This window comes from Lepidochelys kempii, chromosome 14 (assembly GCF_965140265.1).
Source record: "Lepidochelys kempii isolate rLepKem1 chromosome 14, rLepKem1.hap2, whole genome shotgun sequence".
In the NCBI taxonomy this organism is placed as follows: domain Eukaryota; kingdom Metazoa; phylum Chordata; order Testudines; family Cheloniidae; genus Lepidochelys; species Lepidochelys kempii.
In genome coordinates this window covers 30,004,989-30,291,818 of record NC_133269.1, presented here as the reverse complement: position 1 = coordinate 30,291,818, position 286,830 = coordinate 30,004,989, and the positions used below count along the sequence as shown (strand labels likewise).

At 48.8% G+C, this 286,830-nt stretch overlaps 4 protein-coding genes and 1 pseudogene across 15 annotated transcripts; 4 read left to right on the top strand and 1 right to left on the bottom strand.

Annotated features, from left to right (window-relative positions):
• The first annotated feature begins 63,815 nt into the window (after positions 1 to 63,815).
• Positions 63,816 to 126,954, top strand: LOC140898209 (uncharacterized). Its single transcript, XM_073311709.1, has 6 exons — positions 63,816 to 64,040; positions 69,507 to 69,633; positions 70,552 to 70,665; positions 71,026 to 73,611; positions 116,621 to 116,787; positions 123,590 to 126,954. The coding sequence occupies exons 2-4, from the start codon at positions 69,507 to 69,509 to the stop codon at positions 72,813 to 72,815; spliced, it is 2,031 nt and encodes a 676-aa protein (XP_073167810.1). The 5' UTR covers positions 63,816 to 64,040; the 3' UTR covers positions 72,816 to 73,611; positions 116,621 to 116,787; positions 123,590 to 126,954.
• Positions 83,954 to 126,954, top strand: LOC140898214 (uncharacterized). Of its 11 annotated transcripts, none has more exons than XM_073311729.1 (7): positions 83,956 to 83,995; positions 96,168 to 96,256; positions 96,818 to 96,944; positions 97,938 to 98,054; positions 98,300 to 99,923; positions 116,621 to 116,787; positions 123,590 to 126,954. In XM_073311729.1, the coding sequence occupies exons 2-5, from the start codon at positions 96,233 to 96,235 to the stop codon at positions 99,919 to 99,921; spliced, it is 1,890 nt and encodes a 629-aa protein (XP_073167830.1). In that variant the 5' UTR covers positions 83,956 to 83,995; positions 96,168 to 96,232; the 3' UTR covers positions 99,922 to 99,923; positions 116,621 to 116,787; positions 123,590 to 126,954. The 11 variants fall into 11 exon arrangements, with proteins under 11 accessions (XP_073167834.1, XP_073167833.1, XP_073167830.1 ...); XM_073311728.1 differs by having other exon boundaries at positions 83,957 to 83,995; positions 98,300 to 114,445; XM_073311733.1 differs by having other exon boundaries at positions 83,954 to 83,995; positions 97,941 to 98,054; positions 98,303 to 116,787.
• A 13,602-nt stretch (positions 126,955 to 140,556) lies between these two features.
• On the top strand, positions 140,557 to 182,109 carry LOC140898230 (uncharacterized). Of its 2 annotated transcripts, XM_073311771.1 has the most exons (17): positions 140,557 to 140,739; positions 141,011 to 141,154; positions 146,091 to 146,256; positions 146,963 to 147,471; positions 147,748 to 147,845; positions 148,204 to 148,326; positions 148,822 to 148,901; positions 149,357 to 149,462; positions 150,033 to 150,128; positions 150,882 to 150,986; positions 151,385 to 151,537; positions 151,761 to 151,854; positions 153,278 to 153,430; positions 154,313 to 154,458; positions 178,773 to 179,023; positions 179,599 to 179,697; positions 182,007 to 182,109. In XM_073311771.1, exons 4-12 carry the CDS (start codon positions 146,964 to 146,966, stop codon positions 151,764 to 151,766), a joined length of 1,275 nt encoding a protein of 424 aa, XP_073167872.1. In that variant the 5' UTR covers positions 140,557 to 140,739; positions 141,011 to 141,154; positions 146,091 to 146,256; position 146,963; the 3' UTR covers positions 151,767 to 151,854; positions 153,278 to 153,430; positions 154,313 to 154,458; positions 178,773 to 179,023; positions 179,599 to 179,697; positions 182,007 to 182,109. The 2 variants fall into 2 exon arrangements, with proteins under 2 accessions (XP_073167872.1, XP_073167873.1); XM_073311772.1 differs by lacking the exon at positions 140,557 to 140,739 and having other exon boundaries at positions 140,885 to 141,154.
• Positions 182,110 to 244,782: 62,673 nt separating this feature from the next.
• On the bottom strand, positions 244,783 to 247,387 carry LOC140898113 (uncharacterized). Its single transcript, XM_073311563.1, has 3 exons — positions 246,240 to 247,387; positions 245,856 to 245,940; positions 244,783 to 244,982 (listed from the first exon to the last, which is right to left on the bottom strand). The coding sequence occupies exons 1-3, from the start codon at positions 247,371 to 247,373 to the stop codon at positions 244,783 to 244,785; spliced, it is 1,419 nt and encodes a 472-aa protein (XP_073167664.1). The 5' UTR covers positions 247,374 to 247,387.
• Positions 247,388 to 254,478: 7,091 nt separating this feature from the next.
• On the top strand, positions 254,479 to 267,161 carry LOC140898112 (tripartite motif-containing protein 10-like; annotated as a pseudogene).
• The last annotated feature ends 19,669 nt before the right edge of the window (positions 267,162 to 286,830 follow it).

The window sequence follows — 286,830 nt, the reverse complement described above, 5'->3', positions numbered from 1 at the left end:
GTGCCCCCCTGCCCACAGCCCCACCACAACTGCCCAGCGCCCCCCAGAACCCCCACTCTCTAGTGCCCCAACACACACAGATCTTCCCCCACACACACAGCCCAGCACACACCCCCCAAAACCCATTCCCCCATGCCCTGCCTCCCGGCCGCACTCACTGGCTCTGCTGGGAGGCAGGGGTGGCCCGAGACTAGCTGCCAGCAACTGGCACCCTAGGCGAACCATGCAATTGGCGCCCCCACCCCCAATTCCCAAGGGCAGATCTAGGCTGAGGTTTTTAGTAAACTGGGAAACATTTTGCCCCTTTTTGCCTTTTAATGGTTTTTAAGCATTTTTTTTAAACAGACTTAATTATTCAGTTTGTCCATCCGTCCATCTGTCCAACCAATGTTTCTGATATCAGATGAAATAGAGACACGAAATTTTCAGAATAGATTTTTACACGACAGCCAGATGATAGTTCAGTCCGATTTCAAATAAAAATGCATTTAAAAAATTGCATTTATAATTTTTATTATTACAAATCCCAAATCATCCATTATACTATCCTGCTTTAACTGCCCTTACCACCACATCCAATATAGAAAGAAATAAGAAAACTCTTCAATGAACTTTAACCTGTATTTACAAAACACTCTGAATAAAAAACACTCTGTGCTCTTAAAACATGACTTTTCTTCCTTTAAGTTTTGAAAATTCAGTCACTAGTTCTTTTAGATCCAGTTTTCCAGCTTTTCATGCTCTATTGCCATTGTGGCAAGTCCAACAAGTCACTCTTGCACTATTGTTGAATGCAGATATGTTTTTATCAATTTTAACGTTGAGAAGCTACGTTCCCCACTAGTTATGGAAACTGGCAAAGTTAAAAGAATGCATAGAACTATAAACATGTTTGGAAAACTGTGAGTTTATTTTCACAAACAAACTTCAGTACTTCTTCAGGAGTGGAATGTTTCTTAAGTCGTCTTGAAAAAGCCTGAAGCTCACTAAACAAACCTGTAGCATCAATGTCTTTTGAATTTTCATGAGTCAATGCCGACTCTAGTTTTATACAAAATTCTCTTATCTGTTTTGCTGTTTTCTTTTGCAAGCTGTGGATCTCATATAGAAAGCCAAATACTGACTCTAGCTGCTGCATCTGTGGAAATCTTTCATCAACTAAGTGAATACCAGTACCAAGGACTGCAAAGTAGAAATTCACCTTGAACCTTTGTTTTGGGTTCTGAATGGGCGTTTCTCAGCCTTCATATGAAAACTGCTGTTTCTTTTGCTGAATGCAAACTGGTGCTCGTTCAAATTCTATCAGAAAGTTTATTTCTTCAGCAAGCTCGAGAGACTCTACCAGTGTTCTTTCGAACCCTTCATCACTTCTGAATTCCTCCAGAATATTTTTAGTTTGCTGCAGTTTTTGAGTAGCAGAATGTATGTTCAAGTTTTTTTCCTGAAGCTGCTACTTGTGAGGTTAATCTCGAAAAGGATATTACCACAAAATGAGTGAAGTCACAAATTTGACCTTGGAAAGGCCATTTGCAAGAGCTTCTGCATCTGAACATGCCATATTGCCAGATGATCCAGTAAAGAAATTCATCAGAAATTTCAATTAGGGCATCATAAATGTTTCCAAGTTCATAGCAAAGAGGCTTCAAAGCAGCAATGCAAATCTCTCATCTTGTCTGATTAAATGGTTTCCCAGTTAGAGAATGCACATGGTGAGTCAGAATCTCCCAACGGCATGTTGAGCTTGAGAAAAACACATAAACACATTGCACCAGGTCAAAGAAACTGCTTGCCTCCAAACAGCATCTAGCAGCATCACTGACAACCAAATTCAGCGAATGCACACTGCAAGGAACGAAAAAGGCCCTAGGGTTGATTTCCATCATTCTCCTTTGCACACCATTGTCTTTACCCTTCATATTACTTCCATTATCATAGCCTTGGCCACGTAAGTTTTAAGCTCTTGTAGAATAGTTTCAGTCATAAATGCTCCAGTCGTCTCCTTCAGTGGTACGAAACCCCAAAAAATGTTCCTTTATGAGCACGTCAACATTATCATCTTCATCTGCAGACTTTTCCATTTCCACAAACGAATGATCATCGTCATTTGATAAATATGACTCACATCTGGTGTACAGTCCAGTATTATTGAAAACTATTTTGCAGAATGGGCAGCTTCTATAATTTTCTTTTTAATGGCATTTGCTAGGATTTGAATGAGTTCATTCTGCTTATTTTTTCCTAAGTAATGAACCTGTGTTTCATGGTTAGTTATTTTATGCAGATGCTCCTTCATGACTGGATCAAACAAAGCTAGGTATTCAACAAATTTTAAAAAGTTTCCATTACCTGGAGTGTATAATTTTTAATTTCTACTGCGGTCGCGGAATGCTAAATTTTGCCCACCAAGAACTCTCACTAAAGCAATCAGACACTCTAATATTTGTTGCCAATATTCTTTTTCCTTGATCACTTGTAAATTTTCTTCATCGATAGTTTTTCCTTTTTTCAATCGTAGTTCAAGTTCTTTCCAATTTTGAAAACATTCCAAATGTTTTGTGCTTCTTTCATGTGAAGAGAGAATTGAAGATATGTTTTTTCCAGTCCTTCGAACCATTTTCAATAAGTGATGCACCAATTGCTTGATTTTTAAACAACTTGCAGCAAAAGCAAAACGCAGAGTCCTTCAACACTGAATAATGTAACCAGTTTCAATGAATTTCTGCCCCATTAATGAGTTTCCTCTTGTAATGCTGATCAGAAAATTTTCTTTTATTTCCATCCTTAGGGAAGGGAAATGCATGAACTTGTTTGTGTTCATGTTCCACAAGAATTTGCCGCCCACTGTCATCACATCTGGGCCATGAAGCTGGGTCCCCATACTGTAACTTGTTTGTAACTTCCTCATCCTTTCTTCCTTCCACTTCATTTACTCCAATTTCTGCATGTGTCTCTAAAGGTGAATAAATTTTCTCCACTTCCATATCAGTCTAATGCTGTGAGTTGCCTTCATCTAGAAGTAAGTTTCCATCATCTTGAGTTTCCAAACTGCTTTTTTGGGATGTGAGCTACCTTCATCTTGATGTTCCAAACTGATTCCATGTGAATGTGAGCTAACCTCCTCTCCGAGTAAAATTCCTTCATCTGGATGCTGTGAACTGCTTCCATCTTTATTTGGATTAAAGAGAAGTTATTTCAGGAAGGATCCCTGCTGTTTTGCTTGGTCCTTTTCCTTCGCAGCCTTTCATTTACGATACTCAGCTTCTGAGGGTTTTCTTTTTCCTCTTTATGCCATGGGGCATTTGAATATTGTTATAACTGTGCTTCCGACTGCAAGCATGATAGCGTTAAGGATGGCTGACATACCCAGCACATGGTTGGCGATTTAAACCACATTGCAGCCGTCCCAACACGTCTTTTCACTGCTTAAAAGTTCAATGATTAGTAACACACTCATTTACTTATTAAAACAGTTAGTTACAGTGTTTACCCGGAAACAAAATTACCTTTTTCGATGTTATAACCTGACACTGGTTGTTCGGAAAGTAATCCCCTTCCTCACAGTTACCCGCTTGGAGTGTGACGTCATCACTTTCATAGTCTATTAAGTGTTAACACTGTTACTTTTCTTTTGTGGACCTTATTTATTACATGTATTACAGTTATAACAAAGAAAAGTTCATAATCATACAGCCCAATAATAACGCTAAGGTTTAATAACGCTTAAAGATACTCACATTTTGGATTTATAATGCTGAAAGATGTTATTCTTTATTCTTTAGCACCAAGAAACACAATTTTCCATAGTATTCACTCGATTCTTAACCATCTACCTGCAACATGTGTTAAAATGACCTTTTGACATGTATCAACTCACGATATCTCTGCTCTAGATGAATTTCCGGCTATGCGACCTTGCTGTATAGTCGAATTAGGTGTCACTAGCATTGCAGCTCTTGCCATTGGTGGATGTGTTTTATTGTGGCTGAGTTATTGCTTATCAAAATTGCAAAGTGGGTCATCTTGACCCTACGTCGCAAATTGAAAGAAAAAAAAAGCTAAAATATTATTTATTTTTTCAGTAAATAAAATATTTGACATATTAATAAATTCTCAGAAATATAGAGAAATGAATTATAATTCATATTCCCACCATATGTGCACGGGAATTGAAATAATTACATCTTCATTATGTTATTTGTATTTTTTTTCATCTTTTTCTTTTTTTTTCCATTTTCTTTTTTTTTAAATTTGATTTAGTTTCCTTCAATTTGGCGCCCCATTTAATTGGCACCCTAGGCGGCCGCCTAGTTCACCTATATGGAAGGGCCGCCCCTGCTGGCAGACGACTGTATCTGCTGGGCTGAGCTGGCAGTGCAGCCAAGGCTGGTTCCAGCTCGGGGAATTGCTCCGGCCTCTCAGGAGTGGCACAATCAACCAGGCCAGGGCCTGCCCCGGCCAGGCTCCCTCAGGACCCACTTGCCTGGAGGGGCCCATCCAAGCCCCCAACACTGTCCCCCCTGCAACTGGCTGAGACGGGCCAGGCTTCTGCACCAATCCCAGGCAGCTCAGTTCCAGGGAGACAGGTGGGGCCCCACAGGTGGTGGGAAGCAGAGACTGCCCGGAGTCAGAGGTGCACTGGGGTCTGGCCAGGAGGCATAGAGAAGCCAGCGAGTGGGGCAGGGGGGCGGAGAGGAGCTCTTGACTGGTTGGCTGACTGGCAGACCGAGAGGAGCAAGTGGTGGGCGGGGGTGAGCCAGTGGGCTGACGGGGTCTCAGGGAGCAGTGCAAGCTGAACGGGCCAGGGCCCCTTCTGAGCATGGGCCCAGCTCCATGGCACCACTGGCGCCATTGTAAACCTGGTACTGCCAGTCCAGGCAGCATGGCAATGAGGGGAGAGGTTCCTTTTGGAGTTCTTATGGTTGTCTGGGTGGGGCAAGCCTCATTGGCATAGCTATTCTGCAGTAGCTTTCGATGTGGGTGTGATTCTGGAATCACAATTATTTCATTCCCACAGACAGCTGCAGCGGCACAGGAGCTAGCAAACAGAGCTGTAAACAGGGGAGTTTGAGTGGGAGTTCTGTTGGAGGAGAAGGTATTTGTGTGTGTTTGGTTTTGTATTGGTAGTATCTGTATGTGTAGAGGCTTGTAGGGGCATTGTGCTGGGAGAGAAGCTGAGCCCTGATTAGGGGGCGGGGCTGCACTGACTAGGGGTCCTATAAAGGTAGCAGCCAGTCAGGCAGCGGCACAGGAGCTAGCAAACAGAGCTGTAAACAGGGGAGTTTGAGTGGGAGTTTGTCTTATGGTGCTTGTGTGGGGTTTGGTTTTGCTGTGGGTGGTGGTGTTTTGGTGTGGTTTGTGTTTCCCAGATTAACAGGATTTAGGTGGGAAGGCTATGACAGATTCAGAGGTGGCAGTGGGAGTGACCCATGTAGCAGATGACACAATGAAGATGACTGGATGTGGAAGCTGTGGTATGTACATGATCCTGGAGGGGGCACCTGGTAAGAGTTTTGTCTGCATGAAATGCTGTCTGATAGAGCTGATGGAGGAAAAGATCAGAGGTTTGGAGATGCAGGTGGAAAGTCTGGTAGAGTTTAGGAAGGGGTTTGAGCAGATTATGGAGCAAAGACATGAGGTATCTGAAGGGGAAAGCTCAGACTTGCAGATGGAAGCAGGACTAGGGAATTCTGAGGGGAGACTGGGTGAGGAAAGTGGTCAGTGGAAGCATGTGACTAAAAGAACTAGGCAGAGGAAAAGACGGGCTAGTGAAGGAGAAATAGAGCTTCAGAATAGGTTTGCAGAGTTGGAAAATGAAGAAGGGGCTCAGCAGGTAGTCACTGAAGGTGACAGGGCAAGGAAGAAGAGAAGAGCGGTTAGTCCTATAGGAAAAGGGGAAGAGTTAATGGAGATTACACCAAATATGAGCCCCAGGAGGATACAGGATGGGTTAAAAAGGATTACAAGGGAGAATGGGAATGGAAAGAACTTGCAGCCAGAGGGAACAGGGGATAGACTGGAGAATAGCACCGTCACTAGGAAAAGGCAGGTCTATGTGATTGGGGACTCTTTACTGAGAAGAATAGATAGGCCTGTAACCAGAGCTGATCCAGAAAATAGGAGGGTGTGCTGTCTTCCAGGTGCTAAGATACGGGATGTAGACCTGAGGTTGAAAAGGATTCTAAAGGGAGCGGGAAAGAATCCCCTAATTATCCTTCATGTGGGAACAAATGATACGGCTAGATTCTCGCTGGAAAGTATTAAGGGAGACTATGCTAGGCTGGGGAGGACGCTTAAGGAAATTGAGGCTCAGGTGATCTTTAGTGGGATTCTGCCTGTTCCTAGAGAAGGGCAACAAAGGCGTGACAAGATTATGACTATCAATAGATGGCTTAGGCAGTGGTGCTATAAGGAGGGCTTTGGGATGTATGGCCATTGGGAGGCATTCATGGATAGAGGACAGTTCTCTCGGGATGGACTTCATCTGAGTAGGGAAGGAAATAGACTTCTAGGATGGAGGCTGGCACAACTGATTAAGAGAGCTTTAAACTAGGAATTTGGGGGAGATGGTTGGGAGATGTCCAGGTAATCTCCACGCCAGAATTTAGCATAGAGTGGAAAGAAAATGAAGTAAGAGTGGATACAGCTGTAGGTAGGAGGAAGGGCAGTGTAGATACAAGTCTAATAGGTTATACTGGTAGTAAAATAACCGTGCCTAATAGGGTACAGAATGTGAGTGAGGCCAAACAGCAAAAATTAAGATGTTTGTACACTAATGCAAGGAGCCTAGGTAACAAAATGGAGGAACTAGAGTTACTGGTGCAGGAAGTGAAACCAGATATTATAGGTATAACAGAGACCTGGTGGAATAGTAGTCATGACTGGGCTACAGGTATTGAAGGGTATGTGCTTCTTAGGAAAGACCGAAATAAAGGTAAAGGTGGTGGAGTAGCATTGTATATCAATGATGAGATAGAATGTAAAGAAATAAGAAGCGATGAAATGGATATGACTGAGTCTGTCTGGGCAACAATTAAATTGGGGAAGAAAACTATTAGAGCCTCCCCTGGGATAGTGCTTGGGGTGTGCTATAGACCGCCGGGATCTAATTTGGATATGGATAGAGCCCTTTTTAATGTTTTTAATAAAGTAAATACTAATGGAAACTGTGATCATGGGAGACTAACTTCCCAGATATAGACTGGAGGACGAGTGCTAGTAATAATAATAGGGCTCAGATTTTCCTAGATGCGATAGCTGATGGATTCCTTCAGCAAGTAGTTGCTGAACCGACTAGAGGGGATGCCATTTTAGATTTGGTCTTGGTGAGTAATGAGGACCTCATAGAGGAAATGGTTGTAGGGGATAATCTTGGCTCAAGTGATCATGAGCTAATTCAGTTCAAATTGAGTGGAAGGATTAACAAAAATAAATCTGCAACTAGGGTTTTTGATTTCAAAAGGGCTGACTTTCAAAAATTAAGGAAATTAGTTAGGGAAGTGGATTGGACTGAAGAATTTATGGGTTTAAAGGTAGAGGAGGCCTGGGATTATTTTAAATTAAAGCTGCAGAAGCTATCGGAAGCCTGCATCCCAAGAAAGGGGAAAAAATTCATAGGCAGGAGTTGTAGACCAAGCTGGATGAGCAAGCATCTTAGAGAGGTAATTAAGAAAAAGCAGAAAGCATATAGGGAGTGGAAGAAGGGAGGGATCAGTAAGGAAAGCTACCTTATTGAGGTCAGAATATGTAGGGATAAAGTGAGACAGGCTAAAAGTCAAGTAGAGTTGGACCTTGCAAAGGGAATTAAAACCAATAGTAAAAGGTTCTATAGTCATATAAATAGGAAGAAAACAAAGAAAGAAGAAGTGGGACCGCTAAAAACTGAGGATGGAGTGGAGGTCAAGGATAATCTAGGCATGGCCCAATATCTAAACAAATACTTTGCCTCAGTCTTTAATAAGACTAAAGAGGATCTTAGGGATAATGGTAGCATGATAAATGGGAATGAGGATATGGAGGTAGACATCACCATATCTGAGGTAGAAGCGAAACTCAAACAGCTTAATGGGACTAAATCGGGGGGCCCAGATAATCTTCATCCAAGAATATTAAAAGAATTGGCACAAGAAATTGCAAGCCCATTAGCAAGAATTTTTAATGAATCTGTAAACTCAGGGGTTGTACCGTATGATTGGAGAATTGCTAACATAGTTCCTATTTTTAAGAAAGGGAAAAAAAGTGATCCAAGTAATTATAGGCCTGTTAGTTTGACATCTGTAGTATGCAAGGTCTTGGAAAAAATTTTGAAGGAGAAGGTAGTTAAGGACATTGAAGTCAATGGTAAATGGGACAAAATACAACATGGTTTTACAAAAGGTAGATCGTGCCAAACCAACCTGATCTCCTTCTTTGAGAGAGTAACAGATTTTTTAGATAAAGGAAACGCAGTGGATCTAATTTACTTAGATTTTAGTAAGGCGTTTGATACTGTGCCACATGGGGAATTATTAGTTAAATTGGATAAGATGGGCATCAATAGGAAAATTGAAAGGTGGATAGGGAATTGGTTAAAGGGGAGACTACAACGGGTCCTACTGAAAGGTGAACTGTCAAGTTGGAGGGAGGTTACCAGTGGAGTTCCTCAAGGATCAGTTTTGGGACCAATCTTATTTAATCTTTTTATTACTGACCTGGGCACAAAAAGTGGGAGTGTGCTAATAAAGTTTGCAGATGATACAAAGCTGGGAGGTATTGCTAATTTAGAGAAGGACAGGGATACCCTACAGGAGGATCTGGATGACCTTGTAAACTGGAGTAATAGGAATAGGATGAAATTTAATAGTGAGAAGTGTAAGGTCATGCATTTAGGGATTAATAACAAGAATTTTAGTTATAAGCTAGGGACGCATCAACTAGAAGTAACGGAGGAGGAAAAGGACCTTGGAGTATTGGTTGATCATAGGATGACTATGAGCTGCCAATGTGATATGGCTGTGAAAAAAGCTAATGTCGTCTTGGGATGCATCAGGAGAGGTATTTCCAGTAGGGATAAGGAGGTTTTAGTACTGTTATATAAGGCACTGGTGAGACCTCACCTGGAATACTGTGTGCAGTTCTGGTCTCCCATGTTTAAGAAGGATGAATTCAAACTGGAACAGGTACAGAGAAGGGCTACTAGGATGATCCGAGGAATGGAAAACTTGTCTTATGAAAGGAGACTCAGGGAGCTTGGCTTGTTTAGCCTAACTAAAAGAAGGTTGAGGGGAGATATGATTGTTCTCTATAAATATATCAGAGGGATAAATACCAGAGAGGGAGAGGAATTATTTAAACTCAGTACCAATGTGGACACAAGAACAAATGGATATAAACTGGCCACTAGGAAATTTAGATTAGAAATTAGACGAAGGTTTCTAACCATCAGAGGAGTGAAGTTTTGGAATAGCCTTCCGAGGGAAGTAGTGGGGGCAAAAGATCTATCTTGCTTTAAGATTAAACTCGATAAGTTTATGGAGGAGATGGTATGATGGGATAACATGGTTTTGGTAATTAAATATTCATGGTAAATAGGCCCAATGGCCTGTGATGGGTTTTTAGATGGGGTAAGATCCAAGTTACCCGGGAAAGAATTTTCTGTAGTATCTGGCTGATGAATCTTGCCCATATGCTCAGGGTTTAGCTGATCGCCATATTTGGGGTCGGGAAGGAATTTTCCTCCAGGGCAGATTGGAAGGCCCTGGAGGTTTTTCGCCTTGCTCTGTAGCATGGGGCACGGGTCACTTGCTGGAGGATTCTCTGCTCCTTGAGGTCTTCAAACTACAATTTGAGGACTTCAATAGCACAGATATAGGTGTGAGGTCTTTTTTAGGAGTGGTGGGTGAAATTCTGTGGCCTGCATTGTGCAGGAGGTCAGACTAGATGATCATAATGGTCCCTTCTGACCTAAATATCTATGAATCTATGAGTTACTCTGTTTTGGAATAGTGCCCCTGGGGGATTAGTGTAGGGTAAAATAGCTTGGATCAAGTGCTTGGGGGGCCCAGTGTCAACACCAGCTTTTGTAAGTGGGGTCTCTGAGTAATCAGTTACAAATGAGGACAGGTGCAATCAGGTACAAAAGTGTAGTGAAGACAAGACCTTGAGCTTGTCAGAGGCCCAATGAACAGCCATTAAAGGTGACTGGGTGGGGTTACAGTCTGTTCCTGAAACCTAGGAGGGGATGAGGCTTCCAAGGACTCAAGCCAATCTCTGTGTATATATAGTAATCAGATCCCCTAAGCATTCCCTCAGGCTGCTTAGGGGCTGCTGGCAGAGATGTTTGCAAACACTCCTAACAAAAACAGTGCAGACAGGGAACCAACCCCCAGTCTCATGGTTGGCTGTAATAACTCTGCAGCGTACCCTTCCCCTAGGGTCACTTTATACCCATTGGGGGTGCTATTTCACCTCATGTCACAGACTCCCAGCAACCTTCTCCTCTGTACAATTCCCAGCTCCAAATACTCATCTTTCTCCACAATCATCCCCGCAGGAAGAGAAAGGAAAACACAAGAGGATTCAGCATGGAGCTTGGGGTGTTTAACAGAAGCCATTGGTAAGGGAACAGCTAACAGCTCCTGTCCCGACACTCAGACTGTGGGGAGCTTTCCTGCAGGACCCCTCCTGTACTTCTCCGGCAGGTGCTGCAGACTCTGATGGGTTTGCTCCTGGGGAAGGTAAGGGATGTTGGTGTTGAGCTGGGCTGAGTGTTTTTAGCAGATACCAAAATTCAACCTGTCCAGAGGCAGACACTGTCTGAGCCCTTTCCATGGTGACAGGCACAGTGCCCTGTGTGTGGGGATCACCTGGGCCAGAGCTGAGGATCTGAGCAATGTCTGCCCTCTTGCTATCGGTACAGTTGTGGGAAATGACAAAAGACCCAGCACCAGCCCTTGCAGTGATATAGAAACACTTGAAAATGTGCCATGAAGGCCCCTCAATCCCCCATACCCCCAAAAAACCAAGACAGAGAACAAACCCCCTCAAGATTGCTTTAAAATCTCAGGATTTTTTCATGCAATCTCATGATTTCCCCACCCGCCCTTGGGGCATGATCTTTGGGCGTTTGGGGTTTGGCAAAGCTGTCCCAGTGATTAATACTACCAGGCTCGGAAAGCGGGGCTGTAGCGCAAGGCAGAATCAGGTCCCTTTGCCACTTGGGAGCAAAGGGCAGAGCGAATGAGTGACATTGCATTCAGCCAACCATTCAAAAAAGTTGGTCTTGTTTCTCCTCAGAGGTAAGCTAGGAAAAGCCGGTGACAAGCCATTAAGTGGGTGACCAGGGACAGGGTGTCCAGCTGTCCTGATAGGAGGCACTTTGGCTTAAATAGGCAACTACCCTGCTGTCCCCCACAAAAAGGAAAGTGTCCCGATTTTTCACACTAGCCAGGGCTCAGCGCCCCTGGGGGACCCTGCACAGCTCGGCGGGAACAGCTCCCATCCTAGCGCCTTATTCTGGGACACAGGCGCTGTCAGCCACAAGGAATCAGGCCACTTTGGAAGGGAATTAGCGAATTAGAGCCACTTATTCCCCACGAGCGTGGCCTCGAGGGGGCTGGAGTCACCTGGGTGGATCCGGGTTTGGAGCATGGCTGAGGGGACTTGCCAGAGAGTAGCCAGGGGGTCGGATTAGTCAGCACAGTCCTTTTGAAACTGACACCCCAAACCGGACCCCAAACTGGCATTTTGGTGTGTGTGGGGGGGTTGCTTGTTATTTCTTCCCCCTCTCCCCCTGCTTCCCATTCTTCGTAGAGAGACAAGGGTGACAAAGCTGGAAAACTGTTGGTGAATTTTGAAGGAAACTGTTTTTTTGGTGGGGGGAATTTTTTGTTTAAAGTTATTTTTCAGCCCACCAAAATGACTCCACATATTTGAGCAGTTCTAACAAAAGATGTCGTATTTGGGGGGTGTTTAGGTGCCTCCATGTCCCATTTTCTGCACTGCTTCCAGGGCTAGTGTTGTGTCTTTTGTTTTCTCCACCACTGCACCCGTGGTGAGAGACCACACAGGCCTCAACTTCGCTAATTGTACCCCTGCTTCTCGGGCTGGGTCTGAGCCTAGTGAACGCCCCCAGTCAGCCTGCACCCCTGGGAGGCTGGCCTGTTCGCCATGATTAGCAGGGGGTTCCTCTCACTGGGCTGGGGGATCTGTACCGGGCTATTTCCAGACAAGTCGTGTAAACAAATTCCTGACTGCCAAGTGGCCAAAAAGAGTCAGGGGCTGGGTGTTAACAGCTGCAGGTCCTGGGCCAGGTACTTATGGGGGGAGGGGGAGGGTGATGTGCCTGAGCCATGAGGGTGCTTTTCACTGAAGGGACAGTCTCTGTGTCCATGCAGCATCCCATGATCTCAGCTGGGGCAGGGACGGTCTCTCACAGTGTCTGTCCAAGTGAAGGCACTCCTTCCTCATCACAGATTCCTCAGTCATGCTTATGGAGACACTGCAATCCAGCCCCCAAATTTCAGGCAGACACTGCCACCAGCTCCTGTGGGCACATTGGTCACACTACACATGAGATGCCTCCAAGTGTGGTTCGGTTTGATTTACAAGCCAAACAGAGACAGCATAAACAAACTACTATTGATGCCCAGCAAGACCAAACAATCTTTGGATTGTTGGAAAGACCCAGCCAACGCCTGCACGGGAATCTCCCATCACTTCTCCTGACCACCGATGCATCCCTCACAGGATGGGGTGCGCATCTCAATGGTCTCACAGGGCAGGGCAAATGGTTCCCATCCAAGATGTGCCTGCACCTCAACCTCAGAGTGGTCAGGAACGCATGCACTCACTTCCTCCTGCTGATCAGAGGCACACACACAAAGGTCGTGAGAGACAGTATAGCCTGTATGTATTACATAATCCGGCAATGGGGCACCAGATTGCCCTCCCTGAGCATGGAAGCACTAAAGCTGTGAAACTGGTACATTTCCCACAGTGTCACAATATCTGCGGCCTACCTACCACAAGAGCTTAACACGACAGCACACAGTCTCAGCTGCGAGCTCCCACATGACCGAGAATAGGAGATAGATTCAGTGATATGGTGATACGCCACAACAAATTCTGGCAATAGGGGACATCCTCAACAGAGCTGTTTGCTACTTACCAGAACAAGAAATGTACTGGGCCAGAGCAGAGATCGGCCAGCGCTCCATGGGGGATGCTCTCCGCCTCTCATGGGACAAGGGCCACCTTCACATGTTTCCTCCATTCCCTCTATTGCTGAAAGCCCTATTGAAAATATAAAGGGAGAAAAACATCATACTTATTGCTCCCACCTGGCCTAGACAGATGTAGTACCCTAACCGGTTGCAGCTAGTCCACCAGTGACTCTTCCAACCTCTCCTTACCTCCTCTCACAGAATGAGACATGCACTCTCCATCCCAACCTGTGGATACTGTGGCTCAAAGCCTGGCTGGCGCCTTCATGATTCCAGCAAATAGAAATATCCTGCTCTGATGTGGTACAGGAAATGTTATTACTCAGTAGGAAAGGGGCTCCACATCATATCTACCTACAAAAGTGGACTAGATTTCAAATCTGGTGCCAGTCCAAAGGAATCACCCTGGATACAGCCACAATACCTGTAGTCCTAAAATATTTGATGACTGTCAAGAAATGTCAAGATTCTCTATTAGCTTGCTGAAAGTACACTTAGCAGCAATAGCGACCTTCTACCAGCAAGTAGCAGGATACTCAATTTTTCCCTACCCAACTACAAAGAGCTTTCTCAAATGCCTAGCAATCTGTTTACCCCACCCCAGGCTTCCTACTCCACAATGGGATCTCAATCTCACATTAAAAGGATTGACTAGACCTGACTGCCCTTTGACCCCATGGCCACTTGTTCTTTCACTCACCTTTGATTGCCATCTCCTCAGCAAGAAGGACAGAGGGGATAGCAGCTCTGATGGCGCATCTGCTCTTCACAGTGTTCTTCCCTCACAAAGTCACTCTCAGACCACATCCAAAGTTCACCCCGAAAGTGACTTCTGCATTTCGTATGGACCAACTCATTCGCCTTCCAACCTTTTATCCCAAACCTCCGTATGCTCGACATGAGGAGAGCCTTGGCCTTCTATTTGCTCAGGGCAAAAGTTTTTAGAAAGTCTCCAAGACTCTTCTTCTCCATTGAAGATAGGTTGAAAGGCACAGCGATTTCAGCTTGAAGACTCTCCAAATGGGTCTCAAACAGTGTCAGGCTCTGTTATCAGAGTCACAATTTAGCATCCCAATCCACAATATGCACACTCTATGAGGTCAGTCTCCTTGTCCATCGCCTTCTCCAAGGGTATCCCTGTACCCAAGATCTGCAGAGCAGCTACCTGGGCATCTGCTCACACTTTTGCTGAAAACTATGCCATTTTGGAGAACTCTGCTAGAACCATCCTCCTGAGCTGCAGCCAAGCCCCATAGAATCATAGAATATCAGGGTTGGAAGGGACCCCAGAAGGTCATCTAGTCCAACCCCCTGCTCAAAGCAGGACCAATTCCCAGTTAAATCATCCCAGCCAGGGCTTTGTCAAGCCTGACCTTAAAAACCTCTAAGGAAGGAGATTCTACCACCTCCCTAGGTAAATTCATGCTCAGGCAAGGTGTGACTCTGCTCCACGCGGTGTCAGACACACCCAGGGGCTGTGTGAGTGCAGTGCACCCCTGACGCTGTAGTCCCACATGCTGATAGTGATTCCTTACTGGGCAGCCTCCTCCATGGTGAGCACAGTGTGTGCGGTGAGCATGGGCTCCTTGCACACCAGGCAGGTGGGGGGGGGGGGGAGCGATCCTCCTTGCAGAACAGTTTCAGAGCCTCCTGGTGTCTCACACATTCTCTCCCCAGTGGGCTCGTTCGCTGCCTGCAGCCCTAGTCGTTTCACTAACTTGACCATGCTCCCCAGCTCCCTGTTGGGCTGCAGGTCTCTCTGCTGGGTGGTCTCTCTGCACTGGGGGCAGGAGCAGTTTGGCTCCAACTCCCCCTAGCACTGGCTGATGTGCCCACAGTCAATAACCACCAGGTCTTTGAAATCCTCCCAGCAGACACAGTACATCTCTTTGGCATGAATGCACAAAAGAAGTCAGTGTTGTGAGTTATCGGTGCTTGGAAAAATCACTGTGATGCACAAAGCCTACGCTAGGCTCCTCAGCGCCTGTGCACTGAGTGGGGAGAGACAGGTGCCTTGGATTATGTCTACACTGCGATTGGGAGTGAGCATCTCAGCCCAGCTAGAGCGACTGAGGCTAGCACACTAAAAATAACAGTGTGGATGATGTGGCAGCCTGGCCTCTCAAGCCCACCTGGCCCCGTCGGTCTGATTTCAGATGGCTAAGGCCGAAACCTGCACCAGAGCCATCATGGCCACACTGTGACTTTTAATACACTAGCTCCATCCCAGCTAGCACAACCGTGTCCACGTGGGCTGGAAGGCTCACAGCCAGCTGCAGGGTGTACATACCCTATCCGATAAACTGCTTCCAGCACAGAGGTTACTCAGTGGCATATGGGGGGTTGTGTTTAATGCATCTCAAATTTCACTTCAGCCTCCAGAACTGAGTAAATTATGAAAAGAAGCCAAAACTTTAACAATCCCCCCTAAAGCCCGTGCCACTGAATTTGGCAAGGACAAATTTGACGTTGACGGCAATGTCATTCTGTACAGTATACAGTAAGGCTACAGATTACAAATTGCAATGCTATTACTTGTATTTTATTATAATGATTGATGGGACTGGCAGGCTTCGAACCTTGCTTAAAACCTGTAAATATATCAATAAAACATTGTGCTCAACCGAAACCTACAGATATTGTGGCTAGTGAAACTGAATTTCAGTGTTCGATTTTAACAGCAGAAAAACATGGATTTTTAAATCCGATAATTTGGAGGGGGGGGGTTATCATGGAAAAGTAGAACCTCTGGTTATTACTAACCAGATCCCTAGTGGGCAAGGCTTCATACCTCATTCCCTGTGCCAGCCAGTCCCCCCACCCCGGGGCTGGACTGGAACTGGTGCCCCCTAGGGGGAAAGACTCCCTGTCCCAAGCAATGTAGTGTCCTAGTCTTGCTCCCTGCTGATGCCTCCGCATATGCAGCGTCCCCCGTGGGGGCTTACGCTGCTGCACGCCGTGCTGGCCTGGCCCTGCTGAGCGCTAGAGGGCTCCAGGTGATGCTTTGTCTCTTCCTTGTTCAGCTTCCCGGCTCAGAGCCTGCTGCTGTCGCCTCCATTGTGAGCCGGGAGTCCTGACTGAACCGCTGCTGCGCCCCAGCGGGGTGTGTGCGGGGAGAGCCCTTCCCTAGCGCCCCTCGGGGCCAGCCAGGGGGACTTTCTCCGGGGGCTGAAACCAGCTCCGGGCTCTGCCGACACCAGCCCCTGAGCCGGAGCCTGCAGGTGAGGGGAGAGACCCGGGGGAAGGGCTGGGGCCGGGGGGGAAAGTGACTCTGCACCAACGGCCCCTCCTCGCCCCAGCTCTGCTCCCGGGGGCGGGGGTCTGCGAGTCCTGGAGCTGCCGCCCTCCTTGACCCCCCGGCTCTGCCCCCCTGAGCGCCTGCAAGAAGCCGAGCCAGCTCCGGGGGCCTATAACACCAGGAACGCCCCTGTATGCGTGTATGTTTGTCTCTTATCATTCGACTGCCTGAAAGCAGCCCCTTGGGCTGTAGTTAATCTAAAATAGAAAGTGGGTTTGGGGAATAATCCGATTGTTGTTTCAAACGAGCTCTGCTATTCAGATGCGTGACTGGGGGGTTTATTAATGAGCCATAAATTACTCTTTAATATGTGTACAGCAAAGCTCAGTCTGTCATTAGATAATAATTACTAATTGTTCACATTACTGAATGCACTAAGGTCCTTGCTTGGAAGGCCCCTTAGAAATGCAACGTGTTATTATTTAATTAATAAACTGGAGCTAATTTCAGTGCCTGCAGTTTCATTGGACAGTCTGCTTGTTTTCCTGTTAATTCTATGTAATGAAGGCAGAAGAGTCAGACACAGAAGTTAGAATTGTAGAAAGGCAGTTTGTGCTGGGCAGGGTAGCCAGGGCCTTGTCTGAGAAGAGAGGTTTTGGAAAGGGGATGAGGTTCCTTTGGGAATGGGGGAGCTTCTGTAACATGAACATGGAGTCACTGTACTTCTTTGCTATGGATGGCTTTAATCCTGTGCAGGCCCTGCAAGTGTCTGATCAGCCATTAATGGTGCAAATTGTGCCCTTTTAATGTGTGCCCTCCCCCCCATTTTGCACACACAGTTATTTTGCATGGGCAGATGGCATTTGTGCACCCAACACCGCCCTATACCGGAAACCTACTGACCACTATTCCTACCTACATGCCTCCAGCTTTCACCCTGACCACACCACACGATCCATCGTCTACAGCCAAGCTCTGCGATACAGCCGCATTTGCTCCAACTCCTCAGACAGAGACAAACACCTACAAGATCTCTATCAAGCATTCTTACAACTACAATACCCACCTGCGGAAGTGAAGAAACAGATTGATAGAGCCAGAAGAGCGCCCAGAAGTCACCTACTACAAGACACGCCTAACAAAGAAAATAACAGAACGCCACTAGCCGTCACCTTCAGCCCCTAACTAAAACCCCTCCAACCCATTATTAAGGATCTACAACCTATCCTGAAGGATGACCCAACACTCTCATCTTGGGAGACAGGCCAGTCCTTGCCTACAGACAGCCCCCCAACCTGAAGCAAATACTCACCAGCAACCACATATCACACCACAGAACCACTAACCCAGGAACCTATCCTTGCAACAAAGCCTGTTGCCAACTGTGCCCACATATCTATTCAGGGGACACCATCACAGGGCCTAATCACATCAGCCACACTATTCAGAGGCTCGTTCACCTGCACATCCACCAATGTGATATATGCCATCATGTGCCAGCAATGCCCGTCTACCATGTACATTGGTCAAACTGGACAGTCTCTATGTAGAAGAATAAATGGACACAAATCAGATGTCAAGAATTATAACATACATAAACCAGTCGGAGAACACTTCAATCTCTCTGGTCATGCGCTTACAGACATGAAAGTTGCGATATTACAACAAAAAAACTTCAAAACCAGACTCCAGCGAGAGACTGTTGAATTGGAATTCATTTGCAAATTGGATACAATTAACTTAGGCTTGAATAGAGACTGGGAGTGGCTAAGTCATTATGCAAGGTAACCTATTTCCCCTTGTTTTTTCCTACCCCCCCCCAATACGTTCTTGTTAAACCCTGGATTTGTGCTGGAAATGGCCCACCTTGATTATCATACCATTGTAAGGAGAGTGATCACTTTAGATAAGCTATTACCAGCAGGAGAGTGGGGTGGGGGAGAGAAAACCTTTTGTAGTGGTAAACACCCATTTTTTCATGCTTTGTGTGTATAAAAAGATCTTCTATACTTTCCACAGTATGCATCTGATGAAGTGAGCTGTAGCTCACGAAAGCTTATGCTCAAATAAATTGGTTAGTCTCTAAGGTGCCACAAGTACTCCTTTTCTTTTTGCGAATACAGACTAACACGGCTGTTACTCTGAAACCATGCTAAAATGGTAAGCTTGTGTCAAAAAACCCAAATCACCCACGTGGGTACAAGCCTCTGGGGTTCTGTTCTGAGGCTTGAGAGAGGAGTGAAGCTGTGGTCTGAGCAGGAGTGGGAGAGAGGACTCCTGGTTTCTGTTGCTGGTTCTGGTAGTGGGGGAGTATGATTCTGTTTCTGGGAGGAGAATGAGGTCTAGAGGTCAGAGCAGAGGGGTTGGGAATCAAGACTCCTGTGTGTCATAGAGTTTAAATGCAGAGGGGGCCATTAGATCATCTGCGCTGAGCTCCTGTCTTACACAGGCCAGAGACTCTCACCTGGCTTCTGTCCCCGGTTCTGACACTAACTGGTTGTGCAGCCTGGGGGACATCACTTTACTTCGGGGGGGGGGGTGTCACTTCTGCCCTCTGCAAAAGGGAGATCCTCATTATTTTTTGATATTGTCACTGACGGCACGATGGGACCTTTACAGGCAAATAAAAGGCAGTGCCTTTGCCCCAAGGACAAGGTGCCTGAGGGCTGGGGACAAACCCTAGGGCAGGGGCATGGGTTTGAAGCGGCAGAAGAATGAGAACTAGAACAGTGAGGCATAGGGATGGATGATTCCGCATCATGAGGGTAACCCCCTCCCCCCAAATCTACCATTGTCCTTCCTCCTGTGTATTCTTTTTCAGCTTTCTTTGTCCCAATTCTCTGTTCCCTTGGGCACTCATTTGCACTCAGAGTGAGTGGGTGTAAATCACTCCCCACTAGACATGGTAGCCTTCCACACCCACTGGGCATGGCTGTCAACGGCCCAGCACTTCCCCCCAGTGGGAGAGCGCACACGCATGAGTTGACCCTATCCCTGTGCCTGCCTTCTGCAGCACAGCAGCTGGGAGCCCCTCTCAGGAGCCTGCGCTTCAGAATCCAAGCCTCAGTGGCGATGTCTACACTGTGGTAAAACACCTGCAGCTGGCCCGGCTCAGCTGGCTTGGGCTCATGGGCTATGGGTCTCTCAAAATGCAGTGTAGACATTAATGCTCAGGCTGGAGCCCCAGACTCTGGGACCCTCCCACCTCACAGGGTCTTACAGCCCAGGCTCCAGCCCCAACCTGAACATATACACTGTGCAATTGTACAGCCCCACAGCCTGAGCTGCTTGAGCCCCAGTCAGCTGACATGGGCCAGCCGCGGGGGTTTATTCAGTGTAGACACACCAGCAACACCCACAAGCTAAACCTGCCCTGTGTGGAGAACTGGTTTCCTTTGATTCGTTTTTGAATTTACCACCTTTCCATTGCATTGACCATCCCCTTGTTCTGGTGTTGTCAGACAGGGTGAACACCAGCCCCTGATCTACTGTGTTTATACCATGTCACACTTTCAAGGATGTTTTGAACGTGCTTTCAGATCCTTGGCTGAACCTGCTACAGGGGTGAATAATCATTAGATGACAGAAACATAGTTGTTTCTCCTTTTCTGACCATTGAGCCCGTCTCAATCTCTCCCAGTATTTCTGCTGCCATGAGGTTCCAAGCATGAGTCGGTGCCCGAGACAGAAGCTGCATTTTCCTGCTTTGCTGTTTGTTTCCCTCTTCTTGTGTGTGTCTCATTGTGTCTTCTTAGGCAGTGGGATCTGTCTTTAACAACAGTCCATTTTCTCCTTTCCCCACAAGGACAGTTAGCATCTAAGAGATTGTCAGACCAGGGGCTTTTACTTCTAAAAATTCGCTCCAGCTAAAGGAACAAAGGCTGTTGTTGAAATAAAAGCCTCTTTGTACTGAGATTTCCAACGCTTTAGCTGCTTTTCCTTCTTTTCTGTCTTGTTGGTAGAAGATTAAAAGGATTTGTAGTGGGTTGTTTGCCCTGGCACTGAGCAGGCTGAGCTGCTGTGTACCAACCCTGGACCTTGTTGAATACGGTTTAATGTTGAACAGTTTCAGGGTCATGTTAACATCTTTGACACTTTGGGCCCCTGCATTCCAACTAAATTAATGGGCAGGGACTCAGGGAGCAGGGGTATCTCCCCCTGACTGCTACAGCCTCATGTCCCCTTGGACAAGGGTTATGCGGGGAATCCTGCAAGGAGGTGGCAGGAAAGCTCAGGGCTCAGCTTTGGAGGACACACTGGGGATGGGGCCAGTGCTAGAGTTTTGGGAATCTGGAATTTCTGGATGGGGGCTGCAGCTGCTCCCAGCTTCCCAGCCATGCTGCACATCACCTTGCCTGTGCGACAGGCTCCAGCCACACAGCAGGCAGCTGTGCAGGGCGGCATGGTCAGGTCTGGGTGACAGGGAGACTCCAGACATGGCAGACGGACTCAGCGGGCAAGGGCAGGCCAGGCACAAGAACCATGCTTTCCAAGGAGAGGTTACTGCAGCACAAAAAGGACTAGTCCCATACAGCTGGGCTAGGCCTGCCCTCCTGTGGTGGGAGGGAGAATTGTCTGTAACGTAGAAACACAGGGGTCATAACTATCACTGTGGTATTGCTACCCAGTGGCCCACAAGGGTTAAAATGCTGCCCCGGAGCAGCGCAGGAGACTGGAGATGTGTTCTCTGCGGTGGTCTGAATGGGTGGTTCAGGAGTGGCTGGGTCCAGCCCATATCAATGGAAGACCTGAGAGAGACACTGGAAACCCCAAAGACTGAGCAATTGGTGCCTATAAGCGGGGGTTCCCAGCGGGCTGAACGTGTGACCGCAGCACGGCTTTGCAGCAAGGCCAATGGGCGGTGGTGACAGGAGACACGAGGAGAACTGGCCTCCCCAGTCTCTTATCTGGGAGAAAGGCAAACAAACAGCTAGACAGAGGAAGGCAGGATGGATCGTACAGCAGCAAGACCAAGGGAGCCGGGTACCGGCTTGTCTGGACTATGTCTGAACCGTTGCTTCGCTACACTGCCTGAAGACCGTCCCACATGGTATGCCAGGGGACTAGGACCCACCTCTGATTTGAAATGGGTTCAAGGAGTCACTGCAGATACCTGCTGTGGGGCACGGATTTCTGAGGGAGTCAGCCTCTTTGACCAGGAATTGCTCACAGTTGGACTTGCTGGACAGCATTCACGGGGAGAAACTGGGATTACGTCTACACAGCAAGCAGAAACCCATGGCAGCAAGTCCCAGAGCCTGGGTCTACAACAGAGATCCCCAAACTTTGCGTTCGGGGGCACAATGGGGGCTGGGAGGGAGTGCCACCCAGTCCTGCTCTGCCCTCAGCTCTGCTCTGACCCAGTCCAAGCCCTGGCCCCTGGCTTCTGGCCTGGCTGTGGCATTGGCTCCTGACCCCCCACCCCACCCTCACCCACAGCCCCCAGCTCCTGGACCCTGCTGTAGCCTCAGCCCTTGGCTCCTGATCCCAAACTGCAGTCTGGCTCTGGACCGGCTCCCTGCCCCAACCGCGTCCCCCTCCTGGCCCTGGCTCCTGGTGGGGGTTGGGGGTGGGGCACAGGCAGTTTACATTGTGGGTAAGAGAGGGTGTGATGTAAAACATTTGGGGAGCACCATCCAGCAGCGTGGGACTCTGGCAGGTCTTGGAGCTGAGACTAGCTGTGTAGACATGGGTGCTCAGGCCTAAGAAGGGCAGAGGGCTTGAGATCCTGAGCATCCATGTCTACACAGCTGCTTTTAGCAGCGTAGCACAAATCACGCAGCCCACGGATGTGGAGCCAGACTCTGAGGCCAGGCCTCGTGTGCTGTGATGGAGGGAGTCTCCGAGATGGCTGGAGCTGGTGGAAAGTGTCACTCGCAGATGCTGCTGTGTGAATGTGGTGTCCAGGAGGAATCCCAGAGCTCCCTGCCAATCCCACGGCTCCTGGGTTCTGTACTCCCTGCGCTGGTGTCAGGCACAGAGCCCCAGGTGCCCATGGCTGGTAGCAGGAGCTGACAGCAGGTGTCCTGGGAACCAGCCTGGGACCCAGCCAGGCAAGCATGCGCACAGCAGAAGGCAGTGGGCGCAGGATTAAGGAATCAGGGAGGCAGATGTGCTCACTGTGTCTCTCCTGGATTAACATAACATTAATATAAAATGTGGGATGGGCAGGCTGGAGACAAACTACACACCCTTGGGGAGTGTCTGTACTGGGAGGCAGGGGAGCCCACTGTGTCCATTGTCCCCCTAGTCTGTTCTGGCAAGACATCTCCCCCTGTGCCCCCCGCCTTGCTCCAGTAACTCCTCAGCAGGCAGCCCCTGCTCTTGCTCCCAAGCTGAAGGGGAATTGGGAGCGGGAGCCAAGAGAGCTCTGGGGGGAAGCCAGTGCTGCTGAGAGAGGTCTGGGGCAGGGCAGAGATGCTGGTGCCAGGCCTTTCCCAGAGGGCAGTGGGGTGACCCTCCATGCGGAGTCAGCCCTTCCTGGGACATCTCGCCCCCTTCTCTGCACTGCGGCATTCACAGAGTTAACCCTGCTGTGACACCTGGGTGTGAGCTCTCAGGAGCGGTCCAGCATGGGGAGCCCTGCTGCTTCTGCCTCCGGAGAATTGGGCAGGTGTGGAGGCACCATCTCCCCTGTGCCCCAGCTGGGGACAAAGCTGTCAGGTGCACCCGAGTGTCCCAACTCTCCCCACTCCCATGCAGGGAGCTGGCTCCAAACACTCATGTTAGACCCAGAACAAGCCCAGAAATGCATCTCTCTCACATCTGGGGCTAAGAGTCTGGCTCCAAGCAGCCTGACCATCTAACCCAGCCCCCGCATCTTCTCCCCAAGAAACTCCAGCACGGTCTAAAAACACAACCTGTGCCATTGCTAGGCTCCTCCCACCTTCTGTGAGCAAAGCAGGGTAAAATATCCATCTCTGGGGTCGGGTTGTGAGACGCAGCATCAATGAGGAGGCGTGGGGGAACATCCCAAACAGCCTCAGCCCGTCGCCCAAGCCTGGAGGGGAGTTGGCTAGCACTGGGCACTCGCTGGGGACAGCAGCTCTCTGGGTAGCAAAGACCCTGCTGCCTGCCCAGGGCTCTGTCAGCTACTGCAGCAGCTCTAGGACTGCAACTTGTCTCTGCTGAGGCCTCTCCTGGTCCCCAGGACCATAGGACACCCATCAGCCCTCCCGGCTAGGAGGGTTTGGTTGTGAACTCTGAGAATCTGGAGGCTGGGGCCTGGCCCTTCTCGGCTCTGGGGTTCCCATAGTTCTCTGTTCCCACATAAATCACCTTGGAGCCCAGTAACCAAGCCAGGTCCCATCGGAGGATTCTCCTCCAGTCCTTTCACATGCACTTGCAGGAAAGGCTGAGGCATGGGAGGACTGCAACTTGTCTCTGCTGAGGCCTCTCCTGGTCCCCAGGACCATAGGACACCCATCAGCCCTCCCGGCTAGGAGGGTTTGGTTGTGAACTCTGAGAATCTGGAGGCTGGGGCCTGGCCCTTCTCGGCTCTGGGGTTCCCATAGTTCTCTGTTCCCACATAAATCACCTTGGAGCCCAGTAACCAAGCCAGGTCCCATCGGAGGATTCTCCTCCAGTCCTTTCACATGCACTTGCAGGAAAGGCTGAGGCATGGGAATGGGTCTTCTCAGGAACCAGCCAAGGCTCTGCTGCATGGCACACCTTCTCCTGGCATTTCTCCCTGTGGCAGGGGACTGTGCCCAAACACCCGGCATCTCCGTGATTCAGGGAAATCTTCTGGCCTGCCTCACACAGCAGTTCAGACTGTGGGATTACTGGTCCCTTCTGGCCTGAGACCCTCTGAATCCTCTTATAGGGTGTGGCCCTCCCCTGTGCTCTGTGCATGGGGCCCCTTGGCTGGCTCCCCACACATTGCACCTTCCCTCCTGCACAGTGGTGACAAAGGTGGCCCATGACCTGAGACTGAATCAGGGTGAACGGGTGCAATTGGCTGCCACAGTCACAGGGAGCCTGAACCGCTAGCGAGGCCTGGGCATGCAGGCCCCAATAGGCCACACTGTAAACAAACTACAAAAAAAACCTGACCAGACAGACTGGCCCACTCACCCCAAGGATTCATGCTGCTCGTTCTTCAGCAGGCGATCTCCAACTCAACCCCTGTATCTGTCCAGCCAGGCTGGGGCAGCAGCTCAGTTTGGGCATTAGACAGGTGGAGCAGAGCAGGCTGCCAGCACCTGGATCCCCATCCTGTGGCTTCTCAGCACTCGTGTCCCAACTTTAATGCTGATTTTACAGATTTTTTTAAACTGACTTTCCAAATTTTTAAAAAGAAACTGCTCCTTAATTAATCTCAGAGCAAGCTGTAATCACATTGCAATAAGGCACAGCTCTTGCTTATCTGAATGTATAATCACTGCAATGAAAAATACTCAAGTACTTAGCATTTAGCTAATTAGCTCCATCTGAGGGGTGCTGGGCTTTTCACAGCCAGGCCCCCTCATCCTCTCTTGGGGAGCCCACCTGGGAGTCATAGCTCTGAGAAGGTAGAGGACAGAACCTGAGCATCTGGTCAGTTATTAATGGTTAATAAGAATTGCTTGTATTTTGGAGGCCCCAGCGGTGGTGCTGGAGTCTGTACAGACACCTGATAAGAGACAATCCCTGCCCCAGGAGCTCCTGGTCTACTTAGACAAAGCAGAATTATCTCCATATGACACATGGGAAACTGAGGCACAGAGCTGCAGGGACTTGCCCAATGTCACACAGGGAGTCTATGACAAAGCCAGGAACTGAATCCAGCTCTTCTGGGCCCTAGTCAGTTCCTGAACCTCTGATTCCTCCTCCCACTACAGCCAGCGCTAATGGGCAGCGTGCACAAAGGTCTAGCTGTGTCTAGGACAGATGGTGTGCGCACCCCCACTTCGACTCTGGGCAGCATCCTGGAAGAATCATAGAACTGGAAGGCCCTTGAGAGGTCATCTAGTCCAGTCCCCTGCACTCATGGCAGGACTGAGTATTATCTAGACCAGGGGTCTCAAACACACGTCCCGCAGGGCCTCCAAAATATTTCCTTCAACCTGCCATAGGTCCCCTCACCCACCGCCTCTGCCCCCCAAAGCGTGCCATGTCCCCGCTCCTCCGCCTACCTCCTAGTGCCTCTGTCAAGGTTCCTTCCCCACTTTGAACTCTAGGATACAGATGTGGGGACCTGCATGAAAACCCCCTAAGCTTATTTTTACCTTCTTAGGTTAAAACCTAAGCCTTTGTTCCCCCACCCCTCCCCAGCTTTGAAAATATCTTGTCTCCTCATTGGTCATTTTGGTCAGGTGCCAGCGAGGTTATCCTAGCTTCTTAACCCTTTACAGGTGAAAGGGTTTTTCCTCTGGCCAGGAAGGATTTTATTACCCTTCCCTTTATATTTATGACACGTTTCCCAGATCACAGATAGGGTGAAACGCTGGCTGTGATTTCTTCTTGGAGCTCTAGGAGAAAACAGAGTTAATAAGACACATGCACCTCTAAATATACTACCAAGTATATAAAGACTAACAATATTTTCCACATCTCAAGGACGATTTTAACCAGTTGATTCTGGGAAACTTTCACAGGCGAGTACATCAGCCACTGTGTTAGGAGCTCCTGAGATATGTTGGATGTCGAAATCAAAATCTTGGAGAGCTAAACTCCACCAAATACGTTTTTTGTTATTTCCCGTGGCGGTATGAAGCCACTGGAGCGCAGCCTGGTTGGTTTGCACGTGGAAACGCCATCCCCAAACATATGGGCGTAGCTTTTCCAGAGCATAGACAATGGCGTAACATTTTTTCACTGACTGACCAGTTGCTTTCCCTCTCAGACAGCTTCTTGCTGAGAAACACTACATGGTGGAATTCTTGATCTGTCCTTCCTGCATTAAAACTGCTCCCACACCACGCTCAGACGCATTTGTGGTTACTAGGAACGGTTTGTCAAAGTCTGGGGCCCTTAGTACAGGGTCAGACATGAGTGTCACTTTAAGCTAGTTAAGGGCCTTCTGACACTCTTCGGTCCACTGAACGGCATTTGGCTGTTTCTATTTGGTTAGGTCTGTCAGTGGGGCGGCGATTTGGCTGTATTGCGGTACAAATTGCCTGTAATAACCGGCCAAGCCTAAGAAGGATTGGACCTGTTTCTTTGACTTTGGGACAGGCCACTTTTGGATAGCATCCACTTTGGCCTTTAGGGGGTTGATAGTTCCTTGACCCACCTGGTGTCCAAGGTAAGTCACTCTGTTTAGGCCTATTTGACGCTTCTTAGCCTTAACAGTTAGTCGTGCCTCCCTTATGTGCTCGAAGACTTTTTGTAGATGTTCCAGGTGTTCTGCCCAGGAATCCGAAAATATGGCCACGTTGTCAAGGTAGGCAACTGCATATTCTCCTAAACCTTCTAGGAGACCATCTACAAGTCTTTGGAAGGTGGCGGGTGCATTCCACAACCCGAAAGAGAGTACATTAAATTCATACGCCCGACATGGGTGGTGAAGGCTGACCTTTCCTTGGCGGATTCATCTAACGGTACCTGCCAGTACCCCTTGATTAAGTCCAAGGTAGAGATGAACTGGGCCCGTCCCAGTTTCTCTAATAGTTCATCTGTGCGTGGCATTGGATAATTGTCTGGGTGAGTTACAGCATTTAGATTACAGTAGTCCACGCAAAAACATATCTCCCCATCTGTTTTGGGAACTAGAACCACTTGAGATGCCCATACACTGCCAGAGGGGCAGATTACACCCATCTGTAACATATCCTGGATCTCCCGTTCTATAGCAGTTTTAGCTTGAGGAGACACCAGGTAAGGTTGGACTTTAATTGGGTGAGCATTACCTGTGTCAATGGAGTGGTATGCCCATTCAGTCAGTCCTGGGGTGGCTGAGAACGTTGGTGCATAGCTAGTGCACAGCTCCTTGATCTGCTGTCGCTACATATGCCCAAGGATCATGGAGAGGTTCACCTCTTCCACGCCACCAGCACTTTTCCCTTTGTAGTAGACATCTTCAGGCCACTCAGCTTCATCTCCTCCCTGGGCTGTCAACTGACAAACCTTTAATTCTCCGGAATAAAAGGGTTTTAGAGAATTAATATGGTACACCTTAGGCTTTCGGTTTGAGGTGGGGAATGCTATGAGATAATTAACAGCTCCCAAGCGCTCCTGGACGGTGAATGGCCCTTCCCACGACGCTTCCATTTTATGGGCCTGGAGCGCATTTAAGACCATGACCTGCTCCCCTACTTTGAAGGAACGCTCTCTGGCATGTTTATCATACCAGGCTTTTTGCTCTTTTTGAGCATCCTGTAGGTTTTCTTTAGCAGGGGCTGGAGAAGTTCGGAGGGTGTTTTGTAGGTTAGTTACAAAGTCCAGAATGTTAGTTCCTGGAGAAGGTGTAAACCCCTCCCAATGCTGCTTCACCAACTGTAATGGCCCCTTAACCTCCTGGCCATATACAAGTTCAAATGATGAAAACCCTAAACTGGGATGTGGTACAGCTCTGTAGGCAAAAAGCAACTGAGGCAACACTAGGTCCCAATCATTGGAGTGCTCGTTTACGAATTTATGTATTATGGCCCCCAAAGTTCCATTAAACTTCTCCATGCCATTTGTTTGATGATGGTAAGGAGTGGCAACCAAGTGATTCACCCCATGAGCTTCCCAAAGGCTTTCCATAGTTCCTGCATCTGTGAGGATGTTGGAGGGCCAGCCTACCCTGGCAAAAATGTCTGCTAGTGCCTGGCACACACTTTTAGCCCTGGTGTTGCTTAGAGCTACTGCTTCTGGCCATCGGGTGGCAAAATCCGTGAAAGTCGGTATGTACTGCTTTCCTCTGGGTATCTTTTTCGGAAAAGGATCCAGAATATCCACAGCTACTTGCTGAAATGGAACTTCAATGATGGGGAGTGGCTGGAGAGGGGCTTTGACCTGTTCTTGGGGTTTTCCCACTTTTTGGCATACCTCGCAACACCGGACATAGGTAGAAACATCCTTGCCCATTCCCTCCCAGTGGAATTACCTCCCCAAACAGTCTTTGGTCCTGTTCACCCCAGCATGGCCACTAGGATGATCATGGGCTAAGCTCAAGAGCTTGACCTGGTACTTAGTTGGAACTACCAACTGTCTCTGAGGATGCCAGTCTTCCTGGTGTCCATCAGAAAGAGTTTCCTTGTATAAAAGTCCTCTTTCTACAACAAATCTGGATTGATTAGAAGAGCTGAGAGGCAGTGGGTTGCTCCGGGCCGCCGTCCAAGCTCTCTGGAGGCTTTCATCTGCTTCCTGTTCGGTCTGGAACTGTTCCCCTGATGCTGGAGACATCAGTTCCTCACTGGATTGTGGACCTAGGCTTGGCCCCTCTGGAAACTATGTAGGGGGTGGGGCTGTTTCTGTTGACTGTGAACCGCTCTTTGCTGGTGCACTATGTTGGGGTTCAGGCTCCGGCTGAGCTTCTTGTGTAGGGTTATCGGCTGCTGCCGATTCAGGTTCAGTGGGGCCCTCTGGTGTTGGGGTCGCAAGTACTGGATTCAGTGCTGGCAATGGGTCTGGTGCTGGTTGTTCCGCCAGTTCCGGTTCCGGTTCTGGCTCTGTCTGGGTCTCTGGGACTGGATCCACTACTGCTGTTGCAGACATTGGCCTGGGGTCCGTGTCCATCACCTCTGACCAGGTCCTGGTAGAAGTTTCTGGAACAGAGTTAGGCATGACGGCTCATTTAGCCTGGCTGCGGGTGACCATTCCCACCCTCTTGGCTAGCTTCACATGATTGGCCAAGTCTTCCCCCAACAGCATGGGGATGGGATAATCATCATAGACTGCAAAAGTCCACGTTCCTGACCAGCCCTTGTACTAGACAGGTAACTTGGCTGTAGGCAAATTGAAAGAGTTGGACTTGAAGGGTTGAATCGTCACTTGGATCTCTGGGTTGATTAAATTGGGGTCCACTAAGGAAGCATGGATAGCTGACACTTGTGGTCTGGTGTCCCTCCACACGGTGACCTTCTTCCTGCCCACACTCACAGTTTCCCTCCACTCTGAGGGTATTTGGGAGGTATCTGGGGCTGAGGACCTCTGGTGTGATTCCGGTGCAATGAACTGTAATCTGTTGGGGTTCTTGGGGCAGTTGGCCTTTACATACCCCAGCTCATTACATTTAAAACATCGTCCAGCTGACGGGTCACTGGAGTGAGGTTGGTTCCTGGAGAATGGTGTGGCATGACGATAAGGTGGCTGGAGGGTTCCTTGGGCAGGTAGGTGGGGCCTTGGGCTGCCCCCAGTAGTAGTGTGTGCTCTGAGGTTGTCCCTTCTGGTATCCGCTCCAAGTGCGACCAGTTTTTTTCTTTTCTGCCACCTCCACCCATTTGGCTTCAATCTCCCCCGCCTCAATTACAGTTTTGGGATTCCCATCTAGGATGTATCTTTCTATTTCCTCAGGAACACCCTCTAATAACTGCTCCATTTGCATTAGGAAGGGCAAATCTTCTGGAGATTTAACACTTGCTCCTGATATCAGGCATCCCAATGTTTCACAATGTGGTAGGCATGTCGGGTAAATGACACGTCTGGTTTCCACCTTAGGGCTCTGAACCGCCGACGGGAACGCTCGGGTGTTAGCCCCATTCTGACTCGCGCCTTGGTTTTAAACAGTTCATACTTGTTCATGTGTTCCTTAGGCATTTCAGCCGCCACCTCAGCTAAAGGTCCACTGAGCTGTGGCCTCAGCTCTACCATGTATTGATCTGTAGAGATGCTGTACCCAAGGCAGGCCCTTTCGAAGTTTTCTAAGAAGGCCTCTGTATCATCGCCTGCCTTGTAGGTGGGGAACTTTCTGGGATGGGAAGTGGTACCTGGAGAAGGATTGCTAGGGTTTGTTGGTATATTCTGCTGAGCCTTTGCCTTCTCCATCTCCAGTGCATGCTTCCTCTCTTTTTTCTTCTCCTCCAGTTCTTTGTCCCTTGCCTCCATAGCTCTCCTGTGGTCAGCCTCCCTTTTCTCCTCAGCACGCTTCCATTCTTTTTCCTTTGTCTCCATAGCTCTCCTGTGGGCAGCCTCTTGGGCTTTTTCCTGTTCCTCTATTTCTTTTTCCTTTGCCTCCTTAGCTCTCCTGTGGGCAGCCTCTTTGGCTGTTTCTGTTTTGGGCTCTGTCATGTTTGCCTCTCTGTTTTTAACTAACTTTACACCCGAGAGTTAGAAATAAAACAAACAAAAATCTTGGCTTGTAAAATTTTGCTGTGCTGTCTGGATACCTATGTTCTCTGATAATGATTGTCAGCCTACAGAAAAATCCTTAAAAAAACCCCTAACACCTTTGTCTCCAGGCAAATAGGCAGAAAACCCCTCTAGTTGCTCTTAGGTAAAAAAAAAACAAAAAACTTCTTCCGGTCTGTGAAGACTTACGAATTTCCCTGCAGGAGGTTAACTACCCTGCCTTTAGGTAGAGAAAACTCCAGCTCACAAAAGACCATTCCCTTTTGTCTCTGCTCTGGCCCCCAGGCAGAGACAAAAAAAAACCAAAAACCTCTAACTGCTTTCAGCCGAAAACCTGCTTTCCAGCAGCCCAAAGGAAAAAAAAAATTCCTGTTAAAATCTGTGCTTCTGGTTCAAAAAATCTCAAATTGATCTCAAGTTAATCCCACCGCTCTGCCACCATGTCAAGGTTCCTTCCTCACTCTGAACTCTAGGGTACAGATGTGGGGACCTGCATGAAAACCCCCTAAGCTTATTTTACCAGCTTAGGTTAAAACTTCCCCAAGGTACAAACTATTTTACCTTTTGCCTTTGGACTTTTTTGCTGCCACCACCAAGCGTCTAACAAATTATATATAACAGGGAAAGAGCCCGCTTGGAAACATCTTTCCCCTCAAAATCCTCCCAAACCCTACACCCCCTTTCCTGGGGAAGGCTTGATAAAAATACTTACCAATTTGCATAGATGACCACAGACCCAAACCCTTGGATCTTAAGAACAATGAAAAAGCATTCAGACTCTTAAAAGAAGAATTTTAATAGAAGAAAAAGTAAAAAGAATCACCTCTGTAAAATCAGGATGGTAAATACCTTACAGGGTAATTAGATTCAAAACATAAAGAATCTCTCTAGGTAAAACCTTAAGTTACAAAAAGACACAAAAACAGGAATACCCATTCCATTGAGCACAGCTTATTTTCTCAGCCATTTAAAGAAATCAGAATCTAACGCATATCTAGCTAGATTACTAACTAAGTTCTAAGACTACATTCCTGTTCTGTCCCCGGCAAAAGCATCATACAGACAGAGAGAGAGGCTTTGTTTCTCCCTCCCCACAGCTTTTGAAAGTATCTTGTCTCCTCATTGGTCATTTTGGTCAGGTGCCAGAGAGGTTATCCTAGCTTCTTAACCCTTTACAGGTGAAAGGGTTTTTTCCTCTGGCCAGGAGGGATTTTAAAGGTGTTTACCCTTGCCTTTATATTTATGACAGGGGCACTGCCCCCAAATTATGCCATGAGCCTTCCCAATCACCCCCACCCATGTTCCTCCTTCACGTTCTGCGGGGAAGCAAAGAACGCTGCAGGAGGGGGATCTGGGCTGTTTTCATTCCCCCTGGGGTGCAGGAGTACCCCACACAGACCCCCACTGCCCAGCGCCACCCCCAGAGACCCACACCCCTGCCCTGCCTGCCCCCCAGCCACGCTCACCAGCCCGCTGGGCGGGGCCTATTTGCCTTCTCTGTGCTGAGTCAACATCACAGCTGGGGTTGGTCGTGGATCAGAGTAGGAGGGGCCTGCCCAGGCCGCGCTCCCTCAGAACCCCCTTACCTGGGGCCCAGATAAGCCCCATCCCCCCCATGCTGGCCTAGAATGATCTGGCCCCTGCACTCGTCCCAGGCGGCTCAGCCCCGGGAGGTGGCAGGCAGAGTAAGACTGCCCAGAGCCAGAGCCACGCTGGGGAGTGGGGCAGGCAGACCCCTGTGGGACGTGACCCCCGAGAACCCCCCAGCCCAGCTGGTGGAGGAGTGAGTGGGTGGAGGAGATGGGGTGGGGATACCTGGGCTGGTCAGACAGCTGAGCGGAGTATGGGGGAGGGGCTGGAGAGGAGAGGAGAGGAGCCAGCCTGCGGTGGCCCCTTGGCTCGCAGCACAAGTGAAGTGTAGCACCTGGCCGGCTAACCCTGTTGAGCATGGGCCCTGCACCGGGGTGCCTCTGGCGCCATTGTAAACCCAATACTGCACACAGTAAAGAAACAGGTGTGGAGGCCACCTGGAATAACCAGCTAGATACAATAGCCCGACAATATGACATAGCAGTTGTAACCAGAGGTCAGAAAAGGAATGTCTGTGCTGACCCATCCAACCAAGTTCCAGAAAAAATAAAGAAACAGAAGTTACTTAATATAGCCCATCAGTTTATGCATGAAGAAGTGGAAGGAACTTTAAAAAGGCTAAAGCAAGTAGCAGAATGGGAGTGTATGGAGGATGATGTTAAAACATGGGTGTGAAATTGTGTGCGGTGTGCTCAGTACAAGACTCGTCCTCCACACTGGCAACCCAGGATGCAGCAATGAAGGCTTGGGCCGTGGCACAGGGTTCAAATTGATTTTATTGATAAATTGCCAAGAAGTAAGGAAGGATTCCAGTACTTATTGGTAATAAAATTGATTCCTTTTCAGGATGGGTGGAGGCATTTCCCATTAAAAATAACAGCACCAGGATGGTAACCAAAAAGTTCTTTAAAAAGGTAGGATGTAGATATGGCACTCCCAAAATAATAGATTCTAACAAAGGGGGAACCTTTGTAAAAAAGTCAACCCTTTCAAATTCTGTTTGGACATCTAATGCACCTAATAATGAATCCTAGTTACCTGGTACAGGGTCAAGAAGAGAACTCCAATATAACCCAGCATGATTATTTTCAATGGCTCAAACAGTTACAAGAAGATAAAACCACCCTCTAGTATAGGGTTAATCAGGCCATTGAACACGTGAACAACAAAATTCAAAAACAAAGGCCCACAAAGGCAGCCCTGTGGGAAACAGGGGACCAAGTCATGTACTTTAAAACAGGAAAAGGGGGGTCACTTACTGAAATCAAAGTGGCTAGGCTCTTACTCCATAGTGGACTGCCTTAGCCCATTGGTATTCCATATTAAAAAAGATAAAAAACTGAAATGGGTCCACGTTTCACAAATTAAACTGTTTCCATAAATAATAATGTTTGGATTCTTTGCAGAAAAAGACATCCTGGAACCTGAGCACAAAACCCTGCTCTTACCTACCATAGGCACCGACTTCTACTGGTGCGAGTGGGTGCTCGACCCCCATAAGGCCCCAGGCCCCGCCCCCTCCCGCCCCCATTCCAACCCCTTCCCCAAAGTCCCCGTCCCAACTCCGCTCCCTCCTTGCCCTTATTCTGACTCCTTCCCCAAATTCCTGCCCTGGCCCCGCCTCTTAGAATAATCTCCTCTGCCTCTGCCTCCTCCCCTGAGTGCACCGCATCCCCGCTCTTCCACCTACCTCCCAGGGCTTGCCACCACCAAACAGCTGTAGCAAGCTCTGGGAGGGAGCGGGGAGGAGTGGGAACATGGCATACTTGGGGAGGAGGCAGATCTAATTGCCTTCTATGATGAGATTACTGGTTCTGTGGATGAAGGGAAAGCGGTGGATGTATTGTTTCTTGACTTTAGCAAAGCTTTTGACACGGTCTCCCACAGTATTCTTGCCAGCAAGCTAAAGAAGTATGGGCTGGATGAATGCACTATAAGGTGGGTAGAAAGTTGGCTAGATTGTCGGGCTCAACGGGTAGTGTTTAATGGCTCCATGTCTAGTTGGCAGCCAGTATCAAGCGGAGTGCCCCAAGGGTCGGTCCTGGGGCTGGTTTTGTTCAATATCTTCATTAATGATCTGGAGGATGGTGTGGATTGCACCCTCAGCAAGTTTGCAAATGACACTAAACTGGAGGAGTGGTAGATACACTGGAGGGTAGGGATAGGATACAGAGGGATCTAGACAAATTGGAGGATTGGGCCAAAAGAAATCTGATGAGGTTCAACAAGGACAAGTGCAGAGTTCTGCTCTTAGGACGGAAGAATCCAATGCACAGCTACAGACTAGGGACCAAATGGCTAGGCAGCAGTTCTGCAGAAAGGATCTAGGGGTTACAGTGGACGAGAAGCTGGATATGAGTCAACAGTGTGCCCTTGTTGCCAAGAAGGCCAATGGCATTTTGGGATGTATACGTAGGGGCATTGCCAGCAGATCAAGGGACATGATTGTTCCCCTCTATTCGACATTGGTGAGGCCTCATCTGAAGTACTGTGTCCAGTTTTGGGCCCCACACTACAAGGAGGATGTGGAAAAATTGGAGAGAGTCCAGCAGAGGGAAACAAAAATGATTAGGGGACTGGAACACATGACTTACGAGGAGAGGCTGAGGGAACTGGGATTGTTTAGTCTACAGAAAAGAAGAATGAGGGGAGATTTGATAGCTGCTTTCAACTACCTGAAAGGGGGTTCCAAAGAGGATGGATCTAGACTATTCTCAGTGGTAACGGATGATAGGACAAGGAGTAATGGTCTCAAGTTGTAGTGGGGGAGATTTAGGTTGGATATTAGGAAAAACTTTTTCACTAGGAGGGTGGTGAGACACTGGAATGTGTTACCTAGGGAGGTGGTGGAATCTCCTTCCTTAGAAGTTTTTAAGGTCAGGCTTGACAAAGCCCTGGTTGGGATGATTTAATTGGGGATCGGTCCTGCTTTGAGCAGGGGGTTGGACTGGATGACCTCCTGAGGTCCCTTCCAACCCTGATATTCTATGATTCTATGATTCTATGCTCCCCCGGGAGCAGAACTTCGCGGCCGTAAAGAAGGAATGCCTGGCGCAGCGATGGGCTTTTAAAAAGCTGCAGCTGTATCTATTTGGGCAGTGCTTGTACACCAGGGATCTCAAACTCAAATCACCACAAGGGCCACACGAGGACTAGTACATTGGCCTGAGGGCTGCATCATTGACACCTTTTCTTACAAAGATACAAAAGCCCCCGACCCTCCACCCCTAGCCCTGGCCCCACTCCACCCGTTCCATGAGGCCCTGCACCTGCCCTGTCTCGTCCCACCCCTTCCCCACCCCCAATCCAACCCCTTCCCCAAAGTCCCCACCTCTTCTCCGCCTCCTCCCCTGAGTGTGCCGCGTCCCCGCTCTTTCCCTCTCCCTCCTGGAAAGTCCTAAGCCCCGCCAAACAACTGTTTGGCGGTGGGAAGCGCTGGGAAGTAGGTGGAGATGCGGGGATGTGGTACGCTTGGGGGCGGAGGGCAGAGGGGCGGGGGATGAGGGGAGCTATGGCAGGCAGAAGGAAATAACTCTGTAGGCCACGTTTTTGAGACCCCTGGTGTACACTGACCACTCACCCTGACGTGGCTGCACCGGATGAAAGCGGCTCATGCCAAACTCCTAGGGTGGAGTCTGATCCGCCAAGATGGTCATATGGGCATGGACCATGTTAAGAAGAGCAGAATGTTATAGCTGATGCTTTGTCCTGGAGAGGAGGGCCTGAACTTCCCCAGATCACCGGTTGGAGTGACCCCACTCACTTCAGACTTAAAGGGGGGAGAGATGTAACAAAGTTGGTGATTTTTGTAGTGTTTTACATGAATAGTGTGTGTACTCCTCAGTGTTCCTTTGTGCTGCATGTTTAAGAAGGTGGGGGGAGAGGGTTTGTTGTTGCAGTGGACCAGGTGTGACCTTGCCTAGCAGCCAGGACACCCAAACAACGGCCTGGAGATGGGGAACCCTAACAACTGGTGACCTGAGGACGAAGAGGCCCACCCCAGCTTGGGAGTCAGCTGGTTCTGGCCAGTGGCAGAACAAAGGGCTGAGGAGAGAGGACCCTGTGAAGGAAGCAACCAGTTCCAGGCAGAGGGGAACAAAGAACTGAAGAGCAACCCGGCAACCTGTTTACCTGGACAGAAGACAAAAGACAGAGGTGGGTTTTGGGGGTAGGTGATATCGGATACCAGCTGGAAAGTGCAGGGTCTCTGGACCTGGGGGAGGGAGCAGCCAGAGCCCACCTGAATGGGGGACAGACCTAGATACTGAGGGATGCTAGGCCTGAGGCCCTGATAGTTCCCTATGCTGTGCTCAGACGCTCAATAAACCATCCTGTTTTATGCTGGTTGAGAGTTGCTCTGGTCTAGAGAACAGGGTTGCACTCTGGGAGTGAAGGCTCCAGGGGTCCAGAGCGAGTGGACTCCCTGAGGGGGCCCACAGCGAGAGACAGGCGTGCTAAGGCTCAGAGAGGTGTGATTCCAGGAGGCGGAGGGGCTTAACCCCTGAGAGAGAGTGGATCCCCAAGAAGGGCTGTCACACTGAAGGAGGTTCCCCCCAGGGACTGTACGGGGCCAAGAGTGAGTCCGTGACACCAGGGTACTGCCCAACCGAGCCACCTAGGGTCTCTGCCACCTTGGGGTGGGTTGGGGAATACACCTAGGGCACTACCACATCTGGCCACGAGTGGTCACTAGCCTAACTGGGGGAGGGGAGAGGAATACAGGGGACTGCCCCACCTGGCCAACAGGAGTCACTGAGTTGAGGGTAAGATACACATGGGACACTGCCTCATCTGGACACCAGGGGTCACTGCCACAATGGTGGGCGTGGATCACAGAGGTAATTACCCTCAGTGGCCACCAGGGCTCGCTGCAGCAATGGTGGGGTGTGGATGGGGGTAATGCACACAGGCCATTGCCCCATCTGGCCACCAGGAGTCACTGCTCCAACAGGGAGGCACCTCAAGGGCACTCCCTTGCCTGGCCAGCAGGGGTCAATATCACAGTCGTGGTGGTTCTTAGCATATGCGCAACCTGCCTCAGGTGGCACATGACCAGTATTCATCACCGAAAAGGGTACTATCCCACCTGGCCAGCAAGGGTCACTGCCCCAATGGGAGAGATATTCACCATGCACTGCTCCACCTGGTCACCAGGGGACACTGCACACTGACACACACCCACTGAGTGGGGTGGAGCATGTCCATGTGTTATTCTGCACTTTAAGAAACAAGTCCAATGTCGCTCGTTGTCACAGATTAATTTTATTTACATTTGTGATGAAGTTACAACTGCCGCCTTGCCACGCACCGGCCCTAAGACAGAGCAGCTGTCTCAGAACATAGAGACCCAAAGGGGAAAGAGCTATAATGGGCAGCAATGCGATCCTGCTTAGAGACCCTGGTGAGGGGCACATGCAGCATTCATCCAAAACTTTAAGCAAACTCCCCACTTCATCACACATATGAATTGTAACCAGAGTCCATGGAGGACAAGTGGGGGAAGAAAGAACACACAGAAAATCGACATGTCAACACATAGTGGTGAAAAGAAACAGCACAAAGTCTCCTTTCCCAACCTGACTCAACGGTGAAATCCTAGCAGATCTTAAACATAAAAAAGAAGCTTACAAGAAGTGGAAGGTTGGACATATGACCAGGGAAGAGTATAAAAATATTGCTTGGGCATGTAGGAATGAAATCAGGAGGGCCAAATCACACCTGGAGCTGCAGCTAGCGAGAGATGTCAAGAGTAACAAGAAGGGTTTCTTCAGGTATGTTGGCAACAAGAAGAAAGCCATGGAAAGTGTGGGCCCCTTAATGAATGAAGGAGGCAACCTAGTGACAGAGGATGTGGAAAAAGCTAATGTACTCAATGCTTTTTTTGCCTCTGTCTTCACGAACAAGGTCAGCTCCCAGACTGCTGCGCTGGGCATCACAACATGAGGAATAGATGACCAGCCCTCTGTGGAGAAAGAGGTGGTTAGGAACCATTTAGAAAAGCTGGACGTGCACAAGTCCATGGGGCCGGACGAGTTGCATCCGAGAGTGCGAAAGGAATTGGCGGCTGTGATTGCAGAGCCATTGGCCATTATCTTTGAAAACTCGTGGCGAACCGGGGAAGTCCCGGATGACTGGAAAAAGGCTAATGTAGTGCCAATCTTTAAAAAAGGGAAGAAGGAGGATCCTGGGAACTACAGGCCAGTCAGCCTCACCTCAGTCCCCGGAAAAATTGTGGAGCAGGTCCTCAAAGAATCAATCCTGAAGCACTTACATGAGAGGGAAGTGATCAGGAACAGTCAGCATGGATTCACCAAGGGAAGGTCATGCCTGACTAATCTAATCGCCTTCTATGATGAGATTACTGGTTCTGTGGATGAAGGGAAAGCAGTGGATGTATTGTTTCTTGACTTTAGCAAAGCTTTTGACACGGTCTCCCACAGTATTCTTGTCAGCAAGTTAAAGAAGTATGGGCTGGATGAATGCACTATAAGGTGGGTAGAAAGTTGACTAGATTGTCGGGCTCAACGGGTAGTGATCAATGGCTCCATGTCTAGTTGGCAGCCGGTGTCAAGTGGAGTGCCCCAGGGGTCGGTCCTGGGGTCGGTTTTGTTCAATATCTTCATAAATGATCTGGAGGATGGTGTGGTTTGCACTCTGAGCAAATTTGCGGATGATACTAAACTGGGAGGAGTGGTAGATACGCTGGAGGGCAGGGATAGGATACAGAGGGACCTAGACAAATTGGAGGATTGGGCCAAAAGAAATCTGATGAGGTTCAATAAGGATAAGTGCAGGGTCCTGCACTTAGGACGGAAGAACCCAATGCACAGCTACAGACTAGGGACCGAATGGCTAGGCAGCAGTTCTGCGGAAGAGGACCTAGGGGTGACAGTGGACGAGAAGCTGGATATGAGTCAGCAGTGTGCCCTTGTTGCCAAGAAGGCCAATGGCATTTTGGGATATATAAGTAGGGGCATAGCGAGCAGATCGAGGGGCGTGATCGTCCCCCTCTATTCGACATTGGTGAGGCCTCATCTGGAGTACTGTGTCCAGTTTTGGGCCCCGCACTACAAGAAGGATGTGGATAAATTGGAGAGAGTCCAGTGAAGGGCAATAAAAATGATTAGGGGTCTGGAACACATGACTTATGAGGAGAAGCTGAGGGAACTGGGATTGTTTAGTCTGCAGAAGAGAAGAATGAGGGGAGATTTGATAGCTGCTTTCAACTACCTGAGAGGTGGTTCCAGAGAGGATGGTTCTAGACTGTTCTCATTGGTACCAGATGACAGAAGAAGGAGCAATGGTCTCAAGTTGCAGTGGGGGTGGTTTAGGTTGGATATTAGGAAAAGCTTTTTCACTAGGAGGGTGGTGAAACACTGGAATGCGTTACCTAGGGAGGTGGTAGAATCTCCTTCCTTAGAAGTTTTTAAGGTCAGGCTTGACAAAGCCCTGGCTGGGATGATTTAATTGGGGATTGGTCCTGCTTTGAGCAGTGGGTTGAACCTCCTGAGATGACCTCCTGAGGTCCCTTCCAACCCTGATATTCTATGATTCTATGGTTCTATGACTCCCTGCCTCCTTGCTCTCAGCAAGAAAGAACTGGAACTAGGGCTCACGCTCAGGAAAATGGCTCACATCCCTGAAGGCAGGACCAAAGCAAGCAGCAGTGCAGAAGTAGCTGCCTAACATTTGAACTTTGCACTGGAAGGCCTGGCTATGGTGGGGGCGGGGACTAAGGCCAGTGTTTTCCCAAGGAATTGAAATGAGGGCGGGTGTTGGAATATTCAGGGTGGTGAGGGCTGACGAGGGTTGAGACCATGACGGCAAAGGTGGGCTGTATGGCACCACAGTAAAAACTTTAAAATGTTTCATGACCATTTTATCAGATTTAACTCATGTTTTAAAATCATCACACAAATTAAAGTTGGCTACTCAAGCATACTATGAAGCACTACATCTACATCCGTCTTGGTTTCTTGTTGTAATTTTGCACTCGTTGGTGTCTTCTTGTTTGTCCGTTACTTCAGGTTCTTTCTGATGTGCTCATGATCAGGCAGAAGATGACTTCTTTCAGAACACAACATTCTATTCAATGAGGAAAAAGAACGCTCAATGGTAGCTGTTGTGACTGGGCATAACAAGAGATAAATTCCAACTTCTTTCATCCCAGGAAACATAGCACAAAGATTGGGTCAAACCACTAGTGGTGATAAAGAAGTTGAAGTTAAATCCTCATTTGTTCGTCATCTGATATTCCACTTTTTGTTCAAATTCTCTCTTCTGTCCTCACCACATAGCAGCCCTACTGCTGATAGTGCCTCTCTCCACCCAACTGTAGGTGTTTTATAAGACAGGCATCTGTAAAAGCTACGTGGAGGTTGAGTAGAATCCAGAAATCGCTATTGTAGATTTGTAAGAATCAAGTCTGTGTACTTTTTCAGCTGTCTTAACAAACACGTCTTGTCCTCTCCACTTAAGGAGTGAATGTAAGTACCTTCATTGGACTGAAGTATTTTGCTTCTTCCAGTACTTTTTCAATGGATATCTCTGATTGATCCAAAGGTAGCGTGTATTGATGGGCAAAGATCTACTACTGTTGTAGAAGATGCCTGGATGACATTGTTTAATGGCCCAACTGGTTTCAACAGTAGACTTACAAGAGAGAGAATGGCAATAGTCTTCTCTGAACTTAGTAATAAAAGTAGTCCACCAGCCTCACTTCTTAGATCTGTCTAATCTTGGTGGATACTTTCCAACGCCAGTAATAACGGTTGCAGTAATTTTAAGACAAAAGCCAGGAATCGCTCATGAGAAAGCCAGCAGATTTTCCCAGGTTGGGCTAATTTAAACTTCAGTTCCAGTGTATCTTCTATTTGTTTCCAAGACATTCAGTCCTTTTGGACTCTTGCTAAAAAAGAGTATAAAACATTAAATTTATGGCTTTTAAATGTGTTTTGAAAATGCTGCAGCCCATACTAGTGCTAGTTGGAGTAGATGGCCTCTGCAGTGCATACAGTGTTGTACCAATAAAATAAAAACCAGCAGGATCTTATTAAAGGGAAAAAGGCAAAATACCACATTTATTGTGAATACAGAAAGAATCATAGTAAGCAGTTAGTTATAGCTATAACATTCCATTCAATCTCATATTTATTCACACATTCATTCATACAAACACACACACACACACATACACACCCACACACACAGGTTCTGCAAGGTTGTTATCATAGTTACCAGCCTTAGAGTTGCTCATGCCAAGCCACTGGCCAGGTGGCCTGGACATGAGGAGGGAGCAGGGCCTTGTCAGATGCTCATCTGATGCTCCTGGAAGTTGGTTTGCAGAATCAGACCCCAAAGTTCTCACTTTTTAGAGTCTATTTTTATAGGAATTTCTTCCTATGCCAGTCTATGGGAATTGCTTCATCATGCTGTTGCTGAATCAATCAGCAGATAGCACATTCCTGACGGCTCCAAGATGTTATCTTGTTCTTTGGTTCTCCCATTCTTGAGGCTGTTGGGTGGATTCCAGTCTGCCCTCCGGGGGGAGTGGGGGGTCCTCTGGTTATTTCCACTTGACGCCTTCTTCAGCCGATGGACACTGGATTCTTAGGCTGGCACCTCCCTGATCATTCAGTTATTATCCACACCAAGCATCCATCCACATACATCCTCTATCTCTATTTTAATCACAATTGTTAATACAACAAAAGGGCGGGGAGTCTCTGGGTGCTGTTTCTGTTGTTAGAGTATTGCTTTGAGTCTCTCTCTCTGTGAATTGCTTTGAGAACAGACTCTGTCTTAGAATGTACTAACACAGTTAGCAGCTTGCAAGTTTCACACATAGAGGGAGAGAAACAGTACCAAAAACCAAGAGACCTCTTAATTAGTAATACTCTGGAATTTGAACTCTGGGGAATCAAACTCATTTGTGATTTTAATACAGAACTTCTTTAATATGATCCAACATAATCCCCCTTTTGACACTAAGATTTATAATCATCAGTGTCACTTTCTATGTACCCTATTCAAGAGAAAGTACTGTGAGGCAAACTCATTTGTGATTTTAATACAGAACTTCTTTAATATGATCCAACAACAGGAGAGATTAGGGATACACTTTTCTCTGAGCAAAGCTTGTACTCCACCATGTCTTCCAGAGAAGTTTGTACCTCCATCAAATGCACAAGCAGCCAACTGTTTGGGGTTCAATTTACAAGCATTTAACTCTTCTAAGATGTCACAGATGCAGCTGATGTGTCTTCTATAACCTGAACATCTAGAATGTATCTACTGGCCTACCACAGACATCAAGATAATATATGCAGTGACTTAATACTTGATGCCTTTTTGCATTGGTTCATTCATCAGCTATGTGTGCACATTTTTTGAATATGGTGAGAGAGTTCTCCACTTTTTCAACTGCTGAGTCTTTCACTGTTGCACCGCATGCATCTAGAGAGTCAGCGGAATTTTTTCAAACAGATAGTGAGCATTTGCCAGTCTTGTTCGAAACAAGTCTCCAACTTCAGGATTAACAAGTTACAGTTATTGGCCTCCAGTTTGTAGTGTGTGGTATCTCTTGCTTAACTAGAAAGTATGATGAGACAGCCATGTTGGTTCACATAAACTGAGTTGTATCTCCAACATTCTTAACAGCCTCATTAAGTTCTTCTAAAATTGGCTTTGACAGTGACTAGCTTATAAGGCTTTCTGCATGTTGATGCAGTCCAGAGGCATGGTGTTTTGCAGCCTTTTCATATAGGTTACCATTATTGGATTAGCTGATCAGTCTGGCAAACCAAACTCCTCCACTTTTACTATATAAAGCCATGCTATGCCCACATCTTGAATATTGCGTGCAGTTCTGGTCACCCCATCTCAAAAAAGATATATTGGAATTGGAAAAGGTACAGAAAAGGGCAACAAAAATGATTAGGGGCATGGAACAGATTCCATAGAAGAAGAGATTAAAAAGACTGGGACTTTTCAGCTTGGAAAAGAGACAATTAAGAGGGGATATGATAGCGACTTATAAAATCTTGATTGGTGTGGAAAAAATTAATAAGGAAGTGTTATTTACCCTTTCACTTAACACAAGAACCAGGGGTCACCTAATGAAATTAATAGGAAGCAAGTTTAAAACAAACAAAAGGAGGTATTTCTTCACACAATGCACAGTCAACTGTGGATGTTGTGAAGGCCAAAATTATAACAGGGTTCAAAAAAGAACTAGATAAATTCATGTAGATTAGGTCCAGCAATGGCTATTAGCCATGATGGGCAGGGATGCAACACCATGCTCTGAGTGGCCCTAGCCTCTGTTTGCCAGAAACTGGGAATGGGCAAGAGGGGATGAATTACTCAATTATTCCCTGTTCTGTTCATTCCCTCTGAAGCACCTGGAATAGTCACTGTCGGAAGACAGGATACTGGGATAGATGGACCATTGGTCTGACCCAATATGTCCATTCTTACATAAAAAATAATTATAATAATCAAAAAGTTTAGTACAGAAATGCCCCAAGATAATTACCTCTTCAGATAGCAAGGATGTGAGATAAAGACCTTGGCAAATAATGCATTTTTAAAAATCTTGGCCTACTAGGAAATGTATATTTACATAAAAACAATGAGGAGTCCGGTGGCATCTTAAAGATGAACAGGTTTATTTGGGCATAAGTTTTTGTGGGTAAAAAACCACTTCTTCAGATGCATCAGGTGGAAATTACAGCTACAGGCATAAATACACTGGCACATGAAGAGGAGGGAGTTACCTTATACCTCATGTGCCAGTATATTTATGCCTGTAGCTGTAATTTTCACTCCATGCACCTGAAGAAGTGTGTTTTTTATCCATGAATGGTTATGCCCAAATAAACCAGAGGGTTGTTTCCTGTTTCGGAAATGTGGGAATGTTCACCCGCCACCACCATGGGCCTGTTCACGTAGGCGCCACCACCATGGGCCTGTTCACGTAGGCGCCGACTTCCCCTCTTTTCGGTGGGTGCTCGACCCCCCCTTCCCCCAGCCCTGCCTCCACTCCAACCCTTCCATGAGACCCCGCCCCTTCCCAGCCTCTTCCTATCCCTTCCCTGCCCCCACTCCAACCCCTTCCCCAAATTCCCACCCTGGACCCGCCTCTTCCCCACCTCCTCCCTTGAGCGCATCAAGTCCCTTCTCTTCCCCCGCCTCCCCTCGGAGCATGCAAACAGCTGTTTGGTGGCGGCCTAGTGGGAAGTGCTGGGAGGTAGGCGGGGGAGCGCAGACATGGCACGCTCAGGGAGGGGGAGCTTGGGTGCCAGTGGGTGCAGAGCACCCATTAATTTTTCCTCATGGATGGTCCAGCCCCAGAGTACCCACGGCGTCGGCACCTATGCACCCGAAGGAAATCCACTGGCCTAAAGCTTGGATCCAATCTCACTTTTATTTTTGAACCAATTATCTCTGTTCCTTGCTGCATGGACCATTGTGTGCTCAACACCATAACATCTGGGTACACCTGCAGTTTCCCCCCATCCCGCTATTCCCATCTCTGCCCTGTTGCTCTTTAGGGACCCTTCTCACCAGCAACTACTTATCCGGGAGGTGGAAACCCTCCTAAGGGGGTGGGGTGGGGGCTGTAGAGGAAGTCCTTTAAGACACGAGGGGAAAGTTGTACTTTTATCAGGTTTAAATCCTGATATTTCCTAATCCCAAAGGCCAAAGGGAACCTCAGACCCATCCTAGACCTGGAATGCCTCCTCAAATATCTCAAGAGTTTGAAGTTTCACTTGGTCTTCTTGGCCTCCCTCGTTCCTTCTCTGGATCCAGGAGACTGGTTTGCCACCCTCGATTTCAAGGACACTTATTTTCATATTTCCATTTTCCATGGTCACAGAAGTTTTCTCCCATTAGTAGTGGGGTTAACGTCACTACCAGTTCACAACTGTACCTTTCTGCCTCTCAGCCGCTCTAAGGGCATTTACAAAATGTATGGATGTAGTGACTGCTTACCTGAGGCGTCGAGGGTGCAGATCTACCCTTACCTCGATGACTGGCTGATCAGAGGCAGGTCACGCGCCTAGGTGCAGTGCAGCCTCAACGCGGTGAGGTTCACCTATCAGGATATAGGCCTACTTATAAATGAACTGAGATCAACTCTGTCACCAGTTCAGTGATGGAGCAGTGATCTATTCAACCCAAGCCAGGGCCTTTCTGCCATAGTCCAGGTTATGAGCCATGTCGGACTTCATCACCCATGTGAGAGTCCACCTGCTCACAACCACCTGGGTATGCCTCAAGTTGCTGGGCCATATCTCCAGCATACATGTCTGTGTCTCAGACCCCTGCAGGCATGGCTGGCATCGGTCTATGTGCCAGGCAGACACGACTTGGACTGGGCGGTCACAGACTCATCACAGATCCTGGCAACCTTGTTGTGGAAGACAGAACCCCCATCGGTATTAGAGGGCCCATGTCCCTCAGTGACCTTGGTCTTTGATGTGTCGGATCTGGCATGGGGAGTCCACCTCGACGGCATGAGCATGCAAGGTGTCTGGTCACAGGAAGAGCATTCCCTGTCTATAAACATCAGTGAGTTCAAGGCGATATGGCTGGCTTGCCAAGCTTTCCCGCTTTCTGGATGACATGGTAGTCTGAATCCTGATGGACAGTACCACGGTGATGTTCTACATCAAGAAGCAGGACAGAGCCCGCTTGTCAGGCCTGTGACAAAAGGCTCTCCGACTACGGGACTTCTGCGTTCCACATGTCACTCACCTCGCGGCCTCACACCTGCCGGGGACCAAGAATGTGTTAGCACATCTGCTCAGCAGGCTTGCCACGAGTGGTGTCTCCACCTAGCGGTGGCCAACTGCATCTTCCAAAATGGAGGACTCCCCAGGAGGAGCTGTTTGCATTCAGGCCTAGCAAACTCCAGGCAGAGACACCCCAATCAGCCCCTCCTCACTGCTGCAGCCCCAGCTGCCTCCCAGTCCTGCATCAAACTGCGGATGGAGCAGTACAGAGCCAGATGTGGTGAGCAGCTGGGGAGAGTGAGGGGGACCCTTGGCAGCAGCTCAACACAGGGAGATGCCCCCAGTCAAGACTCCGTGCAGGCCAGGCTTGGAGGGGGAACATAACCCCGAAGGGGGGGCCAATGCTGGGCAGAAGTGCCCTGCCACCAAGCACCTGAGAGCTTGTGGCCACAGCCAGAGGAAGTGTCTGACCCACAGCATCCCTGCAGCACAGTTCAAGAGGAGAACGGCTCCTGGTTGGTTCCTTCAATAGTTGCACCAGGATGTTGTCCCCCAACACTCTCCAAAAACTTCCTGGATTGTCTGTGCATCGCAGTATTGCTCTTCCAGCAGATACCAGGGTGATTGATGTCCCCCATTAGAACCAGGGCGTGTGTTCTGGAAACTTCTGTTAATTGTCTGAAGAAAGCTTCGTCTACCTCATCATCCTGGTCCAGTGGTCTGTAGCACACGCCAACCACAATGTCTCTTCCTAGCAATCCTTCTCCCCGGAACAACATTCCACCATCAAGGAATGCAAAGCCCTCTCTCCAACACCACCTGGGTAACCACACAGTTACCTCCACAATTCGACGGTCCTTACCTGGGAAGTTTCCTTCAACAGGGAGGATGGACGAGAACACGACTTGTACCTCAGACTCCTTTATCCGTCTTCTAAGAGCCACGTCGTCTGCAGTGATCTGCTCAAGGTCATTCTTGGCAATATCATTGGTACCCATGTGGAGCAGTAGGAAGGGGTAGCGCTCCAAGGGCTTGATCAGTCATGGCAGACACTCCATCTCATCCTGAATTCTAGCTCCTAGTAAGCAGCACACTTCTCAAGTCTCTCGATCTGGTCGGCAGATGGATGACTCTGGTCCCCTTAGGAGGGAGTCCCTGACCACCACCCACCTCCTCCTCTTAGGTGTGGTGGTCATGGAACCCTCCATCCCTAGGGCAATGCCTCTGATGCCTTCTGCTCGATGGGGGGTCTCTTTTTGATCCCTTCCCTCAGATGGCTCTTCCAAATCATTCTCTGCAGTTGTACTTGTGCAGAGAGCCTGAAAAGGGTTTCTTACCTCTATTTGAACAGGGGGTACATGGGTTCTCCTCATTCTTCTTATGGAGGTCACATACTGCCAATTTTCTTCCCCGTTCTGCGCTGTCCTCTCTGGTTCTTGGGCATGTTGTGCCTCCAGAACCAAACACTGACTTTTGTCCAGAAAGTCTTCTTTTTCTCGGATGCAATACAAGGTTGATACTTGTGTCTCTAGTCCTTTAACCTTCTTATTCAGTATGGAGACCAATTTGCTCTTTGTACAGACAAAGTCACTTCTATCCACTGGGAAAAAGACAAACATGGCACATCCTGTGTAGGTCACAACAGCTGATCGCTCACTATCCATGTCTTCCTTCTAAGAGCGTCCTCAGAAGTTGTATTTACTTCTCACAGGAGCCCGAAAGGCAAAAACACTCTGTGGGAACTCCACCAGAGGTGAACTCCCAGGCAAACTTCCTCTGTTTGCCTGTCCTCTGTTCGCCTCTCACTCAGTTCACAACTGACTGTCTTTTTATAAGGTTGCTGCCTCTAAGGAGTTGGGCCAGCTCAAAGCCTTCCCTCCAATCAACCACTCAAGGCCCTCCTGGAACAAAGCCCTCCAAATTCACACTTTTCAAACAAACAAACAAACAAACAAACAAACAAACAAACAAAGTCAACTTTTTCAAACAAACAAACGCACCATCATACAGTCCCTGCAACTAGCTCGAGGCAAACAAATGGTCACAGCAGAAAGATCGAGAAACAATAGAAATGATGTGGAGAGAGTCCAGCGGAGGGTGAACGAAAATGATCTGCAGCTGGGGCACGTGACTTACTAGGAGAGGCTGAGAGGAGCTGGGATTATTTAGTCTGCAGAAGAGAAGAGTGAGGGGGGATTTGATAGCAGCCTTCAACTACCTGAAGGGGGGTTCCAAAGAAGATGGAACTAGGCTGTTCTCAGTGGTGGCAGATGACCGAACGAGGAGCAATGGTCTAGGTTGGATATTAGAAAACACTATTTCACTATAAGCACTATAAGCACTGGAATGGGTTACCTAGGGAGATGGTGGAATCTCCATCCTTACAGGTTTTTTAGGCCCAGCTTGACAAAGTCCTGCCTGGGATGATTTAATTGGCATTAGTCCTTTAAGCATGGGGGTTGGACTAGGTCTCTTGAGGTCTCTTCCAACCCTAATCTTCTATGATTCTATGACGCTCGGCTATTCACCCCACCAGCTCACAACACAGTCCTAGTATAAAGCATGGAACCGTAGTATAAAGCCTTAGCATAAAGCGGCAGTGAAAAACTGTTCCAGCCATGCTGAGAAAATCTGTTTTACACTAGAAATGGTTTGGGGATTGACGTCCATGCTGGGGATTTCTATAGTGTCATCACAAGTAATGTTATTTTTAAACAGCAACACTAAATGCGTTTTGAATAAAGCTCCTGTTTGAAGCAAGATGTGTAAGGCCCATAGAAGGATTGTTTAGGTGGTCAGCTGGCTTTGTAGTTTGGGCCTCTGCCTCCCATCTTTCTGTCAGTTCAGGGAATCCCAGCCCACTGGATGAGGTTCCAGCTGTACTGGCCTGCTTGGGGCCAGAGTAGTAGCTCTTAGGTAGGGAGGAAACCTCTCTCCACCGGGTCCCAGCCCAGGATCCTGAGAGTGCAGGGAGTGAGACAGCCTAGGTTTAGCTGGCCCCTTGCTCAGCTTCGCCTGGGCCCCTTCTTATTACCCTTCTCTCAGTTCAGGATGTACCTGGAGCTGACAAAGTCTTTCCTTCAAATCTTCACAGTCTAGGGCTGATGACTGCACCCTCTTCTGTCCCTTGCCGTTGGTTCTCCCTCCCTCTTGGGGGTGTCTGGGGCGGGGGCTACCAGCTGGATGTCCTCAGGAGATGCACTCTCTGCTGCTGGAGAACCGTGCTTCTCCAGGTAAAGGCCTCTCTCTTTGCCCCCTCACCTGGGGTTGCTGAAGCTCCCATTGTGCTGCGCATCTCCCCAGAAGCATGCTCAGTGGTGCCTGAGTTGCCCAGGCTGCTACTGCTGCAGCCCTTCCCCACCTCAGCACTTGTGCAGGGTTTGTAAACCCCATGAAAAGGCCGCAGACAGGCAGCTGATACCTCTAGAAGTCAGGAAAGATGAACTGTTTTGATTGTGGGCACTTGTCATGCTGTGTTTAAAGATTGTATAAGTAGGGGCATAGCGAGCAGATCGAGGGACGTGATTGTTCCCCTCTATTCGACATTGGTGAGGCCTCATCTGGAGTACTGTGTCCAGTTTTGGGCCCCACACTTCAAGAAGGATGTGGATAAATTGGAGAGAGTCCAGCGAAGGGCAACAAAAATGATTAGGGGACTGGAACACATGACTTATGAGGAGAGGCTGAGGGAGCTGGGATTGTTTAGCCTGCAGAAGAGAAGAATGAGGGGGGATTTGATAGCTGCTTTCAACTACCTGAAAGGGGGTTCCAAAGAGGATGGCTCTAGACTGTTCTCAATGGTAGCAGATGACAGAACGAGGAGTAATGGTCTCAAGTTGCAGTGGGGGAGGTTTAGATTGGATATTAGGAAAAACTTTTTCACTAAGAGGGTGGTGAAACACTGGAATGAGTTACCTAGGGAGGTGGTAGAATCTCCTTCCTTAGAGGTTTTTAAGGTCAGGCTTGACAAAGCCCTGGCTGGGATGATTTAACTGGGAATTGGTCCTGCTTTGAGCAGGGGGTTGGACTAGATGACCTTCTGGGGTCCCTTCCAACCCTGATATTCTATGATTCTATGATTGGGCATCTGGTGTCAATTCCCCGTTCAAAATTTGGGGTGTGACGTTTATTCAGCTACCATCTGAAAACTGCTCAGCTCCTCATTCTGGCCAGACTTCCCAACAGGGCTGGGGGCTGGCACACGGCACGGCACTGATCTCTCCAACGCTGACCTCATACAGCACTTACACACAGGCTTCGGTTTCAGTCTTTAAATTCATTGTAAATAAACACTGCTGAGATGGTTTGCAGGAGCGCAGCATGAGTGATCAGTGTGTTGCAGGACTGAGCAGTACAAAGGGATCTGCAAAAACCTCCAAAACAATCTAAAAGAAGTTCTCTAGACACCGAAATGTCACAGCTGTGGAACTTTGATATCCGAAGCGCTGCTGAGCTAGTCCATTTGCACGTTCCCCTTTCCAGGGCTAACCAGGTCCTCTTGGGTCATGAGATCTTGCACCTTAAAATTGTTTTTTGCCTGTATCTTTAAGGGTGGGAGAGAAAGATCCCACATTTCTCTGCTTCCCCCAAGCTTCTCACACTGTCTATCAGCTTTTCCATCTCACCTCTGGGAGGCTTTCCACAGCTGGGCGACAGAGACACACGATACATTAAGTGACTTGGCTAACATCAGTGAGGATGTCTGTGGCTGAGCTGGGACTTAAACATGGGACTTCTAAGCACTAGCCTAGTGCTCTGTCTGCTCGCCCATCCTGCCTGTCCCAAGGGACAGAGAAAGAAATGTTTGAATGGAAGGGTGATTTAACAAATAAAACTCCTAAGAGGGTTAGAAAAGCAGGCCTGGTGTACTCCCAGTGTTTGTACTGGTACTTCTATGTTGGCTAGGGGTTTGGTTGTAAGCAGGGTTTGAATGAGCGCTCTGCTGACAGCTAGCTGAGGGAAAAGTCTTCAGCATCAGATTGTATTTACATGAACACACTCACTCTGCCTCGGTGTTGCCAACGTGATCATCTTTGGCTCGTGTTGGGTTATAACCAGCCAAAGTTGGGTTATAAATCACTTTTGTATTAAATGCAGGGGTAGTGAATTTCTGCTATCCTTAAGTAAAGGGCGGCAGAGATCCACTTTGCCTCTCCTGACTGGGGGAATTACCCTTATATGAACTGAACTCGCTTAGCCAGACCCCTGTGAAAGGAAGAGGGGATGAGGTCCTGTTCCTGCCAGGAGGTGTGGGCCCTATCTGAGACGCCTACTCATGGTTTAACTTGCTTCTCCCCCTGTTGAAAGATAGAGTTAATTAAAGCTTCATTCGCTTCTTTTGTGTTGTTAAGTGAGCACTAGCTCTGGAATCACTTGTTGTGGGACAGTGTTTCTGACCACCCTGCTTCAGGAGGGAGAGGCAGTTTCCCCACTTCCTCGAGAGACTGACCTGCAGAGATTAGAGTAGCAGGTGGCAGCAGAAGGTGATAGTTTTGAGGAGTGCAGCCCGGGGAATGGTAACTGGTGGGATGGCCAGCGGAGCAGCGGGCAGGGTGGTGATGCCAGAGGTGGTGCATGTGTAAAGAGGACAGACCCTGGTCGTCAGTAGGAGGGATTGACCGGGGACCTCTGGAGCTTAGTGCATGAGCCGCTATCGCCTGAGCTAAAAGCAAACTGGCTGTTACTTATTAAGGCTGTAGAGTAGACGCATTTAACTCGCTCTCTAAGTGATCTCTGTGCCACTAGATGACCACACCCAGGAGGTGTGTGCGTTACACATTGATGGTGGAGCAAGCACAGTGCCTTTTTCCCACCCCACCCCTGGTGGGAGGTGAACTCACACAGATGCACCTCTGAACCCGGGGGGGGGGGGGGCGGTCACTGACCAAGGAGAACCACTGTTGGTGAAGTGTGGTGGGGCACAGTACAGGAACTTTTGGTTGTTGAACTCAAGAACCTGGGGCAAAAGACACTGCCCAGCATACTCGGGAGGGAGGACTTTTGCTCACGGTTGAGTCCTGCTTCTGGCATTTTCCCTAACTTATGCTGGGTGATTTCCCTCCCTTCAATAAAAGTTTCTTTCCCACACTCAGACTCTGTGTTTGCAATAGGGGAAGTATTGGCTCTTATAGGCACCCAGGGATGGTGTGTAATTTTCCCAGGTCACTGTGTGGGGGCTCAAACTTGTTCTGTGTTGTACAGTTGAAAAGGAAACCCTAGTTATTGGACCTGGCCCTGGTTGCTGCCTACTCCATGTGCAGAAGGATTACATGGTGTTTTACCCAAGGAACTATACTAATACAATAGCTTATAGAGAAGGCGTGTTGCCTAGTGGATAGAGCAGTAGACAGGGAGTCAGGGCAGCCTTGGGTTGAGTCCTGAATTTGGGCAAGTCATGCCCTATGTGTGCCTTGGTTGTCCCAACTGTAAAATGGATGTAATGATACAGACCTCCTGTTTAAAGCGCATTGAAATCTACTGTCGATAAGCTAAAACAACGAGGAGGCCTTGTGGCACCTTAGAGACAAATACATTTATTTGGTCATAAGCTTTCGTGGGCTAGAACCCACTTCATCAGATGCATGGAGTGAAAAATACAGTAAGCAGTATAAATGTTATAACACATGAAAAGATGGGAGTTGCCTTAGCAAGTCGGAGGACGGGGGTCAATGCTGGTTGCTGGCACTGCTCCTCCATCTCCTAGATCAGGGCAGTGAGGTGGGAAATCTCCTTCCATAAGTGGGTGGCACTTTTCTTCTTCCTCCTCATGTATGGCCAGGTGCTGGCACACCACCAGCTGTCTCTCAAGCTTCACCTGCAGTGGATACAGTGTTAAGGCAAATTCGCCCACATCCTTAGGGAGAGGGATCAGAGTCCCCCAGAGAGGCAAAAGCCTTGTTCATTTTCAGTTGAGCAAAGCAGGATTGAAGAAAGAGGGAGCCTGAGATATTAGGCCTGTTATAAAAGGCCTGGTATAAGCCTTATTCATGAACTAAAGTAGTGGTGAACCCCTGCTAATATAAAAGCAAAGCTAGCAATAGTCGGGCTGTGAGCAGGTCAGGCCTTGCCCTGTTACGAAGCAGATGCTTGCTTGCAGGTTCACTATCTGATACATGAACTTGGCAAGAATAGGACTGGCATTGTAAAAACTTCCTATACGCTAAGTAGTCATGTAAACACATTCCAGAAGGGTAGAGCCAGTACATCCGGATATAGCATTAAGGTGTAAACGTACTTCCCGAAGATGATACAGGCACACGTTTACCCCTCCTAAAGATAAGCTCAGGACAACAGGGTGATGGATAGCGGTGTTTCGATTGACTCAATATGTAAAAGGGTGTTAACTCACTGTCAGAAGGGCATTACGTAATTTGTTTGTATTCGTGTGTAAATAGGGATCTCAGAGAGAATATAAGGGGGACTTTTCCCCGCCATTCACTGAGCTGCATCCATTGTCATGGGCATAAATGTATTAAGTGTACTTGTGATGTTGCGCTTTATATGTTTTATGAAAGTGAATATTATGTAACTGGAATATGGTTTATGCAATAAGTTCTCTTTTAAGGTAGCATTACAAAGGTAATAATCTACTGAATATATTCATCCTATTTGAATTAAAGTATCATTCTGGTATCTGAAACTAGAAATATGACTAGGAAAATTGACTGTAAATGGCTGTTTCCCTGCAAGCCAGCCTGTTTACGTGACTACGTCACCCGATACTGGAATCCATCTTAAACCTGGGGTTTTTCCAGTTAGAAGTAAGGGTGGGGATCCAGAGAGACAAAGGATTCCCGCTCTGTGCCAAAGCTATAAAAGACCATGGATCAGAACAAGGAAGTCCCAGCCATGAGAAATCCCTGGTTTACCATCTAAAAAGTCTGCTGGAACTAGCTAGGACTGTTTGTGGCTGGGTGCCTTCGCCAGAAACCATGTCTTGTGGTCTTTGTAGGAAGTGCGATTGAGGTCGGCTCTGTCAGCTCTCTGCAGAGAGCTGGGACAACACACAGAAAGGACACACACAAAGACTATCTACAGATAAGTCACACCCCTTTAGATGGGCTGGAGGCTCCCAGATCATCACACACAGGGCAGAGGAACGTGGGAGTAACTATTTCCCATACCTATATTCTTCCCCAGCTATAAGCTACAATTTGCTGCAGAAGTAGAGGAGGAAGTTTGAGTAGGGAGAGGATGTCATTGTTGGGGCACAATTGAGGCAGCTGATTTTGTTGTCCCAATGTTGGATCAGGCTCTTAATTCCTCTGGTGGGAGAGGAGAGCTTGAGAAGCAACAATAGTGCCTTCTTCCAGCCATGAAACTCTGCCAGAGTCCCCCTGGCCACCAAATGATCAGACAAAATCCTAATGGCTTTTGCAGGAAGATTCAAAAAAGAGGCTTACAAGAAATGGAAGATTGGACAAATGACCAGGGATGAGTATATAAATATTGCTCGGGCATGTAGGAATGGAATCAGGAAGGCTAAATCACACCTGGAGTTGCAGCTAGCGAGGGATGTTAAGAGTAACAGGAAGGGTTTCTTCAGGTGTGTTGGCAATAAGAAGAAAGCCAAGGAAAGTGTGGTCCCCTTACTAAATGAGGGAGGCAACCTAGTGACAGAGGATGTGGAAAAAGCTAATGTACTCAATGCTTTTTTTGCCTCTGTCTTCATGAACAAGGTCAGCTCCCAGACTACTGCACTGGGCATCACAGCATGGGGAGTAGGTGGCCAGCCCTCTGTGAAGAAAGAAGTGGTTCGGGACTATTTAGAAAAACTGGACATGCACAAGTCCATGGGGCCAGATGCGTTGCATCCAAGAGTGCGAAAGGAATTGGCGGCTGTGATTGCAGAGCCATTGGCCATTATCTTTGAAAACTCATGGCAAACGGGGGAAGTCCTGGATGACTGGAAAAAGGCTAATGTAGTGCCCATCTTTAAAAAAGAGAAGAAAGAGGATCCTGGGAACTACAGGCCAGTCAGCCTTACCTCAGTCCCTGGAAAAATCATGGAGCAGGTCCTCAAGGAATCAATTCTGAAGCACTTACACAAGAGGAAAGTGATCAGGAACAGTCAGCATGGATTTACCAAGGGAAGGTCATGCCTGACTAATCTAATCGCCTTCTATGATGAGATTACTGGTTCTGTGGATGAAGGGAAAGCAGTGGATGTATTGTTTCTTGACTTTAGCAAAGCTTTTGACATGGTCTCCCACAGTATTCTTGTCAGCAAGTTAAAGAAGTATGGGCTGGATGGATGCACTACAAGGTGGGTAGAAAGTTGGCTAGATTGTCGGGCTCAACGGGTAGTGATCAATGGCTCCATTTCTAGTTGGCAGCCGGTATCAAGTGGAGTGCCCCAGGGGTCGGTCCTGGGGCCGGTTTTGTTCAATATCTTCATAAATGATCTGGAGGATGGTGTGGATTGCACTCTGAGCAAATTTGCGGATGATACTAAACTGGGAGGAGTGGTAGATACGCTGGAGGGCAGGGATAGGATACAGAGGGACCTAGATAAATTGGAGGATTGGGCCAAAAGAAATCTGATGAGGTTCAACAAGGATAAGTGCAGGGTCTGGGACTGCTTGTATTGATCAGCATAAGAAGCAAGACTTCCTGCTGAGTCTGTTTCCTTATCCCATAAACACTGTTTTATTTCCTCTTTGGACATATTCAGGAATTGCTCCTGAGCCATCAAATCACAGATTCCTTCAAAGCTAGTGACACCCCTTCCTTTGACCAATTTATCTAACAGATCATTTATCTGGTTTAGATAAGCCACATTACTTCATCCAGGCCCTCTCTTAAGGGTTCGAAATTTTACTCTGTACGTTTCAGGTGTAATTTGAAATTGCTTTAAAACCAAATCCTTGAACTTATTATCATCAGAAGCCTCATCAATAGGCATCTTATTGAATATGTCCAGAGTTCTTTCAGTCAATTTTGCGACCAATGTGGTCATCTTGTGAGCTTTAGGAATTTTATGGAGAGTGCACAGTCTCTCAAAGGTGAGAAAATATTCAGCAATATCACTGGATTCATTATACTGTGGACATAGTCGCTCCCATTTGTGGATTGTTGGGGAAGGATTGTTAGGTTTATCCAGTAGATTCCACTCAGCCCTTACCTTCTCCATCTCCATTGCATGCTTCCTCTCTTTTTCCTTCTCCTCCAGTTCTTTTTCCCTTGCCTCCATAGCTCTCCTGTGGGCAGCCTCTAGGGCTTATTCTGCTTCTTTCACTGCCTCCAGTCTGGTTAACTCCAATTTGTGTTGTGCCTTAGATTCTGTCATGTTAGCCTCTCTGTTTTAACTAACTTTACACCCGAGAGTTAGAAATAAAACAAACAAACAAACAAAAAACTTGGCTTGTCAAAAAAAAAAATATATAGGTTGTGCTGTAACCGGATACCTATGTTTTCTGATAGTGATTGTCAGCCTACAGAAAAATCCCCCCCAGAAAACCCCTAACACCTTTCTCTCCAGGCAAATAGACAGAAAACCCCTCTAGTTGCTCTTAGGTGAAAAAAAAAATCAACTCCAGGTCTGTGAAGACTTGTGAATTTGCCTGCAGGAGGTTAACTACCTTGCCTTTAGGTAGAGAAAACTCCAGCTCACAAAAGACCATTCCGTTTTGTCTCTGCTGTGGCCCCCAAGCAGAGACAAAAAAACCTCTAACTGTTTTCAGTCGAAAATCTGCTTTCCAGCAGCCCAAAGGAGAAAAAAAATGTCCTTTTTTAAAATCTGTGCTTCTGGTTCAAAAAATCTCAAATTGATCTCAAAATGATTTCAAGTTAATCCCACCACTTTGCCACCATGTCAAGGTTCCTTCCCCACTCTGAAATCTAGGGTACAGATGTGGGGACCTGCATGAAAAACCCCCTAAGCTTATTTTTACCAGCTTAGGTTAAAACTTCCCCAAGGTACAAACTATTTTACCTTTTGCCCCTGGACTTTATTGCTGCCACTACCAAGCACCTAACAAATGGAAACAGGGAAAGAACCCACTTGGAAACGTCTTTCCCCCCAAAATCCTCCCAAACCCTACACCCCCTTTCCTGGGGAAGGCTTGATAAAAATCCTCACCAATTTGCATAGGTGAACACAGACCCAAACCCTTGGATCTTAAGAACAATGAAAAAGCAATCAGGTTCTTAAAAGAAGAATTTTAATTGAAGAAAAAGTAAAAGAATCACCTCTGTAAAATCAGGATGGTAAATACCTTACAGGGTAATCAGATTCAAAACACAGAATCCCTCTAAGCAAAATCTTAAGTTACAAAAAGACAGAAAAATAGGAATATACATTCCATTCAGCACAACTTATTTTATCAGCCATTTAAACAAAACAGAATCTAACGCATATCTAACTAGATTGCTTATTAGCCCTTTACAGGAGTTCTGACCTGTATTCCTGCAATGGTCCCGGCAAAGAAAAAAACACAGACAGAGAGAACCCTTTGTTCCCCCCCACCCCTCCAGCTTTGAAAGTATCTTGTCTCCTCATTGGTCAATTTGGTCAGGTGCCAGCGAGGTTATCTTTAGCTTCTTAACGCTTTACGGTGAAAGGGTTTTTTCCTCTGGCTAGGAGGGATTTAAAGGTGGTTAGCCTTCCCTTTATATTTATTACAACACATGAGCCACAAGACCCCCAAAATGGTGAGTAGCCACAGGGCCAGGATGAATCACTCTTCCTGGACCCTGCTGTACACTGGGCACATGATTCTTGGGGACAGCCAGCACTGGACAGGGGGGCTTCATAATCATTTCTGTCCCCACACTTTCCACAGGATGTGATCATTATGGAAGATGTCTCGCTGCTGAGGGTGAGCAGGGAATAAAAGGAGGGTCTTCTCGAAGCCTGCAGCTTCCGCCCTGGCCCCTGTGTGGCTCGCCTGTGTGCAGCAATGGTCCCCACACAACATCACGGCAAAGTGGCATGGGAAAGTTACCGTTAATGGGGCAAGAAACAAACCAGCTCTGCTGAGGAGCCTGCAGCAGCAGATTGCCCTGTATCTCCACGAGAGTTTCCTGGAGATCTCTGGGGGAGATTCCCATGAAGTGAGGGAGTCAATCAACAGCCTGTTGCACCGCTCAGAATAGGCATGTGGTGGGAGACAAGCCTGCTTTCTGTAACGCTCCTGCCCCCAACAAATCGCGTCAGAAATTCCGCAAATCAGATCCACTTACCAGGGGCCTTCTCTCCTGTTTCCGCTTTGCCAAGATCCGACTGCTGTGACTGGCTAGGCTCCTCTGGGGTAGAAAAGAGCTCCTGACTGCATGCATCTCTGGCTTCTGAGCCATCCTCTGCCTCTGGGTCCCCCTCCCTTCATCCAAGATTTCCTTCTCCTGGCTCGGTCCACTGTCCACTGGCACATGAGCCAATGAAGTATCCATAGGGGCCTTCGCAGTGGAGGTGGGGTCACCACCAAGTATCACATCCACTCTTTGTAGAACTGGCAGCTCGTGGGCACAGCACCGGAGCGGTGGTTTACCTTCTGTGCCTTGTGGTAGGTGTTCTGCAGCTCCTTCACTTTGACCCTACACTGCAATGTGTCCTGGTCATGGCTCCTTTCTATCATGCAACTTGAAATCTTTCCATAGGTATCATAATTCCTATGGCTGGAGTGCAGCTGGAACTGGACAGCCTCCTCTCCCCAAATGCCAATGAGGTCCAGCAGCTCGGCATTGCTCCAAGCAGGGGATCGCCCGGTGTGTGGAGCCGGCATGGCCACCTGGAAAGATGCACTGAGACCACTGCACGCATCACCAAGCAAACAGGAAGGGGACTTTCGAATTTGCAAAGGAATGTACAGGGTGGGATGACGGTTGGCCACCTGAGGGCGGGGCAGTAGCGTTCAAACCGATGATCAGAGAGGTGAGAACAGGCATTGTGGGACACCTCCGGGAAGCCAATCACAGCGCTGTATTTGCCATGATGTCTACACTGGCACCGCAGCGCTGTAGCCACAGCCCAGAAAGCTCTACGCCTCTCGTCGGGGTGTTTCTTTAGAGCGCGACAACTGCGCAGTTTCTGCGCACTGAGTGGCTTGGCAGTGTGTGAACCTTGGGAGTTACAGCACAGAAAGCTGCTTTACTGTGCAGAAACTTGCCAATGTAGATGGGGCCTTAGTTTTTGCTTCAGAGCATGTTCCCTGCTGCTTTACTCTAGGCTGCTGGATGCCTGTCTCCTACCTAAGTCCCAGAACGATGCACAAACTATGGACAATGGGCGGGCAAATGCTAATCTTGCTTGTGTGGCCCAGTCCTGTAGCCAAGCTCAGAGCCTGCCTATTTGATCAGCTCACAATGAAAATCTGGTCAGAGGAGGAGGACATGGTGTCACCCCACCCTTTGTAACTTCTAGTGTAGGGGTCAGTGCACTCACATCAGAAGTGGGAGACCTTGGCTCAGTTACCCCATCAGAGAAGGAGAAAGGCCTTGAAAAGGGATCTCCCACATCCTAGGGGCTAACCAGTGGCCTAAAAGTTCAAAGACATAGACGCCAACTCCGTGGGTGCTCCAGGGCTGGAGCACCCACAGGGAAAAATTGGTGTTTGCAGGCAGCCAAACTCCCCTCCCCCCCACCTTACCTCTGCCTCTGCCTCCTCCCCTAAGCGTGCCGCATCCCCGCTCCTTTGCCTACCTCCCAGCACTTGTCACCTCCAAACAGCTATTTGGTGGTGTAGCAAGCTCCGGGAAGGAGGGGGAGTAGTGGGAATGTGGTGCACTCAGGGGAGGAGGCGGGGAAGAGGCGGGGCGGGAGTTAGAATAGGGGTAGGGAGGGGGCGGAGTTGGGGCAGGGACTTTGGGGAAGGGGTTGGAATGGGGGAGAGAGAGGGAAGGATCAGGGCAGGGGTGGAGTCAGGGGTGGGGATTTGGGGAAGGAGTTGGAATGGGGGTGGGGCAGGGGTGGAGTCAGGGTGGGGATTTGGGGAAGGAGTTGGAATGGGGCAGGGCAGGGGTGGGAGGGAGTGGGGCAAGGATGGAGTCGGGGCTGAGCTGGGGGCGGGGGGGGTCAAGCACCCTCCGATGTGAGCAGAAGTTGGTGCCTATGTTCTAAGATGCGCACCATTTTCCTCTGACCATTTTGTGTGGAATTAGGCTCCGAAAGTGCCTGAGCCACCTGACTCCAGGAGATGGGTTCCTATTCGTAGATTGCAGGGCAGAACTCGCATCTACTTGTAGTTGGGAATTCTGTACCAAACTCTGAGCCATGTGTTGCTTAGGACACATGCTCTGTTGGCATCTCCCATTGGCTAGCTTAGGCATCTCCCTGCCTAGCATGCCAGCTTTTGTGGATCACACTCTAAAGTGCGTATCTCTTCCCATTCATTGTACAAGGTGTCTAAGTGCCTAACTCAGGCTTTGTGGATCACAGAGTCAATCGTGTTACTTTCTAGGTACTTAAAAGTTAGGCTTTGTGACAATCGGAGTCACAGCATCTAAATGCCTTGATGAATGTAGCCACTAGGCCTTTTCCTCACTGCTGAAAAAGGTATTTTTTTTAACCTTGGAGTAACTAAGGTGCAGGAGCTATTCTGAGGTAAGAGCCCAGTGAGGACAAGGCACTTCAGTTTTAACAGTGAGGAAAAGCCCGGAGAAAATGTTTCTAAAGTAAGACCAGAGGGCAATGGGCTTTGATGTGTGTGCCAAAGTACAGAAACTTTGTGCTGAAAACGTGTTTAATATGTGTCACAGTGACAATAGGGCAAAGTCTGAATAAGGAACAATGGGAGATTTTCCATCTAATAGCTTGTGTTTAAAAGGTATTCATAAGTATTTCTAGTGCTGTTTACACTGCTTCACATTTCTGTCAGTGTCCTGTGTCCATTAAATGTTTATGTACTACAGAAACTATGTGGCCTGTGTAATGCTGGCAGACCAGGTGTCAGCTCATGCCAAGGCCTCTAGGCCTCACTGAACACTGACAAATGCATTGTTGGAAACCAGTCTGGCTCACCTGTTAGTGTTGTTAAAATAGGCATTAGATTTATAGAGATGTGTTCAGTATTTGGACTTTATGAAATGCTTGTCAGTTGCTGCCTGTATTAATCTCACTTATAACACCTGCATCCTATCTTATAGGGTAACATTTAAGTATCTGCTTGGTAACTATAAAAGTGTTTGTTGTGAAACCGGGAAAACCTCACAGTCAGAAGAGAAGCATTGCCAAGTGTGAAATACTAGTGTATCACAGGAGGTGTCATCTGCCCAACACAAGAAGGTCTTCAGACATCAGACAAGCTATTGTGGAACATTGTGGACAAAAGACTCAGTTGATGGCATAAGCAATCAGTTTGAACTCTGGGTGAAGGGAAGAACAATGCCTGGCCACAAGGAACTTTATCTCTATGCTGCTTGGAGGTGGAGGGAGGGAAGATGTTTTAGGCACAAAGTGAGAGAGCTGCAGTTCTAAAGGACACACAGAGCTTGCTTATCATAGTAGCATTACCTTTTGAAAGTTATGATTGTAACTCATTCGTGTGTGTACATTTGCCTGCTTTAATCTTTTAAATAACTCTCATTTCTTTCTCTTAGCCAATAAATCGTTGGTTAATTTATTATAGGATTGGTTACAAGCCTTGTCTTTGGTTTGAGATCTGATGTGCAATTGACCTGGGGTAAGTGACTGGTCCTTTGGGATTGGGAGAAACCAGAATATTGTTGTGATTTGGACTATCTATCAAAAAGGTAGGCTTGCGTGGGTGGCAAGACTTATATATCTTCCTACTGTATTTTCCACTGCATGCATCTGATGAAATGGGCTTTAGCCCATAAAAGCTTATGCTCAAATAAATTTGTTAGTCTCTAAGGTGCCACAAGTATTCCTCGTTCTTTTTGCTGATACATACTAACACGGCTACCACTCTGAAACCAGTTCCTTAGGAGATTGTCTATAACTCCATGGTAAAACTGTTACAGTGCTTGAGGAGTTCACACTTGATACTTGATTGATGAAATCTAATTGTAGAACACACAACCAGTTTGTGGTGTGTGTCCTCGTTTGTGACAGTCAGTCCTCAGGTCAGTACTCATGTTCCTGAGCTACTCCTGACAGCCTAATCTACAATGGAAAGAGACTAATAAAGAAATAACACCTTCATTTAGGAGGTTACATACCATAACCGTGCAGTTTAACTCTGGAGAATGCTTTTCCAAATAATAAAAGTACCTTTCTTTTGTGTCCAAATGTAAAATAGAGATTACACCATGGTAGCAATTTGTGACAGAGATGAATTCTTGTGTGTCATAATTTGCTACATCTGGACCAAAGGATGGGGAAAGAGGGTGGCAAGCAGCAAATTGTGACAAGTGCACCCCCATTCATCACAATTTATTACCCCTGGACCAGAGGACGGAGAAAGGTGAGGGCAGCAAATTGTGATGAGTCTGCCCCGATCCATCATAATTTGCTACCCTTGCCTGAAGATGAGGAAAGGCAGAGGTAGGAAAACAGTGATAGGTGTACCCCTATCCATCACAATTTGTTATCCCTGCACCACGAATGGAGAAGGATGAAAGAACCGAACTATGATAGGCATATCCCAATTCATCACAACTAGCTACATCTGATCAGAGGATAAAGAAAGGTCTGGACCACAAGCAGGGGTAAGGGATTCTTCCTTAAGTGGTGAGACTAGGAGGCCCTGCTCCTTCTGTGGCCCCTCACCTGCCCCTCTGAGACCCTTCCCCCTCATGAAGCTGGAAGCTGGAGTCGGGCCAGGCAGCCTGGGCCCTTCCACCTGCCAGGTGGGGGGCCCAAGAGCAGCCCACAGCCCATGTCCCCAGCCCCCATCCAGGGCAGGTGCAGGGTCTGCAGCTCCCCACAACTGCCCATGCAGCTCTTACCCCAACAAGACAATGGTAAGAGCCACCTGGGCAGCTGTTGGGAGCCATGGACCCTTCATCTGCCCTGGGCAGGAGGCCCAGGGGGCAGGGACATTGGTCAGGGGCTGCTTTTGGGCCCCCCCCCAGAAGGTGAATGGTCTGTGGCTCCCCAAAGCTGCCTAGGCTCCCTGGGCCTCTCTTACCCAGGCAGGGCTCCAGCTTCTGGCCTGGACACAGGGCAGGGCCTCAGGGGAAAGACATATGGCAGGAGAAAGAGATGGGTCCATGAAGGAAAGTGGACAGGACAGCCAGTTCAAGATAGAGGTAGCAAATTGTGACAGGCATATCCCGTATCCATGAACAATTTCTACCCGTGGATGAGGAGATAGGGAAAGGTAGAGGAAAGGGAAAGGTGAGAGGTAGAAAATTGTGTTGGGAATGTCCCCATCCATCAGAATTTACCAGCCCTGGACCAAAGGATGGAGAAAGCCACACAGGTGGGAAAACTATGACGGATGAACCCCATCCATTACAGTTTGTTACCCCTGGACCAGAAAGTGAGGAAAAAGTGAGAGGTACCAAACTGTGGTGGGAATGCCTCCATCCATCACAACTTAGTGCCCTGGGACTGTAGGATGGGGAAAGGCAGAAGCAGCAAATTGTGACAGGGCAGCAAAAGGGAGAATACACAGATGTTACTAACTGCTACCAGATAGTAACAAACCCTGCAGGCAATGTTACACTGGCAGGGTGAGGAGCAGCAGGTTGCCCTGTGGGGGGAAAGGAGGAGAACTGGAGGGTTTTTTCCTACAGCCCAGTGATGGGTTAATTAGACCCTACAAATAACCAGAGGACATAGCACTGACAACTCCATGATCCGAACTAGGGGACAAGACCTTGCAGCTCAGTCCAGGGCTTGCAGACAGTGAACATGCTGTGGAGAAAAGACACCAATGCGCTCCGTCGCGCTAGGACCCAGGAGGCGCAGGGCGGAGCGATCTCCGGGGTCACTCAGCCTGGCATCGGGAAGTGAATTGCAGTCGCTGCAGTGATTCTTTGTTGCGCTGCAAACCAGGTTCCTTGCAAGACCCCAGGACCTCGGCTGCAGGCGGGGGAGGTTTCCTATCGAGGGAAGAACATTCCCGCTGCTCCTCGAGAGACTCCCAGAGCAGAGACCTTGGCCTGTCCCCGCCCCCCACCCCCTTACTGGGACCCAGAGTCCTGCTCCCAGGCAGTGCCCCACGTGGAGAGAAGGTGAGACCTGCCCCCCTCCCCAGGGAGAGACGCTCCTGGTTGCAGCCTGTCTGCTGGGGGATGTCCCAGGCTGCTCCCAGCTGGGCTGCCTGCGATTCCCTGCATTGGGCAGAGGAAAGCAGGCTGCCAGCTCCCGTGGTTTGCAGTGAGTGTGAGGGATGGGGGTGGGACAGCGACAGGTGGGGAGCCAGAGCGGGATGGGAGCCGGAAGGGGGCTGAAGAGGGGAAGGGGGTTCTGAGAGCCAGAGGGCATTGCGGGGGCAGGGATGTGTGAGGGGGCGGGATGGGGCCATCAGGATGTGGGGAGGCTGAGGGAATCCACAGGAATCGAGGGGTAGGGGGAGGATTCTGGGGCTCAGGGGAACAGAGCTGTAATAGAGGGAAACTCTGAGTGGGGGGATAAAGGGAAGGAAATGCGGGATGTGGGGAGGCATGAGAGAAAGCAGAGACTGGCTGGGGAAGGGAGAGGGATGGTGAAAGATACAATGGCAGCTCCCCAAGCCCATGGGGTGGGGGAGGGGGCTGTCTCGCCCAGCAGCCAGTGGGGAATCTTTTTCTCTAGATATGATCAAACAAGCAGGAGAGTAAGTAGATGGACAGGGGATTTCCCCCTAAGAGCTCAGAATTTACAAGGCAAATACCCCCCCCCTGCCCCCAATTTAGTCTTTAATTTTTTAAGACAATGTCACTATTTGGGGGTCTGACTCCTGAATGTTAAATGTTTGGACCTGACAGGATTGAACGGAGTCCTTGCTCTGATTTCTGTGCAGGATTCTGGGTCAAACAAGAGTTACTGTTAGCAACAGCAGGCAAGGAGTCCAACTGTATTTATTTTGGTTTGGTTCAGGTTCAGTTCCATACACTATGTTCAGTTTCATTTCTGGTTCAAGCCACCCAAAAAAACAAAAATAAAACTTCAGTTACTGTTTTAAATCATATTTCAATCTTTGTGGAGGTTAATTCAGAAAAGAGAGCTGCAACTTAAAATGGAAACTTTTAATTTTGGCTCTTTATTTATTTTTTAACTTTAACTTTACATGAGTTTTCCTAGTGTTTTTGTGTTGTCAAAAGAACACAATTTTTTTATTCACAATTTGTTTGAGCAACCTAAAATAACATCTTTGCCTTGTAATATTGGACCTCTGCAGTGAAAGGATACATTTGAGACCTGGAAATTTTCTTTCAACATTCACTTGTGTTGCTGGAACTGCCTGTACAATTTTTGCTAGTTGATTTAGCTTGGGCATGACATTTTTCTGATGTTCCCAATAGTTTGCTCTGTTTTCTTTCTTATTGAGTTGTGGCTCATCTACAAATCAATCAAGAATTGTCCCAATCCTTTTTTGGGCTTTCCTCCATCCAGATATCCCTTCCTTTTTGGAGATTTCACAAACTTTCAGAAGAAGTTCTAATTCATCTTTCAATTTCAGACATGTCTGATATTGATTCTGTGACATCATTATTTCTTACTTCTGACTGAAGTAGTTCCATCTTCTTCCATGTTTTGGTGTAATGAAATTTTGCCTTGCCTTTGTCCTCTGCTGAGAGAGGGGATTGATATCTAGCATCAAGATATATGTACGGAAGAAATATATCTATCGGGGGGGGGGGGGGGGGTAGGAGGAGGAAGATATCAAACAGTGCCTTGGGGGAGTTGGGAGTGGGCCGTGCAGCTGGCTTCAGTGGGGAAGGGGGTTTAGAGCATGAACCCTGCCTCAAGTGGGGCAACTGGAAGGAGGACCTGCCCCAGGGGTTGGGGAGGGTGGGAGGAAGCCTGTCTAAGAGGAGAATGTTGGGGAGCCATTACTTTTGCCCCTGGACTTGAAGAGTTATGAACTTCAGGGCCCAGGGAGAATCCCACCTCTTCTCTCCCCAGAGGAGCATCTCAGAGATGGTTCCTCTACCTCTGGGCCCCCCTTCGGCCTCCCATGGTGTGCAGGCAGCTCCCAAGCTTCTCCTCTCCCTCCCTGTGCTTGTGGGATGGCCCCCTTCTATTCTCATTTTTTTCTCACTATCCTGGGGCAGGCTATTCAGGGAGCCATCACCAGCCCATTGGCTAGCTAGTTTATTGTCTTAAAATTAAAATAATATCACTGAATAATTTTTTTATATTGAGCTTAAAAAATGAGGAATATTTATTTTAACCATCCTCCTCCCCCTTTTTTTTCAGTTCAGTCAGTAAATCAAAGTTATGAACATAAGAATGGCCATACTGGGTCAGACCAAAGGTCCATCTAGCCCAGTATCCTGTCTTCCAACAGTGGCCAATGCCAGGTGTCCCAGAGGGAATGCACAGAATAGGTAATCATCAAGTGATACATCCCCTGTCACCCATTCCCAGCTTCTGGCAAACAGAGGCTAGGGACACCATCCCTGCCCATCCTGGCTAATACCCATTGATGGACCTATCCTCCAACCTTTTGAGCAGGGGTGGACTAGGTGACCTCCTGAGGTCTCTTCCAACCCTAATCTTCTATGATGCCATTAATTTTCGGAACCTTTTCCAATTCCAATATATCTTTTTTTGAGATGCAGCGAACACATCTTCATGCAGTATTCAAGATGTGGGCATATCATGGATTTATATAGAGGCAGTATGATATTTTCAGTCTTATTTTCTTTCTTAATGATTCCTAACAAGTTTTTTGACTCCCGCTGCACATTGAGTGGATGTTTTCAGAGAACTATCCACAATGACTCCAAGATCTCTTTCTTGAGTGGTAACAGCTAATTTTATATGTATAGTTGGGATTATGTTTTCCAGTGTGCATTACTTTGGAATTCAATGTTGATAAATGTATCTGCCATTTTGTTGCCCAGTCACCCAGTTTTGAGAGATCCTTTTGTTGCTCTTTGCATTCTGCCTGGGACTTAATTATCTTGAGTAGTTTTTTATCATCTGCAAATTTTGCCACCTCACTGTTTACCCCTTTTTCCAGATCATTTATGAATATGTTGAATAGGACTGGTCCCAGTACAGACACTATTTACCTCTCTCCATTCTGAAAACTGACTGTTTATTCCTACCCTTTGTTTCCTATTTTTTAACCAGTTACCAATCCATGAGAGGACCTTCCCTCTTATCCCATGACAGCTTACTTTGCTTAAGACCCTTTGGTGAGGGACCCTTGTCAAAGGCTTTCTGCAAATCTTCGTACACTATATCCACTGGATCCCCCTTGTCCACATGCTTGTTGATCCCTTGAAAGAATTCTAGTAGATTGGTGAGGCATGATTTCCTTTTACAAAAACCATGTTGACGCTTCCCCAACAAATTATGTACATCTATGTGTCTGACAGTTTTGTTCTTAACTATAGTTTCAATCAGTTTGCCCAGTACTGAAGACAAGCCTACCGGCTTATAATTGCTGGGATCACCTCTGGAACCCTTTTTAAAAATTGGTGTCACATTAGCTATCATCCAGTCATTTGGTACAGAAGCTGATTTAAATGATAGGTTGCAGACTACAATGGGGGACTTTCTCATGTGTCTGGAACCAGCCCCTAAGGCAGACCCGGGCTCTGCTGGAGACTCCAGGTGAGGAGAGAGACATGGGGGAAAGTGCTGGGGACAGGCAGGAAAGTGACTCTATACAAATGGCGCATCCTCACCCTGTCAGGGTTCCTTCCCCACTCTGAACTCTAGGGTTCAGATGTGGGGACCTGTATGAAAACCTCCTAAGCTTACTTTTACCAGCTTAGGTTAAAACTTCCCCAAGGTACAAACTATTTTACCCTTTTGCCCCTGGACTTCCACTGCCACCACCAAACTTTATCTGGGTTCCTGAAAAAACGTAGTTTAGACATGTCTTTCCCCCCAAAATCCTCCCAACCCTTGCACCCCACTTCCTGGGGAAGGTTTGTTAAAAATCCTCACCAATTTGCATCGGTGACCACAGACCCAAACCCTTGGATCTTAGAACAATGAAAAAGCATTCAGTTTTCTTACAAGAAGACTTTTAATAGAAGTAAAAAGGAATCCTCTCTGTAAAATCAGGATGGTAGATACCTTACAGGGTAATTAGATTCAAAACATAGAGAATCCCTCTAGGCAAAACCTTAAGTTACAAAAAAGACACACAGACAGGAATATTCATTCTATTCAGCACAGCTATTTTCTCAGCCATTTAAAGAAATCATAATCTAACACATACCTAGCTAGATTACTTACTAAGTTCTAAGACCATTCCTGTTCTGTCCCCAACAAAAGCATCACACAGACAGACACAGACCCTTTGTTTTTCTCCCTCCTCCCAGCTTTTGAAAGTATCTTGTCTCCTCATTGGTCATTTTGGTCAGGTGCCAGAGAGGTTACCTTTAGCTTCTTAACCCTTTCATAGAGTCATAGAATCATAGAATAACAGAGTTGGAAGGGACCTCTGGAGGCCATCTAGTCCAACCCCCTGCCCAGAGCAGGACCAATCCCAACTAAATCATCCCAGCCAGGGCTTTGTCAAGCCTGACCTTAAAAACTTCTAAGGAAGGGGATTCCACCACCTCCCTAGGTAATGCATTCCGGTGTTTCACCACCCTCCTAGTGAAAAAGTTTTTCCTAATATCCAACCTAAACCTCCCCCACTGCAACTTGAGACCATTATTCCTTGTCCTGTCATCTGCTATCACTGAGAATAGTCTAAATCCATCCTCTTTGGATCCACCTTTCAGGTAGTTAAAAGCAGCTATCAAATCCCCCCTCATTCTTCTCTTCCGTAGACTAAACAATCCCAGTTCCCTCAGCCTCTCCTCATAACTCATGTGTTCCAGTCCCCTAATCATTTTTGTTGCCCTTCGCTGGACTCTCTTCAATTTCTCCCCATCCTTCTTGTAGTGTGGGGCCCAAAACTGGACACAGTACTCCAGATGAGGCCTCACCAATGTCGAATAGAGGGGAACGATCACGTCCCTCGATCTGCTGGCAATGCCCCTACTTATACACCTCAAAATGCCACTGGCCTTCTTGGCAACAAGGGCACACTGATTCATATCCAGCTTCTCGTCCACTGTCACCCCTAGGTCCTTCTCTGCAGAACTGCTGCCTAGCCATTCAGTCCCTAGTCTGTAGCGGTGCATTGGATTCTTCCATCCTAAGTGCAGGACTCTGCACTTGTCCTTGTTGAACCTCATCAGATTTCTTTTGGCCCAATCCTCCAATTTGTCTAGGTCCCTCTGTATCCTATCCCTACCCTCCAGCGTATCTATCACTCCTCCAAGTTTAGTGTCATCTGCAAACTTGCTGAGGGTGCAATCCACACCATCACCCTGCCTTCTTCCATCTGCTGGGAGAGACAAAGAACTCTCATCTTCTCTCTGTTCCCTGAGGCTTCCTGGCCACTTTGAGCAGAGTGGGGTGGGATTCTGCTCCTCTGCCCCTCCCAGAGCTGTCCTATTTTTATGCTTCTCCCCCTATGAATAGTGGGATTGTGGCTGAGGCAGCAGGCCCTAAGTGGTAAGCTCCTTTTATTTCAGATGCTGGTGACTTTTGAGGAGGTGGCTGTGTATTTCACCAAAGGGCAGGGGGCTCTGTTGGACCCCAGTCAGAGAGCCCTCTACAGGGATGTCATGCAGGAGAATTATGAGACTGTGACCTCACTGGGTAAGGATTCGTGTTTGTTGTTTGAAGCCATGGGGTCTGCATTTCTGAATCTCATCTGGGTCTTCTCAGGTCAGCTAGATTAGAGGGGAATGGGTCACATAGTCCACAGCTCCAGTGTAAGACAGCCATTGACCTCCATACCCTCTCTAACAGGATAGGGGAGTCATGAACTTAATGGACATGCTAATTCACACCCATCCCTCCAGCTCTCACAGGTGCAGAAGCAGTGTATTATCCTATCTGAGCAGTTCTCAAACTTCACTGCACCGTGGCCCTTCTGACAACAAACATTACTACACGACCCTGGGAAGGGGAAACAAAGCCTCAGACTGAGAACGAAGCCCACCTTCAGCCCGAGGCTCAGGCTTCAGCACAGATGAGGCGGGAGCTCGTGTTTTGGCCTCATCCCCGGACTGGGGGGGACTCAGGCTTTGGCTTCAGCCCCAGGCCCTAGCAAGTCTAACGCCAGCCCTGGAGACCCCATTAAAATGGGGTTGCGACCCACTTTGGGATCCTGACCCACAATTTGAGAACCACTGTCCTCTCTGCATTAATTCTCACTCAAACGGAATCTCTGTGCACCTCCCTTCCTGGGACTAGCTCCATCTGTGCGGAGGGCTCTGAGTTCTGGAGGTTTAGACATAGCAGGGGTTTAACACCAGAGCTGTGTGTGTGCCTCAGCAAGTCCCCCAGAGCCCACAGATCCTGAGAACTCCTAGTGAGGGTGTGACAACTCCCCCACCCCTTCAGATATTGGGCTCTCCAAAGGGGGTTCAATGACTATGGTCCCATCAGTTCAGATCCCACTACCCCCTAGGAAATTATGGGGTCAGGTTAAACTCAAGATGTGCCTTTGTGACAAATACTCCACCGATCCTCAGTGCACTCTGATCATGGCTGATTTCACCCCCTGAGCAGGATTTCCCAGTCCCAAACCTGACCTGATCGCCCGGCTGGAAGCAGGGGAAGAGCCGTGGGTCCTGGATTTCCAGGCCTCAGAGGAAAGGAAGCTCCCAAGAGGTACCCACACAGGTGAGGAGTCAGTGACAGGGACACAGAAAGTATCTGGCAAATGAAAAAGCTGAAAATCCCCAAAATGTGGCCTGAGGGCCCTCAGTTCTGCCTCATCTCACCCAGGTCAGTCTCTGGTCAGCAGGTGTCATGTCATCATGGTAGATATCACTCATGCTTCCCACCCACCCTGTTAGCTGTCGGAGTTTTCTCCCCAACTTCACTTCCTTGTGAGTGTTTGGATGGGATGTGGAGGCAAAATCCAATTTCTCAGTCTCCCCAACAGTTACTGTGTTGTGTTTTCCCTTTTTGCTGTTCCCCTTTCTGTCCTTTCTACCAGTCCAAGCAATGACTCCTGCCTGGGTTCTCTCTCTCCCCCAGCAGGTGACGAGACAAAGAGAGAGAACGAGGAGGGGAATCCACAGCAGAAATGTCCTGAGCAAGTGGAACTGCAGGGGACATTTTTGAGAAGAGCTGAAGAGAACTTTTCCCAGTGCTTGGAACAGAGAAGAGCCTGCAGTAATTGGCGCAGGTCAGAGAGGAAGCTGGGAAACTGCCAAAGGAAGAAAGTGGATGAATCAATTGAATGTGGGGGTGCAGGCAAGGATCCCAAGGAAATCACAGCCCAGCAGACAAATCACAAGGAAAAGAAACCCTATAAATGCTTGGAATGTGGGAAAAGTTTCAGTCGGCGCTCTGGCCTTATTAACCATGGGAGAATCCACACGGGAGAGAGACCGTATAAATGCTTGGACTGTGGGAAAAGCTTCAGTCAGCGCTCAGGCCTTATTAACCACAGGAGAATCCACACAGGAGAGAGACCCTATAAATGCTTGGACTGTGGGAAAAGCTTTAGTCAGCACTCAGGCCTTATTAACCATAGTAAAATCCACACTGGAGAGAGACCCTATAAATGCTTGGACTGTGGGAAAAGCTTTGATCGGAGCTCAAATCTTACTACCCATCGGAGAGTGCACACAGGAGAGAGACCGTATAAATGCCTTGAGTGTGGGAAAAGTTTCAGTCAGCTCTCAGGCCTTATTAGCCATGGAAGAAACCACACGGGGGAGAGACCATATAAATGCCTTGAGTGTGGGAAAAGTTTTGGTGTACCATCTTCGCTTATTATACATCAGAGGACCCACACGGGAGAGAAACCCTATAAATGCTTGGACTGTGGGAAAAGCTTCAGTCAGCGCTCACGCCTTATTAGCCATGAGATAATCCACACGGGAGAGGGACCATATAAATGCCTTGAGTGTGGAAAAAGTTTCAGTGCACCATCAGTCCTTATTATACATCAGAGGACCCACACGGGAGAGAAACCCTATAAATGCTTGGACTGTGGGAAAAGCTTCAGTCAGCGCTCAGTCCTTATTACTCATAGGAGAATCCATACGGGAGAGGGACCATATAAATGTCTTGAGTGTGGGAAAAGTTTCAGTGTACCATCAGCCCTTCTCATACATCAGAGAACCCACACGGGAGAGAAACCCTATAAATGCTTGGTCTGTGGGAAAAGCTTCAGTCGGCGCTCACATCTCATTAGCCATGGGAGAATGCACACAGGAGAGGGACCATATAAATGCTTGGACTGTGGGAAAAGCTTCAGTCAGCGCTCAGTCCTTATTAACCATAGGAGAATACACACAAGAGACGGACCATATAAATGTCTCGAGTGTGGGAAAAGTTTCAGTGTACCCTCAGCCCTTCTTATACACCAGAGAACCCACACGGGAGAGAAACCCTATAAATGCCTTGAGTGTGGGAAGAGCTTCAGTCAGCGCTCAGGCCTTATTAGCCATGGAAGAATCCACACAGAGGAGAGACCCTATAAATGCTTGGACTGTGGAAAAAGCTTCAAACGGAGCTCAAATCTTATTACTCATCGGAGACTGCACACAGGAGAGAGACCCTATAAATGCTTAGACTGTGGAAAAAGCTTCAGTCAACGCTCAGGCCTTATTAGCCATGGGAGAATCCATACAGGAGAGAGACCCTATAAATGCTTGGACTGTGGGAAAAGCTTCAGTCAGCGCTCAGTCCTTATTAACCATTTGAGAACTCACACAGGAGAGAGACCCTATAAATGCTTGGACTGTGGGAAAAGCTTCAATCGGCGCTCAAATCTTATTACCCATCGGAGACTGCACACAGGAGAGAGACTGTAAAAATACCTTGAGTGTGGGAAAAGCTTCAGTGAGAGCTCAAAACATCAGGAGAGAAATCATATAAGTCCCTCCACTGTGGGGTAAGTGTCATTCAAAGATCAAACCTTGCTTCATATCAGATAATACACACAAGAGAGAAACCCCGTAAGTGCTTGGATGATGGGAAAAGCTTCACTAACTGCAGGAAAAAATTCAGTCTGAGCTCACACACTATTCCACATTCAGTAATTCACATAAGAAAGACCTTGAATGTGATGGAAGCTTCATTTGATGCTCACATCAGAGACTTCTCCACATAGGAGAGAAATTCTCTCACTGCCCTGACTAGGGCTGGCCTTAGTAAAAACTCCATTTCCCAATTCCCACACATCTCAGTGGCATTTGATTCCCAGGTATCCAGCTGCACATCTCTGGGGGCAGGTTCCAGCAGCAGCTGACCCTGAGCTGATCAGGGACGCTCTGGCTTTGCCTTGTCTAAGCAAACCCCAGGCAGAGGAGAAGTCCCAATCAGCCCCTGCTCCCTGCTGCAGCCCTGGCTACTGAACTGATGGGCCTTCATGCCTCCTGGTAACCTGCTGGGGGAAGGGAGAGAGAAACTCCTCCAGAAGATCCCTCTGCCTGGATGAAGTTCCCCCATGTCTCTTCACTTCCCAGATGTGATGCTCCTTCCATGGAGATGAGAGGAGGGGTATTTGGGCCAGGCCCCACGTTCTCTCTGGACACCTGTCCCCACTCCCCATTTTCCAGCAGTCCCTGGGCTGGATTTCCCCACTTATCTGGAGCTGGTCCCTGCAGGGTGAGTGTCCCTGGGGGTTGGCAACTCTTCCCCTCCCTAAATCCCCTAAGGTGCTGGGATCTGGGGAATCAAATGTGAAGGTACCAGGAGGGATAGATTTTGGGGAGGAAACTGGGGGATTGTGTGGTTGGGTCTGGTGGATGTGGGATGCAGAGGATGCTGGGGAAATCAAATGTTAGGGATCATGGGATAAGAGAGGAGAGTAAAGGGAAGAGAGCTGCTGCCTCTTATCACTCATCCCTCTGTCCCTTTTCCCTGCCCTCTCTGCATTCAGAAAGCACCACTGAGAGGACTGATTTCCACAGGGTCCTTTGTGGGATGCCTAAAGGCCTAGGGATCCTGTTACCCCAAAATTTGGACCCAAGGCGCCCTAATAATGGCCTCCCTATAACTGCAAATCAGTTGTGAATTTGGCCCGTCTCAATGGGTGGCCTGCCCTAGAGGAATTGCCTGCGTTTTATCAGGGAGTGAACCTCTAACCCTCAGCCAACTCCTCAGAACAAATTAGTTCTGTTAACTCATGGGAGGATATGTATACAGCCCTCCACACAAAGGATTGACACTCAAGCAGTAATTGAATAAAATTAAACACTGAACATCCCCCACACTCTCTCCCAAACTCCATTTACAAACCTCCACTCAAACGCCAATGTTTTCAGCTCTGTTGGCTGACACCTGTGCTGTTGCTCACACTACAGTTCTGCAGAGGAGGCTGCCCAGAGTACTGTGGTAGGGAAGCATTGTCCAGTGCAACATTTCCGAGCTGTTGTTGAATTCTCTGTGTAATGTTACAAGCTGAGGCCTGACTGAATTTGCTGCTTGGCTGTTACTGAGGAGGCTCTGGTGAATTGAGGATGCTGAGTAACATCAGCTTAAGTTAATGGAGTTCATGGAGTTAAAAGGGTGCAGAGGGGGGCAAATCAGGGGTGGGATGGTCAGAGTCTCTGCAGGGTGAAACTGCACAGGAGGGACAAACAGCTGGAGGCAGAGGGAAGAGAGGGGCCGAGAGGCAAAATCAGGGATGGGGTAGCAACCAGATTAGCAATGGGATACAGGTGCTGTCAGACATGGGCAGAGATGAAAAACCCTGGAGTAGGGAGGGGCAGAGGAGATAAAAGTTACTCCAGATGGGCTGAGCTATTACAAAAATAGACTGTTAGAAGCAGAGGGGCTCCCCCCCGCAACCTTTCAGGGCCATGCTGCTCAGCACCCACTTCCCAGGGCTGTTTTCTTAATGGCTCAGTGTATCCCAGTGCCTAGACATGGCAGCTCTTCCCTGTCTGATATGATGTATTGAACTGCTAAAGGAGACTTGATTCCATGAAATAGTCTACACCCCCTCTCCAAAAAATATAATCATCAGACTTGTTTTTAGTGTTTAAATGAATCCCATATTAGTTTATATGCGAGCATAAAGCCTCATAGCAGTTCACAAATTCATCTTAGCTGCTGTTCTGATTGTCATCTATAAATGTAGTTTTTTGCCTTTCAATTATCTACTTTTTTAAATGTTATTTTTATTACTCATAGCTTTTCATCATTTACCTTTGGTAACATTGTGAGATGGTTGTCATTGGGCATGTTTGTAATAGCAAATATAGTAGAGAGAGCCTGTGGCACTGGGCCTGGTGCAAGATCTGAGGCCTGAACCAGAGGCAGTGAACCAAAGTAGGCCATGTATCAAAGCAGATGCTCACGAGTTCGCTGCCCAGTACATTAACTTGACAAAGTTGTGGCTAGTGTACTAGGCACTAGAGATTTACGTAAATATATCCCAGCTAGTACAGATGGGTTAGTTTGACAAACAATGGATAGGGATGTTTTGTTCAAGATATAAGAAAAAAGGTGAGGTAAACATCTCATGAACCACATAAGGTGGTACATAAATTGTTTATCCCAGATTATGTGTCTTAGTCTATAAATGTTGGGGTACCTCACTGTAAGCCTTTGTCCGGCCTAGGGGGCAGCAGAAAGTCCTGCTGCTGACTGGCCTGGTCCAGTGTATTGGGCATACATGTGATCGTGTACCTGTAGAATCTGTGGGGCGCTCGTGTGACACTGAGTGAGAAAGGGTTCGTCAGCTAGCAGGCTACATGACCCAAATCCAACTTTTAGAGACATATTAAAAAGTATGTATATGGTCCTTAGGGCCATTCCATGTTAGATAAACTAGAGTTTTGAAATGTAGACTTCTATTGTTAGAGAATGAGAAGAAGATAGTGATTGTATTTGTCTGTGTTCACCTATATCTTGATAGAGGTTAACAATGTAACCTGTCTGTCGCTATGTTCTATTGATTCAGAGATCAAAAGGGAATTTTAACATTTTGATAAAGCTTGGGTGTAACAATATCGTTATCTATATTTCTCTTTGAAATGTGTAGTAATCTGTCTATGAACTGCTTAATGGATAATTAATTACCTTATGCTGATGAATGCAACTAGTTACCTGTGTATACATAGAAAATAGGAGATTTTACTTCAAAGCCACAATGCTTCACCCAAGGAATACCTGCTGCCAGAGAACTGTAAAAGGAACTCTTGGGCCCTGATCCTGTTATCTCAGATCTGCTTAAGCTTTGTCAGGGGAAGTTTGACTCGCAAGCCTGAGGTATCCAGCTCCAGTCTGGATCATCCTGACATTGGACTATAACCTATGGAACTAATTCTGAAAATAACTTTTTGCAACTCTAAAGCTTACCATCTCTACTATGAAACTGACTTTAGAACTCTATTCATATCTGCATATATAGTGATCTTTTAACCTATACACTCTTTTTTTTTTTAATAAATTTTAGTTTAGATAATAAGAATTGGCTGTAAGTGTGTATTTGGGTAAGATCTGAAATATTCATTATCCTGGTGGGTGATGTGTCCAATCCTTTGAGATTGGTAGAACTTTTTATATGATGAACAAGATTTTCAGTAATCCTCATCGTGTTTAACTTGGGTGTCTGGGTAGGAGCCCAAGGCTGGGTTGCTTTAAGGGAACTGTATTTCTGGGTAACCAGTAAGGTATTGTAGAAGTTGTTTTGTTGTTGGCTTGGTGACTCTAGGTATTAGAATAACCACCTGTTTGGGGGATTGTCTACTCCAATCTTTGCAGTTTGCCGTGATTAAGCAATCTCAGTGTCGACCCCTGAGACTCTGGGGACAGCGTCGTTGCCAAGAAACCTGGCTGAGCACCTTTGCCACTGAACCGAGTCTATGGTCTCTCTGGGTAGTACCATCGAGGTCTGCTGGGTCAGTTACCTCTGTAGAGCTGGAGAGAACACACCCACAAGCCAAATGACAACAGCAAATAATCATTGAAAATATGTTGCTAGTAATTTCAGCAATCACATCTCAGTTTACAGCACTTCCTGGTTTGCACTGTAACATTCATTTTCAGTTCTAATTTTTTTATATTTATACAAGTTCATTCTTTGAGTTTATCTGACATCAAGGATGACAGATCACCTGTAATGGTGTCAAAACTTTGCATGTTTCGTTTAAACCACCAATGGGGATTGCCTTGTTATTTTGCCTCTTCATCCCGCACACTAGTGCTGTTTCACACATTGCTACTTGTGAATAGAACTTGATTCCCAAATCATAGAATATCAGGGTTGGAAGGGACCCCTGAAGGTCATCTAGTCCAACCCCCTGCTCGAAGCAGGACCAATTCCCAGTTAAATCATCCCAGCCAGGGCTTTGTCAAGCCTGACCTTAAAAACCTCTAAGGAAGGAGATTCTACCACCTCCCTAGGTAACTCATTCCAGTGTTTCACCACCCTCTTAGTGAAAAAGTTTTTCCTAATATCCAATCTAAACCTCCCCCACTGCAACTTGAGACCATTACTCCTCGTTCTGTCATCTGCTACAGTCTAGAGCCATCCTCTTTGGAACCCCCTTTCAGGTAGTTGAAAGCAGCTATCAAATCCCCCCTCATTCTTCTCTTCTGCAGGCTTAACAATCCCAGCTCCCTCAGCCTCTCCTCATAAGTCATGTGTTCTAGACCCCTAATCATTTTTGTTGCCCTTCGCTGGACTCTCTCCAATTTATCCACATCCTTCTTGTAGTGTGGGGCCCAAAACTGGACACAGTACTCCAGATGAGGCCTCACCAATGTCGAATAGAGGGGAACAATCACGTCCCTCGATCTGCTCGCTATGCCCCTACTTATACATCCCAAAATGCCATTGGCCTTCTTGGCAACAAGGGCACACTGCTGACTCATATCCAGCTTCTCATCCACTGTCACCCCTAGGTCCTTTTCCGCAGAACTGCTGCCTAGCCATTCGGTCCCTAGTCTGTAGCGGTGCATTGGATTCTTCCATCCTAAGTGCAGGACCCTGCACTTATCCTTATTGAACCTCATCAGATTTCTTTTGGCCCAATCCTCCAATTTGTCTAGGTCCTTCTGTATCCTATTCCTCCCCTCCAGCGTATCTACCACTCCTCCCAGTTTAGTATCATCCGCAAATTTGCTGAGAGTGCAATCCACACCATCCTCCAGATCATTTATGAAGATATTGAACAAAACCGGCCCCAGGACTGACCCTTGGGGCACTCCACTTGATACCGGCTGCCAACTAGACATGGAGCCATTGATCACTACCTGTTGAGCCCGACAATCTAGCCAGCTTTCTACCCACCTTATAGTGCATTCATCCAGCCCATACTTCCTTAACTTGCTGACAAGAATACTGTGGGAGACCGTGTCAAAAGCTTTGCTAAAGTCAAGAAACAATACATCCACTGCTTTCCCTTCATCCACAGAACCAGTAATCTCATCATAAAAGGCAATTAGATTAGTCAGGCATGACCTTCCCTTGATGAATCCATGCTGGCTGTTCCTGATCACTTTCCTCTCATGCAAGTTCTTCAGGATTGATTCTTTGAGGACCTGCTCCATGATTTTTCCAGGGACTGAGGTGAGGCTGACTGGCCTGTAGTTCCCTGGATCCTCCTTCTTCCCATTTTTAAAGATTGGCACTACATTAGCCTTTTTCCAGTCATTCGGGACTTCCCCCGTTCGCCACGAGTTTTCAAAGATAATGGCCAATGGCTCTGCAATCACAGCCGCCAATTCCTTCAGCACTCTCGGATGCAACTCGTCCGGCCCCATGGACTTGTGCACGTCCAGCGTTTCTAAATAGTCCCTAACCACCTCTATCTCCACAGAGGGCTGGCCATCTCTTCCCCATTTTGTGATGCCCAGCGCAGCAGTCTGGGAGCTGACCTTGTTAGTGAAAACAGAGGCAAAAAAAGCATTCACCTAGGCCAGATTTTTAAAGGCCGAATGTACTTAGATGGTTTTAAAAATCCCACTAGTCACCTAAATACCTTTAAAAATCTTGCCCTAAGGGCACTGGACTATACTGTAGGAAATCTTTCTCAAAGGCAAATGTCTACTGAAAGTTTTGCTACATAGATATACAGCCCCCAAGATAGATTAACATCCACAGTTATGAAATTTAAAAACCAAACAACCCCCCCACCGCCCCACCAACTACTAAATACATTATGTGTTCTTGTTTGCGCTTTTTTGTTCCTGGGCCTTTAGAGGGCACTACTTTCATACTTCTGCTGTTATCTCTGCCAAAGAATCCATCTACCTAAAATGGTTGTACATGTCAATACAGTTTTGGACTCCAGTAACATGTGCCAAACCCTTTCTAACGGAAAATGGGTTAAAAATTCTTAATCTCCCCATCCTGCAAACACTGAAGTACACACTTAACTCTTCTATTGCTTCATTGGTTGCACATATAAATGAAGTTTTTTCAACTGGATTGTTTATACTTCTAATTGCATATTTTAATTCCATAGCCTTTTATGTGTACTATTTATTTTATTATGACACACTTCAGTGATATTCTTCATTCTGTTTACTTATGTAGTAAAAACACACATTTTATCAGCATTGAGGACCCAGACTATAAAGCTGACTCAGATGTTAAATGCACCATTATTGTTCGTGTCTTGAGAACTTTGATACTCCCTGTGTGGCTAACACAGAGAGTTATTTGCATCTGACTGGCTGCAGCCCCCCATTTTTGTGCGTGTCATGTAAAGCCACTTAAAGTATTTTAAACTAAAGGAATTAACAGACTCCCCCATTTCCCTTATACCCTTTCCCTTTATTTACTAAGGACTTCTCTACATGGTGTGACAATAAAAGCGTGAAGCTAAGAAACTTAAGTTACAGTGCTTTAAACCCTCATGTGGACATGCTGATAGGATCATGCATAAGTAGTGGCTTTAGTTTTGACAATTGGAGTCAGAGCAATCAGAAGATTTCAGGAACCCTTCCCCAAAACACTAGCAACCATCAAGCCTTTGACCTGTCTTGACCATTTAAAAAGTTTTATATAGTCCAGGTGTAACACACATTTATTTATTATTCCTGAATGTTGCTCTGGATAGAAAAACCTTTGCAATATTTCACAGGTATCAATTTTGGCCTGGCAAAATATAAATAAATGGTTCAAGGTTAAAATTTAAGGCGACCTCGCTCCTTCTTTCTGCCCTGCTCTGATCAGAACGTCTTTCATGAACAGGAGAATGAAGGCCTGGTAGTGTCATGGTAGAGCCTATTGTGCACAGAGCGTGTGTTGGCCTAGAGGTCCAGTGATCCACTCTATAAACAATGTATAGATAGTGATGGCACTCATGTCCCATTAGAATTAACCAGGTGATCCACATTTTTGGTGCTTTAACTCTAAAGATTCTTCTTTGATCTCAGCTTCTACCTGCTTGCTAACCACATGAGATATAAATCTTATCTGTTACTAGCTATGTGCTCACAGGAAAATTTTACTCACAAACACAGCACCAGGCCCCATCACTGTGAATTGGGCTGTGAAATGTACCAGGACTGACAGAAGGAAAATAAACACAGACTCCCCTAGTAACATTATAGTTCAGACCTTTTTTCCAGACAGCCACTGCTGCTCCAGCTCTCTCTGTGTTCCTAGCTTGTAGCAACTTAAATCTTCTCAGCACTATGGAAACACCAATCAGTTCCTGAGAGACTGTGAATGTCAATGGGAGCCAGGCACCTTCCTGCCAGATTCATAGGTTTGTAAGGCTGCCCCTTCATCCTCCCAATCTCCCTATAGGGTGTGGAGGTGTTAATCACCTTTTTCTGAGGGGCAGAAGTGGAGGTTAATCCCAGGGGAAAGAGACTGAAAGTCTCACTGTGGATCTCAAATCACTGGGCTCTGTGATGGTGCAGCACAGTGGGGTGGGGGAGGCAGGGCCATCCCTAGGGGTGTGTGGGGCCTGGGACATAGATGCTTAATTTCTATCTGCTGGGGCTCCCACTCCACCCCTTCCCCCAAGGACCCACCCCCACCCCGCCTCTTCCTGCCCCCACTCTGCCCCTCCCCCTTGATCCTCTCCCCTCCACCCCAGTGCCACCGCGAAACAGCTGATCGGCAGTAAGTGCTGGGAGGGAGGGGGAGGTTGGTAGGGCGGCTCCTCCTCACGCTTTCCTGCCTCACCTCACCACCCACCTCCTCACAAAGAGCAGGGCCTGGGGCAGTCACCCCAATTAACTGTACCCTAGGGATGGCTCTGCGGGGAGGTGAAATCCACCCCACATCCCAGGGCAAGGGCATGGGCTTCCAGCCCACCCCCTTGATTGGCAGTCACTGCTAGCAGGGCCACTGGGTGGAAGTGCTGGATGCAGTCCCTCTGCATCACTTGCTCACTGGAGATTCCTGCCATGGTGCCCAGGGAAGTGGCTGCACTGCATGGTCATGCTGTACATCCCTCCTCCATGCTCTCATAGGGGTATTTTATTTGCTGTGGGTGGGTTTCACCCAGAGAGAGGGAGAGGCAGTGGGAACTAGCTGTCAGGGGATCCCAGCTCCTTAACCCTGTATCCAGGGAAATACCATGCTACTTCCTGAAGGTAACACACAGAGACATGAAGACAATGTAAATACAGTTCGGAAGGGGAGAACTTCAGCTACCACAAGAATAAGATAGAATTCACAGTGTTGCCAACTCATGATTTTTGTCATGAGTCTCATGTTACTTATTGTTTTCCTTAAAGCCCCAGCTCCTGGAGTCAAGTGGATATGTGACAATTTCAGCCTTCAGTCTTAAAGAAAAAGTATGTTTCTAGCCCTTGTGGCTGTGGAGAACGCTTCAAAATATGACCCCAGTGCACCCTAAAGCGCAAAAAGTGGAAGGCAAATAAAGAGAACTCCAAAGCTGTTATTTTTACATAACCTCATGATTTTTGAACTTTTGGGGTTGGCAGTACTGGAGAAACTTCTCAGCAGTTCCAGGATCCTTGCTTCTGCCTGCTTTAGAGTTACAGTCACTGAGCTATATTGTCTGGGCTTGTGTTGTTCTGTCCCCTTGCCCCACCACAGCCATCCTTTGGGGGCGAGGGGGACACATAGGCTCTAGCTGCAGGCTGGGAAGCAGCATCGGTCCAGGCACAGCCGGGGAGATGCTGAAGAAGTGTCACTCCAGGTTGATTCTTTTCCCGAGTGGCTGCTGTTGTGCCCAATCTGGCAGTGCTCTGGATGCCTGCCCCTCCCTTGAACCGTCTGCCCCCCCCCCAGGCTCTGGCTGTCCCATTGCTTATTCTGCTACCCCAGGCTGAGTGGATGTGCTCCTTCAGGGATGGTTGCAGGGTTGGTGTGATCCCCGCCCCACTGGACTCTGGGAAGGGCCATGTCCCAGGCTGTGAGTTCCAGGCATGGGGGAGGGAAGCAGAGGAGCTGCCCCTAGGTGCCACAGACAGTGGCACTGGCCTGGGTTCCCCCTTTCCTCCACCTACCCCTCTTCTTGAACTGCCCCCCTTGTCCTGCCCAGCTGTTAGAGAGGAGCCTGCCTCATTCATCTCTGTGGGTGCTTCACTCCCTGGATCTCAGTGCCAGTGACCAGATCTCAGAAAACATTTAGGCACCTAACACCATAGAAGCGAGGAGCCTAAATACCTTTGAGGATCTGGGCCTATGTATCTGTTCACTTATTCTCACCTCGCACCGTCTCAGCATTATGCCCCTGTAGCATGCACCAAGCATGCCTATTCTAAACTCTTCTTCACCTCAGTATGAGCTCAACATGCACTGAGCATGCTAGTCCCTTCCCAGTCCCTGACACAGAATACGGGTCTGTCATGCTTTAGTGCAGTGAGCCCAGCCCAGCAGAGAGCTCCCTGCTCTCCACTGCTTTCTTCAGCTAATGCTTAGGCCAGGTCTACACTACAGAGCTATATCAATATAACAACATCGCTCGTAAGTGTGAAAAATCCACACCCCCATGAGCAATGTAGTTATGCCAACCTAATCCCCCGTGTAGACAGCGCTGCATGGATGAGAGAGCTTCTTGCCTTTTCGGTAAGTGGATTAACTATGCTGATGGGAGAAGCTTTCCCATCAGCACAGTAGTGTCTTCACTAAGGAGTTTCAGCAGCACAGCTGTAGTGCTGTACATGAAGATAACTCAAGCCCCTAGTGTCTTCCTTGGTTGGCTTTTTCTAGTACTGAGGTGAGGGGAGTCTGGGGAGTGGCTCCCGCCCTGGAGCCCAAAGAAGCAATTCTCCTGTGGCGGGAGAGGAGCACTGACAGGAGATGCTGCTGCAGTTACAGCTAGTTACAGGGGCAGCTTCTTTGAACTGGACTCAGAAGGGTTGCAGCCACTGAATCACACTGTGCATTGAAACATTCTGGCAGTGGTGTGGTCTGAATTAGACACCTTGCTGCAAATTGTCCCTGACTTTCCCTGGCAGCTGGAGGGTGTTTGCAGAGAGGATTTGCTCTCTCTCTGTCCTCCCATTGACACCATGGGATCTATGCATGATGCTCCCCCTTAATGCTGGGAAAGGCAAGTCCTGTATGCAACCACCCCCTCCTCACCACACCACAACCAGCAGAGGTGAAAGTAAGCGGTACGGTAAGGCATACTGGCAAGAGCTGGTACACAGCTGACTGTACTGGCAGGACCCTGGGCTCCCAGCAGTGGCCGGAGCCCCTGGCCCTTTAGATCGCTGCCAGAGCCCCACAGCTGGAGCCCCGCTGCTGCAGCCCTGGGGTAGCAGCGGCAGACAGAGCCCCTGACCCTTTAAATTGCCACCAGAGCCCCGATGCGGGAGCCCTGGGGTAGCGGTGGTGGCCGAGAGCCCCAGGGCTCTGGCAGCAATTTAAAAGGCCTGTGGCCCTGGCTGCTGCCACAGCTACAGCTACCATGGGGCTCTGGTGGTGATTTAAAGGGCCCAGGCTCCCAGCTCCCTGGGCCTTTTAAATCGCTGCCCGAGCCCAGGGTAGCAGCGTGACTGAAAGGGCCCACAGATTCAAAGGCCCTACCCCTTCCTCTTGAGGCTTGCCTTCTGGTTGAGGCCTACCCCCACTTGCTCAGGACTGCAGCCCTTCGTACGGGTAAGTCACCTGAGTTACTTTCACCCCTGACAACCAGTCTCAGAGCCTGGGGTGCATGGACTTGGGCTGCGGGTCTGGAAATAGCAGTGTAGTCATAGGGCTCCTAGAAAAAGAGTAGCTGCCATGCAATTGGTTTATCGCTAGGACCCAGAAGGAGCTGGGGAGGAGGGAGTGATCAACAGCATCCCTCCGTCCTGGCAGTAGGAAGTGAACTGCACTGAGTCTACAGTAACCCTTTGTTACTGTGGGGAGTCCACGCTTCTTGCAAGATCCTCGAGCCCCGGCTGCAGCCCGGAGAGGGGAATCTCGAGCAGTAACATTCCCGCTGCTCCGCAGGCCTCTCCCAGAGCAGAGCCCCCAGCCTGGCCAGGACACCCCTTAACGGGAAGATCCTTGCTCCCAAAGAAGGCACCACTGGGGGGGAAGGTAAGAGAGACCTTCCCATCCTTCCCCCGCCCCCCACAGGGAGCTGTGCCAGCCCTAGGCTGGCTGCGATTCCCTGCACTGCGTATAGGAAAGATGGCCGCCACCTCTCATTGTTTGCAGTGAGAATGAAGCCAGCCTGCTCCAGGATCAGTGTGGGACAGGGACATCTGGGGAGCCGGAGCTGGAAGGGGGCTGAAGCGAAGCAGGGGACTCTGAGAGCCAGGGGGCATGGGCGGGGAGGCAGGGATGTGTGAGGGACAGGAGGTGGGTGAACAGATGTGTGAAGGGGCAGGATGGGGCCACGGGGATGTGGGGCCGCTGAAAGGAGGCTGAGGGAATACACAGAAATTGGGGGTAGAGGGAGAATTCTGGGGAGCAGAGCTGGAACAGAGGGGAAACTGAGTGGGGGATAAAGAGAAGGAAAGGGGGGCTGTGGGGAGGCTGGAAGGAGAATATGAGAGCAAATGGAGACTGGCTGGGGAGGGGAGAGCTAGAGGGTAGCAGAAGGGAGAATGATGGTGAGAGATACAGTGGCAGCTCCCCCCAGCCCATGGGGCAGGAGAGGGGAAGGGGGCTGCCCTACCCAGCAGCCAGTGGGTTGTTGTTTTTACTGCAGATAGTCAAAAGAAGCATGGGGGGTGGGGGGGGAGACAGGGGATTAACCCCTAAGAATTCATACCCAACAAGGTAAATATCCTCATGAAACCTGCACCGCTTGCATGCACACCCCCCCCCCCGCTGTTCCCCATTTATTATTTCATTTTTTTAAGACACTCATGATTTGGGGGGTCTGAATGTTTCGGGCTGACAGGGCTAACCAGGGTCCTGCTCTGATTTCTGTGCAACGTCAAACCAGAGGTGCTGCCAGGAACAACAGAGGGTGGGGCCAGGTGGGCAAATGAGATCAGCCTCTGCCTGACCGTGGGGGGCTGCAGGGGCAGTGCACAGAGGGTCAGTCATTGGTGCAGCCATCAGAGGGCTCTGGTTATTGCCAAGGAAGAGGAGGCTGTTGTTTGTCTTTCTCTGCTCATGATATCAGAGCACTAGAGTTCAGTCCCTGGGGCAGATGCTGCAGCCTCCTCCATTGTGATCTGGGAGCCCAGACTGAGCAGTTGCTGCTCCCCTAATGGGGGTGGGGGTGGGTCGGTGCGCTTTTACAAACTGCTGCTGACACTGTTTGCTGCCAGGAGCAATTACTGATGCCTAGGGGTTCTCCTGGGCTGCCCTGTCACAATATGCTGCCTCTGCTGTTCCCCATCCTCTAGTCCAGTGGCTCTCAACCTTTCTAGACTACTGTACCCCTTTCTGGAGTCTGATTTGTCTTGTGTACCCCAAGTTTCACCTCACTTAGAAACTACTTGCTTACAAAATCAGACCTAGAAATACAAAGATGTCACAGCTACTACTGAAAAATTGCTGACTTTTTCATTTTTACCATATAATTATAAAATAAATCAACTGGAATATAAATATTGTACTTACATTTCAGTGTGTGTGTATATAGAGCAGTATGAATAGGGCCCTAACAAATTCCCAGCCATGAAAAACGTGTCATGGACCATGAAATCTGGTCTTTTGTGTGCTTTTACCCTATACTATACTGATTTCAACTGGGGAGACCAGTTTTCTCAAACTGGGGGTCCTGACCCAAAAGGGAGTTGCAGGGGGGGTCACAAGGTTATTTTAGGGCAGTCACAGGTATTGCCACCCTTACTTCTGCACTGCTACCTTCAGGGCTGGGTGGCCAGAGAGCAGGGGCTGCTGACTGAGGGCCCAGCTGTGCAGGCAGCAGCGCAGAAATAAGGGTGGTAATACCATACCAGGCCGTCCTTACTTCTGTGCTGCTGCTGACGGCGGCTCTGCCGTCAGAGCTGGGATCCCAGCCAGCAGCCGCCACTCTCCAGCTGCCCAGGTCTGAAGGCAGTGCCACTGCCTGCAACCCCCCACTACAATAACCTTGCAGTCCCTTCCAACTCCTTTTTGGGTAAGGGCCCCTCCAATTACAACACTGTGAAATTTCAAATTGAAATAGCTGAAATCATGACATTTATGATTTTTAAAATCTTAGGACCATGAAATGACCAAAATGGACTGTGAATTTGGTAGGGCCCTAAGTATAAACAAGTCATTGTATGAAATTTTAGTTTGTACTGACTTTGCTAGCGCTTTTTATGTAGCCTGTTCAAGGGCACCAGAGCCTTCCCAAAAATGGGGAGAGGGGCAGGCCCTGCCCCTGGCCAAGCCAGAAGCTGGAGTAGGGCTGGGAGGGCCGAAAGCATCCCCCTGCCTGTGTCCCTACCCAGGGCAGGTGGAGGGACCCAGGTTCCCCACAGCTGCCCACGCGGCTCTCCCTGACCTGGTTCTGGCAGAAGGGGGATTGGGGGCTCAGAGCCACAGCCCGGCCATGATAAGAGCTGGACGGGCAGCTGTGGTGGACCCTCCATCTGCTCGTGGTGTGGGGGACCCGAGCAGCCCATGGTCTGTGTCCCTGCCCAGCGCAGGTGGAGGGTTCACAGCTGCCTGCAGGATGGCTCTCACTCTGGCCGGGCTGCAGCTCCGAGGCCACCCCCGGCCAGAGGCAGGTCAGGGAGAGCCATGGGGGCAGTGGTGGGGAGCCAGCACGAAGTCGTGGTCCTGTCCTAGGCCAGGCGGGGAATCCGGGTGGTGGGGACATGGGCCAGAGGCGGCTCTCAAAACCCCGCCCCCACCGTGGACAGGTGGGGGGTCTGCATGCAGCTCCCCACAGCTGCCTGGGCTCCCCAGCTCCAGTTGGGCTCCACTCTTGCCTGACCGGGGGGGAGGGCTTCGGGGGGAAGAGGAAGGGAAGGGGGCAGGAGGGCCCTGGCTCCCTGCTCCCCTCCAATTCCAGTGCCACTGAGCCTGTAAAACTATGCAAATATCTGGATGAGTTGATGTACCCCTTAGAAGTCCTCTGCATACCCCCAGGGGTACACATACCCCTGGTTGAGAATCACTGCTGTAGTCCAGGAGTAGCTACTTCTGATGGGTGGGGACATTTTACATCACCATTTGCTACCTCTCCCCGTTCTCCATCCTCTGCTTTTCTTTTATCTCCTGGGCCAGGAGGTAGCAAGTTGTGATAGATGGTTGGAGTGGAGGGGCTTTCTCTCATCACAGTTTGTTACCGTTGTGAAATCTCTGTTTTAAATGTGGACATAAAGAAAGAAAGGTATTTTCTGTAACTTGGAAAAGCATTCCACAGAGTTAAACCTCAGGGAAATTATATGTAAAACTCTGAATGAAGGTATTGTTATATGTTTATGGCCTAATCTATAATGGAAAGAGACTAATAGAGTTTCTATAGGAAACAAGCAGTTAGTGCACACAAAACAACTGGAACTAGTGTAAAGCAGTGTAAACCTTATTTTCAATACTTACAAATACCTGTTAAATAGAAGCAATTAGGCAGCAAATCTACCATTGTTCCTTTACACAGACTCTCTTCCGCCCCCCCCCCCCCCTTTGCCGCTGTTACGCATATTGAACAAGTTTTCAACATAATATGCACATCTGTATTTTGGCACACACCTGTGAGCATATTGCCCTCTGATCTTATTTCAGAGACATTTTCTCAGACCTTTTCCTCACTACTGAAACCAAAGTGCCTTGTCCTCACTGTGTTTTTATGTCAGAATAGCTCCTGTGCCTTAGTTACCCTGAGGTTAAACCCCCCCCCCCCACCTATTTTAACAGTGAGGAAAAAGGCCTCAGGGCTAGATTGACCAAGGGACTTGGGCATTGTGATACTGAGCGCGGCAATGCCTACTTTTAAGCACCTAGAATGTCACAGGAACAAAGCTGTGATCCACAAAGCCTGAGTTAGGTACTATGAATGGTGGGAAATAGGTGCCTGAGAATGCCATCCACAAAAGCCAGCCGGGAGCAACCTAAGCTAGCCCATGGGAGATGCCCATCAGAGGGAAGTTTCCTAAGTGTCATCCCTCTCACAGAGGTTGGCATCTAAGTTCCCACTACAGGTGGGCATCTGGCTCTGCCTAGCAATCCAAAAATGGGAACCCCTCACCTGGAGCCTAAGATGTTTCTTGAGAGAATGAGCTAGGCAAGTGCCTAACTCCACACAAAACAGCCCCTGACAGAGGTGGTGGTGCCCACCTTATAACTTTTAGCCCTGGGGTATGAGTTAAAGGTGAGTGGTTACTCCACATCCACCTCCTGTGGCCAGGTTTTGAATGGGACCTGATCCAATAGGCAGCCTCTGAGCTTACCTACCAGATAGGGCCCTGCATGGAATTCAGGCATTCACCTACCTGTCGTCCCTGCTTTGTGAACCACTTTCTATGTATTGCTTATCGAGTCACTGTACAGCTAGGCCAATATGCTCTGCACGCACAGCAATAGCTAGTATGACACTAGTGAAATATTGCAACGGCTTATTTACACAGGGCAACATTCGGAATAGTTAGGCCATTTTAGATTTGGTTTTGGTGAGTAGTGAGGAGCTCATAGAAGAAATGGTTGTAGGGGACAACCTTGGTTCAGGCAATCATGAGCTAATTCAGTTCAAACTAAATGGAAGGATAAACAAAAATAGATCTGTGACTAGGGTTTTTTATTTCAAAAGAGCTAACTTAAAAAAATTAAGGAAATCAGCTAGGGAAGTGGATTGGACTGAAGAACTTGTGGATCTAAAGGCAGAGGAGGCATGGAATGATTTCAAGTCAAAGTTGCAGAAACTATCAGAAGCCTGCATCCCAAGAAAGGGGGGAAAATTCATAGGCAGGAGTTGTAGACCAAGCTGAATGAGCAAGCATCTCAGAGAGGTGATTAAGAAAAGGCAGAAAGCCGACAAGGAGTGGGAGATGGGAGGGATCAGCAAGGAAGGCTACCTTATTGAGGTCAGAACATGTTGGGATAAAGTGAGAAAGGCCAAAAGCCATGTAGAGTTGGACCTTGCAAAGGGAATTAAAACCAATAATAAAAGGTTCTATAGCCATATAAATAAGAAGAAAACAAAGAAAGAAGTGGGACCGCTAAACACTGAGGATGGAGTGGAGATTAAGGATAATCTAGACATGGCCCAATATTTAAACAAATACTTTGCCTCAGTCTTTAATGTGGCTAATGAGGGGCTTAGGGATAATGGTAGGACGACAAATGGGAATGAAGATATGGAGGTAGATATTACCACATCCGAGGTAGAAGCCAAACTTGAACCGTTTAATGGGACTAAATCGGGGGGCCCAGATAATCTTCATCCAAGAGTATTAAAGGAAGTGGCACATGAAATTGCAAGCCCATTAGCAAAATTTTTTCATGAATCTGTAAAATCAGGGGTTGTACCATATGATGGGAGAATTGCTAACACAATTTTTATTTTTAAGAAAGGAAAAAAAAGTGATCTGGGTAACTACCGGCCTGTTACTTTGACATCTGTAGTATGCAAGGTCTTGGAAAAAATTCTGAAGGAGAAAGTAGTTAAGGACATTGAGGTCAATGGTAATTGGGACAAAATACAACATGGTTTTACAAAAGGTAGATTGTGTCAAAGCAACCTGATCTCCTTCTTTGAGAAGGTAACAGATTCTTTTAAACAAAGGAAACGTAGTGGATCTAATTTATCTCGATTTCATAGAATCATAGAATATCAGGGTTGGAAGGGACCTCAGGAGGTCATCTAAGTCCAACCCCTTGCTCAAAGCAGGACCAATCCCCAATTTTTGCCCCAGATCCCTAAATGGCCCCCTCAAGGATTGAATTCACAACCCTAGGTTTAGCAGGCCAATGCTCAAACCACTGAGCTATCCCTGCCCCCATTTGCCATCAAATGCCATCAGTAAGGCATTTGATATGGTTCCACATGTGGAATTATTAGCTAAATTGGAAAAGATGAGGATCAATATGAAAATTGAAAGGTGGATAAGGAACTGGTTAAAGGGGAGACTGCAACGGGTCACACTGAAAGATGAACTATCAGGCTGGAAGGAGGTTACTAGTGGAGTTCCTCAGGGACCAATCTTATTTATTCTTTTTATTACTGACTTTGGCACAAAAAGCGGGAATGTGCTAATAAAGTTCGTGGATGACACAAAGCTGGGAGGTATTGCCAATACAGAGAAGGACCGGGATATCATACAGGGAGATTTGAATGACCTTGTAAACTGGAGTAATAGTAATAGGATGAAATTTAATAGTGAAAAGTGCAAGGTCATGCATTTAGGGATTAATAACAAAATTTTTTGTTATAAACTGGGGACGCATCACTTGGAAGTAACAGAGGAGGAGAAGGCCTCGGAGTATTGGTTGATCACAGGATGACTATGAGCCGCCAATGTGATATGGCCGTGAAAAAAGCTAATGCGGTTTTGCGATGCATCAGGCGAGATATTTCCAGTAGAGATAAGGAGGTGTTAGTACTGTTATACAAGGCACTGGTGAGACCTCATCTGGAATATTGTGGGTAGATCTGGTCTCCCATGTTTAAGAAAGATGAATTCAAACTGGAACAGGTACAGAAAAGGGCTACTAGAATGATCCAAGGAATGGAAAACCTGTCTTATGAAAGGAGACTCAAAGAGCTTGGCTTGTTTAGCCTAACTAAAAGAAGGCTGAGAGGAGATATGATTGTTCTCTATAAATATATCAGAGGGATAAATACCACGGAGGGAGAAGAATTATTTAAGCTCAGTACCAATGTGGACACAAGAACAAATGGATATAAACTGACCACCAGGAAGTTTAGACTTGAAATTAGACAAAGGTTTCTAACCATCAGAGGAGTGAAGTTCTGCAACAGCCTTCCAAGGGAAGCAGTGGGGGCAAAAGACACATCTGGCTTCAAGACTAAGCTTGATAAGTTTATGGAAGGGATAATATGATGATATAGCCTAATTTTGGCAATTAATTGATCTTCAACTACTGGCAGTAGATATGCCCAGTGGCCTGTGATGGCATGTTAGATGGGATGGGATCTGAGTTACTACAGAGAATTCTTTCCTGGGTGTCTGGCTGGTGAGTCTTGCTCACATGTTCAGGGTTTAGCTGATCGCCATATATGGGGTCGGGAAGGAATTTTCCTCCCGGGCAGATTGGCAGAGGCCCTGGGGGGTTTTCACCTTCCTGTGCAGAGTGAGGCATGGGTCACTTGCTGGAGGATTCTCTGCACCTTGAAGTCTTTAAACCACGATTTGAGGACTTCAGTAGGCCAGACATAGGTTAGGGGTTTGTTACAGGAGTGGGTGGGTGAGATTCTGTGGCCTGTGTTGTGCAGGAGGTCAGACTAGAGGATCATAATGGTCCCTTCTGACCTCAAAGTCTATAATTCTATGATTCACAGCTTCCCTCTTTGCGCTTAAAAAAATCAAATATGGGAAGCAACTGGACTATACAAAACTTTAAAAAAATATTCAAGACCTGTCATAAGGTTGATGATTGACAATGTTTCAGGGAAGGATTTCTGCAGTCTTGTATGGTTGCCCTGACTACCACTGTCAAAACTAAGGCCTCTTGATTTCTGTATAAAAGCGTCCATGCAGGGGTTCAAAGCCCTGTAATTTATGTGCATTAAATTCACACCTTTAGTGTCACACTATGTAGACAAGCCCTTAATAGGTAAAGGGAAGGGTGATAAGAGAAACTGAAGGGGGAAGCCTCTGTTAACATTTTTAGTTTAAAATGTTTTAGCTGGTTTTCCATGACACCCACACAAATCGGGGGCTGCAGACATTCAGATGCAAATACTTCTGCTGGCAAAGGAATAACGATAGCCACACAATCAATATCAGAGTTCTTAAGACATAATAATGGTTTATTTAACATCTGAACCAGCGCTATTATCTGTGTCCTCAATGCTAAGAAAATGCGTGTTTTTTTACCATGGGGTAACTAACCTGCATTAGCTATCCCCACTGTAAAGACAGAGTAGAGACAAGGCACTTCAGTTTCACCAGAAGGCAAACAAGGTGAGGTCAGCACTATGCCTCCCACTGAACCAATGCAAAGGAGTAACCGGATCATTCATTAAAAAAGTCTTGATTTTTGGCAGGACAAAGCAGTAAACTTGTCCGAATGAAAAACATCACTGAAATGTATCATAACAAATGTATCATACATAAAAGGTTATGAAATTAAAACACACAATTAGAAGGATAAACAATTCAGTAGAAATATCAATATCTATGTATGCAACAAATGAAGTAACAGAAGAGTAAAGTGTGGACGTCAGTGTTTGCAGGATGGGATGTTACTTACAGAAATAAGGATTTTTAATAAATTTTCACTTACAAAAGTGTGTGTGTATGGGGGGGCAGGGGAGGAAGCACAAGTTACTGGACGTCAAAAATATTATAGGATTGTACAACCAACTGTTCTGTTGTTACTTCTCCTAAAGAATCCATAATCCTAGAAGTATAAAGCTAATGTGCTCTAAAGGCGCAGAAATCAAAACGCAAATTAAAAGAGCGCAAAATGTATTTAGTTATTTGTTTAATTTCATGATTTTTTGTGTGTGTAATTGATGATTTTTGAATTTTTGCTTTTGTCAGTCTACCTTGGAGTTGTATATCTATATTTAGTTTTAAAAACAGTAGCCATTTATCTTTGAGAAGAATTTCATAAAAGGTACTATTGAGCCCTTGGGGCCAGATTTTTAAAGGGGTTTAGGTAACCTTTAAAAATCTGACCTGTAGTGAATATTTGGTAACCAAGTTCTGTAGATGACTGAGGCTACGTTTTAATCAAGGGTAATTTTTTAGTAAAAGTCATGGACAGGTCATGGGCAGTAAACAAAAATTCACAGCCTGTTACCTGTCCATGACTTTTACTATATACCCCTAACTAAAACTTGGGCAAGGGGGCTGTGGGTGCTCTGGGGGGATGGTCCAGGACCTCCGCTGGTGCTGTGGAGGGAGACAGGCGGTGGTGCGCAGCCCAGGACCCCCACTGATGCTGGGGGGAGGTGGGTGGTGGTGTGTGGCCTGGGACCCCCACTGGTGCTGGGGGGAGGCAGGCAGTGGTTCTCAGCCTGGGACCTCCGTTGCTACTGGGGAGGGTGGGGGGAATGGCAGCGGGCAGCCCGGGACCCCTGCTGTTTCTGGGCCTGGAGGGCGTTGGTGGAGCTGGCAGACTTTCTACTTGACTCCACATGTCCCTGCAGCTCCTAGAGGGAGGGTGGCCAGGGGGTTCTGCATGCTGCTCCCACCACAAATGCCAGCGCTGCAGCTCCCCTTGGCCAGAAACTGCAGCCAATGGGAGGTACAAGGGTGGTGCCTGTGGATGTGGGCAGCATGTGGAGCTCCCTGGCCCCGCCGCCTAGGAACTGCAGTGACATGCCAGTGGAAGCCGAGGAGCCCCCCCCGCCAGGTAAGTGCCGTCTCAGACCCCAACCCCCTGCCCCAGCCCTGATCCCCCTCCCACACACCCAAACTGCTGCTGCTGGTTGCCTCCGTGACAGACATGCAGCCTTAGTGATGACATGTGAAAATGCACTGAGGTGCTGGACAGAGAGGCAAAATAACATTACACAAAGGCATTCCTCATTGGCAGATCAAAGGAAACTGAAGAAGTTTTGACACCAACCCAGGAAATCTGTCAGCCTTGATGCCGTATGATCCTAAAGAATAAACTTGTGTATTAAATTTAAAAAAGAGCAAAAATTTAGATTTGAAAAATAGTGTCGCAGTACGAATAAGAAGTGTTATAGCAGAAACACTGTGAGATGTTTCAGAGTAACAGCCATGTTAGTCTGTATTCGTAAAAAGAAAAGGAGTACTTGTGGCACCTTAGAGATTAAGGAATTTATTTGAGCATAAGCTTTTGTGAGCTACAGCTCACTTCATCAGATGCATCCGATGAAGTGAGCTGTAGCTCACGAAAGCTTATGCTCAAATAAATTCCTTAATCTCTAAGGTGCCACAAGTACTGAGATGTGATTGCTGAAGTTACTATTAGATATTCAATTATTATTTGTTATAAAAGTATGCACAATGAGATCCATCTGCATAGTTTTAACAAAGGTAAACTATGAAGTGCAGCGAGCAATAAAATAAAAAAATTTAAAAGTAAATAATTGAAAGCTATGAAACACCATTTACAGCAGATGACTAGAAAAAGGCAGTACAACTCAGGCAATTGGAACAATAGCTAAGACACAGTTGTGACCTGCTATGAGACATATGAACTGATAAGGGATTCATCTAAACTCTGACCATTATAATTTTTGGAGGGGGGTGTTTGTAAAATATTTCATGGAATCAAGTCTCCATTCACAGATCAGTATGTCATATCAGACAGGGAAGAGCTGCCTTATCTAGACATTGGGATGCACTGGGCCTTTAAGAACACAGCCCTGGGAAGCAATTCCCTGGGATGGAGGGAAAAAAAAACATTTGGTTCCCCACCACCACCCCATTTTTGCAATCACTACAAATAGTTCACCCCATATGGGGGAACTTTCCTCTTCTCTGCCCCTCCCTGTCCTCCTTTGCCACACTGTCTGGCCATGCCTGTACCCGATTTTGAACTGTGGCTCTTACCCTCTGTCATTTACTTTGCTACTTGGCCCCTCTTCTTCCCCTGTCTCCAGCTGTTTGACCCTCCCGTGAAGTCCCTCCCCTCTGATTTGCCTCCTTTCCTCCTTTAACTCCTGTGAACAGCAGGGAGCAGATTGTAACCCCCCGAAAGGGCAGAGCCAGGCAGCGCTTTCAGCAGATGTTACTGAGCAGGCGCAGTTGGGATGATCCTGCTGAATAATAGGCAAATTGTGTCCAAAAGTAGATTAGAATGTTACGCTAGTCTCTCCTTCTTAAAGCTTGCTCTGCACCCAACTCAGGTAGGGACTTTCCCCGGTGGCTACAATTAGGGCAGCCCCGGTGCTGGGGAATGGCAGGAAAGTGACTCTGCACAAAGGGCCTTTTCAGGGGCCTGCAGCTGGTGAGTTTGTACTAGAGGGTGACGGGCTCCCCAGGTGTCTTTGAGCAGGTGTGTCTACTAGGGAGAAAATGCCCACCTAAGTTGGACAGTAACCAGTATTCTCCAGGCAGAAAGAGAGAAGAAGAGAGAGAGAGAAGACAGAACAGTAGAGTGGAGAGATTGAAAGGGGAAGAGAGAGCAATAAATGGGAACGAGGTTTCCACACCCCAACTGTGCCAAGCTCCATTCACTGTAGCACCCCGGGAAGATTGACTTTCCTAGATAAATTCATAGAGGATAGGTCCATCAGTGGCTATTAGCCAGGATGGGCAGGGATGCTGTCCATAGCCTGTTTGCCAGAAGCTGGGAATGGGCAACAGGGGATGGATCACTGGATGATTACCTATTCTGTTCATTCCCTCTGGGGTACCTGGCACTGGCCACTGTCTGAAGACAGGATACTGGCCTAGATGGACTTTCGGTCTGACCCAGTGTGGACATTCCTATGTTCTTATAAAGAAGGTGAAGAGCAGAAAGAGGAAAAGCCAGTTCCTGCCTCTGCCTAATCCCCATGCTGCTGGGGGAATGTGCTGACCTTGGGACAATATCAGGAGGACCCCCCAAAGCAGCTCCATTGATTCTGCTCTTTTCTAGCATTTGGCTCAGACTCTGTTACTGGGATGTTTTAAAAGTGTTTCAAGGATTTTGTTCCAGTGGGAGGAACCAGGTTTACATTGTAATAAAGTGACTGAGCATTTTCACAGTCTCTCTCTGAAGGGAAAGAGCCTGGGGGAATTGGGGTGTGAAATAGACTGAAACTCCTTCTGAAACCTCCCCAGTCGTCTTCTCACCCTGACAGGCTGCAGAATAACAACCACGTTTTGCCCCAGATTATCCCATGTTCCTGAGGGACAGGGAAGGGAAATGGCTGTGTTGGATCCAGCTCAGGTAAGGGATTCTGGGGAGAGCTAGTGGGGAGGGTTGTTGTTGAGGGGGAGGGGAAGGACATACATAGGGTGAAGCAGGGAGGGGGACAGGTATAATAAACCTGCTGGGACATGCCCAGCCTAGGGCTTTGTGTGTGTGTATGTGTGTGAATATTCCTCCATATCTGAAAGAGGAAACAACCCCCTTGAACAGGGCTGGAAAAACAAACCAGAGTGCTGGAGCCTGAACCCACTAGGCAGAGACTGTGGTGAAATACAAAAGGAAGGTGTTGGGATTCCTGTCCCTGTTCCCGTGTGGAGCTCTGCTTCCCATATCAGCCTGTGCCTAGTAGGAATGTGGTAAATGAGAAGACCCTGTCGTCCTCCGTCTGCTGGGAGGGACAAGGAGCTCTCACCTTCTCTCTGTTCCTTAGAGCCTCCTGGCCACTCTGAGCAGGGTGGGGGTGGGATTCTGCTCCTCTGTCCCTCCCAGAGCTGTCATGTCTTTGTGCTTCTTCCCCCATGAATAGTGGGATTGTGGCTGGGGCAGCAGGCACTGAGTGGGGAGCACCTGTTGTTTCAGATGTCGGTGACCTTCGAGGATGTGGCTGTGTACTTCACGGAGGGGCAGGGGGCTCTGCTGGACCCCGGTCAGAGAGCCCTCTATAGGGACATCATGCAGGAGAATTATGAGATGGTGACCTCAATGGGTAAGGATTCCTGTCCCCTCAGCTATTTGAAGCCATGGGGCCTGCATTTCTGAATCTGGTCAGGCTCTTCCCTGGTTAGAGGGGAATGGGTCACATAGTCCAGGGGCTCTCAACCTTTCCAGACTACTGATTTCTAATGTATACCCCAAGTTTCACCTCGCTTAAAAACTACTTGCTTACAAAATCAGACATAAACATAAAAAATTGTTATAGCACACTATTACTGAAAGTTGCTTACTTTCTCATTTTTACCATATACTTATAAAATAAGTCAATCGGAATATAAATATTGTACTTATATTTCAGTGTGTAGCATATAGAGCAGTATAAACAAGTCATTGTCTGTATGAAATTTTAGTTTTTACTGACTTTGCTAGTGCTTTTTATGTAGCCTCTTGTAAAACTAGGCAAATATCTAGATGAGTTGATGTACTCCTGGGAGATCTCCGCATACCTCCAACATGTACCCCTGGTTGAGAACCACTGGGATTGTCCACAGCTCCAGTGTGAAAGAGCTGTTAGTCTCCAAACCTTCTTCAGTGGGATAGGGGAGTCATGAACCTAATGGACTTTCTAATTTATGCCCATCACTCCAGCTTTCCTGGGGGCAGAAGCAATGTATTATCCTATCTGCATTAATTCTCACTCGCACACAGGATCTCTGTTCACCTCCCTTCATGGGATTAGCTCCATCTCTGGGGAGGGCTCTGGATGTTTAGACATAGACAGGGGTTTAACACCAGAGCTGTGTGTGCCTCAGCAAGTCCCCCAGAGCCCACAGATCCTGAAAATTCCTAGTGAGAGTGTGACAACTCCCTCCACCCCCAAACATCTGCCACTCCCAAGGGGGCTCTGTGACCACATTCCCATCTGTTCAGATCCCACAACCCCCATCACAGTACGAGGCCAGGTTAGAATCAGGGTATGTTCTTTGTGACAAATAGTTTTTGAATCCTCAATGCACCATGATCTTGCCTGATTTCACCCCCTCAGCAGGACTCCCCATTCCCAAACCTGACCTGATTGCCCGGCTGGAAAGAGGGGAAGAGCCATGGGTCCCGGATCTCCAGGCTTCTGAGGAAAGGAAGATCCCAAGAGGCACCCACACAGGTGAGCAGTCAGTGACACTGACACAGAAACCATCTGGTGAACCTATCCTCTTAGCTGTCAGGAGTTTTCTCCCCGACTTCACTTCCCTGTGAGTGTTTGAATGGGATGTGGAGGTAGAATCCAATTTCTCACTCTCCCCAATGGTTATTGGGCTACTGTGTTTTCCCTGTTTCCCTCTTTTTTTTTTTTTTTTCCCCTTTCTCCCCAGCACAGAATGACTCTCTTCTGGATTCTCTCTCTCCCAGCAGGTGATAGGACTATGAGTGAGAACAGGGAGGAGAATCCACAACAGAAAAGTAAAGCACTGCTGAAATCACAGGGGATGCTTTTGAGAAGAGCTAAAGGGAATTCTTCTCAATGCTTGGAAAATGTCAAAACCTGGGGAAATCAACATAAATCAAAGACGAAGCTGGGAAACCACCTAAGGAAGAAAGTAGGTGAATCCATTCAGTATGGGGTAGGATGTAACGATTTCAAGGAAACCATAGCCCAGCCAAAAACCCATGTGGAAGAGAGAACCTACAAGTGCTTAGACTGTGGGAAAAGTTTCAGTCGGAACTATTCCCTTCTACTACATCAGAGAATCCATTCAGGAGAGAAACCCTATAAATGCTTGCATTGTGGGAAAAGTTTCAGTCGGAACTATACCCTTATTCTACATCAGAGAACCAGTATGGGAGAAAGAACTCCTAATCACATTGATGGTGGGAAATGTGTCAATCAGAATTCAAACCTTATTACTCATCAGAAAATCCACACAGAGGAGAGACCCCATAAGTGCTTTGAGTGTGGAAAATGTTTCACTGAGAAGTCAACCCTTGTTAAACATCAAAGACTCCACACAGGAGAGAGAGCTCATAAATGCTTGCACTGTGGGAAAAGTTTCAGTCGGAACTATACCCTTATTATACATCAGAGAATCCATACGGGAGAAAAACCCCATAAATGCTTGCACTGTGGGAAAAGTTTCAGGCGGAACTACACCCTTATTCTACATCAGAGAATCCATACGGGAGAGAAACCCTATAAATGCTTGCACTGTGGGAAAAATTACAAGCAGAAATCAAGCCTTTTTTCACATCAGAAAATCCACACAGGAGAAAAACCCCATAAATGTCTGGACTGTGGGAAAAGCTTCATTCACAGCTCACAGCTTATTAGACATGAGAGACTACACACGGGAGAGAGACCTTATAAATGCCTTGAATGTGGGAAAAACTTCAGTCGGAACCATACCCTTATTCTACATCAAAGAATCCATACAAGAGAGAGACCCCATAAGTGCCTCTACTGTGGGAAGTGTTTCAGTCGGAATTCAAACCTTGTTACTCATCAAAGAATCCACACGGGCGAGAGACCCCATAAATGCGTTGTGTGTGGGAAATGTTTCAAAGACAAGTCAAACCTTATTACACATCAGAGAATCCATACTGGGGGGAGACCCCATGCATGCTTGGACTGTGGGAAAAGCTACAGTCGGCGGTCACACCTTACTAAACATCAGAGAATCCACACAGGAGCGTGCCCCCATAAATGCTTGAGCTGTGGGAAAACTTTCAATCAGAACTCAAACCTTGTAACACATCAGAGAATCCATATGGGAGAGAAACCCTATAAATGCTTGGACTGCGGGAAAGGCTTCAGTCAGAGCTCACACCTCACTATGCATCAGAGAATCCATACAGGGTATAAACCCTATAAATGTTCCGACTGTGAGAAAACCTTCATTCAGAGATCACATCTTCTTAGACATCAGAAAGTCCACATGGGAAAGAGACATCATAAATGCCCAGACTGTGGAAAAAGGGTTAGGAAGAACTCACACCTTATCATGCACCAGAGAATCCATGTGGGAGAGACGTCTTGAATGTGGGTGATGTTTCAGTTGGGCACATATCATATCAGGCATCAGCAAATCTACACAGGGAAGAGTTCTTTTAAATGTCCTTAGCATGGCGAATGCTGCAATTAGGAAGCTAAAGCCATATTGGACCTCAGAGACGCCTCCATACAGGACAGAAATGCTGTTTGTGCTCTGACTAGGGCTGGTCACGGTAGTATATACATCTCCATTTCCTAATTCCCATACACAGCAGTGGCATTTGGCTCCCAAGTACCTAGCTGCCCATCTCTGGGGGGAGGTTCCAGCAGCAGCTGACCCTGAGGTGATCAGGGACCCTCTGGCTTTGCCTGCTCTAAGCAAACCCCAGGCAGAGGAGGAGAAGTCCTGATCAGCCCCTCCGCCCTGCTGCAGCCTTCGGTACTGAACTGATGGGCCTTCTTGCCTCTTGCTAATCTGCTGGGGGAAGGGAGAGAGAAACTCCTCCAGAAGCTCCCGCTGGGGTTTTCCCCCCCTCCTCCCTTCCCATCCAAGATGGGGTTCCCTTTCCACTGATATTAGAGAAGTATACTTAGGCCAGGCCCCACCTTCACGCCACACACTTGTCCCCATCCTGCATCTTCCACCAGTCCCTGGGCTTGGCTCAGCCTCCACGCTTATCTGGAACTGTTTCCTGCAGGATAAGTGTCCCAGGGTGCTGGGGATCAGATGTCAAGTGATCAGGAGGGGGTTTTGCCAGGAGTCTGGGGGATTTAATATTTTGGGCTGGTGGAGAAGAGAATCAAATGGACCTCAGTGCTCAGATGATCAAGATATTGGTCATCATGGAATGAGAAGAGAGGGAGAGTTCAGGGTTAGGGAGGTTCTACCCTCTATCATTCACCTCCTCTGCCCCTTTTCCCTGCCGCCTTTACATTCAGAAGGCAACACTGAGAGGGACTAATTTCCACAGGGCCTTTTTTGGGAGGCCTAGAAATTCAACCTCACCAGGAGGCTAAGTTTTTCTAGCCTAAGAAAGTGGTCAGGAGTAGCAACCAGAATGATCATGGCTTGTTTTGTAAAGGACTTGGAGGTCTACTGATGAAAAGTTCTATCCAAGCACTACATATAATTTTTTATTTATTTTGGGCCAAGCAAAATGAGACCCGACACTCAACTCCATGGCTTTTTTTGCACGTAATGCAATGACTTTGAATGCTGCAACTGATTAATTCAGCCATTTCAAACACCTGTGCAATGCATGGGGAAAGATAGGCACCTGAGGATAGGAGCCACAAAAGTCAGTACCCTAGGTGGGAAGTCACCTAAGCTGGCCAGTGGGACATGCCAATGAGAGTTCTATCCTAAATCAGTCCCTCTGACAGTTATGTACCAAAGTCTGGGCTGCTGGGAATTGCCAATTTCTGCTTGGGATGGAGGCTGGGAACCCTGTTCCTGGACTCAGGCAACTTATGCTGCAAGCAATTGGTTTATCACCAGGACCCTCAACCCAAGCAGGCGAGGGTGGAGAGGTCAGAGCAATCGCTGGAGTCATGCAGTCCTGGCGGCAGGACGGGAATTGCACTCACTGCAGTAACTCTTTGTTGTTGTGGGTGGAATCCACATTCCTTGCAAGATCTCAGAGCCCAGGCTGTAGATGGGAGAGGTTAGTATCTTCCCAAGGGACCCTCCCACTTCGAAGACCCCGGCCTGCCCAGGACATCGGTCAAGATTCCTTCCCCACTCTGAACTCTAGGGTACAGATGTAGAGACCTGCATGAAAGACCCCCGAAGCTTATTCTTACCAGCTTAAGTTAAAAACTTCCTCAAAATACAAACTTTGCTTTGTCCTTGAACCCTATGATGCCACCACCACCAAACGTGTTAAACAAAGAACAGGGAAAGAGCCCACTTGGAGACGTCTTCCCCCCACAAGCCCTACATCCCCTTTCCTGGGGAAGGCTTGATAAAAATCCTCACCAATTTGCATAGGTGAACATAGACCCAAACCCTTGGATCTTAAGAACAATGAAAAAGCAATCAGGTTCTTAAAATAAGTTGTGCTGAATGGAATGTATATTCCTGTTTTTTTTGTAACTTAAGGTTTTGCCTAGAGGGATTCTCTATGTTTTGAATCTGATTACCCTGTAAGGTATTTACCATCCTGATTTTACAGAGGTGATTCTTTTACTTTTTCTTCTATTAAAATTCTTCTTTTATCAGCCATTTAAACAAAACAGAATCTAACACATATCTAACTAGATTGCTTATTAGCCCTTTACAGGAGTTCTGACCTGCATTCCTGCTCTGGTCCCGGCAAAAGCATCACACAGACAGAGCCTTTGTTTCCCCCCACCTCCAGCTTTGAAAGTATCTTGTCTCCTCATTGGTCTTTTTGGTCAGGTGCCAGCGAGGTTATCTTAGCTTCTTAACGCTTTACAGGTGAAAGGTTTTGCCTCTGGCCAGGAGGGATTTTATAGTTCTGTATACAGAAAGGTGGTTACCCTTCCCTTTATATTTATGACACGCCCCCCAAATCACAGGGTGAAACACTGGCTGTGATTTCTTCCTAGAGCTCTAGGAGAAAACAGTTAATAAGACACATGCACCTCTAAATATACTATTAACTGTATAAAGACTAACAATATTTTTCACATCTCAAGGACGATTTTAACCAGTTGATTCTGGGAAACTTTCACAGGAGAGTGCATCAGCCACTTTGTTAGAAGCTCCTGAGATGTGTTGCATGTCAAAATCAAAATTTTGGAGAGCTAAACTCCACCGAGTTTTTTGTTGTTTCCCGTGGTGGTATGAAGCCACTTTAGCACAGCATGGTTGGTTTGCAGGTGGAAACGCTGTCCCCAAACATATGGGCGTAGCTTTTCCAGGGCGTAGACAATGGCGTAACATTCTTTTTCACTGACTCACCAGTTGCTTTCCCTCTCAGACAGCTTCTTGATGAGAAACACTACATGGTGGAATTGTTGATCCGGTCCTTCCTGCATTAAAACTGCTCCCACACCATGCTCGGATGCATCTGTGGTTACTAGGAACGGTTTGTGAAAGTCTGGGGCCCTTAGTACAGGGTCAGACATGAGTGTCACTTTAAGCTGGTTAAAGCTTCTGACACTCTTCGGTCCACTGAACGGCATTTGGCTGTTTCTTTTCGGTTAGGTCTGTCAGTGGGGTGGCGATTTAGCTGTATTGCAGTACAAATCGCCTGTAATAACCGGCCAAGCCTAAGAAGGATTGGACCTGTTTCTTTGACTTTGGGACAGGCCACTTTTGGATAGCATCCACTTTGGCCTGTAGGGGGTTGATAGTTCCTTGACCCATCTGGTGTCCAAGGTAAGTCACTCTGTTTAGGCCTATTTGACACTTCTTAGCCTTAACAGTTAGTCCTGCCTCCCTTATGTGCTCGAAGACTTTTTGTAGATGTTCCAGGTGTTCTGCCCAGGAATCCGAAAATATGGCCACATCATGAAGGTAGGCGACTGCATATTCTCCTAATCCCGCTAGGAGACCATCTACAAGTCTTTGGAAGGTGGCAGGTGCATTCCGCAGCCTGAAAGGGAGTACATTAAATTCATACAGCCCGACGTGTGGTGAAGGCTGACCTTTCCTTGGCAGATTCATCTAGCGGTACCTGCCAGTACCCCTTGGTTAAATCCAAGGTAGAGATGAACTGGGCCCATCCCAGTTTCTTCAATAGTTCATCTGTGCGTGGCATTGGATAATTGTCTGGGCAAGTTACAGCATTTAGCTTACAGTAGTCCACAGAAAAACTTATCTCCGCATCTGGTTTGGGAACTAGAACCACTTGAGATGCCCATGCACTGCCAGAGGGGCAGATTACACCCATCTGTATCTCCCGTTCTATAGCAGTTTTAGCTTGAGGAGACACCTGGTAAGGTTGGACTTTAATTGGGTGAGCATTACCTGTGTCAATGGAGTGGTATGCCCGTTCAGTCAGTCCTGGGGTGGCTGAGAATGTCGGTGCATAGCTAGTGCACAGCTCCTTGATCTGCTGTCGCTGCATATGTCCAAGAGTCATGGAGAGGTTCACCTCTTCTACGCCACCATCACTTTTCCCTTTGTAGTAGACACCTTCAGGCCACTCAGCGTCATCTCCTCCCTGGGCTGTAAACTGACAAACCTTTAAATCTCTAGAATAAAAGGGCTTTAGAGAATTAATGTGGTACACCTTAGGCTTTCGGTTGGAGGTAGGGAATGCTATGAGATAATTAACAGCTCCCAGGTGCTCCTGGACCATGAATGGCCCTTCCCACGATGCTTCCTTTTTATGGGCCTGGAGCACCTTTAAGATCATGACCTGGTCCCCTACTTTGAAGGAACGCTCTCTGGCATGTTTATCATACCAGGCTTTTTGCTCTTTTTGAGCATACTGTAGGTTTTCTTTAGCAAGGGCTAAAGAGGTTCGGAGGGTGTTTTGTAGGTTAGTTACAAAGTCCAGAATATTAGTTTCTGGAGAAGGTGTAAATCCCTCCCATTGCTGCTTCACCAACTGTAATGGCCCCTTAACCTCCTGGCCATATACAAGTTCAAATGGTGAAAACCCTAAACTGGGATGTGGTACAGCTGTGTATGCAAAGAACAACTGCTACAACACGAGGTCCCAATCATTGGAGTGTTCATTGACGAATTTTCCTATCATGGCCCCCAGAGTTCCATTAAACTTCTCCACCATGCCATTTGTTTGATGGTGGTAAGGAGTGGCAACCAACTGATTCACCCCATGAGCTTCCCAAAGGCTTTCCATAGTTCCTGCCAAGAAATTAGTTCCTGCATCTGTGCGGATGTCAGAGGGCCAACCTGCCCTGGCAAAAATGTCTGCTACTGCCTGGCAGACACTTTTAGCCCTAGTGTTGTTTAGAGCTGCTGCTTCCGGCCATTGGGTGGCAAAATCCATGAAAGTCAGTATGTACTGTTTTCCTCTGGGTGTCTTTTTCAGAAAAGGACCCAGAATATCCACAGCTACTTGCTGAAATGGAACCTCGATGATGGGGAGTGGCTGGACAGGGGCTTTGACCTGGTCTTGGGGTTTTCCTACTCTTTTGGCACACCACACAAGACAATAGGTAGAAACATCCTTGCCCATTCCCTCCCAGTGGAACGACTTTCCCAAATGGTCTTTGTTTCTGTTCACCCTAGCATGGCCACTAGGATGGTCGTGGGCTAAGCTTAATAGCTTTACCCGGTACTTAGTTCCAACTATCAACTGTCTCTGAGGATGCCAGTCTTCCTGGTGTCCATCAGAAAGAGTTTCCATGTATAAGAGGCTATGGGTTGTTCCGTACCGCTGTCCAAGCTCTTTGGAGGTTTTCATCTGCTTCCTGTTCGGTCTGGAACTGTTCCGTTGAGACTGGAGACATCAGTTCCTCATTGGATTGTGGATCTGGGCTTGGTCCCTCTGGAAGTGATGCAGGTGATGGGGCTGTTTCCATTGACTGTGAGCCGCTTTCTGCTGGTGCACTATGTTGGGGTTCAGGCTCCAGCTGAGCCTCTTGTGTAGGGTTATCTGCTGCTGCCAGTGCAGGTTCGGTGGGGCCCGCTGGTTTTGGGGTTGCAAGTACTGGATTCAGTGCTGGCAATGGTTCTGGTGCTGGTTGTTCCGCTGGTTCCGGTTCTGAGACTGGCTCTGTCTGGGTCTCTGTGACTGGATCCACTATTGCTGTTGCAGATATTGGCATGGGATCTGGTTCCATTACCTCGGACCGGGTCCTGGTAGAAGTTTCCAGAACAGAGCTAGGCATGACAGATTGCTTAGCCTGGCTGTGGGTGACCATTCCCACCCTCTTGGCTAGCTTCACATGATTGGCCAAGTCTTCCCCCAACAGCGTGGGGATGGGATAATCATCATAGACTGCAAAAGTCCACGTTCCTGACCAGCCCTTGTACTGGACAGGCAACTTGGCTGGAGGCAAGTCAAAAGAGTTTGACTTGAAGGGTTGAATCGTCACTTGGGCCTCTGGGTTGATTAAGTTGGGGTCCACTAAGGAAGCATGGATAGCCAACACCTGTGCTCCAAGCGGTGACCTTCTTCCCGCCCACACTCACAGCTTCCCTCTGCTCTGAGGGTATCTGGAAGGTATCTGGGCCTGAGGACCTCTGGTGTAATTTCGGTGGAATAAACTGTAATCTGTTGGGGTTCTTGGGGCAGTTGGCCTTTACATGCCCCAGCTCGTTACATTTAAAACATCATCCAGCTGACAGGTCACTGGGGTGAGGTGGGTTGCTGGAGAACGATGTGGCAGGACAATAAGGTGTCTGGAGTGTTCTTTGGGGTGTAGTTGGGGCCTTGGGCTGCCCCTGGTAGTAGGGTGTGGTCTGAGGGTGTCCCTTCTGGTATCCGCTGCAACTGTGACCAGGGTTGTTCCTCTCTCCTCCCTCCACCCGTTTTGTTCCATTTTGCCCCTCCTCTCTGGCGGTCTGGGACTGCTTGTATTGATCAGCATAAGAAGCAAGACTTCCTTAGAAGAATTAGAAGGGGAAGCAAAAGTGGATGGGAATCTGGGAGGCAGTGACCATGAGTTGGTTGAGTTCAGGATCCTGACACAGGGAAGAAAGGTAAGTAGCAGGATACGGACCCTGGACTTCAGGAAAGCAGACTTCGACTCCCTCAGGGAACGGATGGGTAGGATCCCCTGGGGGACTAACATGAAGGGGAAAGGAGTCCAGGAGAGCTGGCTGTATTTCAAGGAATCCCTGTTGAGGTTACAGGGACAAACCATCCCGATGTGTCGAAAGAATAGTAAATATGGCAGGCGACCAGCTTGGCTTAACGGTGAAATCCTAGCGGATCTTAAACATAAAAAAGAAGCTTACCAGAAGTGGAAGGTTGGACATATGACCAGGGAAGAGTATAAAAATATTGCTCGGGCATGTGGGAATGAAATTAGGAGGGCCAAATCGCACCTGGAGCTGCAGCTAGCGAGAGATGTTAAGAGTAACAAGAAGGGTTTCTTCAGGTTTGTTGGCAACAAGAAGAAAGCCAAGGAAAGTGTGGGCCCCTTAATGAATGAGGGAGGCAACCTAGTGACAGAGGATGTGGAAAAAGCTAATGTATTCAATGCTTTTTTTGCCTCTGTCTTCACGAGCAAGGTCAGCTCCCAGACTGCTGCGCTGGGCATCACAACATGGGGAGTAGATGGCCAGCCCTCTGTGGAGAAAGAGGTAGTTAGGGACTATTTAGAAAAGCTGGATGTGCACAAGTCCATGGGGCCGGACGAGTTGCATCCGAGAGTGCTAAAGGAACTGGCGGCTGTGATTGCAGAGCCATTGGCCATTATCTTTGAAAACTCGTGGTGAACGGGGGAAGTCCCGGATGACTGGAAAAAGGCTAATGTAGTGCCAATCTTTAAAAAAGGGAAGAAGGAGGATCCTGGGAACTACAGGCCAGTCAGCCTCACTTCAGTCCCCGGAAAAATCATGGAGCAGGTCCTCAAAGAATCAATCCTGAAGCACTTACATGAGAGGGAAGTGATCAGAAACAGTCAGCATGGATTCACCAAGGGAAGGTCATGCCTGACTAATCTAATCGCCTTCTATGATGAGATTACTGGTTCTGTGGATGAAGGGAAAGCAGTGGATGTATTGTTGCTTGACTTTAGCAAAGCTTTTGACACGGTCTCCCACAGTATTCTTGTCAGCAAGTTAAAGAAGTACGGGCTGGATGAATGCACTCTAAGGTGGGTAGAAATTTGGCTAGATTGTCGGGCTCAACGGGTAGTGATCAATGGCTCCATGTCTAGTTGGCAGCTGGTGTCAAGTGGAGTGCCCCAGGGGTCGATCCTGGGGCCAGTTTTGTTCAATATCTTCATAAATGATCTGGAGGATGGTGTGGATTGCACTCTCAGCAAATTTGCGGATGATACTAAACTGGAAGGAGTGGTAGATACGCTGGAGGGCAGGGATAGGATACAGAGGGACCTAGACAAATTGGAGGATTGGGCCAAAAGAAATCTGATGAGGTTCAATAAGGATAAGTGCAGGGTCCTGCACTTAGGACGGAAGAACCCAATGCACAGCTACAGACTAGGGACCGAATGGCTAGGCAGCAGTTCTGCGGAAAAGGACCTAGGGGTGACAGTGGACGAGAAGCTGGATATGAGTCAGCAGTGTGCCCTTGTTGCCAAGAAGGCCAGTGGCATTTTGGGATGTATAAGTAGGGGCATAGCGAGCAGATCGAGGGACGTGATCGTCCCCCTCTATTCGACATTGGTGAGGCCTCATCTGTAGTACTGTGTCCAGTTTTGGGCCCCACACTACAAGAAGGATGTGGATAAATTGGAAAGAGTCCAGCAAAGGTCAACAAAAATGATTAGGGGTCTGGAACACATGAGTTATGAGGAGAGGCTGAGGGAGCTGGGATTGTTTAGCCTGCAGAAGAGAAGAATGAGGGGGGATTTGATAGCTGCTTTCAACTACCTGAGAGGTGGTTCCAGAGAGAATGGTTCTAGACTATTCTCAGTGGTGGAAGAGGACAGGACAAGGAGTAATGGTCTCAAGTTGCAGTGGGGGAGGTTTAGGTTGGATATTAGGAAAAACTTTTTCACTAGGAGGGTGGTGAAACACTGGAATGCGTTACCTAGGGAGGTGGTAGAATCTTCTTCCTTAGAGGTTTTTAAGGTCAGGCTTGACAAAGCCCTGGCTGGGATGATTTAATTGGGGATTGGTCCTGCTTTTGAGCAGGGGGTTGGACTAGATGACCTCCTGAGGTCCCTTCCAACCCTGATATTCTATGATTCCTGCTGAGTCCATTTTCTTATCCCATAAACACTGTTTTATTTCCTCCTTGGACATATTCAGGAATTGCTCCTGAGCCATCAAATCACAGATTCCTTCAAAGCTAGTTACACCCTTTCCTTTGACCAATTTATCTAACAGATCCTTTATCTGGTTTAGATAAGCCACATTACTTAGTCCAGGTCCTCTCTTAAGGGCTCTAAATTTTACTCTGTAAGTTTCAGGTGTAACTTGAAATTGCTTTGAAACCAAATCCTTAAATTTAGTATAGTTAGAAGCCTCATCAATAGGCATCTTATTGAATATGTCCAGAGCTCTTCCAGTCAAGTTTGCAACCAATGTGGTCATCTTGTGAGCTTCAGGAATTTTATAGAGCGTGCACAGTCTCTTAAAGGTGAGAAAATATTCAGCAATATCACTGTTATTCATCATACTGTGGACATAGTCGCTCCCATTTGTGGATTGTTGGATAAGGATTGTTAGGGTTATCCGGTATATTCTGCTGAGCCTTTGCTTTCTCCATCTCCAGTGCATGCTTCCTCTCTTTTTCCTTTGCCTTCATTTCTCTCCTGTGGGCAGCCTCTTTGGCTTTTTCTGCTTTGGGTTCTGTCATGTTAGCCTCTCTGTTTTTAACTAACTTTATACCTGAGAATTAAAAAAAAAAAACCTGGCTTGTAGAATTTTTGTGCTGTAATGTGATAGCTATGTTCTTTGATAGCTATTCTCAGCCTACAGAAAAATCCTTTGTCTCCAAGCAAATATGATTCCCAGGTGGCAACTACAATTACATTGTGAGGGAAACATTGCTGAATCCATTTAAGAAGTGCTTCTTTTATGTTGTATCTTTCTAGTTTCCTCCATATTTAAGAGCCTCCTCCCCTCCCCCCCAATTTGGGAGAATGGTGTCTCCCAGGTGTTAAAATCATCTAGCCTTTAATTGGCAGATACACCCCCTTATCCTGCATTGTTTGGGGCTTAGTCCCCATATGGGGCTGCTTTGTGTGTGATTGTCTGCCTCCTTCCTGAAGCAGAATGCATAATTGCTAAACCACTCCATCCCATATAACAACCCTACTGCATTAACCCCTCACATTCCCACCACTGCATTCACACCAAGGGATCCCAAATGCTCTGTGACAGACTGACAATGTTCTGAACAAACCTTATAGAATTAAGATAAACTTTACTGAAATAAATCCGACCTTACTGAATTAGGTTTAATCCCTTTGGGTCCATTGTGTTAAAAATGCAATTGTGTATGTGTTTATTGTGGCATTATACATCTCTTTTTCCAGTATGAGGGAGATGTGAATGTAATTCCTTCACTTATCAGCCCTTTGAAACCGCTGCCTGGAGAGTGTCGCATAAACTAATTCAAATGGGATTTTCCAGACAAAGAAAAGACTTTGGGATAAATTACCAAGGTTTAGACCGACTCAGGGCCTTCTTCTTGACCCAGCAAATGGACAGGACCCCTGGTCCATGGAAAGCTTAAATCCTTAGGGAAGGGTTGAAAGGGCACTGACCTACAGAGGCTCCATAAGACTGGGTACTGGTTCTGAGCAGAAGCTGTGATGAACCTGAAGCTACAAGGAAACTTCTTGAGTGGAAGGACTAATCTCTGGCCAGAGTCCATGTTAGAGTGGGGATGATCTCTGATAAGCTTATTAGCATGCCTGTAGGTTCTTTTATTGGTTTTAATATGTTTTCTCTGTAATGCATTTTACCTTAAGAATAAAATAGGCTTGCTTAGAAAGAGCTGTGTGATAACAGTGACTGCCCACAGTTAAAAGATAATTGTCTCTGAAGAGAAAGCAAGCAGGCCTGCTGGGGCTGCCTGTCTCTGCTGGGACCAACACAGTAAAGGTAGGGAACTAGACCATCTAGAAATGCCATGATCAGGAGGGAGAGAGATGCGGGTCTCCCCCCAAAAGAGGCAACAGTCTGGGTGCCAGAAGCTTGAGAGTTGAGGAGATGCCTGACATGCACCTCATGGTAGGAAGTAACCCAGGGAATGTAGTAGAAGTTGGTGCTTATTCCCTTAATGGGAAATCCCCTGGCTTCATAGCATCCTGGGTTGGAACCCAGTGGAGCAAGGTGGGCCTGCCTTGCCCCCCCCCCACTTGCTTGTTTGCCTGCAAGCCCATCCAGGAGGCTCAGGGGCCATAACCTGTTTGGTTGCTTTGCCCCACCTGGGAGCTACAAACTGACTGTTTGTCCTGCCCTACCGGAGGGTGAGAAACCCCAGTTGCTGTTGCTTGCCCCAACCAGGAGGCTCAGGGGCCATAGACTGCTTGTTCACTCGCCCTGCCTGGGGGGCTACAGACTGACTGTTCTGCTCTGCCCTGCCCTGCCCTTCCCAGAGGGTCAGAAACCCCCATTGTCGCTGACTGCCACAGCCAGGAGGCTTGCAGGCGACAGACTGCTTGTTCTGCCCTAACTGGGGGCCATGGCTGGATTATTTGCTCGACCCTGCCAGGAGTTCTGAGGCCACCTTGTTACAATTATTTGATCCCACAGGGAGTCCAGATAATTGTGTGATGGGGTGTACCAATCCCACACTGGGCCAATAGGGGCAGCCCCACTCAACAAACGGCCCCCCATCACAGATCGCCTAAAATTTTCCTAACTTTTTATCTTAGACTGATCCTGCAAAGACTTATGTATCTGTATAACATCATGTCCTGTACTCCAAGAGTACTATTCACAACGTACAACATGAAGCATAAGTGTAAATATTTGTAGGATCAGGACCTAATTATGTGATTTAATATCCCTTCTGATTTTGGCCCATTTTCTGACATCGGATATTAACATAATATCTTCTCAGATTTTTCCAAGTTTCCTCTCTAATTATCAATTTGAAAAAAAATTACTTTCAATGCTTTCCCCTTTAATTCTTGGACACCTATGTCAAATCCCCTATAATAGAGGGAATATTTGAATGTAAGATACTGTGAAGAAAAGGAGACCCTGGGGAGCATGGATGGAGAATATGAGTGCAAGAGAAGATTAGATGGGAAACGGGGAGAGACAAGACAGTGATAAGGGAGAGATACAATGGCAGTTACCCTACCCAATGGGATAGAAGAGGATGAGGGGGCTGCTCCACTCGGCACCTAGTGGGGAAATTGGCACCCTGACAGCAGGATTGTCTGGCTGTGTAGACTCCCTCCTCAGGCCCTACGCTACCAGCACTCCCAGCTACCTTCAAGACACCACTGACTTCCTGAGGAAACTACAATCTGTCGGTGATCTTCCTGATAACACCATCCTGGCCACTATGGATGTAGAAGCCCTCTACACCAACATTCCACACAAAGATGGACTACAAGCCATCAAGAACACTATCCCCGATAATGTCACAGCTAACCTGGTGGCTGAACTTTGTGACTTTGTCCTTACCCATAACTATTTTACATTTGGGGACAATGTATACCTTCAAATCAGCGGCACTGCTTTGGGTACCCGCATGACCCCACAGTATGCCAACATTTTTATGGCTGACTTAGAACAACGCTTCCTCAGCTCTCATCCCCTAAAACCCCTACTCTACTTGCACTATATTGATGACATCTTCATCATCTGGACCCATGGAAAAGAAGCTCTTGAGGAATTCCACCATGATTTCAACAATTTCCATCCCACCATCAACCTCAGCCTGGTCCAGTCCACACAAGAGATCCACTTCCTGGACACTACAGTGCTAGTAAATGATGGTCACATAAACACCACCCTATACCGGAAACCTACTGACTGCTATTCCTACCTACATGCCTCCAGCTTTCACCCTGACCACACCACACGATCCATTGTCTACAGCCAAGCTCTACGATACAACCGCATTTGCTCCAACCCCTCAGACAGAGACAAACACCTACAAGATCTCTATCAAGCATTCTTACAACTACACTACCCACCTGCAGAAGTGAAGAAACAGATTGATAGAGCCAGAAGAGTTCCCAGAAGTCATCTACTACAGGACAGGCCTAACAAAGAAAATAACAGAACGCCACTAGCCGTCACCTTCAGCCCCCAACTAAAACCTCTCCAACGCATTATCAAGGATCTACAACCTATCCTGAAGGATGACCCAACACTCTCACAAATCTTGGGAGACAGGCCAGTCCTTGCCTGCAGACAGCCCCCCAACCTGAAGCGAATACTCACCAGCAACCACATACCGCACAACAGAACCACTAACCCAGGAACCTATCCTTGCAACAAAGCCCGTTGCCAACTGTGCCCACATATCTATTCAGGGGACACCATCACAGAGCCTAATAACATCAGCCGCACTATCAGAGGCTCATTCACCTGCACATCTACCAATGTGATCTATGCCATCATGTGCCAGCAATGCCCCTCTGCCATGTACATTGGTCAAACTGGACAGTCTCTATGTAAAAGAATAAATGGACAGAAATCAGATGTCAAGAATTATAACATTCATAAACCAGTCGGAGAACACTTCAATCTCGCTGGTCACACGATTACAGACGTGAAAGTTGCGATATTACAACAGAAAAACTTCAAATCCAGACTCCTGCGAGAGACTGCTGAATTGGAATTCATTTGCAAATTGGATACAATTAACTTAGGTTACCTTGCATAATGACTTAGCCACTCCCAGTCTCTATTCAAGCCGATTTCCCTTTGTTTTCCTAACCCCCCCCTTCCTCAGACGTTTTTGTTAAACCCTGGATTTGAGCTGGAAGTGTCCTACCTTGATTATCATACACATTGTAAGGAGAGTGATCACTTTAGATAAGCTATTACCAGCAGGAGAGTGGGGTGGGGGGAGAGAGTACCTTTTGTAGTGATAAACACCCATTTTTTTCATGATTTGTGTGTATAAAAACAAACATCTTCTGTATTTTCCACAGTATGCATCTGATGAAGTGAGCTGTAGCTCACGAAAGCTTATGCTCAAATAAATTGGTTAGTTGCTGAGGTGCCACAAGTACTCCTTTTCTTTTTGCAAACGCACACTGTGGGAGGTGGACAGATACACATACTCTGCTCCTTATTTATCATGTGAAAAAACTTTTTTAAGACCAACTCAGGGTTCAGGGGTCTGATGCCTGACTGTTTGGGGTTGGCAGTACGGGAAACTTTGTATATTTTAACAACTTATAGAAGGAAGAAGTGTATGCTGAAGTACCCAAGGATATCAGGATCCAGAAGATCCTCACATAATGATCCCCAGGGAATGTGCATTTGCTACTTCTGTGAAAGACCAGGGCATACTAGCCAAGAAAGGAGGAGACCACAGTCCCAGGCATTCAAAACCAAAGGGGCATCAGGAATAGTTGGCCCATCAACAGAAGGCCAAGCAGATGCAAGATTCCTAGGCCTGTCCTTGGTGGAAAATCAGTCTGCCTACAGTACTGAAAGGGAGTGCCAGCATATCTAGCAACTTCTGTGAATGAGCCTTTGGAGACTAACTGCTGAAGTACTTAGAGCAGGGAAGAAAACCAGTGTTGGTTTGATACTGGTTCAGAAGTCACCACCATTACTGAGTCGCCTTTTTCAAAATGGTTTGTACATCTAACAGCAGCTAATGGAATGGCAATCCCAGTGGGGGGATGCCTTGAAGTAGACATAGAATACATGGGTCAGATGCTGCCAGGAAAAAGCATCTTCATACTGAAAGACGAAGTCTCTGAAGGACGTAATCTGGGATATGGAGTCCCCAGGATGGTAGGGATGTACATCATTAGTGAGCTGAAGGAGCTACTCTTGCCAGGAGAAGGAACTAGGAGGATGAAGTATCCTAGGCACTCCAGCTGAAGACAGGTTCTAGGTAATCCATATTTCTGGGTTGTGACAGCCTTCAGGGATGGGGTGTTGGTGGTGTAGTGGTTAGCAGAGCTGCCATCTAAGCAGTAGGCATGGATTCAATTCCCAGCCACCACAGTGTCGTCTTCAGCTCTTTCCCATCTTGTATTACAACATTTGTAGTGTTGCAAAGCAGAGAGGAGAAGAGCTATTCAGCACCACCCCTGCTTTGTGGTGCAATGGAAAGGGTGTTGGACTTTTAAGAATAGTTTAGTGAGGAGGGCCAGTCATTCAAAAATTGTAGGTTCAGATCCCACCAGCATTTCTTTAGTGGCTACTCTGGTAGATTTTATGGAATAGGCAACCACTTGAATGTGGCCAAATGGGCCAAACACAAGGGAAGAAAGGCAGAGCTTGCAAACAGTACATGGCTCCCTCCACTTTCAGAGCGATGGGCTCAGCTCTTTTCCTGCTTCAGTGTGTAGCTGAAATATATTTTGGGGAGCCCAGCAGAGCGCGTGGGATCCTGTTATGATGGAGAGCATCTTGAGAGGGCAGGGCTCAGCCAAAGACACAGCTGGAACCCTGACCCCTCAGGTATAAAATACCCCAACACTTCCCCTTCCCTTCTGGCACCACCAAAATCCAGCTGCAGGTTGAACTGGCTGTGGGATTTCCCCTTCACATCCTGTTACCCCTCTGTTCCACCCCAGAGCCAGCTGCATCTCAGCAGTGGCAAGCGAGCCCAAGGCAGCAGTGCTGTGCGGCTGGTCCCCAGCTGCCCCACCCCAGAGGCGGCTGCATTTCACTGTGAGCCTGTGACCCTGCTACCATACACCAGAGGTGCCAAATTGGGTCTCTGAGCCCGTGGGCCATGCCCTGGGATCCCGCCAGCCACCTTGAACCTGGGTCCTATGCGTGTACGGCCCAGCAAGCTTGCTGCTGCCAGGGTAAATAACCCCAGGTGACTGATCCCTGGCTGGTGCTCTCAGCACTGTAGACAAGAACCGCTTGGCTCCAGCATCAGCAGATTCCTCCCTTGCACTGAGTTGGGAACTGCAGTAAGAGCCACAGAGCCATGCCTGCAGCAGGGAGCCGGGCAGGTGCATCTGTGTAGCTAGGGATGTGGGGAGGTGTCCCTCAGGTTCTGCAGGTGCACCCACCGTGGAGCTCCAAGAGAGCCACTTCTTCGCCACCACCGAGAATGTGATCGTGGCCTGCATGAACTACTGGCTGGAGGCGCTGGGCCTCCTGTCTCTGCCCCAGGCTGCCCTGGGGAATGCTGGCCTGTGGGACCAGCGCCTAGTGCTGTGCTGTCTGTGGGAGAAAGTGGCCACATTTGGTGGGGACCCAGCCCATTTGACACTCTTCAGCCAGAGTGCTGGGGCTGCGTCAGTCGGCTTCCATCTCCTCTTGCTGGGGAGCCGCTCCCCTCTTTGCCCATGCCGTTCTGCAGCGTGGTGTCCCCGCCTGTTCCTGGGCCTGGTTTAGCCCAGAAGCCACCCAGGAGGTAGGCTGGGTGTTGGGCTGTGACCTAGGCTGTAGGGTGACCAGACAGCAAATTTAAAAATTCAGGACAGGGGGTGGGGGGTAATAGGAGCCTATATAAGAAAAAGACCCCAAAATTGGGACTGTCCCTATAAAATCAGGACATCTGGTCACTCTACTAGGCTGTGCCGATCTCAATGACACTGCCCACGTGGGCAGCCTGTGAGGGAAGGAGCCATGAGACTTTGGGAAACACAGTGTGTCCATGCCAACTGTAGAAAGGGATTTCCTGCCCTATGTGCCACCGAGACTCTTGGAGTCTATACCCCTCCTGGCTGGCGTCACAGCCAACGAAGGCTCCTACATGGTCATCAGTGCCCTTAGCTTCACTGGGATGAACGCCACCATCTCCCTGCTTTGCCTCCAGAAGGCAGCCTGCGACTTCAGCTCTGTGAAAAAGAACATGGAGGGGTGGCCATTTTGGAAGAGGGAAAAACTGGGTTGTTTGGCTCTTGATCCTTCCTTGCTCATGGGAAGCCTCAATGAGACCTGGCTGGAGACTGTGGGTAGTTGGGTATGTCCTTGTCCCTCTCTGCTGCTACCTACTGGAGTGAAGGACACCTGGTTGGGGCATCCTCCTGTCTGCCCCCTTGTGGCTGGAATTCATTCCATTCCCCCCACTATGCTGACCCATTATTGCATTTCCCCTCAGGAATCCCACAGGGGCAGGAGGCAGTGGGAAGCAGTGGGCTCTTTACAATGCCATGGAGAAGATTGTTTTCCATATCGGAATGGAACTGCTCCAGGTGGAGGGGACATCGCCCACCCAGCTCTGTGGTTTCTTGACACCATTGGTCCCAGAGTACCAGCGGCTCAAGGGTGAGTGGCACGATTCGGGGCACAGTCTGGAGCAGTGAGGGGCTGTCATCCTGTAACCCTGAGTGCCTGAGCCAGCCAGTCCCCCGAGCCTGGCAACGGATTGGAACCAGTGCTCCCTAGAGGGAAAAGAACCCCATAATATGCTCCCATCTGCCAGTTCCCTCTTTCCATAGAGATGGGGGATATTCTGGCCTCCAGGCAAAACCTGGGGATAATTCTCCCATCCCTGGGCCTCTGGAATTCACATGCCATGGGCCACCTCTTGACTCTAGGCCTGGCTTTTTGGTGGTTGGAAAGTAACCCCCCATGCCTCTCTTTTAGCCCAGCCCAAAGGAACCTCCAGTAGGGGAGACAGAACGTGAGGAGGACAGAACGTGAGCTCTGTGGAGAAACACAAGATCTGCAGCAGGAAAAGCCCAGACCCCCCTCTGCCATCTCAGCTATGGGAGTTAGTCCCTTATTCTCATGGGTATTTGGGTGCCGAATGGGAGTTTGCTGCCTAAATATCTTTGAGGATCTTGGCCTAACTCTTCGAGCTTGGCATCGGTAGCATTTTTGTTGTAGTAATGCTGGCTGGCTACTAGATGCAGACAAGATCTGGCACACTCATCCCTCTTCCTAGTATCCCTACAGTGATACATTTATGTGCAATATATAAATATGCCCCAACTGTCACGGTGGAGGGGGAGTGGTCCCCTGGTCAACAGAGGAGACAAAGGAGGGATGCGATCGCATTTTCATATCCCTGCTTGCCAGTGCATCAAGTTAATAGCCGAAGTTAGCTGTCTCAAAGCCCAGCTTTGTCAGTGCAATAAATTTGTTAGTGCACTGGTAAAGCAGCAATGAGCAGCACTGTTGTAGTCTAACGGTATTAGCTCACAACACTATGAGATAATTTTCTTTTTTGCAAGTGAGTCTCATTACAGGTTTTATTCTAAACAAATCCAAGCATAACTTAAGAACAGCCATACTGGGTCAGCCCAGCGGTCCAGCTAGCCCAGTATCCTGTCTTACGACAGTGGCTGGTGCCAGATGTTTCAGAAGGAATAGACAGAAGAGGGCAATTATTGCATGATCCATCCCCCGTTGTCTAGTCCCACGATCTGGCAGTCAGAGGTTTAGGGGCACCCAGAGCATGGGGTTGTGTCCCTGACCAGCTTGGCAAATAGCCATTGATGGACCGATTCTCCATTAACTTATCTAGTTATTTTTTTAACCCAGTTATACTTCTGGCCTTCACGACCTCCCCTGGCAATGAGTTCCACAGGTTGACTGTGTGTTGTGTGAAGAAATACTTCCTTTTGTTTGTTTTAAACCTGCTGCCTCTTAATTTCACTGGATGATTCCTGGATCTTGTGTTATGTAAAGGAGTAAATAATTCCTTATTCACTTTCCCCACACTGTTTATGATTTTATAGATGGCTCTCATATCCCTCCTCAGTTGTCTCTTTCTAAGCTGAACAGTCCCAGTCTTTTTCAATGTCTCTTCTTATGGAAGCTGTTCGATACCTCTAATCATTTTTGTTGCCCTTCTCTGTACCTTTTCCGGTTCTCATATATCTTTTTGGAGATGGGGTGACCAGAACTGCACCCAGTATTCAAGCTGTGAGCTCACCAGGGATTTATGGAGTTATTATATTTTTTGTCTTATCTATCCCTTTCCTAATGATTCTTAAAATTCTTCTGTTAGCTTTTTAAAACTGCTACTGCACATTGAGTGAATGTTTTCAGAAAATGCTCCACAATGATTCTAAGACCTCTTTCTTGACAGGTAACAGCTAATTTAGACCCTCTTATGTTAGCTATATAGTTGGGAATATGTTTCAATGTTTATTATTTTTAGATTAATTTTTTCCACTGTATATTGTTGAACCATACCTCCTTTTAAAACATTCCTATTATTAAAACTATCCGACTACAAAACAAGCCCCCTAAAACACCTGTTAGTTGCGTCTCACTATCCAACACGTGGCCACTCACTCCCAGGTTAGGGTAGACCTTTTTCACCATTCACCAGTTTTCATGTGTTCTCATCCCTGCAGTCGCATGGTGAATGTGACAAAGATCATGAGTGTGGAACACAGGGAAAGCCTCAACTGTGCAGCTTTGGGTGCTTGGAGGAGATGCAAATATAGAGATCCTCGGAGGTACATGCAAATTTCACCTGCCACCTCTTCCCCCTGTACCCTCATGGGGGAGCTAGAGAACAGTGCATGAAAAGTAGCCCAGTGGCAGGTAGGAAGGTGGTTTCCACCTGCCATTTCACCTCCAGAGGGTAGTTTAGCTGCTTGTCCCACAGGCCGACTCAGTCATTTTTGCTATAGGCAACATCCCTGCTACTTGCCCCTTTGCTTCTCTGGGAGAAATGGGAAGAAGTGGATGTATTTACAAGGAGCAGCCTCACTGTAGCCTGCACAGGACCTAAGCAGATGGCAGCCATTATAACTCAGGGCAACTTGTATCTTCACTAGCATCAAGAATAATAGGACTGTGGCCATTCTGAGTGAGGGCATAGTTTCTTCAGTGAACAATGGGAGGTGGTGGCCATCTTTGCTAGGGGCAGCCTCATTTCTACCAGTAAGGACTGTAGGCAAACAGCAGGAATCATAATTCAAGACAGGTTGTGGCTTTAGTTCCACTGAGAACAATGGGAGATGGTGGCCTTTAGTCAGGGCAACATGTGCCTTCATCCTATGTGGAAGGATGTGAGATGGCAGCCATCTTAACTGAGGGCAAAGTGTGGCTTCAGCCTTCCTCCTGTTAAGGAAAAGTTAGCACATATGACTCCATTTTGGTTTGGGGCCTACCATTGTTTAAATGCCAGCACATCATACACCAGGAGGAGCAACCCTTGGATACTGACTCCCTGTGAAAATCCTCCTCCTTGTCTCCAGCCTTCCTTGACTCCCAGTATCTGGTTTTTGTCAGTCTCTAACTCCCTGTCTTTTGGCCTTGACGTGAGGCCTCCCATCCTGATAATAAAGGTTACTGATGCATGGCTTTAGGACCATGCTGTGTAATTAACATACTGGTATAGCACGAGGAATGCACCAAGCAGGGATAGGTGGTAGATAAGACAAGGGTTTGTTTATTGGCTAAGGTTTCCGATGCACGAGGGCAACATGCTTTGCTAAAAAGTATATAACCTTTGTATAATCTGTATTCAGGGTCCCCTCCTGGCTAGCAGGGGGGCACCACGCTCGAGCGTAATAAACTTAGTGTCTTTTGGGAACTCTGCAGTTGTGGACTTTGTTTATGTTTCTCAGCCTAGATTTGAACTATGCGTGTCCTATCAGGTATAATTCGCAGCATTTGTGTGCGTGTCCTACCAGGTGTAATTCGTAACAGTTTTGGAGACCACGAAGGGACTCTAGGCTCGCCCCAACAAGCGAGACTACACTCCTTCTCTCGGACAGCTCCAGCCGGCACAGGGTGAGTTCACCTTTGAGAACTCCGAGGAGGGAGGAGTGTGAGCTGTCACTTAGGTGATAAGGTGGCACATTTGGTGTCCTTTTGGTAGCCCATTATGGGTTCTGGGCAGAGTGTAAGTAAGGGGACCCCTTTGGCTGAAATTCTCGAGAATTGGGGGAATATTTCTGGTACCCATGAGTTAGGTTAAAAAAAAGAAAAAGCTGTAATCTTGTGCAAGGTTGAGTGGTGTTAGCTGCTGCCTTGGAGGCTCCTTCGGGAAACCAGCATTGGCAAGGGCGCGGAGAGATGAGGGGAAGGGGGCGTGGACGGGGGACAGGAGAAGGGGGAGGTAGGGATAAAATGAGGGACAGAAATTGTAATTATTGTAAGCAACCAGGGCACTGGAGGAGGGAGTGTCCCCTGCTTCCCCGAGGGGCTCCTTGGAAGAGCCAGGTAGAGACTAATCCTTCTTTTCCCCCTAACGCCCCCCAGAACCTTGTTAACCCCCAGTGACTAGAGGCGGAGGTTTTGGGGACTTTGGGAGAGTTGGAATGGGACTTGGGATTACAGTCACAAATTTATTTGAAAGGTGGAGAACACCTTGTGCCTTTTCTAGTAGATACTGGGGACACCCTCTCCACTTTAACTTTTGTTCCGGGCTCTCTGTCCAATACCAAGGTTTGGGTGTAGGGTATAGAAGGTAATCCCTGCCCGGCTCCTTTATCCTACCCTGTCCCTATCGAGCTTGGTTCTTTAAAGCTATCACATAGGTTTGTTGTAATGCCAGAGGGCGCCGCGAACCTTCTCGGGTGGGATGTGCTGGGCAAATTGGGGGCACACATATATTGCGCCCCCGAGGGGCTCCGCATGTCCGTCCCGGACTCGGCGGTTGCTTCTCTTATGGCATCGGTTACCCCTATTCCTGGTGTGCCCTCTGAATTGTCCAGTGTTCCCCACACTTTGTGGAGCACAAATCCTACTGATGTGGGTCTTCTTAAATCAGCGGTTCCAGTGAGTCTGAAAACAAGGGGCGGACTGCCTCCGTCCGTAAAACAATACCCCTTGCCAAAGGAGGCGAAAGAAGGCATCTCACTTCTTATTGACAACTATTTGACTCAGGGGGTTTTAGTCCCCTGCAGTTCGCCCTGTAATACTCCCATTCTTCCAATAAGGAAGCCTAAACCGGGACCAGACGGGCATCCAGTCTATTGATTTGTTCAGGATCTACGGGCTATAAATGGTTATGTTCTAGCCCCCCATCCAGTTGTCCCTGATCCGAGCACTATTCTAACACTGATTCCTCAGTCAGCCACTTGCTTCACTGTTATAGATTTGTGTGCGTGTCCTACCAGGTGTAATTCATAGCATTTGTGTGCGTGTCCTATCAGGTGTAATTCGCAGTATTTGTGTGTGTGTCCTATCAGGTGTAATTCGTAGCATTTGTCTTCGTGTCCTACAAGGTATAATTCGCAACAGTTGTGTGCGTGTCCTACCAGGTGTAATTCATAACAGTGGCCAGCACTAACAACTCAAACACCTTTTGACTGGCCACCGGATGGTTCCTTTGCTGGGGAAAAATTAACAGTGCTTAGGAAAAGGCTGGAAAATAAAGCTCCAGCCCAGATGGATTATTGGTATGTATGGGACAACTGGGCTTATGCGCATGCGAAAGGAAGTCCTCTTTCTTCCTCCTTTTCTTATTCATCTCAGGGGTCTCCAGCCCCGCTCTATGCTATGCCTGCTTCTGCCACTCCTCCGGCTTACCCTCGGCTTTCTGACTTATGCCCGTCACCTCCTTGCTTGCCAATTAGCCGTGCTTTCTGTCCAGGTGACAAGCCTCATGGGGGGAGGACTCGGGTAGCCCTTGTAAGTAAAAATATTTAAGAAAAGAGACCAGGAGGGCTGGGGGCTAGTTAAGAAGCCCACCCTCCTTGTTAATTTGGTAGTGAAACAAAGCTGGTGCTCATGGAAGGGACAGTTCAGAGAAAAAAAACAGGATCAGGCCCAAGCGGGCAGGCAACAGATAGAGAGATTGGAAAACAGGTTGAAAACTTGAAAGTCATAGTAAAAAAAGAGGAGTAAATAATTACAGGAATGGAAACATAAATCCCGGAATAATACTTAAAATGGTAAAATCTAAGTTAATTGGGTGTCGTTTTGGGAAATAAGCAAGTAATTTAAAAAAAAAAAAGTAAAAAGTTAACTCTTTAGTTGCTGGAAAGAATTAAGCAGTTGAACTTTGTAAAATACTGAAAAAAAAAAACAATTCTTGGTTTCTTTGCAGCCATTTTGGAAAAAAAATGGGCCCTTTTCCAAAAAAATGCAATTGTACAGTGCTACTTAATTAATATCTTATTAGGTTCCAAGGGGCTACAATAGGTGGTGTCTTCCTTTTCAGGTCGCTGTGTGTTTGACAGCAGGAATTAAAAATAAAAGGCAATCAAAAGTCTGGTAAAGTTTATTGTGCCCTTTTTAAAGTAAGAATCTTTAACCTGTGGATCCAAAAGCAAGCCGGAAAGCATTTGTTTTAATGTAAATTACTGAACTGATAAGGTAGAGGCCACTGAAACCTAGGCTGCCTATAAAACAAATACAAGAAAATATGGGTAATTCCTCTGTTTTGCCTGCAATTAACAAAGGTATTTGTATAAAAAGAAAATATTTTAAGCAATGACTGACTGCCCAAAAGGGGTAGATCTGTGGTTTTTTATTTGTCTTTCAGACAATCAGAGAAAATAGATGCCAGCTGAAAAGCAATTCAACATCTCATGAATTTACTGGCACAATAGGAATTCTGTTCTGTGTTCTATGTCCTGTCTTGTGGTGTTTGTCTTGTGGACAGAATTGCTGTGTTTAATTTTTCATAGGACAGTTTAGTTTAAAACTAAATAGAAGGGTTAAATCAAAATGCAGATACTTGTTTTATTCAACTTGGAATACAAAGTGTTTGGATAATATCAAAAAAATGTGATATACTAAAATTTAATACATTTGCTTAAGTAAAAAAAAAAAAATTTCATTGGCCAGATCTTTTAATTGAAAAAATTGTTAAAATTTACACACCAACAGTCTTTGGAAGCAAGGACATGAAAGGTTAACCCACTCCCCATATTATACATGAGATCCTTCTGGCTACCTCACATTTCTAGCCAGAGGGCTGGGGAGGGAGGAAAGCTATTGGACACCAGAGGTTGTACCAAGTGGACTCCTCAAAAGTGGGTGTGCTTGTCCTGGCTTGTTGCTCCAAAGCTCTGTAATGAAGTCATTTTCCTAAAAGGGTGTATGTGGCATACATTAAACAATAAGACTAAAGTGCTGTATAATGGGCAATGTACATGTGTTCCTTTTTAAACTAAGGTGTATAAGTAAAAAGTGAAAGTTTCCTTTGCAGGTTAATAAAAGCCAAGAAGGGGAAAAGAAATAAAATGGAGGACGAGCTAATTCAACGCTGTAGCTGGCAAGCTCAGTCCAAAAATAAGACACTGGCCTGCCCAAGGACATTACTCACAGCTAGGATTTGGCTAACAGCCAAGGAAGAGGGGGGCTTGAATGTGCCCAAGCAGCTGTGAGATCTGCAATACACTGCCAGACATTAATGAAATGTGTTAGGTCTCGGTATTTAGAGGTAAAAGAAGTCCTGCTTCAAAAATCCTAAGCAAACCCGCCATTTGTTAAAACCAGGTGACTGGGTCTACATAATGGTCCATCAACAAAAGACTACTCTGGCTCCATGCTGAAAAGGCCCTTATTAAGTCCTGCTAACTACCAATACTGCTGTGAAGTGCCAAGGACTGATTGGCTGTGTTAGGGAAAAAGGGTTCCCCTCCCGTCTAGGGTTAGGAGGGTAGCCTTCCCTGGACTTCTGTATTAGCCAAACAAAACACAGAGTCTTGGCTCTTTGATAAAGTGAGGCACTTTATTGCTAGCGAATACGACAGCTGAAGGGCTCACCAATTCCTTTTCAGAGGAAAATGGTGAAGCCCCGAACAAAGAACAGGGATGAGCTTTTATAGCTTGGTTCAACATACATTGTGATATCTCTTCCAGTTCGAACCGGTTAACCCAGTCTGTTTGAAGTTCTGGGGTAGGTAAGAGCATGGAGGCTTATCTGTATAAGGAATTCTCTCCCCAAAAGCAGGGAGTGCAGGTTACACACAGTTCGCATTCTTTCTATCCATAAACAAAGTAGAAAGGACAGATAAGCATAGAAAAAAGACAGCAGCGTAGCTTTACATGATTATAGGGTCGCTTTCTGGGTTTTTTTCCTATCAGCTGGACCCATGCTTCTTACTGCAAAAAGACCCCTCCACCTTGAGGTGACTTCACTTCGACTACTGATCAGCCTGTCCCTCCTTCTGGGTTTTTTTTCTTTCCTCCTTTTGAACAGCAAAAAAAACAAAAAACCCTAAGGTGAAGTGCTAGTAACCTCTCCCTTGTCCACTGACAAAGCTAAGCTGCATTCAGTATTTGCTAAAAAAAAACCCCAAAGCACTACAGGGTGACGTGCTAGTAACCTCTCCCCTGTATAATGCAAAACCATGAGTGTTCCAAAAAAAAAAAAAAAGAAACCCTTGCTCTGCTAAAACCACCAAAATCCAAGGATTCCTGACTGCAAAAGACACTGAGAATTGGCCTTGATGGCAAAGACGGAGCATTGTACATTGGCAGGGAGGAAGTTGCGGGATGTATTCTTGGGAATGTGAAGTAAAGTGGTGGGGTGGGTTTATTCCAGAGGCTGGAACCTGTGCTTGTAGGCAAGTATAAATACCAAAAACGCCTTACAGCCACGAACATTACTTCCATCATCTGCCACCACTCCTTTGCAGGTAAAGGTTCCTGGATCCATCATAGCTACGTTAGGTTGGCGCTGGGACACCCACCTGACCTTGACAAGCCATTGGACGAGCCACTTTACGAATGAACACCACGACCAACCCATGGACTAAGCTTTCCAGCTCCTGGGACCTTCACAGCCCACCAGGACTTTTTGTGTTCCTGTTTATTGGACTTACATTGGGGGTAGTGTTTTTTGTATGGTATAAAGGAGGATGCCGACATTGGTATGGTTTGCCTGGGGGGGTTCCTCTCCCTATTCCCAAGTCCAGTACAAGGATGGGAGGGCAATAGCTTCTTGAATTTAACCCGCGCTATCAAACAAGGTGTAAATCGAACGCAGTGTTGGATTGGTATTCATACCCCCACATATTTAGGTCAGGGGGTCCCCTTGGTAGGGGTACCTATCCCCCTTAATCGAACACTCCAAACTAAGGTATGGGCAAATTGCCTAAGGTATGGCAAATAAGGTATTGCCTAAGGTATGGGCAAACTAAGGTATGGGCACTTTACAATCCAAATATGGTCTATTGATATGGTGGCCCAGGGTAATTATGCTTTATGTGTGTCATGACGTAAGGGCATAGAAAATACAGTTTTTGTAGGGAATTTTGTGGGGTGCAAGGACACCACCCAAATCAGCTCTGGTGCGGGAGACCCCTCTACCTACTCCAGAACCCCGTGGCCAGTCCCCGAGGGGTCTGGCTGGTATTGGTTATGCAATCACACAGCCTATAAGGTTCTCCCAGCAGGATGGTGTGGTCCATGTACCTTAGGGGCTATAGTACCCGCCGTGACAGTACACCAGAACCTGACCCGGGGAGAGATCCGCAATCTAGTATGGAGGGACCGACGAAGTGTTCCTTTAAACCTCCTTTCTCAACGCCCAAAGGCTTTCACTCCTTTGTGCATTGGTGTCTGCCATGGTTGAGAGTAAGCGAGCTGGAAAAAGCTATAGTTAACATTTCAGCTGCTTTGAAACTAATGGCAAATGCTACTGCAGATGCTCTATCTGCCCTTCAAATTGAAGTCACCCAGCTATCCCAAACTACATTGCAAAACCACCTAGCCCTGGATTATCTCCTTGGAAATCAGGGCGGGGTTTGTGCTCTGGTCAACTCAAGCTGTTGTGTATTTGTAAATCAGCACCATAGGGTGGAAACTGACATCCACATCCTCAAGCAACAGGCAGCCCTATTCCACCACATCAGCCTCCACACTACCAGCGCCGGATTCCAGGAGGTCTGGGACTGGCTCACCTCATGGCTACTGGATCTGGGGATTTGGGGACGGCGTATTTTGTATTTACTTTTTTTGTCTGTTATTGTTTTTGCGCTATTTTTTGTATGCCTACAATGCTGCAGTATGTGCTGTCGGCAGTTGCTAACCCTGCAGCGTGGTTACTCAGCCCTGATATAGCTTACTGACGTACAAAAAGAAAGGGAGGACTGTTAAGGAAAGGTTAGCACATATGACTCCATTTTGGTTTGGGGCCTACCATTGTTTAAATGCCAGCACATCATACACCAGGAGGAGCAACCCTTAGATACTGAATCCCTGTGAAAATCCTCCTCCTTGTCTCCAGCCTTCCTTGACTCCCAGTATCTGGTTTTTGTCAGTCTCCAACTCCCTGTCTTTTGGCCTTGACGTGAGGCCTCCCATCCTGATAATAAAGGTTACTGATGCATGGCTTTAGGACCATGCTGTGTAATTAACATACTGGTATAGCACGAGGAATGCACCAAGCAGGGATAGGTGGTAGATAAGACAAGGGTTTGTTTATTGGCTAAGGTTTCCGATGCACGAGGGCAACATGCTTTGCTAAAAAGTATATAACCTTTGTATAATCTGTATTCAGGGTCCCCTCCTGGCTGGCAGGGGGGCACCACGCTCGAGCGTAATAAACTTAATGTCTTTTGGGAACTCTGCAGTTGTGGACTTTGTTTATGTTTCTCAGCCTAGATTTGAACTGTGCGTGACCTATCAGGTATAATTCGCAGCATTTGTGCAGCATTTGTGTGCGTGTCCTATCAGGTATAATTTGCAGCAGTTGTATGCGTGTCCTCTCAGGTGTAATTCGTAACACTCCCAGTTTAGATCTTCCTGTCCATGCCCCCATGTTTCCCTACCACCTTAGTGTCCTTCCCTAGTCTGCCATATCCTCTCTGTCGGAGGAGCACAGAGCTCTCAGCAGACTCCGAGGCATGGGGCTGGTTTTATCCTCCTGTGCCAGCGACCAGCCATGCAGGGAGCACAGCACAGACTGTGAGGGAAGAGCACCTCCTGCTGGGGGGAGGGATAGCTCAGTGGTTTGAGCATTGGCTTGCTAAACCCAGGGTTGTGAGTTCAATCCTTGAGGGGGCCTTTAGGGATCGGGGGCAAAAATTGGGGATTGGTCCTGCTTTGAGCAGGGGGTTGGACTAGATGACCTCCTGAGGGCCCTTCCAACCCTGATATTCTATGAGCCCCAACCCTGCTCCCTGCAGCACAGTGTCCTCTAGTGCCGCACTGGGGTCAGCACTCATTGAGCTGCCTCCCCCATATTTGCAAACAGCTTCCAGCACAGATCAAGCCAAACCCATTAACTGTGAGATCAAAGTGTTTGTCCTTATTAGCATGGGTTCATCAAGATCCATCCCACCTCTGCACAGGCTGCTTATAGCTCACATTGTGAGGTTACTTATTGGAAATACGTTTCACAGTCGATGCAATTAGTTTACAAATGGGGATAAGAGACTTATACAAAATCAGTCATAAGCCTGGGACTAAAACCCAGGAGTCCTGGCTCTCAGCCTCTCCTGCTCTAACCTACTAGACCCCACTTTTCAGAGCAGGAGCTAGTACCCAGGAGTCCTAGCCCCACTCCCGCTCTAAACACTAGGCCCCACTCCCATTCCATAGCCTGGGATAGACCCTAGGTGTCCTGACTAGAGCTGACTGGAATTTTTCATCTAAACCTCTTTCTATCAGAAAGTGCTGCTCCTTTGAAAGAGACACTTTCTGCAGCATCCTGCTGGTTTTGTTAAGCTTCAGTCAGGATGGTAGCTCAGGTCCCAGGTGGAGTTTCTGGTTGACACCAGAGAGAGAGAGAGAGAGAGAGACACCTGCACACCTGATTGAGAGCAAAGATTTGAAACTGGATCATCCACATCACAGCCATGTGCCGACTGAACTTCCCCAAGAACTGAGGCCCATCGCAAACCTCCACCCATTCCTCTCCACGGGCAAAGTCTAGTTCTTCAGCTGGGCTTTCTCTAACTAACACATAGCAGCAGAGAACTATGAAGTAGCTACTGAAACAAGACACTCCACAGCACCCTTCCTCCTCTGGGTAGAGGACAAGAGACCAAACCCCATGTGACGGATGCATAGAAACCTGGCTTAATGCACGTTTGGGAGAGGCTCAGATACTACAGTGATGAGGATGGTATCAAAACTTATACAGACTTGAACCACTTGGTTCTCTGAGAGTGGGGCAGGCTCTTCCTGTCTGGTTCTGAGTATGAATTCCAGGGTGAATCCGAATCATTTCCCCCCAAAAGCTTTGTGGAAACTGATCTTTGGCTCCAATTTCAACCATTTTTCATTTTGATGCAGAAGGAAAACAAATGTCAAAACTTCCATGTGTTTTTAACAATTCAGCCAGCAAAAAAGTCTGGGTTAATCATAGAATCATAGAATATCAGGGTTGGAAGGGACCCCAGAAGGTCATCTAGTCCAACCCCCTGCTCGAAGCAGGACCAATTCCCAGTTAAATCATCCCAGCCAAGGCTTTGTCAAGCCTGACCTTAAAAACCTCTAAGGAAGGAGATTCTACCACCTCCCTAGGTAACGCATTCCAGTGTTTCACCACCCTCTTAGTGAAAAAGTTTTTCCTAATATCCATCCTAAACCTCCCCCACTGCAACTTGAGACCATTACTCCTCGTTCTGTCATCTGCTACCATTGAGAACAGTCTAGAGCCATCCTCTTTGGAACCCCCTTTCAGGTAGTTGAAAGCAGCTATCAAATCCCCCCTCATTCTTCTCTTCTGCAGGCTAAACAATCCCAGCTCCCTCAGCCTCTCCTCATAAGTCATGTGTTCCAGACCCCTAATCATTTTTGTTGCCCTTCGCTGGACTCTCTCCAATTTATCCACATCCTTCTTGTAGTGTGGGGCCCAAAACTGGACACAGTACTCCAGATGAGGCCTCACCAATGTCGAATAGAGGGGAACGATCACGTCCCTCGATCTGCTCACTATGCCCCTACTTATACATCCCAAAATGCCATTGGCCTTCTTGGCAACAAGGGCACACTGCTGACTCATATCCAGCTTCTCGTCCACTGTCACCCCTAGGTCCTTTTCCGCAGAACTGCTGCCTAGCCATTCGGTCCCTAGTCTGTAGCTGTGCATTGGGTTCTTCCGTCCTAAGTGCAGGACCCTGCACTTATCCTTATTGAACCTCATCAGATTTCTTTTGGCCCAATCCTCCAATTTGTCTAGGTCCTTCTGTATCCTATCCTTCCCCTCCAGCGTATCTACCACTCCTCCCAGTTTAGTTTAGCTGTCTAGGGGAAATCTGTCTGAGAACTTAAGTAACCCCGGTTCATACCCTCATCCAAAAAACCCCTGTCTTGATTACGTATATACTGTTGGGATATTATTATATTATGAATGAGGCCAGTCAGCCTCACCTCAGTCCCTGGAAAAATCATGGAGCACGTCCTCAAGGAATCAATTCTGAAGCACTTAGAGGAGAGGAAAGTGATCAGGAACAGTCAGCATGGATTCACCAAGAGCAAGTCATGCCTGACTAATCTAATTGCCTTCTATGACGAGATAACTGGCTCTGTGGATGAGGGGAAAGCGGTGGATGTGTTGTTCCTTGACTTTAGCAAAGCTATTGACACGGTCTCCCACAATATTCTTGCCAGCAAGTTAAAGAAGTATGGGTTGGGTGAATGGACTATAAGGTGGATAGAAAGCTGGCTAGATTGTCGGGATCAATGGCTCCATGTCTAGTTGGCAGCCGGTATCAAGTGGAGTGCCCCAAGGGTCGGTCCTGGGGCCGGTTTTGTTCAATATCTTCATAAATGATCTGGAGGATGGTGTGTATTGCACCCTCAGCAAGTTTGCAGATGACACTAAACTGGGAGGAGAGGTAGATATGCTGGAGGGTAGGGCTAGGATCCAGAGGGCCCTAGCCAAATTAGAGGATTGGGCCAAAAGAAATCTGATGAGGTTCAACAAGGACAAGTGCAGAGTCCTGCACTTAGGACAGAAGAATCCCATGCACCGCTACAGACTAGGGACCGAATGGCTCGGCAGCAGTTCCGCAGAAAAGGACCTAGGGGTTACAGTGGACGAGAAGCTGGATATGAGTCAACAGTGTGCCCTTGTTGCCAAGAAGGCCAATGGCATTTTGTGGTGTATAAGTAGGGGCATTGCCAGCAGATCGAGGGACGTGATCGTTCCCCTCTATTTGACATTGGTGAGGCCTCATCTGGAGTATTGTGTCCAGTTTTGATCCCCACACTACAAGAAGGATGTGGAAAAATTGGAAAGAGTCCAGCAGAGGGCAACAAAAATGATTAGGGGACTGGAACACATGACTTATGAGGAGAGGCTGAGGGAACTGGGGATGTTTAGTCTACGGAAGAGAAGAATGAGGGGGGATTTGATAGCTGCTTTCAACTACCTGAAAGGGGGTTCCAAAGAGAATGGCTCTAGACTGTTCTCAGTGGTAGCTGATGACAGAACAAGGAGTAATGGTCTCAAGTTGCAGTGAGGGAAGTTTAGGTTGGATATTAGGAAAAACTTTTTCACTAGGAGGGTGGTGAAACACTGGAATGCGTTACCTAGGGAGGTGGTAGAATCTCCTTTCTTAGAAGTTTTTAAGGTCAGGCTTGACAAAGCTCTGGCTGGGATGATTTAGTTGGTGTTGGTCCTGCTTTGAGCAGGGGGTTGGACTAGATGACCTCCTGAGGTCCCTTCCAACCCTGATATTCTATGATTCTATGTGGTCCCTAACAGTCTTTGTCCAGGAACTGCCCCCATTCCAAGAAATTCCCCATATATAAGGTAGGGGATGATACCGAGGCCTTCTTAGAACATTTTGAAAGGGCCTGCCTTGGGTACAACACCCCTACAGACCAGTATATGGTGGAGCTGAGGCCACAACTCAGTGACCCCTTAACAGAAGTGGTGGTTGAAATGCCTAAAGAATGCATGAATGACTACGAGCATGTCTGTCGGTGGTTTAGAGCTCTAAGGTAAAAACCGGATCTGCCATTTTCCCGGCACGCCTACCACATTGTAAAAAATTGGGATGCCTGGGTATCAGGAGCAAGTGTTAAGTCTCTGGAAGATCTGTCTTTCCTAATGCAAATGGCGCAGTGGTACATCCTAGACAGGAAGTCCAACAGTGTTATCGAGGCAGGGGAGATCAGAACCAAATGGGTGGAGGTGGCGGAGAAGAAGAAAGTTGGAGTGGATATCAGAAGGAGCAACCCGAGACAACACCTTACCTCTTGGGACACCCTATTACTTGGGGACAGCCCAAGGCCCCATCTACACCCCAAGGAAAATCCCAGACACCTTATTCTCCCACCACACCATTCTCCAACAATTCACTTTGCCCCAGTGACCAGTCAGCCGGGTGATGTTTAAAATATAATGAGCTGGAGCATGTGAAGGCCAACTGTCCCAAGAAACCCAACAGATTGCAGTTCATTGCACCAGAATCACACCAAAGGTCCTCTGGCCCAGATGCCTCCCAGATACCCTAAGAGCAAAAAGAAAAGGAGTACTTGTGGCACCTTAGAGACTAACCAATTTTTTTGAGCATGAGCTTTCGTGAGCTACAGCTCACTTCATCGGATGCATACCATGGAAACTGCAGAAGACATTATATACACACAGAGACCATGAAACAATACCTCCTCCCACCCCACTGTGCAGGCACTTCTTTTCTTTTTGCGAATACAGACTAACACGGCTGTTACTCTGAAACCTAAGAGCAAAGGGAAACTGGGAGAGTGGGCAGGAAGAAGGTTATTGTGTGGACGGATACCGGAGCACAAGTGTCAGCTATCCATGCTTCCTTAGTGGACCCCAATTTAATCAACCCAGAGGCCCAAGTGACGATTCAATCCTTCAAGTCAAACTCTTTAAACCTGCCTACAGCCAAGTTGCCTGTCCAGTACAAGGGCATCCCATGCTGTTGGGGGAAGACTTGGCCAATCATGTGAACCTAGCCAAGAGGGTGGGAATGGTCACCCACAACCAGGCTAAGGAAATCTTCACACCTATCCTTGCTCCTGAGCCTTCTACCAGGGCCCCGTCTGTATTACCAGTGGTGGAACCGGACCCCATGCCAACGTCTGTGACAGCAGTAGTGGATCCGGTCACAAAGTCTCAACCAGAACCAGTCCCAGAGCTGGAACTGGTGGAGCAAGCAGTCTGTCTCAATGGTGCCCTCTGGTATTTGAACTGTAGATAAGGGGTTACAGTGCTGGGGTAGATAAGGGGTTACGCAGATGAAAGCCTCCAGGGAACTTGGACGTTGGCACTAATTTCTGGAACTTGTTTCCTGGCAGGGTCCATGAAAAGCCTTTGGGAAGCTCATGGGGTGAACCACTTTGTTGCTTCCCCTTACCACGATCAGACAAATGGCCTGGTGGAGAAGTTTAATGGAATTTTGCGGGGGGCCAGTGATTGGAACCTAGTGTTGCAGCAGTCGCTCTTTCCCTACAGGCCTCTACCACATCCCAGTTTGGACTTTTCACCATTTACACTTGTGTATGGCTCCGAGGTTAAGGGGCCATTACAGTTGGTGCAGCAGCAATGGGAGGGGGTTACACCTTCTCCAGGAACTAACATTCTGGATTTTGTAACCAACCTACAAAACACCCTCTGAACCTCTTTAGCCCTTGCTAAAGGCACTCCAGGCCCATAGGATGGAAGCATCATGGGAAGGGCCATTTACAGTCCAAAAGCACCTGGGTGCTGTTAACTATCTCATAGCATTCCCCACCTCCAACCTAATGCCTGAAGTGTGCCCTGTTAATTCTCTAAAGCCCTTTTATTCCAGAGAATTAAAGGTTTGTCACTTTACAGCCCAGGGAGGAGATGACCCTGAGTGGCCTGAAGGTGTCTACTATGAAGGAAAAAGTGATGGTGGCGTAGAAGAGGTGAACCTCTCCATGATTCTCGGACATATGTAGAGACAGCAGATCAAGGCGCTGTGCACTAGCTTTACACCGATATTCTCAGCCACCCCAGGACGTACCAAATGGGCTTACCACTCCATTGTCACAGGGCTCCAGGAAGAAATCACAGCCAGTGTGGAACAGGCTGTCCAGCACTGTCTGTGATTTGGTGTGTGTGTGTGTGTGTGATAAATATAAAGAAAAGGGCAGGATAAAATCCCTGCTTGGCAGCTGTACTGAATCACTTTACCTGTAAGGGGTTAAGTAGCTCAAATGCCTAGTTGGCACTGACCAAAAGGCCCAATGAAGAAAGAAGAGGAGGTTACTCACCCTGTGCAGTAACTGATGTTCTGCGAGATGAGTGTCCCTGTGGGTGATCCACTCTAGGTGTTGGTGCGTCTCTGCGCCTTCGCTTGGAGATTTTTACAGCAGTACTCGTACCAGTCACGCATGCACCAGTGCTTCCCGCCCGCTCTGATAGTACGCATCCGTGGCCTGTCTCCTCAGTTCCGTCTCTGCAATGGAGCTACCCCAGCTCCGAAGTAGTGGGGAGGAGGGCAGATACTGGAGCACCCACAGGTACACTCATCTCGAAGAACATCAGTTACGGCACAGGATGAGTAACCTCCTCTTGGAGGGAGAAAAAGAGCTGTCCCTGTGGGTGCTCCACTCCAGGTGACTTAAAAGCAGTGTATCTCAAGGAGGTAGGGACTTCGGACTTTTGGAATTAATTTGCAAATTGGACACCATTAAATTAGGCTTAAATGAAGACTGGGAGTGGATGTGTCATTACACAAAGTAAAACTATTTCCCAATGTTTATTCCCCCCCGCCCACCACTGTTCCTCAGACGTTCTTGTCAACTGCTGGAAATGGCCCACCTTGATTATCACTACAAAAGGTTCCCCGCCCCCGCTCTCCTGCTTACCTTATAACTCTCGTTACAGTGTGTATGGTAACACCCATTGTTTCATGTTCTCTGTGTATATAAAATCTCTGTCTTGTATTTTCCACTGAATGCATCCGATGAAGTGAGCTGTAGTTCACGAAAGCTTATGCTCAAATAAATTTGTTAGTCTCGAAGATGTCACAAGTATTCCTTTTCTAATAGCAGCTAGGTGGACTTTGATGGAGCTAAAAGAAAGGCCAGATTGTTTGAGGTCCAACAGGTAGGATTGTTTGCAGTCCTCCTTATACAAGAGGAAGACAGACATAGCAGGCAGTTGTTTAGTTGAACACCATTGTGTAAATCGCTTCCACTTTTGGAGATAGGTGGTGTGAGTAGATTGTGATCTGCTATGTAGGAGCACTCTTTGAAGTTCATCAGAGTATGCTAGTTCGTTTTGCGAGAACCATATAGGAAGCAAGCTTTGAGGTGATGCATGGACAGATTGGGGTGGCGAAATCAGCCATGTTCCTGCCATAGGAGGTTCGGAATGAGAGGCAAGGAGATTGGTGGTCGAGTTGACATCCTGGTGAGGAATGGGAACCATGGTTGTCTGGGCCATGCTGGGGCAATCAGGATCACCTTGGCATGATCTGTTCATATTTTTGCCAGAACTCTGTGGAGAATCAGAATCAGGAGACAAACATACAGTAAGTTCCGGTTCCACGGAATCATAAATGCATCTCCCAGGGAGTGCTTGCCCAGTTCTGCTCTGGAGCAAAATTCAGAGCATTTTGTGTTTTTTGCCGTTGAAAAGAGGTCTATGGTTGGGTAGCCCCAAATGCGTTTATCTCCCATTCGTGGTCCCAGGGAAAGCGTCTGCTTAATTCATCCACTGTCGTATTCATTGCCCCGGGAAGGTAGGCGGCTGATATCCCGATATTGTACGCAAGGCACCAGTTCGAGAGTTTCATAGGTTCTGTGCAAAGAGAGTGAGAGCGAGCTCCTCCCTGCTTGTTTACATAGAACATGCAGGCAGTGTTGTCTGTCATTATCCGTACATGTTGGTTCCGGATTAACGGGAGGAAGTGACGGCAGGCATTGCTTATAGCTTGAAGTTCCAGGACGTTTATGTGCAGGGAGGTTTCCATTGCAGACCATAGCTCTTGGGTTGTGTGATGTAACATGTGACCACCCCACCCTGTCTGCGATGCATCAGTAGTCATTATGATGGCGGTGTAAGTGCTTAAGTGGGAACATTGTTTTTGAACCCTCGACCAAGGCTTCAAATCTGCTTGTTAGTTGGAGCGGGTTGAGACACTGCTACGGAATTGGGGCAGTGATGCTGGTCTGGGTCTCTGGCGTTGTTGCTTTATTTGGTCATGTGATCACTGGAACTGCTGGGTATATGTGGGATACTGTCGATGTTGGTAAGCTTGGTATCTATATTGTCGATAACTTCTTCCTGCCCACTCTCCCAGTTTTCCTTTGCTCTGAGGGTTTCTGAGAGGCATCTGGGCCAGAGGACCTTTGGTGTGATTCTGGTGCAATGAACTGCAATCTGTTGGGTTTCTTGGGACAGTTAGCCTTCACATGCTCCAGCTCATTAAATTTTAAACATCACCCGGCTGACTGGTCACTGGGGCAAAGTGAGTTGTTGGAGAATGGTGTGGTGGGAGAATAAGGTGTCTGGGATTTTCCTTGGGGTGTAGATGGGGCCTTGGGCTGTCCCCAAGTAATAGGGTGTCCCAAGAGGTAAGGTGTTGTCTCGGGTTGCCCCTTCTGATATCCACTCCAACTTTCTTCTTCTCCGCCACCTCCACCCATTTGGTTCTGATCTCCCCTGCCTCGATAACACTGTTGGACTTCCTGTCTAGGATGTACCACTGCGCCATTTGCATTAGGAAAGACAGATCTTCCAGAGACTTAACACTTGCTCCTGATACCCAGGCATCCCAATTTTTTACAATGTGGTAGGCGTGCCAGGAAAATGGCAGATCCAGTTTTTACCTTAGAGCTCTAAACCACCGACAGACATGCTCGTAGTCATTCATTTGTTCGTAGTCATTCATGTGTTCTTTAGGCATTTCAGTCACCACCTCTGCTAAGGGTTCACTGAGTTATGGCTTCAGCTCCACCATATACTGGTCTGTAGGGGTGTTGTACCCAAGGCAGGCCCTTTCAAAATGTTCTAAGAAGGCCTCGGTGTCATCCCCTACTTTGTATATGGGGAATTTCTTGGAATGGGGGCAGTTCCTGGACAAAGACAGTTAGGTGTTACCTGCTGGACCAAGCTTAGCCCTTTCCAGCTCTAAGCATTTCAGCTCTAACTCCATCTCCAAATGCTTTGCCTCTTTTCCATAAATTCTCAGAGATCGATTGACTTCAAAAGAGCGATGACAATTTAAACCAGCTGAGAATTAGCCCCTTGGTTTTTCAGGAACCCAAGTGTGTGATACGTCCATTTATTCAGAGAAACAAAACACAGCACGTTTAAAATGTATCCGGTCAAAACAGCTCAAACACGGAGTATTTTTGATGAGCTGTTTGTCAGTGAGCGATGGAGTAAGTATTAAACTGGTGATGTTAATGTGTTTACTCTACATTGGTGTTGGTTCAGATGCGTTGGGATATCAGACCCTTACATTTCTGTCACACTCACTTTCTCCAGGGGTCTCTCAGCCAATTCTGGATCCTTGTGTAGACAGGCTCTTGGCCAAAGCCTAATTTCTTTGAAGTGAGGGGGCTAAATCTCAGTGACTTCAATGGGATCCAAACTTGGCCTCACTAGCCCAAGTTGGATTTTCTTTAGAAAACACTGGTTAAAATAATCAGACAGCTACCTGAGGCTCTTTCTCCCCTAACACATCATTCAGAATACAATAATATCCCAACAGTGTATACATAATCGAGTCAGGAGGAACTTACCCATGCAGAGACTTCTTTTGCACCCTTTTATCATTGTGGGGAGCAAACCTTCAGCTCACTCAGAAAACCCCATCAAAGATATGACATATCAGCACTCTCAAGAGAAGGCAAACATAGAAAATCCTGTCGAACCAAAATCTCACTGTCTCAACAGGCCTGCCCATCTGCAAACCCACCTGGAACAAAGAAACAAATAAAAACAACAAACTCAACAAAAATAAACTAAAAAACTGACAAACAAAAACCAAAGAACAAATGTGTTGATACCTCCGTCAGAGTTATACTCCTGAAAAAGAAGAGCCAGCGAACACACTAGGAACTTTGCTATGGCTACTGATTATCACATAGAATGGTGATGTCTAGCAGTACATAGATAGATAGATAGATAGATTTCGATCTTAATTACATTGATGTAAATCTATACTAACTACAATTTTCTTGAGTTAAATTTGTCTGGATTTTTATTAATGTAAATACCCAATTCTGCATAAACAGATTGCAAAGTATGCTCTCATGAAGGCAATCATGTCATCCGAGGATTCTATTTATAAAGAAACACAGAATGAACTCGTGATCAGTGGAGAAATATAGACATTTTATTCTTGCTGAATAACATCCAAACTATCAGTTTACTCAGGGCACCTTTCATTTCCTTGTTTCTCATGCTGTAGATGATCGGATTCATCATTGGGGGCAACACAGAATAGAGAACAGCCAGCAAGAGATTCAGCTCTGAGGTCGAGTTGGAGGCTGGTTTCAGGAAGGCAAAGGTGCCCGTGAAAAGGAATAAGGAGACAACAGTGAGGTGAGGGAGGCAGGTGGAGAGGGCTTTATGCTGGCCCTGTTCCGAATGGATTCTCAGCACTGTTTTGTAGATCTGAACATACGACACAATTATAAAATCAACCAGATTCAGCCTAAAAGCACATGAAGAAATCACAACCATTTCCCCGAGGTACGACTGAAAGAGATGGAACCAAAGTCTAGCATGGATAGATTCATCAGGAAGAAGTACATGGGACTTGTGAAGGTGTTGCTTGCAGGCTATGGCTGTGATGATGAGAAATTTCCCCAACACGGATATCAAGTAAAGCAGTAGAAACACCAATAAGTGTAAAATCTGTAGCTCCCGAACATCAGAGACTCCCAGGAGAAAGAATTCGGTCATGGCGGTTTGGTTGGACATTTTCTTCCTCAGTACACTGTGTGACGGCTGTTGAGGGAATGAGAAGGACAATGATCAGGATTAGAATGGCCCTCTTTCTCCTTTCCCTAATATCTCATTCTATAAATGTCCAAGTTCCATAGAACTCATCACTTACAATGACTAGATGTTGTTCGTGCACCTCACCTCTGACAATCAATCAGTAATATTATCACACTCGTGTAACCAAGCACCTTGAAACTCAACAGAGCTTCATCACTTTACCCAATCTGAGGATTCACCCAAGGTGTGGCTTGATAAAATTCAGTATGAAGGATGGAACAAAGCACCCTCCAAATCCAACAATTCTTGCAAAGAAGGTCCCTCCATTGCGACCATCACCAAGCTTACCACTTGGGCATGAATCTAATAGAGTAAAATGCCAAAACAGCCCCGTGTCTTCTGTGTCTTCCATGTAAGTTCTGTCCACCCATTTATACCTTTTATACTCAGCCAGCAGCAGTGTGGAGCTAGGCCAGGAGCTCTGGGTTCTACTCCCAGTCTGCTCCCATATGTCCTTGAATGTGGTCAGGGTAGACAGGCTTTGGCTGCTTGGTTCAACTCTAACCCAGGGTTTAAAGGGGCTCTTCTGTCTAAAACATGATGTGCGCTGCCAACTTTACTGCTTATTCAATTGTTACCTCCACGTAACTATCCCTTTGAAAGAGAAATCACACAGATGCGATAGAATCAATGGGTTTGAAATCAGGCTCTCATCAGACAATATGAATGTTCCCCAATGTATTTAACATTTACCGCTGGTTGGAAATTTTCAGCTGTGTTCTGTTAATGGAGATTGTTTTTTCAGCTAAACAATATTGCCAACAACAACTTCTTAGAACCTGTCTACTTCCCTCCAGCATTTTGGGATTCTTTTGTAAAGAAACTGAAAACTCAAAAACCAAACATTTTTGCTTTGCTGATGAAAAAAAATCTAGTTTTCCACAGAAAGTTTACATTTGCCAACAACTGGGGAGAAAAAATTGATTTGGCATTTTCAGTGAAAAGTCAAAATTTTCCCCAAGAGTGGAAAAATTCCAATCCACAGCTGGTATTTGATTTCATAACGTAAGTCTTATTTCTCATCGTAATGTATGTTGATCCACCAATATATTTAATTGAAATAGCAAACTTTCTGACCTTTGTGGATTTTTTCCCAGCACATGATGCATTCAGTCATCCGGCACCAGGCTTTTGGGGTCAATATCTATCTATAGACCAGAATCTAGAAGCTAAAGGCACAGGTATCTGAGAATCTTTCCCCCCCACCCCCAGCCCTTCTGAGCCTGAATGGACAGAACTAGACTCAAACCTGTTGCTCTCTGCAGATGAAGTGTGTGCAGCTGGCATTAAGTATCACTGGCATTGAAGGACTGATGCTGCGGGAAGGTGATTAATTCATGTCTATTTCCTAAGGGCGAGCGGGACTCACTCCCTGGAGCCCAGCACACTCAGCAGCAGAGGCCCAGAGGCAAGTGCAGAGATGCTTAGGTGATAAAGCCAAAAGAGCCATTCTGTCCCTCAAGCCTGAGACCCACATAGCATGAGGCCTATGATCTCCCCCAGCATTCCCCAATTCCAGCCCTGCTTCTGTGTTATCTGTGGGCCAGGATCACAAAGATGGAGACAGGCACCGACGGGGATTGATCAATGCTCTTAAATGAGCTCGGTGGCTAAGTCCCATGGTCATTCAGTGGGAGTGAGGACCTGAACCTGCTTAGATGCTATTGTAAATCCGAATAGGCACCTGTCTCCTTCTTTAGGTGCCTTTGTAACCCTGGTCCTGTGTCTAGCTTGTTCACTTTGAAGGCCTGGGCTTCTCCAGAATTTCAGACAATGAAGGCTGGGATTCACAAAAGAGCATATGGGAGTAAGGCATGTACATCTTGGGCTCCTGACTCCCTTGAGAAGCCCAGCCTGAAATGATAACTAGTACAGCCAGGGATCTAGAGAGAGGAGGTCACAAGAGGCCAAGAACTCCTAGAATCTAAGCCCAAAATCTGGGGCATAATAATTGAGACTGGATGAAAAATTCATAATGAAACTTTTATTTTGAGATGATCCATGGTTCAGCTTTGTTTGACCTCTTCATGAATTTTCATTGATCTGGGTGAAATATTGGCCTTTTTTTTATCCAGATAGAATTTGCTTGTGTTCCCTAGGAATATAGGAATCATCAGAGTCCAGTGCCCTGGCTCTGACAGGAGCCAGCAACAGATACTGCATCATCCACAGCCTGGAACGACAGGGATGGGATGGGGAGATCTGCCTGCACTGCAGCATCTGCAGCATCGTCTGCCTGAGTCTGAAGAGGGCCTGAGACAATGGCTCTGGGAGAAGGAACTACCGCAGGCATCTCCATGGGATTTGAACTCCCAGCCCCACTTGTCTGGAGCACCCCACCAACCCCACCCCAGCAGGGGACTCTCTGTGCAGGGGGGAGGGAAGAGCACAGCAGTCCTGACCCCCTCACCCAAGCATACCCCCTGGCTGGGGAGGTAAGGACTTGGACTACCACAACTGCTCCCTGCCTGACTGTGGGCAACTTGCTGATCCCAAGGGGTTGGGGGAGAGGCTCCTGCTCCTCTTCTGGGACAGAGCAGGGCTCCTAGGCCACTGTCCCAGCATCTCTTTGAGGGCCTCCTGCCACTGCCACTCCATGTGGGGCACCGGATCAATGGGGCAGTCCCTTGCCTGGCCCAGGAGTGTCTGAATCCAGCCCTGAGAGTCAGCAGAGCTTTATGGGTCTAAATGTGCCTCTTTCCACAGGCTCCTGGGAAGAGCCCTGTTCAGAGCAGCGACTCCTGGAGGGACTAGTGCCAGCTACTGTAAAGGGAGGGGCAGAGACCTTGCCCCCAATCAATGGACAATTCTGCGCGATGGGACAATTCTCCCATATCAGGGAGATTCCCTGTGAGTGAGTGGCTGGTTGGAGACATGTGCTATAGTGGTTTAATTCATTCTCTGATCAAATGTAACTGTGAAGGCTTTCATGATCCCTGTCAGTGTCTCACCCTGCTGGTCATTTTGTCTCAGTAATACCCTGTGGCAGTGAGTTCCCCAGGTTAGCTGTGTACTGGGTGGGGCTGGGCAGAGGCCATCATGGAAATAGTGTTCAGAAAAGAGACTGGGTAGGCAGAGGAAGGGTAAGGAAGAAAGTGGTGGCCAGGGCTTGCCAATGGGGAGAAGGAGGAGAGAATGGGCAGGTGTTTAGAGACAGGGGCGTGGGGCGGTTCCTGGGGCTGAGGCCATTTTAGGGGAGTGGGGCTGAGCGGAGGAGGGGAATGGTGGGCAGAGGGGTTAAGCAGGGGCAAAGAGAAGCCAAAAGAACCTTGCTTTCCAAAGAGGCAAGGAGGAGAAGGAGACAATCCATCAAGAGAGACTGCTCTAGAGGTTCCTGGATGAAGAGAGGTGGATCAGACAGCGGGACGGATTGCTCAGGGAGAGAATGCTGGATCTGTGGGCCAGCAGGCTGATTCATCCAGCTCCGTGATGGTGCCTGCACCAGTGCATGCCAATGTCTGCAGGTGCACAGGTACCTGTAGACAGGAGAGGGGAATGGTGTCCCTGGTCCTGGTTCACAATGGTTGGAGGGTGGAGTTTCGAGCAGGACCAGTGAACAACATGACAAGTAGGGTTTGTTTTCCAAACTATTCACTGTTGTGTATCTGAGAGAAAGATCCTCTAACCCCTGTCCAAGAGATGTACCCCTGTCTCCGAGACCAGGGAGGTAGCAGAGCACATTCTGGTTTATGATATATACGACACCTTTACTGGTGAGCCCTGAACTCTGAATTCCATGATTAATCTTCTTCTGACACTTAATAGCTTTTCTATTTTGGCTGTGGTGATTCTTCAGACGCTCGGCCAAATCGCAATCCTGCTCCCACGTGGCACCTCAATTTCCCACTCTCTAAAAATGGGGATAATCCTGACCCACATTCAGAAAGTGGTTGATCTTCTCTCTTTCTTCCCAAGTCCCTCCCTTCCTTGCCCAGCCCTGGCCCTGTTCCCTGTACCCCAAACTTCCATGTCCATGTTAGTGGCTGTCTCACCCCCACTCAACCTGCAAGGTCTTCTGCCAGCAAAGGGAAGCTGCTCCCAGGTCTGGAGCTGCATTCGCATGTCCTGAGTGCTGTCCTGCACCATGCTGACCACGGGTAGGTAGGTCATCAACCTCCATCTGTGTCCCAGGTGCAGGATGGCCTCTGGTTCCTGCTCCCTCAGGCACCTGGAGCTGCTGAAATAGGGGTGGGGTTGGCAGAGCAGGAGAGCACCCCATGAGGTTAAGAAATGGCAGTGAGAGCTTTTTCCCTCCCTGAGAGATAACGGTGTCCCTCTGTGGGGACTCTCTTCCTGGCAGATGCTGTGCTTTTGTTCCTGGACGCTACCACTCTAGAGTGTATTTGTAAGCTGATGACCCCCACATGTTGTTTAGAAGCTATGGATAATACAAGCTCGGAAATTTGTTCTGTGCTTAGCCCCTATGGCACAGCTGGGCTGGGTGGCCTTTTCTTGCTGTGTTGTGAGCAGGTTCTGGGCACGAGGGATATGAAGAGGCTCTCAGGGACTAATTTTTGAAAGTAAATATCAATGATCTGCAATCCAATATTAAATCACTGCTGCTAACATTGGTGGGTGATGAAATAGTAGCAGAGTGGTCATTAATGATGAGGTCAGGGCAGTGACACAGAGCAATCGGGTTCCTTGATAAGCTGGACCCATTCAAAGAAAACAAGCTTGAAAAGAACCAAATGAAGGGTCCTTTCGCTAGCAACAAAGCATGCAGGCCACACCTACAGAATGGGGAAGTGTAGCCTGGAAAGCACTGAGTGTGAAGAGAATTTAGGGGCCATGCTGGGCAAGTCATTCAACATGAGCACCCAGGGTGATGCTGTGGTGAACAGGGCTAAAGCCATCATTAGATGTATAAAAAGAGCAGTGAGGAGCATAGGGAGGTGACACACCATGAGGAAGACTGATCATGGAATACTGCATCCAGTTTTGGTGTCTATCTTTGAAAAAGATTTGAAAATATTGGAGATGGGGCAGCAAAAAAAGCAATGAAACATTTTGAGGGCTGGAGAAAAATGCCTGCGAATGAGCTATTGAAAGAGCTCAGCCTGTTTAGATGATAAAAAAAAGATCGGGAGGTGACGTCATTGAAGTGTTGAAGTGACTTCATGGAGAGAAAATATTGGGTAGGAAAGGGCTCATTAATCCCGCAGAGAAAAGCATAACAAGACCCAGTGGCTGGAAACTCAAAAGAGACCATTTCGTATTCGAAAGAGGGTGCACATATTCAACCTTGAGGATGAATCACCAAAGGAACAAAGTAGAAAGGGAAGTGGTGGGAATTCTCCACCTCTTGATGTCTTCTAATGAAGACTAGATGTCTTTCTGGAATGTGTGTAGTCAAAAACGAGCTACTATGCTCTACAGAAAGCATGTGATATGCAGTGGGTCAGATGACATGCTCTAATTGTCTCTTCTGTCCATAAAGTCTGCTAATTTATGAAAAACTGAGTGTAGCATGGGGAGAAGCCTCTGATGATTTACTTTGTTCGGCTTGAGCCCACAATGAACGCTCATTGCGTGGGGTGATCCAGGAGAAGCAGCTGAAACATCCACTGTGTCTGGACAGGGGCAGGACATCAGCACTGCAAGGGAGGGGTGGGTGTGTCAGTGACATGACAAGGGCCTTTGGCAGGACCTCAGCCTATTGGACAAAGGTGGTGGGGAGGCGATGATCTCACAGAGAGATCTTGACATCAGCCAGGCAGGACAGGGGTGCAGGACAGGGGCAAGCTCGGAGATCCCTGTGGCTTTGCTTCAGCACGTCTCCTTCTCGAGGTCTCTCCTGGAGGACTGAGAGAGCATTCACTTTCACATTCGTGAGGAAAAGGAGGATCCTCTTCAGAGTTTTCTCCTTTTCTTTTAGTGGTTTTGCTTGAAAACAGACATCCCTGTATAGAAGGTAAGAGCCTCGGAGAGGTTTGGAACCTGTTCAGTCTGATCCATCAGGTGCCGGCTGATTTTTAGGAAAGGAAAGCATTAGATTGTGGGGGCAGGATTTTATTTCCGACCTAGGACTTTGTCCCTTAGAATTACTGGGGATATTGGGGTTTCTCCTTTTTGTTTTCCCTTTTCCTCTGTCCCTCCTACCTTTCTCTTCTTGCTTCCTTTTTCCTTTTCCTCTGCTCTCCTCCCACCACCAGGAGCTCTGTGTGTGGAGCGGGGGCCGGGGGTGTGTGTGTGTGTGGGAGGCCCTCACAGAGAGGTGAGACTGGAATAGTGCTCTGAGAGTGATCCCCTCGGTGGTGACCAGGGCCATTCTTTGGGCTATTTGATGAGAACCCTTAGCCTCCCACCCCTCAAAGTCTCAACCTTGATTGGCTGAGGAGGGGGCTATTGACAGGGAGGAAACTCTGGTCTTTGTTGTTCTCTTTTATGACCAAGCAAATAAGTCACAACCACTTCTATGTTTGACCAATGTGAATGCTGCTCTCCATTCATTTTCTCGGAGCAGTTCATGATCCTCTCGAACATTCCAGTTCTTCTGAAATATTTGCTGAATAATTACTAGGAACAATTGTTGGTCTGTAGCTCATTTGAGAGCAACTCTGCTACTGACTGGCTGCATCAGCTAAGACAAGTCACTGCTCCTTTCTCAGCCTTCGTTTCTCCTTCTGTCATAAACGAATGACAATCTTCTCCCACCTACCTCGCCTGGGTGGATGCTGGGGATCCACTGAAGAGTGTCACTCGGAGCAGTGCAGACTAGGGGGTGTCCTATCACACTGAGCCATATCAGATTATGACTAATATTCTATTGGATTTGTATTTTATTCTTTTGAAATTGTGAAGAGCAGGAACTACTTAGTTCAGACTGAAGCATCTCATCTAATTTTCTAGATCATAGTGTTTCCCCTTTGTGTACAATGAGACAGTTTACTGCACTGTGACAAACAGGAGATGCTCTTGTTTTGCAAACAAATATTTTTTGCAAAGAATTTTCATCCTACTTATTACGATTTTGTCTGAATGGATTTTCTGACAGAAAATGGTTTCCATGAAAATATTCACACCTGATTTCCTGGGCTTTATCCCTGCCGCCGGGTGGTTGTTGTCTATTAGTTAGAACAGGAGTCAGGACTGTTGTCTTCTCTTTCTGGCTCCGTCAGCACTTTGCTGTGTGACACCTTAGGTAGGTCCAATGGGAACAAGGTCAATTCTCTAACTCCAGGCAGCAGGGAGCCTGGGTGAGATAAGGGATATTAAGGCCGCCTGCGAAGGAGAAAGGGATGTTTCCAGGTGTTGAATGTCAAGAATTCTAAACTTTGCTAAAATGGCTAGTCTCGGGAAACAAGAACTAGTTGGGGCCAAACTTTAACCATTGTCTTTTTTAAAGCCCATTCAGGGATGTGAGTCCCAGAGAGCCATAGAGAGGTGGAGCAACTTGCCCAAAGTCCCACAGATCAATAGGCAACAATGGAAGCAGGAGTGACACTCCCTCTCAAAGGCAGGGGGACCAGCCATTAGGGCCTGGTTGCAATTGCCAGCTGTGGGAGGGAGTGTGCGGCAGTGGTTAGTGAAGGGGTCCATCCATGGCTCTGACACTCAGTGTGACCCTGAGCTGGTAGCTGAGGCCCGTTTGCTATCAGTAGGGTTGGGGTCCCATCGCTACAGCCCAGTGGGTTTGGGAGGCTCCAGGAAGGTGTGTAAAGTGCTGGGATGTCAGGATCCGGGAGGCGCTGTCACCTCCGCCCTAGGGCAGTGTTCTGCACCCCCCTGCTGCTGGCTGAGTTTCTCTGTCCCTTGGCAATAAGACAGACTCTTGTTTTCACAGCTAGTCGATCGCCCTCGTGTCATCACCCTGCCTGCTGGCTGGGCAGGGAAACTCCTGAGGTCACCACCCTCTCCAGCCTGCCTTGGGCTTGGAGAGTGAGGAGGAGGGTGAGGGACGTCTGCTGACCCTGAACATCCGCCATCCATCATCCCATCACTGAGAGCAAGTGAGTGGCATTCGGGTTCCTCGGTGGCTTCCCCTGTCTTTCTGGGGAGAGGCAGAAACAGGGGGAGAGAATATCTCCAAAGGAGGATTTGATTTGCAAACAGCCCCAAAGAGCTCCTCACTCTTAGACCGGGCAGGGGCTTCTCCAGAGCCGCCTCCAGGGTGTTTGGAAAGGTTCCAGCAATGGGGCTTCCAGCCCTTCCCTTGTGGGACACTGTTCCCCAGGCTGAGAGTCTCTGAGCTGGGCCAGACCCTGTGAGGTGCTGAGCCTGGAAATCAATGGGGAAGGAGGAGGGCCCTGGTCTTCCTGTGCTTAGGGTCTTTGTGACTTTGATGTGGGGAATGGTTTCCCAGGAGAAATCCAGACTCCTGGGTTCTGTTCCATCTCTAGCCTGGGTTGGAGAGTGGCTTGGGACGACAGGAGTGGGCTGCTTGTCCAGAGTAACCGATGGTCTTTGGGACTGACCCCATTGCTCGAAAAGGATGAGACTTCCTGGCTACTGCAGCAGCAGGGATTATGAAGGGGAACGTTGGGAGCAGATCATGCAATGAACTCCTGCCAATGTGTGTAGATGGCACTCCCTGCACTCCTGTGGGGGCAGAGGGGGCTGCTGTGGTTGGAGCAGGGAGGAGGAGGGAGAGAAAAGGCCCATGACTGAAAGGCTGCCTTGAGCCCAGACTCACCCCTGCTCTCCGCTCGGTTCCAGGATGGCCAGGCTCCTGCATATGTTCCGGATGAAGGCTCTGCAGGTGGCCCCAGAGCCTGAGGGAAGCAGCTGCCATCTTCCCAAGGGGCAGAGCAACCCCTGCGTCCCAGCTGGCGGGGAAGCAGCTCCCATCCAGGCCAGAAGGCGGAAGTGCCCAGCCTTCTGGAAAAGGAACCCAGCTTCCGGCGCAGGTGCCGAGCTGGGAGAGGCCCCCACCAGGCCGCAGTGGAGCTGGCCCAGGCTGTGGTTTTGCAGAGAGGACCCAGCCCAGGAGGGGTGCCGGGCAGGGTGGCTCTGGGGCTTGTTGTGTGGGCAGCAGCGGCCCCAGGAGCCCAGCCCTCGTTCCCATCAGGAGGCATCGCCCTGCCCGCTCACTAAGGACCTTTCAGCCCCGGCAGGCCAGGAGGTGGAAGGTCCCTGTCCCAGCACCAGCAGCTCAGCATGGGACAGCGGCAGCACCTGGGCCTCTGGCAGCAGCCAGGCCGATGGAGGCCACTGCTTTGTTCCAGGTGAGGAGCCAGGCTGGGCTGAGGGAGGGCTGAGGACGGGGATGTGAACACCCTGGGCCCAGATGCTCTCCCGGTGCTGGGGGAATCGGTATCTCCCCTGAAGTCCTGGGCAGTGGAGGGGGGCTCTCTGCTCTGGGCTTCTGCAGATATTGGGGGCTGAAGGCATCCCTGAGAGGGAGGTTTGGGGCCCGATGTGCCCTGGGTGCCTGAGGTGGGAAGGGAGGTCTTGAATCCTGCTCTGCCCACCACACCCTTGTCCTTCCCTCCCTGGTGCAGGGACCCCCCTGGATTCAGAGCAGGAGGAAGGGGTGGACGTGGCCAAAGATGAAGTTGCTCTCAAAGTCATCCGAGAGCAGCTCCAGTGCAGAGATAAGGTACAAATGTTCCCCACCTGGGCTGGAAGCAAGATTGCCCTGTCCCTTCCCAACATCCCCACCCCCTGCCGAGGGTCTTGTCCCTCCTGCTTCACAACTCCTAATGGGGCCCTTTTACATCCATGATGGGACCCCCAACATGGGGGTGTTTGTCCCACAACAGCCGAGGTCGTCTCCCCCCACAGGCACTGTCCCACTTCCTGATCCTGCTTGTGTAGGAGTCGTGGGGGATTTGGAGAATAGGCGGGTGCCCACAATCCCCCATTGAGGCCTGAGCCCTGGAGCTGGTTTGGGTGGGGCAGGAAGGTCGCTAGCTAACAGGTTCTCTCTCGCTATTCCCCACTCCTGGTGGGTCCAGGATGAGGGGCAGCAGCTCCTGTTCCTTCGGGCCATCTACCCCGCATGTCTGGCTGCACGGGAGAGAGGGGAGGACACGCTGGAGCCGCACTGCTGCAAGGCGGCTGTGGTGAAGAGGATTGTGGTGAGTGAGACACACCATACAGCAGCTGGAGGGAGGAGAGAGACATGGGATTGGCAGGGGTATGGGCGGGCTAATGGGTGGGGGCTGAGTGGTGTTGGAGGGGGCATCAGAGGGCAGGGATTGCTGGGGCTGAAGACTGGGGAGAAGAGAAGGGAGAAATTCTGAGATTAGTCAGTAGTGGGCAGGGGGGGAATTGTGGGGCTGGAGGGCAGCTGAGAGTGGGGGCCAAGGAATCACATGGTCCCAGCTCGGTCATCGGGATGGGGCTGAATGGGGGCAGTTTTGAGAGGGAGGAGGAGAGAAGGGGATTGGGAGTGAGCTGGGCAGGAATCCGGGAAGGGGGACAGGTCTGATGGGCAGAAAGGAATGGGAGGAGCGGGAAGTGGTGGGGGATCCTGCTGGCCATGTGGGGCACTGGCTGTGTCATCTCCTCAGTGGGAGGTGTCAGTCGGGCCTGAATCTCACACGCTCCTTTGTCTCCTTCGCGTCTCACAGGAGCTCATCGAGGAGCTTCCCGATGACTCGTCACACAGTGCCATCCTCACCCACTCCCTGGCTGCAGTGGGCAACTTCTGGTACCGAGACAGCCCCACCCCCCCACCCTGCCGGCTCTCCTCACCCCAGTGCTGCTCAGGCCCAAGGCTGGGAGTCACCGTCACTGTCCCTCCCAGGTCACCTCCCAAGAGTGGCGCCTCTGGCAGAGATGGTGGGGTGGGAAGGGTCACTCTCTCCTGGCAGGGCTCTTCTTTTCACTTCCATAACATGACAGGGGCCTTGGGGCGGGGAGGTGGGGGGGACGGACTCACTCCCAGGCTCAGATACAGGACGGGCAGCAGGCTCCAGGGAACAGGAGCTATTCCTGTCCTGCCACTGTCTGTCTGTGATGCCTTGGCCTTGTCATTCCCTAGCTAAGTGCCTCAGTTTCCATTCTCACCAGCCTGTGCCTCTATCCCTATGGGTTAGTGTCCGTGTTGGCGACAGTCCCACCCCCGTACTGCACAGTCTAATAGCAGCTCCTCTCTCTTGCCAGCACCATGAAACCTGCCCTGGAGCCAGTCCTAGAGACCCACCTCTTGCGAGCTGCCCTTCACTCCGTCTTCACCCTGGGCACGGAGAAGGACACCACTGGCATCCAGGTACATCCTCCTCCTCCATCCTCCTCCTCTTCCAGAGTGGTCCTTGGTCCCTGCTCCCTTCATTCACTGGAGCTCCAGATTTAGGGGTGGGGTAGCGGAGATGGAAAAAGCTGCAGGGTTGGATCCTTCCCTCCAGCAGGGAAGAGATTACCCCTCCCTGGGGGATGGATTTCTTTCTTTCTTTCTTTCTTTCTTTCTTTCTTTCTTTCTTTCTTTCTTTCTTTCTTTCTTTCTTTCTTTCTTTCTTTCTTTCTTTCTTTCTTTCTTTCTTTCTTTCTTTCTTTCTTTCTTTCTTTCATAAGCCGTGTTTGCCCAGAAGCCAAGCTTCCATCCATAGCAACTTGGCTGTTTCCTACTCTTCTGCCTACAAGGCCCTCTGCAGAGACCTGCTAAGCTCATGGATCAAAGGTCCAGGTGTCAACAATTCTTGCGAATTGCCTGCAGTGGTATGTGAAGGAGAGAGGCCAGAAGATGTGTTTGGGAGTCTCCCCAGTGCTTCCCTGAGACCCTTCTTCCCATCCTGTGGCAGGTGTAGGCCCAGGCTCCCTAAGTCTGACTCATGCTTTGCAGGCTCTGCGCAAAGTCATCCCAGAGGTCCTGGATGCCATGCTGGGGAACCTGCTGGCAGAGTCCCCAGACACAGACAGGCTCCACTTCATCTTGGAGGTGAGCCCCATTTTACCGTAACTCTTTGGGGGACTCGTAAGGAGAGACTGGAAGATCCATTTTCTACTCTGTCCTCCTAGCTGGGTCCCCAGTGGGTCGTCCTTGGCTGGGGAGGTCAGTGCAATGCAGTGTCAGGTCCTTCCTTCTTGAGGGACAGAGAAAGGAGCTGGGACTTCAAGCCAGAGCTCTGCCTGGTTCTGCTGAGCACAAACCACAGGGCTCCTGGCTGTCTTGGGGAGTGAGAGTCTGAAACCCCACCCTTCCCCCACCCCTCCACCACACACACCCCATGAGATTTGGAAGATGGTTCTCAGAGAAGAGGCACATGCTCTTTCCTAGAGAAACAGGAGGATCCCAGGGAATCAGCCCTTCCCTCTGATCTGCTGTGAAATTCCTGGGGGGATTGTGCTCTCAGTCACTCCCTACATCCCCGCAAGGATTTTCATAGCAGGGAAGGGCCGAGGGTTCAGTCTCCTTTCTGGTGAACTGTTCAGGAATCAGGAGTTCTGGGAGGATGGGACCAGCCCCGACCCCGAACATTGTCCCAATCGAGAGAGACGCTGAGAAGTTGTGACCTGCAGGGTAGAAGCTGCGTCCTGGGGGAAAGAATCCCCTTCTAAAGCTCTGCCATCAATGACTCAGCTATTCCCCCCTGCGCAGAATGTCTCAGGCCCCTGGGGCTGGGGGCGAGGGGCTCATTTGCAAAGCAGGTGCACCTGGCCACTGAGTCTGACCTGCCTCCTTTCCCCAAAGCATGTCAACTTCTGGGTCGTGTCCAGGGTGTCCCAGGAGCAAGCCAGGGCTATCAGGAGCAGCACAGCCCTGCTGAGATACACAGTCACCCACCCTGAGTTTGACGTAAGTGAGCTCCGACCCCAGCTTTCTGGCTCCAGGCGGAGGCGGGCTGGCTCCAGCGGGCTGCAGGATCTGCTGCTGGCGGGGCTGTGGGTTAGGAGGGTTCTTCATGGGGAGGCAGAGTCAGAGCAGGGACTGAGCTAGGCTTGAGTCAAGTTCTTCTTGTCCTGGTTCAGTGTTGTCCCTGGGCCTTTAAGGGGACCATGCTCCAGCCCTTGCTTGGCATCCCAAAGCAGCTCCGGTCTCCCTTGGCAGCAGAGCAAATGAAGGGTCGATCTCAAGCTCCTCTCCCCCAGCATCTCCTGCAGAGAGGTTAAGGGGAAGGAGCCCTCTGGCCCAGGGGGGACAGGAAGCTGACAGGAAAATGCTGATGGAGTCCCCTCTGCTCTCCCTTCCATTAGATCTCATTTCCCCATGGCCTGGTGTCCATGTCCCTAGGATGGGGCACCATGTGGCCCAGCTGGCTCTGTTTGTCAGCGAGCCAGACAAGGACATCAGCCGGCCGGCCAGGGAGGGGACTTACCGGCTCTACCAACTGCTGCTCCAACAGAGGGGTAAGGAATCCAGCTGGGACATGGAACCCAATAGGGGACTAAGAGTGACCACAGGTGGATAATGGGACCCCAGACCATTTCTCTCAGACTGACCGCAGCTGGAGGACAAGTCTCTCTCTGCCTCTGTTCTTCTCCACTCCACTGTGCAGCCACCAATGGGATTGGAAGGACACAGAAACTGCAACCAGAATGAGAAAAGTCTCTCTCTCTCTCTTTCTTCCAGGCCTGACCATACATGAGGCGGAAGATCTCTGGTGCTATGACTAGCACCAGGAAGCAGGCTCTTGGGCTACAAGAATACAGCCAGAGTGGGGGAGGTAAGGGCACTGTGCCAGGGCATGACACAGCTCAGGGAGTGTGGCTGGCTGGGTTCCCTGCAGTGGATGCCTCCTGGAGACAGGAAAAGAGCCCACTCCTTATTTCCAGCTCAGAGTTCCTCATCCAGCAACCAGTGGGACAGGCTGGTGCGAAAGGTCCCACATTGGAACCTCGCTAGTTGCCATGATTTGAGGAGAATCCCCCGTGGGTGAGTTAAGATAGGATTATGGCTCTGGGTGTCTCTCTGCTCCTTGTCCCCCTGGCTGATCCCCAAGTGCCTGAGAGGAGAGCAATGGGTCAGTCAGTCACGATTGCTTGATCAAACCCTTCTTTAATTCCCTGCACCCTGTAGAAGCTGAGAAAGGAGATGGGGTTTGCCCAATTCCATTGCCGGTCAGGAAGCAGAATGCCCCAACCTGGGAACTGGGTAGGGGACATAGTGAGCTCCAGAGCCAATATGGACCACATGCGCCCCCCTCATGTCTCCAGACCTGGCCAGGGAATGGCAGAGTATCTGGACCTCAGCCACTGTTCCAAAGAAGCACATTGTCACTGACCCAAGTTGCGGCTACTTGCTGCACAAGTAGAAAATCAAAGACACCCCGCCCCACCCCCGTCTCACAACTGTGGTGAGAATATCCAAACCTTCGAACACACCGTAACACAGTGCCCCCAGACTGGAGTCAAAGGTGAAATGGGTGATTTCCACAACATCACAGAGGAGGCCTTGGAATGGCTCCTGGATCGACAAGGGCATCTACAGAACACTGCTCCACAGACGCCCCGTGAGAGAGACTGTGTGAGCTTGTCCCGCCTCCCACAAGCTGAATTGCTGCAGCGGAAGAAAAGTCTCCGAGGAGTGTCTGTGATGGGGACTGGGCCATGCGTCTTCTTGTCCTTGTCAGGCTGCAGGTTGGATTCCCCTTGAAGAAACCAAGGAGCTGCAGAGGCCATACCCAGCAACGAGAGAAATCACTTAGCTGGAGGAAGAGACCTTTGGTCTGTCAGCTCCAACCCCGTCCCCACCCCCCCTCAACAACACACACAAACTCCTCTAGCCGCTGAGGTGCAGGAGATCTCTCTGCTGGAAGCAACACAGGGTCCCCTGTGGTCTCTGTGCCCTGCACAGCAGAGTGGACCTGCTCACAGTCATTAGAGATCCATTTCCAGCCCATCCTGGCCCCTGCCAGAAATTGCCCTCCCGAAAGAGCCACTGGAGGCTTTGGTCCCTCAGCATCTGCGACCTTTTAATAAAGGGGCTTCGCTGAGCCCTGGGAGCCTGAAAGCCTCCTGGGGAATGAAGTGCCTTGGCCACAGCAGCTCTCTTCCCCACCCTTTGGGGCACTAGACGCCATTGTACCGCCAGGACTTGGAGGCAGGCTCTGGGCAATGTGCTCGAGCCTCATGTCCTCTCGGTTTTAGGTCTTTGGAAAATTCTTCTCCGTCGGACAGAGAAGATCCTTCCTACAGACAGCAGTGCTGGCCATCCACGACCCCCTGCTGCGTGTCAGCCAGGCTGGGCTGGTGCTCGTCTACTCCCTCCTGGGGGAAGCCCAGCAACTGATGGGGGAGACGGTAAGCAGCTGCAATCGACTCAGGAGCTTGGGGTGGGGCCCAGGGCCTCATTCCCATCCTCTCGCCATTCGCTGGCCTGGTAGCAAGGAGCCTAGTGGGGACTTCTGGACCTCATGGACTTCTCTTCTTAGGATGTGGTGCTCTGCTATCACTCCTGGGAAGGACAGGAGAGTCCCCTAAGTGCCCTCTGGGAACCTTTCCTGCCCCACAGAGCTGCCCCCATTTCCCCATGGCCTGGTGTCCATGTCACCCGAGCCACCATTGAGAGTTGCTCCCATCCCTGGCAGCCTGGGAGGCCGAGGACTGACTGGTGATGGCGACTGACCAGGAAGGGCTGAGGCACATGGGCGTGGGAAGCTGGTCTTGCTGCTGGTAGGGCTCTGGTAGGGCTGGACCCGCTCTCGAGAGATTGGGAGGATTCAGTCAGCAGGGGCTGCTGACCTGCCCCGTTCCCCAGGGCTGCCATCCTGTGGCTTCAGCTTTTGTCACTGGGGTGACTTGGGGAAAGGTCTCAAGCTCTCCCCATCCCACTTCACTGCTGCCAGAATCCCTCCCGCCCCCCACCATCCTGCTAGAGCCCCCTCCCTGCCCTACCTGGGTGGGGATGGAGGTAGGGGTGGAAGAGAGGGTTCTAGGAACTTGAGCGGTATCCCCAGGTGGGTTGGAGGTGGAACAGCTGTCAGGGGCACTGATGGGGGGGTTGGCACTGGAGGTCACGAGAGAGGACAGCAAGCCTCCATCCTGGGAGTCAGGAGAGTGAATCTACCACTCAGATATGAGCAGGTGCTGGGTGGAAATGATGGTGCTGGTTCCAGGTGCCCTTAATCCTCCCTGATTCCTGGGGAGCGTCTCGGTCTCTGACTTGTTCTCGTTCCCCTGCAGCACGAGGATGTCACAGCCAAGGTCATGTGTGACTTCACATCATCCGGCACTTGCACCAGATGCCCGAGGCGCTGCAAGGGCTGTGGCTCATCTGATGCTCTTAAAGGTTCCCCTCCCTATTCAGCAAGTCCCGCTCCCTGCTGCAGGTACTGCTCTGTCTCACTGTAAATGGGGGGCTAGTGGAAGCGGAAATGGAGGTCCCTGGCACTCACAGAAACTCTCTCCCCTCTCTGTGGAGCTGGGTCCTTCCCTCGGCCGCCCAAATTCCTTCATGTGGGGCAGGAGCTCTTTCCCTCACACCCATATCCCTCCCCTCTTTCCTTGATCTCACCCCCATCCCATTCCCCGTACTCCCAGGCAGAGATCTTCCTGCCCCATATGGCGCAGAAGGACCTTTGGGTCAGGGCTACAGACTGTCTGCCCAACTGAAGCTCAGGAAGCTCCACATTTGAGGCGGTGAGGATGGGACAGAAGCTCAGGGCTAGCTTCATCTCCTGCCCTTTATTCTTCCTTTGGCCCTTCTCTGGGCTCTCCAAGTCTGACATGAAGAGGAGCCTCCTCCCCCCGTGTCTTCTAGGCCCTGGGGTGTGTGACAGCCTCCCAGATGGATTCAGTCAGAAGCTGAAGGACCTCAGAGAGCAGTGGGGACAGGTCCCTTGTCCTAGGAAACAAAGCAGTGGTAGTTCTCAAAGAGGCTGAGAGGGAAGACTCCGCTCCCTCCTGGAGGTAAGAGCCATTGACTTCTTTGGGCATCTGGGTTTCTTGGGGGAGAAATGGGATCCCTGCTGCATAGCCTAGCTGGGAGCTTCCCCCATCCCTGGGACAGAGACATCTCCATCAATGTGCCACCCTTGTTTTTTTCCTAGCAAGAGGCTCCCAAGAGAACTCCTCCTCAAACCTCTTCTCCTGGGAGCGTTTCTGGGAGGAGGCTCCTGTCCCTCAGTCTCCAACTCCATCATGCAGTCTCTTTCACCTAACATCTCGGCTCTCCAGCTCCACTTCCCGCAGCAGGACAAATGGACCTTCAGCTCCTAGAGAACAGACTCTGACCTCCTTCTGATCAGCAATGGGGTTTCCCCATCCCCTCAGCAAACCTGTCAGCCAGGCTGGACCGGATTTGAAGGAGGAGGGTATCTAACAGGGTGGCTTGGCCTATGGCTAGGCCAAATTGATGACCAAGTGAGCCCCACCTAAGAGGAAACAAGGGGAAACAGCAGCAAAAGTAGAGAAGCAGAGCGAGCTGTTCAGTAGATGGCCTTGGGCCAAACCCTGGAGTCCAGGGTAGGACTGGATTCTCTCACCGTCCCTAAGGAAGGGGACATAGAAGACCCTAGAAATCCAAGAAGGGCAGGCTGAGCCGAAATCAGGCTGAGGAAGAACTCAAGGAGCACAACCCAGGAAGGAGTGGAGTAAAGGACAGTCACCTGGTTGGAGGGCTGAGTTCCCAGCCAAGAAACTGCAAGAGTGAGTCTCAGCGGGGTTGCTAGCCCAGCTAGAAAGCGGTGACACGAGGCCTGGCCAGCATCTAGCGGTGAGTGAACTTTGGTACACACCCAAACTGGCTGTGTCTGGAGCCCTGTGTAGCCTCTTCTGTGGGAAGTTCCCATGGGTCAGTGGGGCCTGAATCTCTACTGCTCCTTTGGTCTCTTTGGGCTTCACACGAGATATGTGGTGAACTGCCCTTGGATTCTGGACCCAGCACCGCTCAGAACTTATTCGCTACCTTCAGAGAGACAGGGCACAGCTCAGCCTGTTGGGAAGGCTGGAGACTCACACTTCACTCGAACATACAACACTGAGGTGGTTTGGGAAGCATAGTAACAAAGAAGAGATTTAAGGGACACCAAGCAAGAGAAAGAGACAAATTTCAACCAGAGAAACAAAACACAACACACTTTGTAGTGACTAAAACTGAATCTTAACAAGTCACAATCTTTGCCTTAGCAGTTTCCAGACTAACATCTCAGCTTTCCTAACAGACCTTCTTTGATGTCCCTGTAGGGTAGAAACCTTCTCTGTCGAATCCGCTGATTTGATTGCTTCGTCTTGTGGTTTCAGACCCTCTGTTCTCCTTCTGGGCTGCCTGGACCCTGACTGTAACATCTCTCTGGCCCAGCCTCTTACATAGACGTGTGCTGCAGCCAGCCCAGCGCAGAGAGCAGTGGGGACAGATGATCTCATCAGACCAAGGGTGCGGCATTGAGGAGACTCTCCTGCTGTCCCAAAGGGTTTCTGTTCTCCTGCACAGTCAGACCGTGGGGCCAGGTTGCAGAATGGGGAAGAGCTGGTTGGTGATGAGTCGGAGGATTCACCATACAAGTGGCAGCAGCTGCAGATCCTGGAGTCCCTGTGGTAGGGTTACCATGCGTCCGAATTTTCCCAGACATGTCCAGCTTTTTGGGTTTTAAATCGGCCTCTGGGAGGAATTTGTAAAAGTCTCAAAAGGTCCAGGATTTCCCTCCTAATGCAGCACTCTGGGGGCGGAGGGGGAGCTGTGCGCTCTGCGGGGGAGCACGGCACTGTGTCTGGCTCCGCACCCCAGACACACTGCTCTGAGCAGCAGGGTACAGGGGCCCGGGGGCTGGAGAAGGCGCATGGGGTCCCAAGGGACAGTCAGGGGACAGGGAGCAGGAGGGGTTGGATGGGTCAGGGGTTCTGGGGAGAGCCTGTCAGGGGGTGGGCATATGGAGAGGGGTCGGGGGAGTCAAGGAACAGGGAGCAGGGGGGCTTGGATGGGGTGGAAGTTTGGGGGGGAAGTCAGGGGCAGGGAGCAGGGGGGATTAGATGGGTCGGGGGCTCTGCAGGGGCAGTCAGGGGACAGGGAGTGGTTGGATACGTGTGGGAGACCCGGGGGTCTGTCAGGGGTCGGGGGTGGGGCAGTCAGGGGACAGGTAGGGGGTGGAGTTCTAGGGGGGCAGTTAGGGTGGAGGGGTCTAAGGAGGGGGCAGTTGGAGACAGGGAGAAGGAAGGCTTAGATAGAGGGCAGGGTCCTGGGAGGGGGCGATCAGGGGACAAGGAGCAGGGGGGGTTGGATGGGTTGGTGGTTCTGTGGGGAGCAGTCAGGGGGCAGGAAGTGGGAGGGAGTAGATAGGGGGCAGGGCTACCACTCCCCCCTCCCCCCCGGAGTGTCCTCTTTTTTGAAAGTTCAAATATGGTAACCCTAACCTATGTGCCCAGCCTCCATTCCTGGAATGGAGGTCAGAGGTCACTCTAGGAGCTTCAAATTTCAGATTCTGTCCCTATTGCCTGCTTTGACCAGCTGATCTCAACCCAGCACCTCCCTCAGGTGGTCGCAGTGGTGAGCTCTTTCCCTCTTTTTCTGGAGTAGCTGCCATTACGGGGACAGGATACATGTGGCCAAGGAAATGGAGAGGCATGGGGGTCACTTGCAGAGGAATGCAGATAACTTGCAGAGTTGCCTGTTCATGCAGCTCCTATGGGGGAAGCACGGTAGGGTCCCGTGCACTCCGGGGCACCATTTCCAATTTTGGTGGTGGCGGGGAGGATAATTTCACCATGATTCCAGGGGCTACTTAGGCACCTGAAAACTCTAGTGTTTTGACAGATAACTTAGCAATAGGGACAGAATCTGAAATTTGAAGCTCCCTGAGAACAGGGGGAGGTTCGCCTGAACTCTCAGGAATTCTGGAACTCTGCAAGTTATCTGCATTCCTCTGCAAGTGACCTTCCTCAGCCTGATTTTGGCTCAGCCTGCCCTTCTTGGATTTCTAGGGTCTTCTATGTCCCCTTCCTTAGGGACGGTGAGAGAATCCAGTCCTACCCTGGACTCCAGGGTTTGGCCCAAGGCCATCTACTGAACAGCTCGCTCTGCTTCTCTACTTTTGCTGCTGTTTCCCCTTGTTTCCTCTTAGGTGGGGCTCACTTGGTCATCAATTTGGCCTAGCCATAGGCCAAGCCACCCTGTTAGATACCCTCCTCCTTCAAATCCGGTCCAGCCTGGCTGACAGGTTTGCTGAGGGGATGGGGAAACCCCATTGCTGATCAGAAGGAGGTCAGAGTCTGTTCTCTAGGAGCTGAAGGTCCATTTGTCCTGCTGCGGGAAGTGGAGCTGGAGAGCCCTCAAAACGTTTCATTGCTTTTTGCTGCCCCATCTCCAATATTTCAAAATCCTTTTTCAAAGGTGGACGCCAAAACTGGATGCAGGATTCCATGATCAGTCTTCCTCATGGTGTGTCACCTCCCTATGCTCCTCACTGCTCTTTTCATACATCTAATGATGACTTTAGCCCTGTTCACCACAGCATCACCCTGGGTGCTCATGTTGAATGGCTTGCCCAGCATGGCCCCGAAATCCTCTGCACAGTCAGTGCTTTCCTGGATACACTTCCCCACTCTGTAGGTGTGGCCTGCATGCTTTGTTGCTAGCTATAGGACCCTTCCTTTGGTTCTTTTCCAACTTGTTTTCTTTGAATGGCTCCACTTTATCAAGGGATCCGATTGCTCTGGGTCACTGCCCTCTTCTCATCATTAATTACCACTCTACTACTATTTTATCGCCCACCAATGTTAGCAGCAGTGATTTTATTTGCGTTGCAGATCATTGATATTGATTTTCAAGAATTAGTCCCCGAGAGCCTCTTCATATCCCTAGTGCCCAGAACCTGCTCCACACAGCACAGTGAGAAAAGGCCGCCCAGCCCAGCTGTGACAGAGGGGCTAAGCACAGAACAAACTTGGGAGCTTGTGTCATCCATAGCTTCTGAAAAACATTCTGAACAACAGCTTACAAAAAGACACTCTAAACCGGTAGCGTAGACAGGCCCCAAATGTGTCTAAGTGTCCCGCCTTGAAAAACAGAAGAGAAAAAACCAGAACCTTGAGTAGCTTTATTTTATAGTCGTGGGAACTGAGGCACACAGAAGCAAAGAGATTCGCTCATGGTCAAAAAGCCAGGAATAGAAAACAGCAGATCTGCTGATAGTCAGTCCTGGGCCCTAGCCATGTTTGTCCTGGCTTCTCTGCTTCAGCTCCAGTAACAACCCGAGTCAAGGTTTTCTTCTTCTCCGTGTCCTTTAACTTCACGTCACTGCAGAAGAAAGATTGTTTCTGACCAGCTGGCTCTAATGCATGTCGATGTCTTTCCAGAAGATGTGCTCTGGCTCAGTCACATGTCATCGGTTTCTGGAGGAAGCGCTCGGTGCCGTTCTAGGGCCTGTGTTACACAAAAGATGGACAGAATGGTCCTTTCTGACCTTAATTGTTTTCTTTCGCTAGGAGGGTAACGCTGGACATTTTCTCCCATTCACCCTCCTTTGGAATAATTTCAATCCAGACCAAAGGATTTCCTCTTCCATTGTGTCTTCAGCACCTTTCCTAGCAAAGAGTTCCTGTTCGAGCACAGGTTTCCAGTTTCAGGCTGTCCCAGGGTGAGATGGCCATGAAAGGGGTAGTAATGAACTAACTCAACTGAACCTATCCCCAGGTGAAGGGAATAAGTGCAGGGGTCACATGAGAAGGAGCAGCATGGAACTAGGATCCAGGCCTGTTGGGTGATATAAGAACAGCATGTGCTCAGCCAGGAGAGAGACCCGCAATGGGAGCAGGCCTGGGAGGTGCTTGGATAGTCCTTTCAAGGCAGTTTCGGTACACGGTAGGGGATGGAACAGCCAAGCTGCTGGGTTGGGAGCTGGGCCTCCTGGCAGTGTCCAGGAACGAAAGTACAGCATCTGCGAGGAAGGGAGTCCCCACAGAGGGACACTGTAATCTCCCAGAAAGCGAAAACGCTCTCACTGCCATTTCTTAACCTCATGGGGTATTCTCCTGCTCTGCCAACCCCACCCCTATTTCAGCATCTCCAGGTGCCTGAGGGAGCAGGCACCAGAGGCCATCCTGCAGCTGGGACAGAGATGGAGGTTGATGACCTACCTGCCCGTGGTGACCATGGTGCAGGACAGCCCTCAGGACATGCGAATGCAGCTCCAGATCTGGGAGCAGCTTCCCTTTGCTGGCATGAGACCTTTGCAGGTTGCGGGGGGTGAGACAGGCACTAACTTTTGGTAACCCTCAGTGGGATCAGAGGGCAATGGTTTGTAGAAAGTGGTGTTGGAGAGCTATACAAAAACTAGGCCCCAAACCATTTACAACACACACTTTGCTTCTCTACAAAAGAAAAAGGACACTAAACTATCTAAACTACTACATGCCACAAGGGGCCACAACAGTGGTTCCTTTAACCCACCCAGCAGTATTGTTAATCTATCCAACTATACTCTTAGCCCAGCAGAAGAATCTCTCCTGTCGCGGGGCCTCTCCTTCTGCCCCTCCACCCCCACGAACATGAGACCGTTCTGTGGTGACCTAGAATCCTATTTTTGACGTCTCCCACTCAAGGAATATTGCCAACACACCACTGAACAACATACTAACCCATAGAGACCTTCCTACCAACACTACAAAAAGAAGGATTCTGGGTGGACTCCTCCTGAAGGTTGAAGCAACAGACTGGACTTCTACAGAGAGTGCTTCCGCTGATGTGCACGGGCTGAAATTGTGGAAAAGCAACATCACTTGCCCCATAACCTCAGCTGTGCAGAACACAATGCCATCCACAGCCTCAGAAACAGCTCAGACATCATAATCAAAAAGGCTGACAAAGGAGGTTCTGTTGTCATCATGAATAGGTCGGAATATGAACAAGAGGCTGCTCGGCAGCTCTCCCACACCACTTTCTACAAGCCATTACCCTCTGATCCCACTGAGGGTTACCAAAAGAAACTACAGCATTTGCTCAAGAAACTCCCAGAAAAAGTACAAGATCAAATCCGCACAGACACGCCCCTGGAACCTCGACCTGGGATATTCTATCTACTACCCAAGATCCATAAACCTGGAAATCCTGGATGCCCCATCATCTCAGGCATTGGCACCCTGACAGCAGGATTGTCTGGCTATGTAGACTCCCTCCTCAGGTCCTATGCTACCAGCACTCCCAGCTATCTTCCAGACACCACTGACTTCCTGAGGAAACTACAATCCATCGGTGATCTTCCTGAAAACACCATCCTGGCCACTATGGATGTAGAAGCCCTCTACAACAACATTCCACACAAAGATGGACTACAAGCCATCAGGTATCCCCGATAATGTCACGGCAAACCTGGTGGCTGAACTTTGTGACTTTGTCCTCACCCATAACTCTTTCACATTTGGGGACAATGTATACCTTCAAATCAGCGGCACTGCTGTGGGTACCCGCATGGCCCCACAGTATGCCAACATTTTTATGGCTGATTTAGAACAACGCTTCCTCAGCTCTCGTCCCCTAATGCCCCTACTCTACTTGTGCTATATTGATGACATCTTCATCATCTGGACCCATGGAAAAGAAGCCCGCGAGGAATTCCACCATGATTTCAACAATTTCCATCCCACCATCAACCTCAACCTGGAGCAGTCCACACAAGAGATCCACTTCCTGGACACTACAGTGCTAATAAGCGATGGTCACATAACCACCACCCTATACTGGAAACCTACTGACCGCTATTCCTACCTACATGCCTCCAGCTTTCACCCAGACCACACCACACGATCCATTGCCTACGGCCAAGCTCTACGATACAACCGCATTTGCTCCAACCCCTCAGACAGAGACAAACACCTACAAGAGCTCTATCAAGCATTCTTACAACTACAGTAGCCACCTGCTGAAGTGAAGAAACAGATTGACAGAGCCAGAAGAGTACCCAGAAGTCACCTACTACAGGACAGGCCTAACAAAGATAATAACAGAATGCCTCTAGCCGTCACCTTCAGTCCTCAACTAAAACCTCTCCAACGCATTATCAAGGATCTACAACCTATCCTGAAGGACGACCCATCACTCTCACAAATCTTGGGAGACAGGCCAATCCTTGATTACAGACAGCCCCCCAACCTGAAGCAAATACTCACCAGCAACCACATACCACACCACAGAACCACTAACCCAGGAACCTATCCTTGCAACAAAGCCCGTTGCCAACTGTGCCCCCATATCTATTCAGGGGACACCATCACAGGGCCTAATCACATCAGCCACACTCTCAGAGGCTCGTTCACCTGCACATCTACCAATGTGATCTATGCCACCATGTGCCAGTAATGCCCCTCTGCCATGTACATTGATCAAACTGGACAGTCTCTACGTAAAAGAATAAATGGACACAAATCAGATGTCAAGAATTATAACATTAAAAAACCAGTCAGAGAACACTTAAATCTCTCTGGTCACGCGATTACAGACATGAAAATTGTGATATTACAACAGAAAAACTTCAGAAACAGACTTCAACGAGAGACTGCTGAATTGGAATTCATTTGCAAATTGGATACAATTAACTTAGGCTTGAATAGAGACTGGGAGTGGTTGAGTCATTATGCAAAGTAACTTATTTCCCCTTGTTTATTCCTTCCCCTCCCCCCCCGCCACCCCCCCCCCCGCCACTGTTCCTCAGACGTTCTTGTTAAACCCTGAATTTGTGGTGGAAATGGCCCACCTTGATTATCATACACATTGTGAGGAGAGTGATCACTTTAGATAAGCTATTACCAGCAGGAGAGTGGGGTGGGGGGAGAGAAAACCTTTTGAAGTGATAAACACCCATTTTGTCATGGTCTGTGTGTATAAAAACATCCTCACTGTATTTTCCACTTTATGCATCCGATGAAGTGAGGTGTAGCTCACGAAAGCTTACGCTCAAATAAATTGGTTAGTCTCTGAGGTGCCATAAGTCCTCCTTTTCTTTTTGCAAATACAGACTAACACGGCTGCTACTCTGAAACCTGACTACACAGAGTGCTGTCAGTTGCACAAAGATAAAATGGAGAAATGTTGTGTGTGTTTAACCTCTTTCAAACAGTGGGCTCTTAAATGTTGCAAATAATTTCTAGCTCAACCAGAAGTTAGGGGCTTTAGGTAGGAGTCTCCCAGGCATTGTTTTCACTGCAAAAGTGGGTTTACATGGAGATAGCTAACTTGATGTAAAATCCTAGTGGAGACAAGGCACAGGTGGCTTTAACCTCTGTGTCACTTGTCCAGGTAAATTCCAGGCTGAGCGTATAGCATTCCTGGACTAGCTACATCAAGGTAAAAGACACCTCTCCCTCACCTCTACTAGTACTTTACATTGAGTTAGCCAGCTGAATGTAAACACATACTTTTTGAGCTGGGAGGTTGATTTTTTTTGTTTGTTTGCTGCTTTTTGGTGGTGGTGGGGGAGGTCACTGAAGCCATAATAGTGACATTCTCTAGCCTGTGTTATTTGTATTACTGTAGCACATAGGAGCCCCAGTCATGGATCAGGACCCGGTTGTGCTAGGTGCTGTAGAAAACAGTACAAAAGACAGTCCCTGCCCCAAAGAGTTGACAATCTAAGTATAAGACAAGAGACAGATGGAGACAGACAGACAGGGGAGTGCAAGGAAATAATGAGACTGTATTGGTTGGTATGATAGGCAGTGGTCTCAGCACCCCAGGAGACAGGCTGTTGAATTTTTGGTAGACACCAGGGCAAAGAAGAGCATTGATTTGGGAATTGGAGATGGATAATGAGGTAGGTTTGCAAATGTTTAACGGGCTCTCATCCTGAGCATGTAGGGCATGTGGCAGAAAGCATGAATGGGGTTGTCTGAAAATTTAACAAGTGGGTGTTGCTGGCAGCATGGACCGATTGGAGGTGAGACCTTGGTACAGTGAATGAGAGATGTCCAGTTGGGAGAGGACAGTATGTGAAGGGCCTTGAAAGCGAAGACAAGCAGCTTCTGTTTGATGCAATAGAGAAGGGGAGCCAGTGGAGGGATGCAAAGAGGGGTGACATGGTGAAAGCAATGGACTAGGAGAATGATCTTTGCAGCTTAGAGCAATATTCTGAATGGATCTGAGCTGGGCAAGATGGAGAAGAGAAGCATGTGGCGGTAACTGAGATGTGATGTGATCAGAGCCTCGATGGGAATTTTAGCTGTGTGGATGGAGAGGAAAGGCTGTATCTTAGAGATGTTATGCAGGAAATCTCCACAAGACTTAAGCACAGCCCTGGATGTGAGGACCTAGAGCAGAGGTGGGTAAACTATGGCCCCCAGGCCACATCCGGCCTGCGGGACTGTCCTGCCCGGGACCTGAGCTCCTGGCAGGGGAGGCTAGCCCCCGGTTCCCCCCCTACTGTCCCTCCGCCCCTGCAGCCTCACCTCACTGCGCCTTTGGCGCTCTGGCCTCCTGCTCCTACTGGGCAGCGAGGCGGTGGGGCTGCGAGCTCCTGCTGCTCTGAGCGGCATGGTAAGGGAGCGGGGCTTAGATAAGGGGCAGTCAGGGGATGGGGCAGTTGGATGGTGTGGAGGTTCTGCGGGGGGGTGGTCAGGAGATGAGGAACAGGGGGGGTTGGATAGGTGTGGGATTCCCGGGGGGGGGCTGTCAGGGAGCAGGGGTGTGGATAGGGATCGGGGCACTCAGGGAACAGGGGTTGGATACGGGATGGGGTCCCAGAGGGGGCGGTTAGGGATGGGGGTCAGTCAGGGGGCGGGAAGTGGGAGGGGGCGGATAGGGGGTGGGGGCCAGGCTATTTGGGGAGTCACAGCCTTCCCTACCCGGCCCTCCTCTGGTGGGCGGGGGGAGGGAAATGAACAATTCATGAAATGGACTCAGACTGATCTTTGAAAACAGCGTGAGAAAACTCAAACCCTGTAACCGCCATTTCTGGGTGGGATCTGGGGTCTTGCCCACCTCAGGGCCAGGGGGCACAGGAGGAGGAGGAGGGGAGGGTGACGTGGCATTGATAGCCATGTAAACGAATATTAGGGAAGATTTCTGGCTGTAACAACCGTAACACAAAATGTCCACTGGAAACCAAAGGACAGCACATTGTTCATCACAGAGAGCAGGGTTCCCCTTGAAAGCCTCCTATCCCCACACCCAGAGAACGGGCTGCATGCAGAGCAGACTCAGGAGAGGCGGTGAGGAGAACATGCAGGGTGGGGGGGGAGATTGAAATTGAGGTGAGGAAAGGAAGGAGGGAGGATTGAGAAAAGGGGGAACAGGAGAAATGCAGGAAGGGGACGGGGGAGAGAAAGAACTAGGGTAGAAGCAGGAACTGGAGAAGGAAAGAGAGAGAAGAGAGGAGGGAGAAGAAGAAAAACCCGAAAGAATCAGGGAGGGAAGGTGGGAGCAGCCCCCAGTGACTGCGACAAAGAAAACCCAGAGCTGGGAATGAAACCCGCAGTCACGGCCCCTGGAATCAAAGTGCACCTCTGAGAGGTGAACCACCGATGGGGATCTGGGGGGTCAGATTGCACCCTTCAGCCTGGCCCCCCTCCATGCACCATGTAACCTAAACCAGCTCCCCACATCTGCCTGGAATCAGGGAGGTGTTTGCTGCTAGCCAGAGACGCCCAGGTGGGATATGTGAGCCGTGGCTCCAGGGCTCCCTGGCTGGCCACCACCCAGTTGGTCCAGCAGCCCCGGGGCTGGATCGGCTAGCAGGAGGCGCTCGGGGGAGGGGCGGAGAGGAGCAAGTGGCAGGCAGGTGAGGGGCCTCGGGGGAGGGGATGGAGAGGAGTGAGTGGCGGCCATGTGGGGAGGGACCTTGGGGGAAGGGGGCAGGAAGAGGTGTAGCGAGGGCGGGGCCTCGGGGTGGAGCACCCACCAGGAGAAACAAAAGTCTGCACATGTGACGGGCCGGGTGTCCTCTTTGACCACACAGCCCCGTGCCTGTGTCACGCTCTGTGCTCCCCCTTCTGGGGGACCTGCAGGCCGCTGGTCGGCCACTTCCCTTAGTGGCTACTGCAGCGTATTGTCTGGCCATTTTCTCGTGGCCCCAGCATCCTCTTTGCCCTCACCTCAGGGCCTCAGCCTGCAAGCCCCAGCAGCCTCTCTCGCTCCCCCATTCCCCGCACACTGCCCCCTAGGTCAAATGGCTGCAACACGGCTGTTAGCCCATCCTGGGTCTTTGTCCCAGCCCATTCATTTCAACAGCGGATGTAGTTAAGGCTCTTGGTGCCTTGTCCAATCCAGGATCAGGATGCTAATAGAGTATATGGCCACGCCCCTGTGTGTATTGCAGTCTCCTTGCGGCTGACTTTTTTCCCGGGTTTTTCCTTGCACTAGCAATGGGGGAAGACATGATGTGTGTGAAGAGGGGAGTTCGGGCTCCCCCCTCAGCTAATGCACAGAGAGGGGGAGATGGAGCAGGGACCTCACCTGCAAGGAGTGCTGCAACCATGAAGTCCCTGGACGAGATAAGCTGTGATCTTATAGAATCATAGAATCATAGAATATCAGGGTTGGAAGGGACCCCTGAAGGTCATCTAGTCCAACCCCCTGCTCGAAGCAGGACCAATTCCCAGTTAAATCATCCCAGCCAGGGCTTTGTCAAGCCTGACCTTAAAAACCTCTAAGGAAGGAGATTCTACCACCTCCCTAGGTAACGCATTCCAGTGTTTCACCACCCTCTTAGTGAAAAAGTTTTTCCTAATATCCAATCTAAACCTCCCCCACTGCAACTTGAGACCATTACTCCTCGTTCTGTCATCTGCTACCATTGAGAACAGTCTAGAGCCATCCTCTTTGGAACCCCCTTTCAGGTAGTTGAAAGCAGCTATCAAATCCCCCCTCATTCTTCTCTTCTGCAGGCTAAACAATCCCAGCTCCCTCAGCTTCTCCTCATAAGTCGTGTTCTAGACCCCTAATCATTTTTGTTGCCCTTCGCTGGACTCTCTCCAATTTATCCACATCCTTCTTGTAGTGTGGGGCCCAAAACTGGACACAGTACTCCAGATGAGGCCTCACCATTGTCGAATAGAGGGGAACGATCACGTCCCTCGATCTGCTCGCTATGCCCCTACTTATACATCCCAAAATGCCATTGGCCTTCTTGGCAACAAGGGCACACTGCTGACTCATATCCAGCTTCTCGTCCACTGTCACCCCTAGGTCCTTTTCCGCAGAACTGCTGCCTAGCCATTCGGTCCCTAGTCTGTAGCTGTGCATTGGGTTCTTCCGTCCTAAGTGCAGGACCCTGCACTTATCCTTATTGAACCTCATCAGATTTCTTTTGGCCCAATCCTCCAATTTGTCTAGGTCCTTCTGTATCCTATCCCTCCCCTCCAGCGTATCTACCACTCCTCCCAGTTTAGTATCATCCGCAAATTTGCTGAGAGTGCAATCCACACCGTCCTCCAGATCCTCACCTGGAATACTGTGTGCAGTTCTGGTCTCCCATGTTTAAGAAGGATGAATTCAAACTGGAACAGGTACAGAGAAGGGCTACTAGGATGATCCGAGGAATGGAAAACTTGTCTTATGAAAGGAGACTCAGGGAGCTTGGCTTGTTTAGCCTAACTAAAAGAAGGCTGAGAGGAGATATGATTGTTCTCTATAAATATATCAGAGGGATAAATACCAGAGAGGGAGAGGAATTATTTAAACTCAGTACCAATGTGGACACAAGAACAAATGGATATAAACTGGCCACTAGGAAATTTAGATTAGAAATTAGACGAAGGTTTCTAACCATCAGAGGAGTGAAGTTTTGGAATAGCCTTCCGAGGGAAGTAGTGGGGGCAAAAGATCTATCTTGCTTTAAGATTAAACTCGATAAGTTTATGGAGGAGATGGTATGATGGGATAACATGGTTTTGGTAATTAAATATTCATGGTAAATAGGCCCAATGGCCTGTGATGGGTTTTTAGATGGGGTAAGATCCAAGTTACCCGGGAAAGAATTTTCTGTAGTATCTGGCTGATGAATCTTGCCCATATGCTCAGGGTTTAGCTGATCGCCATATTTGGGGTCGGGAAGGAATTTTCCTCCAGGGCAGATTGGAAGGCCCTGGAGGTTTTTCGCCTTCCTCTGTAGCATGGGGCACGGGTCACTTGCTGGAGGATTCTCTGCTCCTTGAGGTCTTCAAACTACAATTTGAGGACTTCAATAGCACAGATATAGGTGTGAGGTCTTTTTTAGGAGTGGTGGGTGAAATTCTGTGGCCTGCATTGTGCAGGAGGTCAGACTAGATGATCATAATGGTCCCTTCTGACCTAAATATCTATGAATCTATGAATATTGAACAAAACTGGCCCCAGGACCGACCCTTGGGGCATTCCACTTGATACCGGCTGCCAACTAGACATGGAGCCATTGATCACTACCTGTTGAGCCCGACAATCTAGACAGCTCTCTACCCACCTCACAGTGCATTCATCCAGCCCATACTTCCTTAACTTGCTGACAAGAATACTGTGGGAGACCATGTCAAAAGCTTTGCTAAAGTCAAGAAACAATACATCCACTGCTTTCCCTTCATCCACAGAACCAGTAATCTCATCATAAAAGGCGATTAGATTAGTCAGGCATGACCTTCCCTTGGTGAATCCATGCTGGCTGTTCCTGATCACTTTCTTCTCATGCAAGTGCATCAGGATTGATTCTTTGAGGACCTGCTCCATGATTTTTCCAGGGACTGAGGTGAGGCTGACTGGCCTGTAGTTCCCAGGATCCTCCTTCTTCCCTTTTTTAAAGATTGGCACTACATTAGCCTTTTTCCAGTCATCCGGGACTTCCCCCGTTCGCCACGAGTTTTCAAAGATAATGGCCAATGGCTCTGCAATCACAGCCGCCAATTCCTTCAGCACTCTCGGATGCAACTCGTCCGGCCCCATGGACTTGTGCACGTCCAGCTTTTCTAAATAGTCCCTAACCACCTCTTTCTCCACAGAGGGCTGGCCATCTACTCCCCATTTTGTGATGCCCAGTGCAGCAGTCTGGGAGCTGACCTTGTTCGTGAAGACAGAGGCAAAAAAAGCATTGAGTACATTAGCTTTTTCCACATCCTCTGTCACTAGGTTGCCTCCCTCATTCAGTAAGGGGCCCACACTTTCCTTGGCTTTCTTCTTGTTGCCAACATACCTGAAGAAATCCTTCTTGTTACTCTTGACATCTCTTGCTAGCTGCAGCTCCAGGTGCGATTTGGCCCTCCTGATTTCATTCCTACATGCCTGAGCAATATTTTTATACTCTTCCCTGGTCATATGTCCAACCTTACACTTCTTGTAAGCTTCTTTTTTATGTTTAAGATCCGCTAGGATTTCACTATTAAGCCAAGCTGGTCGCCTGCCATATTTACTATTCTTTCGACTCATCGGGATGGTTTGTCCCTGTAACCTCAACAGGGATTCCTTGAAATACAGCCAGCTCTCCTGGACTCCTTTCCCCTTCAAGTTAGTCCCCCAGGGGATCCTGGCCATCCGTTCCCTGAGGGAGTCGAAGTCTGCTTTCCTGAAGTCCAGGGTCCGTATCCTGCTGCTTACCTTTCTTCCCTGTGTCAGGATCCTGAACTCAACCAACTCATGGTCACTGCCTCCTAGATTCCCATCCACTTTTGCTTCCCCCACTAATTCTACCTGGTTTGTGAGCAGCAGGTCAAGAAAAGTGCCCCCCCAGTTGGCTCCTCTAGCACTTGCGCCAGGAAATTGTCCCCTACGCTTTCCAAAAACTTCCTGGATTGTCTATGCACCGCTGTATTGCTCTCCCAGCAGATATCAGGAAAATTAAAGTCACCCATGAGAATCAGGGCATCTTCCTACGTAGCAGTGGCTTGTGAAACTGATTCCCAACCCCCTGCTCTGCAAAGGGTGACATGGGCTTGGGTGGAGATCAGAGGTTATTTGGGAGACCCTGATATTGCAGCAGCCCTATTGTAGTTTTCACAGCCCCCAAAGGTGGGCTAAAGGGCCTCCCAGGACACATGAATGATGTAATATTATTTGCAGATTTAATAATTTTATTAAGATGATGTTGAAGTAAAAGGAAAACGGTACAGAGTTTAAGAATAGAAGTTTCTGGTTATCAGGGAATAAGGTACAGATTTCCAAGGGATGCGAAATTCAGATTAGGAACAGATGGCATAAGGAATACATAATCTGCAATCTCTGCGATTGGGGGTAAAAGTTTAACGGGTCAAAGTACAGACATTGAGATATCGGGTCATGTTGTGCATATAATGGCTATGTTCAGATGTGGAGTATAATGAGCGGATACGATGATGAGGATGGATTTACCATCATTTGGTGGGATTTAATGTTCAGTGTTTTATGGCTCCCAGCAGAACAGAATCCCATTGTGCTCGGTGCTGTATCTGTATATAGTAAGAGACTGTCTCTGCCCTGAAGAGCTGTGCTAGGTGCTGTAGAGACACTTAGTTACAACTGCGTGGTCTCTACCCTGAAGCTGGTATGATCCAGTTTCACATGTGTCACCAGGAAAGGGATGAACAAAATACCTGAAAGGAGGATAGGTGTGTTACTGCCTCAGTTTCCATAGATACAGGTTTTTTAGGTCTACTTCTGAGTCCTCAGCTTGCCTAATCCCTCTGGTATATCACAGCCCCAGTGCATGAAATGCAGCCACCTCTGGGTTGGGGCAGCTGGCAATAGCCGTGCAGCAAGGTTGCCCAGGGATTGCTTGCCAAGTACTGAAATATAACTGCCCCTGGGGTTGGGTGAAGCAGCTGGTTGACAGCCATATAGTAACAATGCGCAGCGATCGCTCGTCCAGTGCTGAAATGCAGCCATCTCTGGGGTGGGACTCATCAAATGTTTAAATGTATATCAACGTTTTTGCAAAAAAATTTAGTTGCATTTTTTCACTTAGAACAAACTCAGGTTTTGGGTTAAAGGGGGTGGAGTCATGGAAGAGAGTGCGTAGTGAACAAAAGATTGATTTTAAATGTGTCAGAACAATATTGTGAAACCAGGAAATTCCTACAGTCTTGACAATCTTTCCTGAAAAACCCTTGCATTCCAAAAATAGTCACTTTTCTACAGACAATCCTTCCTTTGGAAAAGATTTTCAACCGTGTCTAGAAATCGCTCCCAGGTCAGTGTCTCTCTGAGTGTGGGGTGCACTCATTTGCCCTCCCCTTCCCCTGGGGATGTATATGAAGCACTAGTTAGAGGGGTACAGAAGAGGTATAAATAAAGATGATTAGGTCTTTAGGAATACACATGTGGAGGGTGTGGGGGGAGAGAGACATGACTGATTGTATTGTCCTGAAGCAGTGCACAGCTTCCAAAGATTTGATGAATGCTTCTCTGGGGGAAGCAGTGTAACTGACTACACAGAGTGCTGTCAAAAGAAAAGGAGTACTTGTGGCACCTTAGAGACTAACCAATTTATTTGAGCATAAGTTTTCGTGAGCTACAGCTCACTTCATCGGATGCATTCAGTGGAAAATACAGTGGGGAGATTTATATACACACAGAACATGAAACAATGGGTGTTACCATACACACTCTAAGGAGAGCGATCACTTAAGATGAGCTATTACCAGAAAAAAATAGGGGGGGGGAACAAAACCTTTTGTAGTGCTAATTAAGGTGAGCCATTTTCAGCAGTTAACAAGAACATCGGAGGAACAGTGGGGGGTGGGGGGAGAATAAACATAGGGAAATAGTTTCACTTTGTGCAATGACCCATACACTCCCAGTCTCTATTCAATCCTAAGTTAATTGTATGCAGTTTGCAAATTAATTCCAATTCAGCAGTCTCTCCTTGGAGTCTGTTTTTGAAGTTTTTTGTTGTTGAAGAATTGCCACTTTTAGGTCTGAGTTCGAGTGACCAGAGAGATTGAAGTGTTCTCCGACTGGTTTATGAATGTTATAATTCTTGACATCTGATTTGTGTCCATTTATTCTTTTACGTAGAGACTGTCCAGTTTGACCAATGTACATGGCAGAGGGGCATTGCTTGCACATGATGGCATATACCACATTGGTAGATGTGCAGGTGAACGAGCCTCTGATAGTGTGGCTGATGTTATTAGGCCCTATGATGGTGTCCCCTGAATAGATATGTGGACACAGTTGGCAATGGGCTTTGTTGCAAGGATAGGTTCCTGGATTAGTGGTTCTGTGGTATGGTGTATGGTTGCTGGTGAGTATTTGCTTCAGGTTGAGGGGCTGTCTGTAAGCAAGGACTGCCCTGTCTCCCAAGATCTGTGAAAGCAATGGGTCGTCCTTCAGGATAGGTTGTAGATCATAGAGTCATAGAATCATAGAATATCAGGGTTGGAAGGGACCTCAGGAGGTCATCTAGTCCAACCTCCTGCTCAAAGCAGGACCAATCCCCAATTAAATCATCCCAGCCAGGGCTTTGTCAAGCCTGACCTTAAAAACTTCTAAGGAAGGAGATTCTACCACCTCCCTAGGTAACGCATTCCAGTGTTTCACCACCCTCCTAGTGAAAAAGTTTTTCCTAATATCCAACCTAAACCTCCCCCACTGCAACTTGAGACCATTACTCCTTGTCCTGTCCTCTTCTACAACTGAGAATAGTCTAGAACCATCCTCTCTGGAACCACCTCTCAGGTAGTTGAAAGCAGCTATCAAATCCCCCCTCATTCTTCTCTTCTGCAGACTAAACAATCCCAGTTCCCTCAGCCTCTCCTCATAAGTCGTGTGTTCCAGTCCCCTAATCATTTTTGTTGCCCTTCGCTGGACTCTCTCCAATTTATCCACATCCTTCTTGTAGTGTGGGGCCCAAAACTGGACACAGTACTCCAGATGAGGCCTCACCAATGTCGAATAGAGGGGGACGATCACGTCCCTCGATCTGCTCGCTATGCCCCTACTTATACATCCCAAAATGCCATTGGCCTTCTTGGCAACAAGGGCACACTGCTGACTCATATCCAGCTTCTCGTCCACTGTCACCCCTAGGTCCTTTTCCGCAGAACTGCTGCCTAGCTATTCGGTCCCTAGTCTGTAGCTGTGCATTGGGTTCTTCCGTCCTAAGTGCAGGACCCTGCACTTATCCTTATTGAACCTCATCAGATTTCTTTTGGCCCAATCCTCCAATTTGTCTAGGTCCCTCTGTATCCTATCCCTGCCCTCCAGTGTATCTACCACTCCTCCCAGTTTAGTATCATCCGCAAATTTGCTGAGAGTGCAATCCACACCATCCTCCAGATCATTTATGAAGATATTGAACAAAACTGGCCCCAGGACCGACCCCTGGGGCACTCCACTTGACACCGGCTGCCAACTAGACATGGAGCCATTGATCACTACCCGTTGAGCCCGACAATCTAGCCAACTTTCTACCCACCTTATAGATCCTTGATGATGCGCTGGAGAGTTTTTAGTTGGGGGCTGAAGGTGATGGCTAGTGGCGTTCTGTTATTTTCTTTGTTGGGCCTGTCCTGTAGTAGGTGACTTCTGGGTACTCTTCTTGCTCTGTCAATCTGTTTCTTCACTTCAGCAGGTGGCTACTGTAGTTGTAAGAATGCTTGATAGAGCTCTTGTAGGTGTTTGTCTCTGTCTGAGGGGTTGGAGCAAATACGGTTGTATTGTAGAGCTTGGCTGTAGACAATGGATCGTGTGGTGTGATCTGGGTGAAAGCTGGAGGCATGTAGGTAGGAATAGCAGTCAGTAGGTTTCCGGTATAGGGTGGTGGTTATGTGACCATTGCTTATTAGCAGCATAGTGTCCAGGAAGTGGATCTCTTGTGTGGACTGCTCCAGGCTGAGGTTTATGGTGGGATGGAAGTTGTTGAAATCATGTTGGAATTCCTCGCGGGCTTCTTTTCCATGGGCCCAGATGATGAAGATGTCATCAATGTAGCGCAAGTAGAGTAGTGACATTAGGGGACGAGAGCAGAGGAAGCGTTGTTCTAAGTCAGCCATAAAAATGTTGGCATACTGTGGGGCCATGCGGGTACCCACAGCAGTGCCGCTGATTTGAAGGTATACATTGTCCCCAAATGTGAAAGAGTTATGGGTGAGGACAAAGTCACAAAGTTCAGCCACCAGGTTTGCCGTGACATTATGGGGAATAGTGGTCCTGTTGGCTTGTAGTTCATCTTTGTGTGGAATGTTGTTGTAGAGGGCTTCTACATCCATAGTGGCCAGGATGGTGTTTTCAGGAAGATCACCGATGGATTGTAGTTTCCTCAGGAAGTCAGTGGTGTCTGGAAGATAGCTGGGAGTGCTGGTAGCATAGGACCTGAGGAGGGAGTCTACATAGCCAGACAATCCTGCTGTCAGGGTGCCAATGCCTGAGATGATATATAATGCCTGGCCCAATATCTAAACAAATACTTTGCCTCAGTCTTTAATAAGACTAAAGAGGATCTTAGGGATAATGGTAGCATGATAAATGGGAATGAGGATATGGAGGTAGACATCACCATATCTGAGGTAGAAGCGAAACTCAAACAGCTTAATGGGGCTAAATCGGGGGGCCCAGATAATCTTCATCCAAGAATATTAAAAGAATTGGCACAAGAAATTGCAAGCCCATTAGCAAGAATTTTTAATGAATCTGTAAATTCAGGGGTTGTACCATATGATTGGAGAATTGCTAACATAGTTCCTATTTTTAAGAAAGGGAAAAAAAGTGATCCAAGTAATTATAGGCCTGTTAGTTTGACATCTGTAGTATGCAAGGTCTTGGAAAAAATTTTGAAGGAGAAGGTAGTTAAGGACATTGAAGTCAATGGTAAATGGGACAAAACACAACATGGTTTTACAAAAGGTAGATCGTGCCAAACCAACCTGATTTCCTTCTTTGAGAGAGTAACAGATTTTTTAGATAAAGGAAACGCAGTGGATCTAATTTATTTAGATTTTAGTAAGGCGTTTGATACTGTGCCACATGGGGAATTATTAGTTAAATTGGATAAGATGGGCATCAATAGGAAAATTGAAAGGTGGATAGGGAATTGGTTAAAGGGGAGACTACAACGGGTCCTATTGAAAGGTGAACTGTCAAGTTGGAGGGAGGTTACCAGTGGAGTTCCTCAAGGATCAGTTTTGGGACCAATCTTATTTAATCTTTTTATTACTGACCTGGGCACAAAAAGTGGGAGTGTGCTAATAAAGTTTGCAGATGATACAAAGCTGGGAGGTATTGCTAATTTAGAGAAGGACAGGGATACCCTACAGGAGGATCTGGATGACCTTGTAAACTGGAGTAATAGGAATAGGATGAAATTTAATAGTGAGAAGTGTAAGGTCATGCATTTAGGGATTAATAACAAGAATTTTAGTTATAAGCTAGGGACGCATCAACTAGAAGTAACGGAGGAGGAAAAGGACCTTGGAGTATTGGTTGATCATAGGTTGACTATGAGCTGCCAATGTGATATGGCTGTGAAAAAAGCTAATGTCGTCTTGGGATGCATCAGGAGAGGTATTTCCAGTAGGGATAAGGAGGTTTTAGTACCGTTATATAAGGCACTGGTGAGACCTCACCTGGAATACTGTGTGCAGTTCTGGTCTCCCATGTTTAAGAAGGATGAATTCAAACTGGAACAGGTACAGAGAAGGGCTACTAGGATGATCCGAGGAATGGAAAACTTGTCTTATGAAAGGAGACTCAAGGAGCTTGGCTTGTTTAGCCTAACTAAAAGAAGGTTGAGGGGAGATATGATTGCTCTCTATAAATATATCAGAGGGATAAATACCAGAGAGGGAGAGGAATTATTTAAACTCAATACCAATGTGGACACAAGAACAAATGGATATAAACTGGCCACTAGGAAATTTAGATTAGAAATTAGACGAAGGTTTCTAACCATCAGAGGAGTGAAGTTTTGGAATAGCCTTCCGAGGGAAGTAGTGGGGGCAAAAGATCTATCTTGCTTTAAGATTAAACTCGATAAGTTTATGGAGGAGATGGTATGATGGGATAACATGGTTTTGGTAATTAAATATTCATGGTAAATAGGCCCAATGGCCTGTGATGGGTTTTTAGATGGGGTAAGATCCAAGTTACCCGGGAAAGAATTTTCTGTAGTATCTGGCTGATGAATCTTGCCCATATGCTCAGGGTTTAGCTGATCGCCATATTTGGGGTCGGGAAGGAATTTTCCTCCAGGGCAGATTGGAAGGCCCTGGAGGTTTTTCGCCTTCCTCTGTAGCATGGGGCACGGGTCACTTGCTGGAGGATTCTCTGCTCCTTGAGGTCTTCAAACTACAATTTGAGGACTTCAATAGCACAGATATAGGTGTGAGGTCTTTTTTAGGAGTGGTGGGTGAAATTCTGTGGCCTGCATTGTGCAGGAGGTCAGACTAGATGATCATAATGGTCCCTTCTGACCTAAATATCTATGAATCTATGAATCTATGATGGGGCATCCAGGATTTCCAGGTTTATGGATCTTGGGTAGTAGATAGAATATCCCAGGTCGGGGTTCCAGGGGCGTGTCTGTGCGGATTTGATCTTGTACTTTTTCTGGGAGTTTCTTGAGCAAATGCTGTAGTTTCTTTTGGTAACCCTCAGTGGGATCAGAGGGTAATGGCTTGTAGAAAGTGGTGTGGGAGAGCTGCCGAGCAGCCTCTTGTTCATATTCCGACCTATTCATGATGACGACAGCACCTCCTTTGTCAGCCTTTTTGATTATGATGTCAGTGTTGTTTCTGAGGCTGTGGATGGCGTTGTGTTCTGCATGGCTGAGGTTATGCGGCAAGTGATGTTGCTTTTCCACTATTTCAGCCCGTGCACGTCGGCGGAAGCACTCTCTGTAGAAGTCCAGTCTGTTGTTTCGACCTTCAGGAGGAGTCCACCCAGAATCCTTCTTTTTGTAGTGTTGGTAGAAAGGTCTCTGTGGGCTAGTATATTGTTCAGAGGTGTGTTGGAAATATTCCTTGAGTGGGAGACGTCGAAAATGGGATTCTAGGTCACCACAGAACTGTATCATGTTCGTGGGGCTGGAGGGGCCGAAGGAGAGGCCCCGAGATAGGACAGATTCTTCTTCTGGGCTAAGACTATAGTTGGATAGATGAACAATATTGCTGCGTGGGTTAAGGGAACCACTGTTGTGGCCCCTTGTGGCATGTAGTAGTTTAGAGAGTTTAGTGTCCTTTTTCTTTTGTAGAGAAGCAAAGTGTGTGTTGTAAATGGCTTGTCTAGTTTTTGTAAAGTCCAGCCATGAGGAAGTTTGTGTGGAATGTTGTTTTTTTATGAGAATATCCAGTTTTGAGAGCTCATTGTTAATCTTTCCCTGTTTGCTGTAGAGGATGTTGATCAGGTGGTTCCGCAGTTTCTTTGAGAGCGTGTGGCACAAGCTGTCAGCATAGTCTGTGTGATATGTAGGTTGTAATGGATTTTTTACCTTCAGTCCTTTTGGTATGATGTCCATCTGTTTGCATTTGGAAAGGAAGATGATGTCTGTCTGTATCTGTACGAGTTTTTTCATGAAGTTGATAGATTTCCACTCCATACGGCTAAATTCAGTGCCTTGCACCATGACAGGTTTCAGAGTAACAGCCGTGTTAGTCTGTATTTGCAAAAAGAAAAGGAGTACTTGTGGCACCTTGTTTGATGCAATAGAGAAGGGGGAGCTGGGTTAAATGGAGATGAGGCTGAGGGCGGGACGCACGTGGATCAGCTGCTGTTGTGAGGAAATCGGGCACTGGCATCTCAGCTGTGGCTGAGGTCGTGCTGTGGCTGTGAACTCACCCGGCGGGATGCGGCTGCAAGCCGGCTTGCCTGGTGTGCGGGACCTCACCTCCTTCCCCCCGGCTGCGGTGCCGGGTGCTCTTCCCGTGGGTGAGACGCTCCCGGTCCCAACGGTCCCTGCCAGAGCCACCCGGGGCGCGGGAGGGAGGGAGGGTGCTGCTGGCTGCTCTGCGGTGGCTCGCTCGCTGCACAGCGGGGTTTGCGGGCAAGTTACAGCCACAGCCGGGCTGGGGCGAGCGGGCACCACGAGCCCAAATGGGGTGGGGGCTGGGAGGGGGAGGGCTCAGAGCTGGGGACCGAATGGGGAGTTCGAGGGGCTGGGGCCCGAATGGGGGGGCGGGGCTCGGGCTTGGGGCTGGGGACCAAATGGGGGAGGGGCTCCGAATGGGGAGAGCGGGGCCGGAATGGGGGCGGGGCTCGGGTGTGTGTCTGGGAACCGCATGGGGGCGGGGCTCCAAATGGGGGGCTCGGGCGGTGGCTGGGGACCACATGGGGAGGGCAGCACGGTGGCAGGGGCCGTTTCTTGGCCAAAGGGCGGGGATTTTGGGCCAAAGGGGGGCGATTCAGGGGGCGGGCCCTGGGCCAAAGGGCGGGGGGGGGTTCGAGAGAGCTCTCCCCCCCCCGGAAGGGAAAGGAAGGGCCAGGCAGAGGAGCGCAGGACGCTGTTTCAAGTCCCGCCCTGCCAGGAGGGGGCTGGGTCAGGAACAGGGCTGTTTCGAGCCCTAGCCCTGTCCCCTTGTGATATCCTACTCACACTTACTTCTAGGAGGATTGTGTGTGTGAGGAGGGTCTTCTCCCCCACCCCCCAGCTGGGTGCCTGTCACGGGTGGGCGAGGCCTTTAGGAGATCAGGTCTCTGAGGCCCTGGGGGGCGGAGGGGCTGATAGGAGTTAAGGGGGTTTAATCATCATGGCACCGCCTCTGGCAGGGGGTTGGGCTGCTGGGCAGGCAACGAGAAACCACAAATCGCCTCCCCCACCCCTGACCTGTCCTGCTTGGTCCCTCTCGGTTTCAGATCGGCTGGAGAGTCTGGAGCAGGGACGGGGAGCCAGGGCCAGGACCTCTGCCTCGGCTTTGCTGCTGCCAAATCGGACCCACTCCGACCGAGAGGAGCCGACCCCAGCCCAGCACCTGCAGCAGCGTCTGTGGCCTGAGTGTTGCTGAGAGAGACAATAGGGACAGCAACTGGGGCTGCTGAGAGCGAAGAGCCGCTGCAGGAGTTGTGTGTTAATGGCAATGGACACCTGGAGACTGGAGGGAACCCAGGTAATGGGGCATCTCTGCCTGTGAGCAGGCTGGAGAGAGACACTGAAACTGCCCGGGGTGCTGGAAGGGGGCGTGGCCCTCCCGCTTTTTGTCACTGGCCCCTCCCCTCCCCCCCCCCTTCCCCCTGAGGTCCCCCCACCCCGCCTCTGGCTGGCAGCTGGAGTCCAGGCAGTTGCAGGGAGCCGTGGATGACCCTCCACTTGCCTGGGGTGGGGGGTAGAGAGCAGCCCCTGGTCCGTATCCCTCCCCCCAGGCTCCCTGCCCAGAGCAGGGGGAGGGTCTGTAGTTCCCCACAGCGGCAGCTCTTACCATGGCCCGGCTGCTGCTCTGAGGCCCTGCTACCCAGCCAGAGCTGGATCTTGGTAACAGCCCCAGGGTAGCTCTAGGGAGCCATGGACCCTCCATCTGCCCTTGGAGGTGGGGGGGGGTCTGCCTGACACTCAGGGCTCCTCTCCCAGAGCGTCTGAGGGAAGGAGCAATCGACAGAACGGTGCATGTTCCAGGGCAGCTCCAGCCCCGGTGCTGTCAGTGAGACGTGTCCTCCCAGCCCTGCCTGACGGGTCTTTCTGTTTCAGACCCTCCTTGTAACTGCCAGAAAAGTCCAACCTGTGGAGTTGTGGTTGCACTGATAGTTGTATCGTCTGCTTTGATCGCTGCCATCATTGCTCTGGCAGGTGAGTTCCCAGCTTCCGCCCCGCTCCCTTCCCCTCCATCTACGATCTCCGTGCATCCCATTCCCCCGTGACCTACCACGCTCACTTTCTCCTCCCGGCCTGTCTGGCTTCTGCCCCTGGGACAGAGGATTCCTGGGGGATGTTCCTCCCCAACCTTCCTCCTGCTCCGTCCCAGACCCCTGCACCTGGGCACTTTCTGTGTCGGGACGATCTGACTGACATTAGCCCCCCCCAGCCCATCTCTGAGCACTTTGGACCCAAGTCGCCTTTGCCATGTGCCATGAAGCAGTCCCTGTCCAGGGTGTCCAATGGGACAGGGTGCAGCGCATCCCTGAGCCCTTTGCCTTCCCTGTGTTGCTCTGAGGTTACCAGCCTGGCCTTCCTGGATCTTCAGGTCACGCCTGTGGCCGGGCGGCAGGTGCTGCAGTGTTATTGAAATGAGCCGGAGAACTCAGTCTAGACCCCTCCACCAGCGCAGTGTGGAAACCCCCCAATCGCTGAGCGTGGCCATGAAGGCTCCCATAGCACCATTCACACCCCCGGCTGCCCAGACAGCGTGTGCTCGTGCAGAGGGTGTCTGTTTGCGGTGAACATGAACCCTGCTGTATCCCCCTGTTGTCTGGAGTAGGGCGTGCTGGAGACTGTCGGGGGTGGGATTTTTCTATTGCCCTGGGATCTGATCACTGGGCCCCAGGAGGGTTTAGCAGCTGGCAGAGGGGATTGAATCCAGGTCTGTCTGCATTAGGAATCCTCTGTGCCGATGTCATGACATCCGTGCAGTTGAATTGGTGCAAACCGCTAAAGGAGACGCACTGCACTGGTGCACAAAGCAGCTTGCCTTGGTGCAGTTCGCTGCAGGAAGTTACCAGAGCGAGCTGCACTGCTCCAGCGCATCTCCAGGAGGTGTTTGCCCTGATGTCACTGCGTCACTGTGATTATACTGGTGCAGCTTGCTCTGATACAGATGGGCCCTGAATCCCAGCTCCCTGCTGTAATGGCAGGCTGTTGCAATGGGCAGCATTGGCTCTCACTGTGTAAGGTGGGAATCTGTGAGCTTAGGGTTGGTTACACACCTGCAGGTGCAGGGAGCTCTGTAGAACATGTGGCATCTGACCTGGAGATGGATGGTGGAGACAGCCTGTGCCATCAACTGTTAGTCACTGACTTCTCTGCTCAGTTCAGTAGGGCAGAGGTGTGGGCTACCGTGCACTGGACAGTTAAATCTAGAGGGTCAGACATGCCTTGTGCGTGAGTGAACACATGCTCGTTTTCTGATCACCGCTGCCACGTTTCCTAACTCTTCCCTACTTAGAGTGTCTGTTCCTCGCTGAGCGCCAGCCACATGGGAAGGCTTGAAAACCAGCTACCGAGTTACTGTGGTGCAAAAAAAAAGTGATGTGCTCAAAAACGTCTGGAGGGGTTTGAGTCCGACTCCTCTCAACTAGACAGGCCTTCCAAATCCTCTTTGGTGTCACTTAAGGGTGACCCCACTGCTGCTCTTTCATGGCTCTGAAAGGGTTACACTGCTGTGAGGCCTTACAGAAAGTGCCTTTCTTGCTGCTGTGTTTGGGGAGAGAAAAGTCTGCAGGTAGGAGGTGAATTAAGTTCCATCATTCCTGGCCCACAGTGCAACAGGTCACTTCCGGTTGCTGTGGTTTCTGGCGCCCCCTTGTGGCTTTCATGTCCCTGCTTGAAAGTTCCCAAGTTCTTCTCAGTTGTTCACCTGCCGTTTGTTGCTAGGTTGAACGTCAAGCTGTTGATCTTGTGCCTGGGGTGAAATGCTCTGAGCTGTGTCAGTCCCTCCCAGGCTGGGAGTGTCCCTGGAATCCTTCTTGCCAGGCAAATTTACTGTGACAAACATCTCCATCCTCCTGTGTCTGATTGCCGTGGACCAGCCCCAGCTGGGGGTCCCAGTAGACTTGGCAAGCAGGTCAATTGACTGCCTGTTTGGCCGCAGTCAAATACTCCAGCAAGAACCCTGAGGGTAGGTGGCAGCCTGCCTTTTTGATTGCGTCTTGGAGTCTCACTTGTGTTTTTCAGAACTTGGTTTCATTGTTTCGCCTTTTTTTTCTGAGTTAAAATAACTTAGTGAAATACATTTTTTAAAAAAAATTACTTAGATACGTATCTATTGAAAGCTAAACCTACTGGAGACAATGACGTCTTGCTCTTTTTTGTTACTGTTCTGATAAATTGGTATTTTAAAATATCTGACCACTCTTTGACACTCAATTGACCAATTTTTGTACCAGTCAAATGCCCAATTCTAGGTGTAACTCTTACCCTCCATGTGACTGTCTCATTCTCAGTGCTGACATCTCAGCTTTCATCAGCTGATCTGTGCCCCCTGCTGGCCCCTTGTGCCCGGACGGCTGGATGGGATACCAAGGGAAATGCTACTATTTCTCAGAGAGGGAAGGGAGCTGGACCGACAGCCAGAGCCGCTGCTCTGCAGCGGGTGCCTCCCTGGCTGGGATCGACAGTGAGCAGGAAACGGTGAGAGACTCTCGAATTGCCAGACACTGATCTTGGCACAGTGGTGGCTGCTGAAGTAGGACCTGGGCTCTGCCCCGTGGGGTGAGGAGCAGCTCTGAGCCCTCCCGTGCTGGGAGGCCAGAGTGAATGAACTTCCAGCGGCTGAACGCCAGCCCTGGCTGGGCCCAGGGCCCTACTGTCTGTGTGTGATCACAGGGATTGCCCATTCTCAGCTGCCCCCTCCCCAAATAGGGAGACAGCTTCTGTCTAGGGCAGGGCTGGCTCAGGCATCTCCTGGCCTGCTGGCTGCTGGAGTGGGACTGAGAACCCAGCCAGTGCTCCTGTTGTGGGGATGGGAAAGGAGCAGCCAGCTGAGGAGGGGGGAGGAGGGGATCCTCTCACATTGACCGCTCCCACTTCAGCTTGACTCGCTCCCTCCTTCTGCCTTGTTGTGGTGAGTGGGGAATGATCTGTGAGAAGAGAGGTCTCTGCAGAGAGCTTAGACCCAGCAGCTCCCCCCAGCCCAGGGGGACTTGGGGTGCGGGTGACTGGACTGGGTGGGGCTGCTCTGTGCAGGGGGAGGGTTAATACTGCTTGGGTGATCTTGTACTTTGCAAAAGGGAGGGGAAACACCCCCCCCCGCCGAAAATAAACTGAGCACCCTTCAATATGGGGGGAGGGATAGCTCAGTGGTTTGAGCATTGGCCTGCTAAACCCAGGGTTGTGAGTTCAATTCTTGAGGGGGCCATTTAGGGATATGGGGCAGAAATGTGTTGGATCATTTAATTGGGAATGGGGGTGGAACTAGAAGATCTCCTGAGGTCCCTTCCAACCCTGATACTCTGTGAATATGAGACTGGGATTCTCTGCGGCACAGAGCCCTGGAGGAGGGGGGGGAAGCACCGGAGCTGGGGCTGATACCTGCTGTCCCTCGGCTTTCTTGAAGGCGTTCCTGCTGCGCCATAAGGGTGTCCGGGACCACTGGATCGGCCTCCGGAGGGAACAGGGTCAGCCCTGGAAATGGACCAACGGCACCAAATTCAACCACCTGTGAGTCTCTCTCACCCCTCTGGACTAATTCCCTGGGCTGGGGATTCTGGTGTCTGAGCGGTTTGAGCTCAGGTCGATCCACCATTCAGTGCTAGTGAAACCACCAGACACGACCCTGGTCCGTTCGCGTCCTGCGTGTATCGGAGACCGATGGGAGCCGGCGTGTCCCTGAACTCTCGGCTCCTCCCCGCAGCACGGTGCTGGGCCGGAGACAGAGCCCGCCATAGCCAGAGGTGCCCTCGCAGCGCGCTGGGATTTCAGCTGGGACACTCGCTGTTCTCCCCCAGCCCTCTTCAGCAACGTCCCTGGGGTGTCTGACCCCCCCCGCCCCCCTGGGGAAAGGAGGCAGCAGGGAGCTCAGGTTAACAGTGGCTGCTAGAGAGGGCAGCATGCCGAGCACTGCATGGCAGGTACAGGTCTCGCTGGGGATTGCAGTCGGCAGGTTTGAGTGACTTGGCTGGTGAGGCCTCTGAATTGTCAGAGCCACATTCTGAGGCTGCCAAAAATTTGTGAGAACCCTGGCTGTAGAAAGTGTTAGGATTTTGTTTTCTATGTAACCATTACTTTCCAGTATTTGCAGAAAGAAAAAGAGGACTTGTGGTACCTTAGAGACTAACCAATTTATTTGAGCATAAGCTTTCGTGAGCTACAGCTCACTTCTTTGGATGCATTCAGTGGAAAATACAGTGGGGAGATTTATATACACACAGAACATGAAACAATGGGTGTTACCAGTATTTATTCACTCTCGCTTGCATCTCTGTTCTTTGATAATAAACTCATTCCTGTTTTCTGTATATCTAAGTGCTGTGTTCTAAATAGAGTGGTTGGCCTGAATTGAATCTTACAAGCTGCTGTGGACCGCGCCTGTGGGATTAGAGTCACAGTTCTGCGTGTGCTCTGTGGAACAGGCTGAGCACTCCCGAGGGACGCTCAGAGGCTTTGGGGGTGTCGATCGCTAACCTGTACACAGAGAGCGAGGCCTGCAGGGGGCTGGAAGGTCAGGCTTGCACTGCCAGGGGTGGTGGTTTCAGAGAGCTGACCCATGGCAGGCCTGGACAAGGCTCCCCCAAAGGTGCCTCGTATGCTTGCTATGAATCACTCAAACAGGCACATGTCCCCGGCTCATTCCACCCCTGCACCCCACAGGTACAACCCACACAAGGCATTTGACCAGAGTGAAGAGAACACCTGCAGTGCCCTGTCACCTGATGCGCTGAATTTGCCTCTGAGCCCATTTTCCCTGCCAGCTTGGGACTCCAGAACCCTGCCTTCTTGAGCCAGACATGCTTGCCAGCTGCAAACACAGACCCAGGTCTGGGCTACACCCCCAACGCTGCAGACTTTAACCCAAAACTGCTCAGCAGGTCACCTGTCTCCAGCACCCAGCTCCCAATGGGATCCAAACCCCAAATAAATCTGTTTTACTCTGTATAAAGTTTATACAGGGTAAACTCAAATTGTCCACCCTCTATAACACTGATAGGGAGAGATGCCCAGCTGTTTGCTCCCCCAGGTATTAATCACTTACTCTGGGTTAATTAATAAACAAAAGTGCTTTCATTAAATATAAAAAGTAGGATTTAAATGGTTTCAAGTAATAACAGACAGAACAAATAAGTTACCAAGCAAAATAAAACAAAACACGCAAGTCTAAGCCTAATACATTAAGAAATGGAATACACGTAAATCTCACCCTGATAAGCTTCTTTCCCAGACTGGACTCTCTCCAGTCTGGGCCCAATCCTTTCCCCTGGTACAGCCTTGTTCCAGCTCAGGTGGTAACTCGGGGATTTCTTATGACTGGCAGCCCCCTTTGTTCTGTTCCACCCCCTTTTATATCTTTGGCACAATCCTCTCGTGTTCTCTCTGGGTTCCCACCCCTGCTTCTAAATGGAAAAACACCAGGTTAAAGATGGATTCAACTATCATGTGACATGTTCACATGTCCTGTGAGCCCCCCTCCATTCTTTCAGGACTGGCCTGCACCTATGCAGTGAAGGCTTGCAGGTAAACAGAGCCATCTACAGTCAGTTGTCCTAGCTAATGGGAGCCATCAAGATTCTAAGCCACCATTAATGGCCCACACTTTGCATAACTACAGTAGGACCTCAGAGTGATATCTCATATTCCTAATTTCAGATACAAGAATGACACATTCATACAAATAGGATGAACACACTCAGTAGACTTGTAAGGTATCATTACAAAGCTTATAGAGACCTTCTGCATAAAGCATATTCCAGTTACTACATATTCACACTTAAACATTTTTATAAAGCTTATGAAGTGCAATGTCACAGGGTCAATACCCTCAGAGGATGCCTGCAGATAGAGGCTTCCCTGGCTGGTGGAAAGGCCTCAACTGCCCTGCTTCCCATGGCCAGAATGCATTGTAGTACAGCTATTCTCAGCTTACCTGGGCCTATGTGGAGCGGAATGTACATTAGAGCAGCCCCAAGGCTGCTCTGACTTAGACATGGTCAGCACAAAGCCTGATGATCATTTGTCTACTCTCCGATCAGCACTGGCTGCCAGTGAGTTGGCCACCCAGGAAGCCTAGCCCCTGGCCCTTCCCCTTGTGCCTGAGGTCCCGCCACTCCCCTTCTGCCCCCTCCCTCCCCTTTTACCTGCCTCTCCCCCGCAGGAGCCCAAAGCACCCTCACCACAGCCCACAGCCCCAGCACTGGACGGCAGAGGTCGGGGGGCGAGACCCCAGCCCCGGGGCACTGCAACCTCAGTGCCCACAGCCCCATGATACCTGCTGCCCATGCTGATCACACTGTCTGGATTGAAGAGATTTGATGCACGTTACCCTACTGTACCTGTATCGTGTCCGAATCCCAGAGCTGTTGGCATGATGACACCACTGGAAACGGAACATTCATTCATCCCTAAATCTGCTCAAAGTTTGTAAGTGCAAAGAAGAAAGGAAAAATAAAATATATATAAGAGAACCCCTGAGATGCCTAGCTCTGTAAACAGTGAGAGGTGAGGAAGCCCCTCTCGTGTGGGTGCATCGTATGGTGCCATATGCACACCCAGCACTTCTCAAATCCCAGATGTTCTAATCCACGTCCATCTCCTCATCCTCCCATTCTCCCATCTCCTCCACCTCCATCTCCTCCATGTCGCTGCTGTCAGGCTCGTCCTGGGGCTCCGTCGTGGCCTTGGCTTTTGGGCTATCTGCTGCTCCGTAGAAATCCCTGGCAGCATCTCCCATTGGCAGCTGCAATGTGATATTCACAGCAAAGTACGAAGCATGGTTGAAATCTACAATCCAAGCACAGAGCCCCGCGGCTGGGTTAGAGGCCAAGTGCACAGAGGTTTGTGCTGCTTATGCAGGTGGAGGGATGAAGGCAAAAACATGAAACTAGGAACCGAATTGGACAACCGTTTCAGTGTAGACAAAGATCTCATGCCCCTCAATCTGACCAGCAGCTCTCTGCTAGCCCAGTTTTGTCAATACTCCTCAGTCCCACCCCAGAGCCCACTGTGGTTCTGGCCCTAGGTCACCCCAGACAGCTCTCTTGATTCTCTTCACTCCTTCTGTGGCAGATACAGGATACACAGCGGGGCGGTGAGCGGGTTTCCTTGGCACTCACTTCGAGTGAGCTCCATAACTCAAGGCTTCACCGTTCATTAGTAACACGCCAGTTGCAACCCCACACCAGCCAAACCCATTGCAGCGCCAGCAGGGCTTCCGGAGGCTATTTCTTCCCCTGTGGCCCGTGCAGCAAAAAAGTTTTACTCAATATTTTAAGCCACCCAAAAAAAAAAAAGGGGGGGGGTGCTGTATTTTTTTTTAAACCCAGCCTGTTGGGGTTTTCTGTTTTTTTTTTCTGCCCCAGGAGCCAGGTATTTCCATTCTCCAAGCAGAGGTTTTCAGAGCTACCTAAGGATACACAGTTCATCATAAGCCATGAAATCCTCTTTAAAAGCTTCCTAGTGCCCTGACTGGGAGTGATCCGCTGGGGTTGACCCTGTGACCTCTGGAAAGCCTCTAACAGAGCTGAGTAAGGAAAATATACTCAGTTGATCCCAGCGAGCAACCTGCCCACATGCTGCAGAGGGAGGCGAAACATCCCCTAGGTCCATGCCAATCTGACCTGGGAGAAAATTCCTTCCCTACCCCACATATGGTGATCACTTAAACCCTGAGCATGTGAGCAAGACCCAGCCAGCAAAGCCCCTTAGAGAAAGAAAGCTTGGTACCACTCCAGAGCATTGGCCCACACTATTCAGTGTTCCACCTCCAGCGGGGGCCAACTCCAGTGCTTCAGAGGATGGAAACAACACACATCCTCCCCCCAACCCAGAATACACTGGCGAGGAAAATCCCTTCCTGACCCCTGCAGGTGACCAGCTGAAGCAAGAGACTTGGTACCTGTCATAAATATAAAGGGAAGGGTAAACCCCTTTAAAATCCCTCCTGGCCAGAGGAAAAATCCTCTCACCTGTAAAGGGTTAAGAAACTAAATGTAACCTCGCTGGCACCTGACCAAAATGACCAATGAGGAGACAAGATACTTTCAAATGCTGGGAGGAGGGAGAGAAACAAAGGGTCTGTGTCTGTCTGTATGCTGCTTTTGCCGGGGATAGACCAGGAATGGAGTCTTAGAACTTTTAGTAAGTAATATAGCTAGGTATGTGTTAGATTATGATTTCTTTAAATGGCTGAGAAAAGAACTGTGCTGAATAGAATGACTATTCCTGTCTGTGTACCTTTTTTGTAACTTAAGGTTTTGCCTAGAGGGATTCTCTATGTTTTGAATCTAATTACCCTGTAAGGTATCTACCATCCTGATTTTACAGAGGTGATTCCTTTACTTCTATTAAAAGTCTTCTTGTAAGGAAACTGAATGCTTTTTCATTGTTCTAAGATCCAAAGGTTTGGGTCTGTGGTCACCTATGCAAATTGGTGAGGATTTTTACCAAACCTTCCCTGGGAAGTGGGGTGCAAGGGTTGGGAGGATTTTGGGGGGGGGAAGATGTGTCCAAACTACGTTTCCCAGTAAACCCAGTTAAAGTTTGGTGGTGGCAGTGGAAATCCAGGGTCAAAGGATAAAATTAATTTGTACCTTGGGGAAGTTTTAACCTAAGCTGGTGAAAGTAAGTTTAGGATGTTTTCATGCAGGTCCCCACATCTGTACCCTAGAGTTCAGAGTGGGGGAGGAACCTTGACAGGACCATAAGACATATACCAGTCAAGACCCTCAGGGTTGCCCAGTCCACCCCCATCCCACAAGCAACCCTCTCATACAGTCACACTCAAATGTGTCCAATGCTCTCTTAAAACTAATAAAGTTTGCCCCTATTGGGAAGCTGTTCCAGAACCTCCCTCCTCAGATGGTTAGAAACTTTCTAATCTCCAGCCTGAACTTGTTCTTGGCCAGTTGATCCGCCTTTGTTCTTGTGCCTACATTGTCCTTTAGCTAGAACAGCTCTCCACCCTCTCTGGTGTTTACCCCGATGTATTTATGGAGAGCCATCAGATCCCCTCTCAGCCTTTGTTTTGCTAGACTAAACCAGCCCAGCTCTCCCAGCCTTCTCTCATAAGACAGGCCCTCCATTCCCTGATCATCCTGAGAACTCTTCTCTGCATCTGTTTCACTCTGAATTCATCTTTCTCGAATGACCAGAATCGTACACAGGATTCTAGAGGAGGGCTCTCCAGGGCCATGTACTTTAGTACTTCTCTGTCTCGACTGGAAGTGCCTCAGCTGATGCATCCTAGCATCACCTTTGCCTTTTTCATGGCCACATCACATGGGTGGCTCAGTCACCCTATAATCGATCAACACATCAAGGTCTCGCCCTTCCTCTGTCGCCTCCAACTGATGAGCCCCCAACATAATGAAGAAATTCTTCTTATTAGACCCTAAGTGCAGGATTTTGCACCTGGTACCATTAAATGTCATCCTTCTTCTTCTACTCCAGTCTTCAAGGGCATCCAGATCTTCCTGTATAATATTCTACCCACTCTGGACAGACCATGTTTCCCAGCTTTTTAATCATCAGTAAGTTTTGTTATCACTCTCCTACTTTTTGGGTTAACACCATTAATAAAGAGATTAATGAAGATGGATCCCAAAACAGATCCTTGAAGAATTCCATTAGGAATCTCCCTCCGATCCCATAGTTCAGCTTCCAGCCTTCTCCCCTTTAATTGGTTCCTTACCCATCTTACAGTTCTTGTACTGATCCCCATCTTCTCTAATTTAGCTAATAATTTCCCACGTGATACCATATCAAATGCTTTACTGAAGTCCAAGTATATTAGATCTGCTGCATTTCCCCTCTCTAAACAACCAGTTCTCATCTCAAAGAAAGAGCTCAGGTTAGTCTGGCCCCATCTACCTTTGGTTACATCCCCTTTTCCATAACCTCCATGAATAGAATTCTCCTCCCCTCAAAGTGTGTTCTACAGCGCCTTGCCTGCTCCGGAGCTCACTGACAGAAAAGCAAGAGGGAGTGAAAAAGTGTGATATGGGGACAAAGATACTGGGCGTCCACTGGCCAAGAGCAGCTGGGGGAAGCCTGGGAGCAACAGGTATCAGAATAAGCAAGTCAATCTCAGACCATGGACTAGTTTCCAGACAGCTCTGGGCCGATTCTTGGAGGACGCAGCTCCTGGCAAAGCCACCCCACAGAGTCAGGCCCTCAATGGTTCTCCCAGCGCACTAGCCCCTGGGTGCAGCGATGGTGCAGAGATCGGTGTGAAATAGGAACCCCTGCAAGTTGCTGGCTCTACCTGCGGTCCCTGACCCCTCCGGGGGCTCCAGCGCAGCTCCCCCATATGCAGGCAGAGCTCAGAGCAGAGTCAGCAGCAGCCCCACCCCAGCGAGAGCTCCCAGCGAAGGCAGAGGCCTGGCAGAGAGAGGAGAGGGGCACAGGCCGGCCAGCGGAGAGCGGGAAGGTGGCTTCCACCCCAGGAGGGTTAACAGAGAAAGAAGAGCGGAGCTGGGAGAGCGCAGAACAGAGACACCCCCCAGCAACCCCCCAGCAACCCCCCAGACACCGAGATCCCGGCCTGGGAGAGCCCTAGCAGAGGGGTTCACTCCCCGATACTTACTCATGACAGTTGCAGCAAGGGGTCCTTGTGGGGTGGGAGGAGGTGCCACCCCGCTCTGGCTGGCTGGCTTTGGAGAGATATAACGGTGAAGAGTGCGCTGAGGAGTTGGTGCCCTGGGAAAGAGGTGGAACAAGAGTGGGGGCTAAGGGCACAACAGGGGTGGAGCATCCACGGGGAAAAATAAGTCAGTGCCTGTTGAGGGGAAGGCCGGGGGCTCTGTTCCATGAGGGCTGAGTGTGTCAGAGCAAAACTCTGGAGCAGCGTCATTGTGGCCTCCTCCTGAGCGTCCCTGATTCCCCAGGGTATACTGCATTTCCCCGGCTCCTTCCCTTGCTAGGTGTAATTTCAGAAAATGCATCAAATCACTCTCCTGTCCCTAACCCCCACAGCCGCTGTGTATGAGCCACTGCCAGGCCTCTCTAGATGGGCTAAGGTCTGGATCCTGACTAAGCTGGTCCTATCCCACGTGGCCAATTGCAAGTGACCAAAAAAAATAAAAAAAAAATCACAAGTCAGAGCCCCCCTGAAAAACTATTGCTTTTAAAATCTCGTTGGTTTTAAGCCAACAAGTTTGGGTTCAGTTCTCCATTTCCTGGTGTTGGAGCCTTTTTTTTGGGGGGGGGGTGTCATCTTTTCAAACTTTTCTCCCCATCCAGGAGAGCAAGATCAAGAAAAACTTCTTCCAAGAATGGCCAACCCCGCAAAAACTTCTACCAGCACCGGAAAACGGTTAGTCCGTTAGTCCAAAATTGGGGAAAAAACAAAACAAAAACCCCACATCATCTAAACCATTTTTGGTTTTTGAAGTTTCCAACAAAAAATTGATTTTTTTCCTGTTAAAGTGACACTTTCCACAAAAAATTGTCTTTAATCAAACACCCAATTTTCCCTAGCAAAAAATGTTGATGGAAGCATTTCAGTGTATTAGTTAAAGTTGCTGTGAAATCCCCACCTCCCCATACATCCCTACCAGCACCAGCCCCAGCACCTATGGGGCATGCAGCTGTGCAGCCTGCCTGGCTGTAGGGCCCCTTCCCTGCCTCCCAAACAGCAGCTGGAGCCAGGGAGCCATCGGGGATCCCCACAGGGACTGGCTGCACCTGCTGCTGCTCAGCTCAGCCCCACAGGGTCAGCATCAGCCTCTCCCCATCCCTTTCCTGGGCAGAGAAGTGGCACTACGTGGAGCTCCGCTGTCCTGAAGATGCCCCACGGGCTGCGGTGCCTTGGCGCAGGGAGAAGCTGCTGGATGCGGCTGGGCTGGGGGTGAGCGCTGGGCTCGGGAACCTCTGGGACAGCCGGGCGGTCGGTTTGCGGGGCTGGTCCTGCTCCTGCGAACACAGCGCGCTTCTCTCCAAGGGGAGCTTGAACAGGGCCTCCAGCCCCAGCAGGAGGAAGGGTCTGCAACAGCCCCGGGGACCCAGCGCAGAGACACCCCCCGACCCCAGTGAGCTCCCCTGGGGCAGCAGCAGCCTGGCCTGAGGGGAGAGAGGGAGAGAGACACAGCAGGGGAGAGTAATGGGATAGTTCTGGTTTTGCACCGTGCAGCGAGGGAGAGCTCAGCTGAGCACCCAGGGCAGGCAGGGTGTTAGGGCAAGGGGCTGACAAAGGAGGAACTAGAGAATGCCTGAATCCTGTACAATCCTCTAGTAAAGCTCAAATCTTGACCGCCTCAGGAAGCAAAGCATGGCTCGGAAAACTCTCCTCCCATTGCAAAGCCATTCCGGAGTTGTTAAATGAATCTCTAACCGGCTCTGTTGATCGTCTGGTGGAACTGCCCATGCCCCGTTTAGACCACCAGCTTACTGCGCTTTCGTAGAGTCAGGTGACGGGGGGCTGGCCTTAGCTTTTGGTGAAGTTGCCGCCGATCTCGCCCGTTCCTTTTGCGCCTCTGCCATGCCGTGGGTCGGGGTGTTTCTGGGGCTCTTCCTCCCAGCCCGCCCCTCTGGGTTTTTGGATGGCACTTCAGGGAAGAGATTCCATCTCCCGTCTGGCCCGTTCAGTGGGGCTGGAGTCCTAAGCAGAAAAGGGGAGGGGGAGGTGTGTTGTCTGGGGGTTAGAGAAGGTAGAGCTGGGGCGGGCGGGGGGGCATGGCGGGGGGGCAGCTGCAGGGCCCATGTGTTCCCAACACCTCCGCATGCCCCTTTCTTCAGGCCCTGTCCCGCCCAGGGGCGCTGGAACCATTTGTACAGTGAGGGGGCAGAGAGCCACTGAGCCAAACTGTAAACCCTGGATAAGATGGAAACCGCTTCAAGCCGGGGGGGGGGGGGGGCGGCCCCACTAGGTCCAGCACTGGTGGTCCTGCCCATGTCGATTTTACAGAAAATATTTGGGGCTTTTTTGTCCAGTTTTTTTATTTTTATTTATTTATTTGCAAATCCCCAGCTGCTGGCTGAGCAGGCGAGACTGAGAGGCGCAGAGAATAGGGACAGAGGGAAGAGCAAGTGGAAAGAACACACAGAGGAGGGGGGAGGGATTATTTTGTAAACTTTCTTTGAATGCAGTTTAGCAGCTGGAGACAGAGAGGATTGGCCAGCGCCTTGCATCCAGCCAGCCCCACTTGATCACAAGCAGAGAATCCCCTGGCAAGCCCCAGGTTAGGGAACTGGGGCTGCGGGGTGGGGCAGGGTTGAAGCGTGTGTCTTCTCGAGCAGGGGGAGTCGACCTTGGGTTTTAAGGTCTTGGGGCTGGGGGGAGCATGTCCTCACTGCAGAGTTAACTGGAGTTATGGACACTGGGGGTTATAATCTGCTTGCAGAGATGTGCTGTGTAAATGCATGAGATGAAATCAGATCTGGTGCCGGCGTGAGAGGTGTGCATGGCGTGATGGGGGGTGTGTGTGAGTGTGAGAAGCAGCCCTTGTTAATTGCACGCTGCCCACTCATGGCAGGGAAACCCCAGCACTCACCTCTAGATCTTTCTGTGATCTACCTACAGGAAGGAGCAGGTGGATGTGACACCCCTTCATTCCCTGTCTCAGGATCTTCCCAGGCCTTCCTCACCTCTGACTCCGCTCTCCCGGTTGATTGTTAGGGCTGAGCTCTGGCTTTTTGTCCGGACAAGCCCCAGCAGAAAATGCACAAGCCCCACATCTGTAGAACGAATTGTAAAAAGTCTGGGGTCACATTCTTTTAGATCAAAACCCCCTTTGTTCTGCCACAGCAAATATCTCAAACTCTTTGGTAGCAAGTTGTTCGTTTAAAATCATTTTGTTTAAGAAGAGTCCTACCTCTCTTCGAGCCAGCGTTGTTGATATTCCTGGAGATGTTTTGCTCAGTCATGGAATGTCGGGGGTTTAAAAAACGCCATGGTTTGCTATGAAAAAGCTCTAAAAGGCTTGAGCAGGTTTTGCAAAATAATGCCCAGAGTTCGTCTCCTAAATCCAGGCATAAATGGGCAGCGCCCTGCAAATCCGCAGAGATCCGCTTCATAGCCGTGGATCGTGTGCAGAAACAAATGTTGTACCCACACAGGGCTCTATAAACGTGGCCTGATGCACAAAAGTGTGAGACCCTCTCGCTCTCACTGCAGCTGCTGAAGGCCTGGCACTTCAGTGTCCTTACAGGACCAAGAATGGACGGAAAGACATGAGAATGATTGCATCGCACGCTTCTCGTTGGGCTGCCCTACAGCAGAATTGCATGAAGTGCAATGGATGGGGAGTGGAGGGTTGTCAAGGGGAGAGGTACCTTCAGGCACAAGACCACTGATGTTCCCGGGGTACCCATGGCCTCTACCTCCACAGGGGGAAGAGCTAAAGAGCCTAACGATGCATTAATCAGAGGATTCCCTACAATTAGTTCCCTGTGATATTAGGCAAATATTCCTCATTCCCACTGTTGGCAACTCCCCTGATCTTTGTCATGCATCTCACAGTATTTGGCGTTTGATTTTCTAAAAGCCCCAGAGCCTGGAGTCCTGTGATAAGCACATCCATTTGTTTAAACCAAAATATGGGGTTTATGTAGGATGACTTGAAAAAAGTGACTTCCCTTGCTCCCTTCTCTCCCCTGCCCCTGACTCCAGGCTCAAAACTCAAAAGATGAAAAAGCAGTCCCCACCACAAATGTATTATTTTTAAACACTTAATGATTTTTTAGGCAACCTGCTGAGATTTGAAGGCAGGCTGTGGGTTGGCAAAACTCTGCAAGATACAATAAAGTGGCATTCCAAGAGGACAGAGTTAAGGTTATATGGGGGAACCGGCAACTATAACTGAGCTCCTCCTGGTTAGCAGAGCTCTGTGGTTTGTTTTCCCCTGTAGTGCTAAGATTCTTTCCCAGTGTTACATGGGGAAGATCTTAGCTGAGCATTTCCTGGCTCTCCAACAGCTGAGTTTGGGGCAGTGACATCCCAGAAGGGCCTGGGGAGCAGAACTGCCTGTTGGTCAGCAAAAACAGGTTGCATTTGATTTAGATCAAATCGATTTAAAACACTAGTCAGGAAGACTCGATTTAATCATGGATTTCTTCATAAAAGTGTCTTCTTGTTGGTTGTTATAACCTTAATACATGTTCTTCACGACTCAGAGATAGATGTAGGTTTCATTTTTAGAAGGTACACACTATTCATTTTTAAAGGGTGATTTATTCTGAAAACTTTTCAGATGAGTTTTACAGCTATCTCAGAAAATGAATGATTGTTTGGTTATTATGTTGGATCATATTAAAGAAGTTCTGTATTAAAATCACAAATGAGTTTATTCCCCATAGTTTAAATTCCAGGGTATTATCAATGAAGAGGTCTTGGTTTTTGGCACTGTTTCTCTCCCTCTAAGTGTGAAACTTGCAAGCTGCTAATTGTGTTAGTACATTCTAAGACAGAGTCTGTTCTCAAAGCAATTCTTTGTAACAACAACTACTCACAGAGAGAGACTCAAAGCAATACTCTGTAACAATAGAAACAGCACCCAGAGACTCCCCGCCCTTTTGTTGTATTTATCTTGCTTTGTTAACCATTATGATTAAAATAGAGATAGAGGATGTATGTGGATGGATGCTTGGTGTGGATAATAACTGAATGATCAGGGAGGTGCCAGCCTAAGAATGCAGTGTCCATCGGCTGAAGAAGGCGTCAAGTGGAAATAACCAGAGGACCCCACCCCCCCGGAGGGCAGACTGGAATCCACCCAACAGCCTCAAGAATGGGAGAACCAAAGAACAAGATAACATCTGGCAGCACGGAGCCGTCAGGAATGTGACATCTGCTGATTGATTCAGCAACAACATGATGAAGCAATTCCCATAGACTGGCATAGGAAGAAATTCCTATAAAAATGGATTCTAGAAAGTGAGAACTTTGGGGTCTGACTCTGCAAACCAACTTCCAGGAGCATCAGATGTGCATCTGACAAGGCCCTGCTCCCTCCTCATGTCCAGGGCACCTAGCCAGTGGCTTGGCATGAGCAACTCTAAGGCTGGTAACTATAACAACCTTGCAGAACCTGTGTGTGTGTGTTTGTATGAATGAATGTGTGAATAAATATGAGATTGAATGGAATGTTATAGCGATAACTAACTGCTTACTATGATTCTGTCTGTATTCACAATAAATGTGGTATTTTGCCTTTTCCCCTTCAATAAGATCCTGCTGGTTTTTATTTTATTGGTATAACAATTTCATTTACCAAAGGTAATTGAAGCAGATAGTTCACCTCCCAATGACTTCATAAATATCTCCAATTCAACTGGTTAATCATTAATATCTGGAGGATTTTCTTGCCAGGCTGTAATAGGAGGAGAACATCACCAGACAGACATTTAAATTGTTTTCTTTAACTAAAACAACAACGTTAAGTATTCTGGATTTTTTTCTTCAAGAGCAAACAGATAATATTTCAACAAAACAAGCATATGTCCCTCCCTTCTTACATTTATCTCCAGACTTCTCCTTGTCCAGATCTATTCTGCCCCCAACAATCTTCTATTCATTGAACTTTTTGAAACTTTGCACTTTTAGAGAGAGGTAAGGGATTGACTCTGTGTACACCAATTTGCAGAGGGACAATAGAGTTGAGGTCTGTTATTTCTCACCTCTCTCTATTTATTTATTTATTTATTTATTTGAAAACATTTTTGCTGTTAACAAGCTTGTTACCTCTGGAGACACAAATCCACAGTTTGAGAACTGCAAAACTAAGCATCTCTGATGGTATCTTCCAGACTGGGCACTGAATCCCATTGGGTAGGTAGGTAGATTAAACTACATAATCTATACAGAAGCCTGTGGAACCCCATAAGATTGGGTCCTTAATACATGAAGTATTGGAACTCATTTACAAAACTTTTCTGAAACATTACATGAATCTGTTGTCTCATACTATAGAATTAGAATTTATAATCCTTATTCCATGATGAGAGATCTTTGAGCTATAATGTATCTTAATTAAAACAATCTTTAGATAGCTTTTTGAGGGGCAAAAAACATTTTATCAAAAAATCCAATTTTTTTTATTTATTTTTTTTTAATCATGGATTTTTATCCACCCTGGTTGCAAGTGAATAGCAAAGCTGGTCCCAGCAGGGAGCCAGAGTGTCAAAAATTCTTAGCTGGTGGGAGAGCCTCTCTGTGAGCATCTACAAAGCATCTCACTTCAACAGTGACTGGTTGAACGATTTATTGTAAGGGACGCCCTTTCTCAGACCCTTTCCCTTTATTGTCTCCCACCCCCCCATGTCAGTCCCTGACCCAGGATTGCCAAGCCAAACTAAAATGCCACTTGTTTGAAACCTCACAGCTCGCGAAGATTGTCTAATTGTCCAGGTAGCTGAGCCGGAAGGCAGCTCTGTGAACACCTCCATACCAAATGCCACCTACGTTTCAGAGACGTCTTTCTTCGTGCAGAAATATAACATCTCCACTTCGTCGTGGGAAGATGTCATTTACTCCTCTGATGGGGCCTCCCAAACAGTCCTCAGTTCCTTCCAGGAGACACTCTCCTTTTCTGGTGGATACTTCAAGATGGAGAACTTGAGCAAAGGGGCTGAAGGAGTTTACAGGATTCAAGGTGAAATGTACAGGAAGTGTGTGGCTGTCGTAAACTTTACCGTGGTGGGTAAGTTGTGCAATCAGTGACCCCAGAAAAAACTCTGCTCCCCTTGCACTTCTCAGGCCGTGTAAAGCCTGTGGAAACATCCGATAAACTCCCAGAATATGGAAGACCCCAGCAGACATTGAGCTGGGAGAGCCATCTCCTCTGCATCTGCAGCCCCAGCCCAAGGGGCGTGTCATGTGGGAATGCGTGAGGAGAGGAACTAGCCAGACCACAATGCACTCTGGCTCTTCTCAGTGGATGGGCGGTCCCTGAGGGCCCCCTGCCAGCCGGCACACACTAGAGCAGCGCCCAGGCTGCTATAACCAATGACGGGACTGGCATTAGAGCTAGGGCAGAGAACCAGGAAGGTGTAAATCCTGTTGGGCCAGAGCAGGCGCTTTGTCTACACTAGGCCCACCAATGTTCCTACCACTGACTCTAGTAACAATGAAGATTTTTTGCAAAAGTGGTCAGCTAGTGCCCCGGCCGCCCCGGGGAGGCTAGTCCCTGGCCCCTTCCCTTGTGTACAAGGCCCCACCCCTCCCCTTCTGCCCCCTTGCCCCTGCAGGAGCCCAAAGCACCCCCACCATGGCCCCCGGCCCCAGTGCTGGGCAGCTGTGGGGGCGAGGCCCCAGGCCCGGCGGGCAGCTGTGTCCCCAGGCCTGACACTCAGGGTGGCTGGTGCTGGGGCGTGCCGCCCGGAGTTCCTGCGGGAGGCAGGCCAGCCAGCCTCAGCCAGGGCAGAGCGCTGGGAACAGCAGGAGGGGGCCTGGCCTGGGGGTGGAGCGTGGGCAGGGCCATGGTAGGCTGTCTGGGGAGTCACAGGCTCCCCCTGCCTACGATACCTGCTGCCCATATTTGCAAAATTGCTGCAGTGCAGGCAAGGTTTAAAGCACCCCAAGGACTCACAGGGAAAGTGGCATGTGTTGTATAGGCCACGGGGTAACTTTTACTTTTCTTGTGGCTAGCAAGCCTTTTGTTCATCGGGCTGCTCGTTAACATACTGCTGGCTCTGTCTGACTGCGGGATCAGGAGCAAACATTCATGAAGGGTCTGCACTGAAATCCCTGGGAAATACGTGGTATGCCGTGATCTGTTTTCTCTCTGGCCACTGTCACCCTCGTCTCTGAGGCCCAGATCTTCAAAGATCAAGGGGAATTGGATGCCTAAATAACTTGGAGGATCTGGGCCTAAGGGCCAGATTGTCAAAGGTATTTAGGCCCCCAAAGGTGCAAATAGGCATGTAGGGGAATTTTCAAAAGCACGCAGCTGCCTAACTCTCATTGAAGAGGGTAGTTAGTCACTTTTGAAAATCCCATTAGTGGCCTACCTGCGTCTTCAGGGATGCAAATACCTTTGAGTATCTGGCCCTAGATAGAATCATAGAATACCAGGGTTGGAAGGGACCTCAGGAGGTCATCTAGTCCAACCCCCTGCTCAAAGCAGGACCAATCCCCAATTTTTGCCCCAAATGGCCCCTTCAAGGATTGAACTCAGAACCCTGGGTTTAGCAGGCCAATGCTCAAACCACTGAGCCCGACCGAGCTATCCCTCCCCCCATATAATCAAAGGGCTCCGGGACAGAGGCTGGAATTGAACCAGGCACGTCTGGCTCCTGGATCAGCACCTCCCTCCTCAGGCCAACCTTCTGCAGGGCAGGCAAAGAGAGGAGAATCAGGCATGTGCTGTACGGAGCCCTCACCAGCTCTTCCCTCCTGAGTGTCTGGTTCCAGAGCCCAGCTCATTCCCACCAGCTGCGTCTGGGATCTCTGGGGCTGAGGAGGAAGCTTGTGATGAGACCAAAGGGGATGGGAAGTAGCTTGTGATGGGAGATTTCCTTCCCCAGTAGCCTCTCTCCTCCCTGTCTGTATTTCACACTGAGGTCAGTGTGAGCTTGAGGGCAGCATCCAGTTGCTCTGGATCTTCTCAGGCAGCTTGATGGCTTGTGCCACAATTGGCCAAAAATGGACCACGGGGAGCTGGCACAGCAGAGTTGGCTACGGCCAAGGACAAGCCCTTGGCTGATTGAGGCGCCGTGTTTGGCACGCGAGTGCAGAGTGTCAATTAAGGGGATGAGTTCAGGGGCAGAAAACTGTGATCCTCAAAACCCAGCATGCTCTGGGGGGAGCCACCTATGCTAGCCAAGGGGAGATGTTGATGAGAGGGGTGTGTCCTAAGCCCTGCACCTCTCTGTGTTCTATGCGTGGTATGGCTTGTGATCCCGGGAAACCCCTCTCTTGCAGCCAGGTGATTTAGATGCTGCTTAAGTCCTATCTTGCAGGAATATGTTAGGTACCTGCCATGCTCCATGCAAAATGGCAGAGGAGCCGTCCCAACCCAGCCCTGTGGTTAGAGCACTCAGCTGGGAGAGCCCCGTTCAATTCTCCATGATTAAAAAAAGAAGTCAGTCCATTCTTCTGAATGCTCTCAGACAGGCAACTCCTGTTTGTCTGGGTTCGGTGAGGGAGTTGCTTAGGCACTGTCAAATAATTACTTAACAGTCCAATTAATCTAAGTATTGTACTTAACAGGTTTCTGGAATTTGTAACCGCTTTCGCAAGGTCATTCCATGCCAGGCTGGTGCACCGTTAAAAAGAAACCGGGGCCAGGCAGAAGTAAGCAGCAGCATCTTAAAGCCGTTTGTCAACCATTCAGTTTTCTTCAAGTTGCAAGGAGAGAGGCTTGTAGACGGCCTAGAGAAGAAATCACTTTGCATGAGGATTCTGTTGGTGTTTAAACCGAGGGGGTGTTTTCTGCAAAGGGAGGAGGTGGGAAGGAACCTGCTTTTTGGCTCAGGCTCTGTCTGCACTTAAAACACTACAGCTGCTGCAGCCCTTCAGTATAGACACTTCCCACAGCAACGGGACTCCTAGTCCAGCGCTCTAGGCCTCGCTCAAATAAATTGGTTAGTCTCTAAGGTGCCGCAAGTACTCCTTTTCTTTTTGCCTCCATTAGTACAGAAAAGGATGGCAAATGATTAGGGATGTGGAACAGCTTCTGTGTGAAGAGAGATTAATAAGACTGGGTCTTTTCATCTTGGAAAAGAGATGACTAATGGGGGATAAGATAGGGTGGGTGTATAAAATCATAACTGATGTGGAGAAAGTAAATCAGGAAGTGTTGTTTACTCTTTCTCCTAACACAAGAACCAGGGGTCACCCAATGAAATTAATAGGCAGCAGGTTTAAAACAAACAAAAGGAAGTATTGCTTCACACAATGCAGAGTCAACCTGTGGAACTCCTTGCCAGAGCATGTTGTGAAGGCCAAGACTATAACAGGGTTAAAAAAAGAACTAGATAAGTTCATGGAGGACAGGTCCGTCAACTGCTATTAGCTAGCATGGGCAGGGATGGTTTCCCTCGTCTATATTTGCCAGAAGCTGGGAATAGGTGACAGGATGGATCACTTGATTACCGGAGCTCCTGTGATTCTGGGTGTGTTTTTTTTTTTTTTTAAATCTCTCCACAATTTTGGTTGCAATTGAAACTTCTAGTTAAAGCCATCAGTGTGGGGGGGCTGGACTCTCTGTTGCCTTGCACTTTGTTTGTGTCACCTTTACACTGATGCAAAATGAGCATGAAATACCGAAAGAACTGCAGACACTAGTGTAAATGACACACAGCAGGATCAGGGTGAGGCTGGATTGGGGCCCAGAACTCTTCCCTCCCCCACCCATCACGGCACAAGGAGTTTGATCCTGGGCCTCATGCCTATTACCCATAAGGGGCAGCTTAGAAATTCTTAGGTAGCACAAAGCTGGTGTGTCTCTCTAGGTTACCTGCCTCCTCCCAATCTTTAGTCTGGGGATGTGGTGTGGTAGCAAAGAGAGTGTGGTGCATAATGCTGGCTGAGAACTGCTGCTACGACAGCCAGTGTAACTTAGAGCAGCCTCAGCGGTGCTCTGAGTTTTATGCCAGGTGCTATTTCAGGCACCAGCTAGCCGAAGCTTGGGAGAACAAAAGGGTGACTTCGAGCCCCCTTTTCCCATCCCTCTCTGCTGAGCCAAGTGAAAACTTGGCACTTCTGAGAATTAAGACTCAGGCATAAGGCAATGGAGAACCCCAATCTTTCTTCTGCTGTGAAGAGTTGGTAAAACTCAAAGCCCAGATGGCACCGTTATTAAGCACATTCTTTTTTTCTCTTTGCTATTTCAAAATAATGAGATGCAAAAACAATATGAGTGCAGCATTAATGTTGTATGGGTCGGACACACAAGTTAAGTTTCTTGTGACAACACTAACTTGATCAACTTGCATGTATGTAGCATAGTTTTCCTCTTCCTGTTTTTCTTGTTGTATTTTAAAATTTACCAGCCAGGGTTCTTTGTGGCATGTAATGCGGCTTGTATTAAAAACGCCACAAAACAAACTTGACAGTTTACAGGAGTGGCTGCTGCAGGGATGGGGGCTGATTTTAGAGGGCACAATTTTCAAAAGCAGCAAAGTGACATAAGTGCACTTGGAAATTTTACCTCCGCAGGGATTTCCAGCTGCTGTCCTGTCTGGTCCAGCCCAGGGGACACTATCTGATGCTTCCAGGGAAAGCAAGAACCCGCTGTAACATACATGGCTAGTTTTACCATGCTGTAAATGCAGGTGGGGAATTAATTACTGACCTCCGTGGCGTTCAGACTATGTCCTGAAGCATGGGATTGGGCCAGAGGGACAGCTAGTGCTGGCCACAGTGTCCAGGGTCTCTTGTAGTGGGAAATTCCTGGGAGAATTCCACTGGGTGGGAGACTCAGCTGTGAAGGGAGGGGGCGGGCAGGAGCATCTCATAAACCCAAGATTGGAATAACTGAAGTAATGTTTCTTTTACATGGAGCCTCAGCTCTTTGGAACCTCTGCAAATGCTTTAGCCACGTGTTTAACTCCATCTGTAGGAGTAGCCTTGGATCGCAGTGGGAGGGCTCAGGTGCGTACGTGTTCACAGGATGGGTGCTCAGGGAAGTCCCTGACACCAAAGCAAAGTGGATGTGAAGTGCCACTGTCTGGATTTGGGAGCCTGCCTGCACACCGAACTCAGTAGGCGCTGGGTGCATGACTGCAAGGCTCTGGGCTGGGGAAATCAACCCTGGCTCGTTATTTTGAGTAGAAAACCAGAGATACTTCTGGGGTCTTTCAGCTTCTAATGCCCTTTCCCTTCTGCAGCTGGATTTCAGCCTATGGTAAAATCCCTCTCAATGCCAAGTCAGTGCCATAAATCACCGGACTGGGTACAGGAATCCGTAGGTGAAGTTCTCTGGCCTGGGTTATGCCAGGACTCAGACTAAATTATTCTTCCCAAAACTTTTAAAAGCTGAGCCCCCTCCTCAAGGCAAAGAAACCAATCATGCCCCTCACCCATCAGCAATATGTTAGCGACCCCACCCCCCATTTTCATGTATACATCTTCAGACCCCACCCTTCCCACCATGGCTAGCCCTTCCCCACGCTTCAGGAGATGCTGGAGTAGATGATCCTAACTGTCCCCTCTAACCTTAAGACCTGAGGGACCCCATCTTGGAGCATCTTAAAAATCACAGTTCCTAGACTCTGGAACAGGGGCTGCTTTGCGGGCTCACCTTTCTCCCTCCGTCAGGTTGGCCGATGGGGATAATGAGCCTGAAGATCTCATTCCCGCTGCTCTGAGTGGCGACCATGTGCACACGACCCAACTCAGCTCTTCCTGTATCCCAGGAACGTCTTCATCTTCTGGGATCCTCATGGCAGCAGTGGGATGATTTAATGGAGTCCCTTAGTCATGGGGCCTTTCTCTCTCTCTTTTGTTTCAGATCCAGTGTCCTGGAATCGTCTCCTGGTGCGTGGAGTGGTGGCAGTGGTGGGGGAGCTAGTCTTACTATACCAATGTGGCTTTGGAAAGGTAGGGGGAAAGTGTTTGCCTACTCGCGACTCGTCTTCAGGAAGCTGCTGACTCATCCCTCCCCGCAGCCTGGAAGTCCGCAGGATTCACAGGAATCTGAGCTCCCCGCAGTGTGTGACAGGGATGGGGACCAGGCCCAGGGAACCAGAAAGAGGAATCAAGACCCAGCCCTGGAGAATGGGGAAGGAGACCTGCTCATGGAGGACAGACGCTTCACCCAGGAACCCAGAGAAAGGGCTCCATTAGGTGGGGACACGGGTGTGGCCCAGGAAACTGGAGTAGCATTGCCAATCCTCCAGAATGACCGGGAGTCTGCAGAAATTAAAGATTAATTTTGAATTAAAGGTTATGTCATGTGATAAAATCTTCAGGAATAGGTCCAATTACAATTGGCAACCCTAAACCAGAGTGTGGGGAGGGACCCATTAAATGGAGACAGACTTGGGCTGGGGAACTAGCTAAAAGAGCTGATCCCTCCTATGATGCCCCTCAATGGTGGGGACTAGACTGGGCGAAACTTTTCATCTAAACCTATTTGAGGTGAAAAATGCAGATTCAGCAGTTTGCGAATTCGTATCCAGTCTGCTGAATTGTTCATGTCCAGCCCCTCCTCCAGTTCTTAACAAGTCGAAGCATTTCGTTTAGACACTTTCCAAATTCCACATTGGTGAGGCCTCATCTGGAGTACTGTGTCCAGTTTTGGGCCCCACACTTCAAGAAGGATGTGGATAAATTGGAGAGAGTCCAGCGAAAGGCAACAAAAATGATTAGGGGACTGGAACACATGAGTTATGAGGAGAGGCTGAGGGAGCTGGGATTGTTTAGCCTGCAGAAGAGAAGAATGAGGGGGGATTTGATAGCTGCTTTCAACTACCTGAAAGGGGGTTCCAAAGAGGATGGCTCTAGACTGTTCTCAATGGTAGCAGATGACAGAACGAGGAGTAATGGTCTCAAGTTGCAGTGGGGAAGGTTTAGATTGGATATTAGGAAAAACTTTTTCACTAAGAGGGTGGTGAAACACTGGAATGCGTTACCTAGGGAGGTGGTAGAATCTCCTTCCTTAGAGGTTTTTAAGGTCAGGCTTGACAAAGCCCTGGCTGGGATGATTTAACTGGGAATTGGTCCTGCTTTGAGCAGGGGGTTGGACTAGATGACCTTCTGGGGTCCCTTCCAACCCTGATATTCTATGATTCTATGATTCTATGATTCAAACAAACCATTTTGATTTTTCAGCTTGAAAAATTTTTTTGTTTAAAATTGTCCTTTACTTTTATTTTAAAAATTCAAAAAGTTACAACCCTTGAAATGTTCCTGGGTCATTTTTTTAAAGCTTGTTGGTTTATCAAAATTTTGGAAAAATTTTAGTTTTGTTCAGCCTGAAATCATTTTTTTTCCATCTCTTTTTTGGCATTGTCAGCGACCAAAAAATTCTGTTTGCCCAGCTCCAGGGGCGGGTGGGGATTTTGGCGGTTATATTGTGGGTTTCTGAGTCTCCTTGTTGCTCAAAGTTTTCTTACTGAAACAAATTAATTTAGGATGAGGGCAGGATGGGCAAAAGCTTCCTAAAAGTGTGTGTGGGGGCTGCTGGCACCCAAACTGTGGCCCAGCCGCTGTGCCACCCCTTCTCCTCGAGGTCCGGCCCCTTCAAACCGCCCCTTTCCCTGGGGACCCCCGTCACGCCGCCTTTCTCTCTGAGCTCCCACTTCACGCCGCCCCTTACCCCCAAACAACCCCCTCCGCTCCCTTCTCTCCCCCATCATCCAGTCTCTCACACTTATGGCCAGTAAAAAGTGGTGGGCCCTGGTCTCCCCTGTTCCGGCACCCCTGGATGAGAGTGGGCGATGATGAAGAACTCCTTTCAAATATAACTCCCCCCCACCTCAAAAAAACACAATTTGCCAGCAACAGCAAAACATGCACCTAACCAACCCGTGCCAGTCAGGCTGTGTTGTGTGTGACATTCCCATCCTGGGGCGGTTTATGTCTTTGAAAATGTGAACCCTGCAGGCCTGGGTGTTTCTCTGCATAATGTGACCTCAGTGCACCTGATGAGAGCCGTTGTTTGTAAATGTTTCAGTAGCAGACATATTTATCATTCATGGACATACAGACATTTATTCATAATTAGAACTGGTCAAAAATAGTGAGGGTGGAGAGGTTCATGAAAATTGAAGAAGAAACCACTCCCCTGCCCCATGTTCTTCAAACTTATTTGCAAATGTTTTTAATGATCAAATTTGTGTTTAGTTTTGGTGGGAAAAACTCCACGTTCTCTCTCAAGTGGGCAGAGAAATTCAAAATGTTTTTTTTAAAAAGGGAACTTTTTTCAAATGATCAATGTAATCCAAAGTGGCATTTTTAGTTCAAAGGTTGCATTGTCAGTGTAAAACCATTTTGAACCAGCTCCATTGCTGTATAACAAGATGAGTTTATTTTTCATGCTGCATTGTTTGGGCCAAGTTCCAAGTGGCATTTCCGTTTTTGCACAGCTCTTCTCTTCTTGCGTCTGCACCTCTCATAAGCTGTGGCCTTAATCTTGGCCCTGGAAATACTTACCTGCATGTTTCACTTTAATTACTGCTGTGAATAATTCCATTTCAATGGGACAACTCTGAGGTCGGGTTTACTCTACGGCCCTATATCGGTGTAACTACATCATTTATTTAATTTTCTTTCTTTTATATGTGAAAGTTCTTGAGAGGTTAAAGCAGGTAAAATCCATGAACAGGTTGGGACAGTCCAAGTTTGTCAGTGCAAAGTGACAGCAGAGATGTGGTATCTCTCTCAGACTTTCCAGAAGTCTCTCAGGGTTACCCAGGATAACTTTGGGGATCTCTGTCTCAGCGGATGGTCCAGCTTTGCTCTTTCGCTTCCATTCTTCACCTCTTTGAGTGGCTGCATTTGCAGCTGAGCAGCCTGATGGAAACACTGAGTCCTCTGACTCAGCAGGCAGGCCCAGCCGCGAAAGCCAAAGACTCCCTGAGAACAGGGGGAGGTTCGCCTGAACTCTCAGGAGTGGAGGCTTGGCCCATAGGGTAGGGTTACCATATTTGAACTTTCAAAAAAGAGGACACTCCGGGGCAGGGGGAGAGTGGTAGCCCTGCCCCGTCTACTCCCTCCCACTTCCTGCCCCCTGACTGCCCCCCACAGAACCGCCAACCCATCCAACCCCCTGATCCTTGTCCCCTGATCACCCCCTCCCAGGACCCTGCCCTCTATCTAAGCCTTCCTTCTCCCTGTCTCCAACTGCCCCCTCCTTAGACCCCTCCACCCTAACTGCCCCCTAGAACTCCACCCCCAACGTGTCCCCTGACTGCCCCACCCCCTATCCGCACCCCCGACCCCTGACAGACCCCCGGGTCTCCCACACGTATCCAACCACTCCCTGTCCCCTGACTGCCCCTGCAGAACCTCCGACCCATTTAATTCAATCAGCTCCCTGCCCCTGACTTCCCCCCCGAACCTCTGCCCCATCCAACCCCCCCTGCTCCCTGTCCCTTGACTCCCCCGACCCTCTCCATATGCCCACCCCCTGACAGACTCCCCCCAGAAACCCTGACCCATCCAACCCCTCCTGCTCCCTGTCCCCTGATTGTGCCTTGGGACCCCATGCCCCTTCTCCAGCCCCCCAGCCCCCGTACCCTGCTGCTCAGAGCACTGTGTCTGGGGTGCGGAGCCAGGGAGCGTGACTTGCTGAACAGGGAGGGGAACCTTTAAGAGCATCAGATGAGCCACAGCCCTTGCAGCACCTTGGGCATCTGGTGCAAGTGCCGGATGATGTGAAGCTCGCACATGACCTTGGCTGTGACATCCTCGTGCTGCAGGGGAACGAGAACAAGTTAGGGACCGAGACTCTCCCCAGGAATCAGGGAGGATTAAGGGCACCTGGAACCAGCACCATCATTTCCACCCAGCAGGTGCTCATGTCTGAGTGGTAGATTCACTCTCCTGACCCCCAGGATGGAGGCTTGCTGTCCTCTCTCGTGACCTCCAGTGTCAACCCCCCCATCAGTGCCCCTGACAGCTGTTCCACCTCCAACCCACCTGGGGATACCGCTCAAGTTCCTAGAACCCTCTCGTCCACCCCTACCTCCATCCCCACCCAGGTAGGGCAGGGAGGGGGTTCTAGCAGGGTGGTGGAGGGCGGGAGGGATTCTGGCAGCAGTGAAGTGGGATGGGGAGAGCTTGAGACCTTTCCCCAAGTCACTCCAATGACAAAAGCTGAAGCCACAGGATGGCAGCCCTGGGGAAAGGAGCAGGTCAGCAGCCCCTGCTGACTGAATCCTCCCAATCTCTCGAGAGTGGGTCCAGCCCTACCAGCAGCGAGATCAGCTTCCCACGCCCATGTGCCTCAGCCCTTCCTGGTCAGTCGCCATCACCAGTCAGTCCTCGGCCTCCCAGGCTGCCAGGGATGGGAGCAACTCTCAATGGTGGCTCGGGTGACATGGACACTAGGCCATGGGGAAATGGGGGTAGCTCTGTGGGGCAGGAAAGGTTCCCAGAGGGCACTTAGGGGACTCTCCTGTCCTTCCCAGGAGTGATAGCAGAGCACCACATCCTAAGAAGAGAAGTCCATGAGGTCCAGAAGTCCCCACTAGGCTCCTTGCTACCAGGCCAGTGAATGGCGAGAGGATGGGAATGAGGCCCTGGGCCCCACCCCAAGCTCCTGAGTCGATTGCAGCTGCTTACCATCTCCCCATCAGTTGCTGGGCTTCCCCCAGGAGGGAGTAGATGAGCACCAGTCCAGCCTGGCTAACACATAGCAGGGGGTCATGGATGGCCAGCACTGCTGTCTGTAGGAAGGATCTTCTCTGTCCGACGGAGAAGAATTTTCCAAAGACCTAAAACCAAGAGGACACGAGGCTCAAGCAGATTGCCCAGAGCCAGCCTCCAAGTCCTGGCGGTACAATGGCGTCTAGTGCCCCAAAGGGCACGGAAGAGAGCTGCTGTGGCCAAGGCACTTCATTCCCCAGGAAGCTTTCAGGGTCCCAGGGCTCAGGGAAGTCCCTTTATTAAAAGGTCGCAGATGCTGAGGGACCAAAGCTCCCAGTGGCTCTTTCAAGAAGGCAATTTTTGGCAGGGGCCAGGATGGGCTGGAAATGGATCTCTTATGACTGTGAGCAGGCCCACTCTGCTGTGCAGGGCACAGAGATGACAGGGGACCCTGTGTTGCTTCCAGCAGAGAGATCTCCTGCACCTCAGTGGCTAGAGGAGTTTGTGTGTGTTGTTGTGGTTTGCGGGGGAGGGGGGGAGGGGTTGGGGTTGGAGCTGGCAGACCAAAGGTCTCTTCCTCCAGCTAAGTGATTTCTCTAGTTGCTGGGTATGGTCTCTGCAGCTCCTTGGTTTCTTCAAGGGGAATCCAACTTGCAGCCTGACAAGGACAAGGAGACTCATGGCCCAGTCCCCATCACAGACAATCCTCGGAGACTTTTCTTCCGCTGCAGCAATTCAGCTTGTGGGAGGCGGGACAAGCTCACACAGTCTCTCTCACGGGGCGTCTATGGAGCAGTGTTCTGTAGATGCCCTTGTCGATCCAGGAGCCATTCCAAGGCCTCCTCTGTGATGTTGTGGAAATTACTCATTTCACCTTTGACTGCAGTCTGGAGGCACTGTGTTACGGTGTGTTCGAAGGTTTGGATATTCTCACGACAGTTGTGAGACGGGGTCGGGGGTGTGTCTTTGATTTTCTACTTGTGCAGCAAGGAGCCGCAATTTGGCTCAGTGACAATGTGCTTCTTTGGAACAGTGGCTGAGGTCCAGATACTCTGCCATTCCCTGGCCAGGTCCCCGACCCAGTTCCCAGGTTGAGGGATTCTGCTTCCTGACCGGCAATGGAATTGGGCAAACCCCACCTCCTTTCTCAGCTTCTACAGGGTGCAGGGAATTAAAGAAGGGTCTGATCAAGCAATTGTGACTGACTGACCCAGTGCTCTTCTCTCAGACACTTGGGGATCAGCCACGGGGACAAGGAGCAGAGAGACACCCAGAGCCATAATCCTATCTTATCTCACCCATGGGGGATTCTCCTCAAATCATGGCAACTAGCAAGGTTCCAATGTGGGACCTTTCGCACCAGCCAGTCCCACTGGTTGCTGGATGAGGAACTCTGAGCTGGAAATAAGGAGTGGGCTCTTTTCCTGTCTCCAGGAGGCATCCACTGCAGGGAACCCAGCCAGCCACACTCCCTGAGCTGTGTCATGCCCTGGCACAGTGCCCTTACCTCCCCCACTCTGGCTGTATTCTTGTAGCCCAAGAGCCTGCTGTCCTGGTGCCAGTCATAGCACCTGAGATCTTCCGCATCATGTATGGTCAGGCCTGGAAGAAAGAGAGAGAGAGAGACTTTTCTCATTCTGGTTGCAGTTTCTGTGTCCTTCCAATCCCATTGGTGGCTGCACAGTGGAGTGGAGAAGAGCAGAGGCAGAGAGAGACTTGACCTCCAGCTGGGGTCAGTCTGAGAGAAATGGTCTGGGGTCCCATTATCCACCTGTGGTCACTCTTAGTCCCCTATTGGGTTCCGTGTCCCAGCTGGGTTCCTTATCCCTCTGTTGGAGAAGCAGTTGGTAGAGCCGGTAAGTCCCCTCCCTGGCCGGCTGGCTGATGTCCTTGTCTGGCTCGCTGACAAACAGAGCCAGCTGGGCCACATGGTGCCCCATCCTAGGGACATGGACACCAGGCCATGGGGAAATGAGATCTAATGGAAGGGAGAGCAGAGGGGACTCCATCAGCATTTTCCTGTCAGCTTCCTGTCCCCCCTGGGCCAGAGGGCTCCTTCCCCTTAACCCCTCTGCAGGAGATGCTGGGGGAGAGGAGCTTGAGATAGACCCTTCATTTGCTCTGTTGCCAAGGGAGCCCGGAGCTGCTTTGGGATGCCAAGCAGGGGCTGGAGCATGGTCCCCTTAAAGGCCCAGGGACAACACTGAACCAGGACAAGAAGAACTTGACTCAAGCCTAGCTCAGTCCTGCTCTGACTCTGCCTCCCCATGAATCATAGAATCATAGGCTATCAGGGTTGGAAGGGACCTCAGGAGGTCATCCAGTCCAAACCCCCTGCTCAAAGGAGGACCAATCCCAGTTAAATCATCCCAGCCAGGGCTTTGTCAAGCCTGACCTTGAAAACTTCTAAGGAAGGAGATTCTACCACCTCCCTAGGTAACGCATTCCAGTGTTTCACCACCCTCCTAGTGAAAAAGTTTTTCCTAATATCCAACCTAAACCTCCCCCACTGCAACTTGAGACCATTACTCCTTGTCCTGTCCTCTTCTACCACTGAGAATAGTTTAGAACCATCCTCTCTGGAACCACCTCTCAGGTAGTTGAAAGCAGCCATCAAATCCCCTCTCATTCTTCTCTTCTGCAGACTAAACAATCCCAGTTCCCTCAGCCTCTCCTCATAAGTCATGTGTTCCAGTCCCCATTTTTGTTGCCCTTTGCTGGACTCTCTCCAATTTATCCACATCCTTCTTGTAGTGTGGGGCCCAAAACTGGACACAGTACTACAGAGGAGGCCTCACCAATATCAAATAGAGGGGGACGATCACGTCCCTTGATCTGCTGGCTATGCCCCTGCTTATACATCCCAAAATGCCATTGGCCTTCTTGGCAACAAGGGCACACTGCTGACTCATATCCAGCTTCTCGTCCACTGTCACCCCTAGGTCCTTTTCCGCAGAACTGCTGCCTAGCCATTCGGTCCCTAGTCTGTAGCTGTGCATTGGGTTCTTCTGTCCTAAGTGCAGGACCCTGCACTTATCCTTATTGAACCTCATCAGATTTCTTTTGGCCCAATCCTCCAATTTGTCTAGGTCCCTCTGTATCCTATCCCTGCCCTCCAGTGTATCTACCACTCCTCCCAGTTTAGTATCATCCGCAAATTTGCTGAGAGTGCAATCCACACCATCCTCCAGATCATTTATGAAGATATTGAACAAAACCGGCCCCAGGACCGACCCCTGGGGCACTCCATTTGACACCGGCTGCCAACTAGACATGGAGCCATTGATCACTACCCGTTGAGCCCGACAATCTAGCCAACTTTCTACCCACCTTATAGTGCATTCATCCAGCCCATACTTCTTTAACTTGCTGACAAGAATACTGTGGGAGACAGTGTCAAAAGCTTTGCTAAAGTCAAGAAACAATACATCCACTGCTTTCCCTTCATCCACAGAACCAGTAATCTCATTATAGAAGGCGATTAGATTAGTCAGGCATGACCTTCCCTTGGTGAATCCATGCTGACTGTTCCTGATCACTTTCCTCTCCATGAAGTGCTTCAGGATAGATTCTTTGAGGACCTGCTCCATGATTTTTCCGGGGACTGAGGTGGGGCTGACTGGCCTGTAGTTCTCAGGATCCTCCTTCTTCCCTTTTTTAAAGATTGGCACTACACTAGCCTTTTTCCAGTCATCCGGGACTTCCCCCGTTCGCCACGAGTTTTCAAAGATAATGGCCAATGGCTCTGCAAGCACAGCCGCCAATTCCTTTAGCTCCCTCCACTTCCTGATGCTGCTTGTGTAGGGTGACTCCTACACAAGCAGGATCAGGAAGTGGGACAGTGCCTGTGGGGGGAGACGACCTCGGCTGTTGTGGGACAAACACCCCCATCTTGTGGGTCCCACATCATGGATGTAAAAGGGCCCCATTAGGGATGGTGGATCATGAGGGACAAGACCCTCGGCAGGGGGTGGGGATGCTGGGAAGGGACAGGGCAATCTTGGTTCCAGCCCAGGTGGGGAACATTTGTACCTTTTCTCTGCACTGGAGCTGCTCTCGGATGACCTTGAGAGCAACTTCATCTTTGGCCATGTCCACCCCTTCCTCCTGCTCCGAATCCAGAGGGATCCCTGCACCAGGAAGGGAAGGAAAGGGACATGGTGGGGAGAGCAGAATTAAAGACCCCCCTTCCCACCTCAGGCACCCAGGGCACATCGGGCCCCAAACCTCCCTCTCAGGGATGCCTTCAGCCCCTAACAGCTTCTGAAGCCCAGAGCAGAGCCCCCCCTCCATTGGCCAGGACTCCAGGGCAGGTGCCTGTTCCCCCAGCCCCAGAGCAGCAAGGACCAAAGTGGCAGCAGCTCTTCATGCCCCCACCCCCAGTTCCCCTTGCGGAAGGGGCAGCTGTGTGATGGCTGTTGCTGTCCGTGGGGTTCCCGTGGCTCAGGCCAGACACCTGGGCTGGGGATTCCCCCGCCACACATATCACCGGGAGAGCGTCTGGGCCCAGGGTGTTCACATCCCCATCCTCAGCCCTCCCTCAGCCCAGCCTGGCTCCTCACCTGGAACAAAGCAGTGGCCTCCATCGGCCTGGCTGCTGCCAGAGGCCCAGGTGCTGCTGCTGTCCCATGCTGAGCTGCCGGTGCTGGGACAGGGACCTTCCCCCTCCTGGCCGGCGGGGGCTGGAAGGGCCTCAGAGACCGGGCAGGGCGATGCCTCCTGATGGGAACGAGGGCTGGGCTCCTGGGGCCGCTGCTGCCCACACAACAAGCCCCAGAGCCACCCTGCCCGGCGCCCCTCCTGGGCTGGGTCCTGTCTGGAAAACCGCAGCCTGGGCCAGCTCCATTGGGGCCTGGTCAGGGCCTCTCCCAGCTCGGCGCCAGCGCCGGGAGCTGGGTTCCTTTTCCAGAAGGCTGGGCACTTCCGCCATCTGGCCTGGACGGGAGCTGCTTCCCCGCCAGCGGAGACGTAGGGGTTGCTCTGTCCCTTGGGAAGATGGTAGTTGCTTCCCTCAGGCTCTGGGGCCACCTGCAGAGCCTTCCTCCGCAACATCCGCAGCAGCCTGGCCATCCTGGAACCGAGCGGGGAGCAGGTGTGAGTCTGGGCTCAAGGCAGCCTTTCACTCATGGGCCTTTTCTCTCCCTCCTCCTCCCTGCTCCAACCACAGCCGCCCCCTCTGCCCCCACAGGAGTGCAGGGAGTGCCATCTACACGCACTGGCAGGAGTTCATTGCATGATCTGCTCCCAACATTCCCCCTCGTAATCCCTGCTGCTGCAATAGCCAGGAAGTCTCATCCTTTTCGAGCAATGGGGTCAGTCCCAAATACCGTCAATTCCTTTGGAAAATCAGCCCTCTCCTGTCGTCGCAGGCCACTCTCCCGCCCAGGCAAGAGAAGGAACAGAACCCAGGAGTCCAGACTTCCCTGGGAAACCATTCCCCACATCAAAGTCACAAAGACCCTAAGCACAGGAAGACCAGGGCCCTCCTCGTTCCCCATTGATTTCTATGCTCAGCACCTCACAGGGTCTGGCCCAGCTCAGAGACTCTCAGCCTGGGGAACAGTGTCCCACAAGGGAAGGGCTGGGAGCCCCATTGCTGGAACCTTTCCAAACACGATGGAGATGGCTCTGGAGAAGTGAGGGGCTCTTGGAGGCTGTTTGCAAAGGAAATCCCCCTTTGGAGATATTCTCTCCCCCTGTTTCTTCCTCTCCCCAGACAGACGGGGAAGCCACAGAGGAATCCGAATGCCACTCACTTGATCTCAGTGATGGGATGATGGATGGCGGATGTTCAGGTTCAGCAGAAGTCCCTCGCCCTCCTCCTCACTCCCCAAGCCCAAGGTAGGCTGGAGAGGGTGGTGACCTCAGGAGTTACCCTGCCCAGCCAGCAGGCAGGGTGATGACACGAGGGCGATCGACTGGCTGTGAAAACAAGAGTCTGTCTTATTGCCAAGGGACGGAGAAACTCAGCCAGCAGCAGGGGGGTGCAGAACACTGCCCTAGGGCGGAGGTGACAGTGCCTCCAGGATCCTGACATCTCAGCACTTTACACACCTTCCTGGAGCCTCCCAAACCCACTGGGCTGTAGCGATGGGACCCCAACCCTACTGATGGGAAACGGGAGTCAGCTACCAGCTCAGGGTCACACTGAGTGTCAGAGCCATGGATGGACCCCTTCACTAACCACCGCCGCACACTCCCTCCCACAGCTGGCAATTGCAACCAGGCCCTAATGTCTGGTCCCCCTGCCTTTGTGAGGGAGTGTCACTCCTGCTTCCATTGCTGCCTATTGACCTGTGGGACTTAGGGCAAGTTGCTCCACCTCTCTATGGCTCACTGGGACTCACATCCCTGAATGGGCTTTAAAAAAGACAATGGTTAAAGTTTGGCCCCAACTAGTTCTTGTTTCTCAAGACGAGCCATTTTAGCAAAGTTTAGAATTCTTGACATTCAACACCTGGAAAAATCTCTTTCTCCTTCGCAGATGGCCTTAACATCCCTTATCTCATCCAGGCTCCCTGCTTCCTGGAGTTAGAGAATTGACCCTGTTCCCATTGGACCTACCCAAGGTGTCACACAGCAAAGCAGTGACGGAGCCAGAAAGAGAAGATAACAGTCCTGACTCCTGTTCTAACTAATAGACAACAACCCCCCGGAGGCAGGGATAAAGCCCAGGAAATCAGGTGTGAACATTTTCATGGAAACCGTTTTCTGTCAGAAAATCCATTCAGACGAAACCACTTTGTTTCTTGAAATCATAAGAAGTAGGATGAAAATTCTTTGCAAAAATATAAATATAAAAATATATAAATATTTTTAATTTTTTTTAAAAAATATAAAATTATTCCGTCACAGCGCATTAAACTGTCTCATCGTACACAAAGGGGAGACACTGTGCTCTAGAAAATTAGATGAGATGCTTCAGTCTGAGCTAAGTAGTTGCTGCTTTTCACAATTTCAAAACAGTAAAATACAAATGAAATCGAATATTAGGTCATACTCTGCTATAGCTCAGTGTGATAGGACACCCCCTAGTCTGCACTGCTCCGAGTGACACTCTTCAGTGGATCCCCAGCATCGACCCATGGCGAGGTAGGTGGGAGAGGATTGTTATTCGTCCTTGACAGAAGGAGAAACAAAGGCTGAGAAAGGAGCAGGGACTTGTCTTAGCTGATGCAGCCAGTCAGTAGCAGAGTGGCTCTCAAATGAGCTACAGACCAACAATTGTTCATAGTAATTATTCAGCAATTATTTCAGAAGAATTGGAATGTTCGAGAGGATCATGAACTGCTCCAAGACAATGAATGGAGAGCAGCTTCAACATTGGTCAAACATATAACTGGTTGTGATTTATTTGCTTGGTCATAAAAGAGAACAACAAAGACCAGAGTTTCCTCCCTGTCAATAGCCCCCTCCTCAGCCAATCAAGGTTGAGACTTTAAGGGGTGGGAGGCTAAGGGTTCTTATCAAATAGCCCAAGGAATGGCCCTGGTCACCACCGAGGGGATTACTCTCGGAGCACTAGTCCAGTCTCACCTCTCTGTGAGGGCCTCCCACAACCCCCGCCCCCCCGGCCCCCGCTCCACACACAGAGCTCCTGGTGGTGGGAGGAGAGCAGAGGAAAAGGACAAAGGAAGCAAGAAGAGAAAGGTAGGAGGGACAGAGGAAAAGGGAAAACAAAAAGGAGAAACCCCAATGTCCCCAGTAATTCTAAGGGACAAAGTCCTAGGTCGGAAATAAAATACTGCACCCACAATCTAATGACAGGTTTCAGAGTAACAGCCGTGTTAGTCTGTATTCGCAAAAAGAAAAGGAGTACTTGTGGCACCTTAGAGACTAACCAATTTATTTGAGCATAAGCTTTCGTGAGCTACAGCTCACTTCATCGGATGCATCCACAATCTAATGTTTTCCTTTCCTAAAAATCAGCCGGCACCTGATGGATCAGACTGAACAGGTTCCAAACCTCTCCGAGGCTCTTACCTTCTATACAGGGACGTCTGTTTTCGAGGAAAACCACTAAAAGAAAAGGAGAAAACTCCGAAGAGGGTCCTCCTTGCACTCACGTATGTGCAAGTGAATGCTCTCTCAGTCCTCCAGGAGAGACCTCGAGAAGGAGACGTGCTGAAGCAAAGCCACAGGGATCTCCGAGGTTGCCCCCGTCCTGCACCCCTGTCCTGCCTGGCTGATGTCAAGATCTCTCTGTGAGATCATCGCCTCCCCACCACCTTTGTCCAATAGGCTGAGGTCCTGCCAAAGGCCCTTGTGATGTCACTGCCACACCCACCCCTCCCCTGCAGTGCTGATGTCCTGCCCCTGTCCAGCCACATTGGATGTTTCAGCCGCTTCCCCTGGATCACCCCACTCAATGACTCTTCCTTGTGGGGATGACACCAACTACACAGTAGAACACAGAGTTTCTTTCCCAGGCCACAATTAGGTTTTCACAAGTTAGTAGACTTTATGGCCAGAAGGAACCGTTAGAGCATTTAATATGATCCCCTGCATATCCTAAGGCCTCCTGTATGTCAGAAGAGCTGGGCTTTTCTTTTACTCAAACATTTTCCAGAAAGGCATCTCGTCTTTATTCGAAGAGATCAAGAGATGGAGAAGCCATCATTTCTCTTGGTAGTTTGTGCCAATGACAAATCACCCTCTTACAAATCTGGGTCTTATTGTCATTATACTTTTTCTGATTTCTGCGTCCATCCATGGGGTCTTGTCATGCCTTTCTCTGCGACATAAAAGAGCCCTTTTATACTCAACATTTTCTCTCCATGAAGTCAAGCAACTCACCTCTTATTTGTCTTTTGTATATACCAAACAAATTGAGCTTTTTGAATGTCTTATTAGAAGGCATCATCCCCATCACTGAATTACGAATCTTTTCTGTACCCTCTCCAATTGTTTTAACATAATATTCAAAATGTGGACACAAGAATTGGATTCAACATTCCAACATCAGTCTCATCAATGCCGTTTCACTTCCCTTTCCATACTCACTACTCTATCCATCCAAGAATGGCTTTAACCTTTTTTAACACAGTTTCACATTGACAGACCATGCTGAGCAGCTCGTCCACTATGGCACCAAAATCCTTTTCAGGGTCACTGCTTTCCAGCGGATTGTCCCCCATTCTGTAGGGTGCCGCCTGACTCCTTTGTTACTGGAGGTATGGGGTTGCATTTGGTTTTATTAAAACCTAATTATTTAGTAAGTATTTTAGAAGAACTAAAAGAACATTAGCGAGAGAATCATGAATTACTCAAAGACAATGAATGGAGAAAAGCGGCAAGAGCAATCAAACACATGTTTGGTTATGGCTTATTTTCTTGGTCTTAAAAGAGAGTAACAAGGACCTGAGCCTCCTCCCTCACAATAGCCCCAAGCTCCCCCAGTCAGCATTGAGACTCTGAGAAGCAGAAAGCTGAGAGTTCTCACCACATGTCCCAGGTCACCACTGGAGGGAGAAACTCTTAGAGCACCATTCCAGCCACATGTCTTTGGGAAGGCCTCCCGCAATGAGAGTTGGAATGCAATGCCCCATCCCCTCCATCCCCAACTCCACATGCACAGACAGGTCCTGGTGGTGAAAGGAAAGCAGGGGAAAAGGACAAAGATGCAAGAGAAGACGAGAAAGGAGGGAGAGACAGGAAAAGGGAAAACAAAAAGGAGAAACCCCAATGTCCCCAGTGATTCTAAGGGACAAAGTCCTAGGTCGGAAATAAAATGCTGCACCCACGATCTAGTGTTTTCCTTTCCTAAAAATCAGCCGGCACCTGATAGATCAGACTGAACAGGTTCCAAACCTCTCCGAGGATCTTACCTTCTCTACAGGGACATCTCTTTTCAAGCAAAACCACTAAAAGAAAAGGAGAAAACTCCGAAGAGGGTCCTCCTTGCACTCACGAATGTGAAAGTGAATGCTCTCTCAGTCCTCCAGGAGAGACCTCGAGAAGGAGACGTGCTGAAGCAAAGCCACAGGGATCTCCGAGGTTGCCCCTGTCCTGCACCCCTGTCCTGCCTGGCTGATGTCAAGATCCCTCTGTGAGATCATCGCCTTCCCACCATCTTTGTCCAATAGGCTGAGGTTCTGCCAAAGGCCCTTGTCATATCACTGACACACCCATGCCTCCCCTGCAGTGCTGATGTCCTGCCCCTGTCCAGCCACATAGGATGTTTGAGCCGCTTCCCCTGGATTACCCCACTCAGTGAGTGTTCATTGTGGGCTCAAGCCGAACACAGTAAAACATCAGAGGCTTCTCCCCATGCTACACTCAGTTTTCCATCAATTAGCAGACTTTATGGACAGAAGAGACAATTAGAGCATGTCATCTGACCCACTGCATATCACATGCTTTCTGTAGAGCATAGTAGCTAGTTTTTGACTGCACATATTCCAGAAAGGCATCTAGTCTTCATTAGAAGACATCAAGAGGTGGGGAATTCCCACCACTTCCCTTTCTAGTTTGTTCCTTTGGTGATTCATCCTCACGGTTGAATATGTGTGCCCTCTTTCGAATATGAATTGGTCTCTTTTGAGTTTCCAGCCACTGGGTCTTGTTATGCTGTTCTCTGCTAGATTAATGAGCCCTTTCCTATCTGATATTTTCTCTCCATGAAGTCACTTCAACACGTCAATGACGTCACCTCCCGACCTTTTTTATCTTCTAAACAGGCTGAGCTCTTTCAATTGCTCACTAGCAGGCATTTTTCTCCAGCCCTCAAAAAGTTTCATTGCTTTTTGCTGCCCCATCTCCAATATTTCAACATCTTTTTTCAAAGATGGATGCCAAAACTGGATGCAGTATTCCATTATCAGTCTTACCCATGGTGTGTCACCTCCCTATGCTCTTCATTGCTCTTTTCATACGTTTAATGATGGCTTTAGCCCTGTTCACCACAGCATCACCCTGGGTGCTCATGCTGAATGGCTTGCCTATCATGGCCCCTAAATCCTCTTCACAGTCAGTGCTTTCCTGGATACACTTCCCCACTCTGTAGGTGTGGCCTGCATGCTTTGTTGCTAGCTATAGGACCCTTCCTTTGGTTCTTTTCCAACTTGTTTTCTTTGAATGGCTCCACTTTATCAAGGGATCCGATTGCTCTGGGTCACTGCCTTTTCCTCATCATTAATTACCACTCTACTACTATTTTATCACCCACCAACGTTAGCAGCAGTGATTATTTATCTGGGTTGCAGTTCATTGATATTTATTTTCAAGAATTAGTCCCCGAGAGCCTCTTCATATCCCTAGTGCCTAGAACCTGCTCCACACAGCACAGCGAGAAAAGGCTGCCCAGCCCAGCTGTGCCATAGGGGATAAGCACAGAACAAACATAGGAGCTTGTGTCATCCATAGCTTCTGAACAACATGTGGAGGTCATGAGCTTACAAATACACTCTAGACCGGTAGCGTAGACAGGCCCCAAATGTATCTAAGTGTCCCGCCTTGAAAAACAGGAGAGAAAAAAACAGAACCTTGAGTAGCTTTATTTTATAGTCGTGGAAACTGAGGCACACAGAAGCAAAGAGATTCACTCATGGTCAAAAAGCCAGGAATAGAAAACGGCAGATCTGCTGATAGTCAGTCCTGGGCCCTGGCCGTGTTTGTCCTGGCCTCTCTGCTTCAGCTCCAGTAACAACTCGAGTAGAGGTTTTCTTCTTCTCCATGTCCTTTAACTTCACGTCACTGCAGAAGAAAGATTTTTTCTTACCAGGTGGCTCGAATGCATGTAGATGTCTTTCCAGAAGACATGCTCTGGCTCAGTCCCATGTTGTCGGTTTTCTGGAGGAAGCACTCGGTGACGTTCTAGGGCCTGTGTTACGCAGAAGATGGACAGAATGGTCCTTTCTGACCTTAATTTTTTACTTTCGCTAGGAGGATGACGCTGGACATTTTCTCTCATTCACTTTCCTTTGGAATAATTTCAATCCAGTCCAAAGGATTTCCTCTTCCATTGTGTCTTCAGCACCTTTCCTAGCAAAGAGTTCCTGTTCGAGCACAGGTTTCCAGTTTCAGGCTGTCCCAGGGTGAGATGGCCTTGAAAGGAGTAGTAGCTCAACTGAGTCTATCCCCCGAAGAAGAGAATAAGTGCAGGGGTCACATGAGAAGGAGCAGCATGGAACTAGGATCCAGGCCTGTTGGGCGATATAAGAACAGCGTGTGCTCAGCCAGGAGAGAGACCTGCAATGGGATCAGGCCTGGGAGGGGCTTGGATAGTCCTTTCAAGTCAGTTTTGGTACATAGTAGGGGATGGAACAGCCAAGCTGCTAGGGTTGGGAGCTGGGCCTCCTGGCAGTGTCCAGGAATGAAAGCACAGCATCTGCCAGGAAGGGAGTCCCTACAGAGGGACACCGTAATCTCCCAGGGAGGGAAAAGGCTCTCACTGCCATTTCTTAACCTCATGGGATGTTCTCCTGATCCGTCAACCCCACCCCTATTTCAGCATCTCCAGGTGCCTGAGGGAGCAGGAACCAGAGGCCATCCTGCAGCTGGGACACAGATGGAGATTGATGACCTACCTGCCCGTGGTGACCATGGTGCAGGACAGCCCTCAGGACATGCGAATGCAGCTCCAGATCTGGGAGCAGCTTCCCTTTGCTGGCACGAGACCTTGCAGGTTGCGGGGGGTGAGACAGGCACTAACTTTTGGTAACCCTCAGTGGGATCAGAGGGTAATGGTTGTAGAAAGTGGTGTTGGAGAGCTTTACAAAAACTAGGCAAGCTATTTACAACACACACTTTGCTTCTCTACAAAAGAAAAAGGACACTAAACTCTCTAAACTACTACATGCCACAAGGGGCCACACCAGCGGTTCCCTTAACCCGCCCAGCAATATTGTTAATCTATCCAACTATACTCTTAGTCCAGCAGAAGAATCTGTCCTATCTCGGGGCCTCTCCTTCTGCCCCTCCACCCCGACGAACATGAGACAGTTCTGTGGTGACCTAGAATCCTATTTTTGACGTCTCCCACTCAAGGAATATTTCCAACACACCTCTGAACAACATACTAACCCACAGAGACCTTCCTACCAAGACGACAAAAAGAAGGATTCTGGGTGGACTCCTCCTGAAGGTCGAAACAACAGATTGGACTTCTACAGAGAGTGCTTCCGCCGATGTGCATGGGCTGAAATGGTGGAAAAGCAACATCACTTGCCCCATAACCTCAGCTGTGCAGAACACAATGCCATCCACAGCCTCAGAAACAGCTCTGACATCGTAATCAAAAAGGCTGACAAAGGAGGTGCTGTCGTCATCATGAATAGGTCGGAATATGAACAAGAGGCTGCTCGGCAGCTCTCCCACACCATTTTCTGCAAGCCATTACCCTCTGATCCCACTGAGGGTTAACTTCAGCATCTGCTCAAGAAGTTCCCTGAAAAAGCACAAGAACAAATCCACACAGACACACCCCTGGAACTCCAACCAGGGACCAGGGACAAGCCTGGACCAGTCCACACAAGAGATCCACTTCCTGGACACTACTGTGCTAATAAGCGATGGTCACATAAACACCACCCTATACCGGAAACCTACTGACCGCTATTCCTACCTACATGCCTCCAGCTTTCACCCAGACCACACCACACAATCCATTGTCTACAGCCAAGCTCTAAGATACAACCGCATTTGCTCCAACCCCTCAGACAGAGACTAACACCTACAAGATCTCTATCAAGCATTCTTACAACTACAATACCCACCTGCTGAAGTGAAGAAACAAATTGACAGAGCCAGAAGAGTACCCAGAAGTCACCTACTACAGGACAGGCCCAACAAAGAAAATAACAGAACGCCACTAGCCGTCACCTTCAGCCCCCAACTAAAACCTCTCCAGCGCATCATCAAGGATCTACAGCCTATCCTGAAGGATGACCCATCACTCTCACAGATCTTGGGAGACAGGCCAGTCCTTGCTTACAGACAGCCCCCCAACCTGAAGCAAATACTCACCAGCCACCACACACCACACAACAGAACCACTAACTCAGGAACCTATCCTTGCAACAAAGCCCGTTGCCAACTGTGTCCACATATCTATTCAGGGGACACCATCATAGGGCCTAATCACATCAGCCACACTATCAGAGGCTCATTCACCTGCACATCTACCAGTGCCAGCAATGCCCCTCTGCCATGTACATTGGTCATAGAATCATAGAATCATAGAATATCAGGGTTGGAAGGGACCCCTGAAGGTCATCTAGTCCAACCCCCTGCTCGAAGCAGGACCAATTCCCAGTTAAATCATCCCAGCCAGGGCTGTGTCAAGCCTGACCTTAAAAACCTCTAAGGAAGGAGATTCTACCACCTCCCTAGGTAACGCATTCCAGTGTTTCACCACCCTCTTAGTGAAAAAGTTTTTCCTAATATCCAATCTAAACCTCCCCCACTGCAACTTGAGACCATTACTCCTCGTTCTGTCATCTGCTACCATTGAGAACAGTCTAGAGCCATCCTCTTTGGAACCCCCTTTCAGGTAGTTGAAAGCAGCTATCAAATCCCCCCTCATTCTTCTCTTCTGCAGGCTAAACAATCCCAGCTCCCTCAGCCTCTCCTCATAAGTCATGTGTTCTAGACCCCTAATCATTTTTGTTGCCCTTCGCTGGACTCTTTCCAATTTATCCACATCCTTCTTGTAGTGTGGGGCCCAAAACTGGACACAGTACTCCAGATGAGGCCTCACCAATGTTGAATAGAGGGGGACGATCACGTCCCTCGATCTGCTCGCTATGCCCCTACTTATACATCCCAAAATGCCATTGGCCTTCTTGGCAACAAGGGCACACTGCTGACTCATATCCAGCTTCTCGTCCACTGTCACCCCTAGAGCCTTTTCCGCAGAACTGCTGCCTAGCCATTCGGTCCCTAGTCTGTAGCTGTGCATTGGGTTCTTCCATCCTAAGTGCAGGACCCTGCACTTATCCTTATTGAACCTCATCAGATTTCTTTTGGCCCAATCCTCCAATTTGTCTAGGTCCTTCTGTATCCTATCCCTCCCCTCCAGCGTATCTACCACTCCTCCCAGTTTAGTATCATCCGCAAATTTGCTGAGAGTGCAATCCACACCATCCATGAAGATATTGAACAAAACCGGCCCCAGGACCGACCCTTGGGGCACTCCACTTGATACCGGCTGCCAACTAGACATGGAGCCATTGATCACTACCCGTTGAGCCCGACAATCTAGCCAGTTTTCTACCCACCTTATAGTGCATTCATCCAGCCCATACTTCCTTAACTTGCTGACAAGAATACTGTGGGAGACCGTGTCAAAAGCTTTGCTAAAGTCAAGAAACAATACATCCACTGCTTTCCCTTCATCCACAGAACCAGTAATCTCATCATAAAAGGCGATTAGATTAGTCAGGCATGACCTTCCCTTGGTGAATCCATGCTGGCTGTTCCTTATCACGTTCCTCTCATGCAAGTGCTTCAGGATTGATTCTTTTATGGACCTGCTCCATGATTTTTCCAGGGACTGAGGTGAGGCTGACTGGCCTGTAGTTCCCAGGATCCTCCTTCTTCCCTTTTTTAAAGATTGGCACTACATTAGCCTTTTTCCAGTCATCCAGGACTTCCCCCGTTCGCCACGAGTTTTCAAAGATAATGGCCAATGGCTCTGCAATCACAGCCGCCAATTCCTTCAGCACTCTCGGATGCAACTCGTCCGGCCCCATGGACTTGTGCACGTCCAGCTTTTCTAAATAGTCCCTAACCACCTCTATCTCCACAGAGGGCTGGCCATCTCTTCCCCATTTTGTGATGCCCAGCGCAGCAGTCTGGGAGCTGACCTTGTTCGTGAAGACAGAGGCAAAAAAAGCATTGAGTACATTAGCTTTTTCCACATCCTCTGTCACTAGGTTGCCTCCCTCATTCAGTAAGGGGCCCACACATTCCTTGGCTTTCTTCTTGTTGCCAACATACCTGAAGAAACTCTTCTTGTTACTCTTGACATCTCTCGCTAGCTGCAGCTCCAGGTGAGATTTGGCCCTCCTGATTTCATTCCTACATGCCCGAGCAATATTTTTATACTCTTCCCTGGTCATATGTCCAACCTTCCACTTCTTGTAAGCTTCTTTTTTATGTTTAAGATCCGCTAGGATTTCGCTATTAAGCCAAGCTGGTCGCCTGCCATATTTACTATTCTTTCGACTCATCGGGATGGTTTGTCCCTGTAAAACTGGTCAAACTGGACAGTCTCTATGTAAAAGAATAAATGCACACAAATCAGATGTCAAGAATTATAACATTCAAAAACCAGTCAGAGAACACTTCAATCTCTTTGGTCACTCGATTACAGACCTAAAAGTTGCAATTCTTCAACAAAAAACCTTCAAAAACAGTCTGCAAAGAGAGACTGCTGAATTGGAATTAATTTGCAAACTGGATACAATTAACTCAGCTTGAATAGAGACTGGGTCATTACACAAAGTAAAACTATTTCCCCATGTTTATTCCCCACCCCCCCACCGTTCCTCAGACGTTCTTGTCAACTGCTGGAAATGGCCCACCTTGATTATCACTACAAAAGGTTTTTTCCCCCCCCACTCTCCTGCTGGTAATAGCTCACCTTAAGTGATCACTCTCCATACAGTGTGTATGGTAACACCCATTGTTTCATGTTCTCCATGTACATAAATCTCCCCACTGTATTTTCCACTGAATGCATCCGATGAAGTGAGCTGTAGCTCACGAAAGCTTATGCTCAAATAAATTTGTTAGTCTCTAAGGTGCCACAAGTACTCCTTTTCTTTTTGTGAATACAGACTAACACGGCTGCTACTCTGAAACCTGTCATAATACAAAGGTGATACAAACATATAAATAAGATCATCATATTTGGAAAATTATAACATTTTTGCAGATACCTCACATGGCATAACTGGTCAGATTCTGTGCAATGTTATAATATTTGTGTTAAGAATATCAGAAAGTATCCCACATATTCCATAGAGTGTCACAATGGTTGTGAGTCTTAATGGCCATAGATTCCATTGCTGTGAGATGCCAGAATGAAAGAGGAAATGGGAAATTAGCTTATACCACAGTCCTGAGTGTGTCTCTGTCCCTCTCTGTCTGTTTCTCTGGACAATTAAAAGACAGTTTTGTGAGTTAAAAGTGGGAACACCATTATAAACATGAGAGTTTGAAATCTCATCTCTGTTGTCCTTTCCCCCTCCAGACACTCTAGTGCTCTGAACCGGAGAAAAGTGGCTCTTCCCCCACCCAGAGCAGTCTCCTACTCTGTGGTCTTAAGTGGCTCTTCCCCAATTAGGGTGACCAGACGTCCCGATAATATCAGGACAGTCCCAATTTTAAGTGATTTGTCCCGCGTCCCAACCGTACATCGATCGTCCCTTTGTTCCAGTATCGGGGACCGGTCACTGCATGCACCTGAGGTCCTGGGCTGGCGGTGCTTCGTGGGGCAGCTCCCAGCGCCTGCCCGCCAGCAGGAGCCTGCAGTGCGGTCCCTAGACACAGAGGCAGAGAGGCAGGTGCTGCACTGGCTTGCATCCTGCTCAATCAGAGCTGCGGGAGCAGGGCTTGCAAGCACTGGCAGCAGGCAGAAAGCCCTCCGCCCCCCTCCCCAACCTTAGGAGCCAGAGGGACCTGAAGGATGCTTCCTGGGAACCGCCCCAGGTAAGCACCACCGGGACTCCCCACCTCGCCCCCCAGCAGATCCCTCTGACTCTTAGGGTTGGGGCGGGGGAGGGGGGGCAGGGGTCTCTCTGCCCACTGCCAGTGCCTGCAAGCCCCGCTCCATGGCTACGGCAACTCCCATTGGCACTTTTCCTGGCCAATGGGAGCCATGGAGCTCGCGCTTGTGGCGGGCACAGAATGTGGAGAGTCTGGAGACCCCTCTCGCCGCTCTGACCCTAGGAGCCAGAGTCCTCCCAGCAGGGCTGGTGAGTGTGGCCAGGGAAGGGGGCAGAGTGTGATGTAGTGTGTGTCTGGGAGGTGTATGTGGGGTGCTGGGCAGTGGGGGAGGTTTGTGTGTTTTGGGGTGCTAGGCAGTGGGGGCCTGTTGAGGGGTGCTGTTGGGGGGGGCTGTGAGGAAGGGCACTGGGAGGGAGGAAGGGAGGGAGGAGAAACCTGTGCCCCTGGCCCCGTGGCTTCTGCTGGGGGCTCGAGCTGGAGCCATGAGTCCTTTAGTCCTTGCCCCGTGGCTTGTGGTGCACTGCATCAGGGGCCATACACCCCTCTTGGAGCTTCCTGGGGCTGTGCGCCCCCTCTCATGGCTCCGGTTGGGGCTGTGCACCTATGGCTCTCTTCCACCCCCCTCCCACTGCCGCCCCAGCTCACCCAATGTGTCCTGATATTTCACTCTTGCAATCTGGTCACCCTAATCCCAATGCTGCACTTTCCTCTGTTCACTGGCCTGGGAGTGGAGGCTGCATTTAGCAGAGGGAGCTTCCCTCTGGGGTTTAGAGCTGGTACCTGCCCTCCCTTGCTTCCTCCTCACTAAATGCTTCTGAGATTTTCCTGGCTGTGTCAGCTTCTGGGAATGGAGCAGTCCCAGCAGGGCGAGCAGGGAGCTGCAGCCCCTGTAAAAAATGAGAAACCAATGAATGGCTCCCATTAATGAGAATGAGAAACTGCAGTGAGATCTCTGCTCAGTCTCAGGAGCCCAGTATCCAGGACTGTCCCAGCCAGAATAGGGCTAGTGGAGAGTGTGAGAAATGGTCTCAGCCTCCCCCAGGGCTGAGCTTTGCCTCTAATACTCTGATTCTTTCTTTCTCTCTCTCTCGCCCACCAGCAAATGTGACTCTGGATCCAGACACGGCTCATCCCTGACTCATCCTCTCTGAGGATTGGAAAAGTGAGAGATGTGGAGACATCAGGCAGGATCTGCCCAACAACCCTGAGAGATTTGACACTGAGCACTGTGTGCTGGGCTGTGAAGGATTCACCTCAGGGAGACATTGCTGGGAGGTGGAGCTGGAGGATGGGATGTGCTGGGCTGTGGGGGTGGCCAGAGAGTCTGTGAGGAGGAAAGGAGGGATCAGCTGTAACCCTAAGCAGGGGATCTGGGCTGTGATGTGGTGGGTGGATTGGTACCAAGCTCTCACCTCCCCTGAAACGCCCCTGACCCAAGCAACATCCAGGTTTGTTCGGGCTATGAAAGGGGGCAGGTGACATTTTTCGATGCTGATAATGAGGCCCCGATCTTCACTTTCCCACCAGCCTCTTTCACTGGAGAGAGAATCCACTCCTGACTCTGGGTGGGGCAGGATCCCAGTTCAGACTGCGACTCTGAGACATGGGTGTAATACCCCACTGGGGATCTTGAAATCAGCCTGTCTAGTCTCAGACACACCAGTCTCTATTCAGACATGGGGTCTGGACTGTCAAACCATAGAGAGCAAGGAGTGATTGAGATGGAGAAGCCAATCTCATTGTGCCAGAGATTGTGCAACCCATTTGTCACTGTTTTCTATGATCTGGGAGGACGCTGGAGATTGTTGCCGGCACCCAGTGTCGAGAGGCTAAACAACAGCTGGAGTTGGTTTGCTACCCGGTGTGCTACACCCAATAATTACAACAGGGTGGAGAAGCAGGGAAGTTTATTTGCAGCTGCAAAAAGGTACAGGGAGAATAAAATTTTAAATCCTGCACACAGAGCAGGAAGTTACACAGGCTTTTATACATGTTTTTTTCCAGCATACTTATCCAATAGCAAGCTGCCCTAAGTATTCATATAGCCAGGCATGAGGATTTTGGGGACGAGGAAGATGAGGAGGAGGAGGAGGAGGAGGAGGAGGAGGAGGATAGTGCACAGCAGGCAAGTGGATAAACCATTTTCCCCGACAGCCAGGAAGTGTTTATCACCCTGGAGCCAATACCCTCCCAACCCTCCCAAGGCAGACTCCCAGACCATGAAGCCGGAGAAGGCACCCCTGGTACCTCTGTAAATATAAAACATGGTTTAAAAGCAAGCGTGTTTAATGATTAATTTGCCCTGAAGACTTGGGATACATTCACAGCCAGTACAGCCCCTCCTTTTAAATGGCCAACCCAATGGGTGCTTGGTATGGGAAAGAAGGGTGCTGCTGTTTGAAACCATTCCCACATGTTATGAAGGTTGAAGAAGCAGAAAGACTGTGGCTTACCATGGCCACCTGCAAGCCAAATTCTGTTGCCCGGCACTGCGTGTGTGATCTCTTACACCAAAGCCGCAGGCACTCAATATAAGAGGCAAAATGCAACCTTGTACCGAAAGCACATGTGCTATGTAATGTTAACAGCTTGGTTCACTGTGAAAGAGTCTACCCATTGTTCTCTAAAATGTGTCTTTTTAAATACTACTCTCCCTTTTTTTCCTCCCACAGCTGCAAATGTTTCAACGCTCCCACTATCATCTCTGTCCTAGAGGCTAGTGCAGATAAGAAGGTGAAAAAAACGCACTCACGATTAAATGTTCTCTGAGCTCATGCAGTCCTCCCGCACTGAAGGAGCTCAGCAGAATGCATGAAGGCAAACAATGTCAGAGTCCAGGAAACCAGAAAATGGATGTGAGGACATAGAATCATAGAATCATAGAATATCAGGGTTGGAAGGGACCTCAGGAGGTCATCTAGTCCAACCCCCTGCTCAAAAGCAGGACCAATCCCCAATTAAATCATCCCAGCCAGGGCTTTGTCAAGCCTGACCTTAAAAACTTCTAAGGAAGGAGATTCCACCACCTCCCTAGGTAACGCATTCCAGTGTTCCACCACCCTCCTAGTGAAAAAGTTTTTCCTAATATCCAACCTAAACCTCCCCCACTGCAACTTGAGACCATTACTCCTTGTCCTGTCCTCTTCTACCACTGAGAATAGTCTAGAACCATCCTCTCTGGAACCACCTCTCAGGTAGTTGAAAGCAGCTATCAAATCCCCTCTCATTCTTCTCTTCTGCAGACTAAACAATCCCAGTTCCCTCAGCCTCTCCTCATAAGTCATGTGTTCCAGACCCCTAAATCATTTTTGTTGCCCTTCGCTGGACTCTTTCCAATTTATCCACATCCTTCTTGCAGCGTGGGGCCCAAAACTGGACACAGTACTCCAGATGAGGCCTCACCAATGTCGAATAGAGGGGGACGATCACGTCCCTCGATCTGCTTGCTATGCCCCTACTTATACATCCCAAAATGCCATTGGCCTTCTTGGCAACAAGGGCACATTGCTGACTCATATCCAGCTTCTCGTCCACTGTCACCCCTAGGTCCTTTTCCGCAGAACTGCTGCCTAGCCATTCGGTCCCTAGTCTGTAGCTGTGCATTGGGTTCTTCCGTCCTAAGTGCAGGACCCTGCACTTATCCTTATTGAACCTCATCAGATTTCTTTTGGCCCAATCCTCCAATTTGTCTAGGTCCCTCTGTATCCTATCCCTGCCCTCCAGCGTATCTACCACTCCTCCCAGTTTAGTATCATCTGCAAATTTGCTGAGAGTGCAATCCACACCATCCTCCAGATCATTTATGAAGATATTGAACAAAACCGGCCCCAGGACCGACCCCTGGGGCACTCCACTTGACACTGGCTGCCAACTAGACATGGAGCCATTGAACACTACCCGTTGAGCCCGACAATCTAGCCAACTTTCTACCCACCTTATAGTGCATTCATCCAGCCCGTACTTCTTTAACTTGCAGACAAGAATACTGTGGGAGACAGTGTCAAAAGCTTTGGTAAAGTCAAGAAACAATACATCCACTGCTTTCCCTTCATCCACAGAACCAGTAATCTCATCATAGAAGGCGATTAGATTAGTCAGGCATGACCTTCCCTTGGTGAATCCATGCTGGGATTCACATGAGGGATGAGGAAGATGATAGGTGGCGGCAACGCAATGAGAGGAGGCAGGGTGCAATGTTGAGGCTACTGGGGGATCAAACTGATATGCTCCAGCATCTGGTGGAGCTGCAAGAAAGGCAGCAGGAGCACAGACCGCCTCTTCAGCCCGTGTAACCGCCCGCCCTCCTCCCCAAGTTCCATAGTCTCCTCACCCAGACGCCCAAGAACACGGGGATGGGGGGTCTCCAGGCACCCAACCACTCCACCCCAGAGGACTGCCCAAGCAACAGAAGGCTGGCATTCAATAAGTTTTGAAGTGCAGTGTGGCCTTGTCTTTCCCCCGTCCCCTCATCCACAACCTCACCCGGTGCTTCCCTCCTCCCCCACCCCTCCTGGGCTACCTTGGCAGTTATCCCCCTATTTGTGTGACGAATTAATAAAGAATGCATGATTTTGAAACAACAATGACTTTATTGCCTCTGCAAGCGGTGATCGAATGGGGCAGATCAGTTGGCTTTACAGGGAAGTAGAGTGAACCAAGGGGGTGGGTTTTCACCAAGGAGAAACAAACAGAACTGTCACACTGTAGCCTGGCCAGTCATGAAACTGGTTTTCAAAGCATCTCTGATGCGCAGAGCACCCTATTGTGCTCTTCTAATCACCCTGGTGTCTGGCTGCATGTAATTAGTGGCCAGGTGATTTGCCTCAACCTCCCACCCCACCATAAACGTCTCCCCCATACTCTTACAGAGATTGTGGAGCACACAGCAAGCAGCAATAACAATGGGAATATTGGTTTTGCTGAGGTCTAACCGAGTCAGTAAACTGCGCCAGCACACTTTTAAACGTCCAAATGCACATTCTACCACCAGTCTGCATTTGCTCAGCCTACAGTGGAATAGCTCCTGACTACTGTCCAGGCTGCCTGTATATGGCTTCATGAGCCAGGGCATTAAGGGGTAGGCTGGGTCCCCAAGGATAACATTTCAACATCCCCAACAGTTATCTTCTGGTCTGGGAAGTAAGTCCCTTCCTGCAGCTGTTCAAACAGACCAGAGTTCCTGAAGATGCGAGTGTCATGTACCTTTCCCGGCCATCCCGTGTTGATGTCAGTGAAACATCCCTTGTGATCCACCAGTGCTTGCAGCACCATTGAAAAGTACCCCTTGCGGTTTATGTACTGGCTGCCAAGGTGGTCTGGTCCCAAAATAGGGATATGCGTTCTGTCTATCGCCCCACCACAGTTAGGGAATCCCACTGCAGCAAAGCCATCCACTATGACCTGCACATTTGCCTGAGTCAGTACCCTTGATAGCAGCAGCTCAGTGATTGCTTTGGCTACTTGGATCACAGCAGCCCCCACAGTAGATTTGCCCACTCCACATTGATTCCCGACTGACCAGTAGCTGTCTGGCGTTGCAAGCTTCCAGAGGGCTATCGCCTCTCGTTTCTGAACTGTGAGGGCTGCTCTCATCTTGGTATTCTTGCACTTCAGGGCAAGGGAAAGCAAGTCACAAATTTCCATGAAAGTGCTCTTATGCATGTGAAAGTTTCGCAGCCACTGGGAATCATCCCAGACCTGCAACACTATGTGGTCCCACCAGTCTGTGCTTGTTTCCTGGGCCCAGAATCTGCGTTCCACGGCATGAGCCTGCCCCATTACCACCAGGATGGCCAAATTGCCAGGGCCCGTGCTTTGAAAGAAGTCTGTGTCCATGTCCTCATCACTCTCATCACTGTGCTGCCGTCGCCTCCTCGCCTGCTTTTGCAGGTTCTGGTTCTGCACATACTGCAGGATAACGTGCGAGGTGTTTACAATGCTCATAGCTGCCGAGGTGATCTGAGTAGGCTCCATGCTTGCCGTGGTATGTCGTCTGCAGGAAAGCAGAGTTGCAGAGGAAGTGGTGGCTAAAGATGGATGCCACGAGAATAGATATTTATAGAGAACGACGAGAGGACCTGCGAGGTGGATTCGTTATCAGATGGCAAGAGCAAATGGGACAAATGCCCAGTTTTGCCAAAAAAGTGGGACATCTGGGGCCAAAACAGGATGTATGGTCACCCTAGGCCAGGGGTCCCCAAAACTTTTTCAATTGTGCCCCCTCTTACCTGGTCTGCGACCCCCTAGGAGCCAGAGCCAGAGCTGGGAGAGCAGAGTTGCAGCGGAAGCGGTGGAGGACGACGGTTAGCACCACGCACATTTCCCGAGGAAGAACACACAGACCCGGGAGCCCATGACAGACAACATGGAGAAATTAGCTATTGAGACAATAACAACAGAGCAGAGTTGCAGTGTAAGCGGTGTATGATGACGATTAGCAGTCCTACTGCACCGTCTGCTGCCAGCAGCACCCAGGACACAACATCTCAGTCCTCTGGCCATGGGCTCCCACAGCTGCCAGGGCTCCCTGGGTGGCTCTTACCACAGCCTAGGAAAGTGGTCCTCAAACCATGGGGTGGATGGAGGAACATTTGGAAGTGCAGTGGGGTCTAAGTCAGCCTCAACAGGGGGTGGGGAAGGAATGCCACCCAACCCTGCTCTCAGCCCCAGCCCCACTTCTGGTCCCTGACCACAGCCCCGGCCTCACTGTGACCCCCGGCTCCCACTCCCAGCTCTGGCTCTGGCTCCTAGGGGGTCGCAGACCAGGTAAGAGGGGGCACAATTGAAAAAGTTTTGGGGACCCCTGGCCTAGGGTGACCATACATCCTGTTTTGGCCCCAGATGTCCCACTTTTTTGGCAAAACTGGGCTTTTGTCCCATTTGCTCTTGCCATCTGATAACGAGCTGGCAAGAGCAAATGGGACAAATGCCCAGTTTGGCTAAAAAGGGGCTCATGGGGGTGAGCAGCAGGGCTTGGGGGCAGGGGTGACAGGCAGGGCTTGGGTCAGCCATGCAAGGGGAAGGAGGAGGCTTGGGCAAGTGGCTCAGGCCGGTTTTGTCGGGGCTGGGGAGGAAAGTGAAAGGGGGCTTGGCCAACTCCACGTGGGGTGAAAAGGGAGAGGGGGCTCGGCCAGCTTCATGCAGGGGAGGGCGGAGGGAATATACTCACTCTACACAGGCTCCCCTGGCCAGGGGGCAGGCCTCAGGGGGAAGAGGAGGAGCAGGGCTGAGGGGCAGGGTGGGGGAAGGAGCAGCAGGGGGCAGGGCCAGCTTGCCGGTGCTCCTGCGGGGCCCCCAAATTAGCCAGGGCCCCTGGGCCCATGCCCTGTGGGCCTGCATGGTAATCCGTCACTGACTGTGTAGATTTTATTTTAGAGCATTTAAAATAGGCAACTTTTAATTAGAATCTGGTCTCAACTGTAATTCTATTTGTTTTGATGGTCCATTACAATAAGGAGGTGAGGTTACAGCACCCCCACCTCCTCCTCCAGTCATGGTGTGTGCCGCCCCCTCTCCCCTCGGGGAGCTGCCACAGGGGGGGCGCCTCAGGGCAGGCGGGGCAGCAGGGAGCTGCCATGGGGAGTGCCTCAGGGCAGAGGGGGGCAGCAGGGAGCTGCCATGGGGAGTGCCTCAGGGCGGAGGGGGGTGCAAGGTGGAAGTTTCGCCTCGGGCGCAAAACATCTTTGCACCGGCCCTGATTGCAGGCTAAGGGTGCATTTACACTACAGCAGCATTGTGCCACTGTAGCATAGATACAGCCTATTTCCATGCTGTGGGGAGGCCTTAACACATGTCCCTTCATTGGCATCAACCATTGGCTAGCGTAGGTGGCTTCCCATCTAGGGTGCTGGATTTTGTGGATTGCAGGCAGGGCCGGTGCAACCACTAGGCGAACTAGGTGGTCGCCTAGGGCGCCAAGTGGTTGGGGGTGGCCAAAAGCGCGCTCCAAGGAGGTGGTGGAACGGAGGTGAGCTGGGCACAGGGGGGCAGGGAGGTCCGCCTGCAGCAAGTAATGGGGGCGGGGCAGGTGGCTCACAGGGGAATCGCTCCCTGCCCCAGCTCACCTCTGCTCTGCCTCCTCCCTGAGCACGCCGCCCTGCTCTGCTTCTCTCCCTTCCAGGCTTGCGTGCCAAACAGCTGATTGGCGCCACAAGCCTCGGAGACGGGAAAAGCGGTGGCGGTGGCGGTGGCGTGGTCAGGGAGCAGGAAGAGCAGAGGTGAGCTGGCTTGGGGATGCAAAACATCCTTGCACCGGCCCTGATTTCAGGCTAAGGGTGCATTTACACTACAGCAGCATTGTGCCACTGTAGCATAGATACTTCCTTCATCAATAGAAGGGGTTTTTCCATTAATGCAGTTAATCCACCACTGCAAAAGGCAACAGAAGAATTCTTCCATTGACCTAGCTGTGCGTACATCAGGGGTGAGATTAACCTAACTACTTCACACCGGGTGTGAAATATTCCACAGCTCTGAGCGATGTAGCTAGGTCAACCTACGTTTTAGGTGTAAACCAGGCCTCAAGAAGAATAAGGATAGGTCTGCAGTACAGCCACCACAACAGCACAGCTACAGTGCTACAACTATGCCACTGAAATGCAGGATCAGAGTAATCTTTTGTGAGCCCCAGTGCTCAGACCGTGGCCCTGCCCTCTGCTCAGCCTGCACTCTGTCCCAAGGTCATGCCCCTGCTCAGCCTCTTCCCCCCAAGGAATGGGGAGAGGGGCGGAGAGGAGTGAGCAGCAGGAGGGGCCTCGGGGGGAAGAGTTCAAGTGTGGGTGGGGGCAGGCCCATGGTCCAGGCATCAGGGTGGGGCCCCTTCTGAGTGTTGGCCCATGCCATGGTGCCATTGGCACCATTGTAAACCCGGTACTGCTGAAGTGCCACACTGCAGATGCTTCCTACATTCAAGGAAGTCATTTTTCCATCACTTTTGTTAACCCCCCTTTCTGAGGCCTGGTCTACACTACGAGTTTATGTCAAATTTAGCACCGTTAAATTGAATTAACCCTGCACCCGTCCAGACAACGAAGCCATTTTTGTCAACATAAAGGGCTCATAAAATCCATTTCTGCACTCCTCCCCAATGAGGGGATTAGCGCTGAAATTGACATTGCTGTTTCGAATTAGGGTTAGTGTGGACGCAATTTGACGGTATTGGCCTCCGGGAGCTATCCCACAGTGCACCATTGTGATCACTCTGGACAGCACTCTGAACTCAGATGCACTGGCCAGGTACACAGGAAAAGCCCTGGGAACTTTTGAATCTCATTTCCTGTTTGGCCAGGCAAACTCATCAGCACAGGTGACCATGCAGAGCTCATCAGCACAGGTGACCATGCAGTCCCAGAATCGAAAAAGAGCTCCAGCATGGACCTAATGGGAGGTACTAGATCTGATCGCTATATGGGGAGAGGAATCCATGCTATCAGAACTACGTTCCAAAAGACGAAATACCAAAACATTTCAAAAAATCTCCAAGGCCATGAAGGACAGAGGCTACAGCAGGGACGCAACACAGTGCCGTGTGAAACTTAAGGAGCTCAGACAAGCGTATCAGAAAACCAAAGACTCAAACGGATGCTCCAGGACAGAGCCCCAGACATGTCGCTTCTATGCTGAGCTGTATGCAATTCTAGGGGGAGCTGCCACCACTATCCCACCCCTGTCCATGGACTCCAATGATGGGGTACTCTCCGCCATGACTGAGGATTTTGCGGACGGGGAAGATGAGGAGGAGGAGGACATCGACAAGCTTGAGGACAGCACACAGCACACTGTTCTCCCCGATAACCAGGATCTTTTTATCACCCTGACTGAAATACCCTCCCAACCCAACCAAGCCAGAGAAGGGATCTCTGGTGAGTGAACCTTTTAAAATGTAACACATGTTTTAAAAACAAGCATTTTTTAATGATTAATTTGCCCTGAGGACTTGGGATGCATTGGTAGCCAGTACAGCTATTGGAAAAGTCTGTTAACATGTCTGGGGATGGAGCGGAAATTCTCCAGGGACATCTCCATGAAGCTCTCCTGGAGGTACTCTAAAAGCCTTTGCAGAAGGTTTCTGGGCAGAGCAGCCTTATTCCGTCCTCCATGGTAGGACACTTTACCACGCCATGCTAGTAGCAAGTAATCTGGTATCATTGCATGACAAAGCCTGGCAGCATATGGTCCCGGTGTTTGCTGGCATTCAAGCAACATCCGTTCTTTATCTCTCTGTGTTATCCTCAGGAGAGTGATATCGTTCATGGTAACCTGGTTGAAATAGGGGAATTTAATTAAGGGGACATTCAGAGGTGGCCGTTCCTACTGGGCTGTTTGCCTCTGGTTGAAAAGAAATCTTCCCTGCTGTTAGCCAAGCGGTGGGGGGGGGGGGGCATTGGCACTGAGCTGTTCACCTTTGGCTAGCAGGGATCTTCCCTGATACCAGCTACGCGGTGGGGTGAGGGGTAAAACGATCATCCCAGAGAATTGGATGGGGGTGGGGGGTTAGTTTGGTTTCTGTTGCTGCACATTAACAGGAAAACCACAGCACTAAATGGCCAACTCAACATGCTTTGCTTGGTATCAGAAAGGAGGGCGCTGCTGTTATGAAGGTTGCAGAAGCCGAAAGACTATGGCTTACCATGGCCGCCTGCAAGCTGAATTCTGTTGCCTGGCACTGCGTGTGTGATCTCTAACACCAAAGCCGCAGGCACTCAATATAAGATGTAAAATGTGACCTTGTACCAAAATCACATGTGCTATGTAATGTGAATAGTGTTGTTCACCGTGAAAGAGTATAGCCATTGTTCTGTAAAATGTATCTTTTTAAATACTTCACTCCCTTTTTTTCCTCCTGCAGCTGCAAATGTTTCAAGCCTCCCTCCTCTGTCCCAAAGGTGATCTCAGATAAGGCAGCAAAAAAACGCACGTGAGATGAAATGTTCTCTGAGCTCATGCAGTCGTCCGGCACTGCAGAGCTGTGTGGAGGGACACAATAGCAGAGTACAGGAAAGTGGCCGATGAACGTGAGGAGAGGTGGGGGCAGGAAGATCAGAGGAGGCATGAGGCAACGCTGGGGTACTGCGAGATCAAACGGACATGCTCCAGCGTCTGGTGGAGGTTCGTGAAGGATCACAGCAGGATCACAGACTGCTGCTGCAGCCCCTGCTTAACCGCCCTCCCTCCTCCCCAAGTTCCATCGTCCTCACCCAGACGCCCAAGAACGTGGGGGGGGGGAAGGCTCTGGGCACCCAACCACTCCACCCCAGTGGACAGCCCAACCAACAGAAGGCTGTCATTCAAGAAGTTTTGAAGTGGCCTTTTCCTTCTCTCCTACCCTCCTCCCACACCCCACCTGGGCTACCTTGTGAGTTCTCTCCCTATTTTTATAATCAATTAATAAATGTAACCCTTCTGCCTGTCAGAGTTGGCAGCAACAAGGTATCTACGGGTTCCATTCCAATAACACAATACAGAAGCGGCTCGAGCCCCCACAGATATATACCACCCCCGCTGGGCGCCTCCAAGAGGCAATACTTCCCCTCTTGCAAGCACATAGTCTGAGTGTAGCAAAAAGCCTTTTAATAACAGAGAGAAACAATGTGGCATTATGTTGGGGAAACACCACCAACAGGATTCATAACACAACCCATGAGCAAAAAAAACCCACCAAAACCACCCCAAGCAAATTGGGGCATGTCCTTTCCCTTTAGTTCTTGAGTCCAGCAACCCAAAATCACCCTAAGTCCCAAAAGTCCAATGACCCAAAAGTCTCTGTCCCTGGTCAGGGCAGCCCCAGAGTTCAAAAGTTTACCTGCAGAGTTTTACCTCCCAACCAGGGTGGAGATTGGAGGGGGAGGGTTAAGGGGCACCTTACGCGGTCCAAATCTGATGGCCCCACCTCTCCATGGGGCTCCGCTCTGCCAGCTGCCCCATGGGCTGCTCTAGGCATCCAACAAACTGCTCTGCTCCACCAGCCACTCCGCTTGCCGTCCCGCAAACTGCTCTGCTCTACCGCCAGTCTGCTCGCCGTCCCGCAAACTGCTCCACCATATATCTTCAGGCTCCCCCACTACTTAACACAACACTCAATGATTTCAGCTCTTAGTAAGTTTAGCTCTTTTGTGATTACAGCTTGTAGTAGGGGAGCCTCAGTGCTGGTACACCATTAGCCCAAAGTGAATTCAGCTCAGCAGCCTGTAACTAGATTCCTAATGGAATCAAAATTAGCTCAGATATTCTACAGTGGAGAGAGGAGGAAGGGCACTTAGCATGTAAGGCCCTCACCAGGGGGCCTATGCCACCAAGTATTAATACCTGTCCCCAGCCTCTCTCCATTCATAGAGTTTTGGAACCCATGTCCCTTGCCTAGCGAGTGCTACTTAGTTCATGGCGAATCCCTCCATCATAACAAAAGGCCACGTACAGTTCCACTGTCCTTGATTCCCATAATCAGGGTAATAATAATTTATTCTTCCTGCCCCAATAACAGAGACATTGGGGATCCTGCAGCAGCCAAAGAGACCATTTGGGCAGCTATGGCCTCATTCGAGGTGGGGTGGGTGTGCCTATGCAAATGAGATCAGCCCCTGAAGTTCTTTTCCACAACTTGCCACACCTCACCACCAGATGTCAGGGTGGAGCTCATCCTGACACTGCTTACATCCTCCCCCCAGCCGAGAATTTGTCGTCCCAACAAATCACACTCCCTTTATACCAACTAATTGCTTTCCTCCAAAGGGCCTCAGGAAGCCCACTTTAGTTTCCACAATCCTGTGTGCTAAATGTATTGGCTCCTCACTAGTCACCCCAGGTGCATCATAAGTTAACCGTTTTACTGGTCTTATCACCCTGTCTCGTCTATTGAGAATCTCTGTTGCCGTGGTAGGGGGAACATCCTCTTGAGTGACGGATGGAGAAGTTTCCTTTGAGGGTCCCTCGGCTACTGGCGTAGGCCCCTGCACTTCTAGTTCTAACACTGGAGGGTCCAAGGAGCCTAGGACATCCTCTATCTGTGTGTCTCCACTGTCCAATAACCTGTGTGTGTCATCACAGGGGGGTTTCATCAGCGGCACAGGGGTGTCAGAAATTGGCCTAAATAATTCCGCCATGGGGTTTAGGGCGGAAGAGGGGGAACTCTCGTTTGGTTCAGCTGATTGAGACTGAAATCTTGTCTCCATTCTAGGATATACCAGGGTTGTGTCTTCCTCCTCAGACTCGCTCTCGGATGTGCTGCATGGGGGTAGGTTAGCTGCAGGGGGCCGGCTGTCCATGTTGGATGGTGGCTTTGGTCTAGCACCTTTATCCTGCCCGGTTGCCCTGTTATAGCCCATCTCATAAGGGGTACTTACTAATTCCCCCACAGGGAGCAAAATATTTCTATGCACTGTCTTTATTTGCCCTGGACCCTCTTCAGGTTTGATCTTATAGACCGGCAGGTCTCCCAGCTTTTCCATCACCAAGTAAGGCATTGCCTTCCATCTGTCAGCTATCTTGTGTTTGCCAGCAATACCTAAATTTCGCAGCAGGACTCTGTCCCCCAGCTGGAGCTCCTGCGAACGCACTCAAGCATCATATCAATGTTTGTTGCGGTCTGCATTCTTCCGAGCCGCAGTGGTAGCTAAGTGATAAGCGTCCCACAGCTTTTCTCTTGGTCGGGATACATATTGCTGATGAGTTTCATAGCTATCTCCATCCTCTGATACACCAAAGCACAAGTCTATGGGTAATCTTGGTTCTCGCCCAAACATCAAGAGATATGGGTGACTCCCATAGCATTGTTCTTTGTGGCATTGTAGGCATGCACCAGAAATGCGACATGCTGGCTCCAGGTTGCCTTCTGCTCTGGTTGCAAAGTTCCCAACATATCTAGTAGGGTTTGGTTGAACCTCTCTGGCTGAGGATCACCTTGGGGGTGATAAGGCGTTGTCCTAGACTTTTTAATTCCTGCTATCTTCAGCACCTCCTTCAGAAGGTGACTCTCAAAATCCATGATCAGAGTGTATCCAAGCCGGGAATCCATAGACTGAGAAATATTTGTCCCACAATACTCGAGCGACGGTGGTGGCCCTCTGATCTCGTGTGGGATATGCCTGTGCACACCATGTAAAATGGTCAGTCACTACTAGAATGTTCCCAACATTCCTCTTGTCTACCTCTACAGACAAGAAATCAATGCATACCAGTTCCAAAGATTTGGTGCTGGTGATGTTCTTGAGATATGTAGCCCTCGTGGGCTGAGTTTTCCTTTGAACATATCGAGCGCAAGTCTCACATTTCCTGCAAACATCTTCAGCCATTCAGGGCCAATAGAACATACTACGAATAAGTTCCAGGGTCCTCTCCATCCCTAAATGTCCAAAGTCATCATGCAGGGCCCTCAGGGCTCTGTACTTTTTTGGCAGCACTAGTTGTGCTCGTTGTTTTTGTAAAGGGTTGGTGGTCATTCGGTGTAGCACTCCCTGAATCAGTTTTAGTTTGGTCCATTCTCTCAATAGTAGTTTACCCTCCAGGTTAGGTGGGACAACCGCAGCTGGACTTCGCCCCTCGCTTTTGGCAAGTAGTGTATCACGAATGTCAATATCTTGCCGCTGGGCTTCTTGCCAGTCAGCTGCACTGAGCATGGGCAAGGGAGATTGGTCTAATGCAATATAGTTCACTGAAGCAGAAGGTATGCATTCAGGGGGCAGGCCCAAAGCTTCTGCAACACATCCCTGAAGGCTCTCACGGGCCGCTGGCTCTTGGCGACTCACACTGCAAATAGCTCTCACTCCATCCATGGGTATCACAGCAACTTCTGGTGCCTGCGGACTCCCCAGAGTTCAAAAGTTTACCTGCAGAGTTTTACCTCCCAACCGGGGTGAAGATTGGGAGGGGTTAAGGGACACTTACGTGGTCCAAATCTGATGGCCCCACCTCTCCATGGGGCTCCGCTCTGCCAGCTGCTCCATGGGCTGCTCTAGGCATCCAACAAACTGCTCTGCTCCACCAGCCACTCTAGCCATATCCAAATTAGATCCCGGCGGTCTATAGCTCACCCCAAGCACTATCCCAGGGGAGGCTCTAGTAGTTTTCTTCCCCAATGTGATTTTTTCCCAGACAGACTCTGTCTGATCCATTCCATCGCTTCTTATTTCTTTACATTCTACCTCATCCTTGATATACAGTGCTACTCCCCCACCTTTACCTTGATTTCGGTCTTTCCTAAACAGCACATACCCTTCAATACCTGTAGCCCAGTCATGACGACTATTCCACCAGGTCTCTGTTATCCCTAGAATATCTGGTTTCACTTCCTGCACCAGTAGCTCTAGTTCCTCCATTTTGTTACCCAGGCTCCTCGCATTGGTGAACAAACATCTTCATTTTTGCTGTTTGGCCTCACTCACATTCTGTACCTGATTAGGCACGGACATTCTACAGCCAGTATGACCTATTAAACTGGTATCCACACTGCCCTTCCTCCTTATGTCCATTCTCCTACCCACAGCTGTATCCTTTCTTACTTTGTTTTCTTCCCTCTCAATGCTAAAATCCGATGTGGAGATTACCTGGACATCTCCCAACCATCTCCCCCAAATTCCTAGTTTAAAGCTCTCTTGATCAGTTGTGCCAGCCTTCATCCTAGAAGTCTATTTCCTTCCCTACTCAGATGAAGTTCATCCCTAGGGAACTGTCCTCTGTCCATGAATGCCTCCCAGTGGCCACACATCCCAAAGCCTTCCTTGTAGCACCACTGCCTGAGGCATCTGTTGTAAGTCATAATCTTGTCACATCTTCGTTGCCCTTCTCTAGGAACAGGCAGAATCCCACTGAAGATCACTTGAGCCTCGATTTCCTTAAGTGTCTTTCTCAACCTAGCATAGTCTCCCTTGATACGTTCCAGTGAGAATCTACCGGTATCATTTGTTCCCACATGATGGACAATCAGTGGATTCTTTCCCGCTCCCTTTAGGATCCTTTGCAACCTCAGGTCCACATCCCATATCTTAGCACCTGGAAGACAGCACACCCTTCTATTCTCTGGATCAGCTCTGGTTACAGGCCTGTCTATTCTTCTCAGTAAGGAGTCCCCTATCAGGTAGACCTGCCTTTTCCTGGTGACGGTGCGATTCTCCGGTCTATCCCCTGTTCCCTCTAGCTGCAAGTTCTTTCCATTCCTATTCTCCCTTGTAATCCTCTTCAACCCATCCTGTATCCTCCTGGGGCTCATATTTGGTGTAGTCTCCATTGACTCTTCCCCTTTTCCTATAGGGCTAGCCGCTCTTCTCGTTTTCCTTGCCCTTCCACCTTCAGTGACCACTTGCTGAGCCCCTTCTTCATTTTCCAACTCTGCAAACCTGTTCTTGAGCTCTATTTCTCCTTCAGTAGCCCATCTTTTCCTCTGCCTGGTTCTTTTAGTCACATGCTTCCACTGTCCATTTTCTTCACCCAGCAGTCTCCTCTCAGAATTCCCCAGTCCTGCTTCCATCTGCAAGTCTGAGCTTTTCCCTTCAGCTGCCTCATGTCTTTGCTCCATAATCTGCTCGAACTCCTTCCTAAACTCAACCAGACTTTCCACCTGCATCTCCAATCCTCGGATCTTCTTTTCCATCAGCTCTATCAGACGGCATTCCATGCAGACAAAACTCTTACCAGGTGCCCCTTCCAGGATCATGTACATATTGCAGCTTCCACATCCAGTCATCCTCAGTGTGTCTTCCACGACATGGGTCACTCCCACTGCTGCCTCTGTATCTGTCATAGCCTTCCCACCTAAATCCTGTTAATCTGGGAAACACAAACCACACCAAAACCCACCACCCACAGCAAAAACCAAACCCTAAACAAGCACCACAAGACAAACTCCCCTTACAACTCCCACTGAAACTCCCCTGTTTACGGCTCTGTTTGCTGGCTCCTGTGCCGCTACAGCTGTCTGTGCCGCTGCCTGACTGGCTGGCTGTCTTTTAGGACCCCTAGTCAGAGAAGCCCCGCCCCCTAATCAAGCCTCTACACATACAAATAATACAAATACACTCGCTTCTCAACTGTGAGGGCTGCTCTCATCTTGGTATTCTTGTGCTTCAGGGCAGGGGCAAGCAAGTCACAAAGTTCTATGAAAGTGCCCTTACACATGCGAAAGTTTTGGAGCCATTGGGATTCATCCCAAACCTGCAACACTATGCAGTCCCACTGTTAGGGAAAAAGGGTTCCCCTCCCGTCTAGGGTTAGGAGGGTAGCCTTCCCTGGACTTCTGTATTAGCCAAACAAAACACAGAGTCTTGGCTCTTTGATAAAGTGAGGCACTTTATTGCTAGCAAATACGACAGCTGAAGGGCTCACCAATTCCTTTTCAGAGGAAAATGGTGAAGCTCCAAACAAAGAACAGGGATGAGCTTTTATAGCTTGGTTCAACATACATTGTGATATCTCTTCCAGTTCGAACCGGTTAACCCAGTCTGTTTGAAGTTCTGGGGTAGGTACGAGCATGGAGGCTTATCTGTATAAGGAATTCTCTTCCCAAAAGCAGGGAGTGCAGGTTACACACAGTTCACATTCTTTCTATCCATAAACAAAGTAGAAAGGACAGATAAGCATAGAAAAAAGACAGCAGCGTAGCTTTACATGATTATAGGGTCGTTTTCTGGGTTTTTTTCCCTATCAGTTCCCCCCTTTGAGCCTGAAGATAATTATCTTACATGGCTCATTATTTATTGTTTAACATGTTCATATGTTTCTCATCTTGGTTAACACCACCCTTCTTTACATATAGTATCTTTGCTGGGCTCATGGTTTTGGTACATACCCGGTGGAAGAGGGCACAACAACTGGACGCACAGCAGAACAGCAGACCCACAATCATAAGGAATCCCACTCCATACACAAACAAGGTTTTTAGCCATCCAAAGTTAGGCAACCAGCTGGTGAGCCAGCCCCACAAGTCAAAGCCCACACTGGGAGAAATAGAGGCCTGCTTATGAAAGAAGGCTGACACGTTTGCAATTATGTTAGTATCTGTGACTATGCGTCCGCTTTGATTTACATAAAGGCAGCATGTGGCATTGAGAAATGTGCACACCCCTCCCTGTGCACTTAAAAGCTGATCCAGGGCCAACCTGTTTTGCATACTGTAGCGAGCTAGTGAGCTTATTTCTTCTTGCAAAGCTTGGATTGCATCTCGAGTGGCGTTAGTAAATATTTCCATTTCGGCTGACATATTTTTTAGCGCGTATTCAAGTTGGCCCACCCCCACCCACGGAAAAAGAATACGGAAGGCGCGCATGCCTGTACTGCCTTCCTCGACAATAGGATTATAACTGGTATCTCGACGGGTTCGTCGGGTTGTGTCTCTGATTTCTATTAAGTCTCTACAATGCATCCCTCCTGGCCAGGCAAAGGCCACCGTGCATCTTCCCAACCACTTTGGGGGCAAGGTCTTTCCTGCCCAAGTGCCACATACCCACCATAAGTGATGATCTCCTAATACTATGCTATAGTTGCCTTTATTGCCCCCTGAGTTCTGAGATACTTCCTGCAATCGTCCCACCAGGGATGCAGCATCATCGGGATTGGGTCCTATTCCCCCCCATTTCCATAATGTAAGGCCGGCAAACTGAGTCGCATTTTCTCTGAGAATGTACCCCACATAGCCTCCAGCACGGGCATAGTTGGCTACCTCAGTACCATTGGGATACAGCAAAAGAGTAGTACTTGCATTGTTTCCCAAAATTAGAATTTTCTCACAGTGGGTTTTCGGGTATTTTCCCAGAGTAGTTTTGCCTCGGGTGCGTAGCGACCTTTTTTCTACGCACAAGGGGGCCTTAACGAGCAAGTCTGGGCGATGGTTCGGGATCCAGGTCCTAAAATCTATGGGTCCCCTTCCCCTTTTTCCCTTTTGGCCGTACCACGCCAAACCATTTTGCCAAGAATTGAGGAGCGCTGGAACCGGCAAAATGGGGAACCCTTGCAGTGAATGGGAAGAGAAGTGGGAACACACCCAACAGTCACTAACATTCCATGCGTTGGTTAAATTTTGGGCTAATTGTAGAAATGTATTTTTATCCCAACCCCCCAGGGCAGAGGTCCAGGTTAACGCCCATAGCCATACATACATTATAAACACTACCAGCTACTAACAACTCTAAAAAAAATAATATTAATACAATATTTGTAACAGTATACTAATACTCCAGAGTTCTGTAACTGCTTCTGATTCCGCTGATTGACCGGTACCCAGTTCATGTAGAAGCGGCGGTCGTGATGGGAGTCGTTGGGGATGTTGGAGCAGGAACCTTTTTACAGTGGCTGCAGTGCACCCATCTATCGATGCCCTCGACCTTCACTGCAGTTGGAGTAGTCAGAAGGACTTGGGCCGGGGCCGACCACCTTGGTTCCAGGCAATGCTTCCTTTGATGGATTTTAACACAGACAAAGTCTCCTGGAAAAAGAGAGTGCGCACAAGTATCAAACGGTAAAGGTTGGGCATCTTTTACTCTGGCCCATGCATCACTCAAGGCATCTTGCAACATGCGACAATAACCCGCCAACTTATCTTGCCCAGCCATTAATGAAGTTTTTGCTGGGGCAAACCCGTCTACACTGGTTAGAGGAATCGGCAAGGGTAGGCCAAATAGAATTTCGAACGGTGTCAACGAATGCTTCCTATGGGGTGTATTACGAAGATTGGTTAACACTATGGGTAACACTTCAGGCCACTTTAATCCAGTCTGCTCGCATAGTTTTGCCAATTGGGTTTTTATCAGCCCATTCACCTTTTCTACTTTTCCTGAACTTTGTGGATGATAGGGGGTATGCAAGGCTTGTTTTATGCCGAGGGCCTTTGCTAAGTGTTGAATAATTTGGGAAGTGAAATGGGGGCCTTGGTCACTTTCCAAACGAGTCATTATCCCGAAGCGGGGCACTATCTCCTTGAGGAGACACTTCGCTACGGATACTGCATCTGCCCTTCGAGTGGGGAAAGCCTCAACCCACCCTGAAAAAAGATCAACCAGGACAAGCAAGTGTTTTAGTCCTGTCACTGGTGGTAAGTCCATGAAGTCCATCTGGACCACAGCAAATGGGTACTCAGGCAGTTTGCAATGTCCCATAGCTTGTGGTTTGACTGCTCCTTGGTGATTGTACCGTTGACACAATTCACACTGTGCAGTGACGGTCTTCGCAGCTGCATGGACCCCCGGAGCAAAAAACAACTTCTCCATTTGAGCCACTAATCCCCCCTTTCCCAGGTGCGAGGCCAGGTGGAGTGCCTGGGAAACCTGAGGGAGGAGTTGTCTTGGGAGAACCGGACGACCGTCCGGGCTGACGTAGAGGTTGTCCTCATTTAGGTGGCATCCAATGGATTTCCAACGGCTAACTTCGGCCGGGGGCGTCGTCTGCTGGGCAGAGAGCAAAACGGCTGACAACCGGCTGGTTGCAGTAGCAGGGGTGCCAAAAAAGGAAAAGGGGCTGGAGCCCCACAGAGGGCAGCATGACGGGCCGCCGAATCGGCTGCAGCATTTCCCTTGGAAACCTCGTCCGAGGCGCGGGAGTGGCCCTTACAGTGTGTAACCAAAACAGCTGCAGGAAGTTGAATAGCCTCTAACAAGGCAGAAATCAAGGCAACATGGGAGATCTGAGAGCCACTGGAGGTAAGGAACCCACAATGCTTCCAAAGTTGTCCAGTAGAGTGGCATACCGAAAAGGCATATTTGGAGTCAGTATAGATGGCCACAGTTTTGTTTTCAGCTAATTGACAGGCCCTACCAAGCGCCACGAGTTCTGCTGCTTGCGCTGACTTTTGTGTAGGTAAGGCATGCGCTTCAAGCGTTGCCATCAGGGTAACAATTGCATAGCCAACTCGTAAGGCCCCAAACTCGTCCCGACAGGCGGAACCATCACAAAATAATTGGAGGTTAGGATTCTGCAATGGAATATCAGAGAGGTCAGGACGAGGCGTGGAGATCAAATCCACCACGTGGAGGCAATTATGAGGTTCCCCATCCTCAGGCAGAGGCAAAAGGGTTGCAGGATTCAGGACTTCGCAGCGGCGTAGGGTAACAGCCTGATTGGCGAGCAAGGCCAATTCGTACCTGGTCAGTCTGGCTGCTGTGAGGTGCTGCGTGGATCCACGATTAAGAAGTGCTGCAACGGCATGAGGCACTTGAACTAGAAGAGGGTGGCCCAAGGTAAGCCCCGAAGCTTTCTCGACCAACACAGCGGCGGCCGCAACAGCGCGGAGACAGGGCGGAAGACCCTGAGCCACTGGGTCAAGAAGGACCGAAAAATAAGCCACCGGTCGCTGGCCAGGCCCAAAGGGCTGAGTTAGCACACCAGACGCCGTGCCAGATTGTTCATGGCAAAATAAGGTGAAAGGCTTTGAGTAATCCGGTCTGCCCAGGGCTGGTGCAGAAGTTAATGCTTGTTTGAGGGCGGTAAGGGCGTTGTTGTGTAGAGTCGTCCATGGTAAGGGTTCGGGAACGGAATCCAGCAGCAAATCGGTGAGGGGGTGCACTAACTCCGCATAAGCCGGAATCCAGGCTCTACAATAGCCACTTGCTCCCAGTAACTGGCGGAGTTGCTTTTTAGTGGTAGGCCTTGGCATACTCAGAACGCTTTCAATCCTGTCCTGAGTAAGTGCAGTAGAAGCATATGAAATACGATGCCCCAAATATTCCACCTCGGGTTGGGCAAACTGTAGCTTGGAGAGTGCCACCTTGTGACCTTTTTCGGCCAATGCAAAAAGAAGGATTCGAGTGTCCTGTACACAGGCAGCCTTGGCTGTAGAGCACAATAACAGATCATCAACGTATTGAATCAAAGTAGAACCCATAGTCAACGAAATAGAGTCCAGATCTCACTTTAAATACTGGCTGAAGATGGTAGGGCTTTCCCTGTAGCCCTGAGGGAGGCAGGTCCATACGTATTGACATCCGTCAAAGGTAAAGGCAAATAGGAACTGTGAGTCTGGGTGCACAGGGATGCTGAAAAATGCTGAAGACAGATCAATCACAGTAAAATAAGTAGCCCCTGGGGGAATAGCAGTTAAAATAGTTGCTGGATTGGGAACAACCGGAGCTCTCGGGATCACAATAGCATTAATCAGTCGGAGGTCATGCATGAAACAGTAAACCGGTTTGCCATCGGGGCCAGGCTTGGGTTTCTTAACAGGAAGAATAGGTGTATTGCAAGGGCTGGTAGCCTCCTTAATGATTCCTTGAGTTAAAAGCTGTTGTAGGACTGGCCGAATGCCCTCTATGGCCTCTTTAGGCAATGGATATTGCATTTTTCGGGGCAGAGGGATATCTGTACGGTAATTGATATACACCGCTTCTGCTGACTTTAAAAGTCCAGTTTCAGTGGACGCCGAGGCCCACAATGCTTCAGGAATATCAGATAACTCAGCAGGGACAAAGGGGGCGGTGGGTGTAGTGGCTAACAATGCCATTACCGTAGCTTCAGGGACCGAAGTAGGGACTGAGAGATATAGCCCCTCCGGGCTGCAAGTTATAGTTGCTCGTAGTTTACATAACAGATCTCTACCTAATAAATTTGCAGGACAGGAAGTTGCAATTAAAAAGCTATGATCCTCTGATAACGGGCCAAGCTGGACCGTTTGCTCCGCAGTTAGAGGAAGGGCGCACACTGTGCCACCAACGCCTATAGCTTTTACGGTTGCAGAAGTGGTAGGAAGGGTGGGGTCCTGTAGAGTACTTCTATCTGCCCCGGTGTCGATTAACATTGAATAAGTTTTTCCTCCCACCACAACTGGAAGCTCCGGGTGGTTTGCATCCAACTGCACTGTCCAAGAAGCGGAGGGGGTTCCTGGCGAGGGGGACGAAGCATTGTGGGCGGCTAGCTTTCAATCAGTACTTCCTTTTTCTCCCCCCCTTTTCCTGTACCCTCTGGTAGGCTTGCATAAGAGGGTCAGCTGGCTGGAGGGGGTAATTTGGGCACTGGGCAGCCCAGTGTCCTTTTTGTCGGCACCGCCGGCACTCATCTGGCCCTGCCCTCCCGGGCCGTGGCTGGAAGTTCTGACCTTGTGGTCCCCATCCCTGGGTAGAGCTGCCTCCTCTTCCGCCTCGTCCCCGAAAGCCTCCCCTCCTGAGGCTTGCATCCCGTCCCTGAGAGCCGTCTTGGAAACCTTGCAACTGCAGATTAAGGAGCTTTTCGGACCTCCTAGTGTCTAATTCCTTCCTATTCCTCCAGGCATGGGCTGCTAACCCCACCACCTCCTCCAGCGTTTTGTTTTCATAAGCTGGTTGACTACACACATACTTCCGAGCGAATGGTAATAAATTTTTTACATACTGGCCGATCACTTGTGTTTTCGCTACAGGGGAGGTTGGATCTAAGCCGCCGTGGTTTTTCAAAACCTTACAAAGGCGGTGGAAGAATTCCCCTGGGTGCTCATCGTGCTTTTGAACACATGCATCTACCTTTCCCCAATCATACACAGGCTTAGACATATCCTCTAATGCTTCTAAGATTCGCTTTCTCATTTTATCCCACTCTTGAACGGTCTCTGGAACATCCCAATCCATTTCAGGTTTCTCTTGCGGATAAGCCGCCCTGCCTTGCACCATCTCTCTAGCTTTCTTATACACCGTTTCCTTCTCACCCTCGCTTAGCACTTGATTTAAAATCATTTCCACATCGTCATAATTACAATTATACATTGTGAAAATACCCTTTAACTTTTTAATAAATTCTTCCGGACACTGTCGAAATGAGGGAAAAGTAGATGACCAATTCATTAGATCCGTGCTGGTAAAAGGGACATACACCATCTGTGTCCCCCCCCTACAGCTCGGCAGTTGTCGCATAGGCATTTGGACTGCACTAGCTATTGCAGCTCCAAGAACTTTTGCCTTAGGGGTGCCTAGAGAACCATGAGACCGGGTCTTTGCAGGGGTTGCATCACTGGGGTGTCGCGGATCAGGACGTGTCAACCCCCTGGTAGAGGTGCCAGCCTCCGGATCGCCCCCCCGCTCTGCGTTAATTGTGGGGGTATCGGTAGCTAGTGGGAGAGTGGGACCGCTCCTTTCCCCGGTTGGGGGCGTGGGTGCATCAGGGTCAGGCTGCGGTACCCCACCCCATAGCCAGCTACATTCTTCCAATGGTATAGGATCCCCCGCTTCTTTCAATGGGAGTTGGGGATAAATAGACTTTGACGTTTTTAGCTTCTGGTCAGCATGACTAGATTCTGGATTGTATGGTGGGGGCCGCATGGCTTTAAGTTTTTCTATCTCAGCACGTAAACTAGTAGTTACACTGGCACTTTTGCGCCGTTTGGCCTCCCTTATCCATACATCAGAATACTTAAGTTGCCGCGGTTGTAAATCATACAATACTTTTCGTAATTGAACAATGTTATGTAACTCAAATGTTCCTTCCCCCGGCCAGCGATTTCCTGGTTCCGGGTCGTCTTGCGTCATTCCCACCCAGGGACCTTGACACAAAAATATAAACTTATACAAAGCTTTGTTGCCATCCGATTGTAAGGCCTTGATATCCCTATCATAATGTTTTAACATATAGCCCAGAGGCGTAGAAGGATCAACAGTTCTACTGGACCCCCCCCATCTTTTCCCAAAGACGGGACCCCCGGCTGTTGTCTAGACAATCACAAAGGAAAAATTCAGAACTCACCAAGTTCCCACCAGCCGGTGTTCACCAATAGGTCCGGACCCTAGTGCCTTCGGGATGCCTTATTTCGCCGAAGCGGCGGGTGGAAGCGAGACGGGAAGCCTTCAGGGTTAAAGCAACCCGGGTGCCGGCAAGAAGGATTCAGAGTCCCGACCGTCCACCGGTCCGGAGAAGAGGTGATCCCGGACGAGCCCCCATATTGTTAGGGAAAAAGGGTTCCCCTCCCGTCTAGGGTTAGGAGGGTAGCCTTCCCTGGACTTCTGTATTAGCCAAACAAAACACAGAGTCTTGGCTCTTTGATAAAGTGAGGCACTTTATTGCTAGCAAATACGACAGCTGAAGGGCTCACCAATTCCTTTTCAGAGGAAAATGGTGAAGCCCCGAACAAAGAACAGGGATGAGCTTTTATAGCTTGGTTCAACATACATTGTGATATCTCTTCCAGTTCGAACCGGTTAACCCAGTCTGTTTGAAGTTCTGGGGTAGGTACGAGCATGGAGGCTTATCTGTATAAGGAATTCTCTTCCCAAAAGCAGGGAGTGCAGGTTACACACAGTTCACATTCTTTCTATCCATAAACAAAGTAGAAAGGACAGATAAGCATAGAAAAAAGACAGCAGCGTAGCTTTACATGATTATAGGGTCGTTTTCTGGGTTTTTTTCCCTATCACCACCACTCTGTGCTTGTTTCCTGGGCCCAGAATTGGTGTTCCATGGTATGAGCCTGCCCCATTAACACCATGATCTCCAAATTGCCAGGGACCGTGGTTTTAGAGAAATCTGTGTCCATGTCCTCATCACTCTCGTCACCATGCTGCCGTTGCCTCCTCGCCTGTTTTTTCAGGCTCTGGTTCTGCATAAACTGCACGATAATGCACGAGTTGTTTACAATGATCATAACTGCTGCGGTAAGCTGAATGGGCTTCATGCTTGCCGTGCTATGGCGTCTGCTCAGGCAATCCAGGGAAAAGGGCGTGAAATGATTGTCTGCTGTTGCTTTCACAGAGGGAGGGTCGACTGACGACATTTACCCATAACCACCCGCAACAAATTTTTGGCCCCATCAGGTATTGGGAGCTCAGCCCAGAATTCCAGTGGGCAGCGGGGACTGCGGGAATTGTGGGATAGCTACCCACAGTGCACCACTCGTAATGTCGACGCTTGCCACGGTACTGTGGACGCACTCCGCCGAATTAATGTGCTTAGTGCGGACACATGCACTCGACTTTATACAATCTGTTCCCAAAAATCGACTTCTGTAAAATCGGAGTAATTTTGTAGTCTAGACATACCCTTAGAGGCAGTAGCTAGGTCAATAGAAGAATTCCATTGTCTACACTGGTGTTAGGTTGATCTAGCCATAGTACTCAGGGCACACAATTTTCTACAGCCCTGAGCGACGTTACTAGGTTGATCTACGTTTAAATGTAGACCAGGCCTAAGAGGGGTTTCCCTGGAGCCAGCTGAAAACACAGGGGCTGAGGGATTGGCTGGCAGCTTTGTGTGTGTGAGGCAGAAAGCCCAGAGATGCAGTCGTGAGTGTGATCCCGGCGGGAACCTGAGACAGAGCTTGCTTCAGGCACAGGCAGTGGTGCAAGTAGGGCGGTCCAGTCCAGTCCACTGTACCAGTAAGCTATGTATAGCCGGTACAGCGTACCAATAAGCTATGTATAGCCGGTACAGCGTACTGGTAAGCTATGTATAGCCGGTACAGCGTACCAATAAGCTATGTATAGCCGGTACAGCGTACCAATAAGCTATGTATAGCCGGTACACCGTACCGGTAAGCTATGTATAGCCGGTACAGCGTACCAATAAGCTATGTATAGCCGGTACAGCGTACCAATAAGCTATGTATAGCCGGTACAGCGTACCAATAAGCTATGTATAGCCGGTACACCGTACCGGTAAGCTATGTATAGCCGGTACAGCGTACCAATAAGCTATGTATAGCCGGTACACCGTACCGGTAAGCTATGTATAGCCGGTACAGCGTACCAATAAGCTATGTATAGCCGGTACAGCGTACCAATAAGCTATGTATAGCTGGTACAGCGTACTGGTAAGCTATGTATAGCCGGTACAGCGTACCAGTAAGCTATGTATAGCCGGTACAGCGTACCAATAAGCTATGTATAGCCGGTACAGCGTACCAATAAGCTATGTATAGCCGGTACAGCGTACCAATAAGCTATGTATAGCCGGTACAGCGTACCAATAAGCTATGTATAGCTGGTACAGCGTACCAATAAGATATTTATAACCAGTACACCGTACCAATAAGCTATGTATAGCCAGTACAGTGTACCAGTAAGCTATGTATAGCTGGTACAGCGTACCAATAAGATATTTATAGCTGGTACACCATACCGGAAAGACACAGGAGGAGCAGAATGTGGGGCCACTGGGCAGCTCCACACCAGCAGCTCCTCCATCACGGCTGTACCACCCCCAGCCCTTCCTCACAGCTGCGTGCCTGTGTCTCCTGTCCGGGCTCTGTACAGCAGTCCCACCGGAGGACAGAGCTGGGGGCAGGGCTGGGGGTGGTACAGCTGCCCTGGAGGAGCTGCCAGTGTGTGGCTGCCCGCTGGCGCCACGTTCTGTTCCTTTCGCAGCTGCGGTTCCCGGGAGAGCCCTGCAGTTCAGGACACTCCTGGGAACTGCAGGGGCCAAAGGAACAGAACTCCACAGTGGCAGCTCCTCTTCTTTTAGCAGCCCACACAGCAGCTGTGCCATGGCCACCCACTGGGAGCGCTCCCCCCCGCAAAGTAACATGGGATGGATCATGTGGGGGGCGGAGAGTGTGGGCTCAGTGTACCAGTACGAAATAAATTCTACTTTCAGAGTTCCCTGGAAAGGCAGACGTGGAGTTCTGAGTAAGGAAACTGCCTGCGGTTGTTTGTTTCTACCCTGTTCAGGGCACAGGAATGTGTGGACTTTGTTTGTAAATAATAACGACTGCACCAAAGAAATACCTGACTCCTATAATCAACTTCTTCCAATGGAAGAACTGAGCGAGGCCCCAAACACTGGCTGACTGCTGAGGTCAAAGGAGCGATGGTATGACCCGAGTCAGAATCTAGACCTGTGGAGGCAAATGCATGGGTGGGAAACATCTGCAAGAAGCTCCAGCAGCAAAGAGCCTGTGCAGAGGGGCAGATTGCTGCTCATTGTGGACTTCAGCATATCCAGCTTTGTGTGCTGAGCAGTCTCCATTGTCCCATCTCTCCGATCTGACCCTCCTCTCCCCAGAGTCCAACAAAACTAAAACTAGGATCCCTGGCTCATATTTACCCCCCACCCAAGAGATTCAGCCTACACAGTGATTGTGAGCTCAGTATTAGCTCAAGGAGAAAAAAAGACGAAAAGGCTGGGGAAGCTGCAATGGGGCAGAGGTGGGTCGGATTGTTACTTTCCCACAAAGTTTAAACCTAAAATCTTTTTTCCAGCTCTAAGCTGGCACTGTGAATGGGCTGGGCTGTAACCTTTAGACTGCAAAGGATTTACCATAAAAGGATTTACCATAAAATCACCCTTCAGCTCAAGGGTTGGTCCTGATTAGTGACTTGCTGCTGTTTTCATGCCTTATCACTAGCACACACCAGCTGCCTCTGACCTTAACCCAGGGAGCCCCTGTAGCCTGGCTGGTCCCAGGAGGGTGGCTAGATGTTCAGCAAGACACAGCCAAGCCAAGGCTGCTCTACACACACATTGTCACTGAAATAACTCAATGGGGTTTAGTTCCCACCTAGTTTTGTTTTAATGCAAGTCTGTGTGTGGCTGTGGACACCTTACTGTGAATTAAAAATGTCCTTGTTTGACTGCAGGTAAGTCTCCACCACACCTGGCAGGTGTGATTCCCAGCCTGGGTAGATGTACATGTGCTGACTCTGCTGGAGCTAGCATCCTACCGATAGCAGTGCACCACGGCAGCGAGGGGGAGGCTTGGGCTAGCTGCTGGAGTACAATCCAGCCCGACCCCCCCGGACACCAACTGTGTAGACAGACCCTGAATTTAAGTTTTTGTGTTCTTGTTTGTTTGTTTCCGTGCCCCCCTTTTCCTTTCATTCCCTTTCTGCTTTTTTAAACCCTGCTGCTCCCATTCCTTGCCTGTGTAGTTCCTGCTTCCTTCTTTTCTTAACTTTTTCCTGCTCCTCCTCCAGGCCTCTCCTTTTTCTTCACTTCATTCTGCACCTGTGCAGCTGATATGAGGTGGGACAGGCATCTCCCATTGTCAGCAAAACCATTTCTGATGCAGAGAGAACAGAAACCAAGAGATCCTAGCAGCCATGGAAATCCAAGAGGAAAACAAATGCCCCATCTGTCTGCAATATCTGACAGACCCAGTAACCATGGACTGTGGGCACAACTTCTGCCGAGTCTGCATCACTCAGCACTGTGAGACATGGGCGGAGGGGGACTATGACCCTTTGTGGTGCCCCAGTTGTAGAGCCATAATACGAAAAGGGACTCTCCGGAATAACTATCAGCTAGCAAATATAGTGAAAAAAATTAAAAAGCTGGATTTAAAACCAGGAAAAGAGAATCTGTGTGAGAGACATAACAAAGCCCTGGATCTGTTCTGTGACAAGGACGGGGAAACCATGTGTGTGGTTTGTTGGCGATCCCCCGAGCACAGATCTCACACCGTGCTTCTCATGGAGGAGGCTGCCCAGAAATACAAGGTAGGACACACTGTGGATCCGGGTTCATTCAAGCCTTTCCTTTTCAGACTAAGTTTCTTAGAGCCCCAGAATCTCCCAGTTTCCCAGACTCTTGCTCCACCTAAATCTCTCCACTGCAGGCTCCTTCCTCTGGGCAGGTGCAGGGAGCCCTGGCCACTGATTCTGCCCCAACCTGTCAACCGTACACTGTTCATTAGGGAGTTGTGGGCACTAAAGCTCCATGTGAGGCATTTTCCTCACACACAGGATTGAATCAAGATGTGTCTGAGCTACTGCTAGACCAGGAATGGAGGGAATGAGCTGCTCCCACCACACCCCTGACAGACCAGGCACTGCGAGCAGGGCATTCACATTAATCATGAACACAGCAGCCCTCGCTCTGCTGCATAGAATATACATACAGGAGTGGGTTTAAGTACAGGTACTATGGACTCTTCCCTAGGGGTTCGTCTTTGGAGTTGCCTGACTAGAACAGACCCTCAGGTTTCATCATATCAACAGCCAACTAGTAACCTTCTAGCCCATATGACTGAAAAGTGTGAAAGTGTGACCTAAACATAACGGATACAGTGTCGTGTGCCTGAGTTTGCAGAGAGCCTGAGCCAATAGTTCCGAGAGGAGGGAGCTACCCCATGCATGTCAATGGGGTGTTTGCTCCAAGAACTATTGCTCTCGGGTCCTCATCCACCTCTCCCAGCTGGGGGCTCTGTGTGTGTGGCAGGCCGGGAAGAAGGCAGTGGGCCCATCTCACCATCCCAAGAAAATACATAATCTGTGCTGGCAGCTTACATGTACTGAGGTCCCTGCCCCAAAGAGCTTGCAGTCTATAAAGATGAGTAAAGACAAATTTCTCCTCCCCTCAGAACAAGCACTTGTATGTGTACTTTATTTTCTTTTCAAACATAGTTTGAGCACCTCCTGAATTTTCTGCTGTACTCAGATTGCATTTACCCAAATTAAAAAAATAGCCCTTTGGTAGAGGCAGATTGTAGCACTATGACCCTTCAAAATAATTTGATTTCTACCCAGGGCCATCTTTGACTCAGTGTTTCTGTATTACTCAGGTTCAATGGCTACACAATTGTCCCTTGAACCTCTGAAATCTGTGAGTCATTGTTAGCTAGCTTTCAACCCCCTAAACATCTCTCTCTCCATGTATATGCTCAGTGTTGTTTTTTGGTGCTTGACCCAGCAGAATCAGTTCCAGAAAGAGAATTTCACAGTTGTGTTGTAGGTTGGGCATAATTCTGGGCTCTGGAAAGTGAAACTAACCCTGTTACACTGCCCAGAGGGAGCCATGCTTCAGAGAACCCCGTGGAGAGTCTCCAGGAGGAAGCCACTTGTCCCATCTGTGTGGAGTATTTCAGAGAACCTGTTACTCTGGATTGTGGGCACAATTTCAGCCAAGCCTGCATCACCCAGTACTGGGAGGGATCGGATACAGCTGTCTCATGCCCCAAGTAAGGAGAGGCTGTGCAACACAGAAACATCAGACCAAATAAGCAGCTGGCAAGAAAAGTAGAAACAGCCAAACAGCTGAGTTTAGAGGCACTGGACGGGGAGCAGGCGGGGAGAGGGTGTGTGGGGAATACCGGAAGCCTCTGAAACAGTTCTGTGAAGAGGATCAGACTTCTATTTGTTTAGTTTGCCATCTGTTGTGGACTCAAAGGGCTCACACAGTAGTTCCCACACCAGAGGCTGCCTATAAGTACAAAGTAGGGAATTGCTGTTAAGTTGAATAACTTTAGATTTCGGCAGGTTTCAGAGTAACAGCCATGTTAGTCTGTATTCGCAAAAAGAAAAGGAGTACTTGTGGCACCTTAGAGACTAACCAATTTATTTGAGCATAAGCTTTCGTGAGCTTATGCTCAAATAAATTGGTTAGTCTCTAAGGTGCCACAAGTACTCCTTTTCTTTTTAGATTTTGGATAACTTAATAAAGTATTAATAAGAGTAATAACTTTGGATTTTAATTACCGGTTAATTTCATAGCAAGTTGCCTATTACGGCTATCTGTGTAACTGCACCACTGAGCTCTGTAAAGCCTCAATTGTATGAAACATTCTATAAAAAGTAAATTATGCAGTATAAAGACTTTAAAGATGTGCAGTGAAAGAAACATTTTTCTGAGAAGCTAAATTCTTTTCCAAGCCATTTCCCACTTCAGGTCTTTTGAGCAAGAGAGTCCCCTGGCCACAAAGAATCCAGAGTAACTGCATCATTCTGCTCTGTAAAGCCTTCACTGTATGACAGATGCTATAACAAGTTAATGATACTGCAGGGTGGCAAGAAAGGCAAAAAACCCAAAGAATTTAAAGATGTCTGATGTGAGAAAATTTTTGTCTGAGAAGCTAACTCCTCTTCAAACCCAGCTTCCACTGGTGACATAATGAAATTTTTTACATTCCAGAAGTTGTTAAATGACCAGTGAGCTTTAAACGACATGAGTTGCAGGCCAGTCTATGTGAAAGTGCTGCCTTCAAAGTGGAGAATAGGAAGTTACAAGCTGTTGTTGTTACTAATTTGTAACACGGTTTTTATTAGTAGTATTTTCATCTCAGTGGCCCCAACAGACCCAAATGAGATCTGATTGTGATTGTGCTGGACCCTGCACAAAACACAGTGAGGGGCAATCCCTGCCCTGAGAGGTTACAGTGTAATTAGACAAGACAGTCAAAGGGTGGGAGGGGAAGCGAGGCACAGACTTCCCCATGGTCACTCAGCAGGTCAGTGGCAAAGATGGGAATAGCACCCAGGTCTCCCAAGACCCAGTCCAGTGCCCTAACCAGTAGGCCATGCTGCCACCCTGGCAGCAGCACTGACCAGTGATGAAGTGCAGTCATTAGAAGGGAAAGATGCCTTGATAAAGGCCCCAGGCCCAGCAGGGAGATTAGGTGTCTCATTGGGATTCTGAACTCTGGTGTTGTTCCATGAGTGGTTAAACTCAGTTGCAGGCCTGCACTAGAGGAGGTCACTGTGCTAAGCCGAACACCTTGAATCCACACATAAAAGGGATCCAGACAGCATAGGTCCGTGTTCCTTTTCAATAATACAACAATACAACCCAGAACTGGCTTGACCCCGACCCACTAACCTCGGACAATACACACCACCCCGGACACCTCTAAGAGGCAATTCTTCCCACTCTCAAGCATGGCGTCTGAGTGTAGGAAAAAACTTTTAATAAAAAGGGGAAAGTAACACGGCATTAACTGTGGAAAATGCCACAGAAAGGATTCATAAGCATAAACCCGTGAGCAAAACACCCACCCCAGAGTTAGTTGGGCATTGTCCTTTTGTTTCAGGTTCTTAAGTCCAGCAACCAAGAGTCCCTTTGACATGCCCGTCCCTTCTCCCTCCAGCAACCCCACTCACAGTTGTTATCCTTAGCCAGTGAAGACCCAGAGTTCAGAGGTGCAGCTGCATGAGTTCACCTCCCACCCCGGCAGGGGAAGACACCTTGCTCACTCCAATGTCCAGTCACTCACTTTGATGTCTCAGCCCCTCCATCGGCTGCCCTCTCTGCCAACCACTCCACTCTGCGCCCGCTGGGATATCTGGAGGTCCCACCACTTAACACAGCTCGCAGTAGGTTCAGCTGTTCATGGGAGAGCCTCACTGCTAGTACAGACTAGGCAATCTGTTTCATCTGTCCCATAGCAGGTCTAATGCTTAGACCTGGTTATTAGCAATTTCATCTCTGTTAGTCTGTCACAAAAGACTCTTTACTGAATCTTAATCAGCTTTAAGAAAAGGAGTACTTGTGGCACCTTAGAGACTTTGTTATTGCACAGTGAAGTCAAATGATGTCTAAGGCCCTGAGACAGGCACCGCACCCCCCCCCCCCAATAAAAGTGCCTACATTCATCCTCTTTCCACTCTATTGGACTTTGGCACCCATGTCCCCTGCCTAGCAAATGCAGTTTCATTCAGAGTGAGTTCCTCAATCAGGCTATGACAAGCACAGTTCTGCTACCCTTGATCCACACAACAAGGATAGCAACCTTTAGTGCCCCTGCACCCAATAACAAAGAGACCTGTGATCCAACACCAACCAAAAGTGATCATTTGGGGCAAGCAGCCCCATCATGCTGAGCACCTAGGCAGGGTAAGTGTGCCCATGCAAACAAGGTCAGCTCCTGAAGTTCTCTTCCCCAGCTTATCACTAGATGACAGGGGAGAGCTCATTCAGACCTTGCTTACATGTACATGGGCAAGGACCACCCAAAGTGGTTCCACTGGTCCCATCATGCAGCCTTTTCAAATCTCTCAGAATCCACTGTTTCTAGGTGATTTACTAGGATGGCAGAAGGCATTTCTACTGAATGTATTCAGGACCACACTAGGGAAAACCCCAACTCTTCTTACCACAAGTCAGCCTGTCTAATGAGATTTGCCCTATTGATCAGACCAGTTCTATACAACCACTGCAATCTCCAGGGCTTCAGGGCTGAAATTCAATTGGGAGTTGGGCTCCTTGGACAATCCCAGCTCATATATAGAGCCCTGGTGGTTTCTGGGATTTGTATCACTTTGTTTATTTAATCTTCTCAAGCGTAAATTTATTGATTCAGCACCATGTAACTCCAGTTTCTTGTTATGTGATATACTACTTAGTAATTAACAAATATCTATCAAACTCGGATAATTGAGGTTTCTCTCTAATTACTAAAAAGACTGAACCTGAATTGGTAACAAATCCGCATGTGACACACTCCCAGTCTCCATTGTTAGGTTTCATTTCCCTGGTGACCCTGATGTCATAGATGGATTAGGACAAACAGTCCCCTTAGATCTGAGTGGGAAAACATCCTCCTACACATCCCTCTCAACCCTCAAAATGAACCCCCCCAAATCATTTCTGTCTCTACAGGAAAAGATCCAGGCCCATTTGGAGACTCTGAGGGAAGAGAGAGAAAAGCTGCTGGGATTTAAGGTGACTGGAGAGGGGAAAAGCCAGGAGTATCTGGAAGGTGCCTGTTGTTATGGACCTGTGGAGAGTTGTGGTAAGAGGTCTGTTTGTAGGCGGATTCCTCTGTGGCCTTGGTGAATGTGGGTGTGGGTGTGTTTCTCTATGATCCTAGATTTTCTGTGTTGGATTCATGTAGAGAATCTAAGCTTTCATTTCAGTTAATGAGTTAATTTCTAGCCCTTGTGGCTTTCACTGTGTCTGTGTCATGTTTTTCATTGTTGAATTATTTGATTCTTTTTTTTCTCTCTGGCCTCTTTGTCAGTGTAATGCTGAGTCCTGCCTCCTGCTGCTCTGGATCTCCATTGTCAGAGGCCCTGAATAACACAATGTCCTAATCATGTCAGAGATGAAAACATCCCTTTCCAGAGACATTGGGGCAAAATGACCAAGGTGTGAGAGAATTCTCTCCCAAGTAACCACAGGGTAGAGTCAAGTGTCAGAAATCTTAGGGGTTTACAAAGAAGTTCTCCCTCCTCCACACTCAGCACTCCATGAAAGGACCCCACACTGCCCCCATGTCCCTGACAAGTCCTTTCCCTGTTGTTTCACATAAACAGACAGAAAAGAAGAGGCAGAAAATTGTGTCTGAATTTCAGCAACTGTGGCAGTTCCTGGAGGAACAAGAGCGACTCCTGCTGGTCCAGCTGGAAAAGCTGTACAAGGAGATTGTGAAGATACAGAATGAAAATATAACCAAACTCTCTAAGGAGATTTCTCATCTCACTGAGCTGATCAGTGAAATGGAGGGGAAGTATCAGAAGCCAGCGAGAGAATTCCTGCAGGTGAGACTAAGTTAGAAATACTCCAGATCTCAACACAGGGACAGGATATCTTCTAAAACACAGGTACAGGAATCCAGAAGTCAGAGATCAGTGTAACTCAGTATGTACATTGCTGAAATGTGAATTCCTATTGTTCTTTGCAGAGTCACAGACACATTGATATTAGAGATGGAAAAGCCCCATTAGCTCAGGGCCTCTTTTCCCCATACTTGCAAAATCTCTTCCTTGAAATTCAAAGTGTGTGTGAATGGTAAAGATTAACCTAAAGTATTTCCTAGAAATGTCACATCCCTGGGGGACTGGCTGCCTCAGGATAGTGGAGATGGAATATGGCGCTTTTACTGCTGGGTCACTGGTTACCCTTCAGCCCAGGGCAGTTGTGGTCAAGAGTCTTTCCCATCTGAAGACAGTTTGGACACCTGTGTGGAATAAGATGGGGAGGCGTCTCAGTGTAATTCCTAGTGGACAGATTTCTACAAAACTTCACATGGAAGCTTTGTGTCCATCAGAGCATGGAGGCCAAGGAGTGAATGGGCCAGAGAGACTCAATTCCCCTTTTATCCCCAGACCTAGTCTCCCCAGGCTAGAGTTGAAGAATATTAATGTGACCTTTGAGGGAAGGTTGCACAGCCATGAACGCTGTTGGGCCTGCTCTGAGGCTGGGAGGAGTAGAGAAATTCTAACTCCAGACATGGATGCCATAACTAGGAGGGATGCAGGGGGGCCATGGCCCCCCACTTTTAAAAGTGGGAGGGCAATGCCTGCTCACATTTTAACATGGGCATAGTTTGGAGGGCAGGGGGCCATATTGCCTCCCACCCCCAACTGCAAGCCTCGGGCAGGCAAGGAGCAGCGCCAGTAGGGGCTGCATTTCCCAGCAGGCTGATCACTTAACCCGCTGCAAAGTGCAGCCCCTGTTGGTGGCATCAGCGTCTTCCCAGTCAAGGTCAGGGACAGAGGCTAGGGGTTACTCTCAGGCCCCTGCACCCCCATCCAGGGTACGTGGAAGTTCCGGGGTGCCCCACAGTGGCCCAGGCTCCCTGGGCAGTTTTTACCATGGTCCAGCTCTGGCTTCGGGCCTGGCTAGGGAGAGGGGCCTCTGGGGGGAAGAGGAGGAGCTGAGGCCACAGAGGAGTGTGGGCCTTCATGGCCCCTGACTTCTAGTGAGGTTCCAGCACTGTTGACTCCAGGCCCATTAGAGCAGCAACTCACTAGCAAGAACTTATAACGAATCACTAAATGAAATATAACCATGTTAAACTGTTTATGTCCAGGTGTGAGAAGAGGAAGTTCCAGCAGCCATGGGAAATTTCTCCTCAACTAGAAAAGCAACTCAGTGATTTCTCCCAGAAAACTATGGCTCTAATGGAGACTCTGAGGAAGTTCAAAGGTACCTAGAAGGGATCTAGGAGGGGAAATCAGGATAAACCTCTGGGACTGTGGGAGGAGAATGGATTTGGCCAATTCGTTCATAATTATATTATGCATGGATTTAATTGTTGGGTGAGAAGGCCACACGTGGGGTTCAAGAGTCTCAGGTTGAATAATTCATAGTTTTATTTGTACCAAAAGCATGCCTTGCCATTACAATTACGGTAAGAAATGACAGATGTACAGAATGAAGTACAGGCCAGTTACCATCTCCTGGGGCATGGGTAGGGCATGGTGCATTTCTCCAGTGACGCTCAGACTACCCCTTACAACATCTGACATATTATACACATCCAAATTATTTATTTGTTAGTTCTCTTCCAGTCATGTTTGAGTGCTATGAATATTAAATATCTCATATAACTCATACAATACACATACATGAACTTTTTAATTGGCTATCCAAGCTCTTGTCATGTTATTAGTCTCTTTCCTGGTTGGTTTATTACCACTGATTATGCATAGGTCACTTTGACCCTTTTCTCCACATAGCGGTTTTTGGACTTGGCAATACATTTTGGGTGTTTGTTGTCTTTAAGCACGTTGTGTGATCAAAACATCTCTTTGTCTCACATAGCAATTTATCTAAATTGCAACATCACTAAATAACAAGGTCACTTAAAGCAATACTTCCTGTATGTTAAGCAAACTGCTAAGTAGGCCAAAGCCAAGTCAGTCAGCATAAATGCACAATCTCAGTTTCTCCAAACTTATGCATAAGAAATACCCCTTGTACCAACTCTCACTACTTAATCTAATACGTAGTGGAAAGCAGACAAATTGAGCTGATGTAATGGGGCCCAGGTGTCAAGGTGTCTCACATTAATTAATGACTTAACAACAGTACCAATATTAAGGCCCAAAATTAGCAAAATGGACTAATTTGGGGCACCTGAGTTTCTCTCCCAACTAGAGAGCTGCAGGGCAGGTGCTCCAGAGCTATTTAGCATCTAGAGCTGCAGGTGGAGTCAGTGGGAGCTGCAGGTGCACAATGCCTCTGAGAACCAGGCCCTGGGGCCTAAAGGTCAGCACTCAAAATTTAGACCCTAAATTAATGGCCATTTTTAAAATCTGGACCCAGTCCCTCTTTGTCCTCAGGTCCCATATGGCAGCTAGTCTGGGCCACATGGGCTGTAGGGAAGGAGAAAGTCCCTCCCACTCCAAAGGAATCCCTCTAGCACAGGAGCCTCTTGTGTCTCCTCCACAGCAGCTGCAGGCACAAGGCGTGTTCCTGAGAGGCCTGGGAATGGGGTGGGGTTGGTGAGGGTGGGGACCAGGGATAGAGGGAGGTGGGCAGTGTAAAGCTATGCCTCTGATACTCTGCACACTGGCCAAGAGACACAGGGGCCATTGTCATAGGGATGTAACTCTGGCTGGACTTCAGAACTTCCTTAGTCAGAGCCAAGGTCTGCACCGGCCCCTACAGCCCCTGAATAGCAGAAGCACAAATTACCTCCCCTCTCTCCTTTTGCCGGTACAGGGGTGAATCTGGCCCATTGAGCCAACCTTCCCCCTGCCTCAATTTCCACATAGATAAAATGATTTTATTATTATTATTATTATTATTCATATTTCTGCCTATGGAGGCAGAATATCCTGTTAGTGTCAAAGGGACCAAAGTGGGTAAAGTTACTTTCATGCCAAAGTCTTTGTATGACCTGGATCTAGGTTATGAGAAAATGAAGTAAGTAATGAGACAAATTTACTAGGGTCTGTAGGGTGGGAGGGGATGAAGAGCGAAAAGTAAATCTCACTTATAAATTGTATGTCATTGTGAGGCTTCATGGCTGTTGGTTCCATTACTGTGAGATGCCTGAATGAGAGAGGAAAGAGAAGGCATCAGATTAATTTATATTAAATACCTGAGTGTGTCTCTGTGCCTCTCTGTCTGTTTCTCTGTCATAATTAAAACACAGTTCTATGAGTTCAGAGTAGGGATGCTGTCATAAATATGAAAGCCTGAAATCTCATCTCTTTTATCCTTTCCCCCTCCAGCCACCCTGCCATCTGCACTGGAGACAAAAAGAGGGGAATCCCTGGGATCATGCAGACTGGGTGAGTGTAACATTCTTTTCCTTGGGGGAGTGCCCTATAACCCCATAATCCTCACTTATATATAATTGTGATATTGTATATAAACCATGTTATGTGAGGTATCAGGGGAAAGGTTATGATCTGCTGAAAGTCATTGTTCTATCTAAATATGTATATCATTAATGCATATGAAGTTATGAGAATGTGTTGTATGGTTGTCACTAAAATATGCTGTGAGTTTCGGACGTGCCCAGATACTAGCTCTCCAGAGACAATGACAAGGGAGGTAACCAGTGCCCAAGTGGGTGCTGAACAGACATCACCAGTCATTGTCCAGCAGAGGAGGTACAGTTCAATGACTCACTCACAGGAGACATATCGGGGTATTTCTTCACCTTGTGACTCAGCAATGCCCACCAGACATGCCTGGACTTGTGTTCTCCAAGCACATGGATTAAGGGTATAAAACAGAACACAGGGGCCCCATGCTTGACCTGTTCTCCTGCCCCCACCTATGCTGCAAGCAACAAGAACACTCAGAAGACTCCAACAGAGGAGACTGGCCCAGGTTTCAAGGGTGAAACCTGTGTACTATGAACTGCACTATCCAGTGGGGTGAGAAAAACTGCTTAAATACATGTTGCCCAGTCTAATAGGGTGGAGAGTTTAGACTGTGTGTTTATATTTTATTTTATTTTGGTAACGACTCTGACTTTTTGGCCTATCATTTATTATCACTTAAAATCTATCTTTTGTAGTCAGGAAATTTGTTTAACTGTTTATCTTTACCTGTGAGTTTGCCTGAAGTGTTTGCTAAATCTGCTCAGGTTTAAAAAGGCTGGTGTATATCTACTTTCATCGATGAAGTGGTGAACCAATTAATAAACTTGCACTGCTCATATTGAGCAGTGCAAGAGGGTATATTCCTGAGGTGCAAGGCTGGGAGCTGGGGGGATTCAGCTGGTGCCTATCTCTGTGTGATTCATGAGTGGCTCTGGGAGCATTCATGCAATCTAGCTGGGGGTGGGGCTCCATATACAGTTCTGCTGAGTGATAACAGTGCCCGGAGGTGTTTGCTGCTTGTCACTAGCAAAGCATCATGAGAGATGGCCCAGGCTGGAGAGTTAAGGGGGCACAGCAGTCCCACAGTCCCAGGCTGCACCCCAGGGATCCCGTCACAGTGAGATTGCACATGGACATTGTCTTTAATGAGAAAATTCCAGTGAAAACATTAAAACAAGTTCATGAAAATCTCTTCATGAGATTGTAGCTAAAGTTACCAACCAAACCAACAGTGACTGTGACACACACAGCCCTAAAAATACACACATTAAACAGTGAGGAGATCTCAAGCTGAAGTCACACAAACAATCCTGACACCAGCGTTGGTGCTGAGTTCATGCCCATGTTGATGAACAGAAACACTCCCACTGAGCAGCACCTAAACAGAGCTCTCTGCCCTGAGAGCTGACACACCCTGTGCTTTACCCCTATGGAGGATGCCTCCCCATTGCTCTTCTCCAACATCCTACCCTCCCTTTGGACAGGGCTGGGCTCTCCCATAATTAGAGCTGCTCACTACTTCCTGGACTGGGAAGATGCTCTCCCTCTGGTGCTGGCCTCCCAATCTCCTCTCTGGGCTGTTGATGGGGCTTCCCCACCCAATACCTCCTCCTACTCTCTGATCTTAAGTGGCTCTTCCCCCATGCTGCATCTTCCTCTCTCTTCCGTGGCCTGGGAGTGGAGGGTGCATTTAGGAAGCTTCCCTCTGGGGTTTAAAGCTGGTACCAGCCTCCTCCACTTCCGCCTCATGAAAAGCTTCTTTGCTGTTTCTCTGCCACTGGGAATGGAGCAGACCCATCGAGGCTCAAGTGAAGACTGCAAACAAATGAGAAACTAATGAAGTGTCTCTCATTGCACAGAGTGAGGAGCTGCAGTGACATTTCTGCTCAGTCTCAGGTGCCCAGGCACAGGTGCCAACTTTTCCCAGCGCCGGTGGGTGCTTGCGCCTCCTGGCACCGTCCCAACTCCACCCTTGCCCTGCCTCTGCCCCGCCCCCATTCCAGCCCCTTCCCCAAAGTCCCTGCCCCAACTCCGCCCCCTCCATGCCCCTATTGGACTGCTCCCCAAATCCCCATCCCAGCCCCGCCTCCTCCCCTGAGCGTGCCACGTTCCCCCTTCTCCCCCCTCCCTCCCAGCACTTGCCACCACTAAACAGCTGTTTCGCAGTGCAAGCGCTGGGAGCCAGGAGGAGAAACAGGATGTAGCAGCATGCTCAGGGGAGGACGTAGAGGTGGAGCGGAGGCAGAGGTGAGCTGGGGCTGCGGGGCGGGGAGCTGCCAGTGGGTGCAGAGCACCCACCAATTTTTCCCCATGGGTGCTCCAGCCCCGGAGCACCCACAGAGTCGGCGTCTATGTACCCAGGATAGAGGCAGCTCACTGGACTGACCCAGCCTAAACAGGTCTGCTGGGTGTGTGAAAAATGGTCTCAGCCTCCCCCGGGGCTGAGCTCTGCTCCTAACACTCTGATTCTCTCTCTCTCTCTCAGTGAATGTGACTCTGGATCCAGACATGGCTCATCCTGAACTCGTCCTGTCTGAGGATCGGAAAAGTGTGAGATGTGGACACACACGGCAGGATCTGCGTGACAATCCTGAGAAATTTGACTCTGAGCTCTGTTTGCTGGGATGTGAGGGATTCACCTCGGGGGAGATATTGCTGGGAGGTGGAGGTGAAAGTGCAGGATGGGGGACACTGGGCTGTGGGGGTGGCTAGAGAGTCTGTGAGGAGGAAGGGATGGATCCATCTTAACCCTAAGGAGGGGATCTGGGCTGTGGAGTGGTGTTGGGGTCAGTACCAGGCTCTCGCATCCCCTGTGACCCCCCCTGCCCTTGTGCTGGGGCCCTGGCAGGATCCGGGTTTGTCTGGACTGTGAACTGGGGCAGGTGACATTTTTTGATGCTGGTAATGAGGCACCGATCTTCACTTTCCCGCTGGTCTCTGTCTCTGGAGAGAGAATCCGCCCCTGGCTGTGGGTGGGGGGATCCCCGCTCAGACTGTGTCCCTGAGACACGGGGTGAGGTGTGGGGAATATCCCACTGGGGACCCTGAAATCAGCCTCTCTAGGCTGAGGTTTCCTAGGGTCTTTGACTCTGGATGACTCCTGTCTTCCTACAGGCTTTGTACCCTGCAGGCTCTGTGGAGTGTCTGGACTGTCGAACCATAGACAGCAGGGAGTGATGAAGGTAGAGAAGCCAACTTCATTGCCCCAAGGATTTTGTAGCCAGTTTGTCACTGTTCTGTATGGACCAGGATGACTCTGCCCATCCAGGCTCAGTGTCATTGATAAATGGGCAGGGGGATGGGTAAATAAGAATGAAAAAATGGGCTTCTCTAGCTACTGTCATTCCACTCTCTGTGACCCTGGAGGACTCCCATCTACCCAGCCTTTGGCTCCTCATCTCTATGACCCCTGGAAGCTCCTCACTGCAGCACTAGGGATGGGAGGGGGAGAAGGGTGAAGAACCCCTGGAGCTGCAGGAGGAGCAGAGGGGCCCTGAGGAGCAGATGTGTGTGTGTGGGGGGGGGGGAGGGGGGGCAGAATTAATAACCAGGCTGGGGACAGGCAGATGTGAAGGTGGCAGGAACATAGAATTGATTAATCAGGATTTGGGGCACTGGAGAGAAGCTGGAAGCTCCGCAGCAGCAGGGAGCATTTTGTACAAATCTGTGTAATTAGATCTCACTGGGGTCTCCCAGCCAGAGTTCCTGCTTCAGGGGCCAAAGTCACCTTCCCCTGGAAAGCTGGGAGGGTTGGCACCACTGTAATTGTCAAAGCCCTGGGGGATGGGCAGGGAGTGGACAAAAACCACAAGGTAAACCAGGATACATTTATATATTTTTTTAAACCTCATGTTTTGGGGGCCAATTTCATTCCCTTCGGTTCTGAATCATGATTTTTAACTTCTGGGGTTGGCAACACTGCGAGAGCTAGTAAGACAAAGATAGTTGAACCAGAGGGAACAGGAGAAATAAAAGAAAAACAAAATATACAGAGAGTCCTGGAGAAAGAGTGAAAAATAGATATGACAACAATGAAAGAAAAACTCTCTGGGTAGGAGAAACAGCCAGAGGGGAAGGGATAAACACAGGGGAAAGAATGGAGAATATGATGGGGAATGATCTGTGACAGGGATCAGAGGAGAATGGAAGAGACACAGAGAAATAAACAGGGCAAACAAGTACTAGAAAAAATGGTGAGTAAAAATGAAAAGTATGGAAGAAAAGGGAATGCAAGCAGGACAGAGATAATTATAAAACATCACTGAAAGTGAGACTGTAACTCATTAATTTCATACGTTCTTTCACTTTTTTTTGCCATTTTAGTGCTATTAAAAAACTATTCCCAAATCTGTGGGTATCTGTTCTATTGTTGTGGTTACTGAAGCTGCTTCTTAGCTCCTTTCACTCTGATGGGTATTTATGGTAAATAAAACATGAAAGACAATTCTGATTTGTTCCTTTTCAATTTTCCAGCTGCAATTGTTGGGGGCAGAGTCGTGGGATTTGCTTCTCTACTTGGGTGTGTCTGCCCAGCACCAACAGGGAACATACCTGCTTGTCCCTATGGTGAGAGCTGGGGTTTTACCGTGATACGTTGTTATTCAGCCTGTGTGCTGTCTATTGCCAAGTAAATCAGGAATGCCTCAGCTGTGCTGTGTAGAGAGGTGGCTGAACACATGGTGCTGATGCTCCGCTTTGTTTCCAGAGGTGCTGAATTTATTCAAAGGTGGCTAGAGACACAAGAAATATGTTGTAACTGGCCACGAAGAATTCTGTGGGCTGGGGGGTATTTGGGAGGGTTAATGGACACCTGGATTAGCTAAACTGAGGTGAAAGCATCATTTGCCTCATCTCCCCTAGGACTCTATAATAAGATCACTGCCCTGTGGACATGAGCTAAACAATGGACTCTGAAGGGAGAAAAAGGAGACACCCCATCCTCAGCTAGGGCTGTGACTTTGTTTTATCTGAGCTTCTAATTTAAATGACTGTGGGTGGGATACATGAGGGAACTTATGCATTGCAATGTTGAGCATCACCTCACCTAATTTCTGGGTGCTTAGAAAGTCACAAGCGCCCTGTGATCCACAAAGCCTCACTTACGCACCTAGGCTCCCTATACGATGAACAGAGACAGGTAGGGGTTACTCATTTTCTAAGTGGATGCTCCAACTGCTGAGCGATGGTACAGTCTGAGAGTGGGATTCTTCAGTCTCCCCCATTGCAGCTGGTTCACTGTATGTAAATAATGGAGTGACTGGAGCTGGAAGACTGGCCTCAGAGGCTCCCACTTCCCTAACCACAGGACCCCAGAGTCATTCTCACTCTCTGGCCAGTGACTATGTAAGTGTTTATCTACAGTGGAACAGTCACTGGGTCAGAATGAGGGAGAGAGCATGTCTGTGTCGTGCAGTGGTTGGGGCACCCACCTAAGTGGGGGAAGACCCATGATCCAATCACTCTATTCCCATCATTCTGTCATTATTTATCCAAAGTGGAACACCTTTAACAGGAGAGGCTGAAGGATCCCAACATCAGACTACCCATAGCTCAGTGGTTAATGTGTCCTTCTGAGCAGTGGGAGAGACATGGTTGAAATACTTTCTCCCCCTTTGGCAGAGAGGTGGGATTGAACTGGGGTTCCCACATTCCAGCTGAGTGCTTTAACCACTGGGCTAGAAGTTATAAGGTGGGCACTACCACCTCCTCCTCTGGACAGATGTTTGAAGGGGGCCCACTCTGATAGGTGTGCTGGCAGGATCAGGCCCCACTTGCAAGATCGGCAGGCGAATGCCCATCTTCCCCTGGTCCATGAATCACTCTGTGGATAAGGTGGGAGATAGGAACCTACATGCCTAGAATGGGGTAGCAGTGCGCATGGCCAGAGGCAGAAACATGGGTGCCAGGGAAACTTTCAGCCTGAAAATAGGCACTGAATCAATTTAGGAGCCTACAGGGCTTGGAAAAAGTTTTGTGGATCACAGTGGAACTCAAATTGGGACTTAGGTGTCTAGTAACTTTGTGCATGGAGGCCTAGGGCACGGCAGCAGGCTGCTGGGGATCATCTAGGCCTGGGGAAGCTAATTGTGCAGGAAATAGCCAGCTCCTGCTACACAGCTGTAACTGTGTGTCGAAACAGAATGGGGTGATGTAGTAACATCGGGCCAGACTCACTGCCTGTGTAACTCAGCAAAGATTCACTGACTTCAAGGGGTCTAGGCCAATTTACACTAGCTGAGCATCTGGCCTGCCCCTGAGAAGGGATTTTAACAGGGCGGGGTCTAACCTTTCAGGCAAGTGCTCTAACCCCAAGCTACGGGATATTCTGATGTGGTTCTCTCTCAATCTCTCTTGTTGAAGCCATTCTAATTTAATTAAATAACACCTGAGAATCACTGTATAGTCCAGAATCCAGTGGTGAGGGTGTTTTAAGGATACTGAGGCCATGTCTACACTATGGGTGCTACAGTAGCCATGACACGGTAGCGTAGACACTTCCTACAGTGACGGAAGGTGTTACTCCTTCACTGTAGGTAATCCACCTCCCTGAATGTCAGTAGCTAGGTCGACAGACACATTCTTATATCTACCTAGCTATATCTATACCAGGAGTTAGGTTAGCATGGCTACGGCACTCAGGTGTGAATTTTTCATGCCCCTGAACAATGTAGCTATGTTGATCTAAATTTTAAGTATAGACCAAGCCTCAAGTAAGCACTTTGCTCAGCATAATGCAGCAGCAGGGTCAGGAATCAAACCAGGCACTCTCACTCCACATACACTGCTCTATAGATATACTGTGCTCAGTGCACTCTGTCACTGCTGAGAAGATTTACAGACAGGGTCAAATTTGTTCTCATTTACAGTGCTGTAAATCTGGAGCAAAGCCACTGAGGTTAGTCAACTTGTTCCACACTTGCACTGGTGTAGCTGAGAGCAGAATCTGGCCTGTAAAATACAGACAGGGAAAGTCTTTCCAGTACATAGATAAATACTGTGAGGATTTGGATTTAGTATAACTCCTATCCATGCTGTATAGACACAGAATGGAGAGAGAAAAATGTAGTACAGACAGATGGATGAAAGAACAGAAAAATCCAAGAGTATTTAGACTTCGGATAGCTACTGCATTGCCCTCCTGTTTGTACAGAATCTAACACACCATCAGAAAAATAACATAAAAAAATTACTTAAAGGAGTGAGACCCCCATTCCCATGGCCTACAGGAAAGGCAGTGCCCTCCTTTCCCATAGCAAGCAATGGTGGATGGATTTCACATTTAAAAGGAGGGGCTGTGATTTTCAGGTGGATGTGCAGGACACACCTCCCCACACCCCACCACGTGGCTATTCTCTGGGATGATTCCTTTTAGCCAAGCACCAACAGCCCAGCATGAACGGGGTCCTTTTACTGTTCCCTTGCAAAAAATCCCCTATTTCAACCAGGTGACCATGAATGATATCACTCTCCTGAGGACAACACAGAGAGATAAAGAATGGATGTTGTTTGAACGCCAGCAAACATACACTGCAATGCTTTGTTCTGCAATGATTCCCTACTATGTGCTACTGGCCTGGCGTGGTAAAGTGTCCTACCATGGTGGATGGAATAAGGCTGCCCTCCCCAGAAACCTTTTGCAAAGGCTTTGGGAGTACCTCCAGGAGAGCTTTATGGAGATGTCCCTGGAGGATTTCCACTCCATCCCCAGACATGTTAACAGACTTTTCCAGTAGCTGTACTGGCCGTGAATGCCAGGGCAAATTAATCATTAAACATGCTTGCTTTTAAACCGTGTATACTGTTTGAAAAGGTACACTCACCAGAGGTCCCTTCTCCGCCTGGCGGGTCCGGGAGGCAGTCTTGGGTGGATTCGGGGGTACTGGCTCCAGGTCCAGGGTGAGAAACAGTTCCTGGTTGTCGGGAAAACCGGTTTCTCCGCTAGCTTGCTGTGAGCTCTCTACAACCTCATCATCATCATCTTCCTCGTCCCCAAAACCTGCTTCTGTGTTGTCTCCATCTCCATTGAAGGAGTCAAAGCACACGATTGGGGTAGTGGTGGCTGAACCCCCTAAAATGGCATGCAGCTCATCATAGAAGCGGCATGTTTGGGGCTCTGACCCGGAGCAGCCATTTGCCTCTCTGGTTTTCTGGTAGGCTTGCCTCCGCTCCTTAAGTTTCATGCTGCACTGCTTTGGGTCCCTGTTATGGCCTCTGTCCTTCATGCCCTGGGAGATTTTGACAAAGGTTTTGGCATTTCGAAAACTGGAATGGAGTTCTGATAGCACGGATTCCTCTCCCCATACAGCGATCAGATCCCATACCTCCCGTTCGGTCCATGCTGGAGCTCTTTTGCGATTCTGGGACTGCATGGTCACCTCTGGTGATGAGCTCTGCACTCACCTGCAGCTTGCCACGCTGGCCAAACAGGAAATGAAATTCAAAAGTTCAAGGGCCTTTTCCTGTCTACTGGCCAGTGCATCTGAGTTGAGAGCGCTGTCCAGAGCGGTCACAATAGAGCACTCTGGGATAGCTCCCGGGGCCAATACCGTCGAATTGCGTCCACAGTACCCCAAATTCAACCCGGCAAGGCCAATTTCAGCGCTAATCCCCTTGTCAGGGGTGGAGTAAGGAAATCGATTTTAAGAGCCCTTTAAGTAAAAAAAAAAGGGCTTTGTCATGTGGACGGGTGCAGGGTTAAATCGATTTAACGCTGCTAAATTCGACCTCAACTCCTTGTGTAGACAAGGGCTATGTAAAAAGAGCTTACAGTGTAGGGCCTTGATCCTACCAAGAGTCTGCATTCAATTATGTGAAAAGATCCAATGTGTGTAAAGCTACTTTGCACTGGAATCTTGGCAGGTTCTGGATCTAGGTTAGGGGAAGTTGGAAGAGGACAATGAGGGAAACAAACTGGGGAGTGGAGGAAGTAGGAAGGAAGTAAAAGGAAGTAACAGAAAATCTTTCCTACAGACAGTATTTCTGAAGATGGCTGTGAGGTTTAGTGGCTGTTGATTCAGCAGTTTTGAAATGCCTGAATGAAAGAGGAAATAGAATTGCAATCATTCAGATTGATTTTTATCAAGCCTCTTTAGAAAGATCTGAGTGCATGTATCCCTTTGTCATCATTAGAAGAATATTATGTCAGTTAAAGTTGTGATCCATTGTAAATGTCACAGAATAAAATCTCACTTATCCTTTTATTCCCTCCAGACACTCTGCCATGTGAAATGGAGAAGAACAGTGGGAGATCTCTGGCATCTTATGTGAAGGATGAAGTTTCAGGAGGTGTTTATATTTAAATTAAGAGACAATTCCCATGAAAACATCTTTATTAAAGAAACATGAACAGACACTCAAGACACACTAACAATCAAAAACACTGTCAGTGACCAGCACCCAAACACTTTATCTCAGCCCATATAAGTCCCAGATTTTTATTAAAGATCTCTCTGCGTGTCTGTCCCTCTCTGTCTTTTTCTCCATCATAATAAAACACTGTTATATCAGTTAAAATTTTCAAGGATATTTAAAGCTGAATCCAATAATCACCTCCACCAGCACTGGGTTGGTTTTGGCAGCTTTCTTAGTATGGACATATTATAAGGCTGGGAGATCAAAGAATTCCCAAGCAAATTTACCACAGAATGCTGCTGCATGGCCAGCGATCATGTGGCTGCCAAAAGCTTCCGTGGTGTTATAAGATCACCACTGATGGACTCCCTCCCGCCCACCCCCCAGACGTTCCACCATCTGAACTGGAGAGAAAAATGGGGAATCCGTCAGATCACACAGACCTGGTGAGACTCTAGGGGGAGATTTTCTTGACATTAAGAAAAATTTCCCATGGAAACATCGTAATGAACATGTAGCTAAAGTCAAACACAGCCCTCTAACAAAAAACACGGCATGCACTGAATAGATCCCAAGCTGAAGTCAGACAAACAATCCTGACACCAGCCTCATTGCTTTCCTAGTTCATGCTCACAACAAGGAACAGAAACATTTTCACTGTCCAACATCCAGACACCCTTAACTCTGCCCTGGGACTCTGTGGGGCTTTCACATGCCTGTTGTGTGTTAAATCCAAAGGAACGAGTGGAGTGAGGGAGACTGCCCCATGATTCTTCTCCAGCATCCCCCCGTTTCCCTTGGGCTCGGCCTTTCCCTTTGTCCTGCTCACTTTTTCATGGGATGTGGAATGGTTTTCTCTACAGTGCTGCCTCGGTCTCCCTTCTCTCTGGGCTGGGGAGGGGCTACCTCACACACTGCCACCTCCTCCTTCTTACTCTTTGGTCTGGAGCGGCTCCTCCCCAGTGACATGCGTTCCCCTCTTCTCCCAGGACAAGGCAGGGAGGCCCAGTGTGTGTGTGTGTGTGGGGAATGGGGACTCCCCAGGGTGTTAAATCTGTTTCCAGCCTCCTCTCAACTCCCCTGCCTGCAGCTTCAGTCTCTTTCCTCTATCTCTCTACTGATTTGTTTCTTGGAGTGAAACTGAGGAATCAGTCAGGTGTCCAGGAGCTCCCTGGGATCCAGGACTGTCCCAGCCAGAACAGGGTTGTTGGGGCGTGTGAGAAATGGTCCCTGCCTCCCCCAGGCAGGCCGCTAATGCTCTGATTCTCTCTCTCCCCAGCGAATGTGACTCTGGATCCAGACATGGCTCATCCCATCCTCGTTGTGTCTGAGGATCGGAAAAATGTGAGATGGGCAGAATCATTTCAGGACTTACCCGACAATCCAGGAAATTTGATGCACATCACTGTGTGCTGGGCTGTGAGGGGTTCACCTCTTAGAGACATTACTGGGAAGTGGAGATGGGGAATGGGGTATCCTGGGCTGTGAGCATCCCCAGAGAGTCAGTGAGGAGGAAGGTACAGAACAGCTCTAACCCTGCAGAGGGGATCTGGGCTGTGCAACAGTGTAGCCAGACAGCCAGCGCCCCCCCCCCCCCCTTAGACCAGCATTGCTGGAAACACAGGAGGAAGCCGGAACAGGGCACTTAACATATATTCCAGCACAGCCTTTGAAGCTGTGAAAGCACAGGTGTGCTGCTACAATGTGCCTCTGGGAACAGATACAACGATTAAGCTCACAGCAGGCAGAGGCCCTGTGACAGACATGGCTCTTAGCCCCTACTAAATAGCGTGATGCACACACACCAACATCCTAGGTGGGAAAATATTTACCCTGATAAAAGAAATGTCCAGTAGTCGAAACTTATTGTTTCTCTCCCTTGCAAGTGTAAACTACTCTTGTGAAAGCTGGCGTCACCCAGACAGACCAGCCTCAATTTGGCGTAAGAAAGGAGAAAGAGAATAAAGGAGTACAGAGGTATAAGTAGGGGACCTACAGCACCATGATTTTTGAGTGCTTTTCACTATCTATCTGCTGGTCAGATAAGTGACAGCCTCCCAAGGCTTCTGCAGCTAAGAGGGTCCCTAAGCCTTGTCCCTTATTCGTCTTTCCGCGGAATTGAGTGACCGATCCTGGCTTGGCACCGCTGGAATCGAGAGATGCAAGGAGGGTAAGAAGCACCCACACCTGATCTCCTATCTTTAGTGTACACATATTTTGAAATAGAGCTCTATACTTTGTTTTCTTTCTTTGGGATTGTGGCTTCAGTTTTGTAACTTGTTTGTGTGTGTAACATCTCTACATTTAAATAAGTAGGCACTAGCAATTTTGTAACCACATGATTAGAATCTAGCTTAATAAATTTTGGTAACCATTTGTGCATAAGCCTGACTTATTTTCTCTGGTTTACTGTAAAGCAGCCAACACAATTAAAGAACCTCAGCCGTTTTGGCTCTAAAGCCTGGCCATTAGGTGAGAGTACTAAGAGCCTAGCGTTGAGTTGTGCCGCCTCCACGGGGCAAACTCTTGGGGCACCTGTCAGTCAATCCTGGCTGCCCGCAGCGAAGGAGCTCTGAGCTCTAGCAGTTAAAGTCACGGATGTGGAGAGGCTCTTAGTGCTGCCATTGGGGCACCTGTCAGTCAGTATTGACTGCCCGCTGCAGAGGAGCTCTGAGCTCTAGCAGTTAAAGTCACGGGTGGTTAGGACCTTGGGGCATCCGTCAGCCTAGCCCGGGCTGCCCGCCGTGAAGGGACAGTGCGTCCTAGCGGTTAAAGTCACGGATGGTATAAACGGGCATAGCTGGCACCTCACCAAACATAGAATCATAGAATATCAGGGTTGGAAGGGACCCCTGAAGGTCATCTAGTCCAACCCCCTGCTTGAAGCAGGACCAATTCCCAGTTAAATCATCCCAGCCAGGGCTTTGTCAAGCCTGACCTTAAAAACCTCTAAGGAAGGAGATTCTACCACCTCCCTAGGTAACGCATTCCAGTGTTTTACCACCCTCTTAGTGAAAAAGTTTTTCCTAATATCCAATCTAAACCTCCCCCACTGCAACTTGAGACCATTACTCCTCGTTCTGTCATCTGCTACCATTGAGAACAGTCTAGAGCCATCCTCTTTGGAACCCCCTTTCAGGTAGTTGAAAGCAGCTATCAAATCCCCCCTCATTCTTCTCTTCTGCAGGCTAAACAATCCCAGCTCCCTCAGCCTCTCCTCATAAGTCATGTGTTCTAGACCCCTAATCATTTTTGTTGCCCTTCGCTGGACTCTCTCCAATTTATCCACATCCTTCTTGTAGTGTGGGGCCCAAAACTGGACACAGTACTACAGATGAGGCCTCACCAATGTCGAATAGAGGGGGACAATCACGTCCCTCGATCTGCTCGCTATGCCCCTACTTATACATCCCAAAATGCCATTGGCCTTCTTGGCAACAAGGGCACACTGCTGACTCATATCCAGCTTCTCGTCCACTGTCACCCCTAGGTCCTTTTCCGCAGAACTGCTGCCTAGCCATTCGGTCCCTAGTCTGTAGCGGTGCATTGGATTCTTCCATCCTAAGTGCAGGACCCTGCACTTATCCTTATTGAACCTCATCAGATTTCTTTTGGCCCAATCCTCCAATTTGTCTAGGTCCTTCTGTATCCTATCCCTCCCCTCCAGCGTATCTACCACTCCTCCCAGTTTAGTATCATCCGCAAATTTGCTGAGAGTGCAATCCACACCATCCTCCAGATCATTTATGAAGATATTGAACAAAACCGGCCCCAGGACTGACCCTTGGGGCACTCCACTTGATACCGGCTGCCAACTAGACATGGAGCCATTGATCACTACCCATTGAGCCCGACAATCTAGCCAGCTTTCTACCCACCTTATAGTGCATTCATCCAGCCCATACTTCCTTAACTTGCTGACAAGAATACTGTGGGAGACCGTGTCAAAAGCTTTGCTAAAGTCAAGAAACAATACATCCACTGCTTTCCCTTCATCCACAGAACCAGTAATCTCATCATAAAAGGCAATTAGATTAGTCAGGCATGACCTTCCCTTGGTGAATCCATGCTGGCTGATCCTGATCACTTTCCTCTCATGCAAGTGCTTCAGGATTGATTCTTTGAGGACCTGCTCCATGATTTTTCCAGGGACTGAGGTGAGGCTGACTGGCCTGTAGTTCCCAGGGTCCTCCTTCTTTCTTTCATCCTTGGCCGTCGGCTAACAAACAGTGTGGGGTCAGTTCTGGGGTCATCATAGATCCTCTTACATAGCTTCTACCTCTCCCGTGGTCTGGTTCACTCAGTAACCTGTTTCAGAGTAACAGCCGTGTTAGTCTGTATTCGCAAAAAGAAAATGAGGACTTGTGGCACCTTAGAGACTAACCAATTTATTTGAGCATAAGCTTTCGTGAGCTACAGCTCACTATGCATCCGATGAAGTGAGCTGTAGCTCATGAAAGCTCATGCTCAAATAAATTGGTTAGTCTCTAAGGTGCCACAAGTACTCCTTTTCTTTTTTCAGTAACCTGTGTTCTTCTCCAGGCTTACCCAGAGCCGGGCTCAAGAGCTGTGTGTTAGAGAGAGTGGCTGAGAGATTGCGGAGCACAGAGGGGAGCAAACACTAGAATGTTTGTTTGTTCATTTCCCTCGGGGGTGGAATTTTAAATTATTATTGTTCTGAAACCTGAGAAACAGACTGTTAAATTCAATCTGCCCCCTTTCAATGGCTGTATTGTTGTAAACAGCATTCACCTGCCAGGGAATGGCTGACACTGGGGGAAGATGATTTGCAACAATTTGTCTAGTTCACACTCTACCAGTTCACCAATGTATCCACTCACAAAACGGTCCAACGGCTGTAACATTGTGTCTAGTTCAAAGAGCAGCATCTGTAATCTCCAACTCTCACTACAGCTGATTTTCCTCTTTCGGCTCTAGGGGGCCTCTCCCCAGATTCTCACAAGCCACCGCCTCTGTGCTGGAAAGGGCCAAACCAAGGAAGAGGCCAAGCATTAGCTGAGTGAAGCAATGGAGATCAGGGGGTAGAATGAGGCAGCCAGTCTGCAAGGAGAGCCAGTGAATGCCGGCAGAAATACAGCATAATGACTAGTAGAGGTTTGAGCAGCCCATGATCCAGGTCAAGATCTGGTCTGCTCTGGCCACCACTGAGAGCAGATCAGACAAGACCTACCTGAAGGGAAAGAGATAGTTCAGCCTCACTCACCCTGTGCCCAAGACCTGGGCCAGCACACAGCCACCCAGAGGAGTTCTTCCTCATTCTGGCTGTGGGATAGGGAGTTTAGTTCTTACATATGACATTGCCAGCAGTGCCTCCATAACTTCCCTCAGCTGAACTCTGCACCTGCTGAGACGCTGGCCATTGTCTTGAATGATTGTGGTGGCAGGATTCTAAATTTCAAGTGCTTTTTTCTACATTTTATTTATTATCTATCTATCTCTGGTAAGACAGTCCTAGGCAGGTCCTCAGCTGGTGTAAATTTTCATAGCTCCACAGTGCTGCTGAGATCTGCCCCAGCAAGTTTCCAGGGCATTGAATGTCACCTCTTCCCCAGCAGAACTACATAAACTAAGCCAAGCACAAGGGATAGAACTACGTAAGGAGGAGCTGTAACTTCAGAGAAAGGATTGTCCAGTGGTCAGGGGATGAAACTGAAACTAGTGATACAGGTTGTATTCTCTGTTCTGGAAGACTTTCTGTGTGGCCTCAGGCATTTCTCAGTACCTCAGCCCCCATCTGTGAAAAGGGGTGAGAATGTTTCCCTATTTCACATGGCTGGTATGAGCATAAATACATAGAAGACTTCTATATCACTCAGCTCTTACAATTCTGGAGGCCATTAAAGGACCTAAGGTAGCTAGAGGGGAAATCGACATCCATAGCTACCTCCCGTGCTGTGCTGAGTTGGGGTCCAATCAGTTGCTCCAGTTACCCACCAGGAGCACGTCTCAAGCTCCTTCATCTGTTCTGCCTTAGCCCAGTATTTCACACTGGGCTGCACCCCTGCGAAGGGAAACCAGAACCCTACCCCCCTCCCCAGCACAACACAACAATCAAATGGAGCAAACCAAACCAGGACAAATATTTTTCCTTAGGTTAAAATACCAAGTGGGAAAATTCATTATGAACAGAAACGATTCCTGCTTAATTGGCTTCCTTCAATTCCTACAGGGAAAGTGTCCTTCAGTGGCATGGGAGTGGGAGGGGAAGGGGGGGCGGGGAGGGAGTGATTGATGGTGAGAGGCAGGAAGTTCACAAAGAAAAAACTTCCCCCAAATCATTTTTTCTCATGTTAGTTAAATATACGTATATGATTGTCCTAAATCCTGTGATGTTGGTGGCATCTCATGGTGTGCCAAAGTCCATCCCTGGCACAGGCCTGTGGGCAGTGCTGGGAGCGAGGGGTGGGGGGCAGGAATAGGAAGCACAGTACGGTGCTGTGGGGCCAGGCTGATGTGGGAGGGTCTCACTTCTACATTGAAAATGCCCCCAACCAGGCTGGTGCCAGAGTCCTGGCTGGGCTGGGTCAGTTCTTTGTAAGTCTAGGCTGGCTGGACTCTTGCCCAGCAGCATCAGGCAGGCTGGCTCAGCTTGGCATAGGGTGCTGGGACGGGCATGCTGGGGACTTGGTGCAGACACACCGAACTCATACTGACATGGTGCTGAGGGGCAGATGTGGGGGCTAGACAAGAGGTAGAATTAATTGCCAGGCTAGGGAGAGAAGCTGGAAGCTCTGACTGCAGCAGCAGGGAACGTTTTGTAAATCCAGTCTGCTAGACACTAAAAATTAAGGACTAAACAGACACACTGGATTTATGGCTCATTACAGCAAAGCTCAGCCAGGGCCATCCTTACCCATATGCAAACTATGCATCTGCGTAGGGCACCAGGAAATATGGGGCACCAAATTTCCTGGTGCCCTATGCAGCTGCATGCTGCTTCAGCGGCCAGCCCAATCCCCTGGCCAGCTGAGCCGGCCAGGAAAGCTGCCCCTACTACACCTCTTCCCCAAAGCCCCCACTCCTGCTCTGCCCCCACCCTGCCTCTTCCCACCCCTGCTCCGCCCCCACTCCACCCCTTCCCCTGAGCTACGTGTGCTGGGGGACTGCAGCAGAGTTCGGGCCTGACACTGCACTCACCGGGTGGCGGGAAGTGGAGTGAGCTGGCGTCAGCCCTCTCCGCTCTGCCAGCTCCCAGCCGTGCTGCTGGTGAGTGCTGGGGGGCAGTTCCCCCCTGCCTCCCAAGTGCCAAGTCTGGGAGCCAAGGGAGCAGAATGGAATGGGCTGGGGCCGGGTCACTCCACTTCCCACCTCCCCGTGAGTGCTGGGTCGGGCCTGCCCTGCAATCACCGGGCAGCAGGAAGTGGAGCGACCCGCCCCAGCCCGCTCTGCTCCACCGGCTCATGCTGGGGGGCCGTTTCCCCCCTGCTCCCCAAGCCTGCTCCTGCCCCCCCATGGAGGCCTGGCGCCAGCCCCCACCCCCGCAGAGCCCTAGGGCCAGCCCTCCACCCCTTATGGGGGGGGCTGCGTAGGGCACCAAAATGTCTAGGGATGGCCCTGACTGCAACCCACTAACCCCCTCTTTTTGTCCTATGACTGCAGAGGTGTTAACAGGCCACTCTACCTTGAATGCCCCCTTACAATATGGCCTAACTATTTATGCTAAACAATCTGTTCCATCTTGTATTTTGCTGTGGTGCTGGAAGTACCTTTCCCAGCCCTGAAGAAGAGATCAGTGTGGCTCGAAAGCTTGTCTCTCTCACCAACATACGTTAGTCCAATAAAAGAGGTTATCTCACCCACCTTGTCTGTCTAATAACTATATCAATACAGTCATGGCTTCCATGCTGTTTCAGGTCTTGTTCACGTGATAGCAAATCAGTACATGTACCTCTAAAAATATTGCACTGTGATTGCCTTGGTCTGACTCCATTAATTCACTGCCCACTTTTGAAGGAGCAGCAAGAACATGGAGGACTGTGATTCAGTGATTCAATAATCTGTGGTGATGATTTAGACAGGCAAGCACCATGACTGCTGACCAATAAGAACTTAGACTCAGTGAATGCTGTTTGATCCCGGTTAGACGCCTACCTGAGAACAGAGATGGGTTGGGCTTTAACCTTTAGACCTTACAGCAATAAAGACACTGGCTTCACCATACACTCCAGTTTGTAGTACAAAGGTTGCTTAGTTATTACTTAAGTATTAAAAGGGCATGAGATGAAAAATATAATAATGATTATTATGACAATATTTAGCAGTTCTCCCTTCAGCCAGATTGGGGCACTTGGAAATCCGGAGTCTGCTGCCATCAACACTAGCACCCGAGGAGAGCTTCTTTGAGAGAGTATCCTTATTCCCAAACCATAATGAGGCTGTGATAGCGACTGAAATTACCGGACCATTCCAGTTCCTTTTTTACTTTCGCTGCTCTCTCAATAAAGCCATGAAGAGAGACACATTTCCCTTCAGTGTCCTGCAAAGGAGAAACACCATTCTGGCAGAAATATGGAAGCAGAGGCTGGGATTCAGCTCTGTCTCTGTAATTTTTTATTAAGAATTAATTTTGCAGCCTTGTAACTGAAATAGTCCCTGACAATGTAGACTAATTGGAGGAGAATGGATGAGAATTTTAGAAAACCTTGGAACATCCGGAAGATCTCAAAATTTCCAAAGCTTAGTTCCAGGATTCATCAGGTAGGTGACCTTCTGTCACTTGAATACCATCTCCATTGCTCTTTTGTATTTCCTAGTATTTCTTCCTTACCTTGGGTAAATTATTAACTGCAAAATGATCCAATAATCCTGGATAAATGTGTCTTACTCTGAATATAAACTTTGCTTTTGAACTATGTATTCAAAATTATATATGAACTATTTTCCCTCTCGTTTCAATTTAACACCAGACTATTGTGGTTATTTTATTTATGAATTTATATATTTGCTCTTATATTTTATTCAAGAAAACTGGACCTGATCCTGCTCTCAATGCATTCAAAGAGAGATTTGATATGAATTAACTTATTGTATATTTCTGTTTTATAAAGTAAGTTACAAACTCATGCAAATCCAACTTTATAGGGGAGTATCTTTCTCTGTAGTCCCTGTTATTTAATAGCTCTGGTCGTGGAACTGAATCATTTTGCCTGTGATATCCTGAAAGAAAAGAAATGGGTAAAAAAAATCAAGAATCTCTCTCTCTCTCTCACACACACAAACACTCTCTTTCTCATTCCTTAAAACTTTTTTCTCCATCGATGGAATTACTACCAACTTTTACACTGAACTTTTTTTTTAATGTAGATTTTGTAGGGATGGGATAAAATCAGACTCATAAAGGAAATACATTTCCAACTTTAATTGAACGGCTGTTCTAACTCCATAGTATGAAAGAGTTATTCCTTTTTTATTTAATGTGTCCTCCTTAATGTCTGACTTTAATGATTTAATGTTAATCAGAGTTATACTCACTATGATAAGTTTTTTCCCCTTGTTCTTCCTGTTGTCTAGATAAAGTCACAGTGAAGACGAAGATTCTCTCATTTTGCCACAGCTCCAGAGCCAGCTCCCCTCTGCCTGGTTTTATTATTTTCTTCCTTACTTTTTATGTTCACAAGATGGAATCAGGTAGGAATCCGCCATGTGGCTGCTGTTTCTTAGAGGATTTATTTAGGCCCCTGAAGTGTCTTAACAACATGCTTCACCCAAAGACAATGGAACTACTCCCAGTGTGTAAATGTAACCATACAGCAAGATCAGCACCTTCAGTATTCATTGTTTGCTCTGATTGTGTTGCTGCTGCTGGGTTATTTTATTTGCTCCTGGGACAGTGCCCCAGTCTGTTTCTTCATGCAAGTATTTTTAAAAGATTGTCAAGGATCCTCAAAGCATTGCCTGGACACTTATTGAAGAGTTTAATAAAATAATAATAATAAATAATAAATTTATTTAGTAGGTTTCAATGTAAAAAAGATCAGAGGCATAGTTTGAGACTCACATGTGCACAAAAACATAATAAGAACCAGAATATAGAGGTGTCATGTGACTTCTTTTATTGCTCCTGTTAGCTAATACATATATGTTAGGTGTAGTATACAGCATATTATTAGGTATTATGTGCACAGTAGTCCTTTAATATACATTATATATATGTATGTATAAAGTATTGGGAAGATAACTGCATGTATTATGCTCTTCCCACAATTCTGTTCATCAATGTCAAATATCCCACAAAATTTTGCAAAGCTGAAGTTAGCATTCAGAATAGAAAACAGGAAGCCAGTCAAAGCCAAGATACATGAATGGTGTGTCCTAGCACTGGTTGGGATGTACCTCTACACCCACCTATTTTGGAATGTGGTGTTCAAAACAGAGATAAGGAAGGAACAGAAAAGCAAGTTAAGGAACTGGCGGGTTGGATCTTAGGTGATGTATAAAGTGCTTTTTCACTTGTAAGCAGCGTGATATAAATATAAGTGGGTTTAGGGGTGTATTTTTGAAGCACATCTTCTGTGTAAGGTGAGCACACTGAAAGATAAGACTTGCTTCCTGGAAGGAGAGTATGTATGTCTCCTTTTCGTGTTGTACTGTTTTGTCTTTAGGCAATAAGTCTGGTTAAGTTTGGTTATTTGGTCTCTTGATCGTGTAAAGTATTGAACCATAATAGTCAAACAATTGGCTAGAGCAATAAGCCTGTATCTCAGGAGCACCTTGGTGAAAGAACATCAAATATGGCCCACAGACCCTTCCCTTATTCCTGTTGAGGCCAAGCAAATTTCATGGCAATATCAGTAAGCATGTCAATTTCAGAGCACTTAGAAAAATGAGTTGTTCAATAGTAAGCTTGTCTCAACTATACACCTAGCAAGTTGTTGTTGTTGTCCTGGTGCATTTTCCAGCAAAGTTCACAGTGATTGGACCCCATGACCCTGTCACTGCCATCCTGGGTCAGGAAACTGTGTTACCCTGTTACCTATCCCCCAGGATGAGTGCTGTAAACACGAAGGTGAGATGGTTCCGATCTCAGTTTTTATCCTTTGTGCACCTGTACCATGATGGGAAGGATCAGTATGAAAGGCAAATGCTAGAATATCAGGGAAGGACAGAACTTTTGAAAGATGGACTCACAGATGGAAATGTTCCCTTGAGGATTCTCAATATCAGACACTCTGATGAAGGACAATATTGCCGTTTTGTTCAAGATGATACTTTTTATGAAGAAACTGTATTGGAACTGCGGGTAGCAGGTCAGTTCCTTGTGTCAATTTTATCTTTGTGTGGGCTGCAGGCTTTATTTTTTTTCTGTTACTGTAATTTTGGCTCTCTGCTTGTGAATTATTTTACAATAACACAGTGCTCTTTCCCAACATGCTATTAAAAACATTTTCAGGATGATCAAGGCACTTTCTTGCCCAAAAGAAATTCTTGATTGACTTCAAAAGGGGTCCTTAGTTAAGAGGGAAAGAACTTCTGGACACAGATGGCCTTCCAATTGCTCTGCAGTCATTTCTAGGATGTGTGACTATGGTGGGACTGCCAGACATTTATGGCTTGCTGATTGGTTTACTGTTAGTTGTTACTTAGGAGTGTAATCAAAATCAAATGCAGCCTTCTTATTTGTTGAGACTGTATAATGGTGGTGATGGGGAGGGGAAATGATGTATTTACCACTCTTAGACACGACTGAGCATTTCTCCGCGGCTGCTTTGACACTGTAACCATGACACCAAGTAGATTTTTTTTAAAATAGCTATTTCTATCCAGTGCACTAACGATCAGATTTTGAAAAAGTTCAGATCCTATTCAGGTATATAAATGAAGTGGTCAGGTCTCCAAAGGTACTCGGCACTCAATTGCTCCTGTGTTGATAGGACAATATTTCCCACCGACTCAATGAAATTATTTTAAATATTTTTTTACATTTTGTGTATCCATGAGTATTGGAATTTCAGACATTCCAGTATTCATTTATCCCTTCCACTGACTACCCACGTGAATTAGTGCTTTCTAATGTGAGTAAGGGATCCACAAATTGTCCCTCATCCCTTCTGCTTTATAAATTAATTCATGGAATTAACACCTTCATGAATTTTCCCCCTAGGTTTGGGCTCTGCTCCTCTCATCTCTGTTGAGGGTCACCAGGATGGAGGGATCCAGGTGGTTTGTCGATCAGCTGGTTGGTACCCAGAGCCTGAGGTTCTGTGGAAAGACCTCAATGGGTGACATTTACCATCACTCTCTGAAACAAAATTCCAAGGGGATAACAATCTCTTTAAAACAAAAACTGCTATGATTGTGAAAAAAACATTCAAACCAAAACTTGCCCTGTTGCATCAGGAACACTGTTCTCAATCAAGAAAAGGAATCAGCTGTTTATATAGCAGGTCAGTTACCATCCAAATCCCACACTGAACTCACCATCACTAGTTCCCTCTGATCCCACTGAGGGTTACCAAAAGAAACTACACCCTTTGCTCAAGAAACTCCCTGAAAAAGCACAAGAACAAATCTGCACAGACACACCCCTAGAACTTCGACCAGGGGTCTTCTATCTGTTACCCAAGATCCATAAACCTGCAAATCCTGGACACCCCATCATCTCAGGCATTGGCACCCTGACAACAGGATTATCTGGCTATGTAGACTCCCTCCTCAGGCCCTACGCTACCAGCACTCCCAGCTATCTTCAACACACCACTGACTTCCTGAGGAAACTACAATACATTGGTGATCTTCCGGAAAACACCATCCTGGCCACTATGGATGTAGAAGCCCTCTACACCAACATTCCACACAAAGATGGACTACAAGCCGTCAGGAAGAGTATCGACGATAATGTCACGGCAAACCTGGTGGCTGAAATTTGTGACTTTGTCCTCACCCATAACTATTTCACATTTGGGGACAATGTATGCCTTCAAATCAGCGGCACTGCTATGGGTACCCGCATGGCCCCACAGTATGCCAACATTTTTATGGCTGACTTAAAACAACACTTCCTCAGCTCTCATTCCCTAATGCCCCTACTATACTTGCGCTACATTGATGACATCTTCATCATCTGGACCTATGGAAAAGAAGCCCTTGAGGAATTCCACCACAATTTCAACAATTTCCATCCCACCATCAACCTCAGCCTGGACCAGTCCACACAAGAGATCCACTTCCTGGACACTACAGTGCTAATAAGCGATGGTCACATAAACACCACCCTATACCGGAAACCTACTGACCGCTATTCCTACCTACATGCCTCCAGCTTGCATCCGGACCACGCCACACGATCCATTGTCTACAGCCAAG

Coding starts and splice junctions, on each gene's coding strand:
- LOC140898214 (XM_073311730.1), top strand. CDS start 96,233: ATGGCTGTGTTGGATCCAGCTCAG. Junction 96,257..96,817: donor CTGTGTTGGATCCAGCTCAG/GTAAGGGATTCT, acceptor CTGTTGTTTCAG/ATGTCGGTGACCTTCGAGGA. Junction 98,055..98,299: donor CCCAAGAGGCACCCACACAG/GTGAGCAGTCAG, acceptor TCTCTCTCCCAG/CAGGTGATAGGACTATGAGT.
- LOC140898209 (XM_073311709.1), top strand. CDS start 69,507: ATGCTGGTGACTTTTGAGGAGGTGGCTGTGTATTTCACCAAAGGGCAG. Junction 69,634..70,551: donor TGAGACTGTGACCTCACTGG/GTAAGGATTCGT, acceptor CCCCCTGAGCAG/GATTTCCCAGTCCCAAACCT. Junction 70,666..71,025: donor CCCAAGAGGTACCCACACAG/GTGAGGAGTCAG, acceptor TCTCTCCCCCAG/CAGGTGACGAGACAAAGAGA.
- LOC140898113 (XM_073311563.1), bottom strand. CDS start 247,373: ATGGGTTCTACTTTGATTCAATACGTTGATGATCTGTTATTGTGCTCT. Junction 245,941..246,239: donor ACTCCAAATATGCCTTTTCG/GTATGCCACTCT, acceptor CTCTCTGCCCAG/CAGACGACGCCCCCGGCCGA. Junction 244,983..245,855: donor CCTCTACGTCAGCCCGGACG/GTCGTCCGGTTC, acceptor CTCTTTTTCCAG/GAGACTTTGTCTGTGTTAAA.
- LOC140898230 (XM_073311771.1), top strand. CDS start 146,964: ATGGCCAGGCTCCTGCATATGTTCCGGATGAAGGCTCTGCAGGTGGCC. Junction 148,327..148,821: donor CTGTGGTGAAGAGGATTGTG/GTGAGTGAGACA, acceptor CGCGTCTCACAG/GAGCTCATCGAGGAGCTTCC. Junction 150,987..151,384: donor TCACCCACCCTGAGTTTGAC/GTAAGTGAGCTC, acceptor CCCTTCCATTAG/ATCTCATTTCCCCATGGCCT.